This window comes from Mobula hypostoma, chromosome 2 (genome assembly GCF_963921235.1).
Source record: "Mobula hypostoma chromosome 2, sMobHyp1.1, whole genome shotgun sequence".
Classification (NCBI taxonomy): Eukaryota; Metazoa; Chordata; class Chondrichthyes; order Myliobatiformes; family Myliobatidae; genus Mobula; species Mobula hypostoma.
Genome location: NC_086098.1, coordinates 237734043 through 238022400, shown reverse-complemented (window position 1 = coordinate 238022400; position 288358 = coordinate 237734043). Strand labels below are relative to the sequence as shown.

The 288358-nt window shown below is 44.8% G+C and overlaps 5 protein-coding genes and 1 long non-coding RNA gene across 6 annotated transcripts; 4 read left to right on the top strand and 2 right to left on the bottom strand.

The window, feature by feature from the left end:
* The first annotated feature begins 19328 nt into the window (after positions 1-19328).
* LOC134337310 (immunoglobulin lambda-1 light chain-like) lies at positions 19329-22249 on the top strand. The gene is made up of 3 exons (XM_063032214.1): positions 19329-19457; positions 19565-19918; positions 21616-22249. The coding sequence occupies exons 1-3, from the start codon at positions 19358-19360 to the stop codon at positions 21942-21944; spliced, it is 783 nt and encodes a 260-aa protein (XP_062888284.1). The 5' UTR covers positions 19329-19357; the 3' UTR covers positions 21945-22249.
* A 32858-nt stretch (positions 22250-55107) lies between these two features.
* On the top strand, positions 55108-219145 carry LOC134357996 (uncharacterized). Its single transcript, XM_063069850.1, has 15 exons — positions 55108-55214; positions 55298-55675; positions 57278-57602; positions 95219-95367; positions 95475-95828; positions 97337-97661; positions 121790-122214; positions 123069-123218; positions 125465-125593; positions 126276-126602; positions 130713-131003; positions 211356-211646; positions 214712-214831; positions 214933-214991; positions 218688-219145. Exons 1-15 carry the CDS (start codon positions 55115-55117, stop codon positions 218718-218720), a joined length of 3456 nt encoding a protein of 1151 aa, XP_062925920.1. The 5' UTR covers positions 55108-55114; the 3' UTR covers positions 218721-219145.
* LOC134337304 (immunoglobulin lambda-1 light chain-like) lies at positions 95237-97969 on the top strand. The gene is made up of 3 exons (XM_063032202.1): positions 95237-95367; positions 95475-95828; positions 97337-97969. The coding sequence occupies exons 1-3, from the start codon at positions 95268-95270 to the stop codon at positions 97663-97665; spliced, it is 783 nt and encodes a 260-aa protein (XP_062888272.1). The 5' UTR covers positions 95237-95267; the 3' UTR covers positions 97666-97969.
* Positions 149128-152709, bottom strand: LOC134337300 (uncharacterized). The gene is made up of 3 exons (XR_010015962.1): positions 152622-152709; positions 150107-150156; positions 149128-149223 (listed from the first exon to the last, which is right to left on the bottom strand). It is a non-coding gene; the product is annotated as an uncharacterized LOC134337300 (long non-coding RNA).
* On the top strand, positions 174859-177760 carry LOC134337296 (immunoglobulin lambda-1 light chain-like). Its single transcript, XM_063032177.1, has 3 exons — positions 174859-174985; positions 175093-175446; positions 177126-177760. The coding sequence occupies exons 1-3, from the start codon at positions 174886-174888 to the stop codon at positions 177452-177454; spliced, it is 783 nt and encodes a 260-aa protein (XP_062888247.1). The 5' UTR covers positions 174859-174885; the 3' UTR covers positions 177455-177760.
* Positions 219146-240959: 21814 nt separating the features above from the next.
* LOC134337289 (uncharacterized) lies at positions 240960-247021 on the bottom strand. Its single transcript, XM_063032166.1, has 6 exons — positions 246962-247021; positions 246010-246333; positions 245606-245926; positions 244811-244900; positions 241919-241968; positions 240960-241226 (listed from the first exon to the last, which is right to left on the bottom strand). The coding sequence occupies exons 1-6, from the start codon at positions 247014-247016 to the stop codon at positions 241164-241166; spliced, it is 903 nt and encodes a 300-aa protein (XP_062888236.1). The 5' UTR covers positions 247017-247021; the 3' UTR covers positions 240960-241163.
* Between the last annotated feature and the right edge of the window lie 41337 nt (positions 247022-288358).

Genomic DNA, 288358 nt, shown 5'->3' with positions numbered 1-288358 from the left:
CTGCTCTCCTGGATTTTCACGCACAACTGTTACTGGAGTTTACAGAGAATGATGAGAAAAACAAACAATTAAAGAAAAACATTCAGTGATCAGCAGCTTTATGGGCTAAAATGCCGTGTTAATGAGAGAGGTCAGAGGAGAATAGTCGGACTGGTACAAGCTGACAGCAAGGTGTCGGTAACTCGATTGTATTAACACTGTTGTGCACACCAGGGGTTTCAACAGTGATGAAGAAGAGTATTTCTGAACGTAGAATATGTCGAACAGCAGCAGGCCATGAACATACAGGAGGTACCTGATAAAGAGGTAAGAATAGAGATTACTATTATATTTCCTCCATGGCCTCTTCCCAATCCGCCTATTTACTACGTCCATCGAATAACTCGCTGATTTGGTTACATTTTGGATTTGCTGGTGGGAGAATATTCATGCGTCAACCGTTCACGTGAGTCAAGTGAAAGAGGATACCCAGAACTGATACAGAGGTACAGAAAAGTAACAACCCACGGGAACTGTTACATGGGGAATAGTAAAGTCTTTCGGCCACTTCAACCTGCAACGGAGGAAGACACGGGGGCGGACAGTTCGACAAGCACAGTGTGGAGAGGAAATGTTTGAGCCCCTTCCGTCACTAGCTCATTACTGGGGAATAGGAGAAGGAGATTTTCCCATCATAGGCATCAAAATTAGATGTGCAATTCATTGCCACAGACAGCTGTGAAAGCTTCGTCGCTGAGCATACTTAAAGCGGAAGTTAAGGGATCTTTGATTAGTACCGGCGTCAAGGGTTCCGTCGAGAAGGCAGGGAACAGAGTTCGGAAGGATAATAAATAAGCCACGACGGAATGGCGGGTCATACGTGATGGGCTGAATCGCCTGATACAGCTCCTATGTTTATGCTTTAAGACGAAGAAGTATTTATGAACAGTCTCAGTAGGCATTTGCACTGTCAATCTTAACTGTTTAAAATGATACCTATGTAGATAAAACATCGGGCAGGAAAGAAAGAAACAGGAACAGACACAAAATGCTGGAGGAACTCAGCAGGCCAGCAACATCTGTGGAAACGAACAGTCGACTTTTCGGGCTAAGACCCTTTATCAGTTCTGGAGAAAAAGTTAAGAATTCAGAGTCTGAGGGATGGGGGGAGCAAAGTAGAAACACAACGTGATGGATGAATCCAGGGTTTGGGGTGGGTGGGGAGGTGATGTGTAGTAAAGATCTGGGAATTAATTGGTGATAGAGATACAGGGTGGGAGAAGGAGTAGTGTGACAGGAGAGGAGTGAAAACCATGGAGGGAAAAATAGTAGTAGGAGCATCAGAGGAAGGTGATGGACAGATGAAGTGAGAGAGGGAAATAGGAATGGGGAATGGTGAAGGGGGAGCGGTGGCCACCGACATTCAGGAGGCTATAGCGGGAGCACCAGATACAGTGGATGACCGCAACAGACTCACAGGTGAAGCATCGCCTCACCTGGAAGGCCTGTTTGGGGCCCTGAATGGTAGTGAGGGAGGAGGTGCAGGGGCCGGTGTAGCACTTGTTCCGCTCGCAAGCATAAGTGCCAGGAAGGAGATCAGTCGGGAGGGACGAATGGCCAAGGAAGTCGCATACAGTGCGTTAACTGCGGATAGCAGAGAGTTGAGGGGGAAGAGAGAAAGGTGCTTGGCGTTGGGATCCCATTGGGGATGGGGGAAGTTACGGAGAAGCGTGCTGGACGCGAAGGCTGGTCGTGTGATAGGTGAGAACAAGCTGAACCCTATCCCTGATAGGGTGGCGGGAGAATGGGATGAGGGCCGACGTGCTTGAAATGGAAGTGATGCGGTTGAGGGCAGCGTTCATGGTGGAGGATGGGAAGCCCCTTTCTCTGAAGAAGGACGACATCTTCGTTCTCATAATGAGAAGAGATGCAGCGGAGACGGAGGAATTGAGAGAAGATGATGGCACTTTTACAGGTAACTGGGTGAGAAGAGGTATTGTCCAGGTAGTTGTGAGAGTTAGCGGGTTTATAATAGACATCAGTAGATAAGTTTGTCTCCAAAGACTTAGAGAAAGAGATCGAGAAAGGAGACAGAGGTGTCGGAAATAGACCAGGTAAATTTGAGGGCAGCGTAGAAGATGGAAGAAAAGATGCTGAGGTCGACATGCTCCCCAATCACGAAGTCTGCCTGAATTAGTAGAAGACGACAAAGTGTGATAACCCTTCAGGCAGGAAAGAAATAAACAGTCAATGAATGGCTGAAGGAATGTGTCGAAGTGAAGGATGGCACCTGTCTAGAGCATGGCCCTCTTGGTAAACTCGGATTTTGTGAATGAACCTCTTGGCGTTTACGTGAACTGTAGCAAGACCTTTGTCAAGGATCCGCATGGTAAGCTGGATCGGAAGGTAGGAAATCATAAGGCACAGGATGAGCGAGCCAATTACCCAAAAAATGTTTGCGTGGCATTGGATTGAGAGCGGTGGTGAAGCAATTTTTACACACTGGAGGACTGCTACCAATGGTGTAAAACAGCGACATGTGCTGACTCTACGATTGCCCGGCTATAATAACCATTTGGATGCAAAAGTAGCTGGCATGCTTGGCATCTTGCACTCTGGGATGATAAGCTGCAATAACTTCCACCTAATTTGGAAGAACCTGGGGAGTGATGTAGAACAGAGAGAGCGAAGGACGCCAGTGGCAAAATGCATGATGCAGAATCACGTTATGTCCATATATAGATCAATTCTAGCCTGGAATCTGGCGAGGCTATTAGAGAGTGAACTTCATCAGCTGTCAGTTCCCGACTGAACTGGGTGATATCACATTTCTCATCCTGTCCACCATCGCTGAACCCCCACACCACCACCCCCAACTCAACAGAGGAGGCAGACTTTGCATCCCTTTTGCTTTCAATTCAGTAACGTGTAATATGATTGCCTCTCATTTCACTAAACTTCAGAGAGCTTGACGTCTCCTTCTCAGCCTCTAAGGAAAAAGTAAAATTGGCATCGAAGTTCATACATGTCATCATATACTCCTACGAGATTCATATTCTTGTGGACATTCAGAGTAAATAAAAAGAAGCACAAATGAATCAATGAACAACGGCAGGCAATAAAGAGGGACAATGAACCAATGTGCAAATACCGAAAATAATAACAAATAAAATAGCAATAAAGATTAAGAACATGAGTTAAAGAGCTCTTGAAAGTGTCCATAGGTGGTGGAATCATTTCCTTGTTGTTGTGAATGAAGTTGAGTGAAGTTGATCTCTCTGATTCAAGAATATGATAATAGAGGGTGATAACTGTTCCACAACTGTTCATCGTGTTGTGAGACCTTGGGCTCATGTACATTCTTCTTATGGCAGCAACGTGAAGAGATTAGGCTTGCATAGTGGGGTTCGTGGGGGAGCGGGGTCCTTGATGATGGTTGCTGCTTTCATGCGACTGCTCCGCTTGAGGTGTGCTTAATTGTGGGGAGGGCTATACGTGTGATGAACTCGGCTTTATCCACTACTTTTTGTAGGTCTTTCCATTCAAGTGTACTGGTGTTACCATAGCAGGGAGCGATACAAGCCGTCAATGTAGATCAATCGTGCATCTATAGAAGTTTGTAAGAGTTTTAGATATCATGTCAAAGCTTTGTAACCTTCGATGAAAGTGGGAGCCCTGCAGTTACTTCTTTGTAACGGCGGTTGTGGGCTGGACCCTGAACAGAAATGATAACTTCTCTGATCTCCTGATGAGGTCTGGCTGAAGGATCTCCGACTTCCTCCCCCTGTAGTCAATAAACTGTTCTTTGGTTTTGCTGACATTCAGTGAGAGGTTGTTGGTGTGGCACTATTCAGCCAGATAAGGTCATGTGTTTGAGTCAGTCCTCTCCCCAAGGGAAGCGAAGGTTGCACGACCAACATGGAGACTTAGATCCGAGGACCAGTGGTAGATATGTTCAACAACCTGCAGAGGTAGTGGTAAAGGGCAGTAAAATTGTGCAGTTTAAAAGACATCCGGGCATTTAGACGGATATTAAAATTTTATGGTGACATTAGTCAAACGCATACAAATGGGATGAGCAGAGTTAGGCAACTTGGCCGGCATGGACAGATTCAGCAGAAAGGTCTATTCCTGTGCTGTATAACTCTGTAAGTCTAAATGTCGCCGCTGTCAAAGACAGAGAATTAATGTCATAGTTGTTTGTCAGTGATGCTCAACAAGAACGACTCCTATGGCTTCTAATAAATATTATTTATTGTACTTATTTTACTGACATGTAAGGAGAAAATATGTTTGAAGTTAGTAACAACGAATAAAACTAAGGATCAATTATATCCTTCGCAGGTTAATAACATCCAAGTACAATAAACTGTCAGGAAAATATTGTTAGCTTTTTCCAAGGAGTTTGAGGACGGGATATTTTGGTTGGATGACAATTGTTCAGTACAGGAAACAGGTGTGTCTTCGGATCGAATTGCCCCAGGCTGATCATGCTCTCTGACCCGTAATGACAGTTGTGAAAAGGAAACACAGGAAGTTCGGGGAACTGAAAGGTGAATACACCGAAAGACAGGATAATGAGTCGATTACAAAGAGGACGCAAAATCTTTCTTCTGGATGGGCGATGGGGGAATAGGATGAACAACGATGACCTAACTCAATTCAGTCAGGGCCTGTCAATGTACTCTCCAAATGCCCCGTGCATTTTTAGTCGCCGACCATACTCCAGGATGGGATGGATAGATGTGATCCAACGTGATTCAGCACTGCGGTTATCGGCTGGGCAGTGCTAGGGTTATGACCATTTCAGATCTTGGATAACAGCAAAGCAGGTGTGCGAGGTCCATGCGTGATCTTATATATTCCCCTGTGTGTCCGGTATTGAAATATTTATCGGTTTCCTCAGATCCGTTTGCAGGATGTGGGAAGTCAGTGCGAGCACAAACGTCCCTAATAACTAAACCTGCGAAAGGCGCATTCAGCTGCAGTTCCTGACAAACCGAGTTAGGGAACTGGCGCTGGAGATGGATGTACTTCGGATCATTCGGGAGGTAGAGGCAGAAATAGAGAGGAGTTACAGGGAAATAGTCACCCTTAGGAGTCAGGAGACAGGTAGCTGGGTGACTGTCTGGAGAGGGAGGGGAATTGACAGAATGAGCAGAGCACCCCTGTGGCCGTTCCCACCAATAATAGGTAGATCGTTTTGGATCCTGTTGATAGGGACGACCTACGAGGGACAAGTTGCATTGGTTACGTCTCTTGCACCGAGATGGGACCCTCAACACAGAAGGGAAAGAGGGAAAAGAGGAGAGCAGTAGTAATAGGGAATTTGATAGTTAGGGGGACAGGTAAGAGGTTCTGTTGAAGAGATCGAGAATCCCGGATGGTCTGTTGTCTCCTTGCTGCCAGGGTCCGCGATATCTCGGAGCTAGTCCTCGGTATTCTCAAGTGGGAGGGTGAGCAGCCGGATGTCGTGGGACCAATGACGTGCGTAGGAAGAGTGAGGAGGTCCTGAAAGGTGAGTTTAGGGAGTTAGGAGCCAACTTAAAGGACAGGACCTCCAGGAACTCCAGGACAGCAATCTCAGGATTTCTACCAGTGCCACTTGCAGGCGGGTTAAGAAATAGTAAGATAGCGCAGTTCAACACGTGGCTGAAGACATGGTGCAGGAAGGAGGGCTTCAGATTTGTAGATAATTGGGCAGTTTTCCAGGGAAGGTGGGACCTGTTCCGGCGGGACGATCTACAGCTGAACTGGAGGGGGACAAATATTTTTGCAGGTAGGTTTGCTAGAGAGACTCCGGTGGATTTCAACTAGACACGAGGGGGTAGGGGAACCACAGTGTAAGAACAGATGCAGGGAAGAAGGAAGAAAAAGAAAATAGTAAAGTTGTTTGCACAATTAGTGATAAACAGTATCTAAGAGGTTGAAAATTTCTTCAATACGTTTATTTGAATGGTAGGAGCAGTATAAGAAAGGTGGATGAGCTTAAAGCATGGATTGATACCTGGAAGTATGATGTGGTAGCTATTAGTGAAACGTGGATACAGGAGGGGTCTGATTGGCAACTAAATATTCCTGGACTTCATTGCTTCAAGTATGATAGAATCGGAGGGACAAGAGTGGGAGGTGTTGCATTGCTTGTCAGAGAAAATACTACAGCGGTGCTCTGGCAGGATAGATTAGAGGGCTCGTCTAGGGAGGCTATTTGGGTGGAATTGAGGAACGGGAAAGGTGTATTATAGACGGCCAAATGAGGAGCAAGCATTGGAGGAGCAAATTTGTAGGGAGATAGCAGATATTTGTAGTAAGCACAGGGTTGTGATTGTGGGAGATTTTAATTTTCCACACATAGACTGGAAACCCCATACTGTAAAAGGGCTGGATGGTTTGGAGTTTGTAAAATGTGTGCAGGATAGTTTTTTGCAGAAATCTATAGAGGTACCAACTAAAGAAGGGGCAGTGTTGGATCTCCTGTTAGGGAATGAGATAGATCAGATGACGAAGGTTTGTGTTGGGGAGTACTTCAGGTTTAGTGATCACAATGCTATTAGTTTCAATATAATTATGGAGAAGGATAGGTCTGGACCCAGGGTTGAGATTTTTGATTGGAGAAAGGCTAACTTTGAGGAGATGCGAAAGGATTTAGAAGGAATGGATTGGGCCAATTTGTTTTATGGGAAGAATGTAATAGTGAAATGAAGTCACTTAAAGGCGACATTTTGCGAGTACAGAATCTTTATGTTCCTGTTAGGTTGAAAGCAAAAGTTAAACGTTTGAAAGAGGCATGGTTTTCGAGGGATATTGGAAACTTGGTTCGGAAAAAGAGAGATATCTATAATAAATATAGGCAGCATTAAGGAAATGAGGTGCTCGAGGAATATAAAGAATGTAAAAAGGATCTGAAGAAAGAAATTAGAAAAGCTAAAAGATGATATGGGGTTGCTTTGGCAAGTAAGGTGAAAATACTTAGGTTCTACCGTTATATTAATAGCAAAAGGATAGTGAGCGATAAAATTTCCCTCAGAGAATCAGAGTGAACAGTGATGCGTGGAGCCAAAAGAGATAGTGGAGATTCTGAACAATTTGTTTTATTCGGTATTCACTAAGGAGAAGGAATTTGAATTGTGTAAGATAAGGGAAACAGGTAGCGAAGTTATGGAAACTATGATGATTAAAGAAGAGGGGGTACTGGAGCTTTTAAGGAATGTAAAGGAGGATAAATCTCCGGGTCCTGACAGGATATTCCCTAGGACCTTGAGGGAAGTTAGTGTGGAAACAGCAAGGGCTCTGACAAAATATTTCAAATGTCATTAGAAACTGTGATGGTGCCGGAGGATTAGCGTATTGCTCATACTGTTCCACTGTTTAAAAAGGGCTCTAAGACCAAACTTAGCAATTATAGGCCTGTGAGTTTGAAGTCAGTGGCAGGTAAATTAATGGAAAGTATTCTTAGAGATGGTATATGTAATTAACTGGATAGACAGGATCTGATTAGGCACAGTCAACATGGATTTGTACGAGGAAGGTCATGTTTGACAAATCTTATTGAATTTTTTGAAGAGGTTACTAGGAAAGTTCACGATTGTAAAGTGGTGAATGTTGTCTATGTGGAATTCAGTAATGTCACAAAGGAAGGCCTTGATGCGGACCCAAATGCAAGACACAGACACTGAAGTACACGGAACAGGACTTGACTAGAGTGTTGACGTGACAGGACACAGGCAAGGAGCAGGGACAAGAAAGTAGTCTTGGACTAGCACATGGAGAAGACAGGGACCCCGGACAAGGAACTATGCACTAGGAGCCTGGGCTTGGGCTCCGAGCCAGAGACTGGACAAGGACCCATACCCTGCGTCTTGCCTCGGGTTGGGCCCCAGAACCAGGCAAGGGCATGACATGACTACAGGACAGGACGTGGCTGGGGTCTAGAGCTTTGAAATGGGGGGCAGGCTGAGATCTTGAGGCTTGAACTGGGAGACAGGCTGGGGTCTTGAGGCTTGAGCTGGGAGACAGTCTGGGGTCTTGAGGCTTGAGCAGGGAGACAGGCTGGGTTCTTGAGGCTTGAGCTGGGAGAGAGGCTGGAGTGTTGAGGCTTGAACTGGGAGACAGGCTGGGGTCTTGAGGCTTGAGCTGAGAGACAGGCTGGGGTCTTGAGGCTTGAGCTGGGAGACAGGCTGGGGTCTTGAGGCTTGAGCTGGGAGGCAGGCTGGGGTCTTGAGGCTTGAGCTGGGAGATAGGCTGGGGTTTTAGGTCTTCAGATGCGGAGGCTGATAACTCGGAGGCTGGAATTCGGAGACAGACTGGGAACTGTACATAAACATAAGAGCCAGGACTTATCCTTCGAAAAGCCGGAATTCATTTTTAATATGACACCAGCATGAGACCGGACAGAACATAGACATAGAGCTGGGACTTATCCTTAGACAGGCCGGGATTCAACTTCATCTCCACACCAACGTGGGACATGTCCCTGCGTCGGGTAACGGCAGAATGGCCGGACTTACCCAATAGACGCAAAGACAAGACAAACAGGTTCCCCCGCAAGGCAACCGCAGAGCGCACTGACTTACCCCACGGAGGCGAGGACAAGACAAGACAGATCCCCCCGCAAGGCAACGGCGAAACGGCCTGACTTACTGCACGGAGGCGAGGATAAGAAGAGAAAAACACCAAAGAACGACAGTCAGTCCCATCTCTGCATCGCGGTTGCTCCGAGTCACAGTTACGGCCAGCAACCTAGGCTGTCTATGGAAACAGCCGCTTTCCCTACCTAGCTCGGAGTGGCTGACGGCCACTCAGCTGGCCCGGCAAACGGCCGAATCCATACCGCAAAGACGGCTCCGACTACCGACAGCAAGGTTCCATGAAGCGATGGTTCTCTAACGAGGCCTAAAGATGGCAAGTGGCCGCTGTAGCCTTCCCCCGGCAGGTTGCTCCCAGGGAATCTTGACAAGACCAACCAGCAGCCCACAGTCATCCCCAAGGCTACTTATATTCCAAGCCCAAGATGGGAATCAGGTACCTATGATTAACTCAACTAAAACAAGGGACAGCTGGAAGACCCGGAGTCCTGATTCCACAGACCGGAACGTGAACCGGAATGCGGACCTCACGGACCGGTCCATGACAAGCTAGGCCTTTTACAAGGTCCCACATGGAAGGTTGGTTAGGAAGATTCAATATTTAGGTATTAATATTGCAGTAGTAAGATGGATTCAGCAGTGGCTGTGTGGAGACGCCAGAGAGTGGTTGTTGATAACTATTTGTCATATTGGAGGCCGGTGTGCTTCAGGGATCTGTGCTGGGTCCAATGTTATTTGTCATATACATGAATAATCTGGATGATGGGGGAGTAAATTTGATGAGTAAGTATGCAGATGATACGAAGATAGTTAGAGTTGTGGATAATGTAGTAGGTTTTCAAAGCTTGCAGAGAGATTTAGGCCAGTTAGAAGAGTGGGCTGAAACATGGCAAATGGAGTTTAATGCTGATAAATGTGAGGTGCTACATTTTGGTAGGACTAATCAAAATAGGATATACATGGTAAATGGTAGGGCATTGAAGAATGCAGTAGAACAGAGGGATCTAGGAATAATGGTGCATAGTTCCCTGAAGGTGGAATCCCATGTGGGCAGGGTGATGACGAAATCTTTTGTTATGCTGGCCTTTATAAATCAGAGCATTGAGTATAGGAGTTGGGATGTAATGTAGAAATTTTACAAGGCATTGGTGAGGCCAATTTTGGAGTATTGTGCACAGTTTTGGTACCGAATTATAGGAAAGATGTCAACAAATTAGAGAGAGTACAGAGAAGATTTGCTAGAATGTTACCTGGGTTTCATCACCTAAGTTACAGAGAAAGGTTGAACAAGTTGGGTCTTTATTCTTTGGAACGTAGAAGGTTGTGGGGGACTTGATAGAGTATTTAAAATTATGTGGGGTATAGATAGAGTTAACGTTGATTGGCTTTTTCCATTGAGAGTGGGGGAGATTCAAGCAAGAGGACCCGAGTTCAGAGTTAAAAGGCAAAGGTTTAGGGGTAACATGAAGGGGAACTTCTTTACTCAGAGAGTAGTAGCTGTGTGGAACGAGCTTCCAGCAGAAGTGGTTGAGGCAGATTCGATGTTGTCATTTAAATTTAAATTGGACAGCTATATGGACAGGAAAGGAATGGAAGGTTATGCGCTGAGTGCAGGTCAGTGGGACTAGGTGAGAAGCAGAGTGCGGCACGGACTATAAGGGCCGAGATGGTCTGTTTCCGCGCTGTAATGGTTATATGGTTATATTATGCTGCGGGTTGATTCAGAGATGGAGAGAGATACCGAGCCCATGATCACCCTCCGGGCTATTCTCAAACCCTTATGTTCCTGTCATGAGTTTTCTGTTCCCCACTCTCAAAGCTATACATTTATCAGACACAGGGCTGAATCATCATCTCCTGCACCCTCCTATTTCTCTCTCTCTTTCTGACACACACACACACACACACACACACACACACCCTCCCCTCGCTCCTCACGCTTTCTCTTCTCTCTCTCTCCTTTCTCTGCTTCTTGTCTCTATCTCCCCTCCCTCCGTCTCTCTCCTAACTGTCTCTTCTTATCTCTCACACACAGTCTCTCCGCTCACATTCTTATCTTACTCAGTCTGCCTCACTTGCCAGTGCTTTTCCTTTCACCCCATCCCCCTCTCACATCCCCCTCTCACCGACTCACCCTCTGTCTCTCCGGTTTCCCATAACTCATTCTACCTCTCTGTTTCCTTGTCCCTCTGGCGCCCCATTCATCGCTGGTCAGAACTAATTACAATTGTGTAAGCTTTTATTTTCAAGAATTAGTAACAAAATGTGTCTCTTCTTATTATTGCAGTTTCTCAGATTGAGAGAATTTTAAAAAGTTCTGTCGTATCTCATCAACGCCTCCACCTTCCCTGGACCTCGTGACCGCGCCACCTGCACCAGTTCACAAACAGGACAGAAACAGCATCAATTTGTGCAACTGTCGCTAAATAAAGGCTGTGCAAACCCCGTCCCGGTCCCGTGGGGAGATGACGCGGTCCGCAGCTGCATCAGTGCCGCTCACAACACAGACAGTCCGACCCTATCCATCTATCCGTCCCATGCTCGACTCTGATCAGCGACTAAAAAAAATCATGGGGCCCTGGGTGAGAAAATTGAAAGCCCCTGACTGAATGAGGGAGAAGTTAACTGGACTGATCAGTGTCCTACGGTCAGGACGGGGTTGAGGGAGAATTACCATATCCCAGGTTATGAACGACACGTGGTCATACTTTAATCACCATCTTCAATTATCTAACAAGAGGTAATCAATAGAACAAGACTTACACAACCCAAACTGCAGGATAAATTTCACAAATAACAAAGGCCGATGTTTCACAGTGGCGTTAATTGATAACCGTTGTTATCGTCTCACATAGTTCGAACTTTTAATTCGATGACATTTCTTCTCATCTATTGCTCAGTATCCTAAGGTGGTGGCAGAATGAAGGCTGGGTGGTGATGAACTAAATCATGGACAAGAGAACGGAGATTTGATGTCCCACACGTCACTCACTGTTAATAACATCCTTCGTTGAGTGATGATCAGCAACAGAATCAGGTATAATATCACTGCCATATGTCGTGACATTTGTTGTTTGTGCCCCAAAGTGCTGAGGTCGTGATTAAAATAAACATGGAATGTCATAACGTAATGGAGCACCACAACACCGAATCACGCCTTTCGGTCCATCTAGTCCGTTCCGAACTATTAATATGGTTAGTCCCCGTCATTCTGCACCCGGACCATTGGCATGCATACCCCGCCCTCCATCCAAATTTCTGTTAAATGTTAAAATCGACCCTCATCCATCACAACTGCTGGTAACTCTTTCTACACTCTCACCATCCTTTGAGTGAAGAAGCTTCTCCCGAAGTTCGCTTTAAACATTTCAGCTTTCTCCCTTATGCCAGACCTCTAGTTGTAGTCTCACCCTATATCATTGGAAAATAGTCTGCTAATATTTTACCCTTGCTATATCCCGCTGGAGTGGCGTTGTTGGAGACATGAAGATCCACCAGGACTACCAAAATAAGTATGTAGGAAAAAGGTTAAGATGGAATGTTAACTTGGATCAATTTCACATTCAGAATAGGAACGCTCGACAGTAAATAAATAAAGCGTCGGTAAACGAAAGGCCAACGTGACACTCTATCACTCTTTGCAGGCGGTATGTCTAAGAAGGTGTTTTTGGTCAAGAAAAAGCCACCGATATCCAATACCAAAATATATATAGTTAGAGAGATAAAGAGAGAGAGAGAGTGAGAGAGAGAGCGAGAGAGCGGAGAGGAGAAGGCAAGAGAACATGTTTTTAGGATCTTAGTCATGGAGGGATGGCTAAAAAGACCGTAAGACACAGGAGCAGAATTAGGCCATCTGGCCAGACGAGTTTGCTCCGGCATTCAATCATCGCTGATCCTTTTTGAAAATCTCCTCCTCAACCCCAATAAAAAAACCTGTCAATCTCTGCCTGAAATACACCCAACGACCCGGCCGCAACAGCTGCATATGGAAACAAATTCCACAAATCCAGCACCCTTTGTCGAAAGAAATTTTTCCGCATCTCTGTTTTGAAAGGGCGCCCCTCTATTCTGAGGCTGTGCCCATTTGTCCTAGATTCTCCCACCATGGGACACGTCCTTTCCACTTTCTCTAGGCCTGTCAACATTCGAAAGGTTTCAATGAGATCCCCCCTCATCCTTCTGAATTCCAGCGAGTACAGACCCAGAGCCATTAAGCCTTCCACGAATGATAACCCTTTCATTCCTGGAATCATCATTGTGAACCTCCTGTGGATCGTCTCCAATGACAGCACATCCTTTCTGAGATGAAGGGCCCGTGCTCTTGTATTCTACACCGACTGAAATAAATGCCAACGTAGCATTTGCCTTCCTCATCACCGACTCAAGCTGAAAGTAATCTTCAGAATGTTCTGCGCAAGGACTTCCAAGTCCCTCTGCATCTCAGATTCTTTGATTTTTTTTTCCCGTTTGGAAAATAGGCCGCACGTTTATTTCTACTACCCAAAGAGCATTACTATGCATTTTTCAACATTATATTTCTTTTTCCACTTTCTTGCCCATTCTCCTAACCTGACTAAGTCCTTTGTTCAACACTACCTGCCTCTCCACGAACCTTCGTACCATCTTCAAACTTGGCAACAAAGCCATTTATTCCATCAACTAAATCATTTATATACAGCATAAAACGAGGTGGTCCCAACACCTACCCCTGCGGAATACCACTAGTCACTGGCAGCCATCCAGAAAAGGATTATTTTATTCTTACTCGCTGCCTCCTACAAATCAGCCAATGTTTTAACCATGTTAGTAACTTTCCTGTAATACCATGGGCTCTTAACTTGGTAAGCAGCCTCATGAGTGGCACCTTGTCAAAGGCCTTCTGAAAGTCTAAATACACAACATCTACTGCATCCCCTTTATCCTACTGGCAATCTCAAAGAATTCCAACAGGTTCGTCAGGCAGGATTTTCCCTGAAGGAAAGGATACTGATTTCGTCCTATGTTGTCCTGTGTCACCAAGCAGTCCATTACCTCATCCTTAACAATTGACTCTGTCATCTTCCCAAACACTGACGTCAGGCTAATTAGTCTATAATTTACTTTCTGTTGCCTTCTTCCTTTCTTAAAGAGTGGAATAAGATTTGAAATTTCACAGTCATCTGGTACCATGCCGGAGTCCAATTATTTTTGAAAGGTCATATTTCATGTCACCACAGTCTCTAACGCTACCACTTTCAGGACACTCGGGTGCAATTCCTTTGGTTCGGGTGACTTATGTGCATTTAGCACCTTCTCTCTTCCTTCACACACTGCAACATCACGCACACTGCTAGCTTATTTGCTAGCTTGCTTTCATATTTCATCTGTTCCCTTCCAAATAATTTTTTTTATGTTGCTCTCTGTAGAGTTTTTAAAACTTCAAAATCCTTTATCTTCCCACAATTTTTGAACTGTTGTATGCCCTTCCTATGTTTTTACAAGAGCTTTGATTTTCCATATCAGGCATGGTTCCACTATTTTATCATTTGAGTATTTCTTCATTTTTGGAATATAAATGTCCTGCACCTTCCTCATTTCCCCCAGAAACACACGTTATTGCTGCTACCCCTGTTCCGCTCTCTATTGAGTTCCCTATCACTACCGCTCCTTTCTTCCCTCTCTTTCCCTTCTGCACCACGGACCCATGCGAAGTGCCTGCAACTTGGTCGCCGTGGCATTCTCTCGGGTGGTCTTCCTCCATAGAAGTACCCAAAGCGGTATACTTGTTCTGGAGGGTTATGGCCACAGGGGTACTCTGCTCTGCCATTTCCATTTCTCCTGACAGTCACGCAGCTGTTCGCCTCTTGCAACTTCGGGGTGACTACTTCCCTGTAACTTTGATCAATTATATCCTCGCTCTCCTCACATTAAGGAAGTGCCTGCAGATCACCCGGGAAAGAGGGTTAGAAAACGTTATCGGCAAATCTCTTGGTGATCTCTTGGTAATAGTGTCATAACTTACGGAATGGATCGATTCGCTATCAACGGACATGGTGCATGTTGATTATCAGCAGGCCGCCTGTAAAGTGATTCTCAAGAGTTCGCTTTGAAAAGAAATGCAGCTGTTCACAGTGTACATCCAAACAATTGGACAAGGGAACTAAGTGTAATATTGCCATGTTTGTTGTTTACCAGGGTTATCAGGACAGTGCAGAATCACTGAGTTGATGTTCACAGATCAAAAATGGGAAGGAAAACGAAATTCCGAATAAAATGTGGAAAACGTGAGGTCATGTGTAGAAAAATGTTCTAAATTGGAGTCTCTTTCAAGTCATGTGTGCAAGTTCATGTTGCAGATTATTGCCAATTAACCATACACATGTACACAAACGAACCACCTTTCCTCTGAGTTCAAGGTGAAAAACACAGTAGATAAAGCCAGACACATTAGATACAGTAACGATCCGACACAGGCAGTCAGAAAATAGATATTAGTACAGGTGTCTGAGTGACATGGCCTGAAGATCAACCAGGTGAGATAAAGTGTGAAGTGAATGTTTATGTGAGGCAAAATAATGTTTATTTATCCATCTATTTATTTATGTATGTATTTATTTGTTTGTTTGTATATTCGTCACATTGGCTGTTTGTTCGTCTTAGTATTTAGCTTTTCATAGCTTCCATTGTATGTACAAAGTACTTTCAATGCGCGCAAGTCAATGAAAGCCAGGGTTGTGTATGATGACTTACCGCACTTTTATAGTAAATTGATTTTGAACTTTTTTTTTCTCCCTTTCTTCTTGTATTTGCTGTGATTGCCCGCAATGAAATGAATCTCTGTGTTGAGAGCTTGGATACATACATGGAATTATGATGTAGTGGCCATTACAGAGACTTGGCTGACACCAGGGCAGGAATGGATTCTTAATATTCCTGGATTTCAGTGTTTTATAAGGGATAGAGAGCGGGGGAAAAGGGGAGGAGGGGTGGCATTACTGGTCAGGGATACTATTACAACTACAGAAAGGGTGGGTAATGTAGCAAGATCCTCTTTTGAGTCAGTATGGGTAGAAGTCAGGAACAGGAAGGGAGCAGTTACTCTATAGGCTCCCTGGTAGCAGCAGAGATACAGAGGAGCAGATTGGGAGGCAGATTTTGGAAAGGTGCAAAAATAGCAGGGTTGTTATCATGGGTGATTTTAACTTCCCTAATATTGATTGGCACCTGATTAGTTCCAAGGGTTCAGATGGGGCATAATTTGTTAAGTCTATCCAGGACGGATTCCTGTCACAGTATGTGGACAGGCCGACTAGGGGTCATGCCATACTCGATCTAGTACTAGGTAATGAACCGGGTCAGGAGACACATCTCTCACTGGGTAAGCATCTGGGGGACAGTGACCACCGCTCCCTGGCCATTAGCATTATCACTGAAAAGGATAGAATCAGAGAGGACGGGAAAATTTTTAATTGGGGAAGGGCAAATTATGAGGGTACAAGGCTAGAACTTGCGGGTATGAATTGGGATGATGTTTTTGCAGGGAAATGTACTATGGACATGTGGTCGATGTTTAGGGATCTCTTGCGGAATGTTAGGGATAAATTTGTCCCGCTGAGGAAGATAAAGAATGGTAAGGTGAAAGAACCATGGGTGCCAAGTGAGGTGGAAAATCTAGACAGGTGGAAGAAGGCAGCATACATGAGGTTTAGGAAGCAGGGATCAGATGGGTCTATTGAGGAATACAGGGAAGCAAGAAAGGAGCTTAAGAAGGGGCTGAGAAGAGCAAGAAGGGGACATGAGAAGGCCTTGGCGAGTAGGGTAAAGGAAAATCCCAAGGCATTCTTCAATTATGTGAAGTAAAAAAGGATGACAGGATTGAATGTAAGACCGATTAGAGATGAAGGTGGGAATATGTGCCTGGAGGCTGTGGAAGTGAGCTAGGTCCTCAATGAATACTTCTCTTCGGTATTCACCAATGAGAGGGAACTTGATGATGGTGAGGACAATATGAGTGAGGTTGATGTTCTGGAGCATGTTGATATTCAGGGAGAGGAGGTGTTGGAGTTGTTAAAACACATTAGGACGGATAAGTCCCTGGGGCCTGACAGAATATTCCACAGGCTGCTCCACGAGTAGAGAGAAGAGATTGCTGAGCCTCTGGCTAGGATCTTTATGTCCTCGTTGTCCACGGGAATGGTACCGGAGGATTGGAGGGAGGGGAATGTTATCCCCTAGTTCAAAAAAGGTAGTAGGGATAGTCCGGGTAATTATAGACCAGTGAGCCTTACGTCTATGGTGGGAAAGCTGTTGGAAAAGATTCTTAGAGATAGAATCTATGGGCATTTAGAGAATCATCGTCTGATCAGCGACAGTCAGCATGGCTTTGTGAAGGTCAGATCGTGTCTAACAAGCCTAATAGAGTTCTTTGAGGAGGTGACCAGGCATATAGATGAGGGTAGTGTAGTGGATGTGATCTATATGGATTTTAGTAAGGCATTTGACAAGGTTCCACACGGTAGGCTTATTCAGAAAGTCAGAATGCATGGGATCCAGGGAGGTTTGGCCAGGTGGATTCAGAATTGTCTTGCCTGCAGAAGGCAGAGTGTGGTGGTGGAGGGAGTACATTCAGATTGGAGGATTATGACTAGTGGTGTCCCACAAGGATCTGTTCTGGGACCTCTACTTTTCGTGATTTTTATTCACGACCAGGATGCAGGGGTAGCAGGGTGTGTTGGCAAGTTTGCAGACGACACAAAGGTTGGTGGTGTTGTAGATAGTGTAGAGGATTGTCAAAGATTTCAGAGAGCCAATGATAGGATGCCGAAGTGGGCTGAGAAGTGGCAGATGGAGTTCAACCCAGAGAAGTGTGAGGTGGTACACTTTGGAAGAACAAACTCCAAGGCAGAGTACAAACTAAATGGCAGGAAACTTGGTAGTGTGGAGGAGCAGAGGGATCTGGGGGTACATGTCCACATATCCCCGACAGTTGCTTCACAGGTGGATAGGGCAGTTAAGAAAGCTTATGGGATGTTAACTTTCATAAGTCGAGGGATAGAGTTTAAAAGTCGCGATGTAATGATGCAGCTCTATAAAACTCTGGTTAGGCCACATTTGGAGTACTGTGTCCAGTTCTAGTCGGCTCACTATAGAAAGGATGTGGAAGCATTGGAAAGGGTACAGAGGAGATTTATCAGGATGCTGCACGGTTTAGAGAGTACGCATTATGATAAGATATTAAGGGAGCTAGGGCTTTACTCTTTGGAGAGAAGGAGGATGAGAGGAGACATGATAGAGGTGTACAAGATAATAAAAGGAATAGATAGAGTGGATAACCAGCCCCTCTTCCCCAGGACACCACCGCTCAATAGAAGAGGACATGGCTTTAAGGTAAGGGGTGGGAAGTTCAAGGGGGATATTAGAGAAAGGTTTTTTACTCAGAGAGTGGTTGGTGCTTGGAATGCACTGCCTGAGTTAGTGGTGGAGGCAGATACACTAGTGAAGTTTAAGAAGCTACTAGACAGGAATATGAAGGAATTTAAGGTTGGGCCTTATGTGGGAGGCAGGGCTTGAGGGTCGGCACAACATTGTGGACCGAAGGGCCTGTACTGTGCTGTACTTTGCTATGTAAAAGAATGACTTATCGGAATTTGACAGTATATTAACTTTGAACTTTGAATTTTATAATTCAAAGCCTGTGACCACCGACTAATTTATAAGCCTCAACTTAATGAATCCAGTGTTTTCTGATTAGTGGTCCTCCCCGGATGTTGATGGCGAAGTAAGGTCATGGAACGTCACGGGCTGGTGGTCAGATCCTTTCCTGTTGACAGAGCCCCTTGCTGGAACTAATGTAGTCAGAGTATATTTTGCTCCTAACCGCCTTGTATGAATGTTTTCGTAGTCTTGTTCCATGCCTGAATATCTCACTGTCGGAAAATTACATGAATGAGGTTTCAAATGAGCGTTCTCAGACTTAAACGCCGACCGTCTATTTCCCTGCATAGATGCTGCCTAACTCGTTCAGTCCGTCCAGTTCTTTCCGAGTTGCTCCAGATTGCAGCATCTACATCCGTTTGCATCACTGGTGCAATTATTGCTAAACATCCCTAATTCCCATCTAATGTTACCCGGAAGATTCACTGCCAAGAGGAGCACTGCTGATGCCCTGCTGCGTTGATTGCGTTCCACAGCAACCCCTTTGCAGAATGACTGACCCGACGGTCTGACGTTGAATGAAATTCTGCACAGACCCGCTTTAGAGACCACAGAGAAAAGCACTGGTCGGTTGAGAGTTACACATTTTAGCGACAAACTTTAGTCTCTGATACGCATAGTACTGACATGATTTCTGCAGGAATAGGATATGCAGATAGGAACCAATGCATTGTCGAGGTATTTTTGGGATGGCAAAGAGACCTTGTAGAAATTTGATGTGATCTTGAAAAGTTTTTTTATCATTAGCCATTCTGGGCAGAGACGAGTGGCCGAGTGCCAACACCACTCACACCTACTGTTCCAGAGGGAAGCAGCCGAAACAATGTCTAAAATAAATTTAGCCTGAATATTCTCCAAGGTTCTACGGACCTGAATATGTAATACAACTGAAGATAAAACAACCTTGAAATTTGGGGTTAAGGTTTTAAAAATCAGCAAGGTAGCCATTCAAAATTTCCGAAGGTCAACTTGTCTAACTCCGCCCACATTCTTTCCTTGGCGCCGCCTACTCATTTACATCCCAATTAATAAACGGACCCGAAGACCCCAGTTTGTTGGCTCTGAAAGCGGAGGGGTTCCCGAAGTGTGCAGAACAGCGCATGGTTCGGTCGGAATTTTTGGGCGCTCGCTGTCTGCACCTGTCCGGAGGAATGTCCCCAGCGCTGCATCTCCTGTGGGTTCTGCTGGTTCATTTACCAGGTGAGAGTCGGATTGGTTTACTCACGGATTATCCGTTAAAATTGGGATCACTGCTGATTTTTATTTTGCTCCAAGTCACCCACTGGTTTTATCGTGTTTTATCGCAGATATCCACGCGGCCCCAGTCCTCAATCAGACCCCAATGTCCGGACCTGTTTCCGCGGGACAAACCGCCCGCTTAGAGTGTCGGATGCAGAACGGTAATGTTGGAAGTTACTACATTAGCTGGAACCGACAGCGTCCCGGGGAGCGACCGGAGTGGGTGTTATCACATAGCACAGGCAATAGCATATACCGAGGTACAGGGATCACAGACCGTTTTCAACCGTCCAGAGACACCTCCAGCAACAGTTACATTCTGACCATCAGCAGTTTGGAACCCCGGGATTCCGCCGTCTATTACTGTGCAGCGTGGGATAATGGAGTTATCTTCGGTTCAGGCACCATCCTGGATATTAAGAGTAAGTGGTCCCTCATTCTGTTACAAACAATTCCCACTGCAGCCACTCTCATTCCCCACAGCTGGATAAAATCCCGGCCAGGGAGGGCAGGTTCCATCTGTCTCAGTCTGGCACAAGAGGCCGTTCAGCCTATCGAGTCAGCCCCAACAATCAAATTAATGGCCGCTTGACTTGTGAACATATTTTTTGTTGACACTTTTGATCTACTTCAGTCGGTGTAGCAGAATTCAATACTTTCCGATATGCCATCTCTTTAACACAATAGGCCCCGTGCATTATATTATTAGTATTGGCTTAATTTTGCTACTTTTCACAAGATGCAATGAAAAATCTGTCTTGCATAATGTCCATAAAGATCACGTGATGACGGTGCATTGAGTTAAACACAGCTTAATGCAGAATAAAAATTAATAGCCCCAGAGGAAATGCAGTGCAGGTAGATAAGTTGCAAGATGATAAGGAGGTAGATTGTGCGGTCAATAATCCATTTTACCGTACAAGAGAACCATTCAATAGTCTTATTATAACGGCCCCTCTATGATGTCAAATTAAACCAATCCCTGCTGTCTACAGATACTCCATATCCCTCCATTCTCAGCACACTCATGTCTCCGTCTAACAGCTTCTTAAACGTCCCTATCGTATCTGCCTCCTCCAGCTCATGCACCCATCACTCTGTATATAAAGTAAACATTCACCAAACTTCTCCTGTAAACTATTCTCCTCTCGGCTTAGCTTTTTGCCCTGGGGAAAAAAAATCTTGACTGTCTATCCTATCGTTATCTCACATACTGTCTTGAATGATGTTCACACCTAATTCGGCGCGCTACCGCAAGCGTGACATCTACCTTTCCCTCTTCATTCACCACCTCTGAGAACATGTTTCTCGCGAATATTCCATAATTTTTCTGCGTGTGGTAAATCCTGGACCAAAGGACAGGATGTTGACCGCTTCAGATTAACGCAATTTGCAGTTTCTGATTAGGAACAGCGTCATTATGATTGTAGAAAACACAGGAGAAAAACGTCAGACTTAAAATAATACACACTAGGGGAAGGTGCTGGGCAGACAACAGACTGGTCACAGAGTCGAGCGGCAATAGCCGGGTTATTACGGGTTCGGAATTAAATCTGGATCTGAACGAGGCGTTTCGCCTTTTCCCGCTTCTCACCGGTTCACAGACCAGCTCTTTTTCCCATCATTTCTTCTTCAGCCACTGGGTACCGAGTCTTGGATATTTACTGAGCTTCCCCGACTTCGGGACATCCCAAAGAGCCTTCTTTCTATCATTATCTGAAGGTGTAATATTCTCAGTTATTGTCCTAAGAGTTCAAGATTTGGGGAGTTATTGGAGAACAACAAGGAACTGGTCTCACTAGAGAGACCAATCATATGGGCACGGTGTGGGGAATTAGCGAAGAGGCTGAGTAGTGTTGAAGTTATCTTTTAACACAAGGCAGTACCGAGAGCAGGGTGGATTCAAAAACATTTTTCTTAAATAGATGATGTCACGTCGTAGCCGCGCAAGGCTGCGAATAATCTGGGCAACTCTTCATTCAAAGCTTTGTACCCGAGGTTTCAAATGTGCCGTTTGCTGTGTCCCAATGACTGCGTTAATTTGGCGCTGGTATTTCTATCTTTGAACAGTCCATGAAATAATATTGTTTCTATCCCCTTCGTCTCCTCTCTCACATAGGCAGCGATTCCCGGAAGCCCTCAGTTCTTCTGCTACCTCCATCTCTGGAGGAGACCGACACGGGTTCGGCCACTCTGTCCTGTCTGGTGAGTGGTTTTAAGCCGGGCTTGGTAGCGCTGCGCTGGAGCGTGGATGGAGTCGAGACGGAGAGTGGGGTGACGACAGGCGCCGTGGCCCTGGACACCGATCAGAGCTACAGGCTGAGCAGTTACCTGCGGCTAACCACCGCTGCCTGGAACAAGGGCTCGAGTTATTCCTGCAGCGTGAGCCACAGCTCGCTGAGCTCGCCGCTGCGCAACACCATCTCTTCGTCCATCTGTGCGCAGTGAGAGTGTGCCGTCTGGCAGCACACACGGATTGTTTGTTCTTGTTTAATGCAGTGAAGCAATCATTGTGTCTGTGCAGCAGCCCATTGCAATGTAATTGTATAGTAATGTTCGCTTATGCAAACAATCAGAATGTTTAATAATTTCAAAACAGTTGGTAACAATAATCCATCTCTTGCGAGGGATAATTTTGTGTAGAATTGTCCCCACTGTGCTGTGTCTGAACTACCGCTCTGTGTAGATTCAGGAGCGATCTCCCCTGCTGTGTTGGAATTTGTGTAACACATCTCTAAATAAAAGAGGAAACAGCGGTAGATTTATCGTGTCTTGTATTTACTGGGCTGCTGGAAGTATGTTGGGATGAATGGTCGTGGACAACGTGCCGTCTAGGAGCCCCAATCAGAATTACAGTTCAATCGTCTCGGTCATCTTAATCCGCTTACTCCTCTCTGTGTCCTGAGCATTCTTTGTCCGTCGGCACTCACCCCCGCATTCACCGGAACCTTCTATTCCTCGTCGTCCTGCACTTCTGCTCTTCATATACAACCATCCCTGTGGGAGGGAGAGCAACATTCTCACTGTCTTTTGGCCAACGTCTTACCATCATTGGGAGTGTTACACTGTCGGGATGTTTCCCCGTGACGTGACCATTCTCTCCATCGATTCCATTAGTTCCTGAATGAAGGCCATCGGCCTCACTTCCCGCCCTGACACCACCGTCACCACCCACCACACCCGCACACTAGCTTCTGTAACTCATAGTTACCTTCAAAGTTTAAGGTAAATTTGTTGTCAAAGTCTGTAAACGTCTTCATATACGACTCTGAGTTTCATGTTCTTACAGATATTCACAGTGGAATAAAAAGGTAGAATAGATGGAATGAAAAACTACACACAAAGATTGAGAAGCACAATGACAAACAACCACAAATAAATAAATGGATAGATTGAAAGAGAGATAGATAAATAAATAATGCATACATGTATAGATAAATCAATTAAACTCAATCAATGATAAACAGATAAACAAACGGATAAAGGTATAATGGACAAATATATAAATAATACTCAGGACATGAGTTTGAAAGTGAGTCTATAGAACGCGGAATCAGTTCAGAGATGTCGTGATTAAAGTCATCCACTTCGGCTCAGGGGCCTGATGGTTGAGCTCTTCCTGAAACTTGTTGTGCTGGATCTGAGACTGTAATTGCAGATGGGAGAGAGTTGCTGCAGCGCAAAACAAGTGTAGGATGACTTCGGAGACTCGTTTAATTATGTTAAAGTTATACCTTGCTTGACCAATAGCGTGGTCTTTCTGGGGGGTGTGACTGATAAGACGACTGCGAGTTTTAGTTCCTTGTACACACAACGAATTCAGTAACATTTCACACAAGTTATTTACTGTTGCCTGACCTGCTGATTTCTTCAAGAATTTGGTGTAGAAATCTGCCTTCGTCATTAATGAGGTTTTTTTTATGCTGGTTGGGTGGTGTCAACCTGTACCTGGACTCCACCGACTATTAATGACCATATTAATCACTATATTTATGGACAATACAGAGCAACGTGCGCTACAACAGAGAAAATAAATCCTGTCCATAAGGTAGAAATCCAATGAACAATCGGGCAAATGAAGCCCTCATTTGGTTTACTGGAACAATTAACATTGTTAACGTTTTAAAACATCTTTGAAAATACAGGGACTGTCAATCGCATTATAAAACACGAAAACAGAAAAATCAATTAACATAAAGAGAATACATTAAATATTGCAGAAATATTTGTCATTCATAGAAAGAAACATACAGCGTTGTGTGGCATCTTATCAAACGCTTTCTGAAAATTCAAGTAAATGACGTCCACTGCCTCGCCTTTGTCCACACTGTTCGTTAATTCCTCGAAGAACTAACAGAGTAGTGCTAGATTTCCTTTTGTGGAAACCATGCTGATTTTAACTTAGTTTATCATTAGTCTCCAAATATCCCGAAACCTTATCCTTCGTAATAGAGTCCAACAATGCCCAAACACTGAGGTTAGGCTTACAGGCATACAATTTCATTTCTTAAAGAGTGAGGTAAATGTGTAATTCTGTCGTCCTCCGTGACCAAGCCAGAATGAAGTGATTCTTGATAAATCACGACTAATGAGTCCGTTAGCTCTTCGGTAACCTCGCTCAGCCACCTTAAGACCCTTCAGTTGTCTAGCACTTTTTCCTTTGTAATAGCCGTAACATTCACTCCTGCTGCCTGACACTCACGGACCTCTGGCATACTGCTAGTGTCATCCACAGTGCAGACAAATGCAATGTACCCATTACGATCATCTACCATTTCTTTGTCCCTCATTACTAGGTCACCAGCAGTATTTTCCAGTGGTCCAATATGAACTCTCAGCTCCCGTTTACTCTTCATGTAACTGCAAACTATTCTTAACCATATTGTGCCTCTCCAAATATTCATAAATCCTGCATCTAAGGATCTTCTCCATCAACTTACCGACCGCTTCAGTAAGACCTACTGGTCTATAATTTCCTGGGCTATCTCTACTCCGTTTCTTGAATAATGGAATAACATCCACAACCCTCCAATCCTTCGGAACCTCTCCTGTCCCCATTGATGATGCAAAAATCACTGCCAGAAGCTCAACAATCTGCTCCCTCGCCTCTTACATTAGCTTGAGGTGCATTTTGTTCGGTCCTGGTGACTTATCCAACTTGATACTTTCAAAAAGCTCCTGCACATCCTTTTTCTTAATATCCACGTGCTCAAGCTTTTCAGTCTGTATTACCATGCAGACCAGCATTGACCAGCTGAACTGAAATATTTGTTTCCGGGTTGTGGGGTTCTGTGATTCTATGAATCTGCTTATTTGATGCCGGTTTAACAGTTCACAGTCAATTTTAATCTTATCTATGCGAGGTGGCTTGAGCTTGATGACAATTTCTATGCATTCATTATGAAAAAGTGGGAATCGATGCGATGAGACGGTCTTGCATTTCCATAGCAACTTTCCTGCTCTGGATGCTGCCCAGAGACTTTTCTTTCCCAATGCGGTTTCTGAGAAGTGCCAGTCAATAGCAAGATCATGACTGGGGTGACTGTTAGGAGAAAGATAAATGTAAATAGACAGTTACCACAGAGCACCCTTGTGGCCAGTCCCCTTAATAATAAGTATACTGCTTTGGATACCGTTGTGGGGTGACCTCACAGGAGAACCACGGAGACCGGGTTATTGGCACTGAGCATGCATGCACGGTCCAGAAGGGATTGAGGAAGAAGAGGGGATAGGGAGGGACAGGGGACTCAATGGTCAGAGGAACAGACAGGAGATTCTGTGGACGTGTATGGGACACCCGCATGACATGTTGCCTCGCAGGTGGCAGAGTCAGCGACGTGTCAGATCGCGTCTACACAATTTTGGAGATGAAAGGAGAACAGACAGACGTCTTGGTACATATTGGTACCAATGACATAGGAAGGAAAAGCGGAGAGGTCCTGAAAAGAGAATTTAGAAAACGAGGCCTAATTTCTGGATTGCTGCCCTTGCCATGCGCCAGTGAGGTTAGAAAGAGGATGATTTGGCAAATTAATGAGTGCAGGGGGTAGGGCGTCAGGAACATTGCGATCTCTTCTGGCGGAGGTATGACCTGTTCAGACTAATAATGCAAGCTGGCTTAATGAATGTCTCCTGGTAGCACTTACATCTACAGTAATGAAATACTTGAAGAGCTTGGCCATGACTAGCCTGAACTCCTGCCTCAGCAAGGACCTGGACCCATTGCAATTTGCAGATCGCTACATTAGGTCACCGGCAGATACAATCTCAATAGCTCTTCACATGGTTTTAGACCAGCTGGACACCGCAAACACTACAGCTCAGCATTGCATACCATTATTCCCAGAATCCTGACCGAGAAACTGCAGAACCTAGGCCTCTGTACTTCCCTCTGCAACTGGATCCTCGACTTCCTAACCGGAAGACGATGATCTGTGCGGATTGATGATAATATCATCTCTTCGCTGACGATCAGCACTGGTTGACCTCAGGAGTGTGTACTTATCTCCCCGCTCTTCTCTCTATATGCCCATGACAGCGTGGCTATGCATAGCCGAACTGACATCTATAAATTTGCTGATGATACAAACATTGTTGGCAGAATTTCAGGTGGTGGGGGCGGACAGGAGTGAGATATGCCAACTTCCGGAAGGGTAAGACAAAGGAACACATACCAATCCTCACAAAGGGATCAGAAATGGAGAGAGTGAGCAGCTTCAACTTCCTGGTTGTCAAGATCTCAAAGGACCAAACTTGGTCCCAACATATTAATGTAGCTATTATTATTATTAAAGAAGGCAAGTCAGTGGTTATGCTTCATTGGGAGTTTAAAGAGATTGGGTATGCCAAGAAATACAGTCAAAAATTTCGATGGATGTACTGTCGAGAGCATTCTGACAGGCTGCATCATTGTTTAGTATGGTGGGGGAGGGGTGGTTGTGCTACTGCACAGGACTGAAGAAAGTTGCAGAGGGTTATAAATTTAGTCGGCTCCATCTTGGGTACTGGCCTACAAAGTATCCAGGACATCTTCAAGGAGCGGTGTTTCGGAAAGGCTGCGTCCATTATTAAGGTTCTCTAGCACCCAAGGCATGCCCTTTGCTCACTGTTGCCATCGGATAGGAGATACAGAAGTCTGAAGGCATACACTCAGCGATTCAGGAACATCTCATTCTTAAATGGACATTGATCCCTTGGACACAACCTGAAATTTAGCGATCATTATTAAAGTGTTCTATGACCCAATGAAACTCTTGTTGAATCACCAATTTAGCAATGTATTGAAGCCAGCGGTATTGACAGGTCAGTGGAGGTAACAGTATAACGGGTTTGGCAAATTGCAGTGGTGGAATAGGTGCATTTTCGTACATGCAGTGCGGCAGTATTGCACTGCTAGATCGTACAAACATCTTAAACCTTATCTGCCTAAAGCGTATTGGTTTAAGTAATCCCACGGTCAAACAACACTGATTCCTTCCCAGTGTATCGAGGTGACGGCGGTCACTCAAATAATAGGAGGAAAATCGATGACCCAGTCTTCTTATTTGACTCTCTGTCCCATTCATTGGAAGACAGCACACAAACCAAGAAGTTTATTGATTTTTCACTCTTGTTGAAATGTCCGAAATTGTGACAGGCGATACGGAAGTGAAAGCTCATTATTTGTTAGCTTATCATGTCTCGTTTGAGACACTTCCTTAGTATTCTCTGCTACCGCTACATGGTCACCCGTGGAATTTCCAGCAGCTGCTTTTCCCGCTTCTATGCCCCGTCCCCACCGCCGGCTAGGCCTGTGCCCATCTCCTGACCAGTACATTTAAATTTTCACAAACCACTTGGTTTCAGAATTTGCTGGGTATTATTGGGAATGGAGCTTTACAATACTCTGACATGCTGAAACATCATCAGCATTCTGTGCATAATGTTGACGTATTTCCAAAATTCAGTTTCACCGATGGAGTAATTCATTTCCTTAAAAGAAATAAATCAACTCCACACATTATCCAGAAGCATATGTAAATTCGGCTCAATAATACCGCAGAAAAATTGTGAAGACTCCCATCACATCCTTTTCCAGAGAACTTAAACCCGCAGATTTCTTCAGTCGAGTTACTTATGCTTCTGGCCCTAATGTCATGTGTCAGCGGAATTTCAGTCTTTGCACCTGTTTTGGTCGTGAGCTTTTCGGCTGCGTATTCGCCGCACGAAAGCAAGCAATGTGAAAGTTTCATAGCATAGGTTTATCTTCCCTACGAGTTTGAAGTTTCAGCGCTGATTTTAATGTGGAAATTAAGGTGATCTGAAAAGTGGTTCTGAACACTGGTTAGAAAGAAGGCGAAAACTTTCGCTGCTGTTGATGGTGACCGTTGAGATGAGTTATGGAAAAATTCAAAATGAGGCAGAAAACCTTGAAAACAAAGGCAGACTGTTCAGCAGTGGTCTCATGCAGAAAATTTTCTCAATTTCACAGACTTCAATGCGAACAAAGTTAGAGGGAAAAGAAAACAATAAACGCTAGGCCAAACAGGGCCGTCAACTAAAACTGTCAAATCGAAAACGAAGACTGCACGGAGGCTGAAATAAATAACTAAACATAAAACGAATACTGCTAGTCTTCAGAGTTAGTTGACTGGACAGTCCGATTTCTTAGGCAAGGCCGAAGGTAAGCAGGCAGCCAAGCGTTGTTGTGCTGGGTTCAAATCTCGACAGGCTCCATGATGGAAAGAATGGAATCAAATACTATCACGATAACATAATAATTAGCTGACACGTGTACATCCAGGAGATCAATTGCGTATCTTCTGCGCTGATGAATGCGTGGTTGTACATGTCTGCGTGGAGATTGCTTAAGTACACCAAATTAAAGACATTTGGGCTCAAATTGCAAAGTTCAAGGTAAATTTATTATCAAAGTACACATAAGTCACCATATACAAAGCTAAAATTCGTTTCCTTGCGGGCATAGTCGGTAAGTCCATGAACCACAACAGAATCAATGGAAGACCACACCCAATAGAATAGAAATACACTCTGTGAGCAAATGACAACAAACTGTGTAAATATAAAATAAAAGTAAAGAAGTAATAATAAATAAATGAAAATAAATAAACAGCCGACAAATAAAGAACACGAGAAAAGAGAGCATGGTCTGTTTGGTGGGTGTGTTCGATGATTGATACTGCTTTCCAGGGACAGGCTCTGCTTCCAGATGTCTCAAAATGTGGGAACGGATTGACTGTGATGGACTGGACGTCAGCCGCTACTTTTTATAGGATTTTCCGTGCAAGCGCATTGGTGCGTTTCCATGCCAGGCCGCGATGCAAACAATCAATACACCCTCCACTGCACATCTATGGAAGTTTGTAAAAGTTTTAGATGTCATGCCGATGCTTCGTAAGTTTCTAAGGAAGTAAAGACGGTACCGTGCTTTCGTTGTAACTGCACTTTCGTGCAAAGCCCAGGACTGATTCTCTGAAACAGAAACGCCCAGGATTTAAAAATTACTGACCCTCTCCACCCCGATCGTCGAAGTAGGACTGGTTCTTGGACCTCCAGCTTCCTCCTCCTTCCTCAGCTCTTTCTTTGCTTACTTTGAGTGAAAGGATGTTGTTATGGCACCCCTTAGCCAGATTTTCAATCTTCCTCCGATCTGTTGATTCGTCTCCAGCTTTGTCTGGGACAACAACAATGGTGTTGTTAGCAAACTTATATATGGCTTGTAGCTGTGCTTAGCCTCACCTTCATAAGTGTACAGCGAGTAAAATAGTGGTCTAAGTACACGTCCTTTTTGTGCAGACGTGCTGTTGAAATTCGTGTAAGAATTGATTTTGCTAATCCAAACGGGCTGGGGTCTAGATTTGAGGAAATCGAGGATCTAATTGCACAAGGAGGCATTAAGGCCAAGCTCTTGAAGCTTATTGGTTTAGTTTTCAGGGGTGGTGGTGCCGAATGCCGAACGGTCGTTGATGAAGACCAACCCGTTGTTTGCATTCTTGCTGTCTAGATGCTCCAGTAGTGAGTGAGAAGGCAATGAAAAAGTACGTGATACGCTTCTGTTATGCCAGTTGCGAAATTGGAGATGATCCAGGTCGTTTATCAGGCAGCTGTTGATATGTTTCATCACCAACGTCTCAAAGCGCTTAATCACGGTGGATGTAATTAGTTCAACTGAACGACAGTCACTGAGGAAGATTCCCTCGATCTTCTAAGGCACCGGTAAAATGGAAGCCTGTTTGAAGATTGCGAGTACATCACACTGCTAAAGCATGAGATTAAAGACATTGGCGAACGCTCTAGCCAGTTGATTAGCACAGGTATTTTCATACCCAGCCAGGTACTCCATTTGAGCCGGATGCTTTCCGTGGGTTCACTCGTATGAAGGATGCTCACACTTCAACCTCAAGACTGAGATCACAGGGCCATCATGGACTGTAGGAGTTCCTGAACGTTTCTCCATGTTTTGACGTCAAATCGACTTTAGAAGGCATTGAGCTCATCTGACTCCGAAACCCTGCTGTTGCCTATGTCACTTAGTTTCGGTTGGTAAGAGATAATGACATTCCAGCTTTCCCACAGCTGCCAGGCATCGTCTAGTGATTGAAGATTAGTCTGGAATTGCTACGTCGCCGTGAGATGGCTTTCCGAAAATCGTACCTGGACGTCTTCTATCTTACTTTCATGCCAGATCTGAAATCTAGTGATCTAGGCCGCTTCAGGTTGCGGATCTCATAGTTCAACCAGGGTCTCTGGTGGGAAAAGATTCTGAATGATTTTCGGAGTACTCACGCGTGTACAGCTGTTTTTAGATACTCTGTGACCACCGTTCTGTGTTCATTCAGATATTCAGATGTGTCACTGAACGCGGCCCAATCCATCGACTAGAAGCAGTCCCGTAGCCCATCACCCGCTTTCTGCGACGGTCCCTTTGTTGCCCCTTTGTTGGGCACGAGGCGAGAAAACCTATCCTGCAAAAACCCGGAGCCAGAGCGTGGATCAGCATTTGGAGCTATGATATTGTGTCCATCACAGAGACTTGGATGGTGCAGGAGCAGGAACGGCTACTTCAAGTGCCAGGCTTTAGATGTTTCAGAAAGCACAGGGAGGGAGGCAAAAGAGGTGGGAGCGTGATCAGAGACAGTGTCACGTCTGCAGAAAAGGTGGAAGTCATGGAGGGGTTGTCTAGGGAGTCTCTATGGGTGGAAGTTAGCAATAGGAAGGGGTCATTAACTCTAGTGGGTGTTTTTTATAGTAAGAAAATAGTAAAAGGGACATCGAGGAGCAGATAGGGAGACAGATTCTGGAAAGGAATAATAATAACAGGGTTAACACGAGGAAATCTGCAGATGCTGGAATTTCAAGCAACACACATAAAAATGCTGGTGAACGCAGAAGGCCAGGCAGCATCTATAGGAAGAGGTACAGTCGGCTTTCGGGCCGAGACCCTTCGTGAGGACTAACTGAAAGAAGATATAGTAAGAGATTTGAAAGTGGGAGGGGAGGGGGAGATCCCAAATGATAGGAGAAGGCAGGAGGGGGAACGATGGAGCTAAGAGCTGGACAGGTGATTAGCAAAAGGGATATGAGTGAATCACGGGACGGGAGGCCTAGGGAGAAAGAACTGGGGAGGGAGGAAGCCCAGAGGATGGGGCAAGGAGTATAGTGAGAGGGACAGAGGGAGAAGAGAGAGAGAAAGAGAGAGAGAGAGAGAGAGAGAGAGAGAGAGAGAGAGAGAGAGAGAGAGAAATCAAAAATAAATAAAAACAACAGGAATTCTGCAGATGCTGGAAATTCAAGCAATACACATAAAAGTTGCTGGTGAACGCAGCAGGCCAGGCAGCATCTCTAGGAAGAGGTACAGTCGATGTTTCAGGCCGAGACCCTTCGTCAGGACTCAACAACGGATTGGGTACGGAGGGGAGGCGGGGCATTAACGGAAGTTACAGAAGTCAATGTTCATGCCATCAGGTTGAAGGCTACCCAGACGGAAAATAAGTGTAGCTTATCCTGACAGTAGAGGAGGCCACGGATAGACATATCAGAATGGATACCAGTCAGTTGCTGAGTATATTCATGAATGTGTTTGAGAGATTTTGGATGTGAGGACAAATAATTTTTATCAAGTCAAGTCACTTTTTATTGTCATTTTAACCATAAATGATGTGTCGTTATTTCAGTGCAGTAAAGGAAATTATAGTGGCACGAGAGAGGAACTGGCCAAAGTTGACTGGAAAGCGACACTGGCGGGAAGGAAGGCAGAGCAGCAGTGGCTGGAGTTTATGCGAGAAGTGAGATAGGTGCAAGACAGGTATATTCCAAAAAAGAAGAAATTTCCGAATGGAAAAAGGATGCAATCGTGGCTGACAAGAGATATCAAAGCCAAAGTTAAAGCAAAGGAGAGGGCATATAAGGAAGCAAAAAGTAGTGGGGAGACAGAGGATTGGGAAGTTTTCAAAAGCTTACAAAAGAAATCTAAGAAGGTCATTAAGAGGGAAAAGTTTAACTATGAAAGGAAGCTAGCAAATAATATCAAAGTGGATACTAAAAGCTTTTTCAAGTATATAAAGAATAAAAGACAGATGAGAGTAGATATAGGACCGATAGAAAATTATGCTGGAGAAATTGTAATGGGAGATAAGGAGATGGCGGTGGAACTGAACGAATATTTTGCATCAGTCTTCACTCAGGAAGACATCAGCAGTATATTGGACACTCAAGGGTGGCAGGGAAGAGAAGTGTGCGCAATCACAATTACGACAGAGAAAGTACTCAGGAAGCTGAATAGGCTAAAGGTCGATAAATCTCCTGGACCAGATGGAATGCACCCTGGTGTTCTGAAGGAAGTAGCTGTGGAGACCGCGGAGGTATTAGTGATGATCTTTCAACAGTCGATAGATTCTAGCTTGGTTCCGGAGGATTGGAAGATTGCAAATGTCACTCAGCTATTTAAGAAGGGTCAAGGAAGCAAAAGGAAAATTATAGACCTGTTAGCTTGACATCGGTGGTTGGAAAGTTCTTGGAGTCGATTGTCAAGGATGAGGTTACAGAGTACCTGGAGGCATATGACAAGATCGTCAGAACTCAGCATGGATTCCTTAAAGGAAAATCCTGCCTGACAAACCTATTACAATTTTTGAGGAAATTACAAATAGGCTAGACAAGGGAGATGCAGTGGATGTTGTATATTTCGATTTTCAGAAGGCCGTTGACAAGGTGCCACATATGAAGTTGCTGAACAAGATAAGAGCCCATGGAATTGCGTGCAAATTACATACGTGGATAGAGCATTGGCTGATTGGCAGGAAACAGAGAGTGGGAATAAAGGGATCCTATTCTGGTTGGCTGCCGGTTACCAGTGGTGTTCCACAGGGGTCCGTGTTGGGGCCGCTTCTTTTTACGTTGCACATCAACAACTTGGATTATGGAATAGATGGCTTTCTGGCTTAGTTTGCTTATGATACGAAGATAGGTGTTAGCATTCATTTCCAGAGGAATAGAGTATAGGAGCAGGGATGTGATGTTGAGGATATATAAGGCGATGGTGCGAGCTCACTTGGAGTACTGTGGGCAGTTTTGGTCTCCTTATTTAAGAAAGGATGTGCTGACGTTGGAGAGGGTACAGAGAAGATTCACGAGAATGATTCCGGAAACGAGAGGGTTAACATATGAGGAGCGTTTGTCCGCTCTTGCAGTGTATTTCTTGGAGTTTAGAAGAATGACCGGAGACCTCATAGAAACATTTCGGGTGTTGAAAGGCATGGACAGTGTGCATGTGTCATAGTTGTTTCCCATGATATGGGAGTCTACAACGAAAGGGCATAACTGAAGGATTGAAGGGCACCCATTCATAGTAGCGATGCGAAGATTTTTTTTTAGCCAGAGTGTGGTGACTCTGTAGAATTTGTTGCAACGGTCGGCAGTGGAGGCCAAGTCATTGGGCATATTTAAGGCAGAGATTGATAGGTATCTGAGTAGCCAGGGCATTAAAGGTTATGTTGAGAAGGCGGGGGAGTGGGTCTAAATGGGAGAACGGATCAGCTCATGATAAAATGCCGGAACAGTTTCGATGGGCCGAATAGCCGACTTCTGCTCCTTTGTCTTATGGTCCTATGGTCTTATAAATTTTGGTACAGAACATCGTAAAATGAGCCAAAGTTTTCCAGGACCATGGTGCTACATGGAACAATACAAACACAAAACTAGACCACAGACCTATCCAGGACTCTATTCCTCAGGACTGCATGAAGTGCACAAAACAGTGGAGACACTACAATAAATAATAATAAATAATAAACAAGACAGTAGGAACTGTAGGAGGTATAGTAGGTTGTTGTCAAGCCAGGCTCTGGGTAATGAGGAGTCTGATGGTTTGGGGGAAGAAACCGTTACATAGTCTGGTCGTGAGAACCCGAATGTTTCGGTATCTTTTTCCAGATGGCAGGAGGGAGAGGATTTTATATGAGGGGTGCGTGGAGTCCTTCATAATGCCGTTTGCTTTGCGGATGCAGCGTGTGGTGTAAATGTCTGTGATGGCGGGAAGAGAGACCACGATGATCTTCTCAGCTGACCTCACTATCCGCTGCAGAGTCTTGCGATCCGAGAAGGTGCAATTCCAGAACCAGGCAGTGATGCAGCAGCTCCTGATGCTCTCAATACAACCTCTGCCAAATATGGTGAGAATGGTGGGTGGGAGATGGACTTGCCTCAGCCGTCGCAGAATGTGGAGACGCTGCTGGTATTTCTTTGCTATGGAGCTGCTGTTGAGGGGCCAGATGAGATTCTCCTCCAGGTGGACACCAAGAAATTTGGTGCTCTTAACGATCTCTACGAAGGAGTCGTCGATGTTCAGCGGAGAGTGGTCGCTCCATGTCCTCCTGAAGTCAACAACCATCTCTTTTGTTTTTGTATTTCACTGTCTGAGCCGATATATATGTGACAAATAAGACTAATCACATTTTTGCCTTTGCTCTTGGAATGACACGATATGTTATGGAGCACACTTCGGAGCAACATCCCTTTGTGCAACTCAAGATTGATTTGCATGATAGAAATCACGCGACAAATGAAAGGTACCGTATAAATGTACTTGTTGTGATCTTTCGCACCATCTTTCGGGGAAGGTTGGCGCAACAGCATCTCAGTGACCGCCTTTTTAGTGCCTGCTTCTCCTGTTCTGGGTTCGCAGTGAATAGATCGTAAAGTAGTTAAATGCATGGAAGAATTAAAACACATCAGATTGATACCTTTCCTGGATGTCCGGTGATACATTTATTTTCCGAATCAGTACAGCATCTGCAGATTTATATCTCATAACACGAAATAAACCGTGTCAGCTGTAATGCCAATATCTTCTTCTTCGTCTGAAGCACATCACCCCCAATGAAGTACTGAAAGCCGACAGATCGTTCCTCTGCTATCGATAGGGACTTTGAATCTTCTCCTGGCGTTTCTGTAGCTCTGGGGCTTAAGGGTTTGGGTTGCTAGCCCAATGCCCAACCCTCCTTCTTTCACAACCGGTCTTGGGACCAACCATGGCGGAGTTATAACGACAATAGTCAGTCTAAATATATTATTGTTGAATCACAAGTCATACTGGGCATAAACGTTTAAATTGCCAATGGAAAGGTGATTTTCTCCAAGCAACATCTGCCGTGTGGTGTTGGAAGAAGGCAGTTATACGCGGGATGTAATCGGCAAACCAAGGTTCATACGCTCCGCAAATGTCCTTTACGAATTCCCGTCGGATTGCTGATATCCCGTGGATTACCATTTTTTGCTGATGTTCATAAATTCACAATGAGCTATTCGGAGGCCAGTAGTAACTTCCAGAATTCGCATGGAAAAGTTAAGGGTGTTCCTCAGTCAATACCGTGCATACAGGAGAGACTACAGGTCTCACCAGCGAAGAGCAGAAGCGGGTCAAAACTTCCAGAATCTACTTCCCTTCAATCACACTCCGCCTGTCCAGTAGCTTAACTCATTTTCACTGATAACCTTACTCCCTTATGAAACCACAACTGATAATGTGACATTTCCCATCCTCGAGATACGCTAAATTGCGTTAAAAGGTGATAAAGCACACACGCGACCCTGCATAATAAACAACCGTCACTGAGCGATAGATCACAGATTCAAATCACCGGGACTGAGTGTCCGACTCCATAGACCATTTTGCATTTCACAACACAGACTACTGGACACCGTGATATCATCAGAAACACAGGAATGCTGCAGATGCTGGAGATCCAGAGCAAAAACACACGCGCACACGCACACACATTCGCACACGCTGGAGGACTTCAGCAGGTCAGGCAACAACAATAAAAAAAATAGAGTCAACGTTTTGGGTCGAGTCCCTTCATCAGGATAGGTGATGCGTCTTTGCCGTGAACGAGGATTCTATTCCTATCAATAGATGCTGCTTGATCTGCTGAGTTCCTCCAGCAGTTTCTGTGTGTTGCCGCAGTTTCAAATTAACTGGGGTAATATGTTAAGTGGAAAACGAAGAATAACTAATGTAACGGTCCCAACCATTCATTCCCCATTTGCTCCTAATACACTTTGATTGTGTCACGGTCCCGACCGTTATTTGCCCATTTTCTCCTTATTCCCTTTGATGGCGGCACACCTGGTTCCCATCAAGACCTGCAGCTTAAAAACCCCGGCTTTGCATCCACTCGTTGCCAGATCGCTGTTTAGCCAGTGTGGTCATTAACGTTCCCGGCCGCTTAGGATCGTGCATTCTAAGTTTTACTTCAGTATCGAGGTTTACCTGCGTAACTCTGTTTCTCCGTGTCAGGATAAGTATTCGATGTTTTACTTCAGGATCGAGGTTTTCCCGTGCAACTCCGTCTCTCCGTGTCCAGAGAAGTATTGTCTACCGCTTGCGTTTCTACGTTCCGTGTCAAGATAAGGTTTGCCTGCCGTCTGCATTTCTGTTTGCCGTTCAACTCCAGCAACGCTTCCTGTCAGGTTCCAGCTACGCTCACGCCCTCGTCTGCACCCTAACCCTGTCCCCGTGCCAGTGTCCTGCGTTTGGGTTCGCCTCGTTCCTTGTCACAGTTAAAGGCAGGGAGCAAAGATTAAAAATCACTGTGAAACTTCCTTATTAGTTTGGTCCTGAAGAAGGGTCTTGGCCCGAAACGTCGACTGTTTATTAACTTCCATAGATGTTTCCTGGTCTGCTCAGTTTCTCCAGAATCTTGTTTGTGTTGCTTTGGATTTCCAGCATCTACAGAATTTATTTTGTTCATAATTTCTGTTCTGTAAAGATCTCTGATTTGTCCTCAGCTCTTTATATTCCATTTAAATATCAGGCACATTCTCAGGAGTTATATATCAAGTATAATGTATCCAAAGCTGCGGACTGTAGAAAAACGGGCAGGAACGTGACTGGAAAATTGAATTATCCATAAAAAAGGATATCAATCGGTAATAAGAGGAAAATTAGGCGTGATATGGACAACTATAAGGTTGTTGACTACATAATTCAGACGCAGCTTGGGCCTTTAGCGTAGAAAACGTCTGTTTCATGGTCCTGCGTGTTTGTGCACTGCATTTGCGAATGCTTTTCGTATCTAGTGTCGTTAACCCTTGTGATTTCTGTTTCATCTTGTCAAGTTTATGTTGATTGGCACGGGTTTTCTGCGTACTGATATCAGTTAAGGTGGATTCCTCATTTGCACTTATGGTGGTGTCCTGGTTTTTCGCGAATGATTAATCTCGGTGGTGCTCAGACAAGCCATCAATGTTCTGTTGGAATTACTATGCATACACTCTTGTTTCTGTCTCTACATGAGAGTCTGTAGTTCCTCCGCACCCGGGTCAGTCGTTTGTCAGCGCACACAGTGGCATTCGCATCCTGAGCCACAAATGAACACAGCGGAGTTTCAGCAGCCGCTTGGATAACGGTGAGCGTCCCTTATATCCTCAGTGCTCGTGTCGATGCTCTTTTATAAGTTTTCCTATGACTTCCACTGACTTACAGGTTTCCGAGGAATATTCCATATTCCCGAGATAATGCCATGTTACTGATGTTATCGAGAGCATCAGGTCTGTCTGGAGCTTACCAGTCCAGTCTCCAGAGTATCAGCTCTGTCTCGAGTTTCCCAACACTTTCTCGAGAGCATCCTGTCTGTTTCGAATTCACCAACCCTGTCTCGAGTAGCCTAGGGATCCTTAGGACGACAGGTGCCGGCCTTGGGGAATGATGTATTGCCATCAGCCAGACGGGGCTGTGAACGTGACTTTGTTAACTGTTGTTTTATCTAGAGTCATTATCCCATTTTGCTTTCTGTTTAATCTTGTCCAGTTTATTTTGACTGACACGTGTTTTCTGTGTACGATGGTTCTTTAAGGTAGACTCCCCATTGGCACTTATTGCGGTGTCCTGGTGTTTCGGGAAAGATTCGACTCGCTGTTGCTCAGTCAAGCCACAGATGTTCTTTTTGGAATTCTTATCTAAAGCTCTCTCGATATGCGAGTCTGTGGTTCGTACGCACCTGGGTTCAGTCGTTTTCAGCGCACGTCGTGACAGTCTCATAGTTGGGTCTCCTTGCTCAGTGGGGTCAAATTCGAGACAATTAGAAGGATAACTAGGGGAAGTGATTGAATCGGTATACAGGTCTGGAACTCCCTTACTGAAAGGCCCTTGGTGCTGAAACTCTTTATTAGGGGCAGCAACAGTTTTCTTTTTCAAGGATTGAATTATTCCATCAACATGACCAATAAAAGGTAGTGGGGGTGGGGTAGGGGTTGCAATTGAGAACTCTGGGTGTTCGAAGTTCCGCTGGTGAACATGTGGTGGCGGTAGAGAGCTATCGGTGACCGGAGTCGGTCCTAAACTGCCAAAGCAGCGTCAGCAACGTAAAATAGAGTTAGATTTCAACTTGGATTGCGCAAATCAGAATTTCAGTAGCACAACAAGAGCTTTACACCAGTTAATTCATTGATGTAGTCATTTATGTAATATATTAAGCAGGGCATCACGTTCCTAACCGGATGATCAATTTTGCTAAAGTTTTTGTGGGACCGCTGATAACGCTGGTTACAATGCTCTACTTTCCTTAAGGGTTGAGTACAATTGAGTGACAGAGGAACTAAAGTCATCCACCTTACAGAAATACACCCAGAGGCCACTTATTTTGTACACCAATATACCCGATCATTAATGCAAATATCTAATCGGTCAATCAAATGGCAACAACGCATTGCATAAACGTAGGCATATATAATCAAGAGGTTCAGTTGTTGGTTGGACCACCCAACTGAATGGAGAAGAAAAGTGCTCCAAGTGAATTTGATCAGAATGATATTTGGTGCCGGATAAAGCGGTTCGAGTGTTTTGGAAACCGATGCTCTCCTGGAATTTTCACGCACAACTGTTACTGGAGTTTACAGAGAATGATGAGAAAAACAAACAACTAAGCAATTCAACAAAGTCATCCAATGAGCAGCAGCTAAAACGCCTTGTTAATGAGCGAGGTCTGGTGGAGGGTCGTCGGACTGGTTCAAATTGACAGCAAGGTGTCGGTAACTAGATTGTATTAACACTGTTGTGCACACCAGGGGTTTCAACAGTGATGAAGAGGAGCACCTTTGAACGCAAACTGTGTCGAACAGCAGCAGGCCATGAACACACAGGAGGTACCTGATAAAGAGGTAAGAGTAGAGATTACTATTATATATCCTCCATTTTCTCTTCCCAATCCTCCTATTTACTGCTGCCATCGAATAACCCGCTGATTTGGTTACATTTTGGATTTGCTGGTGGGAGAATATTCATGCGTCAACCGTTCACGTGAGACAAGTGAAAGAGGATACCCAGAACTGATACACAGGTGCAGAAAAGTAACAACCCACGGGACCTGTTACATGGGGAGTAGTAAAGACATTCGGCCACTTCAGCTTGCAACGGAGGAAGACACGGGGGCGTTCGTTTCGACAAGCATTTTCCATCATAGGCATCAAAATTAGATATGCAATTAATTGCCACAGACAGCTGTGAAAGCTTCGTCATTAGGCATATTTAAAGCGGAAATTAAGGGATCCTTGATTAGTAACGGCGTTAAAGATTCCACCGAGAAGGCAGGGACAGAGTTCGGAAGGATAATAAATAAGACATGATGGAACGGCGGGTCAAACGTGATGGGCCGAATCGTTTGATACAGCTCCTATGTTTATGCTTTAATATTAAGAAGTATTTCTGAACAGACACCGTAGGCATTTGTACTGTCAATCCTAACTGTTTAAAATGATACCTATGTCGATAAAACATCAGGCGCGAAAGAAAGAAACAGCAGCAGACACAAAATGCTGGAGGAACTCAGAAGGCCATCAGCATCTATGGAAAAGAATTGTCGACGTTTCGGGCTGAGACCCTTTATCAGGTCTAGGGAAAATTGAGAATTCAGAGACTGAAGGATGTGGGGAGGGAATTAGAATCATAACGTGATGGGTGAATCCAGGGGTTTGGGTCGTTGTGGAGGTGATATTTAGTAAAGAGCTGGGAATTGATTGGTGATAGAGATACCAGGTGGGAGAAGGGGTAGTGTGACAGGAGAGGAGTGAAAGCCATGGAGGGAAGAACAGTGATAGGAGCACCAGAGGAAGGTGATAGATAAAGTGAGAGAGGGAAATAGGAATGGGGAATGGTGAAAGGGGCGCGGTGGGCATCTGGAAGTTTAAAAAAACGATGCTCACGGCACCAGGTTGGACGGTCCTCGGACGGAAGATAAGGCGTTGCTCCTGCAGACTGGGTGTGGCCTCACCATGACAGTAGACGAGGCCATGGACTGACATGTCGAGATTGGAATGGGAAGTGGAATTAAACTGCGTGGACAGCGGGAGATCCCGCTTTTTCTGGCGTAGGTGCTCGGCGAAGGGGTATCCGAATCTACGTTGGGTTTCACCTACATTCAGGAGGCTACACCGGGTGCACCAGATACAGTGTATTACCGCAACAGACTCACAGGTGAAACATCGCCTCACCCGCAAGGCCTGTTTGGGACCCTGAATGGTAGTGATGGAGGAAGTACAGGGGCCGGCGTAGCACTTGTTCCGCTCACAAGTATAAGTGCCAGGAAGGAGATCAGTGTGGAGGGACGAATGGTCAAGGAAGTCGCATACAGCGCGTTTACTGCGGAAACCAGAAAGTTGAGAGTGGAAGAGGGCAAGGTGTTTGGCGTTGGGATCCCGCTGGGGATGACGGAAGTTACAAAGAAGCGTGCTGGACGCGAAGGCTGGTTGTGTGGTAGGTGAGAACAAGCTGAACCCTATCCCTGATAGGGTGGCGGGGGAATGGGGTGAGGGCTGACGTGCTTGGAATGGAAGTAATGCGATTGAGAGCAGCGTTGATGGTGGAGGATGGGAACACTTGTCTTTGAAGAAGGACGACATCTTCGTTCTCATCCTGAGAAGAGATGCGGCGGAGACGGAGGAATCGAGAGAAGGTGTTGGCACTTTTACAGGTAACTTGATGAGAAGAGGTATTGTCCAAGTAGCTGTGAGAGTCAGCGGGTTTATAATAGACACCAGTAGATAAGCCTGTCTCCAAAGACTGAGAGAAAGAGATTGAGAAAAGAGACGGAGGTGTCGGAAACAGACGAAGTAAATTTGAGGACAGCGTGGAAGTTGGAGGAAAAGTTGGCTTGCTCCCCAATCACGAAGTATGCCTGAATTAGTAGAAGACGAGAAAGTGTGATAATCCTTCAAGCAGGAAAGAAATAAACAGTCAATGAATGGCTGAAGGAATGTGTCGAAGTGAAGGATGGCACCAGTCCAGAGTATGGCCCTTTTGGTAAATTCGGATTTTGTGAATGAACCTCTTGGTGTTTACGTGAAGATTAGCAAGATCTTTGTCCAGGATCCTCATGGTAAGCTGGTTCGGAAGCTTGGAAAACATAAGGCACGGGATGAGCGAGCCAATTACCTAAAAATATTTTCGTGGCATTGGATTGAGAGCGGTGGTGAAGTTATCTTTTACACACTGGAGGACTGCTATCAATGGTGTAAAACAGCGACATGTGCTGACTCCACGATTGATCGGCTATAATAAACATTTGGATGCGAAAGTAGTTGGCATACTTGGCATCTTGCAGTTTGGGATGATAAGCTGCAATAACTTCCGCGTCAATTTGCAAGAAACTGGGGAGTGTTGTAGAACAGAGAGACCGAAGGACGCCAGTGGCAAAATGTATGATGCTGAATCACGTTATGTCCATACATATATCAATTCCAGCCTGGAATCTGGCGAGGCTATTAGAGAGTGAATTTCATCAGCTGTCAGTTCCTGACTGAACAGGGTGATATCAAATTTTCTCACCCTGTCCAGCATCGCTGAACCCCCACACCACCACCCTTAACTCAACAGAGGAGGCAGACTTTGCATCCCTTTTGCTTTCAATTCAGTAATGTGCACTGTGATTGCCTCCCATTTCCCTAAACTTCAGAGAGCTTGACGTCTCCTTCTATGTCTCTAAGGAAAAGTAAATTTGGCATCGAAGGTTATACATGTCATCATATACTCCTACGGGATTCATTTTCTTGTGAACATTCAGAGTAAATACAAAGACGCACAAATGAATCAATGAACAACGGCAGACAATAAAGAGGGACAATGAGCCAAAGTGCAAATACCCAAAATAATAATAAATAAAATAGCAATAAAGATAAAGAACATGAGTTAAAGACCTCTGGAACGTGTCCATAGATGGTGGAATCAGTTCTTTGTTGTTATGAATGAAGTTGAGTGAAGTTGATCTCTCTGATTCAAGAGTCTGATAGTAGAGGGTGATAACTATCCCATAACTGTTCATAGTGTTATGGGACCTTAGGCTCATGTACATCCTTCTCATGACAGCAACGTGAAGAGACCAAGGCTTGCATGGTGGGGTTGGTGGGGGAGGGGGTCCTTGAGGATGGTTGATGCTTTCATGCGACTGCTCCGCTTTAGGTGTGCTTAACATTGGGGAGGGCTTTACCTGTGATAGACTCGGCTTTATCCACTACTGTTTTAGGTCTTTCCGTTCAAGGCTACTGGTGTTACCACAGCAGGGAGCGATACAAGCCGTCAATATAGATCAATCGTGCATCTATAGACGTTTGTAAAAGTTTTAGATATCATGCCAAAGCTTTGTAAACTTCGAAGAAAGTTGGGGGCCCTGCAGTTACTTCTTTGTAATGGCGGTTGTGGGCTGGACCCTGGACAGAAATGATAACCTCTCTGATCTCCTGGTGAGGTCTGGCTGAAGGATCTCCGATTTTCTCCCCCTGTAGTCAATAAACTGTTCTTTGGTTTTGCTGACACTCAGTGAGAGATTGCTGGTGTGGCACTATTCAGCCAGATAAGATCATGGCTTTGAGTCAGTCCTCTCCCCAAGGGAAACAAAGATTGCACGACCTACATGGAGACTTAGATCTGAAGACCAGTGGTAGATATGTTCAACAATCTGCCAGAGGTAGCGGTAAGGGGAAGTAAAATTGTGCAGTTTAAAAGACATCGGGGCAGTTAGACGGATATTAAAATTTTATGGTGACATTATTCAAACGCATACAAATGGGATGAGCGGAGTTAGGCAACTTGGCCGGCATGGACAGGTTCGGCAGAAAGGCCTATTCCTGTGCTGTATAACTCTGTACGTCTAAATGTCGCGGCTGTCGGGGATAGAGAATTAGTGTCATAGTTGGTTGTCAGTGAAGTTCAAGAAGAACGACTCCGAGGACTCCGAATATTTATAATAATAAATATTATTTATTGTAGGGACTGACATGTAAGGAGAAAATATGTTTGAAGTTAATAACAACAAATAAAACTAAGGATCAATTATATCCTTCGCAGGTTAATAACATCCAAGTGCAATAAACTTTGAGGGAAATATTATTGGCTTTTTCCAAGGAGTTTGAGGGCGGGACATTTTGGTTGGATGACAATTGTTCAGTACAGGAAACAGGTGTGTCTTCGGATCGAATGGCCCCAGGCTGGTCATGCTCTCTGACCCGTAATGACAGCTGTAAAAGGGAAACCAAAGAAGTTTAGGGAACTGGAAAGTGAATACACCGAAAGACAGGATAATGAGTCGATTACAAAGAGGACGCAAAAAATCTCTTTCCTCTGGATTGGTGATGGGGGAATAGGATGAACAACGATGACGTAACTCAATTCAGTCAGGACCGGTCAATTTTCTCTTCAAATGCCCCGTGCATTTTTAGTCGCCGACCATACTCCAGGTTGGGATGGATAGATGTGATTCAACGTGATTCAGCGCTGCGAGTATCGGCTGGGCAGTACTGGGGTTATGACCATTTCAGATCTTGGATAACAGCGAAGTAGGTGTCCGAGGTCCATGCGAGATCTTATATATTCCCCTGTGTGTCCGGTATTGAAATATTTATCGGTTTCCTCAGATCCGTTTGCAGGATGTGGGAAGTCAGGGCGAGCACAAACGTCCCTAATAACTACACCTGCGAAAGGTGCATCCAGCTGCAGCTCCTGATAAACCGAGTTAAGCAACTGGAGCTGAAGCTAGATGAACTTCAGATCATTCGGGAGGCAAAGGAAGAAACAGAGAGGAGTTACAGGGAGGTAGTCATCCCTAGGAGTCAGGAGGCAGGTTGCTGGGTGACTGTCAAGAGAGGGAGGGGGAATACACAGAATGAGCAGAGCACCCCTGTGGCCGTTCCCACCAATAATCCATCGGAGCACATCGTTTTGGATACTGTTGATAGGTACGACCTACTAGGGACAAGTTGCAGTGGTTACATCTGTGGCACCGAGATGGGACCCTCAATTCAGAAGGGAAGGAGAGTGAAGAGGAGAGCAGTAGTAATAGGGGATTCGATAGTAAGGGGGACAGATAAGATGTTCTGTGGAAGAGATCGAGAATCTCGGATGGTATGTTGTCTCCCTGGTACCAAGGTCCGCGATATCTCGGATCGAGTTCTCGGTATTCTCAAGAGGGAGGGTGAGCAGCCGGATGTCGTGGGACCAATGACGTGGGCAGGAAGAGTGAGGAGGTCCTGAAAGGTGAGTTTATTGAGTTAGGAGCCAAGTTAAAGGACAGGACCTCCAGGACCACCAGGATAGCAATCTCAGGATTGCTACCGGTGCCAGTTGCAGGCGGGTTTAGAAATTGTAAGATAGCGTAGATCAACACGTGGCTGAAGACATGGAGCTGGAGGGAGGGCTTCAGATTTATAAATAACTGGGCAGTTTTTCAGGGAAGGTGGGAACTGTTCCGGCGGGATGGTCTACATCTGAACTGGAGGGGGACAAATATTCTTGCAGGTAGGTTTGCTAGAGAGGCTCCGGTGGATTTAAACTAGATACGAGGGGGTAGGGAACCAGAGCGTAGGAACAGATGTAGGGAAGAAGGAAGAAAAAGAAAATAGTAAAGTTGTGCACAATTTGCACAATTAGTGATAAACTGAGTGTAAGAGTTGGAAATTTTCTTAAATATATTTATTTTAATACTAGGAGCATTATAAGAAAGGTGGATGAGCTTAAAGCATGGATTGATACCTGGAAGTATGATGTGGTAGCTATTAGTGAAACATGGTTACAGGAGGGGTGTGTTTGGCAACTAAATATTCCTGGATTTCATTGCTTCAGGTGTGATAGAATCGAAGGAACAAGAGGGGGAGGTGTAGCATTCCCTGGCAGGGAAAATATTACAGCTGTGCTCTGGTAGGATAGATTAGAGGGCTCGTCTAGAGAGGCTATTTGGGTGGAATTCAGGAATGAGAAAGGTGTAGTAACTCTTACGGGGGTGTATTATAGACCATCAAATGGGGAGCGAGAATTGGAGGAGCAAATTTGTAAGGAAATAGCAGATATTTGTAGTAAGCACAAGGTTGTGATTGTGGGAGATTTTAATTTTCCACACATAGACAGGGAAGGCCATACTGTATAATGGCTGGATGGTTTGTAGTTTGTGAAATGTGTGCAGTATAGTTTTTTGCAGCAATACATAGAGGTACCAACTAGAGAAGGGGCAGTGTAGGATCTCCTGTTAGGGAATGATATAGGTCAGATGACGAAGGTTTGTGTTGGGAAGCACTTCGGTTCCAGTGACCGCAATGCTATTAGCTTCAATATAATTATGGAGAAGGATAGGTCTGGACTCCGTGTTGAGATTATTGATTGGAGAAAGGCTAACTTTGAGGAGATGCGAAAAGATTTAGAAGGAGTGGATTGGGACAATTTGTTTCATGGGAAGAATGTAATAGAGAAATGGAGGTCATTTAAAGGTCAAATTTTGAGAGTACAGAATCTTTATGTTCCTGTTCGGTTGAAAGAAAAGGTTAAAATTTTGAGAGAGGTATGGCTTTCAAGGGATATTGTAAACTTGGTTCGGAAAAAGAGAGATATCTAAAATAAATATGGTCAGCATGGTGTAAATGCGGTGCCCGAAGAATATAAAGAATGTAAAAAGAATCTTAAGAAAGACATTAGAAAAGTTAAAAGAAGATATGAAGTTGATTTTGCAAGCAAGGTGAAAATAAATCCCAAGGTTTTCTACCGTTACATTAACAGCAAATGCACAGTGAGAGATAAAATTGGTCCCTTAGAGAATCAGAGTGGACGGCTATGTGTAGAGACAAAAGAGATAGGGGAGATTCTGTACAATTTCTTTTCTTCGGTATTCACCAAGGAGAAGGATATTGAATTGTGTAAGATAAGGGAAACAGGTAGGGAAGTTATGGAAACTGTGATGATTAAAGAAGAGGAAATACTGGAGCTTTTAAGGAATATAAAGGCGGACAAGTCTCTGGGTCCTGACAGGATATTCTCTAGCATCTTGAGGGAAGTTAGTGTGGAATTAGCAGGGCCTCTGACAGAATTATTTCAAATGTCATTAGAAACGGTGATGGTGCCGGAGGATTGGCGTATCTCTCATGTTGTTCAATTCTTTTAAATGGGTTCTAAGACTAAACCTAACAATTATAGGCCTGTGAGTTTGACGTCAGTGGTGGGTAAATTGATCGAAAGTATTCTTAGAGATGATATATATAATCATCTGGATAGAGAGGTTCTGATTAGGAACAGTCAACATGGATTTCTACGTGGAAGGTCATGTTTGACAAATCTTATTGAATTTTTTGAAGAGGTTACTAGGAAAGTTGACGAGTGTAAAGCGGTGGATGTTGTCTATATGGACTTCAGAAATGTCACAAAGGGAGGCGTTGATGTCGGACCCAAATGCAAGACACAGACACTGAAGTACACGGAACAGGACTTGATTAGAGTAGGGACGTGACAGGATACAGGCAAGGAGCAGGAACAAGAAAGCAGTCTTGGGCTAGGACATGGACAACACAGGGAACCCAGAGAAGGAACTATGCACTAGGAGCCTGGGCTCGGGCTCCGAGCCAGAGACTGGACACGGACCCGTAACCTGGGTCTTGCCTCGGCTTGGTCCCCAGAACCAGGCAGAGATAGGACATGACTATAGGACAGGACGTAGCTGGGGTCTAGAGCCTTGAGATGGGAGACAGGCTGGGGTCCTGAGGCTTGAGCTGGGAGACATTCTGGGGTCTTGAGGTTTGAGCTGGGAGACAGACTGGGGTCTTGAGGCTTGAGCTGGGAGACAGGCTGGGGTCTTGTGGCTTGAGCTGGGGGACAGGCTGGAATCTTGAGGATTGAGCTGGGAGACGGGTTGGGACCTGGGTCTTGAGATGCTAGGGCTGATAACTCGGAGGCTGGAACTCGGAGACAGACTGGGAACTGTACATAAACATAGAGCCGGGACTTATCCTTCGAAAAGCCGGAACTCATCTTTGATATGACAGCAACATGAGACTGGACAGAACATAGACATAGAGCAGGGACTTATCCTTCGACAAGCCGGGACTCAACTTCATCTCCACGCCAAGGTGGGACAGGTCCCTCCGTTGGGGAACGGCAGAATGGCCGGACTTACCCAACAGACGCAAAGACAAGACAAGACAGTTTTTCCCGCAGGGCACCGCAGAACTGCCTGACTTAGCCACGAAGGCGAGGAGAAGACAAGACAGAACGCCCGGAGGGCAAAGGCACCAGGGCCTGACTCACTCCATGGAGGCGAAAACAAGAAGAGACAAACACCAAAGAACGACGGACAGTCCCATCTCTGCATCGGGGTAGCTCCAAGTCACAGTTACGGCCAACAACCTAGGTTGGGTATGGAAACAGCTGGATCCCTACCTAGATCGAAGTGGCTGACGGCCACTCAGTTGGCCCGGCAAACGGCCGAATCCATATCCCAAAGATGGCTCCGACTACCGACAGCAAGGTTCCATGAAGCGATGGTTCTCTAACGCGGCCTAAAGATGGCAAGTGGTCACTGTAGCTATCCACCGGCAGGTTGCTCCCAGCGAATCTAGACAAGACAAACCAGCAGCCCCCAATCGTCCCCAAGGCTACTTATATTCCAAGCCCCAAGATGGGAATCAGGTACCTATGATTAACTCAACCAAAACAAGTGACAGCTGGAAGACCTGGTGTCCTGAGTCCACGGACCGGCCTGTGAACCGGAATCCGGACCTCACGGACCGGTCCATGAGAAGTAAGGCCTTTGACAAGGTCCCACATGGAAGGTTGTTTAGGAAGGTTCAATCTTTAGGTATTAATATTGAAGTAGTAAAATGGATTCAGCAGTCGCTGGATGGGAGACGCCAGAGAGTGAGGGTGGATAACTGTTTGTCAGATTGGAGGCCAGTAACTAGTGGTGTGCCTCAGGGATCTGTACTGGGTCCAATGTTATTTGTCATATACATTAATGATCTGGATGATGGGGAGGTAAATTGGATGAGTAAGTATGCAGATGATACGAAGATGGGTGGAGTTGTGGATAATGTAGTAGGTTTTCAAAGCTTGCAGAGAGACTTAGGCCAGTTAGAAGAGTGGGCTGAAAGACGGCAGATGGAGTTTAATGCTGATAAATGTGAGGTGCTACATTTTGGTAGGACTAATCAAAATAGGACATACATGGTAAATGGTAGGGCATTGAAGAATGCAGTAGAACAGAGGGATCTAGGAATAATGGTACATACTTCCCTGAAGGTGGAATCTCATGTGGATAGAGTGGTGTAGAAAGCTTTTGGTATGCGGGCCTTTATAAATCAGAGCATTGAGTATAGGAGTTGGGATGTAATGTTGAAATTGTACAGGGCATTGGTGAGGCCAAATTCGGAGTATTGTGCACAGTTTTGGTCACCGGATTACAGGAAAGATGTCTATAAATGTTACCCGGGTTTCATCACCTGAGAAAGGTTGAACAAGTTGGGTATTTATTCTTTGGAACGTAGAAGATTGAGGGGATTTGATAGAGGTATTTAAAATTATGAGGAGGATAGATAGAGTTAACGTTGATTGGCTTTTTCAGTTGAGAGTGGGGGAGATTCAAACAAGAGGACATGGGTTGAGAATTACAGGACAAAAGTTTAGGGGTAACTTGAGGGGGAACTTCTTTACTCAGAGAGTGGTAACTGTGTGAAACGAGCTTCCAGCAGAAGTGGTTGAGGCAGTTTCGATGTTGTCGTTTAAAGTTAACTTGGACAGCTATATGGACAGGAAAGGAATGCAGGGTTATGGGCTGAGTGCAGGTAGGTTGGACAGAGTTCGGCACGGACTAGAAGGGACGAGAGGGCCTGCTTCCGCGCTGTAATGGTTATATGGTTATATTATGCTGCGGGTTGATTCAGAGATGGAGAGAGATATCGAGCCAATGGTCACCCTCCGGGCTCTTCTCAAACCCTTATGTTCCTGAAGTGAGTTTTCTGTTCCCCCTCCCAAAGCTATACATTTATCAGACACAGGGCTGAATCATCATCTCCTGCACCCTCCTATTTCTCTCTCACTCACACACACAGACACGTTCCCCTTGCTCTTAGCGCTCTCCCCCTCTCCCTTCCCTCTCTCCCCCTTTCTCTGCCTATCTGTCCCTCTATCCCTTCCTTCCGTCTCTCTCATCTCTGTCTCGCCCCATCTCTCACACAGTCTCTCCGCTCACATTCCTATCTTACTCATTCTGCCTCACTTGCCAGTGCTTTTCCTTTCACCCCATCCTCCTCTCCCATCTCGCCGCTCTCAGCGTCTCACCCTCTGTCCCTTCTGTTTCCCATAACTCATTCTACCTCTCTCTTTCCCTGTCCCTCTGTCCCTCCATTCATCGCTTGTCAGAAATAATTACAATTGTGTAAGCTTATATTTTTAAGAATTAGTTTCAGAATGAGTCTGTTCTTACCATTGCAGTTTCTCAGATTGTGAGAATTTAAAATTTCTGTCGTATCTCATCAACGCCCCTAACTTCCCGGGACCTCGTGACCGCGCCACCTGCACCAGTTCACAAACAGGACAGAAACAGCAGCAATTTGTGTAACTGTCACTAAATAAAGGCTGTGCAAACCCCGTCCCGGTCCCGTGGGGAGATGACGCGGTCCGCAGCTGCATCAGTGCCGCTCACAACACAGACAGTCCGACCCTATCCATCTATCCGTCCCATCCCCGACTCTGGTCAGCGACTAAAAAAATCATGGGGCCCTGGGAGAGAAAATTGAAAGCCCCTGAGTGAATGAGGGAGAAGTTAACTGGACTGATCAGTGTCCTACGGTCAGGACGGGGTTGAGGGAGAATTACCATATCCCAGATTATGAACGACACGTGGTCATACTTTAATCACCATTTCCAATTATCTAACAAGAGGTAATCAATAGAACAAGACTTACGCAACCCAAACCGCAGGATAACATTTCACAAATAACAAAGGCCAATGTTTCACAGTGGCGTTATTAGATAAACGTTGTTATCGTCTCACATAGGTCGAACTTTTAATTCGATGAAATTTCTTCTCATCTATTGCACAGTATCCTAAGATGGTTGCAGAATGAAGGCTTGGTGGTGATGAACTAAATCATGGACAAGAGAACGGAGATTTGATGTCCCACACGTGACTCACTGTTGATAACATCCTTCGTTGAGTGATGATCAGCAACAGAATCAGGTATAATATCACTGCCATAGGTCGTGAAATTTGTTGTTTGTGCCCCAGAGTGCTGAGGACCCGATTAAAATAAACATGGAATGTCATAAAGTAATAGAGCACCACAACACCGAATCACGCCTTTCGGTCCATCTAGTCTGTTCCAAACTATGAATATGGTTAGTCCCGTCATTCTGCACCCGGACCACCATGAGAGAGAGAGAGAGAGAAAGAGAGAGAGAGAGAGAGAGAGAGAGAGAGAGAGAGAGAGAGAGAGAGAGAGAGAGAGAGAGGAGAGAGAGAGAGAGAGAGGAGAGGAGAGGAGAAGGCTAGAAAACATGTTTTTAGGATCGTAGTTATGGAGGGATGGATAAATCACAGGAGCAGACACAGGAGCAGAATTAGGCCATCTGGCCTGTCGTGTTCGCCCCTGCATTCAATCATGGCTGATCCTTTTTAAAATCTCCTCCTCAACCCCAATAAAAAACCTGTCAGTCTCTGCCTTAAATACACCCAACGACCCGGCCTCAACAGCTGCATATGGAATGCAATTACACAAATTCAACACCCTTTGTCGAAAGAAATTTCTCCGCATCTCTGTTTTGAAAGGGCGTCCCTCTATTCTGAGGCTGTGCCCATTTGTCTTAGATCCTCCCACAATGGGACACATCCTTTCCACTATCTCTGGGCCTTCCAACATCGAAAGGGTTCAATGAAATCCCCCCCCCCCCCATCCTTCTGAATTCCAGCGAGTACAGACCCAGAGCCATTAAACCTTCCACGAATGATAACCCTTTCATTCCTGGAATCATCATTGTGAACCTCCTATGGATCGTCTCCAATGACAGCAAATCCTTTCTGAGATGAAGGGCCCGTGCTCTTGTATTCTACACCGCCTGAAATAAATGCCAACGTAGCACTTGCCTTCCTAATCACCGACTCAAACTGAAAGTAATCTTCAGAATGTTCTGCTCAAGGACTTTCAGGTCCCTCTGCATCTCAGATACTTTGATTTTCTCCCCGTTTGGAAAATATGCCGCACGTTTATTTCTAGTACCCAAAGAGCATGACCATGCATTTTCCAACATTGTATTTCATTTGCCACCTTCTTGCCCATTCTGCTAACCTGAATAAGTCCTGTGCTCAACACTACCTGTCCCTACACCAATCGTCTTATCATCTGCAAACTTGGCAACAAAGCCATCTATTCCATCAACTAAATCATTTATATACAGCATAAAACAAAGTGGTCCCAACACCGACCCCTGCGGAACACCACTAGCCACTGGCAGCCAACCAGAAAAGGATTATTTTATTCCTACTCGGTGCCTGCTACCAATCAGCCAATGCTCTAACCATGTTAATAACTTTCCTGTAATACCACTGGGTGTTAACTTAGTAAGCTGCCTCCTGTGTGGCACCTTGTCAACGGAGTTCTGAAAGTCCAAATATACAACATCCACTGCATCCCCTTTATCCTACCGCCAATCTCAAAGAATTCCAACAGGATCGTCAGGCAGGATTTTCCCTGAAGGAAAGGATATTGATTTCGTCCTATGTTGTCCTGTGTCACCAAGTAGTCCACCACCTCATCCTTAACAATTGACTCTGACATCTTCCCAAACACTGACGTCAGGCTAACTAATCTATAATTTCCTTTCTGCTGCCTTCCTCCTTTCCTAATGAGTGGAGTAAGATTTGAAATTTAACACTCGTCTGGTACCATGCCAGAGTCCAAATATTTCTGAAAGATCATATTTCATGCTCCCACAGTCTCTAACGCTACCTCTTTCAGAACACAAGGGTGCAATTCCTTTGGTTCGGGTGACTTACGTACATTTAGCACCACTGTCTTCCTTCACACTCTACAACATCACGCACACTGCTTGTGTCTTCCACAGTGAAAATTGGCGCAAAATATTCATTTAGATCATCAGCCATCTCCTTGTTTCCCATTAAGATTTCTCCTGCCTCATTTTCTAGCAGTCCTACATCCACTCTCATTTCCCTTTTATTTTTAACATACTTGAAAAAAGACTTTTACTATCTACTTCGATATTATTTACCAGCTTGCTTTCATATCTCATCTTTCCCCTTCTAATAATTTTTTTCGTTGATCTCTGTAGGGTTTTTAAAACTTCCCAATCCTTTATCTTCCCACGATATTTTGCACTGCTGTATGCCCTTTCTTTTGTTTTTACAATAGCTTTGACTTTCCTTGTCAGCCATGGTTACACTATTTTATCATTTGAGTATTTCTTCATTTTTGGAATACAAATGTCCTGCACCTTCCTCATTTCCCCCAGAAACACACGTTATTGCTTCTCTCCCTGTTCCTCTCTCTATTGAGTTCCCTATCACTACCGCTCCTTCTCTGTCTTTCCCTTCTGCACCACGGACCCATGTGAAATGCCTGCAACCCGGTCGCCGTGGGATTCTGTCAGGTGGCCACCCTCCACAAAAGTATCCAAAGCGGTATACTTGTTCTTTTTTTGAGAGGAATGGCCACGGTGGTACTCTGCTCGAACTGCCGATTTCCATTTCTCCTGACAGTCACGCAGCTACTCTCCTCCTGTAACTTCGAGGTGACTGTTTCCCTGTAGATTTGATCAATTATATCCTCGCTCTCCTGTCATTAAGGAAGTGCCTGCAGATTACCCGTGAAACAGGGTTAGAAAACGTGATCGGCAAATCTCTTGGTGATCTCTTGGTAATCGTGTCATAACTTACGGAATGGATCGATTCGCAATCAGCGGACATGGTGCATGTTGATTATCAGCAGGCCGCCTATGAAGTGATTCTCAAGAGTTCGCTTTGAAAGGAAATGCAGCTGTTCACAGTGTACATCCAAACAACTGGACAAGGGAACAAAGTGTAATATTGCCATGTTTGTTGGTTATCAGGATTAACAGGACAGAGCAGAATGACTGAGTTGATATTCACAGAGCAAAACAGACAGGGATACGAAATACCGAATAAAATGTGGAAAACGTGAGGTCATGTGTAGAAAAATGTTCTAAATTGGAGTCTCTTTCAATGGCGAAAGGGTGAAGTCATGTGTGCAAGTTCATGTTGACGTTTATTGCCCATTAACTATACACATGTACACAAACGAAACACCTTTCCTCTGAGGCCAAGGTGAAAAACACAGTAGATAAAGCCACACACATTAGATACAGTAACGATCCAAAACATGCAGTCAGAAAGTAGATATTAGCACAAGTGCCTGAGTGGCATGGCCTGAAGATCGACCAGTTGACATAAAGTGGGAAGTGAATGTTTATGTAAGGCAACATAATGTTTATGTATGCACCTATACATGTTTGTATGTATTTATTTGTTTCTTTGTATTTGCACAGTTTGACTTATTTGGCATATGGGCGGCTTGTTGTTCTTAGTGCTTAGGTTTTCATTGCTTCTATTGTTTCCTTTATATGTACTTTGAATGCCCGCAAGTCAATGCAAGTCAGGGTTGTGTATGATGACTTACCGCACTTTGACAGTAAATTTATTTTGAACTTTGAATTTTATAATTCCAAGCCTGTGACCATTGACTAATTTATAAGCCTCAATTTAATAAATCCAGTGCTTTCTGCTCAGTGGTCCTCCCCGGATTTTGATGGCGAAGTAAGGTCATAGAACGTTACGGGCTGGTGGTCAGATCCTTTCAAGTTGACAAGGTCCATTGCTGGAACTAATGTAGTCAGACTGAAGTTTGCTCCTTCCAGCCTCGTATGACTATTTTCGGAGTCTTGTTGCGTGCCTCAATATCTCATTGTCGGAAAATTACATGAATGGGGTTTCAGATGAACGTTTTCGGACGTTAACGGCGACTGTCTGTTTCTCTGCATAGATGCTGCCTGACCATTTCAGTCCTTCCAGTTCTTTCTGAGTTGCTCCAGATTGCAGCATCTGCATCCGTTTGCATCACCGGTGCAATTATTTCTGAACATCCCTAAATCCCATCTAATGTTACCCGGAAGACTCACTGCCAAGAGGAGCACTCCTGACACCTTGCTGCGTTGATTGCGTTCCACTGCAACTTCTTTGCACAATGACTTACCCCAATTTCTGACGTTAAATGAAATTCTGCCGAGGCCCGCTTTAGCTACTACAGAGAAAAATACTTGTCAGTTCAGAATTCCGCAATTTAGTGACAAACTTTATTCTCTCATAAGCAGTGTAGCGACATGCTTTCTGTAGGAATGATATATTCTCAGATAGGAACCAATGTATTGTCGAGGTAATTTTGGGATGGCATAGAGACCTTCTAGAAATTTGATGTGACCTTGAAAAGCTTTGTTCTCCTTAGCCATTCTGAGCAGAGACGAGGGGCCGAGTGCCACCTCCACCCACACCTACTGTTCCAGAGGGAAGCAACCGAAGTAATATCTAAAATAAGTTTAGTTTGAGTATTCTCCAAAGTTCTACAGGCCTGGATATGTGATACAACTGAAGATGAAACAATCTTGAAATTAGAGCTTAAGGTTTTAAAAATCAGCAGAGTTGCCATTCAAAGTTTCCGAAGTTCAGCAAGTCAATCTCCGCCCACGTTCTTTTCCTGGTGCCGCCCACTCATTTACATCTCAATTAATAAACGGACCCGAAGACCCCAGTTTGTTGGGTCTGAAAGCGGAGGGGTTTCCGAAGTTTGCAGAACAACGCATGGTTCGGTCGGAATTTTTGGGCGCTCGCTGTCAGCATCTGTCCGGAGGAATGTCCCCAGCGCTGCATCTCCTGTGGGTTCTGCTGGTTCATTTACCAGGTGAGAGTCGGATTGGTTGACGCACGGATTATCCGGTAAAATTGGGATTACTGCTGATTTTTATTTTGCTCCATGTCTCCCAGTGGTTTTATTGTGTTTTATTGCAGATATCCACGCGGCCCCAGTGCTCAATCAGACACCAATGTCGGGACCTGTTTCCGCGGGACAAACCGCCCGCTTAGAGTGTCGGATGCAGAATGGTAATGTTGGAAGTTACTACATGAGCTGGTACCGACAGCCTCCCGGGGAGAGACCGAAGTGGGTATTAACTCATTACAAAGACAATAGCATGAACCGCGGGACAGGGATCACAGACCGTTTTCAACCGTCCAGAGACACCTCCAGCAACAGTCACATCTTGACCATTAGCAGTCTGGAGCCCCGGGATTCCGCCGTCTATTACTGTGCAGCGTGGAATAATGAAGCTGCCTTCGGTCCAGGCACCATCCTGGGCATTAAGAGTAAGTCGCTTCCTCATTCTGTTACAAACAATTCCTACTGCAGCCACTGTCATTCCCCACAGCTGGATAAAATCCCGGACAGGGAGGGCAGGTTCCATTTGTCTCAGTCTGGCATAAGGGCCGTTCAGCCTATCGAGTCAGGCCCACAATCAAATTAATGACCGCTGGCCTTGTGAACAAATTTGTTGTTGACACTTTTGATCTACTTCAGTCGGTGTAACAATTCAATACTTTCCGTCAATCCTTCTCTTTAACACAATAGGCCCCGTACATTGTATTATTAGTATTGGTTTAATTTTGCTACTTTTCACGAGATGCAATGAAAAATTTGTCTTGCATACTGTCCATAAAATCACGTGATGACGGTGCATTGAGTTAACATCGGCTTAATGCAGAATAAAAGTTAACAGCCACAGAGGAAATGCAGTGCAGGTCGATCAGTTGCAAGATCATAAGGAGGTAGATTGTGAGGTTAATAGTCCATCTCATCGTACCAGAGAACTATTTAATAGTCATATTACAATGGCCCCTCTATGATGTCAAATTTAACCAATGCCTACTGTCTGCACATACTCCATATCCCTCCATTCTCAGCACAATCATGTGTCCGTCGAACAGCTTCTTAATTGTCCCTATCGTATCTACCTCCTCCAGCTCATGCACCCATCACTCTGTACACAAAGTAAACATTCACCGAACTTATCCTCTAAATTACTCTCCTCTCGGCTTAGCTTTCTGCCCTGGGGAAAATATCTTGACTGTGGAACCTATCGCTATCTCACATACTGTCTTGAATGATGTTCACACCTAATTCTGGGTCGCTACCGCAAGCATGAAATCTAACTTTCCCACTTCATTCACCACCTATGAGAACATGTTTGTTGCGAATATTCCATACTTCCGCGTCATTATGATTGTAGGCAAAACAGGAGTAAAACGTCAGATTTAAAATACTACACACTAGGGGAAGGTGCTGGGCGGACAACTGACTGGTCACAGAGTCATAGGAGGGTTATTAAGGGTTCGGAATGAAATCTGGAGCTGAACGAGTCGTTTCGCCTTTTCCCGCTTCTCTCCGGTTCACAGCCCAGCTCTTTTTACCATCATTTCCTCTTCAGCCACTGGGTACCGAGTCTTGGATATCCACTGAGTTTTCCCAACCTCGGGACATCCCAAAGAGCCTTCTTTCTATCATTAACTGAAAGTGTAATATTCTCAGTTATTGTCCTAAGAGTTGAAGATTTGGGGAGTTATTGGAGAACAACAAGGAACTGGTCTCCCGAGAGGGACCAATCATATGGGCACGGTGTGGGCAATCAGAGGAGGGATTGAGTAGTGTCGAAGTTATCTTTTAACACAATGCAGCACCGAGAGCAGAGTGGATTCAAAAAGATTTTTCTTAAATAAATGATGTCACGTCGTAGCCGCGCAAGGCTGCGATTAATCTGGGCAGCTCTTCATTCAAATCTTTGTACCCGAGGGGTCAAGTATGCCGTTTACGGTGTCCCAATGACTGTGTTAATTTCGGCGCTGGTGCTTCTATCTTTGAACGGCTATGAAATAATATTGTTTCTATTCCCCTCCGTCTCCTCTCTCACACAGGTAGCGATTCCCGGGAGCCCTCAGTTCTCCTGCTCCCTCCCTCTCTGGAGGAGACCGACAAGGGTTCGGCCACTCTCTCCTGTCTGGTGAGTGGTTTTAAGCCGGGCTTGGTAGCACTGCGCTGGAGCGTGGATGGAGTCGAGACGGAGAGCGGGGTGACGACAGGCGCCGTGGCCCTGGACGCTGACCAGACCTACAGGCTGAGCAGTTACCTGCGAGTAACCACCGCTGCCTGGAACAAGGGCTCGAGTTATTCCTGCAGCGTGAGCCACAGCTCGCTGAGCTCGCCGCTGCGCAACACCATCTCTTCGTCCGCCTGTGCGCAGTGAGAGTGTGCCGGCTGGCAGCACACGCGGATTGTTTGTTTTTGTTTAATGCAGTGAAGCAATCATTGTGTCTGTGCAGCCGCCCATTGCAATGTAATTGTATAGTAATGTTCGCTCATGGAAACAATCAGAATGTTTAATAATTTCAGAACAGTTGGCAACAATAATCCATCTCTTGCGAGGGATAATTTTGTGTAGAATTGTCCCCACTGTGCTCTGTCTGAACTACCGCACTGTCTAGATTCAGGAGCGATGTCCCCTGCTGTGATTGGAATTTGTGTAACATATCTCTAAATAAAAGAGGAAACAGCGGTAGATTTATCGTGTCTTGCATTTACTGGGCTGCTGGGAGTATGTTGGGATGAATGGTTGTGGACAACATGCCGTCTTGGAGCCCCAATCAGAATTACAGTTAAATCGACTCCGACATCTTATTCCGCTTACTTCTCTCTGTGTCCTGAGCATTCTTTGTCCGTCGGCACTCACCCCCGCATTCACCGGAACCTTCTATTCCTCGTCGTCCTGCACTTCTGCTCTTCATTTACAACCATCCCTGTGGGAGGGAGATCATCATTCTCACGGCCTTATGGCCAACGTCTTACCATCATTGGGAGTGTTACACTGTATGGATGTTTTCCCGTGACGTGACCATTCTCTCCATCGATCCCGTTAGTTCCTGAATGAAGGCATCGGTCTCACTTCCCGCCCTGACACCACCGTCACCACCCGCCACATCCGCACACTAGCTTCTATAACTCATAGGTATGTTCAAAGTTTAAGGTAAATTTGTTGTCAAAGTCTGTAATCGTCTTCATATACGACCCTGAGTTTCATGTTCTTACAGATATTCACAGTAGAATAAAAAGGTAGAATAGATGGAATGAAAAACTACACACAAAGACTGAGAAGCACAAAGACGAATAACTGCAAATAAATAAATGGTTAGATAGAAAGAGAGATAGATAAATAAATAAAACACACATGAAACTCAATCAATCATAAATAGATAAGCAAAAGGATAAAGGTATAATGGATAAAAACATAAATAATACTGAGGACACGAGTTTGATCGCGGAATCAGTTCAGAGATGTGGTGGTTAAAGTCATCCACTTCGGTTCAGGGGCCTGATGGTTGAACTCTTCCTGAAACTTGTCGTGCTGGATCTAAGACTGTAATTGCAGGTGGGAGAGAGTTGCTGCAGCGCAAAACGTGCGTAAGATGACAGCAGAGACCGTTTAATTATGTTAAAGTTATATCTTGCTTGATCAATAGCGTGGTCTTTATGGAGGGTGTGACTGATAAGACGACTGCGAGTTTGAGGTCCTTGTACACACAACGAATTCAGTAACATTTCACACAAGTTACCTACGGTTGTCTTACCTGCTGATGTCTTCAAGAATTTGGTGTAGAAATCTGACCTGGGTGTCATTATACACCAGTCATTGAAAGTGGGCATGCAGGTACAGCAGGCGGTGAAAAAGGCGAACGGTATGCTGGCATTTATAGCGAGAGGATTCGAGTACAGGAGCAGGCAGGTACTACTGCAGTTGTACAAGGCCTTGGTGAGACCACACCTGGAGTATTGTGTGCAGTTTTGGTCCCCTAATCTGAGGAAAGACATCTTTGCCATAGAGGGAGTACAAAGAAGGTTCACCAGATTGATTCCTGGGATGGCAGGTCTTTCATATGAAGAAAGACTGGATGAACTGGGCTTGTACTCGTTGGAATTTAGAAGATTGAGGGGGGATCTGATTGAAACGTATAAGATCCTAAAGGGATTGGACAGGCTAGATGCGGGAAGATTGTTCCCGATGTTGGGGAGGTCTAGAACGAGGGGTCACAGTTTGAGGATAGAGGGGAAGCCTTTTAGGACCGAGGTTAGGAAAAACTTCTTCACACAGAGAGTGGTGAATCTGTGGAATTCTCTGCCACAGCAAACTGTTGAGGCCAGTTCATTAGCTATGTTTAAAAGGAAGTTAGATATGGCCCTTGTGGCTACAGGGGTCAGGGGGTATGGAGGGAAGGCTGGGTTCTGAGTTGGATGATCAGCCATGATCATAATAAATGGCGGTGCAGGCTCGAAGGGCCGAATGGCCTACTCCTGCACCTATTTTCTATGTTTCTATGTTTCTATGTCATTAATGAGGTTTTTTATGCTGGTTGGGTGTGTCAACCTGTGCCTGGACTTCCACTTTCCATTAATAACCACACTAATCACTCTATGTATGGACAATGCAGAGCAATGTGCGCTACATTAGATAAAATAAATCCTGTCCATAAGGTAGAAATCCAATGAACAATCGGGTAAATGAAGCCCACACTTGGTTTAATGCAACAATTAACATTTTTAACGTTTTAAAATATCTTTGAAAATACAGGGATAGTGAATCGCATTAAAAACACTAAAACAGAAAAATCAATGAACATAAGGAGTGTACATTGAATATTACAAAAATAGCTTTATTTGTCATGCATAAAAATAAACATGCAGTGTAGTGTGGCATCTTATCAAACGCTTTCTGAAAATTCAAGTACATGACGTCCACTGCCTCGCTTTTGTCCACACTGTTCGTTAATTCCTCGAAGAACTAACAGAGTTGTGCAAGATTTCCTTTTGTGGAAACCATGCTGATTTTAACTTAGTTTATCATTAGTCTCCAAGTATCCCGAAACCTCATCCTTCGTAAGAAACTCCAACAATGCCCAAACACGGAGGTTAGGCTAACGGGCATGCAATTTCATTTCTTAAAGGGTGAAGTAAATATGTAATTTTGTCGTCCTCCGTGACCATGCCAGAATGAAGTGATTCTTGAAAAATCATGACTAATGCGTCCGTTTGCTCTTCAGTGACCTCTCTCAGTCACCGTAAGACCCTTTAGTTCTCTAGCACATTTTCCTTTTTAGTAGCTGTAACATTTACTCCTGCTGCCTGACACTCACTGACCTCTGGCATACTGCTAGTGTCATCCACTGTGCAGACAAATGCAATGTACCCATTAAGATCACCTGTCATTTCTTTGTCGCCCATTACTACATCACCAGCATTATTTTGCAGTGGTCCAATATCAACTCTCAGCTCCCTTTTACTCTTCATGTAACTGCTGACTATTCCTAATCATATTATGCCTCTCCAAATATTCATAAATCTTGCCTCTGAGGATCTTCTCCACCAACTTACCGACCACTGAAGTAAGACTTATGGTCTATAATTTCCTGGGCTATCTCTATTTAGTTTCTTGAATAATGGAATAACATCCGCAACCCTCCAATCCTTCGGAAGCTCTACTATCCCCATTGATGATGCAAAAATCACCGCCAGAAGCTCAACAATCTGCTCCCTCGCCTCTTACATTACCTTGGGGTACATTTGGTCCGGTCGCGGAGACTTATCCAACTTGATACTTTCAAAAAGCTCCTGCACATCCTTTTTCTTAATATCCACATGCTCAAGCTTTTCAGTCTGTATTACCATGTAGACCAGCATTGACCAGCTGAACTGAAATATTTGTTTCCGGGTTGTGGGATTCTGTGATTCTATGAATCTGCTTATTTGATGCTGGTTTAATAGTTCACAGTAATTTTTAATATTATCTAGGCGAGGTGGTTTGGGCTTGATGACAATTTCTATGCATCCATTCTGAAAATGTGGGAAGCGATGCGATGAGACGGTCTTGCATTTCCATAGCAACTTTCCTGCTCTGGATGCTGCCCAGAGACTTTTCTGTCCCAATGCGTTTTCTATAACTACCAGTCAATGGCAAGATCATGACTGAGTGACTGTTAGGAGAAAGATAAATGTGAATAGACAGTTAGCACAGTGCACCCCTGTGGTCATTCCACTTAATAATAAGTATACCACTTTGGATACTGTTGTAGGGTGACCTCACAGGAGAAGCACGGAGACCGGGTTATTGGCACTAAGCATGCATCCATGGTCCAGAAGGGAAAGAGGAAGAAGAGGGGACCGGGAGTGACAGGGGACTCAATGGTCAGAGGAACAGACAGGAGATTGCGTGGACGTGAATGGGACACCCGCATGGTATGTTGCCTCTCAGGTGTCAGAGTTAGGGAAGTGTCAGATCGCGTCTACAAAGTTTTGGAGACGAAGGGATAGCAGCCAGACCTCTTGGTACATATTGGTACCAATGACATAGCAAAGAAAAGCGGAGAGGTTCTGAAAAGGGAATTTAGAAAGCGAGGCCTAATTTCTGGATTGTTGCCCGTGCCGTGCGCCAGTGAGGGTAGAAAGTGAATGTTTTGGCAAATTAATGAGTGTAGGGGGCAGGACTTCAGGAACATTGCGATCTCTTCTGGAGGAGTTATGACCTGTTCAGAATAATAATGCGAGCTGGATTAATGGATATCGCCCTGTAGCACTTACATTAACAGTGATGAAATACTTGAAGAGCTTGGCCATGACTTGCCTGAACTCCTGCGTCAGCAAGAACCTGAACCCATTGCAATTTGCCGATCGCGACAACAGATGAACGGCAGATGCTACCTCAATGGCTCTTCACACGGTTTTAGACCAGCTGGGCACCGCAAATACTACAGCTCGGCATTTCATACCATTATTCCCACAATTCTGACCGAGACGCTGCAGAACCTGGGCCTCTGTACTTCGCTCTGCAAATGGATCCTCGACTTGCTAACTGGAAGACGATGATCTGTGCGGTTTGATGATAATATCATCACTTCGCTGACGATCGGCACTGGTTGACCTCAGAGGTGTGTACCTAGCTCACCGGTCTACTCGCTATATACCCATGACCGTGTGGCTATGCATAGCCGAAGTAAAATCTATAAATTTGCTGATGATACAAACATTGTTGGCAGAATTTCAGGTTGTGACGGGAGGGCTGACAGGAATGAGATATGCCAACTTCCGGAAGGGTAAGACGGAGGAACACATGCCAGTCCTCACAGTGGGATCAGAAGTGGAGAGAGTGAGCAGTTTCAAATTTCTGGTTGTCAAGATCGCTGAGGACCAAACTTGGCCCCAAAATATTAGTGTAGCTATTAATATTAAAAAAAGCAAGACAGTGTTTATGCTTCATTGGGAGTTTAAAGAGATTTGGTATGCCAAGAAATACATTCAAAAACTTCGGTAGATGTACTGTAGAGAGCATTCTTACAGGCTGCATCATTATTTTCGTAATGGGGGGAGGGGTGGTTGTGCTACTGCACAGGACCGAAGAAAGCTGCAGAGGGTTATAAATTTAATCGGCTCCATCTTGGGTACTTGCCTACAAAGTATCCAGGACATCTTCAAGGATCGGTGTTTCAGAAAGGCAGCGTCCATTATTAAGGTCCTCCAGCACCCAAGCCATGCCCTTTGCTCACTGTTGCCATCGAATAGGAGATACAGAAGACTGAAGGCATACACTCAGCGATTCAGGAACATCTCATTCTTAAATGGACATTAATCTCCTGGACACAAACTGAAATTTAGCGATCATTATTAAAGTGTTCTATGACCCAATTAATCTCTTGTTGAATCCCAAATTAGGAATGTATTGAAGTCAGCGGGATTGACAGGTTAGTGGAGGGTAAGGGGTTTAAGGGGTATAAGGGGTTTGGCAAATTTCATTGGTGGAATAGGTGCATTTTCCAACATGCATTGCGACAGTATTGCACTGCTAGATCGTACAATCATCTCAAACCTTATCCGCCTAAAGCATATTGGTTTAAGTAATCCCACGGTCAAACAACACTGATTCCTTCCCAGTGTATCGAGTTGACGGCGGTCACTCAAACAACCGGAGGAAAATCGATGACCCAGTCTGTTTATTTGACTCTCTGTTCCATTAATTGGAAGGGATTTTTCACTCTTGTTGAAATGTCCGAAATTGTGGCGATACGAAATTGAAAGCTCCTTATTTGTTAGCTTATCATGTATTGTTTGAGACACTTCCTTAGTGTTTTCTGCTACCGCTACAGGGTCACTCGTGGAAATTCCAGCAGCTGCTTTTCCCGCTTTTATGCACCTTACCCACCGCCGGCGAGGCCTGGCCCATCTCCTGATCAATACACTTTAATTTATACAACTGATAAACCACCTGGTTTCAGAATTTGCTGGGTATTATTGGGAATGGAGCTTTACAATTCTCTGACATGCTGAAACATCATCAGCATTGTGCGCATAATGTTCACATATTTCCAAAATTCAATTTCACCAATGGTTCTGAACACTGGTTAGAAAGAAGGCGAAAACTATTGCCCCACTATTGCTCCTGCCCCACCGAACTCATTTCTGCATACCTCGACACTGTTTTATCACCCCTTGTTCAATCCCTTCCGACCTATGTTCGTGACACTTCTCACGCTCTTAAACTTTTCGATGATTTTAAGTTCCCTGGCCCCCACCGCTTTATTTTCACCATGGATGTCCAGTCCTTATATACTTCCATCCCCCATCAGGAAGGTCTCAAAGCTCTACGCTTCTTTTTGGATTCCAGACCTAATCAGTTCCCCTCTACCACCACTCTGCTCCGTCTAGCGGAATTAGTCCTTACTCTTAATAATTTCTCCTTTGGCTCCTCCCACTTCCTCCAAACTAAAGGTGTAGCTATGGGCACCCGTATGGGTCCTAGCTATGCCTGCCTTTTTGTTGGGTTTGTGGAATAATCTATGTTCCGTGCCTATTCTGGTATCTGTCCCCGACTTTTCCTTCGGTACATCGACGACTGCATTGGCGCTGCTTCCTACACGCATGCAGAACCCGTTGACTTTATTAACTTTGCCTCCAACTTTCACCCTGCCCTCAAGTTTACCTGGTCCATTTCCGATACCTGCCTCCCCTTTCTAGATCTTTCTGTCTCTGTCTCTGGAGACAGCTTATCCACTGATGTCTACTATAAGCCTATGGACTCTCACAGCTATCTGGACTATTCCTCTTCTCACTCTGTCTCTTGCAAAAATGCCATCCGCTTCTCGCAATTCCTCCGTCTCCGCCGCATCTGCTCTCAGGATGAGGCTTTTCATTGTAGGACGAGGGAGATGTCTTCCTTTTTTAAAGAAAGGGGCTTCCCTTCCTCCACTATCAACTCTTCCCTTAAACGCATCTCCCCCATTTCACGTACATCTGCTCTCACTCCATCCTCCCGCCACCCCACTAGGAATAGGGTTCCCCTGGTCCTCACCTATCACTCCACCAGCCTCCGGGTCCAACATATTATTCTCCGTAACTTCCGCCACCTCCAACGGGATCCCACCACTAAGCACATCTTTCCCTCCCCACCTCTCTCTGCATTCCGCAGGGATCGTTCCCTACACAACTCCCTTGTCCATTCGTCCTCCCCATCCCTCCCCACTGATCTCCCTCCTGGTGCTTATCCGTGTAAGCGGAACAAGTGCTACACATGCCCTTATACTTCCTCCCTTACCACCATTCAGGGCCCCAAACAGTCCTTCCAGGTGAGGCAACACTTCACCTGTGAGTCGACTGGGGTGATATACTGCGTCCGGTGCTCCCGATGTGGCCTTTTATATATTGGTGAGACCCGACGCAGACTGGGAGACCGCTTTGCTGAACATCTACGCTCTGTCCGCCAGAGAAAGCAGGATCTCCCAGTGGCCACACATTTTAATTCTACATCCCATTCCCATTCTGACATGTCTATCCACGGCCTCCTCTACTGTAAAGATGAAGCCACACTCAGGTTGGAGGAACAACACCTTATATTCCGTCTGGGTAGCCTCCAACCTGATGGCATGAACATCGACTTCTCTAACTTCCGCTAAGGCCCCACCACCCCCTCGTACCTCATCTGTTACTCATTTTTATGCACACATTCTTTCTCTCACTCTCGTTTTTCTCCCTCTGTCCCTCTGAATATACCTCTTGCCCATCCTCTAGGTTCCCCCCCCTTCTCTTTCTTCTCGGACCTCCTGTCCCATGATCCTCTCGTATCCCCTTTTGCCTATCACCTGTCCAGCTCTCGGCTCTATCCCTCCCCGTCTTGTTTTCTCCTATCATTTCGGATCTCCCCCTCCCCCTCCAACTTTCAAATCCCTTACTCACTCTTCCTTCAGTTAGTCCTCTCGAAGGGTCTCGGCCTGAAACGTCGACTGCACCTCTTCCTACAGATGCTGCTTGGCCTGCTGCGTTCACCAGCAACTTTGATGTGTGTTGCTTGAATTTCCAGCATCTGCAGAATTCCTGTTGTTTGCGAAAACTATTGCTTGTTGTTGATGGTGACGGTTGCGTTCAGAATGAGGCAGAAAAGCTTGAAAACAAAGTCAGACTGTTCAGCAGTGGCCTCAAGCAGAACCTTTTCTCAATTTCACAGACTTCAATGCGAACGAAGTTAGAGGGAAAATAAAACAATAAACGCAAGGCAAAGCAGGACAGTCAACTAAAACTCTAAAATGGAAAACGAAGCCTGCACTGCGGCTGAAAGGAATAACTAAATATAAAACGAATACTGCTAGTCTTCAGAGTTAGTTGACTCGACTGTCCGATTTCTTAGGCAAGGCCGAATGTAAGCAGGCAGCCAAGCGTTGCTGTGCTGGGTCAATTCTCGACAAGCACCATAATGGAAAGAATGGAGTCAAATACTATCACGATGAGATAATAATTAGCTGACACATGCATATCCAGGAGCTCAATTGAGCATCTGCTGCGCTGCTGAATGCATGGTTATGAAACCAGTTGCATACGTCAGCGTGGAGATTGCTTAAGTACTCGACAGTAAAGACATTTGGAATCAAATTGCAAAGTTCAATGTAAATTTGTAATCAAAGTGCACATATGTCACCGTATGAAAAGCTAAAATTCGTTTCCTTTTGGGCTTAGTCAGTAAGTTCACGAACCACAGTAGAATCAATGAAAGACCACACCCAACAGAATAGAAATGAATTCTGAGCAAAAGGCAACAAACTGTGTAAATAGAAAATGAAAATAAATAAATAAATAAATATATATATATAACCGATACATGAAGAACATGAGAAAAGAGATCATTGTCTGTGTGGTGGGAGTGCTCGATGATTGATGCTGCTTTCCGGGGACAGCCTTTCTTTCCAGATGTCTCAAATTGTGGGAACGAATTGACCGTAATGGACTGTACGTCAGCTGCTACTTTTTACAGGATTTTCCGTGCAAGCGCATTGGTGCGTTTCCATGCCAGGCCGCGACGCAAACAATCAATACACCCTCTACTGCACATCTATGGACGTTTGTAAAAGTTTTAGATGTCATGCCGATGCTTCGTAAGCTTCTAAGGAAGTAGGGACGGCGCCGTACTTTCGTTGTAACTGCACTTTCATGCAGAGCCCAGGACAGAATCTTTGAAACAGAATCACTGAGGATTTAAAAATTGCTGATCCTCTCCACCCCTGATCGTCGAAGTAGGACTGGTTCTTGGACCTACAGTTTCCTTCTCCTGAAGTCAATATTCAGCTCTTTCTTTTGTTTACCTTGAGTGAAAGGATGTTGTTGTGGCACCATTGAGCCAGATTTTCAAACTTCCTCCGATCTGTTGATTCGTCACCAGCTTTGATTGGGACAACAACAATGGTGTTGTTAGCAAACTGATATATGGCTTGTAGCTGTGCTTAGCCTCACATTCATAACTATACAGCGAGTAAAATTGTGTCTAAGTACACGTCCTTTTTGTGCAGACGTGCTGATGAAAATTGTGTAAGAATTTCTTTTGCGAGTCCAAACGGTCTAGAATTGAGGAAATCGAGGATCCAATTGCACAAGGAGGCATTAAGGCCAAGCTCTTGAAGCTTATTGGTTTAGATTTCGGGGGTAATGGTGATGAATGACGAACGGTCCTTGATAAAGACCATCCCGTTGTATGCATTCTTGCTGTCTAGATGTTCCAGGGGTGAGTGAGAAGGCAATGAAAAAGTACTTGCTGAGCTTCTGTTATGCCAATAGGCAAATTGGAGATGATCCAGGGCGTTTCTCAGGCAGCTGTTGATACGCTTCATCACCAACGTCTCAAAGCGCTTAATCACTGCGGATGTAATTAGTGCGACTGAACGAGAGTCACTGAGGAGGATTCCCACGATCTTCTAAGGCACCGGTATAATTGAAGCCTGCTTGAAGATTGCGAGTATATCACACTGCTAAAATATAAGATTAAAGACATTTGCGGACACTCCAGCCAGTTGATTAGAATAGGTTTTTTCATACATGGCCAGGTACTCCATTTGCGCCGGATGATTTCCGTGTGTTCACTCGTCTGAAGGCTACTCACATTTCAACCTCAAGACTGAGATCACCGGGCTATCATGGACTGTAGGAGTTCCTGAACGTTCCTCCATGTTTTGACGGTCAAATCGACTTTAGAAGACATTGAACTCATCTGGCTTCAATGTCCTGCTGTCGCTTAGTTTCAGTTGGTAAGAGGTAATGACATTCAAGCCTTCCCACAGCTGTAGAGCATCCTCCAGTGATTGAAGATTAGTCCGGAATTGCTACATCGCCCGTGATATGGCTTTCCGGAGATCGTACCTGGAAGTCTTGTATCTTACTTTCCTGCCAGATCTGAAATCCAGTGATCTAGCTCTCTTCAGATTGCGGATCTCATAGTCCAACCAGGGTCCCTGGTGGGGAAAGATTCTGAATGATTTTCGGAGTACTCACTCGTGTACAGCTCTTTTTAGATACTCCGTGACAATCATTCTGTGTTCATTCTGATACTCAGATGTGTCACTGAACGCGGCCCAGTCCACCGACTAGAACCAGTCCCGTAGCCCATCACCCGCTTTCTGCGACCGTTCCTTTGTTGTCCCTTTGTTGGGCACGAGGCGAGAAAACCCATCCTGCAAAAACCCGGAGCCAGAGCGTGGATCAGCATTTGGAGCTATGATATTGTGTCCATCACAGAGACTTGGATGGTGCAGGGGCAGGAATGGCTACTTCAAGTGCCAGGCTTAAGATGTTTCAGAAAGCACAGGGAGGGAGGCAGAAGAGGTGGGAGGGTGATCAGAGACAGTGCCACTGCTGCAGAAAAGGTGGAAGTCATGGAGGAGTTGTCTACGGATTCTCTGTGGGTGGAATTTAGGAACAGGAAGGGGTCAATAACTCTACTGGGTGTTTTTTATAGTAAGAAAATAGTAAAAGGGACATCTAGGAGCAGATAGGGAGACATTTCTGGAAAGGAGTAATAATAACAGGGTTGTTGTTGTGGGAGATATTAATTTCCCAAATATTGATTCGTATCTGCGTAGAGTGAGGGGTTTAGATGGGGTAGAGTTTGTTAGGTGTGTCCAGGAAGGTTTGTGAACACAATATGTAGAGAAGCCTACAAGAGGAGAGGCTGTACTTCATCTGGTATTGGGAAATGAACCTGGTCAGGTGTCAGGTCGCTCAGCGGGAGAGCATTTTGGAGATAGTAATCACAAATCTATCTCCTTTACCAGATCATTGGGGAGAGATAGCAACAGATAAGTTAGGAAACCGTTTAATTGGCGTAAGGGGAAATATGAAGCTATCAGGCATGAACTTGGAAACATAAATTGGGAACAGATGTTCTCAGGGAGATTTAAAAGAAATGTGGAAAATGTTCAGAGGATATTTGCGTGGAGAACTGCATAGTTCTCACTGTTCCAATGAGACAGTGCAAGTATGGTAGGGTACAGGAACCTTGGTTTACAAACGCTGCTGTAAATCTGGTCAAGAAGAAAAGTAGAGCTTATGAAAGGTTGAAAGAACAAGGTAACGATAGAGATCTAGAAGATTACAAGGCTAGCAGGAAGGAGCTTAAGAATGAAATTAGGAGAGATAGAAAGGACCATGAGAAAGTCTTGGCGGACAGGATTAAGGAAAACCCAAGGCATTCTACAAGTATGTGAAGAGCAAGAGGATAAGATGAAAGAGAATAGGACCAATCAAGTGTGAAGGTGGAAAAGTGTCTATGGAACCAGAGTAGATGGCAGAGGTACTTAATGAATGCTTTGCTTCAGTATTCACTACGGAAAAGGATCTTGGCGATTGTAAGGATAACTTTCAGCGGACTGAAAAGCTTGAGTATGAAGATATTAAGGAAGTGGATGTGCTGGAGCTTTTGGAAAGCATCAAGTTGGATAATTCACCGGAACCGTACCGGATGTATCCCAGGCTACTGTGGGAAGAGAGAGATGAGTTTGCTGAGCCTCTGGCGATGATTTTTGCATCATCAATGAGGACGGGAGAGTTTCTGGAGGATTGGTGGGTTGTGGATGTTGTTCCCTTATTCAAGAAAGTGAGTATGGATAGCCCAGGAAATTATAGACTAGTGAAGCTTATTTCGATGATTGGTAAGTTGATGGAGAAGATCCTGAGACGCAGGATTTATGAAAATTTGGAGAGGCATAATATGATTAGGAATAGTCAGCATGGCTTTGTCAAAAGTACGTCGAACCTTACAAATCTGATTGAATATTTTGACAATGTGACTAAACACATTGATGAACGTAGAGCCGTAGATATAGTGTATATGGACTTTTAGCAAGGCATTTGAGAAGGTATTCCAAGCAAGGCTTACTGAAAAAGAAAGGAGGCATCGGACGAAAGGGACAATGCGTTCTGGATCCAGAACAGGTTTGTCCACAGTAGGCAAAGAGTGGATGTAGACGGGTCATATTCTGCATGGAGTCCGGTGACCAGGGATCTGTTCAGGGACACCTACTCTTTGTGATTTTTATAAATGCCCTGGATGAAGGATGGGTTAGCAAATCTGCTGATGACACAAAGGTTGGGGGTGTTATGGATAGTGTGGAGGGTTATCAGATATTACGCGGGACATTGACAGGATGCAAAACTGGGCTGAGCAGTAGCAGATGGAGTTCAACCCAGATAAGTCTTAGGTGGTTCACTTTGGTAGGTAAAATATGAAGGCGGAATATAGCATGAATGGCAAGGCTTTTGGCAGTGTGGAGGAGGAGAGGGATCCTGCTGTCCGAGTCCATAGGACACTCAGAGCTGCTACGCAGGTTGAACCTGTGGTTAAGAAGACATACGGTTCATTGGTCTTCATCAATCGTGGGTCTGAGTTTAAGAACCGAGAGGTACTGTTGCACCTCTATAGGACCCTGATCAGACCGTACTTGGAGTACTGTGCTCAGTTCTGGTCTCCTCACTACTGGAATGACGCGGAAAGCATAGAGAGGGTGCAGTGGAGATTTACGAGGATGTTGCCTGGATTGAGGAGATGCCTTAAGAGAATAGGTCGAGTGAACTCGGCCTTTGCTCCTTGGAGCGACTGTCATCGTCCGGTCCGTAAAGTCCGCATTCCAGTTCACGGTCTGGTCCGTGGACTCAGGACTGCGGGTCTTCCAGCTGTCCGTTGTTTTGGTTGAATTAATCAGAGGCACCTGATTCCCATCTTGGGGCTTGGAATATAAGTAGCCTTTGGGACGAATGTGGGCTGCTGGTTTGTCTTGTCAAGGTCCCCTGGGAGCAACCTGCCGGTGGAAGGCTAGAGCGGCCGCTTACCATCTTTAGGCCGCGTTACGGAACCATCCCCTCATAGAGCCTTGCTGTCAGTAGTCGTAGCAGTCTTTGAGGTATGGATTGGGACGTTTCCCGGCCAGCTGAGTGGCCGTCAGACACTCAGAGCTAGGTAGGGTTCCGGCTGTTTCCGTAGGCAGCGGAGGTCGACTGGCGACTCGCCGAAACAGAGATGGTACTGTCTGTCGTTCTTCGATGTTTGTCTCTTCTTGTTCTCGCCTCCGTGGGGTGAGACAGGCCGTTCTGCCGTTGCCCTGCAGGGAGATCTGTCTTGTCTTGTCCTTGCCTCCGTGGGTAAGTCAGACCGTTCTGCCGTTACCCGACGGCGGGATCTTTCCCACCTTTGTGTGGAGATAAAGTTGAGTCCCGGCTTGTCTGAGTGTAAGCCCCGGATCTATGTCTATGTTCTGTCCAGTCACATGTCGGTGTCGTGCTAAAGATGAGTCCGGCTTTTCGAAGGGTAAGTCCTGGTTCTATGTTAATGTACAGTTCCCAGTGTGTCTCCGAGCTCCAGTCTCCGCATTATCACCTTCCGCATTCCAAGATCCCAGCTCCCAGGCTGAAGCCTCAAGCCCCAAGACCCCAGCCTGTCTCCAAGCGCAAGCCTCAAGACCCCAGCCTGTCTTCAAGCTCAAGCCCCAAGACCCCAGCCTAGCTTCAATCCTCAAGACCAAGACCCGAGCCTTAAGGATGAAGACCAAGACCCGAGCCTCAAGCCTCAAGACCAAGACTCCAGACGCAAGCCTCAAGACCAAGGCCCCAACCTCAAGCCTCAAGACCAAGACCCCAGTCTCAAGCCTCAAGACCAGGATCCCAGCCTCAAGCCTCAAGACCAAGACCACAGCCTGCAGCCCCAACCCTCTAGAACCCAGCCACTTCCTATCCTATAGTCATGACATGTCTTTGCCTGGTTCCGGGGCCCGAGCCATAGGCAAGACCCAGGTTTTGGGTCCTTGTCCAGCCTCCGGCTCGGAGCCGAAGCCCAGGTTCCTGGTGCATAGTTCCTTGTCCGGGTTCCCTGTCTTGTCCATGTCCTAGCCCTAGTCTGCGTTCTTGTCCCTGCTCCTTGTCTGTACCCTGTCACGTCCCTACTCTAGTCAAGTCCTGTTCCTAGTACTTCAGTGTCTGTGTCTTGCATTTGGGTCCGCTACCAGCGCTCCCATTGTGACAGCGACAGAGGATGAGAGGTGACCTGACAGAGGTGTACAAGATCATGAGAGGCATTGATCGTGTGGCTAGTCAGAGGCTTTTACCCAGGGCTGAAATGGCTAGCACAGGAGGACAGAGCTTTAAGGTGCTTGGAAATCTGTATAGAGGAGATATCAGTGGTAGGTTTTTTACGCAGAGTGGTGAGTGTTTGAAATGGGCTGCCGGCGACCATGGTGGAGGCTTAAACGATAGGGACTCTTAAGAGAATCCTGGATGGATACATGGAGTATAGGAAAATAGAGGGCTATGGCTGAGCATAGGCAGTTCTGAGGTAAGGATATGTTCGGCAAAGCTTTGTGGGCCGAAGGCCCTGTATTGTGCTGTCGGTTTTCTGTGTTTCTATGTTTCTAGTGAAAGTCAAACAGAAGCTACAAAGACCGCATCCATGGGTTGGGAAGATTTAGAAATCCAGCAGATTGAGACGGTTTTCTGCCCCAAAGGGAAGTTTGTGTGTAAAAAAAAAGAGAAAAGAGCAGTCCCGGCTCTTAGTCTTGCGAGACCATGGATCTGCGCCTGGAAAGTCTTCACTCTCCAGGGCAAGTTTGTATGGAAGACCAGCAGTTGCCCATGCTGCAAGTCTCCCCTCTCCACGACACCAATGTTTTCCAAAGGAAGGGCATTAGGACCCATACAGCTTGGCACCAGTGTCGTCGCAGAGCAATGTGTGATTAAGTGCCTTATTTAAGGACACAACACATGTTGCCTCGGCTGGGGCTCGAACTCACGACCTTCAGGTCGCTAGTCCAATGCCGTAACCACTTGGCCACGTGCCCACACGTTTGTGCGTATGTTGTGTAATTTGCCACCCTGTAACAACTCAGTGCCAAGAAACAACAGGCAACACGCTGCATACGATTAAAGGAAATATATTTATGAATCTTAACTAAAGGGTTAGCAAAGAAAACAAAGAAAAAACAAAAAGAGCCTATTATAATTAAAGAGTGAAATGTGCACTGTTGGAGCACAATACACCAATCCTCAGTCCATCTCGCTTCTGCCTCCTTCTAATCACAATTTCCCCACCAGATCGTGTCCTATGACTGGATCTACTCAGCGTCTACTCTCTTCATCTCACGCCGAACGATAGATGCAGCTCACATTCTAAAGCATTATTTATCTCCAACCATAACCCAAACACTGCTTCTAAAGGAAGGCCACTAAGTTAGCAGTGAAACCTTCCCAAGGGTGTTACAAACCTTGAGATCCAATGATCATTTCATTCACATGATTGTTAATGGAGACAGCATGGAGAAACTGAAACTTGTGTTTCACACAGGAAATGTTGAGGTGAGACATGTTCAAAGTGAACGAAAGATGGACGTGCTTGCGTGGGAGAAATATGTGAATCTATCTCAATTCAAAGAACCGGAAGAGAGTTTCAACGCGATAGATTAATGTAAAATGATGGCTTTTGAATTCAAGATAAAGCCTGATGATAATCTAGGACAGTGTTGAAGTTTATCGTTGCGTATCCAACTAAGTTTTAGTCATAGTCATAGTCATAGTCATACTTTATTGATCCCGGGGGAAACTGGTTTTCGTTACAGTTGCACCATAAATAAAACATATTAATAGAACCATAAATAGTTAAATAGTAATATGTAAATTATGCCAGTAAATTATGAAATACGTCCAGGACCAGCCTATTGGCTCAGGGTGTCTGACCCTCCAAGGGAAGAGTTGTAAAGCTTGATGGCCACAGCCAAGAATGACTTCCTATGACGCTATGTGATGCATCTCGGTGGAATGAGTCTCTGGCTGAATGTACTCCTGTGCCCACCCAGTATATTATGTAGTGGATGGGAGACATTGACCAAGATGGCATGCAACTTAGACAGCATCCTCTTTTCAGACACCACCATCGGAGAGTCCAGTTCCATCCCCACAACATCACTGGCCTTACGGATAGGTTTGTTGATTCTGTTGGTGTCTGCTACCCTCAGCCTGCTGCCCCAGCACACAAAAGCAAACATGATAGCAGTGGTCACCACAGACTCATAGAACATCCTCAGCATCGTCTGGCAGATGTTAAAGGGACCTCAGTCTCCTGAGGAAATAGAGACGGCTCTGACCCTTCTTGCAGACAGCCTCAGTGTTCTTTGACCAGTCCAGTTTATTGTCAATTCGTATCGCCAGGTATTTGTAATCCTCCACCATGTCCACACTGACCCCCTGGATGGAAACATGGGTCACCGGTACCTTAGCTCTCCTCAGGTACACCAACAGCTCCTTAGTCTTTTTCACATTAAGCTGCAGATAATTTTGCTCACACCATGTAACAAAGTTTCCTACCGTAGCCCTGTACTCAGCCTCATCACCCTTGCTGATGCATCCAACTATGGCAGAGTCATCCGAAAACTTCTGAAGATGACAAGACTCTGTGCAGTAGTTGAAGTCCAAGGTGTAAATGGTGAAGAGAAAAGGAGACAAAACAGTCTCCTGTGGAGCCCCAGTGCTGCTGATCACTCGGTCGGACACACAGTGTTGCAAACACACGTACTGTGGTCTACCAGTCAGGTAATCAAGAATCCATGATACCAGGGAAGCATCCAACTGCATCGCTGTCAGCTTCTCCCCCAGCAGAACAGGGCGGATGGTGTTGAACGCACGGGAGAAGTCAAAAAACATGGCGCTCACAGTGCTCGCTGGCTTGTCCAGGTGGGCGTAAACACGGTTCAGCAGGTGGACGATGGCATCCTCAACTCCTAGTCGGGGCTGGTAGGCTAACTGGAGGGGATCTAAGTGTGGCCTGACCATAGGCCGGAGCAGCTCCAGAACAAGTCTGTCCAGGGTCTTCATGACGTGGGAGGTCAATGCCACCGGTCTGTAGTCATTGAGGCCGCTGGGGCGCGGCGACTTCGGCACAGGGACGAGGCAGGACGTCATCCACAGTACAGGAACCCTCCGGAGCCTCATGCTCAGGTTGAATACATGGCGAAGTACTCCACATAGCTGAGGGGCACAGGCTTTGAGCACCCCGGTACTGACACCATCTGGTCCTGCAGTCTTGCTTGGGTTGAGACGTTTCAGTTGTCTTCTCACCTGTTCAGTTGTGAAGCCGACCGTGGTGGTTTCGTGTGGGGAAGGGGTATAGTCATGAGAGCAGGGTGGGGGACTGTGAGGAGGGGTAGGAGGGGAGAGTGGAATATGCGTTGGTTGGGGGCCGACAACAGATGACTCATGTGTGGGATGGGCAGGGGCCACAATGTCAAATCTGTTAAAGAACAGGTTAAGTTCATTGACCCTATCCACACTGCCTTCCGCTCCTCTGTTGCAAGTTTGCCGGAACCCAATGATGGTCCTCATCCCCCTCCAGACCTATCTCATGTTGTTCTGCTGGAGTTCCCACTCAAGCTTCCTCCTGTACCTGTCTTTAGCCTCCCTGATCCTGGCTTTCAGGCATCTCTGTATTGCCCTCAGCTCCTCCCTATTTCCATCTCTAAACGCCCTAGAGATTTTAGCGTTCAGGATGTCCTTAATGTGCTTTGTCACCCATGGCTTGTTATTTTAATAACAAAGGGCAGTTCTTGTCGGAACATTGCAGTCCACACAGAAGTTGATGTAATCAGTGATGCACTCTGTGAGCCCATCAATATCCTCTCCATGTGGCTCACCGAGTGCCTGCCAGTCTGTCACCTCAAAACAACCTTGGAGCGCCTCATAAGCCTCCTCCGACCATTTCCTCACTGTCCTCGAGGTTGCAGGTTTACTCTTCACCAGAGGCACGTAGCAGGGTTTTAGATGCACCAGGTTGTGATCTGACCTCCCCCAGTGGGGGGAGGGGAGAGGAGCTGTACGTATCCTTAACGTTAGCGTACATCAAATCCAGAGTCCTCTCCCCTCTGGTTGTACAGCTCACATACTAGCCATGGTAACCTGGTTGACGTTACCCGAGATGGTAATGAGGGCACTCGGGTGCTGGGTTTCTAATCTGGCTATGACGGTGTAAATGATGTTACATGCCGACGTCGGGTTGGCAGAGGGAGGGATTTATTGAGGTCTCTGCTCATTATTCCGCATATCACTCTTGTAACGCATGATTATTTCAGTTGCTGTCGCTTTTCTGTCAGCTTGCGTCAGTATAGTCATGTTCCTCTGCCCTCTCTCATTAACAAGGTGTTTTCGTCCACAGACCTGTCATACACTGGCTTTTTTGTTTATTTTTTGCACATTCTCTGTATACTTTAGAGAATTTTGTGCCAGAAAAATCCAGGAGATACGCAGTTTCCGAGATACCCAAAAAACTCAGGCTAGTACCCACAATCATGTCAGATTCAATGCCACCTTGATCACCTTTGTTCTTCATTTTGATGTTCGGTGTCAACAATAAACGAACCTCCTGATCATGTCTGAATTCTTCTATGGGATTGAGTTGCTGCCTCATGACTTGTTGATTAGAAATTTGCATTAACGTTCAGCAATACCTAATAAAGTGGGCACTGAGTGTGTAGATGAGCTGTGGGTATGATATACTGACGTCCAAAGCATTACGACATTTGTGGGCTACTTCGGACTATGGTGGTTGTTAACACAAACATTGCATTTCAATGTATGTGCCGATATATATGTGACAAATATCACTAATCATATCCTTGCCTTTGCTCTTGGAATGAGACGATATATTATGAAAGCGAGACTAAATAGCTTGCTCCCATGCGCATACAATTAAATCCCGAAATTGCGTTTAATTATAAGAAGCTGTGGTATTGCTCTTGGTATCGACCTTTATACTCCGCATATTCCGGAGCAATATCCATTTGTGTAACTCAGGACTGATTTGCATGATAGGAATGACGTGACAAGTGGAAGGTACCGTATAAATATACTTTTAATCATCGCACCATCTTTCGGGGGAGGGTGGCGCAACAGCATCTCAGTGAGCGCCCTTTTATTGCCTGCTTCACCTTCTCTGGGTTCGCACTAAGAAAGTCGTAAAGCAGTTAAATGCATGACGAATGAAAACAGATCAGATTGACACCTTTCCTCGATGTCCAGTGATACATCTATTTTCCGAATCAGTACAGCAGATTTATTTCTCGTAACACTAAATTAACTGTGTCAGCTGCAAAGCCAATACCTTCTTTGTCTGAAGCTCATCACCCCCACTGGAATTTAGAACGCCGACAAATACTTCCTCTCCCATCGATAGGGTCTTTGGATCTTCTCATGGAGTTTCTGTAGCTCTGGGGTTCACAGATTGGGGTTGCTAGCCCAAGGCCCAACCCTCCTCCTTTCGCAGCCGGTCTTGGGACAAACCACGGCGGAGTTACAACGACAATATTCCGTCTAAGTATATTATTGCTGAATCGCAAGTCATACTGGGCATAAACGTTTAAAATGCCAGTGGAAGTGTGATTTTCTCCAAGTAACATCTGCCATGTGGTAGTAGAAGAAGGCAGCCATACACGGGATGTAATTGGCAAACCAGTTTCAATGGCGAAGATACATGTGATAAACTTTCCCATAGTCCTTATCACCACTTCAGTCCTGGGAAGGAAATTAATAATAAGGAAAGACATGATATGGCGTACTCGCAAATGACATGTACGACACAGAGTAATAATGGCAGAAGGGCATTGCGAAATCTCAAAAAGAGAGAATTCCCTTTACTTCCTCAAGAGCGGTCGTGGGATTGATGTCCAATCTATTTGGAGACATAAGGTGAATATTGAATGCAGGTCTTTCACCGTTACGCGCTGCATTAGTCATACGCTCATACGCTCCGCAAATGTCCTTTCCGAATTCCCGTTGGATTGCTGATATCCCATGAATTACCATTCATTTTGCTGATGTCTACAAACTCATAATGAGCTGTTCGGATTCCAGTCGTAACTTAAAGAAAGTTAAGGGAGTTCCTCAGTCAATACCTTGCCTACAAGAGAGACAATTCATTCCATAGACCCTGTAACGTGGCAGCAGAAGAAGGCCGTTCAACCCTACAGGTCTCACAAGCGAAGAGCAGAAGCGGGTCAAAACTTCCAGAATCTACTTCCCTTCAATCACACTCCGCCTGTCCAGTACCTTAACTCATTTTCACTGATAACCTTACTCCCTTATGAAACCACAACTGATAATGTGACATTTCCCATCCTCGAGATACGCTAAATTGCGTTAAGACGTGATAAAACACACACACGGCTCTGCATACATGAAAATAAAACAACTATCACTGAGCGATGAATCAAGAATTCAAATCACCGCGACAGAGTGTCCGACTCCATAGAACATTTTGCATTTCACAACACAGGCTTCTGAACACTGTGATAACATTAGAAGCACAAGAATTCTGAAGATGCTGGAGATCCAGAGCAAAAACACACACGCACACACATTCGCACACGCACAATGCTGGAGGACTTCATCAGGTCAGGCTACAACAATGAAAAAATCGAGTCAACATTTTGGGCCGAGTACCTTCATCAGGATAGGTGATGCGTCTTTGCGCTAAACGACGATTCTATTTCTTTCCACAGATGCTGCTTGATCTGCTGAGTTCCTCCAGCAGTTTTTGTGTGTTCCCGCAGTTTCAAATTAACTGGTACATTTATTAACCGGAAAAGAAGAATAGGTAAACTCATGGAGCAAAGATTAAAAATTCCTGTGAAACTTCATTATAAGTTTGGTCCTGAAGAAGGGTCTGGGCCCGAAACGTCGAATGTTTATTCATTTCCATAGCTGTTGCCTGGCCTGCTGCGTTCCTCCAGTATCTTGTTTGTGTTGCTTTGGATTGCCAGCATTTACAGAATATATTGTGTTTATAATTTTGGTGCTGTAAAGATCTCTGATTTGTCCTCAGCTTTTTATATTCTATTTAAATATCAGGCACATTCTCAGGTGTTATGTATCATATATAATATAGCCAAAGTTGCTGACGATAGAAAACCGGGCAGGAACGTGATTGGGAAATTGAATTATCCATAAAAATGATATTAATCCGTAATAAGAGGAGAATTAGGTATCATATGGACAACTATAAGATTGTTGACTGCATAATTCAGACGCAGAACAGGCCTTTCGGGTAGATGTTGTCTCTTTCGTGGCCCTGCGTATTTGTGCACCTACATTTGCTAATACATTTCGTAACTAGTGTCGTTAACCGTTGTGCTTTCTGTTTCATCTTGTCAAATTTATTTTGATTGGAACGGGTTTTATGCGTACTGGTATTATTTAAGGCGGATTCCTCATTAGCACTTATGGCGGGGTCCTGTTTTTTCGAGAAAGTTATATCTCGCTGTGGTGCTCGGACAAGCCATCAATGTTCTGTTGGAATTATTATGATTAAGCTCTTGTTTCTGTCTCTACATGAGAGTCTGTCGTTCCTCGGCAGCTGGGTTAAGTCGTTTGTCAGCGCACACAGTAGCAGCAGGATCCTGAGGCACAAATGAATCCAGCAGAGTTTGAACGGCCGCTTGGACAACGGTTAGCTGGAGGCGAGCGTCCCTTATATTCTCAGTGCTCGTGTCGAGGTTCTGTTGCGAGTTTTTTGTGCCTCCCACTGACCTATAGGTTTCCGAGGAATATTCCATGTTCCTGAGTTATATGCCATGTTGTCGATTTTACCAGCCCTGCTTCGAGAGCATCAGGTCTGTTTCGAGTTTACCAGTTCGGTCCTGAGAAATCAGACCTGTCTCGCGTATACCAGTCCTGCCTCCAGAGCATTAGGTCTGTCTCAAGTTTACCAGCAATTTCTGGAGAGCATCATGTCTTTCTCGAATTCACAATCCCTGTCTCGGGCTCATTGAGACGTCAGTTGCCGGCCTTAGGGAATGATGTACTGCCATGAGCCATTCGGGACTGTGAACCTGTCTTTGTTAATTGTTATCTAATCTGGAGTCATTATCCCATTTTGCTTTCAGTTTTATCTTGTCAAGTTTATTTTGACTGAAACGGGCATTAAGTACTACGATTTTTTTAAAATAGACTCCCCACTGGCACTTCTTGCGGTGTCCTGGTGTTTCGGGAAAGATTCGATTCGGTGTTGCTCAGTGAAGCCACTGATGTTCTTGTTGGAATTCTTACTTAAAATTGTCTCGATATGGGAGTCTGTGGTTCGTAAGCACCTGAGTTTAGTCGTTTGTCAGCAAACATCGTGACCGTCTCATAGCTAGGGCTCCTTGTTTAATGGGGGTTGGGGGGGGGGTGGGGATAACGAGTGGAAGTGATTGAATCTTTATACAGGTCTGGAACTCTGTTACCGAAAGGCCCTTGGTGATGAAACTCTTCATAAGATGCAGCGCTCAGTTTTCTTTTTCCAGAATTGAATTATTCCATCAACATGACCAAATGCTCGCAAAATAAAAGCGAATTTATGTCCGGAGTTTTCAGGGTATATTTCAAAATGACAAATTGCTTCACATTTCTCAGTAAAAGGGTAATAATAGACGGGGGTGGGGCGCTGTTTGGGTATTGAGAACTCCGGGTGCTGGAAGTTCCGCTAGTGAACATGTGGTGGCGGTAGAGAACCATCCAGGATCGGAGTCGGTCCTCATCTGCCAACATTTCGAAGGCGCCTAGCAGAATTTCAGCAGCTTAATAATATATTAAGCAGGGCATCATGTGCCCATCCGGAAGATGTATTTTGTTAAAGTTTTTGTGCTATCGCTGTTAACACTGGCCACAATGTTCCACTTTCGTTCAGGGTTGAGTACAATTTAATGATTTAGGAATGAACTTCTGCCAACTTACAGAAATACACCCAGAGGCCAATTATTATGTACACCGATATACCCGATCATTAGTGTTAATATCTAATCAGTCAATCAAGTGGCAACAACTCAGTGTAAAAAATCCGCATAGGTGGTCGAGAGGTTCAGTTGTTGTTTGGATCACACAACTGAATGGAGCAGAAAAGTGCTCTAAGTGAATTTGACTGGAATGATTGTTTTGCCAGATGGAGCGGTTGGAGTATCTCAGAAACCACTGCTGTCCTGGAATTTTCACGCACAACTGTTACTGGGGTTTACAGAGAATGATGCGAAAAACAAACAATTAAACAATTAAAGAAAAACATCCAGTGAGCATCATTTCTATGGGCTAAAACGCCTTGTTAATGAGGGAGGTCAGAGGAGAATAGTCGGACTGGATCAAGCTGACAGCAAGGCGACGGTAACTCGATTGTATTAACACAGTTGTGCACACCAGAGGTTTCAACGGTGATGAAGAAAACATCTCTGATCGCAGAATATGTCGAACAGCAACAGAAGGTTATGAACATACAGGAGGTACCCGATAAAGGGTTAGGAGTAGAGATTACTATTATATTTCCTCCATTGCCTCTTCCCAATCCGCCTATTTACTTCTGCCATCTAATAACTCGCTGATTCGGTTAAATCTCGGATAAGCTGGTGGGAGCATATTCATGCCTGAACAGCTCACGTGAGACGTGAAAGAAGATACCAAGAACTGATCCACAGGTGTAGAAAAGTAACATAGGGAGAGCTGGAAGCCATTCAGAAACATGAGAGCTGACATAAACCAGTCACCAACGCCGGTAATGGAGTTCCTTAAGCCAGATTCATGCACAGTTGAGTTGTACAACGCACAGGACCTGTGACATGGGGAACAGCAGAGAGGTTTGGCCACTTCAGCCTGCAATGGAGGTAAAGATAGGGGCTTTCTGTTCTTCAAGTACAGTGTGGAGAGGAAATATTTGAGCCTCTTCCATCACCAGCTCATTACTGGGGAATAGGAGAAGGAGCTTTTTCCATCATGTGCATCAAAATTAAATGTGGAATTCATTGCCACAGACAGCTGTGAAAGCTTCTGCACTGGGTATATTCAAAGCGGAGGTTAAGGGATTGCTGATTAGTAAGGCCGTGAAAGATTCCATCGAGAAAGTAGAGAATAGTGTTGGGAGGGATAATAAATCAGCCATGATGGAATGGCGGGTCAAACGTATGGGCTGATTCGCCTAACACAGCTCCTATGTTTCAAACTTGAAGATTAAGAAGTATATAACCATATAATCATATAACAATTACAGCACGGAAACAGGCCATCTCGGCCCTTCTAGTCCGTGCCGAACTCATAGTCTCACCTAGTCCCACCGACCTGCACTCGGTCCATAACACTCCATTCCTTTCCTATCCAGATAGATGTCCAACTTAGCTTTAAACGACAACCTCGAACCTGCCTCAACCACTTCTGCTGGAAGCTTGATCCACACAGCTACCACTCTCTGAGTAAAGAAGTTCCCCCTTATGTTCCCCCTAAACTTTTGACCTTTAACTTTCAACTCATGTCCTCTTGTTTGAATCTCCCTTACTCTCAATGGAAAAAGCCTATCCACGTCAACTCTATCTATCCCCCTCATAATTTTAAATACCTCTATCAAGTACCCCTCAACCTCCTACGCTCCAAAGAATAAAGACCTAACTTGTTCAACCTTTCACTGTAACTTAGAAGATGAAACCCAGGAAACATTTTAGTAAATCTCCTCTGCACTCTCTCAATTTTATTGACATCGCTCCTATAATTCGGTGACCAGAGCTGTACACAATACTTCAAATTTGGCCTCACCAATGCCTTATACAATTTCAACATTACATCCCTACTCCTATACTCAATCCTCTGATTTATAAAGGCTAGTATACCAAAAGCTTTCTTCACCACCCTATCCACATGACATTCCACCTTCAGAGAACTATGCACCAATATTCTTAGATCCCTCTGTTCTACCGCATTCTTCAATGCCCTACCATTTACCACGTATGTCGTATTTTGATTATTCCTACCAAAATGTAGCACCTCACATTTATCAGCATAAACTCCACTGCCACCTTTCAGCCCACTCTTCTAACTGGCCTAAATCTCTCTGCAAGCTTTGAAAACCTACTTCATTATACACAACGCCACCTCTCTTGGTACCATCTGCACACTTACTAATCCAATTTACCACCCCATCATACAGATCATTGATATATATCTGACAAACAACATTGGATCAAGTACAGATCCCTGAGGCACACCACGAGACACCGTCCTCCAATCTGACACACAGTTATCCACCACTACTCTCTGGCGTCTCCCATCCAGCCACTGCTGAATCTATTTTACTACTTCGATATTAATGCCTAACGATTGAACCTTCCTAACTAACATTTCGTGTGCGACCTTGTCAAAGGACTTACTGAATTCCATGCAGACAACAGTCACCGCTTTACCCTCATCAACTTTCGTGGTAACCTCATCAAAAAATTCAATAAGATTTGTCAAACATGACCTGCCACGCACAAGTAAACATAGAAACATAGAAACATAGAAAATTGGTGCAGGAGTACGCCATTCGGCCCTTCGAGCCCGCACCGCCATTCAGCATGATCATGGCTGATCATCCAATCAGAACCCTGTACCAGCCTTCCCTCCATAGCCCCTGATTCCTTTTAGCCACAAGGGCCATATCTCACTCCCTCTTAAATATAGCCAATGAACTGGCCTCAACTGTTTCCTGTGGCAGAGAATTTCACATATTCACCACTCTCTGTGTGAAGAAGTTTTTCCTAATCTCGGTCCTAAAAGGCTTCACCTTTATCCTCAAACTGTGACCCCCTCGTTCTGGACTTCCCCAACATCGGGAACAATTTTCCTGCATCTAACCTGTCCAATCCCTTTAGGATTTTATATGTTTCAATAAGATCCTCCTCAATCTTCTAAATTCCAACGAGTCTAAGCCTAGTCGATCCAGTCTTTCATCATATGAAAGTCCTGCCATCGCAGGAATCAGTCTGGTGAACCTTCTTTGTACTCCCTCTATAGCAAAGATGTTTTTCCTCAGATTAGGGTACCAAAACTGCACACACACAAAAAAAAAGTACTTCTGAATTGTCTCAGAACGCATTTGCACTGTCAACCCCATCTGCTTGAAGTAATACCTATTTCGATAAACCATCAGGCACGAAAGAAAGAAGCAGCAAAAGACACAAAATGCTGGAGGAACTCAGCAAGCCAGCAGCATCTGTGGAAAAGAGCACAGTCGACGTTTTGGGCCGAGATTCTTTATCAGGGCTAGAGAAAAGGTTGAGAATTCAGAGTCAGTAGGTGTGGCAGGGTGGGAGGGGAGGTAGAAACACAACGTGATGGGCGATTCCGGGGGGTGGAGGTGGGAGGGGGCGAGGGATGTGTAATAAAGAGCTGGAAAGTTGATTGGTGAAGGAGATACAGAGCTGGAAAACGGTTAATCTGATAGGAGAGGACAGAAGGCCATGGAGGAAAGAACAGGGGGAAGAGCACCAGAGGGAGGTGATGGACAGGTAAGGAGATAAGGTGAGAGATTGGAATGGAAAGTGGAATTAAAATGCGTGGATATTGGGAGATCCCGCCTTTCCTGGCGTAGGTGCTCGGCGAAGTGGTCTCCGAATGTAAGTCGGGTTTCACCGATATGCAGGAGGCTACACTGGTAGCACCGGATACAGTCGATTACCCCAACAGACTCACAGGTGAAGCATCGTCCCATCGGGAAAGGCTGTTTGGGGACCTGAATGGCAGTGAGGGAGGAATTGTAGGGGCAGACATAGCACTTGTTCCGTTTGCAAGGGTAACTGCCAAAAAAAGATCAATGGGAAGTGACGAAAGTCAAGGAAGTCGCATAGGGCGCGTTCACTGCAGAAAGCAGAAAGTGGAGAAGGGAAGAGGGAAAGGTGCTTGGTGTTGGGATCCCGTAGGAGATGGCGGAAGTTACGGAGAAACGTGCTGGACGCGAAGGCGGGATGGTTGGTAGGTGAGGACAAGAGGAAATCTATCCCTGGTAGGGTGGCGGGAGAATGGGGTGAGGGCCAACGTGCTCGGAATGGAAGTGATGCGGTTGACGGCAGCGTTGATGGTGTAGGATGGGAACCCTTGTCTTTGAAGAAGGAGGACATCATCTTTCACATCCTAAGAACAGATGTTGCGGAGACGGAGGAATCGAGAGAAGGCGATGATAGTTTTACAAGTAACTGGGTGAGAGGAGGTATTGTCCTGGTAGCTGTGAGAGTCAGTGGGTTTGTAATAGATATCAGTAGATAAGCTTGTCTCCAAAGATTGAGATAGTGAAATCGAGAAAGGAGAAGGAATTGTTGGAAATAGACCATGTAAATTTGAGAGCAGCGTGGAAGTTGGAGGCAAAATTCATGAAGTCGGCGTGCTCCCAATCACGAAGTATGCCTTGAATAGGAGAAGATGATAAAAGTGTGATAAACCTTCAGACTGGAAAGAAATAAACAGTCAATGAATGGCTGAAGGAATGTGTCGAAGGGAAGGATGGCACCAGTCTAGAGTATGGCCTTTTTGGTAAATTCGGATTTAGTGAATGAACATCTTGGTGTTTACGTGGACTTTAGCAAGATTTTTGTCAAGGATCCGCATGGTAAACTGGTTCGGAAGCTTGGACAACATCAGACACGGATTGAGGGAGCCTATTACCTAAAAAAAAGTTGGTGTGGCATTGGATTGAGAGCGTTAGTGAAGCATCGTTTTACACACTGGAGGACTGCTATCAATGGTGTACAACAGGGACATGTGCTGGCTCTACGATTGCTCCACTATGATAAACATTTGGAGGAGAAAGTGGTTGACATGCTTGGCATGTTGTACTTTGTGATGATAAACTCAATAACTCCCGCGTCAATTTGCAAGAACCTAGGGAGCGTTGTAGAACAGAGAGACCGAGGGACACCAGAGGCAAAATGAATGATGCTGAATCACGTTATGTCGACACATATATCAATTCCAGCCTGGAATCTGGCCAGGCTATTAGAGAGTGAATTTCATCATTTGTCAGTTGCTGACTGAACTGGGTGATATCACAGTTTCTCATCCTGTCCACCATCGCTTAACACCGATGCCACCTCCCCCACGCCAACAGACAGCACTTTACCCGTGATGGTCTCGGCTTTAGCCACTACTTCTTGTAGGTCTTTCCATTCAAGGTTACTGGTGTTTCCATTGCAGGCAGTGATACAAGCCGTCAATAGAGACTCAATCGTGCATCTATAGAAGTTTGTAAGAGCTTTAAATATCATGCCAAGCTTGACAGACTTCCAAGAAATTAGTGGCCCTGCCGTGAGTTTTTGTAATGGCGATTGTGGGTTGGACCCTGGACAGTAATGATAACATCTCTGATCTCCTGATGAGGACTGGATGAAGGATCTCCGACTTCCTCCCCCTGTAGTCAATAAACTGTTCTTTGGTTTTGCTGATATTCAGTGAGAGATTGTTGATGTGGCACTATTCAGCCAGATAAGGTTATGTGTTTGAGTCAGTCCTCTCCCCCAGGGAATCAAAGGTTGCACGACCAACACGGAGACTTAGATCCGAAGACCAGTGGTAGATATGTTCAACAATCTGCCAGAGATAGTGGTATAGGGAAGTAAAATTGTGCAGTTTATAAGACATCCGGGCAGTTAGACGGATATTAAAATTTTCCGGCGACATTAGTCAAACACATACAAATGGAATGAGCGGAGTTAGGCAACTTGGCCGGCACCGACAAGTTGGGCAGAAGGACCCATTTCTGTGCTTTATATCTCTATAAGTCTAAATATCGCTGCTCTCAGGGATAGGGAACTAGTGTCATAGTCGGTTGTCACTGAGGCTCAATAAGAACCACTCCTAGGGCTTCTAATAAATATTATCGCTGCGAATATCGTCTGGGCAGTGCTGGGGATATGACCCTTTCATATCTTGGATAACAGTGAAGCAGTTGCGCGAAGTCCATGCGTGAGCTTATATACTCCCTTGTGTGTCTGGTATTGAAACATTTATCCGGTCTTCAGATTGTGCTGAGGGTTGGTTCAGAGTTTGGGTGACTTACCGAGCCCATGATCACCCTCCGGGCTATTCAAAAAATCCTCATGTTGCTCAAGTGAGTTTTCTGTTCGCTGCTTTCAGAGTTATACATTTATCAGACACGGAGCTGAGAGAGACATCTTCTCCTCCACCCCTCCTCTTTCTCTCTTTCTCTCTCCGTCCCCCCCCCATCTCTCTCTCTCTCTCTTACACACACACACACACACACACACACACACACACACACAAACACACCCTACTCCTCGCTCCTCGCGCTCTCCCCCTCTCCCTCCTCTCTCTCCCTTTCTCTGCCTCTGTGTCTGTCTGTCCCTTCCTTCCGCCACTCTCATCTGTCTCTCCCCATCTCTCACACACATTTTCTCCGCTCACTTTCTTTTCTAACTCATTCTGCCTCACCTCTTACTGTTCCTTCTTTTACCCCATCTCTCTGCCTCCCCGCTCTCACCGTCTCACCGTTCACCCTCTGTCTCTCCTGTTTCCCATAACTCATTTTGCCTTTCTCCCTCTGCCCCCTCTCCTTCCTTGTCCCAATTCTGTCCCCCATTCATCGCTTGTCACAACAAATTCCAATTGTGTAAGCTTTGATTTTTAAGATTTAGTTTCAGAATGCGCCTCTTCCTATTATTGCAGCTTCTCAGAATGAGAAAATTGAAAAACCGTTGTATCTCATCAACGCCCCCACCGTCCCGGGACCTCGTGACCGCGCCACCTGCACCACTTCACAAACAGGACAGAAACAGCAGCAATTTGTGTAACTGTCGCTAAATAAAGGCTGTGCAAACCCCGTCCCGGTCCCGTGGGGAGATGACGCGGTCCGCAGCTGCATCAGTGCCGCTCACAACACAGACAGTCCGACCCTATCCATCTATCCATCCCATCCTCGACTCTGGTCAGCGAATAAAAAAAAACAAGGGGCCCTGGGTGAGAAAATTGAGAGCCCGTGACTGAATGAGGGAGAGGTTAACTGGACTGACCAGTGTACTACGGCCAGGAGCAGTTTGAGGGAGATTTACTATATCCTAGGTTATGAACAGCACGCATTCGAAATTTTAATCACCATCTCTAATTATCCAATAAAAGGTAATCGATAGACCAATCCATACATAAGCCTGACTGCAGGATATTAAGCAATTGCATTTTTACAAATAAAAGCAAGCCAATGTTTCACAGTGCCGTTATTATATAAACATTGATACCGTGCCACTTAAGTCGAACATTTAATTGGATGAAATTTTTTCTCATCTGCTACACAGTATCCAACAGATCGTGGCAGAATGAAGGCTGGGTGGTGATGAACTAGATCATGGACAAGAGAAGGGAGATTTGATGTCCCACACGTGGTTCGCTGTTAATAACATCCCTCATTACAGTGAGGATCAGCATCAGAATCAGGTATAATATCACTGTCATATGTCGTGAAATTTGTTGTTTGCACCCCAGAGTGCTAAGGACTCGATTAAAATAAACATGGAATGTCATAACGTAATAGAGCAGCACAATACGAAATCAGACCTTTCGATCCATCTAGCCTGTTCCGAAATATTAATATGCTTAGTGCCTTCATTCTGCAGCCGGACCATAGGCCTCCATAGCCCTCCCTCCATCCAAATTTCGCTTAAATGTTGAAATTGACCCTAATCCATCACAACCGCTGGTAACACTTTCTACACTCCCACCATCCTTTGAGTGAAGAAGTTTTCTCCGATGTTCCCTTTAAATATTCCATCTTTTAACCTTATGCCACGATCTCTAGTTATTGCCTGACCCAATATCAGTAGAAAAGTAGCCTACTATTATTTTACCCTTGCTATATCCCGCGGTAGTGGCGTAGTAGGAGACATGAAGACCAACCAGAGCTCCCACAAAAAAGTATGTAAGAAGAAATTTAAAATAGAAAGTCATTTTTTGGATCGGATAGGGTCTTTTAAGAGACTCCTGGAAAGGTACATGGAGCTTAGAAAAACTTAGGGCTGTGGGTAATCCTAGGTAATTTCAAATGTAACGACATGTTCGATACAGCTTTGTGACCGAAAGGCCTGTATTGTGCTATAGAGTTTCTTTGTTTCTATGTTTCTGTGAAAGGTTAACGTGGATCAAATTCACACAGAGAATGTAAAACTAGAAAGTACATAAATAAAGCGTCGGTGAAATCATACACATGTATGAAAAGTCAGAGGACGCCTTCCGGAAATATATTGGAATGACAGGCTAACGTGACACTGTATACAGGCGGCATATATATATATATATATATAGAGAGAGAGAGAGAGAGAGAGGAGAGAGAGCGAGCAGAGGGGTAGACAGCATGTTTTTAGCATCTTCCTCATGGAGGGATGGCAGAATGTATTATTAAGACCATAAGACCATAAGACATAGGAGCAGAATTCGGCCATCTGGACGATCGAGTCTGCTGGGCCATTCAATTATGACTGATCCTTTTTTCATCTCCTCCCCAACGCCAGTTCCCGTCCTTCTCCCCGTAACATTTGATGTCATGTCCAATCAAAAACCTACTAATCTCTGTCTTAAATTCTGACCCGGCCTTCACAGCTGCAAGTGGCAATAAATTCCACAAATTCAATACCGTTTGGCGAAAGAAAATACTCCACATCTTTGACTTGAAAGGGCGCCCCTCTCTCATGAGGCTGTGTCCTCTTGTCCTACACTTTCCTACCATGAGAAACATCCTTTCCACATCTGCTCTGTGTTGGACACTTAACATTCCAAGGATTTCAATGACCCCCCCCCCCGCCCGATCCTTCTGAATTCCAGCGAGTACAGACCCAGAGCCATTAAACTTCCCTCGTATGATAATCCTTTCATTCCTGGAATTATCATTGTGAACCTCCGCTGGACTCTGACCAATGCCAGCACATCCTTTCTAAGATGAGGGCCGAAACTTTTGACAATACACAAGGTGAGGCCTCACCAGAGCGTTATAAAGCCTCAGCATCATATACTTGCTCTTGTACGCTGGACCTCTTGAAATAAATGCTAAAGTGAGATTTGTCTTCCTCACCACCGACTCAGACTTCAAGTTCACCTTCAGGGTGTTCTGCTAGGCAGTCCCAAGCCCCTCTGCATCTCAGATTCCTTGATTTTCTCCCCGTTGAGAAAATGGGCCGTACATTTATTTCTACTATCCAAAGTGCATAACCATGCATTTCCCAACATTGTATTTAATTTGCTACTTTCTAGCCCATTCTCCTATCCCGTCTAAGTCCGTTGCTCAACACTACCTGTCCCTCCACCAATCTTCGTATCATCTGCAAACTTGGCAACAAAGCCATCTGTTCCATCATCTAAATCATTTATATACAGCAGAAAAAGAAGTGGACGGAACACCGATCCCTGTGGAACACAACGAGTCAATGGCAGCCAACCAGAAAAGAATGCTCTTATTTCTCCTCGCTGCCTCCTACCAATCAACCAATACTCTAGGAATGTTGGTAACATTCCTGTAATACCACTGGCTCTTAAGTTGATAAGCAGCCTCATGTGTGGCACCTTGTCAAAGGCCTTCTGAATGTCCAAATATACAAGATCTACCGAACTCCCTTTATCCTACTTGAAATCTCAAAGAATTCGAACAGGTTCGTCAGGTAGTATTTTCCCTGAAGGAAGACATGCTGATTATATACTATGTTGTCCTGTGTCACCAAGTAGTCTATCACATCGTCCTTAACAATTGACTCTAGCATCTTCCCGAAAACTGAGGTCAGGCTAACTTGTCTATAATTTCCTTTCAGCTGCCTTCCTCCCTTCTTAAAGAGAGGAGTACATTTTGGAAATTTGCAGTCCTCTGGTAATACGCCAGAGTCCAATTATTTTTGAAAGATCATTTCTCACGCCACCATAACCTCTAACGCTACCTCTTTCAGAACAGTAGGGTGCAGTTCCTCTGGTCCGGGTGACTTATGTACCTTTTGCTTTTTCAGCACCTTCTCTCAGGGTTCTTTTTCCTTAAGCTCCCTAATCACCTCCGGTTGGTTACTAACACATAATCCAGTATAACTGATCCGCTTGTAGGCTCATTGACAAACTGCTCTAAAAAGCTATCTCCAAGGCATTCAACAAACTCACGCTCTTGAGGTCGATTACCAACTTTATTTTCCCAACCGACCTGCATGTTAAAGTCTTCCGTAACTACATTGCTTGTTTGACTCGCCTTCTATATTTCCTGTTGTAACGTGTGGTCCACCTCTCAGCCACTGTTGCGAGGCCTGTATATAACTGCAATCAATGTCCTCTTATCTTGCAGTTTCCCCACTCAACCCACAAGGATTCAACTTCTTCCGATCCTATGTCACATCTTTCTATCGACCTGATCCCATTTTTGCCAGTAGAGCCACACCTGTCCCTCTGCCAACCTTCATATTCCCCCGACATAACGGGTAACGTTGGATATTCTGCTCCCAAACTACAACCATCCTTCAGCCACGATTTACTGATGGCCACAACATCATACCTGCCAATCTGTAATATTGCAACAAGATCATCCACCTTATTTCTTGTAGTACTGGCATTTAGATACAACACCTTCAGTACTGTCTTTACGATCCTTTCTGACGTCGCATCCCTATTGTTTTGACAGTCAACCTGATGGCTGCAACTAAGTTCCATCATTGCGTGTCCTTCCTGATAATCTGACTGCACGCTATCTTCACTTTTTACCATCCGTCCTGTCCTGAATCCCTTCACTCCGGTTCCCACCAACTTGCCAAGTTAGCCTAACCCCCCTCCCCGCCCCCAACAGCTCTAACAAACCCGTCCGCGAGAATATTAGACACGTTCGAGTTCAGGTGCAACCCACCACTTTTGAACAGGTCATACCTCCCCCAGAAGAAATCCCAATTATGCAATAACCTGACACCCTGCTTCTCAGCCACGCATTTATCTGCAATTTATCTGCATTTATTCTACCCTCGCTGGCCTGTGGCTCAGGCAGCAATCCAGAAATTACTACTCGGGAGGTCCTGCGTCTTAGCTTTCTACCTTGATCTCTAAATTCTCTTTTCAGGATCTCATTTCTTTTCCTTCCTATGATTGGTACCAATATGTACCAAGAGGTCTGGCTGCTCCCCTGACCCTGGCAGCAGGAAGGCAACATACCATCCGGGTGTCTCGTTCACGCCTCCAGAGTCTCCTGTCTGTTTCCCTCTCTATCGAGTCCTCTATCAATGCTGCTCCTTCCTTCTCTCACTTTCCCTTCTACTGAACTGCCCCATGCTCGGTGCCTGTAACCCGGTCGCTGTGGCATTCTCCCTGGTGGTCATCCTCCACAAAATTATCCAAAGCGGTATACTTCTTTTTGAGGGGAATAACCATAGGGGCGCTCTGTTCTAACTGCCCATTTCCATTTCTCCTGACAGTCGTCGCCTCCTGCAACTTCGGGGTGACTATTTCCGTGTAACTTTGATCACTGTATCTTCGCTCTCCTCACATTAAGGAAGTTCCTGCAGATCATCCGGGAAACAGGGTTAGAAAACGTGATCGGTAAATCTCTTGGTGATCTCTTGGTAATCGTGTCATAACTTTCGCAGTAGAAAGATTGGCAATAAGCGGTCGCAGTGGATGTTGATTATCAGCAGGCCGCCCGTAAAGTGATTCGCAAGGGCTTGCTGAAGAAAGAAATCCAGCTGTTCACAGTGTATATGTAAACACTTGGACAAGGGAACGAAGTGTAATATTGCCATGTTTGTTGATTGTCAGGGTTATAAGGACAGTGCAGAATGACTGAGATGATGTTCATAGATTAAGAAAACAAGCAGGGATGCAAAATACTGAATAAAATGTGGAAAACTTGAGGTGACGTGCAGAAAAATGTTTTAAATTGGAGTCTCTTTCAATGGCGAAATGGTGAGGTCATGTGTGCAAGTTCATGTTGAAGTTTACTGCCAATTAACCATACACATGTACACAAAAGAATCACCCTTACTCTGAGACCAAGGTGAAAAGCACAGTAGATAAAACAATGCACATTAGATACAGTGACGATCCAACACATGCAGTCAGAAAATAGATATTAGTACAGATGTCTGCGTGGCATAGCCTGAAGATCGACAGGTTGACATGAAGTGCGAAGTGACTGCTTATGTAAGGCAAAATAAGGTTTATTAATCCATCTATTTATGAATGTATTTATTTGTTTGTTTGTATTTGCACAGCTTGTCTTATTTTGCACATTGGTTGTTTGACCATCTTAGTGTTTAGCTTTTCCTTGATTCTATTGTATTCCTTAATATCTACTGCGAATGCCCGCAAGTTAATGAAACTCAGGGAAGTATGCTATGTCTTACCGCACTTTGATATTAAATTTATATTCAGCTTTGAATTTTATGATCCCAAGCCTGTGACCACGGTCTAATTTATAAGCCTCAATTAATCAAACCAGTGGTTTCTGCTCAGTGGTCACCCCCGGATATTGATGGGGAAGTAAGCTCATGGAACCTCACGGGCTGGTGGTCATATACTTTGCTGTTGACAGGGGCCATTGCTGGAGCAAATGTAGACAGACTGATGTTTGCTCCTGCCAGCCTTGTCTGACCATTTTTGGAGTCCTGTTCCATTCCTCAATATCTCACTGTCGGAAAATTACATGACTGGGATTTCAGGCGAACGTTCTCGGACGTAAACACGACTGTCTATTTCCCTGCTGAGATGCTGCCTGACCCGCTCAGTCCTTCCAGCTCTTTCAGAGTTGCTCCAGATTCCAGCAGCTGCTGCAGTTTGTATCACCGGTGCAATTATTGCTGAACATCCCCAATTACCATCTAATGATACGCGTAAGATTCACTGCGGAGAGGAGCGCTCCTAATGCCCAGATGCGTTGATTGCGTTTCATTGCAACCTCTTTGCACAATGACTGACCCCAATGTCCGTCGTTAAGTGGAATTCTGCCCAGGCCTGCTTTTGAGACGATAGAGAAAAACACTTGTCGGTTGGGAATTACCCATTTTTGCGACAAAATTTATTTTCTAAATTGGATGAATTGGGTATAGCACTGACAGAGGAGGTCTGGGATGAGTGTTTAAAGAGTATACATGATTGTTCAATCAACGACAGACACAGACTTAGACAGTTTAAACCAATACATATTCTTCATTATTCCAAAGAAAAGTTGCACGTTTTCAACCCTGATGTTTCACCAGTTTGTAATAGATGTAAATCTGTGAACAGTAACTTGTCACATTCACTGTGGTCATGTTGTAAACTTTATGCATACTGGAAAATTATTTTTCACTGTTTCTCTGAGGCTTATGGGAAGCCATGGGAACCAGACCCGCTTACAGCCATCCTTGGAGCAATAAGCTCTCTATCTTCAGCCAATAAGTCTGAAAAAAAGGCTGTATTGTTTGGCATGGTGATTGCTAAGAAGTAACTCCTGCAAATGTGGAAAATGGACTGTGTGTCTACGTACGTTCTGTGGCGGAGAGGGCTGGCAAATACGTTACATTTGGAGAGACTGAGACTATGTAATGAGGACAGAGAGAACATCTTTGAAAGGATGTGGGGCCCTGTATTGGACTTTCTTCCTGCGTGAGGACTAAGGTTTTTTGGTTGGGGACACCTCTGCTGTGTGCGTTTACTTTTGCCTTTATGTTTTTCTCGCTTTTGCCGCTCAATATTGAATTAGATTTTGATAAAGTCGCAGTTTTTGTAGATCTGCTGTTTGTTTTTTGTTTTTTTGTTTGTAATAAAAAATAAAAGGAATATTAAAAAAAATTCCTCATAAGCAAAGCAGCGACATGCTTTCTGCAGGAATGATATATTCTCAGATAGGAACCAATGTGTTGTCGAGGTAATTTTGGGATGGCATAGAGACCTTGCAGAAATTTGATGTGATCTTGAAAAATTCTTTTCTCATTAGCCATTCTGAGCAGAGACGAGGGGCCGAGTGCCACAACCACCCACACCCACTGTTCTAGAGGGAAGCAGACGAAACAATGTCTAAAGTATGTTTAGACTGAGTATTCTCCAAAGTTCTCCAGGCCTGGATATGTGATATAATTGAAGACGGAACAATCTTGAAATTTGAGGTTAAGGTTTCAAACATCGGCAAGGTGGCCAATCAAAGTTTCCGAAGGTCAGCAAGTCAATCTCCGCCCACGTTCTTTCCCTGGCGCCGCCCACTCATTTACATCGCAATTAATAAACGGACCCGAAGACCCTAGTTTGTTGGCTCTGAAAGCGGAGGGGTTCCCGAAGTTTGCAGAACAACGCATGGTTCGGTCGGAATTTCTGGGCGCTCGCTGTCTGCACCTGTCCGGAGGAATGTCCCCAGCGCTGCATCTCCTGTGGGTTTTGCTGGTTCACTTACCAGGTGAGAGTCGGATTGGTTTCCGCCGGATTATCCGGTAAAATTGAGATTACTCCTGATTTTGATTTTGTTCCAAGTCACCCATGGTTTTATTGTTTTTTTCATTGCAGATATCCACGCGGCCCCAGTGCTCAATCAGACCCCAATGTCGGGACCTGTTTCCGCGGGACAAACTGTCCGCTTAGAGTGTCGGATACAGAACGGTAATGTTGGAAGTTACAACATGTACTGGTACCGACAGCCTCCCGGGGAGAGACCGAAGTGGGTGTTAGTACATACCACAAGCAATAACATATACCGAGGTACAGGGATCACAGACCGTTTCCAACCGTCCAGAGACACCTCCAGGAACAGTCACATCCTGACCATCAGCAGGTTGGAGCCCCGGGATTCCGCTGTCTATTACTGTGGAGTGTGGGATAATGGAGTTATCCTCGGTCCAGGCACCATCCTAGATATCAAGAGTAAGTGACTCCCTCATTATGTTACAAGCAATTCCTATTACAGCCAATCTCATTCCCCACAACTGGATAAAACACCCTCCAGGTTAAGGCTTGTCATATTTCTGCATTGTGGGAGGTTCCACCAGTCTCAGTCCGGCAGAGAGGCCGTTCAGCTATTCTTGCATACTGTCCATAAAGATCACGTGATAGCAGTGCATTGAGTTGAACACAGTTTAACGCAGAATAAAATGGACCAGCCACACAGGAAATGTAGTGCAGGTAGATAAGTTGCAAGATCATAAGGAAGGAGATTGTGAGGTCAATCGTCCATCTTATGGTACGAGAAAACCATTTAATTGTCTAATTGCAGCGGCCCCTCTTTGATGTCAAATTAAACCCATCCCTGCTGTCTACACATACTCCATATCCCTCCATTCTCAGCACACTCATGTGTTCGTCCAACAGCTATTTTGAACATCCCGCTCGTATCTGCCACCTCCACCTCATGCACCCATCACTCTCTATAAAAAGTAAACATTCACCGAATTTCTCCTTTAAATTTTCCTCCTCTTGGCTTAGATTTCTGCCCTCGGGGAAAAAATATTGACTGTCCATCTTATCGCTATCTCCCGTACGGTCTTGAATAATGTTCACACTTATTTGGGGAAATGGTCGCTACCACAAGCATGACATCTACCCTTCCCTCTTCATTCACCACCTCTGAGAACATATTTGTAGCGAATATTCCATAATTTTTCTGGGTGCGGTAAATCCTGCACCACAGAGCAAGATGTTCACCACTTCAAGTTAACGCAATTGACAGTGTGTTGTTAAGAACCGTGGCATTGTGATTGTAGAAAACACAAGAGAAGAACATCCTACTTTAAAAATAATACACTCTAGGGGAAGGTGCTGGGTAGAAAACAGGCTGGTCACAGAGTCGAGAGGTAATAGACCGGGTTACTAGGGGTTCGGAATGCAATGTGGGTCTGAACGAGTAGTTTCGCCACTTCCCGCTTCTCACCGGTACACAGACCTGCTCTTTTTCCCGTCATTTTCTTCTCAGTCACTGGGTACTGAGTCTTAGATATCGATTGAGCTTCCGGAACTCGGGACATCCCAACTGAAGGTGTAATATTTTCAATTATTGTCCTAAGAGTTCAAGATTTGGGAAGTTATTGGAGAACAATAAGGAACTGGTCTCACTAAAGGGACCAATCATATGTGCACGGTGTGGGCAATCAGCAAAGAGATTGAGTAGTGTTGAAGTTATCTTTTAACACAATGCAGTGCCGGGAGCAGAGTGGATTCAGAAACATTTTTTTTTAAATAAATGATACCATGTCGTAGCCACGCAAGGCTGCAAATAATCTGGGCAACTCTTCATTCAAAGCTTTGAACCCGAGGGGTCAAATGTGCCGTTTACTGTGTCCCAATGACTGTGTTAATTTCGACCCTCGTGTTTGTATCTTTGAACAGTCTATGAAGTAATATTGTTTCTATTCCCCTTCGTCTCCTCTCTCACACAGGTAGCGATTCCCGGGAGCCCTCAGTTCTTCTGCTCCCTCCCTCTCCGGAGGAGACCGGCACGGGTTCGGCCACTCTCTCCTGTCTGGTGAGTGGTTTTAAGCCGGGCTTGGTAGCACTGCGCTGGAGCGTGGATGGAGTCGAGACGGAGAGCGGGGTGACAACAGGCGCTGTCTCCCTGGACACCGATCAGACTTACAGGCTGAGCAGTTACCTGCGGCTAACCACCGCTGCCTGGAACAAGGGCTCGAGTTATTCCTGCAGCGTGAGCCACAGCTCGCTGAGCTCGCCGCTGCGCAACACCATCTCTTCGTCCGCCTGTGCACAGTGAGAGTGTGCCGGCTGGCAGCACACGCGGATTGTTTGTTTTTGTTTAATGCAGTGAAGCAATCATTGTGTCTGTGCAGCCGCCCATTGCAATGTAATTGTATAGTAATGTTCGCTTATGGAAACAATCAGAATGTTTAATAATTTCAGAACAGTTGGCAATCATAATCCATCTTTTGCGACTGATAATTCTGTGTAGAATTGTTGCCACTGGGCTGTGTCTGAACTACCGCTATGTGTAGTCCCAGGAGCGATCTCCCGTGCTGTGATTTGAACTTGTGTAACACAACTCTAAATAAACGAGGAAACAGCGGTAGATTTATCGTGTCTTGTCTTTACTCGGCTGCTGGCAGTAGGTTGGGTGGAATGGTCGTGGATAACGTGTCGTCTCGCAGCCTCAATCAGAATTGCAGTTAAATCCAGTCACACAACGTATTCCGATTCTCTCCTCTCTGTGTCCTGAGCGTGCTTCGTCCGTCGGCACTCATCACCGGAGCCTTGTATTCCTCGTCGTCCTGCACTTCTGCTCTTCGTTTATATCTATCCTTGTGGGAGGGAGATCAACATTCTCACTGTCTTTCGGCCAACGTCTTACCTCTGGGAGTGTTACACTGTAGGGACGTTTCCCCGTGACGTGACCATTCTCTCCATCGATTCCGTTAGTTCCTGAATGAAGGCGATCGGCCTGACTTCCCGCCCTGACACCACCGTCACCACCCGCCACACCCGCACACTAGCTTCTGTAACTCATAGTTATCTTCAAAGTTTAAGGTAAATTTGTTATCAAAGTCTGTATACGTCTTCATATGCGACCCTGAGTTTCATGTTCTTACTGATATTCACAGTAGAATAATGAAAAACTACACACAAAGTCTGAGACGCACAAAGACCAATAACCGCAAATCAAAAAATGGATAGATAGAAAAATAGACAAATAATTAAACAAAGCACCCATAAGTAGATAAATCAATTATATCCAATCAATCATAAATAAATAAACAAACAAACAGATAAAGGGATAATGGATAAATACATAAATAATACTGAGAACATGAGTTTGAAAGTACGTCTATTGATCTTGGAATCAGTTCAGAGATGTGGTGATTAAAGTCATTCACTTTGATTCAGGGGCCTGATGGTTGAACTCTTCCTGAAACTTGTAATGCGAGATCTAAGACTGTAATTGTCAGATGGGAGAGAGTTGCTGAAGAGCGAAACAAGTGTGAGATGACAGAGTGCCAGAGCTGACAGTGTGGCTGGGGTGAAAATAAATGATATTGAAAGTTTAAGCAAATCCGCTGAAGAAAGGTTGTGAGTGGTGTTACAAATCTACTGAGGTGTATATATTACAATGCTAGGAGTATTGCGGGGAAGGCGGATGAGTTGAGGGCGTGGATTGACACGTGGAATTATGATTTTGTAGCAATTAGTGAAACTTGGCTACAGGAGGGGCAGGACTGGCAGCTTAATATTCCAGGGTTCCGATGTTTCAGATGTGACCGAGGAATGAAAGGTGGGGGAGCAGCATTGCTTGTTAGGGAAAATATTACAGCAGTGCTCAGGCAGGACAGATTAGAGGGCTTGTCCACTGAGTCCTTATGGGTGGAGCTGAGAAACAGGAAAGGTATGGCCACATTAGTGGGATTGTATTACAGACCACCCAATAGTCAACGAGACTTGGAAGAGCAAATCCGCAGAGAGATAGCAAGCAATTGCAGGAAACATAAAGTTGTGGTGGTAGGGGATTTTAATTTTCCATGCATTGATTGCGACTCCCATACTGTTAGGGGTATAGATGGTTTAGAGTTTGTAAAATGTGTTCAGGAAAGTTTTCTAAATCAGTATATAGAGGGACCAACTAGAGGTGCTGCAATATTGGATCTCCTGTTAGGAAACGAATTAGGTCAAGTGACAGAAGTCTGTGTAGGGGAGCACTTTGGTTCCAGTGATCATAACACCATTAGTTTCAATTTGATCATGGACAAAGATAGATCTGGTCCTAGGGTTGAGATTCTGAACTGGAAGAAGGCCAAATTTGAAGAAATGAGAAAGTATCTAAAAAGCGTGGATTGGGACAGGTTGTTCTCTGGCAAAGATGTGATTGGTAGGTGGGAAGATTTCAAAGGGGAAATTTTGAGAGTACAGAGTTTGTATGTTCCTGTCAGGATTAAAGGCAAATTGAATAGGAATAAGGAACCTTGGTTCTCAAGGGATATTGCAACTCTGATAAAGAAGAAGAGCGAGTTGTATGAAATGTATAGGAAACAGGGGGTAAATCAGGTGCTTGAGGAGTATAAGAAGTGCAAGAAAATACTTAAGTAAGAAATCAGGAGGGGAAAAAGAAGACACGAGGTTGCATTGGCAGTCAAAGTGAAGGATAATCCAAAGAGCTTTTACAAGTATATTAAGAGCAAAAGGATTGTAAGGGATAAAATTGGTCCTCTTGAAGATCAGAGTGGTCGGCTTTGGGTGGAAACAAAGGAAATGGGGGAGATCTTAAATAGGTTTTTGCGTTTGTATTTACTAAGGAAGCTAGCATGAAATCTATGGAATTGAGGGAATCAAGTAGTGAGACCATGGAAATTGTACAGATTGAAAAGGAGGAGGTGCTTGCTGTCTTGAGGAAAATTAAAGTGGATAAATCCCTGGGACCTGACAGAGTGTTCCCTCGGACCCTGAAGGAGACTAGTGTTGAAATTGCGGGGGCCCTGGCAGAAATATTTAAAATGTTGCTGTCTACGGGTGAAGTGCCAGAGGATTGGAGAGTGGCTCATGTTATTCCGTTGTTTAAAAAAGGATCGAAAAGTAATCCGGGAAATTATAGGCCGGTGAGTTTAACGTCAGTAGTAGGTAAGTTATTGGAGGAAGTACTAAGAGATAGAATCTACAAGCATTTGGATAGACAGGGGCTTACTAGGGAGAGTCAACATGGCTTTGTGCGCGGTAGGTCATGTTTGACCAATCTGTTGGAGTTTTTCGAGGAGGTTACCAGGAAAGTGGATGAGCAGCGGATATTGTCTACATGGACTTCAGTAAGGCCTTTGACAAGGTCCCGCATGGGAGGTTAGTTAGGAAAATTCAGTCGCTAGGTATACATGGAGAGGTGGTAAATTGGATTAGACATTGGCTCGATCGAAGAAGCCAGAGAGTGGTGGTAGAGAATTACTTCTCTGAGTGGAGGCCTGTGACTAGTGGTGTGTCACAGGGATCAGTGCTGGATCCATTGTTATTTGTCATCTATATCAATGATCTGGATGATAATGTGGTAAATTGGATCAGCAAGTTTGCTGATGATACAAAGATTGGAGGTGTAGTAGACAGTGAGGAAGGTTTTCAGAACCTGCAGAGGGACTTGGACCAGCTGGGAAAATGGGCTGAAAAATGGCAGATGGAGTTTAATACTGACAAGTGTGAGGTATTGCACGTTGGAAGGACAAACCAAGGTAGAACATACAGGGTTAATGGTAAGGCACTGAGGAGTGCAGTGGAACAGAGGAATCTGGGAATACAGATACAAAATTCCCTAAAAGTGTCGTCACAGGTAGATAGGGTCGTAAAGAGAGCTTTTGGTACATTGGCCTTTATTAATCGAAATATTGAGTATAAGAGCTGGAATGTAATGACGAGGTTTTATAAGGCATTGGTGAGGCCGAATCTGGAGTATTGTGTTCAGTTTTGGTCACCAAATTACAGGAAGGATATAAATAAGGTTGAAAGAGTGCAGAGAAGGTTTACAAGGATGTTGCCGGGACTTGAGAAACTCAGTTACAGAGAAAGGTTGAATAGGTTAGGACTTTATTCCCTGGAGCGTAGAAGAACGAGGGCAGATTTGATAGAGGTATATAAAATTATGATGGGTATAGATAGAGTGAATGCAAGCAGGCTTTTTCCACTGAGGCAAGGGGAGAAAAAAACCAGAGGACATGGGTTAAGGGTGAGGGGGGAAAAGATTAAAGGGAACATTAGGAGGGGGGGCTTCTTCACACAGAGAGTGGTGGGAGTATGGAATGAGCTGCCAGACGAGGTGGTAAATGCGGGTTCTGTTTTAACATTTAAGAATAAATTGGACAGATACATGGATGGGAGGTGTATGGAGGGATATGGTCCGTGTGCAGGTCAGTGGGACTAGGCAGAAAATGGTTCGGCACAGCCAAGAAGGGCCAAAAGGCCTGTTTCTGTGCTGTAGTTTCTATGGTTCTATGACTAGAGAGATCCGTTTAATTATTTTAAACTTATATCTTGTCTGACCAATAACGTGGTATTTATAGAGGGTGTGACTGATAAGACGGCTGCAAGTGTTAGCTCTACGCACACACAACAAATTCAATACATTTCACACAAATTACTTACGGTTGCCTGACCTGCTGTTTTTTTTTTGTTTCAAGAATTTGGTGTAAAAATCTCACTTTGTTATTAATGGAGTTTTTATGTTGGTTGGGTTGTGTCAACCTGTCCCTGGACCGTGATAATCACTCTGTTTATGGACTATATAGATCAACGTGCGCGACATTAGAGAAAATAAATCCTGTCCATAAGATGGAAATCCATTGAACAATCGGGCAAATGACGCCCACACTTGGTTTACTGGAATAATTAATATTTTTAACGTTTTAAAACTGCTTTGAAAATACTGGGACAGTCAAGCGCATTATAAAACACTAAAAGCAGAAAAATCAATGTACATAAATAGAATGCATTATATATTATAAAACATTGGCTTTATTTGGCATACGCAGAAACAAACATACAGCGCAATTTGCGTCAAATCGAATCAGTAAGAATTTTGCTGGGGACAGACCGTAAGTGCCGCCACGATTTCGGCGACAACAGGTATTTATTTGGTATTTATGCATTTGCCTATCTATCTGTCTTTATATCTATTTATCTGACTGTCTGTCTATATGTGTAGCTAACTATTTATTTATTTATCTATCTATTTATCTATTTATCTATTTATTTATTTATTTATTTATCTATTTATCTATTTATCTATTTATTTATCTATTTATCTATCTATTTATTTATCTATTTATCTATCTATTTATTTATCTATTTATCTATCTATCTATTTATCTATTTATCTATCTATCTATCTATCTATCTATCTATCTATCTATCTATCTATCTATCTATCTATTTATTTATTTATTTACTTACTTACTTACTTACTTACTTACTCACTCACTCACTCATTCATTCAGAGATACAGTGCGTAACAGGCTCTTTATGCCGTCCAACAACCCACTGTTTTGACCCAAGCGCCACACAGTCTCTCTCTCTCTCTGTCTCTCTCTCTCTCTGTCTTTTTCATGCCTCTTCAAGTCGCGGACGGAGAGAGAGAGAGAGAGAGAGACTGTTTGGCGCGCCACTCCGCACGCCCGCACACAGATATTTCGCACTATTTTTCCATTTATTACGATCTTGACACTCAGTCGGCACGGATGGAAAGCGTACTCGGGAGCGGCCTCGACTGGCTACGAACCCGGAACCTCCGTTCCAGAGTCCGGCGCTGATGTCATTGCTCCACCAGCCGGCACCACAGGATAATATACAAGAACTAGCTAACCTACTAACTGGTACCTCTCTTGACTGTGGAAGAAAACCAGAGAACCTGGAGGATGAGGCACCTGTCAGTAGCTCCAGCACAACTTTGTCTTTTTGTGTGTTTTCTCCCTTGCCCTCAGTCTGTAGTTGGGTATTGCCATGTGCTCTTGTTTGTTTTCATGCGCCATGTGCCCCTTCCCCCGTTCCTTCTCTACTCCGGCCCTTGTATTGCTGAGGTCTCCGCCTCTCACCTGTTTCTCATTATTACCTGTTTTGCTGCCACTTCCGTCTCATTGTGCTCCACCTCTCATCTGCCTCTCTGTTTATTGCTCAGTGTATTTCAGTCCTGTGTTTTCACCTGTTTGTTGTGAGATTGTCCTAGTGAATTTTCCTGAGCCGTTCCAGCATTGGTGCTGTACTCTGTACGTCTGAAAATCGACTCTGCCTGTTTCACGATTCTGGTTTTTGGATTTCTCTGGATGTTTTGATGTCTGCCTGAACTTTGACGCCGACTTTGTTTGCACCTCGGGATTTGTTACTCAATTAATATCACTGTGTGCACAGTACTGGGTCTGCGATTGAATCCCTGCTCCAGCGTCCTGGCAGCCCCTTAAACTCTATAACTGGCATGTGGGTATTGTAGATAACTGGAACTGGAAAATGTCATGAAAATTTTCATAGCCTTTATTAAAAAGCGCCTGAAATACACATGCACATTTGCAATAAACATTTAAACATTATGGTTTCCTGAATTATAAATAATACTTGGTGTAAAACCTTAAGTCTGCCCACTGGAAAGGTGAGTACTAATAATATGGTGGCGATGGGAACCAGCCATACATCGGAATGCAGTCTGTAAACAGATTCAACATCGAAAAGAATGGTGAGGTGCGCTTTCCGACAACGCATCTTTGACCCCCTCCCACACCATAAGACAGGAAGTACCACAGCATTAGGACAAGGTCTATTCGGATGGGGAATAACTTCTTCCTTCAGGACATAAGACTGCTGAACTCTCTGCCACAACACAGGTCTCATCTCCTCTGGAGGATCAATAGTGTTATGCAGCTCACTTTCCGACTTGTGTCGTAAGTGCACCTTATGATGAATATTAATTTTCTGGAATATATGTCATTGTGTGTTAAGTTAATGGTGGTAATATTATTTTCTGTGTTGTTTGTGAATTCTGTGCACTTATTGTGTACCTTGGCCCAGTGGAACTGTAGTTCGTTTGATTGAGTGACTATGAACCTGAGCTTGAACTTCAAGCCGTAAGCGAAGGTAAATATATTTAAGCCAATAAGACCATAAGACCATAAGACAAAGGAACAGAAGTAGGCCATTCGGCCCATCGAGTCTGCTCCGCCATTTTATCATGAGCTGACCCATTTTCTCCTATTTAGTCCCACTCCCCTGCTCTCTCACCATAACCTTTGATGCCCTGGCTACTCAGATATCTATCAATCTCTGCCTTAAATACACCCAATGACTTGGCCTCCACTGCTGCCCATGGCAACAAATTCCACAGATTCACCATTCTCTGACTACAAAAATTTCTTCGCATTTCTGTTCTGAAAGGGCGCCCTTCAATCCTTAAGTCATGCCCTCTCGTACTAGACTCCCCCATAAAGGGAAACAACTTTGCCACATCCACTCTGTCCATGCCTTTTAACATTCGAAATATTTCTATGAGGTCTCCCCTCATTCTTCTAAACTCCAAGGAATACAGTCCAATAAGGGTTATAAAGTGCTGCAATCAGTCTTCAAGATGGCCTCAGAGGCCGAACATGTACTTATTTTAGTAATTACCTAGGGTTACCCAGAACCCTCTATTTTTCTAAGCTCCATGTACTTTTCCAGGAGTCTCTTAAAAGACCCTATCATATCCGCCTCTACTACAGTCACCTGCATTTCATTCCATACCCTCACCACCCTATACGTAAAAGAAAAATGCCCTGACATCTCTTTTGTACCTACTTCCAAACACCTTAAGACTGCGCCCTCTCGTGTTAGCCATCTCAACCCTGGGAAAAAGCCTCAGTTTCTCCAAACGATCAAAGCATCTCATTATCTTACACACTTCCATAAGGCACCTCTCATCCTCCGTCGGTCGAAGGAGAAAAGGGCGAGTTCGCTCAACCAATTCTCATAGGTCATGCTCCCCAATCCAGCAACATCCTTGTAAATCTCCTCTGCACACTTTCTATAGTTTCCACATACTTCCTGTAGTGACGTGACCAGAACTAAGCACAGTACTCCAAGTAGGGTCTGACCAGGGTCCCGCAAAGCTGTAACATGACCTCACGACTCTTAAACTCAATCCCACGGTTGATGAAGTCCAATGCACCGTATGCTTTCCGGACCACACAGTCAACCTGCGCAGCACCCTTGAGTGTCCTATGGACTCGGACCCCGAGATCCCTCTGATCCTCCACACAGCCAAGAGTCTTACCATTAATAATCTATTCTGCCATCATATTTGACCTACCAAATTGAACCACGTCACACAATCTGGGTTGAACTCCATCTGCCACTTCCCAGCCCAGTTTTCCATCTTATCGATGTCCCGCTGTCACCTCTGACAGCCCCCACACTATCCACTACACCCTCAACCTTTGTGTCATCAGCACATTGACTTACCCATCCCTCCCCTTCCTTATCCAGCTCATTTATAAAATCACAAAGAGGAGGGGTCCCAGCACAGATCCTTGAGGCACACCACTGGTCACCGACCTCCATGCAGAATGTGAACAATCTACAACTACTCTTTGCCTTCTGTGAACAAGCCAATTCTGGATCCACAAAGCAACGTTCCTTTAGATCCCATGCCTCCTTACTTTTTTAATAAGCCCTACATGTCTTATCAAATGTCTTGCTGAAATCCATATGCACTAAATCTACTGCTCTACGTTTATCAATGAGTTTAATCACATCATCATAATATTCAATTAGACTCGTAAGGCACGACCTGTCTTTGACAAAGCAATGCTGACTATTCCCAATCATATTATACCTCTCTAAATGTTCGTAAATCCTGCCTCTCACGATCTTCTCCACCAATTTGCCAACCGCTGAAGTAAGGGTCACCAGTCTATAATTTCCTGGGCTTTCTCTACTCGCTTTCCTGAATAAGGAAAAAATATCTGCAATCCTCCAATCCTCCGGAATCTCTCACGTACCTACTGATGATGTAAAGGTCAATGGCAGAGGATCAGCAATCTCTTCCCTCGTCTCCCACAGTAGCCTGGGGTAAATCTCGTCCGGTCCCAGTGACTTATCCAACTTGACGCTTTCCAAAGGGTCCGACACATCCTCTTTCTTAATGTCCATATGTTCAAGCTTTTCAGTCCGTTGTAAGTTATCCCTGCAATCTCCAAGATCCTTTTCTGTAGTGAGTACTGGGGCAAAGTATTAATTAAGCACCTCCGCTATCTCCTCCGGTTCCGTAAACACTTTTCCACTGTCAAACTTTATTGGTCCTATTCTCTCACAGCTTATCCTTTTGCTCTTAACATAGTTGTAGAATGCCTTGGGGTTTCCTTAATCCTGCTCACCAAGGCTGTCCTAATTTCATTCTTCAGCTCCTTCCTGCTGGCCTTATAATCTAGATCTCTAGCTTTACCTGTTTTTTTTTAACGTTTAATAATATGTACCAGTCCCTTGGCATCTATCACATATTGGCGAGACAGAAGGGTAAGTTCCGTCCAATCTAAGTTTAGAGTAATGGAGACGGTGGACAACTTTAAGCAGGATCATTTGATGCCTGCTGCTAACAGAGCAAGCCTGTATCATTGACAAACACTTATCCTAGGCAGTTTCAGATAATTCAATGCCCAACTCCTCTATCCAGGCGTCTCTAATCTTCACAGTAGATGCAACAGTGCAATTATCAAACAAACGTACAGAGTTAGAAACGAGGCGCCTGGAGTCAGGAGGGTTCTTTAAAATATCAAAAAAACATACGTTTCCCTGGAAGGATTTCAAAATTACAAATCTTCGATTGAATGTAGTGTCTAATTTGTAAGTGACGAAAGAGGTGTGAACGAGGCAGCTCAAATTTCTCTTTCAGCAGACTAAATGTTGCAAACCGTCCCTCTATGTACAGGTCTTCAGTAGAAACTAGACCCTTCTCCCTCCAAGCATGGTAGATTTTATCTGACCATGAGGGTAGAAAGGAGTGATTGAAACAGATTGGTGTTTGTACAGAGGTCTCTGGTAAACTCAGAATGCTCCTAATCTGATTTAGAATTCTGATGGAATTTTTCAAAACAGAACTCAAACTTTTTGAAGTGCCAGGCTTCCCTAACTTAGAGAACAGCATGGCTGGCAAGGAGGAATTGACAACAGAGTTAAACTCCATACATAGTCACAAGGGAGCCCCAGGGGCTAGGTTATCCTGAGCCCCCTGTTGCTAAATCATTAAAGCCCTAGCATTGACATGCCAATAATAGTGTCTAAATACAGGTAATCCCAGCCCTCGTTCAGACTTGGGCTTTTGTTAATGAATTTTCGAAATCCTGTGATTCTTATAATTCCAGATATAAGACAATATTATGGAGTCCAATTTATTAAAGAAAGCTGATGTCGGAAGAATGGGGATATTTTGACAAAGATAAAGAAACCTTGGAATGGAAACCATTTTAATTGAATTTATACGACCAATCATGGACAGAGGTAGGGTTTTCCAACTTTCAATATTCTGTTTAAGTTTTGAAATAAACTCCGCGAAGTTTAATTTGAATATTAATTTAGGATCTTTGGGGAGTGTCAAGCCAAGATAAGTAAAGTGATCTTTAACTACTTCGAACAAAAAAAAACGCGTGTAGTCGTTGTAGAGGGGCACAAATATATACCATCTGTCTCGCCAATGTGTGATAGATGCCAAGGAACGGAAGCCACGTTGTCATACACCTTTTGGTTTTGCCCATCACTGCTTAGATTTTGGTCCAAAATATTCGACTTGAACTCAAAGGTCTATGAAAGATACTTCCCCTGGAAGCTGGTCTCTCTATATTTGGCTGCTCGCAATCTACCATTTGTTTCCCTGCAGCCATACCACAGTCTCTGATGCTGGGGATGATTGTTGCCAAAAGACTTATCTTGAGGGAATGGAAATCACCTTCTCCCCCTTCTTTTCGGAGATGGATAGCTGATATGATCTCAGTCATACAGATGGAGAAACTTAAGTTCCTGAGAACAAATTCAATTAAAAAAGTTCGGCAACAGGGATCAATTTCTTGCCTACCTGGACGAGTCCGGGGGTGGATGAGCAATTTCCCTCCAGCTGATTTCTGACGGCCCTCATTTGAGATTCAATATTTAGTATTTTTGAGCACTTTGTACAATAGGCATCCCTCTAATGTTATGTCTCTTTCTTTCTTTTTTTTTTACTTATTTCATTTTTATGCATGTCTGAGTTGGTATGGTCTTGTTGATTGCATTGTTGTTTTTTGAAACTTTTGAAAATAAAGTATAAAAAAACCTTAATGCAGATAAAAAAAAATGTACCGTAATTCTGGCTGCTCACACTCGCTTCTCAGGATATTACGGATACGTCCAGAATCATCTTGGACCCTGGCACCTGCGAGGCAAACCACCACCCATGTTTCATTTTCGCGTCTCAGTATCGCCTATCTGTCCTCCTGACCATGGAGTCCCGTATTACTGTTGCCATCCTCCTCGGTTACCTACCCTTCTGAGCCACGGGTCCACACAGAGCGCCAGAGGCATGGCCGCTGTTGTTTCTCACAGGTAGGCCGTCCCCCCCTCAACAGTTTTCAAATTGGAGTACGTATTATATATTGGGACTGCCACAGGGGTGCTGTCCTCTTTCTGACATTCTCCCTTCCCCCTTGTGACAATCACTCATTTATCTTTCTCCTGTACTCTTGGGGTAACTACCTCCCCGCAGCTTCAGTCTATCACTGCTTCAATTTTACTAGCAAGCAAGAAGGTGCAGCTCCAGTTCCATATCACGGTCTGTAAGGAGCTACATCTCGATGAACCTGGCACAGATGGGGCCATCGGGGAGACTGGAAGTTTCGTGAAAATTTCGAGCATATTCCAGTTCAATAACAAATCACTTTTCATTCTAAACACCATGCTACGTTGTACTGAACCATCAAGCATTCACCTATTCCACCGCCTCTTTGCAGGCAGGTTGCGTTTTCTTCAAAATTTGCTAACCTACTTATTTCAGGTTGGATCCAGCGTGAGTGGAGCAGTGAACACAAGCACGGAGCCGAGGGGCCGAAGAGTCTCTGAGCTTTTGCTGCCAGCAACTTCTTCCCCGTTGCCATGTTTGGCTCCAACGCGTACCAAACTGGGGAGGAGATAGATCTTGTTAGTCATATGGAACGTGCTAGGAGACAGTCCGTGGTTGAGCTCTGTGGGTTACGGTAGCCGCTCACCATGCAATCCTCTCGGAAAACCTGCAGACGTGGATGGGGTGGCAGCGCGGAGAACAAACGGTTAGCGTGGCCCAAAATTTCCTCAGCTCCTCGCACCGGGAATCTTTGAAGCCTCAGTCCCTACAGACGAGGAAACGCTACGATATGAGATCGGCTAATTTATGCACAGGATGCCACAGATAGAAAAGTGTCTGCTTAGTGTTGTCGTGGTGATTGAAGGATAAATATTGTGCTCAATCTTATCCCTAGAACAGGTCGATGGGAGGCTGATTAGAAGATAATTCAAAACATCACAAGTTCCATACTGCAGCACTCCTTACTCTCTGCGACCATATTGTGCCCTTCCCTCAGCACCTCCCCTCCCACGGCGTGGCCTTCCCCCAATACAACTTAAACCAAATTGTTCAAGGCTGAAACTTAAACTCCCAGAATTGAACGAACTAACACCCGTCAGAATGAAGGCTGTTCAGTGGGGCGTGACAGACACAGAACACTGGAATATGCCCAGGATTAATAATTATTTGTGGTGATCGATTTCTCTGTTTTTTTTTGTTATTCACAAGTAAAGTGAATCCCAGAAATATCTGTTGTATGTATGTGATTGTATGCAAACATGCTTTGAAGTCAACGAGCACATAACAGGCCCTGCAGCCCACAACGTATATGCTGATCATACAGAACCCATCTGCTGTCGTCCTATTTGTTAGTACTTGACCTTTCGCCTTCCCTCCTTTACAGATTGTAGTCCTTAGCTTGATCTACTTGGTTTCACGTATTGATATCAGTGTGTGAGGTAACTCCCTGTGTACAGGATACTTAGAGAAGATACCAGTTTCCTTGCACTTACACTGGGAACTTGGTGATTGGTTAATAGATGGGGCAACTTGACAGTTAACATCTTGGAGAATCTGTGTTCATACACGGAGCCTGTGCAAGATGATCACCGTGGTTGTCGGATGTCTCACCTCATCTCATCTTGCTCGGGTCAGAAGTTACCTGCGGGATTCACAACAGAGATGGGTTAGCACAAAGAACCAGACAGTGAAGTGCCAAACGATAAAACAGGTGTAACCACACACATAACAGTATATCCAACAACGGTCATGGAGCAGGATCAGGAGATGGCATTAATCAGCATAGGATCTCGGGACATAGTGAGAGGAGAGGTAGAGTGAGGCGAGAGAAAGGGAGATAAAGATAGGAGAAATAGGTGAGAGAGGGAGACGGATAGAGGCAGACGCAGACACAGAATGGATGGGTAGACGGAAAGGGGGATGGTGAGAAGGAGAGAGAGATAATGACATACAGGCAGTCATACAGCAGACGGGAAGACACAGCCACAGATATAGAGTGAGGTAGAGAAACAGACAAAAGCAGGGGTGTACAGAGGGATAGAGAGGGATATAGACAAGCTCTCAAACACAGATGTAGTATAGAGGGGAACTGCGGATTGCAGTCGGCGTTGTTGATCTCCAGAATGGTGTTGCCTATTTTGGAGGAAAAAATATCTGAAATGAAGAACGACGCCACCAGAAGGCCGAGTAGATTTGGTGGGCTAATATGATAAAATTAAGATATAAATGTCTGTATCGCTGTTTTAATTAAATTTATTACATGTAAGGGAAATATATCGAAACCTAACAAATGGGTGAGTACAAGCCAATAGCCATCAAACACTCATCATTCTCCCGGATTTAGCTATTAGCCCCTCGAGGCGGATCAATAAACCAAGATCTAGGCCTCTACACCTCCTTGCACAACTGGATCCTGGATTTCCTTACTGGCAGAACCCAGTCACTACGCATTGACAGCAACATCTCTTCCACAATCACCATCAGCTCAAAATTGTTTCTTGATTCTAAACTGATTAGGGTGTTTTTCGAAAATAAACCGTAGGATCATAAGATAGAGTAGCAGAGTCAGGCCATTCTGCCCATCGGTCCTGCTCCACCATTCCGTCATGGTTGATTTATTATCCTTCTCAACCCCATTCTCCTGTAATCTTTGAAGCCCTCACTAGTCAAGTACAGACCAATCTCTGCTCTAAATATACCCAACAACTTGACTTACGCAGACGTCTGTGGCAATGAATTCCACAGATTCACCACCCTCTCGCTAAATTGTCTATTCCTAGACTCCCTCAGCAGGGTCCTGCACATGTCTTTATCTGTGCATATGATGAGCTTTTCGACCAAAACAATGGATCCGATAGGACAGGGGAATTGTTTCTGGATACCGAGTCCCAGTTACCAAATATTCAAAACAGGGAACAAAGAAGATTTTTTTGCAGGAGGTTGTGATCGGGAACGAAAGACCAAATGCTCCGGAATATTTTCAATAAGCAGTACGTTGAACAATACAGCACAGGAACATGCCCTTCGGCCCACAATGTGTCCGCCAAACACAGTAGCAAAATAAACTAATTGTCGACTGCCTGAACGTGATCCGTGTACATTATATTCATGTTTTTGTCTAACAGACTCCTAAACGCCGCTGTCATAAACACAGGAGGTTCTGGAGATACTGGAAAACCTGAGTAAAATACACAAAATGCTGGATGAAATCAGTGGGGCAGGCAGCAACTGTGGAATGAAATAATTAAACGTTGACTGATCATTCCCCTCCATACATGCTGCCTGAGCTTCTGAGTTCCTCCAGCATTTTGTGTGTGTGTTATTTTTAAACATCACTATCGTATCTGCGTCGATTATCTCCGACAGCCTGTATAAGGCACCCCTCACTCTATGTGTAAAAAGCCTGCCCTACATATCTCATTTAAACTTCCTTCAATCTCATCTTAAATCCCCTAGCATTAGGCAATCTCATGCTGCGTTCTATTAAGTCTCGGCCTCTCACTATCTTTCAAGTTTTGAGCGGGTCGTCTCTCACCTTCAGATTCTCCTGAGACAACAAATAAAATATCATCCTCTCTATATGGCTCATGCCGTCCAGTCCATGGAGAACACTGGCAGACTTTCTCTGCACCCTTTCCAAAGTCTCCGCATCCTGCTTGAAACGGGGCGCAAGAAATGCACACAATACTTTTAGCTGCTTAACCAAACTTTAATACAGCTGCAACATGTCACCCCGACTCAGATTCCTAATGCTCCGACCTATTACATATGCATTACTTACCACCTTATCTACAAGTGTGGCTACTTCCAAAGAGTTAAGGACTTCGAACCCATGATCCCGCTGTGCAGTTAAGATTTTAGGTGTCCTGACGTAAGCGGTATAGTTTCCCCTTATATTTGACCACCTCCCTACCTGCGGTGTAAAAGCACACATATTTGCCCGGAAAAAAATACAGTCTCCAACGCAAGAGAATCTGCAAATGCTGGAAACACACACATAAAATGATGGAGGAATTCAGCAGACACACAGCATCTGCTGGAGGAGCACAGCAGGCCAGGCAGCATCCATGGAAAAGAGTACAGTCGATGTTTCGTGCCGAGACCCTTCAGCAGGGTCCTGCACATGTCTTTATCTGTGCATATGATGAGCTTTTCGACCAAAACAATCGATCCAATTAGTGCAATCGTACACTCAATATAATTGGTTTATAATTGTAACGATGAACAGTGAAAATTTACCTTTTCCTGCGACTCATTTATACAGATCATTTCATCACATCAGTCCAACTCCTATTGATCGCTGGCTACTCTCTCCATAACTTCCTCTTCCCTCCACTCTCATCAACACTTCACACCGTCCTCTTCACCTGCGTACCCAGCTTTATTTAACTTCAATTTCTACGTAAATGTCCAGAAGGAATCCTGAGAGGAAGGGAGCCGCCGTGCCCACTGTGCCGTCTTCTGGCAAGAAGTTAAACTGACGACTGTCTATTCATCGCCACTACACTGAAAACAAGAAAAACTGACCCATAAAGACCAGTCAGCAGTACAATGCCGATTTGTGGAAGCTTTCTGTGCACATATTGGTCGATTACAAAAACACTCCGTTGTGTTTGGAAAGGCGCGCAAGAGACGTGGAACATAATGGAAGCGTGAGTTCGTCACCAATAAAACTCGTTGGGAAGGGAGTTGATAAGATCCCTTGGAATGGCTTTTCCTGACTTTCCTTCCTTATTGAGTCGCTTTTCGGACAATAAGAAACAGGAGCAGGATTAGGCTATTCAGCCCAGAAATCCTTACGTCATTCCATCATGGCTGATATTATTTTCCCCTCAAACCCATTCTCTGCCTTCTCTCCTTAACCTTTGAAACCCTTCAGAATCAAGACCCATAAATATTCGCTCTAAGTATACTCAGTGACTGGGTCTCTACAGCCGCCTACGGCAATGGATTCCAAAGATTCACCACACTCTGGCTAAAGAAATTCCGCCTCATTTCTGGTCTAAAGGCACACCCCTCTCTTCTGAGGTTGCCCCCTCTGTTCACAGCCTACCCCATTCTTAAAAACATCCTCTCTATTTAGGCCTTACAATACTCGACAAGTTTCAATGTGATCCCCCCTCAGTTTTCTAAACTTCAGCAAGAATACAGGCCCATATCTATCAACGCTCCTCATATGTTAACTCATTCATTCGTGGAATCATTCTCGTGAAGCTCCTCCGGACCATCTCCAATGCCAACACAGTCTTGCGTAGATATGGGTGTCCAAATCTACTCACAGTACTCCAGGTGATGTTTGACCAATGCGTTACAAAGCCTCAGTTTTGCATCCTTGCTTTTATATTTTAACTGATGGCCACTAGCTTCGGCGTCCGTTGCCACTCGCCCTGTTCCAACATAACCATTGCTACCTGGAAATATCTGCACACCCACCCTATCGAATACTTTCATCATTAAAATCAATCCCGATGAATTCGCCATCAACACAACCCACTCATCTCACTTCTCTGGAGGAAGATTTCCTGCTATCATTAGGACTGCTGATAAATCTAATCAGACTTCTGCCCACAGTCTCACACCCCAGATTCAGCACTGTGTAAAGACTCCAACTGTGATCTGACCAAAGCTAGAAGACGTGTATTTTTATATGTTTGCAAACCCTGTTCCATCAGTGTGTGCCTGGCTTCCAGTAAACAGAAAACCCGCAGCGCGCCTCTGCCTGTTTCCAATAGAACCAAACATTTATTAATAAGCATTGCGTTTGATTTTCATCAATTGCATAGGATCTCCCCCATCCCTTGCGTCGACCTTACAAAGCGATGGACACGCGCCTGCAATTAACACCCAGAGTTTAACTCGGTCACGAACGATGAGATGCTTGGCGGTCTTTCAGCTCTCTCGCCTACTGCAAGTTCAGCGACCCGAATGCCGGGCGGAAAAGAGTTTGGGCAGCTAATTCAGAAGGCATAAAAAACAATTTGGTAGAACAAATAAGGAGCTTCCAACACTAGAGGTCATACATTTCAAGGTGAAAAGGGGCTAATTTCAGTGGCGGTATGAAGAGCAGGATTTTTCACAGATGGTGGTGGGAGCCTAGAATGCGCTGGGGTGGTGGTAGTGGTAGACACATTTAGGACTTTTAAGAGCCGTTTAGATAGGCGTATGGATGTGATGAAAATGGCTATTATATAGTCAGAAGTGATTAGATGGGTAGCTAATTATTAATGCAATTGGTTCGGCACAATATTATGGGCTGAAGGGCCTGTTACCGTGTAACAGTAAACATAAATTATTCTATGTTCTATGTTCCATATTTTGTTTAAATAGCGATTGTCGATAATCCGAGAAGGTAGAAGCAGGAGCGTAGATTACTCGAGAGGGGAGGTGCGGTAAATTTATTCTTACCTGTCACGTACACTGTGACGGGTTAGAGAACCAGCAGAAATGGAAAACACCTTGGGCAAAATACCGACGACATTTGAAGGCACTTGAGAAATTCCATCAACGCTGTCTTCGAAACATCTTAAATATCAGCTGGGAAGATAGAAGAACCAACATCAGCGTGCTAAATGAAGCAAAAACAACATGCATTGATGCCTACGTCATCAAGAACCAACTAAGAATGAGCGGTCGGATGAAAGACGAACGTCTGCCGAAACAAACCTTCTACTCTCAAGTTAAAAAAGGCAAACGTAAAAGAGGCGGACAACAGAAGAGATTCAAAGACGTCTTAAAATCCAACATGAAGAAATGTAACATCTACATCAACAATTGGGAAACCAAAGGCACGGACAGGAATCTCTGGGAAGCCATAATCCGAGAAGGAACATCAACTTTCGAAGCCAACAGATGTGCAGGATTAGAAGAAAAGAGAAGAAAATGGAAAGAGAGGCAGCAACAACCAAAGCCCGATCTGCCACCTGCCCTGAATGCGGAAGAACTTTCAAAGCCAAGATTTGACTCATAAACCACTTGAGAGCCCATGAGTAGATCAACAGAACGAAGACCGTCATCCTCGACCTCGAGGGATAGTCTCGACGAGGACAGAAATGCATTAAAAATTAAGCATAGAAAACAACAGTTGTGCCACAATACCAAACTCCACATTGAGAAATGGGTGTGCTTGGCTCCGGCCGTACCTCGTCTCTTAACAGGTTTAGCTGAGAAAAAAATAGTGATAAGATCTCAACAGTAAAAACTGCCATGCCGTATCCTACCCCGCCGTTATCAATACTCTTCGGAGATTGTCTGCCTGGAGTAGGTGGTCACATAAACACGACCCCTGATATTCACCAGCTGCTCATACTTTGATCCACAAGCTGATGGCTTCACTTAACACTTATTCGGGCCTAAGCAGGAGCTACATCTTGCTCAAAGCTGACCTGCAAGCTGGAGGAGGGAAAGAGCACCTTAAACCTCTTTTGGTCGAGATGTATGTCCACCCTACCACCCAAAGTAAAAATATGACAGTAGCATTCAACTCTTTCGCCGTACCCGTATTAACTTATTCATTTGGTAGAATATCTTGGTTCGAAACCGATCTGGAAAAGTTATGAAGAAAAATAAGATCTGAAATGACAAATCTCCGAAAACAATACGAATGCTTGAACGAACTTACACGAACACTACCTTGGACAGAATGAGGAAGAGTAATAACAGACATTAAAATACAGAACAATTAGATATAACTTTTAAGGATACACTTTCATCAACGAAAAGAGGATTCAGCACTCCACGCTAGCATATGCAATACTGATAAGTAGTACAAACAACTAAACTTCAAGGAAAACACAACCCAGAAAGATAGGGAAATTATCAGCACAGAAAAAAAGGTTAACCAGTTGAAGAGCATGAACCTCCATGAAACACTTATCACGATCGGAGCAGAAAAGACGTCGACAAAGATTCGTCGAATGCCTGGCTGGAAGTTGAAGACCGCTTCCCAGAAACAGAGGAGTTCTTTCTGGCATAAATGCCAACTATGCCAAGAGAAACCAGGAATATTCTAGCACTTTACAGGTTTCTGCAGCAGTTTAACTCAGTCTTACCCAGGCACAATCAACTGGCAAACATCATTCACCAAAATCTCACTCTACAAACCAAACTCATAAAAGACACTGTACCTTACCATAAATGCAAACCTGATTCAGTTTTAGAGTTGGAACCCTTCAAGTTATATTATGACCGAAAAGAGAAAATCTGCAGATGCTGGAAATCAAAGTAATACACAAAAATGCTGATGAAGGGTCCCAACTGTTTACTCTTTTCGAAAGATGGTGCCCGGCCTGTTGAGTTACTCCAGCATTTTATGTGTATTATTATATGCTGACCGATCCTTTATTACTGATAGGCCGATCCTTAATAACAGACTGGATGCAATATTATAGGACAAATAAACAAATGAGCCATTCCAAGCTAATATAACATACAGAAATTAGTAAGTGAAAATCATGAGACTTTTGCTGAAGTCAAAGAGAAAAATGTAAGTCTATAGAACATGAACATGGTATACTAAACACAACATTGAGAAATAGGCGTGCTTGACTATGCCCGTACCTTATATTTTACCAGCATGAGCTGAGAAAATAATAAAAGTGAGCAGATCTCGATAGTAAAACTGTCCCAATAGTAATATCTGCAGCTATCCAATCCCACAGTCACAACACAATAGGATTAACCAATTAGGCCTAGATAGAAATATTTTATAAATCCCCAGAAAGCGACAATACAAAATACCTCTAGAAATTTCCTGACAATTGAGAAATAAATGTGCCTGGCTATGTCCGTATCTCAGGTTTTACCAGTTTGAGCTTGGAAAAAATAGAGCAACAATAATAGTATAAGCAATTTACACAGAGACGCCACTAATAGTGGGAACACGTGTTCCAGGCCTTCAAACATCCCCCCTCCCACCCCGTCAGGAGTTCAGTCTAATTCGGCCCACTTCCCAGTCACAACTAATCTCTGCGACATCTCTTCTAAACCCATTGGCTGCAGTTATAACACAGAGCCTCAAAAATGTACGGCGGTAACCATTCATAGGTATATGGATATGCCAGGAAAAAGCGAACCCTCACCTGACCTACGCTCTTTAGGTTAGAGATCCAAGTCAAAATGAAGATAACCAGGAAGACAAAGAGCCCAAGAAAGATCGCTCTGGGAAGACACCAGCCCAGAGAAAGAGAATTGTTGCTTGGTGAAACGAAAGCCTCCAACTACGTTTCAATCTGGCTTTCATTTGGCTGTCATGCGAATCACTCGAAACAGATATACACTAGTTCTAAAGAGGAAGCAATTTAAACGTACACTGTGATTTTCGTTTGTATTCATTGGTTAAGGTATCTGAACAATATCTAACGGGAGTCCAGAAAGCAAATCGACGTTAATCTGGTCAAATTCGGAAGACTTATCCTGTATTCATTAAAAGGATGTTTAGCCGGCAAATTAGTTTATCTATCTATTCACAGTTAATCACTAATTGTGAGGTTTGCTTGCCATTTCGGACAGGGCTCACCAAGGATTCTGTTCTGGGTGTCACCTGGTTCGGATATGGCCCAAGTGCGGAGTGAGAGACACTGAAGCAGGTCGATAGCTCACAGACTTTAATGCGAACAATGTTAAAGGGAAAAGAAATCAAAAAAACGCTAGACCAAACGGGGCCGTTGTCTAAAACACTCAAATGGAAAGCGAAGCCTACACTGCGTCTGAAAAGAGCAACTAAGAATTAAACGAATACCGCCAGCTTTCAGAGTCGGTTGACTCGACAGTACAGTTTCTCAGGCCTAAGGTAGAAGGAGATGAGTTATAAAACTCACTTGCAGTTCAACTGTTTGCGTGATTATGCAGAAAGTTTGAAGTTAATAACTTATCTCCTTCTACCTTAGGCTAGGAATTTATCAATCAGCCCTGCTGTGGCCACTCTCTCGAGGTCCAAAGAAGGGATCGGTATGCTCCACGACCGCTGTAGAAGGGGACTATGTTGAAAAATAAATGTACTAGGTTTTCTAAAATTGACTCCTTCTACCTTAGGCTACGAACTTATCAATCACCCCTGTATATAGCTGCTCTCAGGGCCCTTTTAATCTTACAGTTGCTGAACACATCCCAGAAGAATTCAAGTTCTTCCGATCCTATGTCACATCTTTCTACTGATTTGATACCATTGTTTACAAGCTGAGCCACGTCACCTCCTCTGCCTACATTCTTATCCCTCCGATACAACGTGTAAGCCTGGACATTCATCTCCCAACTACAACCATTCCTCTGCCACGATTTCAGTGATGGCCACAATATCATACTTGACGGTCTGCAATAGTGCACCAAGATCATCCACCTTATTTCTTATCCTCCGTGCATTGTGCTCCAGTGAATCCTGGATATTTCATACCATTCACTGTATGCCTAAAACTCACTAGAGGCTGCTGGCTGATTAGGCGAATATTATTTTTCTCGGAATAAACTTTACCCGTAAATAAAAAAAATAGAAAACCGTCAAATACCTTTCCATGCACACATTCCTAATCAATGTTTTCAGTAGTGTTCTATTACATTTCCTTAAAACCAATTAGACTGTGGGCCCTGATGTGGCCCCCTGGGGGTGGTACACTATTAAAACGTGAGAGGTTTACTTATCCAATCCGGGTCCTCTCTCCAGTAGCGGTGGAACCTTACAGTGCCGTCCTCCCCTTCCGAGCCCTTGTGGTAACTGCTCCATATTCAGTGTGTCACTTAGCATGTACCTCTGCAACCCCGAATGCACCAGCTCATTATTCGCGACTTACTGGGACTGAGTTAATTTCATGGACGCATTTGAACACCAGCATCTTCTGGGTCCGAGGGGACAGACTAGACGAAACAAGGATGGTAGATTTAATCCTGAATCATCAGTAACTAGGTGGGATCTACGCGAGGCAACCATGGATTCCATTTTTAAACGTTTGCAGATTTACTTATTTCAGTAAATTTGAAAGCCATACTTGGTGAGAGGGCATTTTACCTTGCGTCTTCGTGGCATCTATCCTACAACTTCCTCATTTTCCCCAGAATCTCAGCCATTGCTGCCCTGCTGGCATCCCTGCCGGCATCTCCTTCCAACTTCCTTCGGTCAACTCCTCTCTCATACCATTGACATTTCCTTTACTCCACTGAAATAGTGTTACGTCAGACCTTACTTTCTACCTATCAAATTTTAATTTGATTTCAATCATATTGTGATATCTGTCTTCTAAGGATTCCTTTACCTTAAGCTCCCTTTTCACCTCCGGTTCATTACATAACACCCAATCCAGGAAAGCTGATCCCTTCGAAGGCTCAACAGCAAACGCTCTAAAACGTCATCTCCTATGCATGCAATAAATTATCTCTTTTAAGAACCATTACCAACTTGATTTTCCCAATCGATGTGCATATTGAAATCTCTCACGGTTATTACTTTTGACACGCCTTTTCGATTTCTCGTTGTAATCTGTGGTCCACATCCCAGCTAATGTTGGGAGGCCTTGTATATAACTGCCATTAGGGTCCTTTTGCCCTTACAGTTATTTAACACATCCCACAAGGATTCAACATCTTCCGATCCTATGTCACATCTTTCTACTGATTTGGTGCCATTCTTTACAAGTGGAACCACAACACCTCCTCTGCCTACTTTCCTATCCCTCCGATACACGTGTAACCTTGACATTCAGCTCCCAACTACGACATTCTTTCAGCCACGATTTCAGTGATAACCTCAACATCATACCTGACAATCTGTGATCGTGCAACAAGATCATCCACCTTATTTCTTATCCTCCGTGCATTGTGCCCAGTGACTCCGTGTGTTAGATCTGGATATTTCAATACAATTTACTATATGCCTACAGCTCACCAGAGATTGCTTGTTAATTAGGCGAACATTATTTTTATCAAAATAAACTTTACCCGTAAATAAAAAAATATAAAGAATAAACTGGCCAATACATTTTCATTCTTACATTCCTTATCAGTGTTTTAAGTACTGCTCTATTTCATTCCTTTAAAACCAATTGGACTGTGGGCATTTATGTGGCCCCCTGGGTGTGGTATACCACTAAAAAAGTGAAGGGCTTACTCATCCAGTCCGGGCCCTCTCTCCAGTGGCGGTAGAACCCTACAGTGCGGTCCTCCCTTTCCGAGCCCTTGTAGTAACTGCTCCAACTTCAGTGTGTCACTTAGCACGTACCCGTACAACCCGGAATGCACCAGCCCATTGTCCCCGACGTTACTGTAACTGAGTTAATTTCACGGGAGCATTTGAACACCAGCGATATCTTTCTGGGTCCGAGGTGACAGAATAGATGAAGAAAGAATGTCAGATTTACTCCTGGTTCATCAGTAAACTAGGTGTGATCTACGCGAGGCAACCATGGATACTAGTTTTAAACGTGTTCAGACTTGTTTATTTCAGTAAGTTTTAAATCCACAGCTGGCCAGAGGGGATTCGAACTCCCGTCTTCGGGGCGGTGGTCGGGCCTGGTAGCTCTCAGGAACAGATCTAATCACGTGGCACTCTCTTGGCTTCATCTGATCATCTGGACCACCCCTCCGATAGCCTGCTCCAATCACTCCCATCCCACTGCCATCAGGACGACCGCGTGTTCCCACCTCCGAAACCACCGGATCTCCCCATCTCATCCCGCCACGCCCCTCCTGACAAACTTCAACCATCCCCTGCCCTCATATCTCCTGACGCCTGTCACTACAAGAACTTTATCTCGTGTTTCACTTAGGGTAAAGTCTGAAAGCAGCAAGTTACCAACGGCGAAATCCTTACTGGATATTTTAAGTAAATTTTTCGCAGGGAAAGAGAACACATTGCACCCGCGCAGTTAGCTTCTTTCTCGCGCAAACAGTTACAGCGGTTAGACGTTTCCGTTGAGTCGTACACTTCAGGGAAACGGTCTGAAAAGGGCTCAGCGGGGTCTCACCAGTATGCAGAACGGGGAGTCACCTCCTCCTATTCGGGACTACTCGTCCCGCGGGGATCGTGGCGTTTCATGGTGCCTGTTGGGAACGGCTTTACGGATCAAAGTGGCCAACTGCGCGCTCACCGCCTCTGTGTCACTGGGAATCAGTCGCCGCCTTCTGGAAGAGGGCTGATTGGAGGAAATGTAAAGACGGGGCCCCTTGTTTTCCTAGGAGCTGCCGGAAAAGAAAGCAGCCGCTTAAAGGGGCAGCGTCCCTCCTCCATCGCAGCCGCTGCAAACGACAGGATTGACTGCTGCGGTTCTAGGGGACAACGAGCACTTCTTTAGAAATCCGGTCGCCAGAATTTTAAAGGGTCTGTACACTCTGTCTGAATTCCAACCCGATTCAACAGTACCGTGTTGCCACTCCGGGAAACCTCTCCTTCCCATTAAAGGGGCAGGGTCCTCTTTCATCTGGTCCCTCATACTCCGGTGGATGGCCTCCTGCAAAGGGAGAACGACCTACCACAATCGCCCAGATGGCGACTGAAGAGAGATCCGAAGCAATTCACAAAGGAACTGGAGGAACTCAGCGGCCCAGGAAGTATCTGTGGAGGGAAGTGGACAGTGGACATTTCGTGTCGATACCCTTTATCTGTGCTACCAATGAAGACAGATCGTCCCCGAAATATACAGTTCCCAGTTTCCCATGTTAACCTGATGTTATTACAATAAATAAAGGTGTTATTAAAATATTGGCAACAGTATTAGTTTACTATTGTGACATGTACCAAGAAATCGTTGAAAGCTTGACCTGTGTACTCTTTAGACAGATCAAATCACTACACAATGCACTAAGGTAGTACGAGGTACACTTACAATGTAGAATAAAGTGTAGCAGCTACAGAGAAAGCGCAGTGCGGGTAAACAATGAAGTGCAAATAATATCCAGCTAGCCAGAAGTCCATACATACAAGAAGTCGGTACAGGAGTCTCATAACAGTGGATACAAGCTGCCCTTGGGCCTGGTGGTACGTGCTTTCATGGCTTTTGTATCTTCTGCCCGTTGGGAAAGCGAAGAAGAGAGAGTCTCCGGGGTGGGTGGGGTCTTTCAATATGTTTACTGAGGGTGGTTTCCGTGGTATGCTGAGCTCTGTTCACAATTCTCTGCAGTTTCTCCTGGCTCTGGTTATAGCATCCGCCATAGACCTGTTTCGGCGGTAGGCGAATTGCAGCGGGTGGAGGTTTTCCGGATAGCTGGATTGGATACGGGCCATGAAGAGGCTGTTGGAGCTTTTCATGATGCCAGATGTCAAATCCACAGTGCGTTGTTTTTAAGGCTCGTCATTTCAAGTACTTAAGTACTGGACTGATAGTGGTCTACTTAAAGGAGGAGGGAACTAAACCAATGCAGGGAGAGGTTGAATTTTCCTGTCATTTGATCCCTATAGAAACTAACGTCGTGGCCAAATACACAATCCGGGTCCAATTCAATCGATATGAACTAGAAAGAACTTAAAAGGATGTTGCATTGTCTTGAGGACTCGGGTTACAAAGTTACTTGAGTAGGGTAGGACAGTTTTCTGGAATGTTAGAAATTGAAAAGTGACCTGACAGGCATATAAGATCATGAGTGGCGAAGGCAAGGCGAAAACACACCGTCTTTTTTCCAGCTAACGGGCGCTAGGAAGAGGACATATGTTTAAGATCAGATGTGAGAGATTTAAAACGAGAATCAGGGTTGCTTTTTCACGCAAAGGGTGGTGCGTATTTGAAAGGAGCTGCCAGAAACTGTGTCAAGGCGCGTACATTAACAAAGTTTAAAATCCATCTAGAAAAGTAGAAGGATAGGAGAGAGCTACAGGTCTATGGGCCAAAAGCGGACAGATGGGACGGACGTGGAGCCGAAGGGCCGCTTTGAGCGCTGTATGACTGATATCACTGCTGATTCTGAGAAACAGACAGGAGGGTTTCTGGAGACCGAGTCCCAGTAAACAAAGATTCAAAACGGGGGACAAAGGAGCTTTGTGCAGGAGGTCGTTGTGACCAGGAATAAAAGCCCAAAAGCTCTGGAAATATTTAACAATCATAAGACAGGAAAAACAGCACAGGAACATGCCCTTCAGCCCACAATGTTTTTCGCCGAACACAGTGACAAATGAAACTAATTCTCGTTTGCTTCAACGTGATCTATGTCCTGTTATATTCATACTTTTGTAGTTTCTATAGTTTCTGTTCCGTGTGCAGGTCAGTGGGACTAGGCAGAAAATAGTTCGGCACAGCAAAGAAGGGCCAAAAGACCTGTTTCTGTGCTGTAGTTTCTATGGTTTCTATGGCTTCTATGGAACAGACCCTTAAACGCCTCTGTCATAAACACAAGAGGTCCTGGAGATTTTGAAAATCCAGAGCAACAGACACAAAATACTGGGCGAACTGAGCAGGCTAGACAGCATCTGTGGAAAGGAATAATAACCCATATTTTTCTCCTTTAACAGGCCTTTATACCGATCCCTGAGGGACACCACTTGTCACAAACCTCCATCACGAATGTGCGTGTGCGTGTGTGTGTGTGTGTGTGTGTGTGTGTGTGTGTTTATACACGTGTTTATGTGTGTATATGATGTGATATTTGATGAAAATAATAGAGCCACTTAGTGCAATCAAACACTCAGCATAATCGGTTTATTATTGTACCTAGGAACAGTGAAAAAATCCTTCTTTCCGTCCATTCCAGAGAGATGGTTTCATCACTTCAGTACAACTCCCATTGGTCACTGGCAGCTCACTCCATGTCAGCCTCCTCCCCCCACCCTCCTCAACATTTAGCTTCATTCCTCTCCTCCTTAACCTTCTGCTTAACTTCAACTTCTGTGCAAGTACTTCAACAAGCCGCGCTGCCCACTGTGCGGTGTTCAGGCGAGAAGTTAAACTGAAGCCCGCCTATTCATGGCCACTCCACTGAAACAAGAGAAAGTGATCCCTTTCCGTCCTTGGAGCCAATATCTATCAATCCAGACCAGACACCATTACGTGGCCGGTTTGTGGGAGCTTTCTGTGTAAAGATCGCACGGTGCCTTTGCAACTTTGCAACCTCGATTAGAAAAACACACTCCGTTGTGCATTAAACAACTCGGGCAGACAGAAGGCCTGAAACATGATAGAAACGTCCTTGGCCGCCTCCAACACAGCCATCGCCGCCTGGAAAAATCGCCAAAACCACTTCAGCAAACACTTTTAGATTTAAAATTAACTCCGACAAAATTAACCCACCCCTCTGTACATACTTCTCTGGCGTAAGATTTCCTGTACTAATTAGGCCTTCACGATAAATCTAACCAGGGTCCTGTCCATAGTCTCACACCCCAGGGTTAGCACGATGTAGAGTGCTTCGAGTGTGGTTAGACCGACGCGAGTAGACGTATATTTTTTTTATGTGTTTGCAAACCGCGTTCCATCTGCGTGTACCTGGCCCCGCGTAAACAGGAAACCCGCAGAACGCCTCTACCTTTTTCCAACACAACATAACATTTACTAATAAGCATTACGTTTGATTTTCATCAATTACAAAGGCTCTCACCCCTCCCTTGCACCGATCTTGCAAACCGATGAACACGCGTCTGCGATTAACACTCGGAGTTTAATTCGGTCACGAACAATGAGACGCTTCGCGGTCTTCGCGCTGTCTTACCTACTGCAAGGTAAGTGACCAGAATTTCGAGCAGAGAAGAGCTTGGGCAGCTGATTCAGAGGGAATGTTGATCGTTAGTTAACTGAAGTGATTTGGTAGAATAAATAAGGGGGTTGTAATACCGGAGGGCATGCAGTTAAGTTGAAAGGGGGTAGATTTGAAGATGTGAGGGGTAGATATTGTTGATGCCTGGAAAGTGCTGGGGTAGTGGCAGAGCCAGACACATTAAGAACTTTTAGAATACGTTTAGATAGGCGCATTGATGCAAGGAAAATGGCCGTTGTGTCGGCAGAAGAGATTAGATGGCCACTTGATTATTAATTTAATTGGCTCGACACAAAAGAGCCCGTTACTGCGCTGTATTCTATGTTGATATTTTTATTTAACCACCGATAGCCGATAATCAGAGAAAGTAGAAGGTAGAATTAGGAAGGTAGATTACTCGGGAGAGATGGTGCGGTAAATTTATTCCTACCCCACCAGGGAATGAAATAACTCGAATGATTTCCAAAGGAGTTTTAAGAAAGGAATTATGGGACTAGAGCAGCGGGTAGTACAACTAACTCTACAGACTGAGCATACTGCTCTTTCTGTGTTCCAAAGTTTCAATTTGCAAAAACATGGCGCGGTGTTGTAGTCGCTGTGTCATCCGCGAGAGGACAACATCTGTGATCAAATCTTCCTTTTTTTAGTTTGTGTGTCTCAGGCCGCCTTGTTCCAGTCTCCGCCGATTCAGACCGTCCGTGTCGGAGGTCGGGCCGTCCTGAACTGCAGCCGGGACCTCGGTGTGCTTGCTATTATAAACTGGTATAAACGGAGCGACCAAAGGCATCTGCAGTTCGTTGCCAGGATGGGCAGATTCTCGGAAGCAGAGGGGAGGTTCTCGGGGCAGGTGGACGAAAAATCGGGCACTTACTCCCTGGTGATAGAAAACGTTCAGCGAAATGATTCTGGGATCTATTTCTGCGCAGCCCAGTTCTATGGCGAGTTCGGCAATGGATCCAAACTAGTGGTAACAGGTAACTTGTCGTAACAAGTTCATACATTTCTTTTGATGCTGGGATCCTTTTTTAAAGTCCATCACCCCTATTGGGCATAGGCGCTGAAAGCAGTTCGCCAGAGTCTTCTATCCTGGGTCACTTTCAAATTGTCCCAGTGTGTAGCCCAAGGTCCTTCTTTTCCCAGGGAGCTTCTGTTTGCGTTACTGTAGCACTACGGGATGGGGTTGCGAATCCCATGTCCAGCCCTACTCCTTTCCTAGCCGGACTTAAGACTGTACACGGCGGCGTTTGCTGGGGCCCAGAGGGTACGTAGAAAGTACAATAAGTACGTTCAGAAATGAGACGGGGATTTGCGATGCTGTTGGAAGTGCGGAGATTAGGTTTGAGCTACAGAGCGATACTGATGAGGTTAATTCAGTTTAATTTAGAGATACAGCACGGCATCAGTCTCTTTCAATTACTCGTTAATTTTCACGTCTTTAGACTGTGGGAGGAAATCAGAGCACTCGGAGGAAATCCAGGCATTCTCGTGCTAACCCTTACAGGTAGCGACGGGGATTGAACCACAGTCTTACAGTTGGCTCACTAAAGAGTTGCCATAACCGCTACGCTACCGTGCCTCCCTTAAAGGTGGCCCGAACAATGGCAGATGAAGTTTAAATCTGAGAACTTCGAGGCGAAGTGTTTTGGAAGCTCGGGAACAGATATAATGAACGGCCGTAGCAAAGGAGACTTGGAGACGAGGTGGTGAAGCGAACATACCAAACCAAATATTTGTCTTCAATTGCCGTGGAATAGAATTTAAGAGAAAGGAAATGCGTATATTCAAACTGTGTAACACTTTAATCATACCAAAATTGGAGTCATGTGTTAAAATTGGAGCCTGGACGTTAAACTATAGCAGGGGCGCGATTGCGCTGGAGAGCATGCTGAGGATTCACCCTTCTGTCTCATCAGTTTAACGAAGTGTCAGCTGGGGAGTGGTTTTGGAATTGTGGCCGTGACTCCACATATTTCATAGAAACATACAACTTAGAAAATAGGTGCAGGAGTAGGCCATTCGGCCCTTCGAGCCTGCACCGCCATTTATTATGATCATGGCTGATCATCCAAGTCAGAACCCCGCCCCAGCCTTCCCTCCATACCCCCTGACCCCCGTAGCCACAAGGGCCATATCTAACTCCCTCTTAAATATAGCCAATGAACTGGCCTCAACAGTTTCCTGTGGCAGAGAATCCCACAGATTCACCACTCTCTGTGTGAAGAAGTTTTTCCTAATCTCGGTCCTAAAAGGCTTCCCCTCTATCCTCAAACTGTCAGAACCCTCGTTCTGGACTTCCCCAACATCGGGAACAATCTTCCTGCATCTAGCCTGTCCAATCCCTTTAGGATCTTATACGTTTCAATCAGATCCCCCCTCAATCTTCTAAATTCCAACGAGTACAAGCCCAATTCATCCAGTCGTTCTTCATATGAAAGTCCTGCCATCCCAGGAATCAATCTGGTGAACCTTCTTTGTACTCCCTCTATGGCAAAGATGTCTTTCCTAAGATTAGGGGACCAAAACTGCACAGAATACTCCAGGTGTGGTCTCACCAAGGCCTTGTACAACTGCAGTAGTACCTCCCTGCTCCTGTACTCGAATCCTTTCGCTATAAATGCCAGCATACCATTCGCCTTTTTCACCGCCTGCTGTACCTGCATGCCCACTTTCAATGACTGGTGTATAATGACACCCAGGTCTCGTTGCACCTCCCCTTTTCCTAATCGGCCACCATTCAGAATATAATCTGTTTTCCTATTTTTGCCACCAAAGTGGATAACTTCACATTTGTCCACATTAAATTGCATCTGTGGTTCGCATGAACCAGAAATAAGTATTAGACAGGACTTGGATAGAGTTGAATGGGAGGACCCGCTTGCCGGTATGTCCATATGCGTATAGAAGGAGAAATTGGAAGAGCTCAGGGCCAACATGTTCCTGTAAGGGTAAAAGGTACAGGTCATTATCTCAGAGAACCATGGACGACAAGGATTTTGAGGATGGATAAAGAGTAAAAAAAATGAAACAGATGGTATGTATAGAAAGTTAAAGACGAGCGAAGCCCTTCCGGGTGTGAAAACGCAAGGCGATGCTTAAAAGGCAGATTAAGAAAAGTCACAAAATATCACTGGCAAGCAGATAAATTTTATCTGCAAGCCACCTAAAAGTGTATGAAGGGCGCAAGATCATCCAAGGAAACATTAGAGCCCATTACGAGCAAAGGGGGAATCTGTCGTTGGAGCTAGAAGATATTGGAGTCGTCCTAAATAAGCACGCTTCATCAAAATTCACAAAGTAAGTGCACCTTGTAGATGAATATTTCAATGAAGAGAAAGGTGAATTTTGGTTTAAATCTCAATAAATGAAGAAAATGTGTTTGAAGCCGTAGCGGCTTTAACAGTCGAAAATCACCGGATGTATCCTAGGCTTCTGTGACAAGCAGACTGTGAGATTGCTGGGTCTTCAAGTGAGAAATTGTAATTACTCGCTGGATACATGTGAGGTTCCTGGATGGTAGGAATTGAAATACCAGGGAGAAGACTGGCCATTATAGACCTATGAGTCTAACATCAGTCGTAGCGATCTTAAAGGACTGAACTCCGAGGGACAGGGTTAATAATATCTTGGAGTGACAAGGTCTAATCAGAGAAAGCCAAGCTGGCTGTGTCAATAGCTGAGCATGTCTGAGCAACCTGATCGAAATTCCTGAAGAGCTGGCCGAGTCTATGATTGAGAACAGAGCAATCAATGTATGCTTTACATGCACTTCAGTGAGGCCTCTGACAAATTCCCACAGAAACATGGACCAGGGCAATTTGTCAAATGATTCCGCATGGGACTGGCAACAAGGGGCAAGGGAAGGTTGGATACATGTTACTAGCGGTGTTCCCCAAGAATAGGTGGAGAAAAGGTTCTCCAAGTACCTTTGCTATTTGAAATATTCTTGAATAGCTTAGATTTTGATATAAGAAGCAAGATCAGTAAATTTGTGGAGAAGACAAAGAATGGCGAAATAGTGGATAGTACGGATAGTGTGAAAGTTAGTCTATGTCGGAGGGGTGATACCGAAGTGTTGTTGAAATGGATTATAAATGTTAACACAGAATAACGCGAGGGGCTGCGGTCTGGGAGGATTAATGACGAAAGGACCTCTGAAATGTGGAGGTTGAGGAACAGAAGGACCCTGGATTACAAGATCCAGTGATCCTGCAAGGTGGCATCGCACGTACATACTGTGATTATGAAGGCAAATGGATATTGGCCTTTCATTAGTCAGGTTATTGAATAGCGAGGCAGGGAGGTTATAGATCAACTTCATAACACAAAGTAAACAGCAGGAGGCCCTTCCACACATTTGAGGTAGACAGACAAGAGAGCATAGATTTAGTTTAAGGCAGAAGAGTTTCGGGGGGATCTGAAGAGGACCAACTGTGCGTATGTCCTAGAATGGTTGCAGCAGATTTGCTGACAGCATCTAAGAGGTGTCTGGATGCGTTCATTGCTGAGTTAGAGAGAAGGGTATTGGCTAAGTCTAGGAAGATGGGATTAATGTGAATTGGTGCCCACTGGTCGATATGATGAGCTGTACTGTCTGCTTCCCTGATGTGGGTCTCTGTCACAACGATGTCGTTTCGTTTGCGAGGATCGGTTGTGTGCATTGCTTTACTTTTCTTGGGGTGGAGACAGTAAGCTGATAGAAATGTAGAACATTAGCTGAGCCTAATCACGGAACAATATACAATGACCAATTAACTTATTAATCGGTACGCCTTTGGACTGTGCGAGGAAACCGGAGCATTCTGAGGAAACACACGCTTTCCACGGGGAATGGCGTTTCAAGGCTTGAAGAAAGATATATCCGTACGAGGGGCGTTGGGATCTCACTCCCTGACGGGTAGCAATGCAACTACTCGTGCAGTTATGTAGACGAACTATCACAGAGAGACGGCCTTGTAAACTAGGATTAACACAGATATGTACTTGACCGCCAGCACGGAGAAGATGGCCAGAATAGCCTGTTTTTGAAACCGTGATTAAAATGGGCCATGCAATTAATACAGCGGTGTTGTGTTTTCCACATTCAGCCCAGCCTCCCACGATATACCTGTTAGCGCCACAAGCCGATGAAATTCCCCGGATGCAACTGGTGACCTTCGTGTGTTTGGTGAGAGGCGTGTCTTCCGATTCCCTGAACATCCGCTGGAACATATCGGGAAATACCATAGAAGGTCTCGTTGATCCCCCGATATTTGATCCGGACGGAGGTTACAGCGTTAGCAGCCGCTTCCAGATCCCGGCGGAAAGTTGGCGTAGCGGCGCCGTCTGCAATTGCGTCACTGGACATCTGGTCAGTGACAGTGTCTCCGCTCAGAAAGGTATAGTAGAAACTAGTGATTCCCTTCAGCTTTATGACGCGAGGCCATTAGGCCCTCTGTGTTTATGCCTAGTATCGAGCTAAATCCCTCTCTCCAGCCCTGTCTCCGTGGCCCTAATGGCACAACTGTCGCGTTCAAGCACTGCGTAAATGTGAGCAGAGCTTCTCCCCGCTCCCCACCGATCATTGAAACTCTCACGGCTCTCCGGGTGAAGCCCTTTCCCTCAGTTCCTTTATCATCACTCCAAACTTACTTTAAATGGGCACGTCTTGGTTTGGCCGCTCTGCTGAGGGAAATGCTCAGAATCAGAATCAGAATCAGATTAATTATCATTGACTTTTTATTCATGATAATTAATTTTTATTTCCTCAAAATACAAAGTACATTTATTATCAAAGTAATATATGTCACGATATACTGCATTGAGATCACAGACATTCACAGTAGAACAAGAAAGAAATACAGCAGAATTTGTGAAAAACTATGAATAACGAGGACTGACAAACAACCGATGTACAAACGAAGTCAAATTGTACAAATAATAAATAAGTTGATAAATAATACTGAGTTGTAGAGCCCTTGAAAGTACTCATCTCCCGACACACGACTCCGATACATTTTGGACAGATAAGCTTTAATTTTTACATGTACATGGAAAAATATAGTGAGCTGCATCTTTTCCGTCTAATCAAATCAGCGAGGTGTGCTGGGGCAGCCCGTAAGTGCCGCCACGCTTCCGGCGGCAGTATAGCATGCCCGTAACTCACTATCATAAACCCTACGTCCTTGGAATGTGGGGGCAAACCGGAGAACCCGGAGGAAACCCACAGGGTTACCGGGAGAATGTACAATCTCTTTACAAAGCAGCAAGAATCGAGCCTCGATCTTTCAGCCGGCACCGTAAGTCGTTTCGCTAACCGATACGTTACCGCAAGACCCTATAAATTTCCCCATAGTCACCTCAGAATTTATACAATGGGGGAAACCGGTTACAAGACACGCAGTCCTTCATTCAGCTCATCACAAGACATAAGCAGTTCAGGCCCGAAAATGACGCATTCACCGCCGACTCTCTGTTGGTTAACCATTCCCCTCTCCAGGCCAATACACTGCTTCGCAACGCTAGGCGCGCTTAACTTGTGAGCTACCTGTGACAGATGGAAATTTCTGAACATGCGCGATCCTATAGGTTCCAGTTCGCCTTTACCCATCATATTTGCTATGATCTCAAAAGTTAGTAAATTTCAAACTGAGACCAAGTAACCGCCCTGGCCTGGATGTATATCTCTATGTGCCCTTTGAAAGGAGCTCTTGCACGATTTAGATAGGTAAATGGATGAAAAGAAAATGGAGGACAATGTAGAAGGGGAGGATTACACTGATTTTAGGGTAAAAAGGTCGGCACAACATCGTTATGCCTCTACGGTGCTGGACAGATTTCCTTTCCGTGATCTATTCATCTCAAAATCTAGTCGCCACGGCTCTTGCATCTTGTTTTCACCTGCACTGCGCCTTCTCTGTAACTGCAATTCACCAATTTCTCGTTTTGTGCTACTCGGTGTTTTATGTGCCGTATGATCTGTCTGGATGGCAAACTTTTCACTGCATCTCGGTTTATGTGATAATAATAAACCTGATACTAATTGCTATAAATTTCCAAGATTTATTACATTCCAAATTAGACCCCAGTTACAAAGGTTGCAAAGTAAAGTGACCCATCAGATCACTTTCTATGACATCCCCTCAGACTCTGACAATCCTCAATCCAGTGCTTGTTATTGGCGGAATCAGATCTCGAGACACCCTGCACCAGACCTCTGATCTTTGTATCCCCTTTAACCTTACCACATAGAAACGGAAATCATACTTGCTTTGATTCTTTGTTGCCTCATAGTTACCAGCAAGCCCTTCCTAACTGTGAGGCAGCGGGAATATCTGGTGGAATGCCACTTGATCACGCGGAAACGTGAACACTTCACAGAGAGGACATTCAAGAGCTGCATCGAAACCGTGTCCCTAGAGTCACGAGCTACTTTTACAGTAGAGTGGAGCGAGCATATCTGAGACAGAGTGACACACACCGAATGACACTGGCCAGTACTCGAAGGATAATCAGAGACTGCCCTCCCCAGCCCTGAAAGAAGTGTTGTAGTAAGGCGCGTTAAAGTTATCGGTATCAACCTAGCGTCAGACTACAGCAGAAGTGGAAGAACATGTAAATGCCACCGGGACCCAAGTACCAGTATGGGGTTGTAAGGCCGAATGGTCAGTTCCTGTGACGAGTAGAGAGCCATTTAGATAGACTGTTGTAGAGATCTAAGGTCAGTATTTTCAGAAGGAACGAGAGATTAGAGTATAAGACCACAAGACATAGTATTATTCAGCTCATCGAGTCTGTTCCGCTATTCCATCGGCGCTGCTTCACTATCCCCCTCAAACTTATTCTCCTCCCTTTCCCCGAAACCTCTGACGTTCTTGCTGATCAAGAAACCATCAATCTCCGCTTTAAATATATTAATTGTAAACTCAGCTAGCTCCATCATGGCCAACACTGTCCTCAGTATCCAGGACACCTTCAAAAGGCCATGCTTCAAAAAGGACATCTATCATTATGGACTCCATCACCCAGGACATGTCCTCTACGCATTGGTTCAATCAAGATGGAAATATAAGAGTCTGAAAACACACACTCAAAGTTTTAGGATTAACTTCTTCCCCTCCGCCATCAGATATCTGAACGGACAATTAACCCATGGAGACTACCACACGATTTTCATTCCAGGACGAGGAAGATGTCCTCCTTTTTTAAAGAAAAGGGCTTACCTTCCTCCACCAACAACTCTGCTCTCAAATGCATCTCCCCCATTTCACGCACATATGCTCTCACTCCATCCTCCCGCCACCCCACTAGGAATAGGGTTCCCCTTGTCCTCACCTACCACGCCACCAGCCTCCAGGTCCAACATATTATACTCCGTAACTTTCGCCACCTCCAACGGCATCCCACCACTAAGCACATCTTTCCCTACCCCCCTGTCTCTACTTTCTGCAGGGATCGCTCCCTACCCGACTCCCTTGTCCATTCGTTCCCCCCATCGCTCTCCACCGATCTCCCTCCTGGCACTTATCCTTGTAAACGGAATAAGTGATACATATGCCCTTACTCTTCCTCCCTTTCCACCATTCAGGGCCCCAGACAGTCCTTCCAGGTGAGGCGACACTTCACCTGTGAGTCGGCTGAGGTATTATACTGCGTCCGGTGCTCCCGATGTGGCTTTCTATATATTGGCGAGACCCGACGGAGACTGGGAGATCGTTTCGCTGAACACCTATGCTCTGTCCGCCAGAGAAATTAGGATCTCCCAGTTGCCACACATTTTAATTCCACGTCCCATTCCCATTCCGATATGCCTATTCACGGCCTCCTCTACTGTAAAGATGAAGCCACACTCAAGTTGGAGGAACAACACCTTATTTTCCGTCTGGGTAGCCTCAAACCTGATGGTATAAACATTGAATTCTCAAACTTCCACTAATGCCCCACCTCCCCCTCGTACCCCATCCGTTATTTATTTATATACACATATTCTCTCTCTCTCTCTCTCTCTCTCTCTCTCTCTCTCTCTCTCTCTCTCTCTCTCTCTCCCTCTCTCGCTCTCTTCTCCTTTTTCTCCCTCTGTCCCTCTCATGATACCCCTTGCCCATCCTCTGGGTTTCCCCCCTCCCCCTTTTCTTTTTACCTGGGCCTCCTGTCCCATGATCCTCTCATATCCCTTTTGCCAATCAACTGTCCAGCTCTTGGCTCCATCCCTCCCCCTCCTGTCTTCTCCTATCATTTTGTATCTCCCCCTCCTCCTCCCACTTTCAAATCTCTTACTAGCTCTTCTTTATTAGTCGTGACGAAGGGTCTCGGCCCGAAACGTCGACGGTACCTCTTCCTAGAGATGCTGCCTGGCCTGCTGTGTTCACCAGCAGGTTTGATGTGTGTTGCTCACGATTTCCCTCTCTTTTTGCACTGCGTATTTAATTTGCAGACAGACAAACAGATAGACACATGCATACACTTTCTATTGTAATTTATAATTCGATTATTACGTATTGCAATACTGTATACTACTACAGCAAAACAGCAAGTTTCACGACAAGTACCTGATTCTGATTCTGATAATAACTTGAATTTATGTACTATCTGTTGGCACACAGGCCAACAAATGCAGATTGGAACTGATAGTAAATTACTTTCAATTGAAAGTCGATTCTATGTTCTTCAGATAGACTGCAGCTCCAACTCTGTCATGAGCTTTTAATTGGCCTGGCGGCGACCCTCGTGTTCCTTGCTATAGGGGCGACAACTGTGGCCATTAGGAAGTATCGGAAGGAACGCGAACCAGGTAACGTGCTGGCCTTAACCTTATCATGACCTGAACTTCTCGCCAAACGGTGAAAAATCCCTTTGAAGAAAAACTCACATCTAAACATCTCTTTCAATCAGTAAAAGGAGAAACGGCAAGCAAAAGCACCATCACCCGGCGAAAGGATCGAGAACGTGATGTAAGTACACTCAATTTCACGCACACCTGTACTCCTACTCGTTAATGTGATACCCTGGTGTTTTCACGCACACCAGACTCTAGAACTTACAGAGGCTGGTCTGAAAAAAAAACAGACAACATCCGGTGAACGGCAGTGATTTGGACGAAAAGGACTTGTTAATGAGAGTGGCTGGAGGAGAATGGGCAGACTGGTTCAAGCCGACAGGAAGGCGGAAGTAACTTAAATCATCACGTGTTACGACAGTGGTGACAGAAGAGCGTCTCTGAGCGCTCAAAGCTTCGAACTTTGAAATGAATGGGCTACAACAGCAGAATACCACACCGGGCTCCACTCCTGTACCCGATAATACTATTTACAAGCAGGGAATTACTTTGCGCTTAGAATAGTACAACACGGGAACAGGTCCTTTAGCCTACGACGTGCTATTGAACGAATTGAAGTCGTAATCAAATACCCAACTGCACTAATCACTTCCGCTTGAAGAATATCCATATTCTTCAATTTCCAGCACATCTATATACCTAAAGCCTCTAGAACGGCTCTGTCATATTTGCCTCCACCAGAACCTTGGGCAGCGAATTCCGAGCTTCTACCATTCTCTGTGATAAAAAAGGGACCCGCACGTCTCCTTTGAACTTACCCCAGTTTACCTTAAACGCATGCCACGTTTCAACAATGTGGAAAAGCGATACTGGCCACTTTTTCTATCTGTGCCTCCTATAGTATGTAGATCTCTGTCAAATAGCCCCTCAGTCTCAGGGGTTCCAGAGAAAACAACCCAAGTTTGCTCAGGTTCAAGTTCAAGTTCAGTTTATTGTCATGTATATCGCCAAACGAAACAACGTTCCTCCGGACCAAGTTGCACAACACAGTACGTATAACTTACACACCACACATTAAGTAATATAAACATAATAACCACAAATAAATTAGCAAATAATACGATGCATACGGCACAAGTCAAAGGTAAACAGTACAACGCTATTGGCACTTCATACGTGCTTAGACGTGGGTGGTGGCAGGGAGTTTCGTAGTCATATGGCCAGTGGGATGAAGCTGTTTCCCACCCCAAAATTTCTTCTTTCAAAGCTCCAATACCACCTGCCTGATGGTACGAGATAAGAAAGGTTGTTGGAGGAATGGGAGGGATTATTGACAATGCTAAGAATTTGTACGTAGGGACAATCTATCCTTATAGCAGATGCTTTCCATTCCAGACAGCATCTCAGAAAACTTCTTCTGCACTTTTTCCGAAGCCTTAACATCCTTCCTATAATGTAGCTGGCCAAAATTGAATACAATACTGTCTGGAAAGTCTAACTGCTGTTTCTATTAATCTCCAACATAATTTACCGACTCCAGAACTCATTTCCCTGACAGATAAAGGAAAGAATGCCATGTGCCTTCTGACCACCCTAACAAGCTGTGTCGTCACTTTCAGAGAGATACGGACTCAACTCCAAAATCCCTCTGTACGTCACGGGTGCTAAGGGTTTGTCATTAATAGTGTATCATCCCTTTATAATGCAACATTTCTCATTTGGTGGGAATAAACTTCTCTGTCATTTGTCCGTATCTGCAACTGATGTATCCTTTGGCCGCCTTCTATACTGTCCGCAACTTTGGTATCATCTGCAAACTTACTAACCCACCCATTTACATTTTCATCCAGGTCATTTATATATATCACATATAGCAGAGGTCACAGTACAGATCCCTACGGGACATAGCCCTCCAGCTAGAATAAGTCCCTTCGATTGGTACCCTTTGTCTTCTATGGGCAAACCTGTTCTGAATCCAAACGGCCAATTCATCACAGAACCCATGCGATCTTAATTTCCGACTGAGTCTCCCATTTGGGACCTTGTCAAACGCCTTATCCATGTGGACAAAATCCATAGCTCTCCCTACAAGAAATCACCATCATCACTTCGTCAAAATCCTTAATCAAGTTAGGCAGATACGACGTGACCCGCACAAAGACAGGTTTTCCAAATGCTCACATATCCGATTGTTAAGAATTATTTCCAGTAAATTCCCTACCATTGACGTGAGACTCGCCGGTTTATAATTCTCAAGATTATCCCTATTTCCTTTCAACAATAATGTAACAGTAGTTACGTAGCAGTTCTCTGAGACATAGCCTGTGGCTGGAGAGGACACTGAGATATTGGTCAACCCTCCAGCAATCTCATCTCTTACCCCTCTCAATAACCCGGCGTATATTCTATCAAGACACCCACTTAATGTTCCTTAAGAGGCACAGTGAAGCCTCATTCGTTTTTCCTTAATGCACAAGCAAATTCGTATCCTCCACATTGACCTCGCCACCTTCCACATCTTTCTCCTTGATGTTAAGCACTGAACCACATCCTTCACATCTATGCACATGTTCCCTCGTTTATCATTCAGTTGTCCTACCCGCTCCCAGTTATCGTCTTGCTCTTGATGTATGGATAGAACCCCCCGGAATTTCACTTCAATCCGACTTCCCAATGACCTTCCATGGTCTTTTCTGGCCTTCCTCACTGCTTCGAGTTAGCTTCTAGCTTCTTTATAATTCTTAAGGACGCTGATTAATTCCTTTTAGCTTTGCAAACCTTTTTTTTAAACCAGAAGATTCCCTTTCCTTCTGGACCAAATTCGCTGCCTGTCTCGATACTTGCGCCCAAACAGCTGCACCCAGTTGACGTCCCGTAGTTTCTGTCTAATATTCTCTACATTTACCCTGCTCGAATTTAATGGTATTTATAATAAATGTTCTCCCAGTGAAAGGTTAGTCACTAGGCCGAGCTCATTATCAAACTTCGCTTCAATTTCACCCCATCCTCTTTCTGGAACATCTGCACATTGATATAGAAACCATTTAGGATTCACCAAACAGATGTTGCACTGTATAAATATCTTTCATTAAGGATATCCCACTGGATATTAGGGAAGTTGAAGTTACCTGCAACAACCGTGTTGTTTTTAGACCTTTGTGTAAGATTCATTGTCTTAAAACAAATTACAGATACGACAATAGACAGAATGTAACACCAAACCATACACGATCATGTGACCCGTAGCTGGTCCTTCCCTGTCGGCGGGAGGTCTTTAAACGAGGAGCGGTCTGATTTCCAGATCCGCAGCAGGGAACGGAGACACTATTGCCGTTAGTCCGCAACAGCGGAGTGCGGGTATCTTGGGTAATCGTGTAGTTGCGGAACAAGAGAAAGAATACAACAGGGAATGGAATTGGACAGGGAATGTGAGGAGAATTCAGTTGCAGGGAACCAGCTTAAAAAAGGAGTTACAGATCGGCGAGGAGATAGAGATTGGAGTGGGCTGCATTGATAAAGGGGTTAAGGATTTGGACGAATTACACAGATAGCGAAAGGGTTAGAAGGGTGACACAGATAGAGGTTTTCAGAGCTGGAGGGGTCACACAGAGGGGTATACGAGCTGGAGGGGTCACTCGGAGTGTATACTGGCTGAAGGGGTCACACAAAGTGTATGCGGGCCGGAGGGGGGTCACACAGAGGGGTCTACGGGCTGGAGGGGTTACGCAAATAGACTGTCGTGCAGATGCCTAAACAGTTACACAGAGAGCAGTGCAGAGACTGAAGGGAGTTACATAGATAGGGAAGGGCATTGGTGATTTACATGGGGAGGCAGACAGGGACGATGTAAGGCCGAAAGATGCTGTACTTAAGGGACAACAAGACGTCCATGGGTTGTAGGATATTATGGATATATTAGGTCCAGGTCAAGATTGCACAGAGCAGGGACTGAGGAATAATATAGAAATCGGAAGGATATCACAGGGGTAGGTTCAGCGACCGAAAGAGAGGGCCCTGAGTTTTTTTTGTTGGTTGCAATCAGGGAACTTAAAGGTGAATGAAACTCTTTGCTCCATAATATCACATTCTGGAATTAACGCGTGATTAAGTTGCCCCACACACGCAACCTGGCGAGGAATAGTGCAGGGTGGGGATTGATACGGTAACCAATCTCATGTCATTCCCTTACAGATCTACGCCCAGCTGGCGATTGATACTAACTGATCTGGAAAGGCAGAGTGAATATTATCCTCAGTGAACAACGAAAGATTTAGACCTTGTTTCGTTGGTGCGGAGCAAAAACAGCAACGGAATAGCATCATTAAATGTTTTTCAAGAGTCGTGTTAGTAACGGTACAAGCTGAGCAACTTACAGTGCGGGAGCGACAAACCGGACCCGCCGAGATGAAAACGTTCACACTCGAAAGAAAGCCCGCGCGCAGGTGGCGTAATTGTATCAAAAAAGCCATCGATCGGCCGCATGCGCAGTTGTCATATTCCCGGATCTTCCCATCCAAAGCCTCAGTCAGAACTCCCTCAGTCTCAGACCAATCGGTAATAATGAACAACGGTTAATCTGTAGTCTAATCCCTGATTATGTACAGTTTGCTACGATTAAAATTAACCCTTGTCCTAACTACTGCTTCAATAAATTATAATCTGGCACGAAATGTAAATTTTTTTCTTGGTCATCTAAACGTCCAATTGATGGCGAGCCGCTTGTATGCAATTGTCCAAAGGTTGATTGCACAATCACCGCTGGAACCATGGATCCCGAATTCTCACTCCAGATCATGAGACGTTCCCAGTGATGGTCCAGAAAGAGATTGATACATACAGGAGGTCAAGAAGATTATTGAGTTCAATGCGTGACACAAGGATTGGTGTGGGAGAAGTACGTTTGAATACATGGGAAATTGGCACCAGTATTGGGGAAGGAGGGAGCTGTACCAATGGGGCAGACTCCACCTGAACCGTGATGGGATCTGGATCCGAGGGAATCGCATACCTAGGGCTATGTATAGGGCTTTAAACTGAATAGTAGGGGTTGGGTTCAACAGATTGGAGGGTAAAAGAGAAAAGTTTGGATAAAGATAAAAAAGCATAAAAAAACAAAAAAAGGAAAAAGTAAGTTTGGAGTGGAGAAAAGAGAAGTACAAAAGAGTAAATGATTAAATGAGGAGTAAATGAAAAGAGTAAATGAGGCTGGGAAGCATCATTTCTAGCACCCAGACAATCAGTACCGGTGCCCCCCAGGGATGTGTGCTCTCCCCACTGCTCTTCTCCCTTTACACTAATGACTGCACCTCACAGGATCCATCTGTTAAACTCCTGAATTTTGCAGACGACACAACTGTCATTGGCCTTATCCGAGACGGTGATGAGTCTACATGCAGACGGATGCTGGAACGGCTGGCCCTCTGGTGTGGGTCAGAACAATCTGGAGCTAAATACGCTCAAGACTGTGGAGATGACAGTGGACTTCAGGAGGACATCCCAATACTCCTCCCACTCACTACACTGCACGGTATAGTGTCTGCTGTGGAGACCTTCAGGTTTCGGAGTGTCACGATCTTCCAGGACCTGAAGTGGACACCCAATGCGGACACTTTTATCAAAAAGGCTCAGCAGAGGTTGTATTTCCTACGTCAACTCAGGAAGTACCATCTGCCTCAGGAGCTGCTGATTCAATTCTATTCAGGAATAATCCAGTCTGCTCTCTGTTCGTCCATCACTGTCTGGTTTGGATCAGCTACAAAACAAGACAAGAATAGACTCCAAAGAACCATCAGGGCTGCGGAAAGGATTATTGGTGTGAAACAGTTCTCGATCCAGGACTTACATGCATCCAGAGTCAGGAAGCGAGCAAGCAGCATCATTGCAGACCCAACACACCCTGGATATCACCTCTTCCAACTCATTCCTCCTGGTAGACGCTTTAGATCACTGTATGCCAGGACAAATAGGTACAAGAACAGTTTCTTTCCGTATGCCATCAGTCTTATGAACACTTGAATTTTAGTCTGTTATAAACCGTCCACTTGTACATACACAGGTATACCTCATTGTATATAGTTCACGATTATTTGCACTATTGTTTTGTTTGCTTTTTGATTCTGTACAGCGAGAGCTCAGGGAATCCGGCATCAAATTGCCTGTATGTGTCCACATACTTGGCAATAATAAAGGATTCTGATTCTGAATCTGATTACAAGATATTAAAAGCACGATGAGTGTAACGGCACTCGACTTGAATGCCCATAGTATTCGTAAGAAGACCAGTAAGCTTGTGGTCCAAATCAGTACAAAGGGATATTATTTAGTGGTCATTACAGAAACGTGGTTGCAGGGTGGAGAGGATTAGGAATTAAATATCCAAGGATATCAGGCAATACGGAAGGATAGGCAGTAAGGTAAGTGCCCTTAATTAAAGATGAGATCAGGGCGATAGTAAGAGACGATATAAGATCGAAGGAGTAGAATGCTGAAATCATCTGGGTAGAGATTAAGAATAGAAAAGGGAAAAAAAAATCACTGGAGGAAGTTAAAAACGCAAAGACGAGGAAATCTGCAGATGCTGGAATTTCAAGCAACACATAAAATTGCTGGTGAACGCAGCAGGTCAGGCAGCATCTACAGGAAGAGGTACAGTCGACGTTTCGGGCCGAGATCCTTCGTCAGGACTAACTTAAAGATGAGCTAGTAAGAGATTTGAAAGCGGGAGGGGGAGGGGAACATCCAAAATGATAGGAGAGAACAGCAGGGGGAGGAATGGAGCCAAGAGCTGGACAGTTGATTGGCAAAAGGGACACGAGAGTATCATGGGACCAGAGACCTAGGGAGAAAGAAATGTGGAGGAGGGAAGCCCAGAGGATGGGCAATAACGGATGGGGTACGAAGGGGAGGTGGGGCATTAACGGAAGTTAGAGAAGTCAATGTTCATGCTATCAGGTTGGAGGCTACCCAGACGGAATATAAGGTGTTGTTCCTCCAACCTGAGTGTGGCTTCATCTTTATAGTAGAGGAGGCCGTGGATAGACATATCAGAATGGGAATGGGAGGTGGAATTAAAATGTGTGGTCACTGGGAGATCCTGCTTTCTCTGGCGGACAAAGCGTAGGTGTTCAGCGAAACGATCTTGCAGTCTGCGTCGTGTTCTCGCCAATATATAGAAGGCCGCAACGGAAGCACCGGACGCAGTATATCACCCCAGCCGACTCACAGGTGAAGTGTCGCCTCACCTAGAAGGACTGTCTGGGGCTCTGAATGGTAGTGAAGGAGGAAGTGTAAGGGCATGTGTAGCACTTGTGCCGCTTACAAGGTGCCGGGAGGGAGGTCGGTGGGGAGGGATGGGGGACGGGGGGACGAATGGACAAGGGAGACGCGTAGGGAGCGATCCCTGCGGAAAGCAGAGAGAGTGGGGGGGGGGGGGCGGGTGGGGAGATGGAGGGAAAGATGTGCTTAGTGGTGGGATCCCGTTGAAGCTGGCGGAAGACGGAGCCGGCGGAAGAATTCAGCGTCATAGCGAACGCGGAACTCGCTGAGGTGTGGGCGAAGGGGGACAAATGTAAGGCCCTTGCTCTTCCGCCGGCTCCGTCTTCGAGCCTACGTCTTCGGCAAGGACTCTTCCACCCTCACCGATGACCCCTTCTCCCTTCTTCAACCCTCCTCCTCTTCATGGACACCCCGCTCTGGTCTTCTGCCAGCTCTGGATCCCTTTATTGCTAACTGCCGACGGGACATAACCGTCTCGACTTCACCACACTTGTTCCCATTCCAACTTCACTCCTTCCGAGCGCTCTTCTCTCCACTCCCTCCGCACTAATCTTAACCTGACTATAAACCCCGCCGATAAGCGGGTGCTGTTGTAGTCTGGCGTACTGACAACTACCATGCCGAGGCACAGCGACAACTCGCGGATACCTCCTCTTATTTACCCCTCGATCATGACCCCACTGCGGAGCACCAGGCCGTTGTCTCCCACACTATCACCAGCTTTATCCGCTCAGGGGATCTCCCATCCACTGCTACCAACCTTATAGTTCGCAGACGCCCCGCACTTCCCGCTTATACCTCCAACCCAAGATCCACAAACCTGCCTGTCCAGGTAGACCCATTGTCTCAGCTTGATCCTGCCCCACCGAACTCCTTTCTGCATACCTCTACACTGTTTTATCCCCCCTTGTTCAATCCCTTCCGACCTATGCTCGTGACACTTCTCACGCTTTGAAATTTTTCGATGATCTTTGGTTCCGTGGACCCCACCGCTTTATTTTCACCATGGATGTCCAGTCCCTATATGCTTGCATTCCCTCACCAGGAAGGTCTCAAAGCTCTACGCTTCTTTTTTGGATTCTAGACCTAACCAGTTCCCCTCTAGCACCACTCTGCTCCGTCTAGCGGAATTAGTCCTTACTCTTAATAATTTCTCCTTTGGCTCCTCCCACTTCCTCCAAACTAAAGGTGTAGCCATGGGCAACCGTATGGGTCCCAGCTGTACCCGCCTCTTTGTTGGCTTTGTGGAACAATCTATGTTCCAAACCTATGCTGGTATCTGTCTCCCACTTTTCCTTCGCTACATCGAGGACTGCATTGGCGCTGCTTCCTGCACGCATGCTGAGCGCGTTGAATTCATTAACTTTGCCTCCAACATTCACCCCGCCCTCAAGTTTACCTGGTCCATTTCTGACACCTTCCTCCCCTTTCTAGATTGTTCTGTCTCTATCTCTGGAGACAGCTAATCTACTGATGTCTACTATAAGCCTACGGACTCTCACAGCTATCTGGACTATTACTCTTCTCACCCTGTCTCTTGCAAAAATGCCAACCCCTTCTCGCAATTCCTCCGTCTCCGCCGCATCTGCTCTCAGGATGAGGCTTTTCATTCCAGGACGAAGGGGATGTCCTCTGTTACGTACCCCGTAACTGGGTTGCCAAACCAGCAGAAATGGATGACTCAGTTGGAGTCTGGATTACTAGAACTAAGAAAGTTTTATTAAAGAAACAAGCAACACAGTAATCGAAAGGATAATAAATGAAACAGTTCAGCAATGATAAACACACATGTGCACAGAATTAAGATAACAGCATGAATCCAGTCTATCGTTGTCTAGGGTTAAATGACCAAATTTCAAAATGACACAAAAGTTCAGTCCAACTTAGTTCAGTTCGCAGTAATCGTTGCCATGGCGATGGACAACGTGTGGGGAGGGAGAGAGAGAATGGGGACGACTGATCATTCAGACACGGCTTCCACTCACAGACCGGCGATATTGCTCACAAGCAGCTTTCTGCAAGGTCCTGGGTGATGTCACCTGAGGTCACCGACTGTGACCCCTCCTCCAGATGCGGTCGATCCTCTGCAGTGAACCCGGCACCCAAGCGAGGGTGGACACACACCGGGTTCCCGCTGATCGTACCTTTCCACCCTGTGCGTTTTCCGGTACTTCCCACCGACTCGTGAGAGGCGCACCGCTTCCAGGGTCTCGTTACCTCGGGTGTCGTGTGTGTCCTGCCTTAGCGAACCTGTCCCTTTTTATCCCCCTGCTGGGGTATCGCCTGTCCATCACTTCAACCAGTTCAGGGTTCAAAGGGGGAGCCGCTCCAGACAGCTCTCTCACCCGTCCCTTCATTACACATCTCCAGACGCTGCTCCATTGTTCCTTATCTCTCCTTCCCCTGAGGACAGGTGGCAGACCACTTGCTGGTGTCACTGATGCTAACCCAGACCAAAACATCTTAATTTTATGTGCATTCTCGTCACACCTTTTTTAAAGAAAGGGGCTTCCCTTCCTCCACTATCAACTCTGCTTCAAACACAGCTCTCCCGTTTCACGCACATTTACTCTCACCCCATCCTCCCGCCACCCCACTAGGAAAAGGGTTCCCTTTGTCCTCACCTACCACCCCACCAGCCTCCGGGTCCAAGATATAATTCTCCGTAACTTCCGCCACCTCATTTCGAATGAAGTGAGTGAATTACCTCCCACTTTCCAATCACATGCTTTTCTTCTGGGCGTTCAGTGGGGAAGGCAGAGTTGGCTTTGACAAGTGCTCTGTACTTGTACTGGCCCAGATGTATCACAAGAGGGAGGTGAAGAGCTAGATGCGATTTCCGGTTGCGATTTTGGGAGCTGGAAGCACCGGATGTCAGCTGCAAGCAAAGCACTTTCCAATTATAAATGTGAAGAGGCAGCTGACGGAGTGTACTGAATACAGATTACGGAGTCTGAAAACAGAATGCAGGAAAATTATTGCAGAACTAACTGGGCTTGCTTTTTTCCCTGCAGGACAATTGGACCAGAAACTTTTTCATGCTGTGTAGGAACTTGGAACAGAGCCAGGACTTTGCATTGATCCTTCTGCAACAATCATTTAGGATTGATTTTGGAGACGGACAGTATATGGGAAGGCACATAGGGCTGAAAGAAATTACAGATAAAGGGAGGGCCGAGATGGAGACGATTTACGTGATAGGAGTCTCCAGAAACGGTGTCAGGAGCGAGGCTGGTCAGATTTCAGGGAAAAGGCATGTTGGAAGGAAACGATGTAACAGGTAATTCAAGGGGAAATTTTAGAACAACGCTGAAATATTGAACCGAGAGGTTCTACTATCGGACAGGAAAGAGAACTGGAGAAAGGCGAACAAATTGTGAATAAGAGCGCTCCCTTCAATGTTTGCATTACTTCTTTCTCCTCGCTAATGACATTAAGAAGACGATAGGTTGGATGAACCAACACTCGTCCGGCGGAGAAGGCGAATGGTAGGTCTCAATCAGCGGCGTTAGACTCCATGATATTATTAGCTGAAGTAGACTCACCTATCTGAAACCATAACTTTCCTCAGATGGTGTGTGATATGCCGATACTTCCAACATTTTCTGTTTTATTTCTGATTTTCCAAAAATTGGATTTTAAATATTTTTCATCTATAGTTCTATTGTTGCATTCAGGCTACGGATTGAGTATGCAATACAGGGATGATTTTGCATATTACGGAACAGACGGTGTCCTCAATCTGGCCCCACATCTCTGATCTAAAGTACTTTTCTGAGGATGAACAATTGAGAGATTCGGCAATTAAAACGTCACAACAGACCTGTTTCTTCATCTCTGGGATGGTGTGGAGGAATTAATGAAAAGGTATCGTTCGATGCACGGCCTCAATCTGCTAGTTTCAAACTTAATCGAAAGATTCTTTACTTTGACTGCAATTAAAAGCTAAAACGTCTCGGAGACGCTAAAAACACGTCACAAATGCTCTCTAATGATGAAAGGTTGTAAATAAAACATTGGGAGACATGTTTCAGCATTTGATCATGTCACGACAATTGATCTTCTAATGACCGTTTGATTTTATATCGTGTCACACCACACAACAGCATAACTGGATTATCGTAGGAATAGCTAACACCTTGGTTGTGGATCATAATAAACCTCCATTTTGAATCTCGCCTCTGTAGACTCTAAAACTATCGGCATTGTTTCAGGCGGAACAACAAAAAGTACAATTTATATTGATTTATAAAGTGTCAATTTAAACGATACAATTTTTGTTTGTCTTCGAGAGGCAAAAGAAACAAATTCTGTTGGAATCGACAGAGAATTATAAGTCTGTGAAGGAGGAACGCTCAGGGAGTAAGATTAGCACAAAAAATACTGTTGGTGAAATTTACAAGAAAGGAAGTGTTAAATTTCTGCGACTACGTAATCAAAGGTTTCAAAGGTAAATTTAATGTCAGAGAAATGTATATAATATAGATCCTGAAATTATTTTTCTTCTGGGGTAGTTGACGTGCTGATGTTGTCATCTTCTTCAATGGTATCGATATTCCCTTAGATTCAACGACTCTCAAAGTATCCCCGTCATTCAAGTAAGGGGAGCAAAAGAAATTAATATACAAGGTCTAGTTAGCAGAACATAATGGTAAAGACGTGGAAACAGGAAAAAGATAATGACTGGATTTGATAGAGTTATGGATTTGTCAGAGTGAAACATACTTGGCAAATCTATATTTTGATTTTGTAATTCACAGAAGAGGTAAATGCGAAACAGTTAACGTGTTTTTGAAAACAGTTGATAAAATGTCACACAGAATTATTAAAGTTAATATGATATATTTGGCATTGATTGAAGATTGATAAGCGGAAATAGAGCATCTTAACATAAGGTGATAAGCAAATTTCCAAGTAACAAAGAAAATGAAATGTAGCGCAGAAAAATGTAAGAATACGCATATCAGTCAACAAGCGGTATAGAAATTTTAAATGAACAAACACTGAAATATATTGGTTTCAAGGGGGACCAACGTCTGTGGTCTTCAGAAGAATTGGATGTAAGCTCACATGACCTGCAAATTGCATTCTGGGCCTGTCCGGGTTGATGAAGGGTTAATGAATCTCTTACATGAAGGTACCTAGAATAACGGCGACGCTTTAAAAATCGGGTTCCCCTTTCAGAATTGAGATGAGAGATAATTTGTTCAACTAGAATGTTAATAAATCTCCAGAATGTTCTACGCGGATGGCATTCAGATCTTTGTACCTGCTCACATGTAAGACCGAGCTGGGTCGATTTTAAGATGATAACTGGAAAGCCAGGTCTTGGATTAGTGCAGGAAAATGGCATCAAGGTACCAAGCCAACCACGTCCATATTTAATGTGAATAAGGATGATGAACATAGTGTTGTTGTTACAAAGGAAGTGCTCTGTAGGGTGACAAATAAATACATGGGACACACGGTTGAGAGAGGCAAATGAATGTCACTTGACACCATCTGTTTCTCGACTACGGTTTAAGCAACCTCGTCCGCACAACACTTTCCACGCGTGCCTATGTATCAAAGAGCGCCCGTTTCAGTTAGGCGCAATCACTGACTTTGAAAGCGTAAACAGGAAACCTGTAGCGTGGATTGGCACGGTGCGGTACTTTCCACAGACTTAACTTTAAATGCTAGACATAATTACGACATCCGACCCGCATTTCGCTTCCCTTCCGAACCCACCAATATCTGGGCAATCTCTCGGTGCACAATTCGCAGCGACTGCAATAGTGAGCTTTTCAACGGTCTGCGTCCTGATCTATCTCCTTCCAGGTTAGTCTTCGCTGCTTCGAATTTGATTGGGAAGCAATTCTTGCGCCAGATCATTGAAGTGATTGTTTTAGGACAGGAGTTCCCAATCTTTTTTATGCCATGGAGCCCTAACATTAACCAACGGGTCCGTAGACCCAATGATGGAAAACCTCTGCCTTAGGAGAAGATTAGTTCATGTGGAATTGTTCCGGGATAAGCAAAGTGCACCTTGTTACAGCATTATCATAGCTTCGTGTAAGATCTCAAAATGACTACCCTGAAACATATAAAATATCTCGTATTGCCTTTTGGAACAAGGATAGAGGATTTACTTGTCCTCCGTAGCTCAGAGATATCCATCAATGAGGATCTGTGAAATATTATTGGAGATTATTGCATTTCCGCCCCCTTCCAAGGACTTTATCTGTCTGATGAATAATTCTATTTCTTTTTTTCTGTCTCGTTATCCTTCTCTCTATCCTCCATGATCGATTTTAATCCTTAGGATGTAGGTCCCAATGCAAATGAAGAATCCTAATAATTTGGTGAACGGACAGGGCATTTTACGCAGAGTCCGGTCTATATATATATTTTACAAATAATTTGATACAGCTTTACCCAGATAACATCTTGATGAATTTCTTCCTTTCGTACTTGTTAGCCCTCAGGAGCTCCGAAATAAATCCTTTTCTTCTGTTTCCTGGATATTTCCTTACGCCACAGGCATTCTCTCCCCTTGCGTTTGTTCTCACCGTACTTTAGCTGGATACCTATATTAGCGGTGAATAACAACTTTAATAAAAGACCACAAAATAACAAGCCACGAGGAACCACAACACCATAGTTAAAAGAAACTAAGCAAAACAGGCGACAAGGTATACTCTAGCCAGGGAGAGTAAAAGCTAGGAGCAACGGAATGAGTTCTGCTGGTTCGATGAGTGAATAAGGACTGTGGATGAAAAGTGGGGTTAAATAGGCTGGAGGTGAGGAGTCTCGAAAGAGTGGCAGGTGAATCCAAATATCTGAGTGGAAACTGGGAGGTGCTTGTATGTGAACGCTGTAAGGTGTCAATGTCCACTGGTACATAATATCCTGTCCACCCGCTTTCCCTGCCCATGGTTTATGCTGCTTATTCGAATTAATCTTTTGACGTAGAATTCCCTGAATGACGATATGGATTGACGTATCTTTTCACTCATGATTGTATAAGGCCGCATAGCTTCAATCGGCAAGGCCACTACAATTGACATACCATCTTCTCATTGCTACCATCAAGGAGGAGTTACAGGATCCTGAAGACACGCACACCATTTCAGGTTCGGTACATTTCTTCGTAACCCTTCAACCAGATTATCATCTGAGGGGAGAGGATGATGCAGCGAACTCGAGGGGGACGTAAAGGATCGGCGCTTGGGACTGGAATGTATAGCAAACATTGGCAATCGCACAGCAGTATATACCATTTTTCAACAGTCACGACTGTGCCAAATTTCCTCTGCGAGATAAATACTTAAATAACTGCAGTAGATTACTAATGTATGGCTTCCGCTTTATATTTCTCTGTTGACTCCGTTCAAACCCATCATTATTTTGTACTCAATCCCAAACATCAAATTTGTGAATCTTACAACAGGTTGCAGTTACGATACGTACCTAAGCCGCAGTGCCGTGTACTTGGTGCGTCGCCAATTGACGATGGTTCCCTGTACAATGAAAGAGCACGAATCGGAACAATTATTTGGTCTGGCCAGCTTATAATTACTTACAGAAATGTCATATGTCAGCAATCCTAATATGACAGTCGACCCCAGTAAACCAGCTGTCGGGCTATGCTAATTACTTCAAATTCACCAGTGGTTCTCAGATGTGTCGCGACTTTCTTATTCATTTCCAAATAGGACAATAAACCCCAATACGAGAATATTTCTCAGATACACAGACCGCTCCGTCATGGAATCCCATGTGCCAAGCAGGTGCTACACTTTGCCCAAGGTTGACCTGCAAGCTAGCGGAGAGAAGGAGGGCCTTACACCTCCTTTGGTCGAGACGTATCTCCACCCCTCCACCCAATGAGAAATTATAACATTTTCACTGTACTATATTAACGTATTCATTTGGTATAAATATCTGGTCTGAAACCGATCCGGAAACAAGAACTGAAATGCCAAATATGAGGAAACACCTCGTACACTTGAACGTACTTAGATTAATACTACCAAGTACAAAAGTAGGAGGAGAAATAACAGATACTAAAAATCTACACAACAGTTAGATAAAACTTTTAAGGATATTACACTTCAGTGAAAACACAATTCAGAAAAGTGAAGGAATTATCATCACAAAAGAAAGGGGCAACCAATGGAAGAGCATAATCCTCCATGGAAGACGTTCCATGATCCGAGCAGACCAGATGTCGACGAGGAAATGTCGAATGTCTGGCTCAGAGTTGAAGGACTCTACCTTGTGGCAAGACAGGACTTGGTGGGTAACACAAAACATCAAAAATATATCATAAAAGACCAACAAATTGAAGACGATAAATTCAGAAAATGCCCAGAAAACCGGAAACAATCCAACATATTACAGGATACTGCAGCAATTTAACTGAATCTGATTACTTACCCAGGCACAACTCATAAAATCCAAACTCATAAAAGACACTATACCCTACTCTAAATATAAGCCTAATTCAAATTTAGATTCAGTGTCTGACAAATTATATTATGACTGATGCATTATTACTGATAGGGTGATCTATAATAGCTGCCTGGATTATATATTACAGGAAAAAAAAACAAGAAAGAACAACTTACTTAATAGATATAGCCATTCCAAACACAGTTAACACAGAGAAATCACAAAATGAAAATCACCAGATATGTGCGGAATTAAAAGAGGAAATTGAAAGTGTATAGAACATGAACAGGGTGTACGTTGCCTAAAAGTGATATCTATAACTTGTATCTCCCCAAAGTCTCTACACGGTTGGATTAAACTTTTAGGTCTGCACAGCAATATTTCTATAAACTTTCAGACAGCGACAATAATAAACACCTCCAGAATAGTACAAAGTTCCTAGCAATTGAGACTATGCTTGGCTATGTCCATACCTCAGACTTTTCCAGATTGGTCCAGGAAAAATAATTCAGCAAGAATAATAATATGAGCAACATACACAGAGACACCATTGATGGTGGGAATGAGACCTCAGACCCCTACCCTCTGAGATTTCAGTCCAGCTCCCCGCCACCACCCCTCTCCGCCTCCTCCTTTCGAAACCCATTGACAGCAATTATCACACGGAGCCTTGAAACAGAGACCACAGTAACTGTTAATAGTTATATGGGTATTTCTGGGAAAAGCCAACCCTCACCTGATCTCCGCCCTTTAGAGATCCGAATAATAATTAGGATAACCAGGAAGACAAGGATCCCAAAGCGGATCACTGTGGGAAGACACCAGCCTAGAGAAAGACAATTGTTGTTAGGTGAAATCATGGTTTCCAAGCCCATTTTTTTCGAGCTTTCATTTGGTTGTAATAGGAGTGATTTTACGTCAGTCGATGCTCTTTTAATTATTTATTTAAAACTCTTTACTCTTATAATTTTAGAAAGCTTTTGACTTCTGTTGCATGTCGTGCCCTGACCAACACACTACAGCAAATTCCCAATAGGTGTAAATGTATACGGTGAAAGGTTTGACCTTTGATCCTCAAGCTATAATGTACAACCAGAAACCCATGGCAACTTTAACCAAAGAACGACTCAAAGAAAGAAATAACGCATGAGGCCATACGTCTCCTCAGACCGTTTCTCCGCTTTGCCTCGCAGCCACCTTGATCCTTTCCAATCACTTCCCCATTTGCCGTATCTAATTCTCGGAAGCCTCTCCCAACCATACTGTGAGATTATCACGGACATCAAAGACTTAAGAAGGAGGTTCACCCCCAGCTGTTCAAAGGGCAGCCAGTGGTGGAGATAAGCAGATTCTTAAAAACGAATGAGTACAAATTAATGTTGCCTGTGACGTTATTGAACCAGCGAGTTATTCCAGCAGACATAAGGCCGTAAGACAAAGGAGCAAAATTAAGCCGTTCGGGTTATCGCGTCTGCTCCGTCATTCCACCACAGATGAGTATCAATACTTTATGTACAAAACATCACCTCACCTTGATCTGGTTCAATGGTGATATAGGACACGCTCTTGATTATCATCTTTCCCGCATCACGGAGTTGTGCGATACAGGTGCAGTCTCCGCCGCTCATCCAGGTTTCCACTGGGACCGGCACCTGACTTCTAACACTATAGCTCTGGTCTGGGTCAAGCCTGCCGGTATCGCTCCATCCTTCCATGATCTGTCCGGATATGTTCCAGTAAATGACAATCTGGATGGAAGAAAGGCCGCCGACCAGACACGCCAGGTGAACCGACCCGGTCCTCTCAGACGGCAGGACAAATACCTGCATGTAGGTCCGATTGGTGGAGCTGTCTGGACAGAGATTGGGACATCGTTAACCGCAGCTTCACATGAAGTACATGGCAGAGTATAATTTCACTGTCGAGTTCTCTTACCTCCAACCAGGAGTGTGGGTCCCTTCGCAAGCAGCGAATCCGTTCTAGAACAGTAGTAGGAACCCGAATCCTCCACACGGACGTCCCGGATTTCTAGCACTGATGTGCGATCTCCAGAGCCTTTTTTGTGAGTGGTCCTACAGCCGGTCTTTCGGCAGTCCGTGGATTTGATCGCTACCGCGGGTTCGTCCGCAAGCTGTTTGTACCAGAACACATTGCTTGCGACCTCCACTCTGTACGTGAGTTCGCAGGAGAGTTCAACCACCTGACCGACATGTGCAGTCACTACAGACGGACTTTCAGAAAACGGCTTGGGTTCTGCAACTGGAATTATTATCAGTTAATTAAAATTATCTACTACGGGATCAAACGAAGTCGGATTTGTTTTATTTGCTAAGGTATCTGAAGAAGACCTAACGTTCGACCAGAAGGAAAATACAAGATAACTAGGTCAAATTTTTATGAGTTTTCCTTTATTCATTTACACAATTTGCAGCTGGCAAAATTAGTTTGTCCATGATTCCGTAGGTGACCTTAATTTGAGATGTTTGGTGACTATTTTAGGCAGGGCCGCCAAACATCCTGCACTGGGTTTGGTGTTACATACGGGCACAGACATTCAGTGCGCCAGATACGAATCACCAATAGAAAAGGAGCGATACTTAACGAGAAAATTATTTAGAGTTTATTTAGGTAATTCTAGAATCAACATTAATGAGATTCTAGCTTTGTAACCCAGATTTATATGATTGACTAAAATTTATTTCCCCAGTCTCGTGGGATGTTGAATGCAGAGAGCGGGCGAAGGTCGTGTGGGTAACTTAATCCCAATCATTGATCTTGTTTTATAACCGAACAACATTTCCACTGGGATAACAAACGTGCAATAGCCCATTTCTCCCAACATTTCGGGCAATCTCCTTTGGAAGTTCTCAAGCCCGACTCACTCACCGTAAACACAAAGCATCTGAACGATAACGAACAGGGCCAAAGCTTCCATCAACATCTGGGCTCGGGCCGGTATTCGGCGGCGCTGTGATCGACTCCCAGGAGTCGGACTAATTTCAGCCGCGGCTCTGTGCAGCCTCTCAGCTGCCATGGACACTGCTCGGTGCCGAAGTTCCGGGGCGGGGCCTATACATCCAACCTGAGCCAGTGCGTGTTGCACCAGGTTACGCGCCTGTCCGTCACAAGATCAAACGGCTATGGGGAATTGTTCATAAAGTCTGCCAAACAGAGCATGGTTTGACCATGGTTTCCGGGATGTAGACACGTGCATCGCTAACAAAAGCAGCATTCATTTCCACTTGATTAAATTGCCGCAGAAGCTGGCGATGAGTCAACTGTGTGTACTTACTGCAGCCCCTCTTCTAAAGATACCAGAGACTTTAGAATCAGAGACATTGACGGAACACAGATGTACAATATAGGATAATTCACGATTTGGAGGAGAACCTGCAGCGGTGTATTCTCGTCCCTGTTACATTTGAACTGCTTGCCCAGGGTTCGGGAAGAGCTGTTGGATTTGTCTGGGAGGGTAACTGAAGTCAATTTTGATGGGGTTACTTTACAATGAAGAATACCGAGTTTGCCTTGTCAGAACTGCACCAACAGAGAGCAGCAGATAGCATTCCATTGCATTCGTGACCTGTGTTAAGGTAGAAATTGATGGTGATGTCAAAAAGTATTACTCACTCTGGTATTCCAATCTCTGACATGTTCTTGCAGTCACTATATTCATACAGCGAAAGGCGTTTATAATTACTGGTGATTCCTATAGCGTTGTTGCAAAGCTGAGGCTTTGTAAGGTCAGACAGCAACTGGATTATTGTGAGTGGCTTTGGGCGCCTTATCTCTGGGAGGACGAGGTTCCATTTCAGACGGTATAGAGGAGGTTCAACAGGTTGACCTTTGGAATGAAGGAGTTAGCATCTGAAGAGCGTTTGATGGCTCTGTGCCTGTACTTGCAGGAGTTTAGAAAGTGGTGCTGGTAGTGGTGGTGAGGTGCGGGTGTGGCGAATCGAATATTGAAAGGCCTATTTAGAGTGGAGGTGGAGACGATGTTTCCAGTTGTGGGAGTGTCTATGACCGGAGGGCACAACCTTAAAATAGTATGACGTCCCTTCAGAATAGTGATAATGAGGAATTATTTAGCGAGAGGGTGGCGAATCTGTGAAACATATTGCCACAGACGGCTGTGGAGGCCATGTATTGGATGTATTTAAAGCGAAGATTGATCGGTTCGAGATTGGTCAGGGCATCAAATGTTTCGGGGGAAAGGCAGTTTGAAAGCGAAATAAATCAGACGTGACAGAATAGAGTGGAGCAGTCTCGATGAGCTGAATAGCCGAATTCTGTTCCTATGTCACATGGTCACAGGATTACGCAAGATTCGTTGAAATGACATTAAATATTGATGCAGATCCTGTTGGAGTGGCCATTGCCCCAAGGGTATGTACATCTGGTGTTATATTTCTATTTATTTATTCTAGATTGAATGTTGTTCACATCGCGCTTCTCGTGTTCACAGAATGTAACATGGGGCACAGTATACGAGGTTAATTTCCACAAATATGCTCGTTGTGGGCTGCAGTGTCTTCAGTGTGACATATAACATTAATGCTGAGAGGCTGACCTTTGGGCAGCAGCGTCCAAACTACGAAAACAGGAAACCCACACAGAAGTTCTAATTCGGTCACGTTTTCGACCTTACCCATTAACTGTTGTACCAAATGTTTATCAGTATTTGAAGCGCCTGAAAATGAAATAGATGCATTGTGAGTGAGTCTGCCTACGATTTCCACAGTAGCTGTTTACTGGACGTCTATGATGACAACACGTCCTGCTGCCTTTGTATCAGGAGCTGATTCATTTTCTTGTTACTGAAGGTCAATTCCCTCTCGAGCACCGATTTGGTTATGGCACAATGCGGCTATTTCGGTCCAAAAGCAGCAGTTGTGCTTTGAATTGAAAATTAAGTCCATTTCACTCTTTGTCCCTTATCAGTCTTCAGTTCTGATGAAGGGCCTCGGCCTGAAACGTTAACGGTTTATCTTTGTCCAAAGAATCTGCCGGAATTCTGAGTTTTTCAGAATTTGGTGAGTGTACTCTGAAAGTTCACTTCCTCTCATAAGGGCGCCCTAGTGGCGACTCTTCTTCTTCTTAACCCCTCCTGCATTATAGGCCGCTGACAGCATCTTTACAGAATCCTTTGTCCTGGGCCAGTCTTTCAAATTATCCCCAGGCGGAGCCCACATTCGAAGAACTTTGACCACCCGCGATGAACTTTGCCCACCCATGGATGTGGCCTTTGGGGCTTCGGTTGGCGTATCTGTAGTTATGTGTTTTTACGCGATGGGGTTGTTAGTCCCATGTCCAAACCTCAGCCTTTCGCAACCGGGCGTGAGGCCGCCCCTGTAGAATTTAACTGGTGCTTCTGCTTTCACCTAACTCATAAGAGCATAAGAAATAGGAGCAGGAGTCAGCAATCTAGTACGTCGAGCCTACTCCGCCATTCAATAAGATCATGGCTTACCTGGCGATGGACTCATCTCCATCTATCTGCCTTTTCACAATAATCCTTAATTCTACTACTATGCAAAATATATCCGACCTTGTCTTAAATATAATTGCTGAGGTAGCCTCCATTGCTTCATTGGTAGAGAGTTCCACCGCTCCTCTGCACCGCCTCCAAAGCCAGTATATCTTTCCTCACCAGTACCTTGTACAGGTGCAGCATAACCTCCCTGCTCTTGAATGCAATTGCTCCATCAATGAAGTCCAACATTCCATTTGCCTTCTTGATCGCCTTCTGCAGCTGCAAACCAATCTTTTGTGATTCATGTGGAAACACTCCCAAGTCTCCTTTTGCATACTAGAAGTTTTTACCGTTTAAATAATAACCAGCTCTTTCGTTTTCCCTTCCAAAGTTAATGACCTCGCATTTACCAAGACTGTACTCCATCTTCCATACCCTTGCCCAGTCACTTGACATATCTATATCTATCTGCAGACTCTCCGTATCTTTTGCACAACTTGTTTTTCCACTCAATTAGTATAATCAGCAAACTTAGATACACTGCACTCGGTCCCCTCTCCCAGATTGTTAATGTCTATGGTGAATAGTTGCGGGCCCAGCACCAATGCCTGCGGCACACTGGTCATCACTGATTGCGAACCACAGAAACAAATGTTCCCAGCTCTCTGCTTTCTATTAGTTAACCAATCTTTTATCTATGGTAATACTTCACCCCCGACTCGATGCATCCTTCTCTTATAGATAACTCTTTTATGCGGCACCTTATCGATCGCCTTCTGAAAGTCCAAATATTTAACGTCCAACTATTCCCCTCTATCCACTGCGCTCGTTATATCCTCAAAGAACTCCAGTACATTTGTCAAACAGGACCTGCCTTTGCTAAATCCATGTTGCGTTTGCCTGATTGATCCATTTCTTTCCATTTCGTCTTTAATGATAGTTTCAACTATTTTCCAAGCTACAGATGTTAAACTAACTGGCCTATAGTTGTCTGTCTACACCCTGTTCTGAGCAGAGGCGTGACATCCGCCGATTTCAATTCGTCGGGACCTGCCCAGAGTCCAGGGAATTTTGGTAAATTATTATCAAAACTCTAATGTAACTTTTACCATTTCCTTCAGTACTCTGGGATGCATTCCATCAGGACCAGGGGACTTGTCTATTTTTAGGCCCACAAGTTTACTCAACACTAACGTTTTAGTGATAGCTATTGGATTGAGGTTTTCACCTCCTATCGCATCCATAACATCTCTGTTTGGCATGTCAGACGTGTCCTGCACCGTGAAGGAAAACACAACATAGTCCTTCAACGCCTCTGTCATTTTCTCATTACCCAATAGCAACTTCCCTTTGTCGTCCTCCAAGAGACCTACGTACACTTTAGCCACCCTTTTCTGCTGTTTATAATGATAAAAAAGTTGCTATCCGTTTTTATATTTTGTGCTGGTTTATATTCATAATTTAGCTTCCCGTTCTTTATTGTTCACTTAGTGGTTCTTTGTTTATTTATTAAAGTGTCTCCATCTTCCAGTTTCCCACTAGTCTTGGCGACTTTTTATGCACGAGCTTTTAATTTGTTGCCTTCTTTTATTTCCTTACTTATCCAAGGCTGGTTCTCCCAACCCTTACTTTTCTTGCTTTTAACTGGAATGTACTTTTTGTTGAGCACATCTCTGTTGAACTCGCTCTCACTTCTCTCCATGCTACCCATTGCCATCTACTTCCGTTTCTTTCCCACTCGTGTGACCGACAAGATTGATGTTCAAACTGCTGCTACTGATCACCGCCTCGTGCGGGTTCCGCCTTGTTCTCAATCTGAAAGTTTTATATATTTCCCGATTTCCACGTTGGATTCATTAGGGATGATCTTTATGACCGCTCCTCCAACCCAGTCTTGCAGTCAGCCACTATTCTCCTGCTTGTGAAAAGCACACGAGAATCAGCAGATGCTGGAAACCGTGTGCAACACAAACAAAATGCTGGAGGAACTCATTAAGTCAGGCAGCATCTATGGAGGTGACCTGATTAAAGGGCTGGGCCCGAAACATCGACTGTTCATTCCCCTTCATAGATACTGCCTGATCTGCTGAATTCCTTCAGCACTTTGTGTGTGTGTGTGTTCCTTACTCCCATCAAACTATTTGATAATTTGGCTTCCTCTTTCGCCTTTTTTTTTGTTAATGGGTATCATCTCTAAGTTCTAGTGCCGCCCTGGTAAAACTCTTACTACGGTACGTAAAGCCTGTAATATTGTGCAGATCAAATCCAGAGAGCTTATAGAAATACATGGAAATACACGTAACTTCAGTAAACTGTTTTCTTTTTGTGGATAGTTGGGTGAGAGGTGTGGGTCGGCTAAGAGGGAGAAGCCTTGGGATGGAAACATTATTAGCAATTCATTCTTTGATCCGCAGAAGTTGAACATTACACCGGGGTTTACCCCACTTGAGACTGCACCTCACCAAATGCACTGAATTCATTTGCAATAACATTTGGAACGCTGGTTTTCATACACTCAATAGTCATTTTATTATGTGTACTTATTAACGTGTCTGCCAAGTGCATGCTCGTGCTCTTGAATTTTGAATCACTTCAGGATTCGACGTGTTGTTCGTTCATAAAAGCTCTTTTGCACATCGCTGTTGTAACGCGTGATTATTAGAAATATTGTCGCCTTCCTGTCAGTTTAATCCAGTCTGGCTATTTTCCTCTCATCTCCCTCAGAAACAAGGCGTTGGCGCCCACAAAATTGCCGCATACTCGATGTTTTTATGTGTTTTCCTTTCCAGAGTCCGTTAACTCTAGATACTGTTGTTTATGAAAATCCTTGGAGATCAGTAGTTTCGGAAAGATGTTATTAAACTGGAAAGAGTGCACAAAAGGTTTACAAGGACGTTAGGACTCGTGGCACGACTCACATGGATACGGTAGACAGGTCCGGACTTCACTCCTTATAAAGTGGGAGACTGAGAAGTGATCTTATAGTGGGTATAAATTCACGAAGTGCAAATATGTTGTGAAAGTCTTTATTCACAGAGTTAGGTTATCAAGAAATGGAGGGCATAGGTGTCAAGTGATAGTGGAAAGAGGAGAGGAACTTCAGGGCAACTTTTTTAAACAAAGGGTGGTATCTGCGTGGAATTGGTTGAGAGGGGTACAACGAAAACTTTCAAAGGACAGTTAAAGGTACGTACATAGGAATTGTTGAGAGGGATATGGTTCAAGCACAGGCAAGTGAGACATACTTGTATGGACCATCTTGCTCAGCATGTTCCAGTTGGACTGAAAGACTTGTTTCCGTTCTGTGATTCTGTGACTCTGCTTATTTAATGCCTGCTTATGTAGCTCACAGTCATTTTTAATATTACTTATGCGAGGTGATTTGGGCTTGCTGACAATTGCTATGCAACCATTCTGAAAACGTGGGCAACGATGCAAAGAGACTGTCATGCATTTCCACAGCGCCACTCATGTCCTCATGCTGCCCAGTGACGTTTCTTTCCTCATGAGGTTTCAGGATTCGACGTGTTTTGCGTTCATAAAAGCTCTTTTGCACACCGCGAGTCAATGGCAAGGTCGGTGACGGTTCAGAGAAATGTAAATATGATTAGTCAGTTAGCACAGAACATCCCTGTGGCCATTCGTCTTAATAATAAGCATATAGTTTTGGATGCTCTTGTGGGGGATGAGCTCCCAGTAGATTGCCACGGAGACCGAGTTATTGGAACCGAGCATGGGTCCATGGTTAAGAAGTGAAAGAAGCAGAAGAGCAGATCGGTAGTGATAGAGGACTCAATGGTCAGGGGAACATACCGGAGTTGCAGTGGACGCGAACAGGACATCCGAATAGTATATAAAAGTTGCTGGTGAACGCAGCAGGCCAGGCAGCATCTCCAGGAAGAGGTGCAGTCGACGTTTCAGGCCGAGATCCTTAGTCAGGACTAACTGAAGGAAGAGTGAGTAAGGGATTTGGAAGTTGGAGGGAGAGGGGGAGATCCAAAATGACCGCTTTGCTGAACACCTACGCTCTGTCCGCCAGAGAAAGAAGGATCTCCCAGTGGCCACACATTTTAATTCCACATCCCATTCCCACTCTGACATGCCTATCCACGGCCTCCTCTACTGCAAAGATGAAGCCACACTCTGGTTGGAGGAACAACACCTTATATTCCGTCTGGGTAGTCTCCAACTTGATGGCATGAACATCGACTTCTCTAACTTCCGCTAATGCCCCACCTCCCCCTCGTACCCCATCTGTTACTTATTTTTATACACACATTCTTTCTATCACTCTCCTTTTTCTCCCTCTGTCCCTCTGAATATACCCCTTGCCCATCCTCTGGGTCCCCCCCCCTTGTCTTTCTTCCCGGACCTCCTGTCCCATGATCCTCTCGTATCCCTTTTGCCTATCACCTGTCCAGCTCTTGGCTCCATCCCTCCCCCTCCTTGTCTTCTCCTATCATTTTGGATCTCCCCCTCCCCCTCCAATTTTCAAATCCCTTACTCACTTTTCCTTCAGTTAGTCCTGACGAAGGGTCTCGGCCTGAATCGTCGACTGCACCTCTTCCTCGAGATGCTGCCTGGCCTGCTGCGTTCACCAGCAACTTTGATGTGTGTTGCTTGAATTTCCAGCATCTGCAGAATTCCTGTTGTTTGCTCAGTGACGGTTGCTTTCTGTTCATTTATGCAGGGTCGTGTGTATGTTTTATCACATTTTAACGCAATTTAGCGTAATTCGCGGATGGGAAATGTCACATTATCATTTGTAGCTTCATAACAGGGCAAGGTTATCAGTAAAAACGAGTTCAAGTACTGGACAGGCGGAGTGTGATTGAATAGAAATAGATTCTGGAAGTTTTGACCCACATCTGCTCTTCGCTTGTGAGACTTGTAGGGTCGAAGGGCTTCCTTCTGCTGCTACTTCACAGGGTCTATGGAATGAATAGTCTCGCTTGTATGCACGGTATTGACAAGAGGAACACCCTTAACATTTCCATGCGAATTCTGAAAGTTACGACTGGCGCCTGAACACCATTATGAATTTATAAACATCAGCAAAAAATGGTAGTTCGTGGGATAGCAACCATCCGACAGGAATTCCGAAATTTGCTCCTAATACCCTTTGATTGTGCTACTGTCCGTACCATTAATTCCCCATTTTCTCCTAATTCCCTTTGGTAGCGGCACACCCGGCTCCCGTCAAGACCTGCAGCATAAAAACCCCGGCTTTGCATCCACTCGTTGCCAGATCGCTGTTTAGCCAGTGTGGTAATTAACGTTTCCGGCCGCTTAGGATTGTGTATTCTAAGTTTTACTTCTGTAACGAGGTTCACCTGTGCAACTCCGTCTTTCCGTGTCAAGAAAAGTATTGTCTACCGCTTGCGTTTCTACGTTCCGTGTCGAGATAAGGATAGCCTGCCGCCTGCCTTTCTGTTTGCCGTTCAACTCCAGCAACGCTTCGTGTCAGGTTCCAGCTACGCTCACGCCCTCATCAGCATCCTTACCCTATCTCCGTACCAGTGTCCTGCGTTTGGGTTCGCCCCGGTCCTTGTAAAAGTTAAAGGCGGGGAGCAAAGATTAAAAAGCACTGTGAAACTTTGGTCCTGAAGAAGGGTCTTGGCCCTAAAAGTCGACTGTTTATTAAAATCCATGGATGTTACCTGGCCTGCGGAGTTCCTCCTGAATGTTGTTTGTTTTGCTTTGGATTTCCAGCATCAACAGAATTTATTGTGTTCATAATTTCGGTGCTGTAAATATCTCAGATTTGTCCTCAGCTCTTTATATTCCACTAAATATCAGGCACATTCTCAGGGGTAATATATCAAGTATAATGTATCGAAAGTTGCTGATATAGAAAACCGGGAAGGAACATGATTGGGAAATGGAATTATCCATACAAAGGGATATCAATCCGTAATAACAGGAAAATTACGTATCATATGGACAGCTATAAGATTGTTGACTGCATAATTCAGACGCAGTACGGGCCTTTCGGGTAGAAAATGTCTCTTTCATGGACCTGCGAGTTTGTGCACCTGCATTTGCGAATACTTTTCATATCTAGTGTCGTTAACCCTTGTGCTTTCTGTTTCATCGTGTCAAGTTTATGTTGATTGGCACGGGTTTTCTGCGTACTGATATTATTTAAGGCGGATTCCTCATTTGCACTTATGGCGGTGTCCTGGTTTTCCGAAAATGATTCATTTCGCGGTGGTGCTCAGACAAGCCATCAATGTTCTGTTGGAATTACTCTGAATACACTCCTGTTTATGTCTCTATATGAGAGTCTGTAGTTCCTCCGCACCCGGGTCAGTCGTTTGTCAGCGCACACCGTGGCATTCGCTTCCTGAGCCACAAATGAACACAGCGGAGTTCCAGTAGCCGTTTGGATAACGGTTAGCTGGAGGCGAAAGTCTCTTATATTCTCAGTGCTCGTGTCGAGGCTCTGTTGCGAGTATTCCTATGACTTCCACTGACCGACAGGATTCCGAGGAATATTCCATATTCCCGAGATAATGCCATGTTACTGATGTTATCGAGAGCATCAGGTCTGTCTGTAGTTTACCAGTCAAGTCCCCAGAGTATCAGCTCTGACTCGAGTTTCCTAGCAATTTCTCGAGAGCATCCTGTCTGTTTCGAAGTCACAAGCCCTGTCTCGAGTAACCTAGGGCTCCTTGGGACGACAGCTGCCGGCCTTGGGGACTGATGTACTGCCATCAGCCAGACGGGGCTGTGAACATGTCTTTGTTCATTGTTGGTTTATCTAAAGTCATTAACCCATTTTGTTTTCTGTTTAATCTTGTCAAGTTTATTTTGACTGACACGTGTTTTCGTTGTACTATGGCTTTTTAAAGTAGACTCCACATTTGGCACTTATTGCGGTGTCCTGGTGTTTCGGGAAAGATTCGACTCGCGGTTGCTCAGTAAGCCACAGATGTTGTTGTTGGAATTCTTATCTAAAGCTGTCTCGATATGCGAGTCTGTGGTTCTTACGCGCTTGGGTTCAGTCGTTTTCAGCGGACGTCGTGACAGTCTCATAGTTGGGTCTCCTTGCTTAGTGGGGTCAAATTCGAGACAATTAGGAGGATAACGAGTGGAACTGATTGAATCGGTATGCAGGTCTGGAACTCTCTTACTGAAAGGCCCTTGGTGCTGAAACTCTTTACTGGGGGGGCAGCATCAGTGTTCTTTATCCAGAATTGAATTATTCCATCAACATGACCAATAAAAGATAGTGGGGGTGGGGGTTGCAACTGAGAACTCCGGGTGCTCGAAGTTCCGCTGGTGAACATGTGGTGGCGGTAGAGAGCTATCGAGGACCCGAGTCGGTCTTAACCTTCCAAAGCAACGTCAGCAACGCAAAATAGAGTTAGATTTGCATTTCGATTGCGCCAATCCGAATTTCAGCAGCACAATAGGAGCTTTACACCAGTTAATTCATTGATGTAGTCATTCCTGTAATATATTAAGCAGGGTATCATGTTCCTAACCGGATGATCTATTTTGCTGAAGGTTTTGTAGGATCGCTGTTAACGCCAGTCACAATGCTCTACTTTCGTTAAGGGTTGAGTAGAATTGAGTGATATAAGAATTAAAATCTTCCACCTTACAGAAATACACTATGTGGTCGCTTATTTTGTACACCTATATACCCGATCATTAATGTAAATATCTAATCAGTCAGCCAAGTGGCAACAACGCATTGTTTAAAAGTATGCATAAACAATCAGGAAGTTCAGTTGTTGGTTGGACCTCAGAACTGAATGGAGAAGAAAAGTGAATTTGATCGGAATGATATTTGGTGCCAGATGGAGCGGTTCGAGTATTTCGGAAACCGCTGCTCTCCTGGAATTTTCACACACAACTGTTACTGGAGTTTACAGAGAATGATGCGAAAAACAACCGATTAAACAATTAAAGAAAATCATCCAGTGATCAGCAGTTCTATGGACTAAAACGCCTTGTTAATGAGGGAGGTCAGTGGAGAATAGTCGGACTGGTTCAAGCTGACAGCAAGGTGACGGTAACTCGACTGTATTAACACTGTTGCGCACACTAGGGGTTTCAACAGTGATGAAGAGGAGCATATCTGAACGCAAAATATGTCGAACAGCAGCAGGCCATGGACATAGAGGAGGTTCCGAATAAAGAGGTAAGAGTAGAGATTGCTATTATATTTCCTCCATGGCCTCTTCCCAATCCGCCTATTTACTGCTGCCATCGAATAACGCGCTGATTCGGTTGCATTTTGGATATGCTTGTGGAGCATATTCATGCCTTAACAGTCCACGTGAGTCAAGTGAAAGAAGATACCCAGAACTGATACACAGGTGCAGAAAAGTAACAACCCACGGGACCTGTTACATGGGGAGTAGTGAAGACATTCGACTTCAGCCTGCAACGGTGGAAGACACGGGGGCGTTCGGTTCCACATACACAGTGTAGAGAGGAAATATTTGAACTCCTTCCGTCAGCAGCTCATTACTGTTGAATAGTAGAAGGAGCTTTTTCCATCATAGGCATCAAAATTAGATGTACAATTCATTGCCACAGATAGCTGTGGGAGCTTCGTCATTGGGTATATTTAAAGCTGAATTTAAGGGATCCTTGATTAGTAACGGCGTCAAAGATTCCACCGAGAATGCAGGGAACAGAGTTCGGAAGGACAATAAATGAGCCTCAATAGAATTCTGGGTCAAACGTGATGGGCTGAATCGCCTGATGCAGCTCCTATGTTTATGCTTTAAGATTCAGAAATATTTCTGAAATGACTCCGTAGGTATTTTCACTGTCAATCTTAACTGTTTAAAATGATACCTATGTCGATAAAACAGCAGCACGGAAGAAAGAAACAGCAACAGACACAAAATGCTGGAGGAACTCAGCAGCCCATCAGCACCTGTGGAACAGAATTGTCGACGTTTCGGGCTGAGACCCTTTATCAGGTCTAGGGAAAAAGTTGTGAATTCAGAGTCTAAAGGATGGTGGGGGGGAGGGGGGGAGAAAGGTAGAAACACAACGTGATGGGTGAATCCGGGGGGTGGGGTGGGTGTGGAGGTGATGTGTAGTAAAGAGCTGGGAACTTGATTGGTGAAAGAGATACAGAGTGGGAGAAGGGGTAGTGTGACAGGGGAGGAGTGAAAGCCATGCAGGTTAGAACCGTGGTAGGAGAACCAGAGGAAGGTGATAGACAGATAGAAGATGATAGTAGAAGGTGATAACTGTCCCATAATTGTGGGCCTAAGGCTCATGTACATTCTTCTTATGGCAGCAACGAGAAGAGAGCAAGGCTTGCACAGTGGGGTTGGTGGGGAGGGTGCCCTTGAGGATGGTTGCTGCTTTCATGCGACTGCTCCGCTTTAGGTGTTCTCAACAGTTGGGAGGACTATAATAGTGATGATCTCGGCTTTATCCTCCTTTTTGTGCAGGTCTTTCCATTCAAGAGTACTGGTGTTTCCATAGCAGGCAAAGATACAAGTCGTCAATATAGACTCAATCATGCATTTTTGTAAGAGTTACAGATATCATGCCAAGCTTTGCAAACTTCGAAGAAAGTAGTGGCCCTGCCGTGGCTTCTTTGTAATGGCGGTTGTGGGTTGGACACTGGACGAAAATGATAACATCTCTGATCTCCTGATGAGGACTGGCTGAAGGATCTCCGAATTCGTCCCCAGTAATCAATAAACTGTTCTTTGGTTTAGCTGACATTCAGTGAGAGGTTGTTGGTGTGGCACTATTCAGCCAGATAAGATCATGTCTTTGAGTCAGTCCTCTCCCCAAGGGAAGCAAAGGTTACACGACCGACACGGAGACTTAGATCCGAAGACTAGTGGTAGATATGTTTCACAACCTGCTAGATGTAGTGGTAGACAGAAGTAAAATTGTTCAGGTTGAAACACATCCGGGCAGTCAGACCGATATAAAAATTTTATTGTGACATCAGTCAAACGCATACAAATGGGATGAGCGCAGTTAGGCAACTTGGCCGGCTTTGACACGTTTTGCAGAGATGCCCACTTCTGTGCTGTATAACTGTGTAAGTCTAAATATCGCGGCTCTCAGGGACAGGAAATTAGTGTCATAGTTGGTTGTCAGTAAGGCTCAACAAGAACCACTCCAAGGGCGTCTAACAAATATTATCGCTGTGGATATCGGCTGGACAGTGCTGGGATTATGACCATTTCAGATCTTGGATAACAACAAAGCAGGTGCGCGAGGTCCGTGCGTGATCTTATATATTCCCTTGTGTGTCTAGTATTGAAAAATTTACTGGGGTCCTCAGATTGTGCTGCGGGTTGGTTCAGAGATGGAGCGAGATACCGAGCCCATGATGACCCTCCGGGCTATTCACAAATCCTCATGTTGCTCAAGTGAGTTTTCTGTTCGCTGCTTTCAGAGTTATACGTTTATCAGACACGGAGCTGAGAGAGTCATTATCTCCTCCACCCCTCCTCTTTCTGTCTTTCTGACACACACACACACACACACACACACACACACACACAACCTCGCTCCTCGCGCTCTGCCCCTCTCCCTCCTCTCTCTCTCCCTTTCTCTGCCTCTGTGACCCCCCGCCCGCTGCTTCCGTCACTCTCCTCTCTGTCTCTCCCCATCTCTCACACACATTCCCTCCGCTCACATTCTTATCTGACTCATTCTGCCTCACATCCCACCGTTTTTTTCTTCCACCCAATCTCTCTCCTTCCCTGCTTTCATCATCTCACCCGCTGTCTCTCCTGCTTCCCATAACTCATTCGACTTCTCTTCCTCTGCCCCTCTCTCTTTCCCTGTCCCCCTGTCCCCCGATTCATCGCTTGTCACAACAAATTCCAATTGTGTAAGCTTTTATTTTTAAGATTTATTTCCAGAATCTGACTCTTCCTATTATTGAAGTTTCTCAGATTGAGAGAATTTTTAAAAAAAATCTGCCGTATCTCATCAACGCCCCCACCTTCCCGGGACCTCGTGACCGCGCCACCTGCACCACTTCACAAACAGGACAGAAACAGCAGCAATTTGTGTAACTGTCGCTAAATAAAGGCTGTGCAAACCCCGTCCCGGTCCCGTGGGGAGATGACGCGGTCCGCAGCTGCATCAGTGCCGCTCACAACACAGACAGACCGACCCTATTCATCTATCCATCCCATCCTCGACTCTGGTCAGCGACTAAAAAAAAATCACGGGGCATTTCACAAATAAAAACCAGCTAATGTTTCACTGTTGCGTTATTGGATAGATATTGACACCGTGTCACATAAGTCGAACTTTTAAATGGATGAAATTTCTTCTCATCTATTACACAGCATCCAGCAGATCGTGGCAGAAGGAATGGTGCGTGGTGATAATCTAAATCATGGAGAAGGGAAGCGAGGTGTGATGTTCCACACGTGACTTACTGTTTATAACATCCCTCATTAGAGTGACGATCTGCATCGGAATCAGGTATAATGTCACTGCTATATGTCGTGAAATTTCTTTCTTGTTCCCCAGAGTGCTGATGACCCGGTCAAAATAAACATAGAATGTTATGAAGTAATAGTCTGTTCCGAACTATTAAAATGTTTAGCCCCGTCATTCTGCACCCAGACCATCGGCCTCCATACCCCTCCCTCCATCGAAATTTCCCATAAATGTTGAGATCAACCCTAATCCATCACAACAGCTGGTAAGACTTTCTACACTGTCACCATCCTTTGAGTGAAGAAGTTTCCTCCGATGTTCCCTTTAAACATTCCATCTTTTAACCTTATGCCATGATCTCTAGTTGTAGCTTCACCCAATATCAGTGGAAAAATAGTCTGCTAATATTGTACCCTTGCTATATCCCGCTGTAGTGGCGTAGTAGGAGAGATGTACAGCCACCAGAACTCCCACAAAAAGTATGTAAGATAAAGTTTAAAATAGAAAGACATTTTGGGTTAGGGTAGCTTAGTAAAATAGAGGGCTGTGGGTAATCCTAGGTAATTTCTGAGGTAACGACATGTTCGGCACAACTTTGTGGGCCGAAAGGCCTGTATTGTGCCCTAGGGCTTCTATGCTTCTATGTATCTATGAAAGGATAACGTTGATCAATTTCATACTGAGATTGGAAACATTACTGTGTACATACATCTTCAGTGATGTTCCTGGAATCATCGGGTGTTTCGGGTCTTTCAACATCATACAACCTCCTCCAGGTGACCCAGCCACGGCTGATCAGACCCCAGCTTGTGTCCAGATGGCTAGCTACTTATGACTCCATGGCTCCCCTCTTTTGAGCCACAGCCATCTTGAGGCCCTCTCTGCCGCATCGGTGGTACTGCGGATGGCTCTCTTCTTCCTCTCTCCCTCGATGTCCAAAATGCTGAAGGCTCTAACTAAAGAACGGGCTACGAATCCCCTACAACCAACCTCCACTGGGAGACACCTCGCTCTCCATACAGCCTGCTGACAGTTGCTGACCAGTCCTGCGTACTTGGAGAGCTCCCTTTCAAAGGCCTCCTCCAAGCTATCTTCCCATGGGACTGTCAGCTCCAGCAGCACCACTTGCTTAGTAGACTCAGACACTAGGGCAATGCCTGGTCGCAGGGTGGTGGCTGCGATATGTTTGGGGAACTTCAGCTGCCCTTCGAGGTCCACCAACAGCTGCCAGTCCCTGGCAGAGGTCAGAATGCCTGCAGATGTTCTTTTGGCAGGTATTGGCTGCTCCCCAGCTCTGACAAAGGCAATGGTCTGCTTGGAGGGTCGGGACCGCTTCGCCCACTCAACTGCTGCGCTGATGGCTTCAGCGATGGTCTTCAGGACCTGATCATGCCTCACCTGTACCGTCCCTCACCAAGTGCCCTTGCACAACCGCTGAGGATGTGCTCCAGGGTTCCTCGCTTGGAGTACAGTGGGCACACAGATGAATCTGCCTTGCCCCATGTGTGCAGGTTTGATGGGCTTGGAAGTACATCGTACACCGCCTGGATGAGAAATTGGATGCGGTGTGTTTCGGCTTTCCAAAGAACGGCCCAGGTCACTTTCCTCTCAACCGCATTCTCCCATCTTGTTCAAGCTCCCTGTTGCTTCATTTCCACCGCCTTGCAGGCTCTTATCTCCTCCACTACTGCTCTCACCTCCTCCTGAACTAGACGACGCCTTTCCTTCCCTCTGGTGTCCATTTGGGGAGTTGGAAAGGATCCTAGCCCAGCTCGGCCTCGTGTGACCACTCCCACCAGCCTCCTGTGACGCAGCCTCGCCTCTGCCTCTGAACAGCTTCCTCTGCCCTGCACTTCCTGCCAGTACTTACTTGGATCCCTGCTCGAGCCACCTTGGGGTCACTTGAGTCCCTATACTGTAGCACTTCTCAGACTCTTGTTACCTTGAATTCTTCCTCCAAGGATTTGAAGGGCAGTTGCAGTTTGTTGTGGTGTCCATAGAGTGCAATGCTGCTCAGGCTCTTTGGCAGCCCCAGCCATCACCTGAGGTGGCTGCTAAAGAAAGTACATAAATAAAGAGTCGGTGAAATTATACACATGTATGAGAAGGCGAAGGAAGCCTTCCGGAAATATATTGGAACACGGGTCATCGAGTCTGCTGGCCCATTCAATCATGGCTGATTCTTTTTTTCATCTCCTACACAACCCCAGTACCCGGCCTTCTCACCGTAACGTTTGATGCCATGGCCAATCAATAACCTATCAATATCTGCCTTAAATTCACCCAAAGATCCGGTCTCCACAGCTGCAAGTGGCAACAAATTCCACAAATTCAACACTGTTTGGCTGAAGAAATTGCTCAGCTTCTTTGATTTGAAAGGGAGCCCCTCTATCATGAGGCTGTGCCCTCTTTTCCTACAGTTTTCCACCAATAGAAACTTCCTTTCCACATCTACCATGTCTTGGTCTTTCAACATTCCAAGGATTTCAGTGAGATACCCCTTCATCCTTCTGAATTGCAGTGAGTAAAGACCCAGAGCCATTAAACTTCCCTCGTATGATAACCCTTTCATTCCTGAAATAATCATTGTGAACCTCCTCTGGACTCTGTCCAATGCCAGCACATCCTTTCTAAGATGAGGGCCGAAATTGTTCACAGTACTCAAAGTGAGGCCTCTCCAGACCTTTATAAAGCCTCAGCATCACACCCTTGCTCTTGAACTCCAGACCTCTTGAAATGAATGCTAAAGTGCCATTTGCCTTCCTCACCAGCGACTCAAACTGCAAGTTGACCCTCAGGGTGTTCTGCACAAGGACTCGAAGTCCCACTGCATCTCAGGTTCCTTGGTTTTCTCCCAGTTTAGAAAATAGGCCGCACATTTTTTCTACTACCAAAGTGCATGACCATGCCTTTCCAACATTGTATTTCATTTGCCACTTTCTTTCGCATTCTTCTAACCTGTCCAAGTCGTTCCTCAACGGACCTGCACCTCCACCAATCTTCGTATCTTCTGCAAACTTGGCAACAAAGCCACCTATTCTATCATCTAAATCATGTATATACAGCATGAAAAGTACTGGTCCCAACACTGACCCCTGCGGAACACAATGAGTCACTGGAAGTCAACCAGAAAAGGATTATTTTATTCCCACTCTCTGCCCCCTACCAATCAGCCAATGCTCTAACCATGTTTGTAACATTTCTGTTATATCTCTGGATCTTAACTTGGTAAGCAGGCTCATGTGTGGCACCTTGTGAAAGGCCTCCTGAAAGTCCAAACATACAACATCCACTGCATCCCCCTTATGCTACCTGCAATCTCAAAGAATTCCAACAGGTTCGTCAGGCAGTATTTTCCCTGAAGGAAACCATGCTGATGATGTATTATGTTGTCCTGTGTCACCAAGTAGTCCATCACCTCATCTTCAACAATTGGCTCTAACGTCTTCCCAAACACTGAGGTCAGGCTAACTGATCTACAATTTCCTTTCTGCTGCCTTGCTCCTTTCTTAAAGAGAGGAGTAGCATTTGAAATTTGTAGGCCTCTGGAAACATGCCAGAGTCCAATTATATTTGAAAGATCATTTCTCATTCCACCGTAATCTCTAACGCTACCTCTATCAGAACAGTATGTTGCAGTTCCTCTAGTCCGGGTGACTTATGTACCTTTTAGTCTTTCAGCTTTTTGAGCACCTTCTCCCTTGTAACAGTAACACCACCCACTTCTCTTCCTTCATACACCACAACATCACTCACACTGTTCGTGTCTTCCATAGTGAAGACTGAGGCAAAATACTCATTTCGTTCGTCAGTCATCTCCTTGTCCCTCGTTAAGATTTCGTTTGCCTCATTTTCTAGCAGTCCTATATCCACTCCCATTTCTCTTTTATTGTTAACACACTTGAGAAAACTTTTACTATCCACTTCATATTATATTCTAGCTTGCTTTCATGCTTCATCTTTTACCTTCTAATGATGTTTTTAGTTTTTCTCTGTAGGTATTTTAACACTACCGAATTCTCTATCTTCCCAATTTTTTTGCACTGTTGTATGCCCTTTCTTTTGCTTATACAGTAGCTTTGACTTTCCTTGTCAGCTACGATTGTACTCTTTTACCATTTGTGTATTTCTTCATTTTTGGAATACACATGTCCTGCACCTTATTAATTTTTCCCAGAAGCGCACGCCGTTGCTGCTCTGCGGACATGCCTGTTTGCAGCTCCTTCCAATTTACTTTGGCCAATTCCTCTCTCATACCACTGAAGTTTCCCTTACTGCACTGAAATACTGCTACATCAGACATCACTTTCTCCCTATCAAATTTCATGTGATCACTACGGGTTTACAATGGTAAACCCAAAGGGTTCTTTGACCTTAAGCTCCCTCATCGACTCCGGTTCATTACCAACACCCAATCCAGTATAACTGATCCCCTTGTAGGCTCAGCGACAAACTGCTTTAAAAAGCTATCTTCCAGGCGTTCAAAAAACTCACTCTCTTGAGGTCCATTACCAACCTGATTTTCTCAATCGACCAGCATGTTAAAGTCTCCCGTAACTACATTGCTCGTTTGATGCACCTTCTATATTTCCTGTTGTAACGTGTGGTCCACCTCCCAGCCACTTTTGGGAGGCCTGTATATAACTGCCATTAATGTCCTCTTACCCTTGCAGTTTCTCAACTCAACCCACAAGGATTGAACTTCTTCTGAATCTATGACAATCCATCACTTTTGAACGGGTCGTAACTCCCCCATAAGAAATCCCAATTATGCAATAACCTGACACCCTACTTCTCAGCCAGACATTTATCTGCAAATCATCTACCCTGTTTCTACCCTGCTGGCTCGTGGCTCAGGCAGCAATCCAGAAATTACTACTCGGTTGGCTCTGCGTTTTAGCTTTCTACCTCGCTCTTTAAATTCTCTTTTCAGGATCTCATTTATTTCCCTTCCTATGTCATTGGAACCAATATGTACCAAGAAGTCTGGCTGCTCCCCTGACCCTGGTACCTGGGAGGCAACATACCATCCGGGTGTCCCGTTCACGCCTAAGTAACTCCTGTCTGTTCCCCTCTCCATCGAGTCCTCTATTATGACCTCTCCTTCCTTCTCTCTCTTTCCCTTCTACACCACGATCCCATGCTCAGAGCCTGTAACCCGGTCGCGGTGGCATTCTCCCTGGTGGTCATCCTCCACAAAAGTATCCAAAGCGGTATACTTGTTTTTGAGGGGAACAGCCATAGGGGTGCTCTGTTCTATCTACCCATTTCCATTTCTCCTGACAGTCACGCAGCTGCTCGCCTCCTGCAACTTCGGGGTGACTACTTCCCTGTAACTTCGATCAATTGTACCTTCGCTCTGCTCACATTAAGGAAGTGCCTGCAGATCATCCGGTAAACAGGGATAGAAAACTTGATATGGCAAATCTCTTGGTGATCTCTTGGTAATCGTGTCATAACTTACGCAGTGGAGAGATTGGCAATCAGCGGACACAGTGCATGTTGATTATCAGCAGGCTACCTGTAAAGAGATTTGTAAGAGTTTGCTGATGAAAGAAATCCAGCTGTTCACAGTGTATATCCAAAGATTTGGAGAAGGGAACGAAGTGTAATATTGACATGTTTGTTGATTATCAGGGTTATCAGGACAGTGCAGAATAACTGAGTTGATGTTCATAGGTTACGAAAACACGTGGGGATGCAAAATACGGAATAAAACGTGGAAAACCTGAGGCATGTGTAGAAAATGTTCTAAATTGGAGTAGATTTCAATGGCGAAAGACTGAGGTCAAGAGTGCAAGTTCATGTTGAAGTTTACTGCCAATTAACAATACACATGTACACAAAAGAACCACCTTTCCTATGAGGCCAAGGTGAAAAACACAGTAGATAAAGCCATACACATTAGATACAGTAACGATCCAAAACATGCAGTCAGAAAATAGATATAAGCACAGGTGTCTGAGTGGCATAGCATGAAAATCGACAGGCTGAAATGAAGTGCGAAGTGAATGTTTATGCAAGGCAGACTAATGTTTGGTAATCCATCTATTTATGAATGTATTTATTTGTTTGTTTGTATTTGCACATTATGTCTTATTTTGCACATTGGTTGTTTGGCCATCTTCGTGTTTAGCTTTTCCTTGATTCTATTGTATTCCTTAATATCTACTGCGAATGCCCGCAAGTTCATGAAACTTAGGGAAGTATATGAAGACTTACCGCACTTTTATAGTAAATTTATATTGAACTTTGAATGTTATAATCCCTGTTGACAGATTGCGTTCCACTGCAACCTCTTTGCACAATGACTGACCCCATTGTCTGACATTAAATGAAATTCTGCCCAGGCACGCTTCAGAGAATACAGAGAAAAACACTTGTCGGTTGAGAGTTACGCATTTTAGCGACAGACTCTATTCTCTCATAAGCAAAACACCGACATGCTCTCTGCAGGAATGATATATTCTCAGATAAGAACCGATGTATTGTCGAGTTAATTTTTGGATGGCATAGAGACTTTGTAGAAATTTGATGTGACCTTGAAAAGTTCTGTTTTCATTAGCCATTCTGAGCAGAGACGAGAGGCCGATGCCACCACTACCCACACCCACTGTTCCAGAGGGAAGCCGCCCTCTAAAACAATGTCTAAAATAAGTTTAGCCTGAGTATTGTCCAACGTTCTGCAGGCCTGGATATGTGATACAACTGAAGATGAAACAATCTTGAAATTAGGGGTTAAGGTTTTAAAAATCGGCACGGTGCCCATTCAAAGTTTCCGAAGGTCAGCAAGTCAATCTCCGCCCACATTCTTTCTATGGCGCCGCCCACTGATTAACATGGCAATTAATAAACGGACCCGGCGACCACAGTTTGTTGGCTTTGAAATCTGAGCAGTTGCCCGACGTTTGCAGAACAACGCATGGTTCTGTTGGAATTTTTGGGCGCTCGCTGTCTGCACCTGTCCGGAGGAATGTCCCCAGCGCTGCATCTCCTGTGGGTTCTGTTGGTTCATTTACCAGGTGAGAGTCGGATTGGTTTACTCACGGAATTTCCGTTAACATTGGGATTACTCCTGATTTTTATTTTGTTCCAAGTCACCCACTGGTTTTATTGTGCTTTATTGCAGATATCCACGCGGCCCCAGTGCTCAATCAGACCCCAATGTCTGGACCTGTTTCCGCGGGGCAAACTGTCCGCTTGGAGTGTCGAATACAGAACGGTAATGTTGGAAGTTACTACATGTGCTGGTACCGACAGCGTCCCGGGGAGAGACCGGCGTGGGTGTTAGAACATCAGCCGGACAATGATATATACCGAGGGACAGGGATAACAAACCGTTTTCAACCGTCCAGAGACACCTCCAGTAACAGTCACATCCTGACCATCAGCAGTTTGGAGCCCCGGGATTCCGCCGTCTATTACTGTGCAGCGTGGGATAATGCACTTTTCTTCGGTCCAGGCACCATCCTGGATATTAAGAGTAAGTGACCCCTCATTCTGTTCCAAACAATTCCTATTACACCCACTCTCATTCCCCACAGCTGGATAAAACGCCGTCCAGGGAAGTCTTGTCATATTTCTACACTGTGGGAGGTTCCATTTGTCTCAGTCTGGCAAAGAGGCCGTTCAGCCCATCGAGTCATCCTTAATTAAATTAATGATCGTTTCACTTGTGAACAAATTTTTTGTTGGTCCCTTTTGACCTACTTCAGTCGGTGAAGCAGAAATCAATACTTTCCGACCTCTCTGCTGTTTAACACAACGGAACCCGTGGTTTGTATTTTTAGTATTGGTTTTCTTTTACTAATTTTCACAAGATACAATGAAAAGTTTGTCTTGCACACTGTCCATAAAGATCACGGGATGACAGTGCATTGACAGCTTAATACAGAAGAAAATGTACCAAGCACAGAGGAAATGCAGCGCAGGTAGGTAAGTTGCAAGATCATAAGGATGTAGCTTGTGAGGTCAAAATTCCATCCTATCGTACTAGAGAACCATTTAATTGCCTTATTACCTCTATGATGTCAAATTAAACCAATCCTTGCTGTCTACATAAGCTCCATGAGCTTCCATTCTCAGCACACACGTGTCCGTCTAACAGCTTTTTAAACGTCCCTGTCGTATCTGCCTCCTCCACCTCATGCACCCATCACTCTGTAAAAATGTAAACATTCACCGAACTCTCCTTTAAAATTTTCTCCTCTCGGCTTAGATTTCTGCCCTGGGGGAAAAATCTTGACTGTCCATCCTGTCGCTATCTCCCATACGGTCTTGAGTAATGTTCACATTTTTTGGGGGGAAATGGTTGCTACCACAAGCATGACTTCTATCCTCCCTCTTCATTCACCTCCTCTGAGAACATGTTGTCGCGAATATTCCATATTTTTTCTGGGTGCGGTAAATCCTGCACCACAGAGCAAGATGTTCACCAATTTAAGTTAACGCAATTGACAGTTTGTTGTTAAGAACCGTGTCGTTGTGATTGTAGAAAACACGGGAGAAGAACATCGCACTTTAAAAATAATACACACTAGGGGAAGGTGCTGGGTAGAAAAGAGGCTTTTCACAGAGTCGAGCGGTGATATACCGGGTTACCAGGGTTCGGAATGCAATGTGAGTCTGAACGAGTCGTTTTCCCTCTTCCCGCTTTCCACCGGTTCACAGACCTGCTCTTTTTTCCGTCATTTCCTCCTCAGTCACTGGGTACTGAGTCTTAGATATCGATTGAGTTTTCCCGGACTCGGGACATCCCAACTGAAGGTGTAGTATTTTCAGTTATTGTCCTAAGAGTTCAAGATTTGGGAAATTATTGGAGAACAACAAGGAACTAGTCTCACGAGAGGGACCAATCATATGTGCACGGCGTGGGCAATCAGCAAAGAGACTGAGTAGTATTGAAGCTGTCTTTTAACACAATGCAGTGCCGGGAGCAGAGTGGATCCAAAAACATTTTTTTAAATAAATGATGTCACGTCGTAGCCGCGCAAGGCTGCGAATAATCCGGGCAACTCTTCATTCAAAGCTTTGTACCCGAGGGGTCAAATGTGCCGTTTGCTGTGTCCCAATGACTGTGTTAATTTCGGCCGTGGTGTTTCTATCTTTGAACAGTCCATGAAATAATACTGTTTCTATTCCCCTTCGTCCTCTCTCATACAGGTAGCGATTCTCGGGAGCCCTCAGTTCTACTGCTCCCTCCCTCACCGGAGGAGACCGGCAAGGGTTCGGCCACTCTGTCCTGTCTGGTGAGTGGTTTTAAGCCGGGCTTGGTAGCGCTGCGCTGGAGCGTGGATGGAGTCGAGACGGAGAGCGGGGTGACAACAGGCGCCGTGGCCCTGGACACCGATCAGACATACAGGCTGAGCAGTTACCTGCGGGTACCCACCGCTGCCTGGAACAAGGGCTCGAGTTATTCCTGCAGCGTGAGCCACAGCTCGCTGAGCTCGCCGCTGCGCAACACCATCTCTTCGTCCGCCTGTGCGCAGTGAGAGTGTGCCGGCTGGCAGCACACGCGGATTGTTTGTTTTTGTTTAATGCAGTGAAGCAATGATTGTGTCTGTGCAGCCGCCCATTGCAATGTAATTGTATAGTAATGTTCGCTTATGGAAACAATCAGAATGTTTAATAATTTCAGAACAGTTGACAATCATAATCCATCTTTTGCGACGGATAATTCTGTGTAGAATTGTCCCCACTGGGCTGTGTCTGAACTACCGCTCTGTGTAGTCTCAGAAGCGATCTCCCGTGCTGTGATTTGAACTTGTGTAACACAACTCTAAATAAACGAGGAAACAGCGGTAGATTTATCGTGTCTTGTCTTTACTCGGCTGCTGGCAGTAGGTTGGGGGGAATGGTCGCGGATAACGTGCCGTCTCGCACCCTCAATCAGAATTGCAGTTAAATCCATTCACACAACTTATTCCGATTCTCTCCTCTCTGTGTCCTGAGCGTGATTCGTCCGTCGGCACTCATCACCGGAGCCTTGTATTCCTCGTCGTCCTGCACTTCTGCTCTTCATTTATATCTATCCCTGTGGGAGGGAGATCAACATTCTCACTGTCTTTCGGCCAAAGTCTTACCACTGGGAGTGTTACACTGTAGGGATGTTTCTCCGTGACGTGACCAATCTCTCCATCGATTTCGTTATTTCCTGAATGAAGGCGATCGGCCTCACTTCCCGCCCTGACACCACCGTCACCACCCGCCACACCCGCACACTAGCTTCTGTAACTCATAGTTATCTTCAAAGTTTAAGGTAAATTTGTTATCAAAGTCTGTATACGTCTTCGTATGCGACCCTGAGTTTCATGTTCTTACTGATATTCACAGTAGAATAAAGAAGTACAATGGACGTAATGAAAAACTACACACAAAGTCTGAGACGCCCAAAGACCAATAACCGCAAGTCAATAAATGGATAGATAGAAAAATAGACAGATAATTAATAAAGCACCCATAAGTAGATAAATCAATTATATCCAATCAATCATAAATAAATAAACAAACGAACGGATAAAGGGATAATGGATAAATACATAAATAATATTGACGACATGAGTTTGAAAGTGAGTCCATGATAGTTGAACTCTTCCTGAAACTTGTAATGCGAGGTCTAAGACTGTAATTGTCAGATGGGAGAGAGTTGCTGAAGAGCGAAACAAGTGTGAGATGACGACAGAGACACGTTTAATTATGTTAAACTTGTCTTGTCTGACCAATAACGTGGTCTTTATAGAGGGTGTGACTGCCAGTGTTAGCTCCAAGCACTCACAACAAATTCAGTACATTTCACACAAATTACTTACAGTTGCCTGACCTGCTGTTTTTTTTGTTTCAAGAATTTGGTGTAGAAATCTCACTTCGTCATTAATGGAGTTTTTATGTTGGTTGGGTGGTGTCAACCTGTCCCTGGACCGTGATAATCACTCTATTTGTGGACTATATAGAGCAACGTGCGCGACATCAGAGAAAATAAATCCTGTACATAAGATGGAAATCCAATAAACAATCGGGCAAATAACGCCCACACTTGGTTTACTGGAATAATTAACATGTTTAACATTTTAAAACTGCGTTGAAAATACTGGGACAGTCAAGCACATTATAAAACACTAAAAACAGAAAAATCAATGTACATAAATAGAATACATTAAATATTATAAAACGTTAGCTTTATTTGGCATACGTAGAAACAAACATACAGCGCAATTTGCGTCAAATCAAACCAATGAGGATTGTGCTGAGACAGACCGTAAATGTCTCCACGCTTTCGCCGACAACAGGTATTTATTTGGTATTTATGCCTTAACCTATCTATCTGTCTTTTTATCTTTTTATCTGACTGTCTGTCTATCTGTGTATCTATTTATTCATTCATTCATTCAGAGATACAGTGCGTAACAGGCCCTTTATGCCGTCCAACAACCCACTGTTTTGACCCACAGTGTCTCTCTCTCTCTCTGTCCGTGTGCGTGTGCGATGTTGGCGGGACGATGTCTTTTTCATGCCTTTACAAGGCGCGGACGGAGAGAGAGAGACTGTGTGGCCCGCCACTCCGCACGCCCGCACCCGGACATTTCGCACTATTTTTCCCTTTATTTTACGAGATCGAGTTGCGACCTTGACACTCAGTCGGCACGGATGGAAAGCGTACTCGGGAGCGGACCCGACTGGCTTCGAACCCGGGAACCTCTGTTCCAGAGTCCGGCGCTGATGTCATTGCGCCACCAGCCGGCCCCACAGGATAATATACAATAACCAGCTAACTTTTGACTTCTTTTGACTGTGGAAGAAAACCAGAGAACCTGGAGGATGAGGCACCTGTCAGTACCTCCAGCCGAACTTTGTCTTTTTGTGTGTTTTCCCCCTTGCCCTCAGTCTGTAGTTTGGTATTACCATGTGCTCTTGTTTGTTTTCATTCCCCATGTGCCCCTGTCCCCGCTCCTGCTCTACTCTGGCCCTTGTATTGCTGAGGTCTCCGCCTCTCACCTGTTTCTCATTATTACCTGTTTTGCTGCCACTTCCGTCTCATTGTGCTCCACCTCTCATCTACCTCTCTGTTTGTTGCTGAGTGCATTTTAGTCCTGTGTTTTCACCTGTTTGTTGTGAAATTGCCCCTGTGAATTTTCCTGAGCCTATCCAGCATTCGTAATGTACTCTGTACTTCTGAAAATTGACTCTGCCTGTTTTCTGATTCTGGTTTTTGGATTTCTCTGGATTATTTGATCTCTGCCTGAACTTTGACGCCGAGTTTGTGTGCACCTTGGGATTTGTTACTCAATTAATATCACTGTGAGCACAGTACTGGGTTTGCGATTGAATCCCTGCTCCAGCGTCCTGGCAGCCCCTTAAACTCTATAACTGGCATGTGGGTATTGTACGTAACTGGAAAATTTCATGAAAATTTTCATAGCCTTTATTGAAAAGCACCTGAAATAGTCACGCACATTTGCAATAAACATTTAAACATTATGGTTTACTGAACTATAAATACTACTTGGTATAAAACCTTAAGATTGCCCACTGGAAAGGTGAGCACTAATAATATGGTGGGGATGGGAGCCAGCCATACACCGGCATGCAGTCTGTAACCAGATTCAACAACGAAAAAAATGGTGAGATGCGCTTTCCGACAACGCCACTTTGACCCCACTCCCCCACCATAAGACAGGAAGTACCACAGCATTAGGACAAGGTCGATTCGGATGGGGAATAACTTCTTCCTTCAGGACATAAGACTGCTGAACTCCCTGCGACCACATAGGTCTCACCACCTCTGGAGGATCAATAGTGTTACGCAGCTCACTTTCCGACTTGTGTCGTAAATGCACCTTATGATGAGTATTAATCTTCTGGAATACATACCATTATGTGTTGTTAATGGTGGTAATATTATTTTCTGTGTTGTTTGTGATTTCTGTGCACTTATTGTGTACCTTGGCTCGGTGGAACTACAGTTCGTTTGATTGAATGACTATGAACCTGAACTTGAACTTCAAGGCGTAAGTGAAGGTAAATATATTTAAGCCAATAAGGGTTATAAAGTGCTGTAATCAGTCTTCAAGATGGCCTCAGAGGCCGAACTTGTACTTACTTTAGAAATTACCTAGGGTTACCCGGAACCCTGTATTTTTCTAAACTCCATGTACCTTTCCAGGAGTCTCTTAAAAGACCCTATCATATCCGCCTCCACCACAGTCGCCGGCAGTTCATTCCATGCCCTCACCACCCTATACGTAAAAAAAAATGCCCTGACATCTCTTTTGTACCTACTTCCAAACACTTTAAGACTATGCCCTCTCGTGTTAGCCATCTCAGCCCTGGGAAAAAGCCTTGGGCTCTCAAAACGATCAATGCCTCTCATTATCTTATACAACTCCATAAGGCACCTCTCATCCTCCGTCGGTCCAAGGAGAAAAGGACTAGTTCGCTCAACCAATTCTCATAGGCCATGCTCTCCAATCCAGACAACATCCTTGTAAATCTCCTCTGCACACTTTTTATAGTTTCCACATGCTTCCTGTAGTGACGTGACCAGAACTGAGCAAAGTACTCCAAGTAGGGTCTGACCAGGGTCATACAAAGCTGTAACATGACCTCACGACTCTTAAACTAAATCCCACGGTTGATGAAGTCCAATGCACCGTATGCTTTCCGGACCACACAGTCAACCTGCGCAGCACCCTTGAGTGTCCTATGGACTCGGACCCCGAGATCCCTCTGATCCTCCACACAGCCAAGAGTCTTACCATTAATAATCTATTCTGCCATCATATTTGACCTACCAAATTGAACCACGTCACACAATCTGGGTTGAACTCCATCTGCCACTTCCCAGCCCAGTTTTCCATCTTATCGATGTCCCGCTGTCACCTCTGACAGCCCCCACACTATCCACTACACCCTCAACCTTTGTGTCATCAGCACATTGACTTACCCATCCCTCCCCTTCCTTATCCAGCTCATTTATAAAATCACAAAGAGGAGGGGTCCCAGCACAGATTCTTGAGGCACACCACTGGTCACCGACCTCCATGCAGAATGTGAACAATCTACAACTACTCTTTGCCTTCTGTGAACAAGCCAATTCTGGATCCACAAAGCAACGTTCCTTTAGATCCCATGCCTCCTTACTTTTTTAATAAGCCCTACATGTCTTATCAAATGTCTTGCTGAAATCCATATGCACTAAATCTACTGCTCTACGTTCATCAATGAGTTTAATCACATCCTCATAATATTCAATTAGACTCGTAAGGCACGACCTGTCTTTGACAAAGCAATGCTGACTATTCCCAATCATATTATACCTCTCTAAATGTTCGTAAATCCTGCCTCTCACGATCTTCTCCACCAATTTGCCAACCGCTGAAGTAAGGGTCACCAGTCTATAATTTCCTGGGCTTTCTCTACTCGCTTTCCTGAATAAGGGAAAAATATCTGCAATCCTCCAATCCTCCGGAATCTCTCACGTACCTACTGATGATGTAAAGGTCATTGGCAGAGGATCAGCAATCTCTTCCCTCGTCTCCCACAGTAGCCTGGGGTAAATCTCGTCCGGTCCCAGTGACTTATCCAACTTGACGCTTTCCAAAGGGTCCGACACATCCTCTTTCTTAATGTCCATATGTTCAAGCTTTTCAGTCCGTTGTAAGTTATCCCTGCAATCTCCAAGATCCTTTTCTGTAGTGAGTACTGGGGCAAAGTATTAATTAAGCACCTCCGCTATCTCCTCCGGTTCCGTAAACACTTTTCCACTGTCAAACTTTATTGGTCCTATTCTCTCACAGCTTATCCTTTTGCTCTTAACATAGTTGTAGAATGCCTTGGGGTTTCCTTAATCCTGCTCACCAAGGCTGTCCTAATTTCATTCTTCAGCTCCTTCCTGCTGGCCTTATAATCTAGATCTCTAGCTTTACCTGTTTTTTTTTTAACGTTTAATAATATGTACCAGTCCCTTGGCATCTATCACATATTGGCGAGACAGAAGGGTAAGTTCCGTCCAATCTAAGTTTAGAGTAATGGAGACGGTGGACAACTTTAAGCAGGATCATTTGATGCCTGCTGCTAACAGAGCAAGCCTGTATCATTGACAAACACTTATCCTAGGCAGTTTCAGATAATTCAATGCCCAACTCCTCTATCCAGGCGTCTCTAATCTTCACAGTAGATGCAACAGTGCAATTATCAAACAAACGTACAGAGTTAGAAACGAGGCGCCTGGAGTCAGGAGGGTTCTTTAAAATATCAAAAAAAGAAAATTTCAAAATTACAAATCTTCGATTGAATGTAGAGTCTAATTTGTAAGTGACGAAAGAAGTGTGAACGAGGCAGCTCAAATTTCTCTTTCAGCAGACTAAATGTTGCAAACCGTCCCTCTATGTACAGGTCTTCAGTAGAAACTAGACCCTTCTCCCTCCAAGCATGGTAGGTTTTATCTGACCATGAGGGTAGAAAGGAGTGATTGAAACAGATTGGTGTTTGTACAGAGGTCTCTGGTAAATTCAGAACGCTCCTAATCTGATTTAGAATTCTGATGGAATATTTCAAAACAGAACTTAACATTTTTTGAAGTCTCAGGCTTCTCCAACTTAGAGAACAGCATGGCTGACAAGGAGGAGTTGACAACAGAGTTAAACTCCATACATAGCCAGAAGGGAGCCTCAGGGGCTAGGTTATCCTGAGCCCCTTGTTGCTAAAACATTAAAGCCCTAGCCATGACAGACCAATAATAGTGTCTAAATACTGGTAATCCCAGACCTCCTTCAGACTTAGGCTTTTGTAAATGAATTTTCGAAATCCTGAGATTCTTATAATTCCAGATATAAGACAATATTATGGAGACCAATTTATTAACGAAAGCTGGTGTAGGAAGAATGGGGAGATTTTGACAAAGGTAGAGAAACCTAGGAATGGAAGCAATTTTAATTGAATTTATATGACCAATCATGGACAGAGGTAGGGTCTTCCAACTTCCAATATTCTGTTTAAGTTTTGAAATAAACTTCGCGAAGTTTAATTTGAATATTAATTTATGATCTTTGGGGATTGTCAAGCCAAGATAAGTAAAGTGTTCTTTAACTACTTTGAACAAAAAAAAATACCCGCGTGTAGTCGTTGTAGAGGGGCACAAATATTTACCTTTCTGTCTCGCCAATGTGTGATAGATGCCAAGGGAAGGAATCCACGTTGTCACACACCTTTTGGTTTTGCCTATTACTGACTGGATTTTGGTCCAAAATATTCCACATGTACTCACAGGCCGATAAAAGATCGCTCCCCTTGGAAGCTGGTCTCGCTAAATTTGGCTGCTCGCAATCTACCATTTGTTTCCCTGCAGCCATGCAACAGTCTCTGATGCTGGGGATGATTGTTGCCAAAAGACTTATCTTGAGGGAATGGAAATCACCTTCTCCCCCTTCCTTTCGGAGATGGATGGCTGATATGATCTCAGTCATACAGATGGAGAAACTTAAGTTCTTGAGAACAAATTCAATAAAAAAAATCGGCTATCTGGGATCCATTTCTTGCCTACCCGGACGAGTCCTGCGGCGGATGAGTCATTTCCCTCCAGCTGATTTCTGACAGCCCTCATTTGAGATTTAATGTTTAGTATTTTTGAACACTTTTTACAATAGGCATCCCTCTAATCTAAAGTCTCTTTTTTCCTTTTTTTTTGCTTATTTCATTTTTATGCATGTCTGAGTTGGTATGGTCTTGTTGATTGCATTGTTGTTTTTTGAAAATTTTGAAAATAAAGTATAAAAAAATAAATAAATACCTTAATGCAGATAAAAATATGTACCCGTAATTCTGGTTGCTCACACTCTCTTTTCAGGATATTACGGATACATTCAGAATCATCTTGGACCCTGGCACCTGCGAGGCAAACCACCACCCATGTTTCACTTTCGCGTCTCAGTATCGGCTATCTGTCCTCCTGACCATGGAGTCCCGTATTACTGTTGCCATCCTCCTCAGTTACCTACCCTTCTGAGCTACGGGTCCACACAGAGCGCCAGAGGCATGGCCGCTGTTGCTTCTCCCAGGTAGGTTGTTCCCCCCTCAGCTGTGCTCAAAATGGAGTACTCATTACATATTGGGACTGCCAAAGGGGTGCTGTCCTCTATCTGACATTCTCCCTTCCCCCTTGTGACAATCACTCATTTATCTTTCTCCTGTACTCTTGGGGTAACTACCTCCCCGTAGCTTCAGTCTATCACTGCTTCAATTTTACTAGCAAGCAAAAGGTGCAGCTCCAGTTCCATATCACGGTCTGTAAGGAGCTACATCTCGATGAACCTGGCACAGACGGGGCCATCGGGGAGACTGGAAGTTTCGTGAAAATTTCGAACATATTCCAGTTCAATAACAAATCATTTTTCATTCTAAACACCGCGCTACGTTGTACTGAACCATCAAGCATTCACCTATTCCACCGCCTATTTGCAGGCAGATTGCGTTTTCTTCAAAACTTGCTAACCTACTTATTTCAGGTTGTATCAGCCGTGAGTGGAGCAGTGAACACAAGCACTGAGCCGAGGGGCCGAAGAGTGTCTGAACTTTCGCTGCCAGCAACATCTTCCCCTGTTGCCATGTTTGGCTCCAACGCGTACTAAACTGGGGAGGAAATAGATCTTGTTAGTCATATGAACGTGCTAGGAGACAGTCCGCGGTTGAGCTCTGTGGTAGCCGCTCACAATGCAATCCTCTTGGTAAACCTGCAGACGTGGATGGGCTGGCAGCGCAGTGAACAAACGGTTAATGTGGCCCAAAATTTCCCCAGCTCTTCGCACCGGGAATCTTTGAAGCCTCACTCCCAACAGACGAGGAAAAGCTACGATATGAGATCGGCTAATTTATGCACAGGATGCCACAGATAGAAAATTGTCTGCTTAGTGTTGTAGTGGTGACAGGAGGATAAATATTATGCTCAATCATATCCCTAGAGCAGGTCGATGGGAGGTTGATTAGAAAATAATTCAAACATCACAAGTTCCGTAGTACAGCACTCCTTACTCTCTGCAACCATAGCACCTCCCCTCCCACGGCGTGGCCTTCCCCCAATACAACTTAAACCGAATAGTTCAAGGCTGAGACTTAAACTGCCAGAATTGAACGAAGTAACGCCCGTCAGAATGAAGGCTAGTCAGTGGGGCGTGGCAGACACAGAACAATGGAATATGCCCAGGATTAATAATTATTTGTGGTGATCGATTTCTCTCTTTTGTTTTTTTTTATTCACAACTAAAGTGAATCCCAGAAAAATCTGGTGCATGTATGTGATTGTATGGAAATATGCTTTGAAGTCAAAGTCACATAACAGGTCCTGCGGCCCACAACGTATATGCTGATCATACAGAACCCATCTACTGTCGTCCGATTTGTTAGCACTTGACCTTTCGCCTTCCCTGCCTTACAGATTGTAGTCCTTAGCTTGATCTACTTTGTTTCACGTATTGATATCGGTGTGTGAGGTAACTCCCTGTGTACAGGATACTAAGAGAAGATACCAGTTTCCTTGCACTTACGCTGGGAACTTGGTGGTTGGTTAATAGGTGGGGCAACTTGACAGTTAACATCTTGGAGACCTGTGTTCATACACGGAGCCTGTGCAAGATGATCACCGTGGTTGTCGGATGTCTCACCTCATCTCATCTTGCTCGGGTCCAAGGGTTACCTGCGGGATTCACAACAGAGATGGGTTAGCACAAAGAACCAGACCGTGAAGTGCCAAGCGGTAAAACAGGTGTAACCACACACATAACAGTATATCCAACAACGGTCATGGTGCAGGATCAGGAGATGACATTAATCAGCATAGGATCTCTGAACATAGTGAGCGGAGGGGTAGAGTGAGGCGAGAGAAAGGGAGAGAAAGTTAGAAGAAATGGGTGAGAAAGGGAGAGGGAGATAGACAGACGCAGACACAGAATGGATGGGTAGACGGAGAGGGGGATGGTGAGACGGAGAGAGAGATAATGGCATACAGGCAGACATACAGCAGACGGGAAGACACAGCCACAGATATATAGAGAAACAGAGAGAAACAAGGGTGTACAGAGGGATAGAGAGGGATATAAACAAGCACTCAAAAACAGATGTAGTATAGAGGGGAACTGCGGATTGCAGTCAGAGTTATTGATCTCCAGAATGGTGTTGCCTATTTTGGAGGAAAAATATCTGAAATGAAGAATAACGCCACCAGAAGGCCGAGTAGATTTGGTCGGCTAATATGATAAAATTAAAACACAAATGTCTGTATCGTTGTTTTACTTAAATTTATTACATGTCAGGGATATATATCGAAACCTAACAAATGGGTGAGTACAAGCCAATAGCCATCAAACACTCATCATTCTCCCGGATTTAGCTATGAGCCCCTCGAGGCGGATCAATAGGCCAAGATCTAGGCCTCTACCCCTCCTTGCACAACTGGATCCTGGATTTCCTTACTGGCAGAACCCAGTCAGTACACATTGACAGCAACATCTCTTCCACAATCACCATCAGCACAAAATTGTTTCTGGATCCTAAGCTGATTATGTTTTCCGAAAATAAACCACAAGATCATAAGATAGAGGAGCAGAGTCAGGCCATTCTGCCCATCGATCCTGCTCCACCATTCCGTCATGGTTGATTTATTATCCTTCTCAACCCCATTCTCCTGTAATCTCTGAAGCCCTCACTAGTCAAGTACCGACAAATCTCTGCTCTAAATATACCCAACGACTTGACTTACGCAGACGTCTGTGGCAATGAATTCCACAGATTCACGACCCTCTGAGTAAATTCCTCATCATCTCTCTTCAAAATTGGACATTCTTCTGTTCTGTGGCTGTGTCTCTCTTCCTAGACTCCCTCAGCAGGGTCCTGCACACGTCTTTATCTGTGCATATCATGAGCTTTTCGACCAAAACAATCGATCCGATAGGACAGGGAAATTGTTTCTGGAGAGCGAGTCCCAGTTACCAAATATTCAAAACAGGGAACTAAGAAGATTTTTTTTTGCAGGAGATTGTGTTCAGGAACTAAAGACCAAATGTCTGGAATATTTTCAATAAGCAACACATTGAACAATACAGCACAGGAACATGCCCTTCGGCCCACAATGTGTCCGCCGAACACAGTGGCAAATTAAACTAATTGTCGACTGCCTGAACGTGATCCGTGTACGTTATATTCATGTTTTTGTCCAACAGACTCCTAAACGCCGCTGTCATAAACACAAGAGGTTCTGGAGATACTGGAAAACCTGAGTAAAATACACAAAATTCTGGACGAAATCAGTAGGCCAGGCAGCAACTGTGGAATGAAATAATTTAACGTTGACTGATCATTCCCCTCCATACGTGCTGCCTGACCTTCTGAGTTCCTCCAGCATTTTTTGTGTGTGTTATTCTTAAACATCGCTATCGTATCTGCGTCGATTATCTCCTCCGACAGCCCGTATAAGGCACCCCTCACTCTATGTGTAAAAAGCTAGCCCTACATATCTCATTTAAACTTCCTTCAATCTCATCTTAAATCCCCTAGCATTAGGCAATCTCATGCTGCGTTTTATCAGGTCTCGGCCTCTCACTATCTTTCAAGTTTTGAGCGGGTCGTCTCTCACCTACAGACTCTCCTGAGAAAACAAATAAAATATCTATCCTCTCCATATAGCTCATGCCGTCTAATCCAGGCGGAACACTGGCAAACTTTCTCTGCGCCCTTTCCAAAATCTCCGGATCCTGCTTGAAACGGGGCGCCGGAAATGCGCACAATATATTTAGCAGCTTAACCAAACTTTAATACAGCTGCAACATGTCACCCGACTCAGATTCTCAATGCTCCGACCTATAAAGGCGCGAATTACATATGCATTACTTACCACCTTATCTACAAGTGTGGGTACTTCCAAAGATTTCAGGACTTCGAACCCATGATCCCGCTGTACAGTTAAGATTATATGTGTCCTGACGTAAGCGGTATAGTTTCCCCTTATATTTGATCACATAGAAACATAGAGACATAGAAAATAGGTGCAGGAGTAGGCCATTCGGCCCTTCGAGCCTGCACCGCCATTTATTATGATCATGGCTGATCATCCAACTCAGAACCCCGCCCCAGCCTTCCCTCCATACCCCCTGACCCCCGTAGCCACAAGGGCCATATCTAACGCCCTCTTAAATATAGCCAATGAACTGGCCTCAACTGTTTCCTGTGGCAGAGAATTCAAAAGATTCACCACTCTCTGTGTGAAGAAGTTTTTCCTAATCTCGGTCCTAAAAGGCTTCCCCTTTATCCTCAAACTGTGGCCCCTCGTTCTGGACTTCCCCAACATCGGGAACAATCTTCTTGCATCTAGCCTGTCCAATCCCTTTATGATCTTATACGTTTCAATCAGATCCCCCCTCAATCTTCTAAATTCCAACGAGTACAAGCCCAGTTCATCCAGTCTTTCTTCATATGAAAGTCCTGCCATCCCAGGAATCAATCTGGTGAACCTTCTTTGTACTCTCTCTATGGCAAGGATGTCTTTCCTAAGATTAGGGGACCAAAACTGCACACAATACTACAGGTGTGGTCTCACCAAGGCCTTATACAACTGCAGTAGTACCTCCCTGCTCCTGTACTCGAATCCTCTCGCTATAACTGCCAGCATACTATTTGCCTTTTTCACCGTCTGCTGTACCTGCATGCCCACTTTCAATGACTGGTGTATAATGACACCCAGGTCTCGTTGCACCTCCCCTTTTCCTAATCGGCCACCATTCAGATAATAATCTGTTTTCCTATTTTTGCCACCAAAGTGGATAACTTCATATTTATCCACCTTAAATTGCATCTGCCATGAATTTGCCCACTCACCCAACCTATCCAAGTCACCCTGCATCCTCTTAGCATCCTCCTCACAGCTAACACTGCTACCCAGCTTCGTGTCATCCGCAAACTTGGAGATGCTGCATTTAATTACCTCACCCAAGTCATTAATATATATTGCAAACAACTGGGGTCCCAGCACTCAGCCTTGCGGTACCCCACTAGTCACCGCCTGCCATTCTGAAAAGGTCCCGTTTATTCCCACTCTTTGCTTCCTGTCTGCTAACCAATTCTCCACCCACACCAATACTTTACCCCCAATACCGTGTGCTTTAAGTTTGCACACTAATCTCCTGTGTGGGACCTTGTCAAAAGCCTTTTGAAAATCCAAATATACCACATCCACTGGTTCTCCCCATCCACTCTACTAGTTACATCCTCAAAAAATTCTATGAGATTCGTCAGACATGATTTTCCTTTCACAAATCCATGCTGACTTTGTCCGATCATTTCATCGCTTTCCAAATGTGCTGTTATCACATCCTTGATAACTGACTCCAGCAGCTTCCCCCCCACCGACGTTAGGCTAACCGGTCTATAATTCCCAGGTTTCTCTCTCCCTCCTTTTTTAAAAAGTGGAGTTACATTAGCCACCCTCCAATCCTCAGGAACTAGTCCAGAATCTAACGAGTTTTGAAAAATTATCTCTAATGCATCCACTATTTCTTGGGCTACTTCCTTAAGCACTCTAGGATGCAGACCATCTGGCCCTGGGGTTTTATCTGCCTTCAATCCCTTCAATTTACCTAACACCACTTCCCTACTAACATGTATTTCGCTCAGTTCCTCCATCTCACTGGACCCTCTGTCCCCTACTATTTCTGGAAGATTATTTATGTCCTCCTTAGTGAAGACAGAACCAAAGTAATTATTCAATTGGTCTGCCATGTCCTTGCTCCCCATATTCAATTCACCTGTTTCTGTCTGCAGGGGACCTACATTTGTCTTTACCAGTCTTTCCTTTTTACATATCTATAAAAGCTTTTACAGTCAGTTTTTATGTTCCCTGCCAGTTTTCTCTCATAATCTTTTTCCCCCTTCCTAATTAAGCCCTTTGTCCTCCTCTGCTGAACTCTGAATTTCTCCCAGTCCTCAGGTGAGCCACTTTCTCTGGCTAATTTGTATGCTTCTTCTTAGGAATTGATACTATCCCTAATTTCTTTTGTCAGCCACGGGTGCACTACCTTCCTTGATTTATTCTTTTGCCAAACTGGGATGAACAATTATTGTAGTTCATCCATGCAACCTTTAAATGCTTGCCATTGCATATCCACCGTCAATCCTTTAAGTGTCATTTGCCAGTCTATCTTAGCTAATTCACGTCTCATACCTTCAAAGTTACCCCTCTTTAAGTTCAGAACCTTTGTTTCTGAATTAACTATGTCACTCTCCATCTTAATGAAGAATTCCACCATATTATGGTCACTCTTACCCAAGGGGCCTCTCACCTCCCTACCTGCAGTGTAAAACCACACATATTTGCCCGGAAAAAATACAGTCTCCAACACAAGAGAATCTGCAAAGGCTGGTAACACACACATAAGATGATGGAGGAATTCAGCAGACACACAGCATCTGCTGGAGGAGCACAGCAGGCCAGGCCGCATCCATGGAAAAGAGTACAGTCGATGTTTCGTGCCGAAACCCTTCAGCAGGGTCCTGCACATGTCCTTAGCTGTTCATATGATGAGCTTTTCCACCAAAACAATCGATCCAATTAGTGCAATCGTACACGCCATATAATTGGTTTATAATTGTAACGACGAACAGTGAAAATTTACCTTTTCCTGCGACTCATGTATACAGATCATTTCATTACATCAGTACAACTCCTATTCATCGCTGGCCACTCCCTCCATAACTTCCTCTTCCCTCCACTCTCATCCACACTTCACACCGTCCTCTTCACCTGCGTACCCAGCTTTATTTAACTTCAATTTCTACGTAACTATCCAGAAGGAATCCTGAGAGGAAGGATGCCGCTGTGCCCACTGTGCCGTCTTCTGGCGAGAAGTTAAACTGCCGACCGTCTATCCATTGCCACTACACTGAAAACAAGAAAAACTGACCCATCAAGACCAGTCAACAGTACATTGCCGATTTGTGGAAGCTTTCTGTGTACATATAGGTCGATTACAAAAACACTCCGTTGTGTTTGGAAAGGCGCGCAAGAGGTGCGGAACATGATGGAAGGGTGAGTTCGTCATCGATAAAACTCGTTGGGAAGGGAGTTGATAAGCTCCCTTGGAATGACTTTTCCTGACTTTCCTTCCTTATTGAGTCGCTTTTCAGACCATAAGAAACAGGAGCAAGATTAGGGTATTCTGCCCAGAAAATTTTACGTCATTCCATCATGGCTGATATTATTTTCCCCTCAAACCCATTCTCTGTCTTCCCTCCTTAACCTTTGAAACCCTTCCGAGTCAAGAACCCATAAATAGTCGCTCTAAGTATACCCAATGACTCGGTCTCTGCAGCCGCCTACAGCAATGGATTCCAAAGACTCACGACACTCTGGCTAAAGAAATTCCACCTCATTTCTGGTCTAAAGGCACACCCCTCTTTTCTGAGGTTGCCCCCTCTGGTCATAGCCTACCCCATTCTTAAAAACATCCTCTCTATTTAGGCCTTACAATACTCCACAAGTTTCAATGTGATCCACCCCTCAGTTTTCTTATCTTCAGCAAGAATACAGGCCCATATCTATCAACGCTCCTCATATGTTAACTTATTCATTCGTGGAATCATTCTCGTGAAGCTCCTCCGGACCATCTCCAATGCCAACACAGTCTTTCCTAGATGTGGGTGCTCAAATCTACTCACAGTACTCCAGGTGATGTTTGTCCATTGCGTTACAAAGCCTCAGTATTGCATCCTTGCTTTTATATTTTAACCGATGTCCACTAGCTTCGGCTTCCGTTGCCCCTCGCCCTGTTCCAACATAACCATTGCTACCTGGAAACATCTGCACACCCACCCTATCGAACACTTTCAACATTAAAATTAATCCCGATGAGTTCGCCACCAACACAACCCACTCATCTTTCTTCTCTGGAGGAAGATTTCCTGGTATCATTAGGACTGCTGATAAATCTAATCAGACTTCTGCCCACTGTCTCACACCCGAGGTTCAGCACTGTGTAAAGTACTCCAAGTGTGATCTGACTAAAGCTGGTAGACGTGTATTTTTATGCGTTTGCAAACCACGTTCCATCTATGTGTACCTGGCTCCGAGAAAACAGAAAACCCGCAGCGCGCCTCTGCCTGTTTCCAATACAACCAAACATTTATTAATAAGCATTGCGTTTGATTTTCATCAATTGCATAGGATCTCCCCCATCCCTTGCGTCGACCTTACAAAGCGATGGACACGCGCCTGCAATTAACACCCAGAGTTTAACTCGGTAACGAACGATGAGATGATTGGCGGTCTTTCAGCTCTCTCACCTACTGCAAGTTCAGCGACCCGAATGTCGTGCGGAAAAGAGTTTGGGCAGCTAATTCAGAAGGCATAAAAAACAATTTGGTAGAACAAATAAGGAGTTTCCAACACTGGAGGTCATACATTTCAAGGTGAAAAGGGGCTAATTTCAGTGGAGATATGAAGAGCAGGATTTTACACAGATGGTGGTGGGAGCCTGGAATGCGCTGGGGTGGTGGTAGTGGTAGACACATTTAGGACTTTTAAGAGCCGTTTAGATAGGCGTATGGATGTGATGAAAATAGCTATTATGTAGTCAGAAGTGATTAGATGGGTAGCTAATTATTAATGTAATTGGTTCGGCACAATATTATGGGCTGAAGGGCCTGTTACCGTGTAACAGTAAACATAGATTCTTCTATGCTCTATGTTCCATGTTTTGTTTAACTACCGATTGTCGATAATCCGAGAAGGTAGAATGAGGAGCGTAGATTACTCGAGAGGGGAGGTGCGGTAAATTTATTCTTACCTGTCACGTACACTGTGACGGGTTAGAGAACCAGCAGAAATGGAAAACACCTTGGGCAAAATACCGACGGCATTTGAAGGCACTTGAGATATTCCATCAACGCTGTCTTCGAAACATCTTAAATATCAGCTGGGAAGATAGAAGAACCTACATCAGCGTGCTAAATGAAGCAAAAACAACATGCATTGATGCCTACGTCATCAAGAACCAACTAAGAATGAGCGGTCGGATGAAAGACGAACGTCTGCCGAAACAAACCTTCTACTCTCAAGTTAAAAAAAGGCAAACGTAAAAGAGGCGGACAACAGAAGAGATTCAAATCCAACATGAAGAAACATAACATCTACATCAACAATTGGGAAACCAAAGGCACGGACATGAATCTCTGGCAAGCCATAATCCGAGAAGGAACATCAACTTTCGACGGCAACAGATGTGCAGAATTAGAAGAAAAGAGAAGAAAATGGAAAGAGAGGCAGCAACAACCAAAGCCCAATCTGCCATCTGGAGCTACCTGTCCTGAACGCGGAAGAACATTCAAAACCAAGATTGGACTCATAAACCACTTGAGAGCCCATGAGTAGATCAACAGAACGAAGACCATCATCCTCGACCTCGAGGGATAGTCTCGACGACGACACAAATGCATTAAAAATTAAGCATACAAAACAACATTTATGCCACAATACCAAACTCCACATTGAGAAATGGGCGTGCTTGGCTCCGCCCGTACCTCGTATCTTAACAGGTTGAGCTGAGAAAAAAATAGTGATAAGATCTCAACAGTAAAAACTGTCATGCCGTATCTCACCCCGCCGTTATCGATACTCTTCAGAGATTGTCTGCCTGGCGTAAATGGTCACATAAACACGACTCCTGATATGCACCAGCTGCTCATACTATGATCCACAAGCTGATGGCTTCACTTAACACTTATTCGGGCCTAAGCAGGTGCTATATCTTGCTCAAAGCTGACCTGCAAGCTGGAGGAGGGAAAGAGCACCTTAAACCTCCTTTGGTCGAGATGTATGTCCACCCTACCACCCAAAGTAAAAATATGACAGTAGCATTCAACTCTTTCGCCGTACCCGTACTAACTTATTCATTTGGTAGAATATCTTGGTTCGAAACCGATCTGGAAAAGTTATGAAGAAAAATAAGATCTGAAATGGCAAATCTCCGAAAACAATACGAATGCTTGAACGAACTTACACGAACACTACCTTGGACAGAATGAGGAAGAGTAATAACAGACAGTAAAATACAGAACAATTAGATATAACTTCTAAGAGTATACTTTCATCAACGAAAAGAGGATTCAGTACTCCACGCTAGCATATGCAATACTGATAAGTAGTACAAACAACTAAACTTGAAGGAAAACACAACCCAGAAAGATAGGGAAATTATCAGCACAGAAGAAAAGGTTAACCAGTTTAAGAGCATGAACCTCCATGGAACACTTCCCACGATCGGAGCAGACTAGACGTCGAAAAAGAATCGTCGAATGCCTGGCTGGAAGTTAAAGATCGCTTCCCAGAAACAGAGGAGTTCTTCGTGGCATAAATGCCAACTATGCCAAGAGAAACCAGGAATATTCTAACACTCCACAGGTTTCTGCAGCAGCTTAACACAGTCTTAACCAGGCACAATCAACAAGCAAACATCATTCACCAAAATCTCGCTCCAGAAACCAAACTCATAAAAAACACTGTACCTTACCATAAATGCAAACCTGGTTCAGTTTTAGAGTCGAATCCGTTCAAGTTATATAACGACCGAACAATAGAAAATCTGCAAATGCTGGAAATCAAAGTAATACACATAAAATGCTGATGAGGGGTCTCGACTGTTTTGTCTTTTCGAAAGATGGTGCCCGGCCTGTTGAGTTACTCTAGCATTTTATGTGTATCACTATATGCTGACCGATCCTTTATTACTGATAGGCCGATCCTTAATAACCGACTGGATGCAATATTATAGGACAAATAAACAAATGAGCCATTCCAAGCTAATATAACAGACAGAAATTAGTAAGTGAAAATCATGAGACGTTTGCTGAAGTAAAAGAGAAAAATGTAAGTCTATAGAACATTTCAACATTGAGAAATAGGCGTGCTTGACTATGCCCGTGCCTTATATTTTACCAGCATGAGCTGAGAAAATAATAAAAGTGAGCAGATCTCGATAGTAAAACTGTCCCAATAGTAATATCTGCAGCTATCCAATCCCACAGTCACAACACAATAGGATTAACCAATTAGGCCTACATAGGAATATTTTATAAATCCCCAGAAAGCGACAATACAAAATACCTCTAGAAATTTCCTAGCAATTGAGAAATAAATGTGCCTGGCTATGTCCGTGTCTCAGGTTTTACCAGTTTGAGCTTGGAATAAATAGAGCAACAATAATAGTATAAGCAATATACACAGAGACGCCACTAATAGCGGGAAACACGTGTTCCAGGCCTTCAAACATCCCCCCTCCCACCCCGTCAGGATTTCAGTCTAATTCGCCCACTTCCCAGCCACAACTAATCTCTGTGACCTCTCTTCTAAACTCATTGGCTGCAATTATAACACAGAGCCTCAAAAATGTACGGCGGTAACTATTCATAGATATATGGATATGCCAGGAAAAAGCGAACCCTCACCTGACCTACGCTCTTTAGGTTAGAGATCCAAGTCAAAATGAAGATAACCAGGAAGACAAAGAGCCCAAGAAAGATCGCTCTGGGAAGACACCAGCCCAGAGAAAGAGAATTGTTGCTTGGTGAAATGAAAGCCTCCAACTACGTTTCAATCTGGCTTTCATTTGGCTGTCATGCGAATCATTCGAAACAGATATACACTAGTTCTAAAGAGGAAGCGAGAGTAAAAGAATTAAACCGATCTCGTCAAGGATTGTGCTGGATTCAAGCTGTGCAGGCAATTACTCTACACACCAGTGAAGTTCTAACAGCTAAGGATACCATCAGTGAACGTTCTTTTAATTATTTATATCTACTTGTTGAACGCTTTTTTCTTCTGTTGCACGTCGAGCCCTGACGAGCTCACTGCAGCGAATTCCTAATAAATGTAAATGTATATGGCGAATACATTTGACCCTTGATCCTGAAACTATAATGTACAACTAGAGCCCCATGACAACGCCAACTGAAGAATCACTCATCGAATGAAACTGCTCATGAAGCCATCCGGCCCCTAAGACAGTTTCCCCGCTTTCCTCGAAGTCACCCTTACCCATTGCAATCATTTCCTGGTTCACCATCCCAACTTAGAAACACAGCGTATTTCTGTCATCGTGACCTTGTCTATTTCCTGAAAACCTCTCTCAACTGCACGGGAAGAACATCACGGACATCAGACATTTCAGAAAAGGTTCACCTCCAGCTGCTCAAAGGGCTATTTGGATTGAGAGGACAATAGTGGTGTTGCTGAAGATAAGCAGACCCTTAAAATGGATAAATACAAATAAATATTAACTGTGACGTTTATGACAGCGAATTACTCCAGCTGACATAACGCCATAAGTCATAGGAGCAGAATTAGGCCATTCAGCCCATCTAGTCTGCTCTGCTATTCCATCACATCTGAGTGTCAATATTTCATGTGCAAAACGTCGTCTCACCTTGATCTGATTCAATTGTATGATGGGACACGCTCTTGATGCTCGTTTTGTCCGAATCCCCAAGTTGCGCAATACAGGTGTAGTTTCCGCCGCTCCTCCAGGTTTCCAATGGGATCATCCCTTTACTTCTAACACTATAGCTCTGCTCAGGGTCAAGCGTGCCGGGATCGCTCCATCCTTTCATGATGAGTCTGGATATGGTCCAGCAAATGACAATTTGGATGGAAGAAAAGCCGCCGACAAGACTCAACAGGGGAACCGGCCCATCATTCTCAGAAGGCGTTACAAATACCGGATGTAGGTCCGTTTAGTGGAGCTGTCTGGACAGAGATTGGGACACCGTTAACCGCAGCTTCAACAGAAGTGCATGGCTGAATATGATCCCACTGCAAGTTCTCTTACCTCTATCAAGGAGTGTCTGTCCTTTCACAAGCGGCGGGTAGCTGCTCATTCCAGCACAATAGTAGAAACCCAAATCCTCCACATGGACGTCCCGGATTTCCAGCACTGATGTGCGATTGCAGCAGCGTTTTTTGTAAGTAGTCCTACGGCCGGTCTATCGGCGGTCAGTGAATTTGATCGTTACCGGGGTTTCGGTCGCACGCTGTTTGTACCAGAGGATATTGCTCGCAATTTCCAATCTCTGCATGTGTTCACAGGATAGTTCAACCGTCTGACCGACATCAACCATCATTACAGCCGGATTCGGAGAAAAAAACTTGGGTTTTGCAACTGGAATTATCATCAGTTACTTGAAATTATCTACTACATAATAGAAGGAAGTAGAAATTAAACACATTGCCTGCAATTTAAACGTACGCTGTGAATTTGGTTTGTATTCATTGGTTAAGGTATCTGAACAACATCTAAGGGAACACCAGAAGGCAAACCGACGTTAACCTGGTCAAATTCGGAAGACCTATCCTGTATTCATGAAAAGGATGTTTAGCCGGCAAATTAGTTTATCTATCTATTCACAGTTAACCACTAATTGAGAGGTTTGCTTGCCATTTCGGACAGGGCTCACCAGGGATTCTATTCTGGGTGTCACCTGGTTCGGATATGGCCCAAGTGCGGAGTGAGAGACACTGAAAGATGTCGACAGCTCACAGACTGTAATGCGAACAATGTTAAAGGGAAAAGAAAACAATAAACGCTAGACCAAACAGGGCCGATGACTAAAACACTCAAATGGAAAACGACACTGCGTCTGAAAAGAGCAAGTAAGAACTAAACGAATACCGCCAGCTTTCAGAGTCAGTTGGCTCGATAGTATAGTTTCTCAGGCCTAAGGTGAAGGAGATGAGTTATAAAACTCACTTGCAGTTCAACTGTTTGCGTGATTATGCAGAAAGTTTGAAGCTAATAATTTATCTCCTTCTACCTTAGGCTAGGAATTTATCAATCAGCCCTGCTGTGGCCACTCTCTCGAGGTCCAAAGAAGGGATCGGTATGCTCCACGACCGCTGTAGAAGGGGACTATGTTGAAAAATAAATGTACTAGGTTTTCTAAAATTGACTCCTTCTACCTTAGGCTACGAACTTATCAATCACCCTTGTATATAGCTGCTCTCAGGGCCCTTTTAATCTTACAGTTGCTGAACACATCCCAGAAGAATTCAAGTTCTTCCGATCCTATGTCACATCTTTCTACTGATTTGATGCCATTGTTTACAAGCGGAGCCACGTCACCTCCTCTGCCTACATTCTTATCCCTCCGATACAACGTGTAAGCCTGGACATTCATCTCCCAACTACAATCATTCCTCAGCCACGATTTCAGTGATGGCCACAACATCATACCTGACGGTCTGCAATAGTGCAACAAGATCATCCACCTTATTTCTTATCCTCCGTGCATTGTGCTCCAGTGAATCCTGGATATTTCATATCATTCACTGTATGCCTATATCTCACGTGAGGCTGCTGGCTGATTAGGCGAATATTATTATTCTCAGAATAAACTTTACCAGTAAATAAAAAAAAAGAAAACCGTCAAATAGCTTTCCATTCTCACTTCTTAATCAATGTTTTCAGTATTGTTCTATTACAATCCTTTAAAACCAATTGGACTGTGGGCCCTGATGTGGCCCCCTGGGGGTGGTACACTATTAAAACGTGAGAGGCTTACTCATCCAATCCGGGTCCTGTCTCCAGTAGCGGTGGAACCTTACAGTGATGTCCTCCCCTTCCGAGCCCTTGTGGTAACTGCTCCATATTCAGTGTGTCAATTAGCATGTACCTCTGCAACCCGGAATGCACCAGCTCATTATTCGCGATTTACTGGGACTGAGTTAATTTCATGGGGGCATTTGAACACCAGCATCTTCTGGGTCCGAGGGGACAGACTAGATGAAACAAGGATGTTAGATTTAATCCTGAATCATCAGTAACTAGGTGGGATCTACGCAAGGCAACCATGGATTCCATTTTTAAACGTTTGCAGATTTACTTATTTCAGTAAATTTGAAAGCCATACTTGGCGAGAGGGCATTTGACCTTGCGTCTTCGTGGCATCTATCCTACAACTTCCTCATTTTCCCCAGAATCTCAGCCATTGCTGCCCTGCTGGCATCTCCTTCCAACTTCCTTCGGTCAACTCCTCTCTCATACCATTGACATTTCCTTTACTCCACTGAAATAGTGTTACGTCAGACCTTACTTTCTACCTATCAAATTTTAAGTTGAATTCAATCATAGTGTCATATCTGTCTTCTAAGGATTCCTTTACCTTAAGCTCCCTTATCACCTCCAGTTTATTACATAACACCCAATCCAGGAAAGCTGATCCCTTCGAAGGCTCAACAGCAAACGCTCTAAAACGCCATCTCCTATGCATGCAACAAACTCTCTCTCTTGAGAACCATTACCAACTTGATTTTCCCAATCGATGTGCATATTGAAATCTCTCACGGTTATTACTTTTGACACGCCTTTTCGATTTCTCGTTGTAGTCTGTGGTCCACATCCCAGCTAATGTTGGGAGGACTTGCATATAACTGCCATTAGGGTCCTTTTGCCCTTACAGTTACTTAACACATCCCACAAGGATTCAACATCTTCCGATCCTATTCCACATCGTTCTACTGATTTGATGCCATTCTTTACAAGTGGAACCACAACACCTCCTCTGCCTACTTTCCTATCCCCACGTTACACATGTAACCTTGAACATTCAGCTCCCAACTACAACAATCTTCCAGCCACGATTTCAGTGATAGCCTCAACATCATACCTGACAATCTGTGATCGTGTAACAAGATCATCCACCTTATTTCTTATCCTCCGTGCATTCTGCCCAGTGACTCCGTGTGTTAGATCTGGATATTTCGATACCATTCACTGTATGCCTACAGCTCACCAGAGACTGCTGGTTAATTAGGCGAATATTATTTTTATCAAAATAAACTTTACTCGTAAATACAAAAATAGAAGAATAAACTGGCCAATAATTTTTCATTCTTACATTCCTAATCAATGCTTTAAATACTGCTCCATTTCATTCCTTTAAAACTAATGGGACTGTGGGCACTTATGTGGCTCCCTGGTGGCGGGGGGGGGGGGGTGGTGGGGGGGAGCGTATACTACTGATAAAGTGAGGTGCTTACTCATCCATTACGGGCCCTCTCTCCAGTGACGGTAGAGTCCTACACTGTGGTCCTCCCCTTCCGAGCTCTTGTAGTAACTGCTCCAACTTCAGTGTGTCACTTAGCACGTACCCGTACAACCCGGAATGCACCAGCCCATTGTCCCTGATTTAGTGGGACTGAGTTAATTTCATGGGCGCATTTGAACACCTGCGATATCTTTCTGGGTCCGAGGTGACAGTCTAGAAGAAACAATAATGTCACATTTACTCCGGATTCGTCAGTAAACTAGGTGTGATCTACGCGAGGCAACCATGGATACTAGTTTTAAACGTGTTCAGACTTATTTATTTCAGTAAGCTTTAAATCCACAGCTGGCCAGAGGGGATTCGAACTCTCGTCTTCGGGGCAGCGGCCGGGCCTGGTAGCTCTCAGGAACAGATCTAATCACGTGGCACTCTCTTGGTTTCATCTGGTCATCTGGACCACCCCTCCGATAGCCTGCTCCAATCACTCCCATCCCACTGCCATCAGGACGACCGCGTGTTCCCACCTCCGAAATCACCGGATCTCCCCATCTCCTCCCGCCACGCCCCTCCTGACAAACTTCAACCATCCCCTGCCCTCATATCTCCTGACGCCTGTCACTACAAGAACTGTATCTCCTGTTCCACTTAGGGCAAAGTTTGAAAGTAGCAAGTTACCAACGGCGAAATCCCTACTGGATATTTTAAGTAAATTTTTCGCAGGGAAAGAGAACACATTGCACCCGCGCAGTCAGCTTCTTTCTCGCGCAAACAGTTACAGCGGTTAGACGTTTCCGCTGAGTCGTACACTTCAGGGAAACGGTCTGAAAAGGGCTCAGCGGGGTCTCACCAGTATGCAGAACGGGGAGTCACCTCCTCCTGTTCGGGACTACTCGTCCCGCGGGGATCGCGGCGTTTCATGGTGCCTGTTGGGAACGGCTTTACGGATCAAAGTGGCCAACTGCGCGCTCACCGCCTCTGTGTCACTGGGAATCAGTCGCCGCCTTCTGGAAGAGGGCTGATTGGAGGAAATGTAAAGACGGGGCCCCTTGTTTTCCTAGGAGCTGCCGGAAAAGAAAGCAGCCGCTTAAAGGGGCAGCGTCCCTCCTCCATCGCAGGCGCTGCAAACGACAGGATTGACTGCTGCGGTTCCAGGGGACAACGAGCACTTCTTTAGAAATCCGGTCGCCAGAATTTTAAAGGGTCTGTCCACTCTGTCTGAATTCTAACCTGATTCAACAGTACCGTGTTGCCACTCCGGGAAACCTTCCCTTCCCATTAAAGGGGCAGGGTCCTCTTTCATCTGGTCCCTCATACTCCGGTGGAGGGCCTCCTGCAAAGGGACAACGACCTACCACAATCGCCCAGCTAGCGACTGAAGAGAGATCCGAAGCAACTCACAAAGGAACTGGAGGAACTCAGCGGGTCAGGCAGTATCTGTGGAGGAAAGTGGACAGTGGACATTTCGGGTCGATACCCTTTATCTGTGCTACCAATGAAGACATATCGTCCCCGAAATATACAGACCCCAGTTTCCCACGTTAACATGATGTTATTAAACTAAATAAAGGTGTTATTAAAAATATTGGCAACAGTATTAGTTTATTATTGTGACATGTACCAATATCTAGTTGAAAGCTTGACCTGTGTACTCTTTAGACAGATCAAATCACTACACAATGCACTAAGGTAATACGAGGTACAATTACAATGTAGAATAAAGTGTAGCAGCTACAGAGAAAGCGCAGTGCGGGTAAACAATGAAGTGCAAATAATATCCAGGTAGCCAGAATTCCATCCGCACAAGAGGTCTGTACAGGGGTCTCATAAGAGTAGATGGGAGCTGCCCTTGTGCCTAGTGGTACGTGCTTTCATGGCTTTTGTATCTTCTGCCTGTTGGGAGAGCGAAGAACTGAGAATGTGCGGGGTGGGTGCGGTCTTTCATTATGTTTACTGAGGGTGGTTTCCGTGGTATGCTGAGCTCTGTTCACAATTCTCTGCAGTTTCTCCTGGCTCTGGTTATGGCGTCCGCCATAGACCTGTTTCGGCGGTAGGTGAATTGCAGCCGGTGGAGATTGTCCAGAAAGCTGGGGTGGATACGGGCCATGAAGAGGCTGGCGGAACTTCTCATGATGCCAGATGTCAAAGCCACAGTGCGGTGGTCTTTAAGGCACGTCATTTTGTTTCCCTTAAGTACTGGAATGATAGTGGTCTACTTAAAGGAGGAGGGAAGTAAACCAATGCAGGGAGAGGTTGAATTTTCCTGTTATTTGATCCGCATGGAATCTAACGTCATGGCGAAATACACAATCCGGGTCCAATTCAATCGGTATGAACTAGAAAGAGCTTAAAAGGATGTTGTATTGACTTGAGGACACGAGTTACAAGGGAAGTTTGAGTAGGGTTGGACTGTTCTCTGGAATGTTAGAAATTGAAAAGTGACCTGACAGGCATATAAGATCATGAGTGGCGAAGGCAAGGCGAAAACACACTGTCTTTTTTCCAGCTAACGGGCGCTAAGAAGAGGACATAGGTTTAAGATCAGATGCGAGAGATTTAAAACGAGAATCAGGGGCTGCTTTTTCACGCAAAGGGTGGTGCGTATTTGAAAGGAGCTGCCAGAAACTGTGTCGAGGCGCGTACATTAACAAAGTTTAAAAGCCATCTGGAAAAGTAGAAGGATAGGAGAGGGTTACAGGTCTCTCTCTCTCTCTCTCTCTCTCTCTCTCTCTCTCTCTCTCTCTCTCTCTCTGTATGTGTGTATGTGTGTGTGTGTTTTTATACATGTGATGCGATTTTCGATCAAGATAATAGAACCACTTAGTGCAATCAAACAGTATAATTGGCGTATTATTGTACCGAGCAACAATGAAAAAAATCTTTCTTTCCCGTCCATTCCAGAAAGATCGTTTCATCACATCAGTACAACTCCCACTGGTCACTGGCAACGCACTCCATGCCAGCCTCCTCCCGTCACCCTGCTCAACATTTAACTTCATTCCTCTCCTCCTTAATCTGTTTAATTTCAACTTCTGTGCAAATACTTCAACGAGCCGCGCTGCCCACTGTGCGGTCTTCAGGCGAGAAGTTAGACTGAAACCCGCCTATTCATGGCCACTCCACTGAAACAAGAGAAAGTGATCCCTTTCCGTCCTTGGAGCCAATATCTATCAATCCAGACCAGACGCCATTACGTGGCCGCTTTGTGGATGCTTTCTGTGTAAATATTGCTCGGTGCCTTTTCAACTTTGCAGGCTCGATTAGAAAAACACACTCCGTTGTGTATTAAACAACTTGGGCAGACAGAAGGCCTGAAACATGTTAAAACCGTCCTTGGCCGCCTCCAACACAACCATCGCCGCCTGGAAACATCGCCAAAACCACTTCAGCAAACACTTTTAGATTTAAAATTAACCCCGACAAGGTAGCCGCCCACACCTCTGCATATACTTCTCTGGCGTAAGATTTCCTGTACTAATTAGGCCTTAACGATAAATCTAACTAGAGTCCTGTCTACAGTCTCACACCCCAGGGATAGCACGGCGTAGAGTGCTTCGAGTGTGGTCAGACCGACGCGAGTAGACGTATATATTTTTCTATGTATTTGCAAACCGCGTTCCATCTGCGTGTACCTGGCCCCGCGTAAACAGGAAACCCACAGAACGCCTCTACCTTGTTCCAATACAACCGAACATTTACTAATTAGCATTACGTTTGATTTTCATCAATTACAAAGGATCTCACCCCTCCCTTGCACTGATCTTACAAACCGATGAACACGCGTCTGCGATTAACACTCGGAGTTTAACTCGGTCACGAACAATGAGATGCTTCTCAGTCTTCGCGCTCTCTTACTTACTGCAAGGTAAGTGACCAGAATTTCCAGCAGAGAAGAGCTTGTGCAGCTCGTTCAAAGGGAATGTTGATCGTTAATTAACTGAAGGGATTTGGTAGAATAAAGAAGGGGGTTGTAATATCGGAGGGCATGCAGTTAGGTTGAAAGGGGGTAGATTTGAAGGAGATGGGCGGGGTAGATAATGGTGGTGCTTGGAAAGTGCTGGGGTGGTGGCAGAGCCAGACACATGAGGAAGTTTTAAAATACGTTTAGATAGGCGCATTGATGCGCGCAAAATGACCGTTGTGTCGGCGGAAGAGATTAGATGGCCACTTTATTATTAATTTAATTGGCTCGACACAAAAGGGCCCGTAACTGTGCTGTACTGATCTATATTCTATGTTCATATCTTTATTTAACTACCGATAGCCGATAATCAGAGAAAGCAGAAGGTAGAATTAGGAAGATAGATTACTCGGGAGGGAAGGTCTGGTAAATTTATTCCTACCCCACCAGGGAATGAAATAACTGGAATGATTTCCAACGGAGTTTTAAGAAAGGAATTATGGGACTAGAACAGCTGGTAGTACAACTAACCGTACAGACTGAGCATGCTGCTCTTTCTGTGTTCCAAAGTCTCAATTCGTAATAAGATGGCGCGGTTAGTCGCTGTATCATGCGTGAGAGGATAACATCTGTGATTAAATCTTCCTTTTTTTAGTTTGTGTGTCGCAGGCCGCCTTGTTCCAGTCTCCCCCGATTCAGACCGTCCGTGTCGGAGATCGGGCCGTCCTGAACTGCAGCCGGGACCGGGGTGTGCTTGCTTATATAAACTGGTATAAACGGAGCGACCAAAGGCATCTGCAGTTCGTTTACAGGGTGGGCACATTCGTGGAAGCAGAGGGGAGGTTCTCGGGCCAGGTGGACGAAAAATCAGCCACTTACTCCCTGGTGATAGAAAACGTCCAGCGAAATGATTCTGGGATCTACTTCTGCGCAGATCAGCTCTTCGGCGAGTTCGGCAATGGATCCAAACTAGTGGTCACAGGTAACTCGTCGTAACAACTTCATACATTTCTTTTGATGCGGGGATCCTTTTTTAAAGTCCATCATCCCTATTGGGCATAGGCGCTGAAAGCAGCTCGCCAGAGTCTACTATCCTGGGCCACTTTCAAATTGTCCCCGTGTGTAGCCCAAGGTCCTTCTTCTCCCAGGGAGCTTCTGTTTGCGTTACTGTAGCACTGAAGTTTTACGGGATGGGGTTGCGAATCCCATGTCCAAGTCTACTCCTTTCGTAGCTTGATTTAGGACTGTACATGGTGGCGTTTGCTGGGGCCCGGAGGGTACGTGGGAAGTATAATTAATACGTTCAGAAATGAGACGGGTATTTGTGATGCTGTTGGAAGTGCGGAGATTAGGTTTGAGCTACAGAGCGATACTGATGAGGTTAATTCAATTTGATTTAGAGATACAGCACGGCATCAGTCTCTTTCAATTACCAGTTAATTTTCACATCTATAGAATGTGGGAGGAAATCAGAGCACACGGAGGAAATCCACGCGTTCTCGTACTAACCCTGACAGGTAGCTACGGGGATTGAACCACAGTCTTACATTTGGCTCTCTAAAGAGTTGCCGTAACAGCTACGCTACCGTGGCTCCCTTGAATGTGGTCAGAACAATGGCAGATGAAATTTAAATCTGAGAAATTTGAGGCGAAGTATTTTGGAAGCTCGGGAACAGATATAATGAACGGCAGTACCAAAGGCGACTTGGAGACAAGGTGCGGAAGCGAACATACCAAATACTTGTGTTCAGTTGCCGCGGAATAGAATCTAAGAGCAAGGAAGTGCGTATATTCAAACTGTGTAACACTTTAATCAAACCAAAATTGGAGTCATGTGTTAAAAATTGGAGCCTGGACGTTAAACTATAGCAGGGGCGCGATTGCGCTGGAGAGGAAGCTGAGGATTTAACCTTCTGGCTCGTCAGTTTGGCGAAGTGTCAGCTGGGGAGCGGTTTTGGAATTGTGGCCGTGACTCCACATATTTCAAGTCGGTTTGGAATATAAAAGTTCACATGAACCAGAAATAAACTGGGCAAATCCGTGTTCGTTAGTATTAGACAGGACCTGGATAGAGTTGAATGGGAGGACCCGCTTGCTGGTAAGTCCATATGTGTATGGAAGGAGAAATGGGAAGAGCTCAGGGCCAACATGTTCCTGTAAGGGTAATAGGTAGCAGTCATAATCTCAGAGAACCATGGACGACAAGTTTTTTGAGGATGGATAAAAATAAAAAAATGAAACTGATGGTATGTATAGGAGGTTAAAGACGAACGAAGCCCTTCCTGGTATAAAAACGCAAGGCGATGCTTAAAAGGCAGATTAAGGAAAGTAACAAAATATCACTGGCAAGCAGATTAAAGCTTATCTGCAAACCACCTAAAAGTGTATGAAGGGCGAAAGATCATCCATGGAAATGGAAATTAGAGCCCATTTCGAGCAACGGGCGAATCTGACTTTGGAGCCAGAAGAGATTGGAGTCGTCATAAATGACCATAACACCATAAGACAAAGGAGCAGAAACCGGCCATTCGGCCCATCGAGTCTGCTCCGCCATTTTATCATGCGCTGATCCATTCTCCCATTTAGTCCCACTCTCCCGCCTTCTCACCATAACCTTTGATGCCCTGGCTACTCAGATACCTATCAATCTCTTCCTTAAATGCACCCAATGACTTTGCCTACACTGCTGCCCATGGCAACAAATTCCATGGATTCACCACCCTCTGACTAAAAAAATTTCTTCGCCTTTCTGTTCTGAACGGGCGCCCTTCAATCCTTTAGTCATGCCCTCTCGTACTAGACTCCCCCACCATGGGAAACAACTTTGCCACATCCACTCTGTCCATGCTTTTCAACATTCGAAATGTTTCTCTGAGGTCTCCCCTCATTCTTCTAACCTCCAAGGAATACATTCCAAGATCGGACAAACCTTCCTCATATATTAACCGTCTCAATCCCGGAATCATTCTAGTGAATCTTCTCTGTACCTTCTCCAACGTCAGCACATCCTTTCTTAAATCAGGAGCCCAAAACTACCCACAGTACTCCAAGTGAGGTCTCACCAGCGCCTTAAAGAGCCTCAACGTCACATCCCTGCTCCTATATTCTATTCCTCTAGAAACGAATGCCAACATTGCATTCGTCTTCTTCACCACCGACTCAACCTGGAGGTTAACCTTAAGGGTATCCTGTACGAGAATTCCCAATTTCCATTGCATCTCAGTACTTTGAATTCTTTCCCCATATAAATAATAGTCCTCTCGTTTATTTCTTCTGCCAAAGTGCATAACCATACACTTTCCAACATTGTATTTCATTTACCAGTCCTTTGCCCATTATTCCAATCTATCCAAGTCTCTCTGCAGACTCTCTGTTTCCTCAGCACTACTGGCCCCTCCACCTATCTTCGTATCGTCAACAAACTTAGCCACAAAGCCATCTATTCTATAATCCAAATCGTTGATGCACAATGTAAAAAGAAGCGTCCCCAACACGGACCCCCGTGGAACACCACTGGTAACCGGCAGCCAACCAGAATAGGATCCCTTTATTCCCACTCTCTGTTTCCTGCCAATCAGCCAACGCTCTATCCACGTATGTAACTTCCCCATAATTCCACGGGCTCTTTTCTTGTTAAGTGGCCTCATGTGTGGCACCATGTCAAAGGCCTTCTGAAAATCCAAGTATACAACATCCACTGCATCTCCCTTGTCTAGCCGACTTGTAATTTCCTCAAAAAATTGTAATAGGTTTGTCAGGCAGGATTTTCCTTTGAGGAATCCATGCTGAGCTCTGCCTATTATGCCATATGCCATATACCTCCAGGTACTGTGTCACATCAACCTTGACAATCGACTCCAAATGAACACACTTCATCAGAATTCACAAAGGGAGCGCACCTTGTAGATGAAGGCTTCGGTGAAGGGAAAGGTGAACTTTTGGTGTAAATCTCAATAAATGACAAAAACATGATTGAAGCCGTAGCGGCCTTAAAAGTGGAAAATCAGCGGATCTATCCGAGGCGTCCGTGACAAGCAAACTGTGAGATTGCTAGGTCTTCAACTGAGATATTGTAAATATTCACTGCGTACATGTGAGGCTTCTGGAAGATACCAATTGGCGTACCAGGGAAAAGACTGGCAACTATAGACCTATGAATCGAACATCAGTCGTAGAAATCTTAAAGGACTGAACTCCGAGGGACAGGTTTAATAATATCTTGGAGTGACAAGGTCTAATCAGAGACAGCCAAGCTGGCTTTGTCAATAGCTGAGCATGTCTGAACAATCTGATCGAAATTCCTAAAGAACTGGCCGAGTCTATGATTGAGAACAGAGCAATCAATATATGCAACACATATCAAAGTTGCTGGTGAACGCAGCAGGCCAAGCAGCATCTATAGGAAGAGGTGCAGTCGACGTTTCAGGCCGAGACCCTTCGTCAGGACTAACTGAAGGAATATATGCTTTGCAAGCACTTCAGTGAGACCTGACAAAGTCCCACAGAAACATGGACCAGGGCAATTTATCAAACAATTCCGCATGAGACTGGCAACAAGGAGCAAGGGAAGGTTAGATGCCTGTTAGAACATAGAACATAGAATAGTACAGCACAGTAGAGGCCCTTCGGCTCACAATGTTGTGCCGACCCTCAAACCCTCCCTCCCATATAAGCCCCCACCTTAGATTCCTCCATATACCTGTCTAGTAGTCTCTTAAACTTCACTAGTGTATCTGCCTCCACCACTGACTCAGGCAGTGCATTCCACGCACCAATCACTCTCTGAGTAAAAAACCTTCTTCTAATATCCCCTTGCCCTTCCCACCCCTTACTTTAAAGCCATGTCCTCTTGTATTGAGCAGTGGTGCCCTGGGGAAGAGGCGCTGGCTATTCACTCTATCTATTCCTGTTATTATCTTGTACACCTCTATCATGTCTCCTCTCATCCTCCTTCTCTCCAAAGAGTAAAGCCCAAGCTCCCTTGATCTCTGATCATAATGTATACTCTCTAAACCAGGTAGCATCCTGGTAAATCTCCTCTGTACCCTTTCAATGCTTCCACATCCTTACTAGCGGTGTTCCGCAAGAATAGGTGGAGGAAATGTTCTCCAAGTACCTTTGCTATTTGAAATATTCTTGAATAGCTTAGATTTTGATATAAGAAGCAAGATCAGTAATTTTGTGGAGAAGACAAAGAAGGGTGAAATAGTGGATAGTGCGGATAGTGTGAAAGTTAGTCTTTGTCCAAGAGGTGATACTGAAGTGTTGTTGAAATGGATTATAAATGTTAACCCCAGAATAACGCGAGAGGCTGCGGTTTGGGAGGATTAATGAGGAAAGGACATCTGAAATTTGGAGGTTGAGGAACAAAAGGACCCTGGATTACAAGATCCAGTGATCCAGCAAGGTGGCATCGCACGTACATACTATGATTATGAAGGCAAATGGATATTGGCCTTTCATTAGTCAGGTTATTGAACAGACAGGCAGGGAGGTTATAGATCGACTTCATAACACGAAGTGAACAGCAGGAGGCCCTTCCACACAGTTGAGGTAGACAGACAAGAGAGCATAGATTTAGTATAAGGCAGAAGAGTTTCGGGGGACTCTGAAGAGGACCAACTGTGGGTATGTCCTAGAATGGTTGCAGCAGATTTGCTGACAGCATCTAAGAGGTGTCTGGATGCGTTCATTGATGAGTTAGACTGAAGGGTCTTGGCTAAGTGTAGGAAGATGGGATTAATGTGGATTGGTGCCCACTGGTCGATATGATGAGCTGTATTGTCTGCTTCCCCGCTGTAGGTCTCTATCACAACGATGTCGTTTCGTTTGCGAGGGTCGGCTGTGTGCGTTGCTTTGTTTTCCTTGGAGTGGAGACGGTAAACTGATAGAACTGTAGAACATTAGCTGAGCCTAATCACGGGACAATATACAATGCCCAATTAACCTACTAACCGGTACGTCTTTGGACTGTGCCGGGAAACTGGAGCATTCTGAGGAAACCCACGGTTTCCACGGGGAATGGCGTTTCATGGCGACAAACTCCTTACAGTGGACGCCAGGATGGATCTCCAAACTCCGACTCCCTGAAGTGTAATAGCGTCACGCTAAACGCTCTGCTTCCCCGGCGCCGGTAAATGTATCCATAAACCTATACAGAGGAGGGGTGGGAGATTAGGGAAGGCCTGAAGAAGGATATATCTCTCCGAGGGGACTTGGGATCTCACTCCCTGAGGGATAGCGATGCAACTACTCGCTCAGTTATGTAGACGAACTATTACAGACAGAGGGCCTTGTAAACTAGGATTAGCACAGATACGTACTTGACCGCCAGCACGGAGAAGATGGCCAGAATAGCCTGTTTTTTGAAACCGTGATTAAAATTGGCCATCCAATTAATACAGCGGTGTTGTGTTTTCCGCATTCAGCACAGCCTCCCACGATATACCTGTTAGCGCCGCAAGCCAATGAAATTCCCCGGATGCAACTGGTGACCTTGATGTGTTTGGTGAGAGGCGTGTCTTCCGATTCCCTGAACATCCGATGGAACATATCGGGAAATACCATAGAAGGTCTCGTTGATCCCCCAATATTTGATCCGGACGGAGGTTACAGCGTTAGCAGCCGCTTCCAGATCCCGGCGGGAAGTTGGCGTAGCGGCACCGTCTGCACTTGCGCCACTGAACATCTGGTCAGTGACAGTGTCTCCGCTCAGAAAGGTATCGTAGAAACTAGTGAATCCCATCAGCTTTATTACGAGAGGCCATTCGGCCCTCTGTGTTAATGCCTGGTATCAAGCTAAATCCCGCTCTCCAGCGCTGTCTCCGTGGCCCTAATGGCACAACTGTCACATTCAAGCACTGCGTAAATGTGAGCAGAGCTTCTCCCCGCTCCCCACCGATCATTGAAACTCTCACCGCTCTCCGGGTGAAGCCCTTTCCCTCAGTTCCTTCATCATCACTCCAAACTTACTTTAAATGGGCACCTCTTGGCTTGGCCACTCTGCTGAGGGAAATGCTCAGAATCAGAATCAGAATCAGAATCAGATTAATTATCATTGACTTTTTATTCATAATAATTAATTTTTATTTCCTCAAAATACAAAGTACATTTATTATCGAAGTAAGTATATGTCACGATATACTGCATTGAGATCACAGACATTCACAGTAGAACAAGAAAGAAATACAGCAGAATTTGTGAAAAACTATGAATAACGAGGACTGACAAACAACCGATGTACAAACAAAGTCAAATTGTACAAATAATAAATAAGTTCATAAATAACACTGAGTTGTAGAGCCCTTGAAAGTACTCACCTCCCGACACACGACTCCGATAAAGTTTGGATAGATAAGCTTTAATTGTTACATGTACATGGAAAAATACAGTGAACTGCGTCTTTTCCGTCTAATCAAATCAGCGAGGTGTGCTGGGGCAGCCCATAAGTGCCGCCACGCTTCCGGCGGCAGTATAGCATGCCTGTAACTCACTATCACAAACCCTACGTCCTTGGAATGTGGGGGCAAACCGGAGAACCCGGAGGAAACCCACAGGGTTACCGGGAGAATGTACAATCTCTTTACAAAGCAGCAGGAATCGAGCCTTGATCTTTCAGCCGGCACCGTAAGTCGTTTCGCTAACCGATACGTTACCGCAAGACCCTATAAATTTCCCCATAGTCACCTCAGAATTTATACAATGGGGGAAACCGGTTACAAGACACGCAGTCGTTCATTCAGCTCATCACAAGACATAAGCAGTTCAGGCCCGAAAATGACGCATTCACACCCGACTCTCTGTTGGTTAACCATTCCCCTCTTCAGACCAATACACAACTTCGCAACGCTAGGCGCGCTTAATTTGTGAGCTACCTGTGACAGAAGGAACATTTCTGAACATGCGCGACCCTGCAGGTTCCAGTTCTCCTTTACCCATCATATTTGCTATGATCTCAAAAGTTAGCTAAATTTCAAACTCAAACCAAGTAACCGCCCTGGCCCGGACGTATATCTCTATGGGCCCTTTGAACGGAGCTCTTGTACGATTTAGATAGGTACATGGATGAAAGGAAAATGGGGAACAATGTAGATGGGTAGGATTACACTGATTTTAGAATAAAAAGGTAGGCACAACATCGTTATGCCTGTACTTTGCTGGACAGATTTCCGTTCAGTGATCTATTCTTCTCTAAATCTAGTCGCCATGGCTCTTGCATCTTGTTATTCACCTACATGGCGCTTTCTTTGTAACTGCAATACTTCATTCACCAATTTCCCGCTTTGTGCTACTCGGTGTTTTATGTGCCGTATGATCTGTCTGCATGACAAACTTTTCACTGCATCTCGGTTTATGTGAGAATAATAAACCTGATACTAATTGCTATAAACTTCCAAGATTTATTACATTCCAAATTAGACCCCAGATACAAAGGTTGCAAAGTAAAGTGACCCATCAGATCACTTTCTATGACATCCCCTCAGACTCTGACAATCCTCAAATTCGTGCTTGCTATTGGCCGAATCAGATCTCGAGACACCCTGTACTAGACCTCTGGATCTTTGTATCCCCTTTAACCTTACCACATAGAAACGGAAATCATACTTGCTTTGATTCTTTGTTGCCACATAGTTACCAGCTAGCCCTTCCTAACTGTGAGGCAGCGGGAATATCTGTTGGAATGCCACATGATCACGCGGAAACGTGCACACTTCACAGAGATGACATTCGAGAGCTGGATCGAAACCGTGTCCCTAGAGTCACGAGCTACTTTTACAGTAGAGTGGAGCGAGCATATCTGAGACAGAGTGACACACAGTGAATGACACTGGCCAGTACTCGAAGGAAAATCAGAGACCGCCCTCCCCAGCCCTGAAATAAATGTTGTAGTAAGGCGCGTTAAAGTTATCGGTATCAACCTAGTGTCAGACTAGAGCAGAAGTGGAAGAAAATGTAAATGCCACCAGGAGCCCAAGTACCAGTATGGGGATGTTGGGCCGAATTATCAGTTCCTGTGATGAGTAGGGAACCATTTGGATAGACTGCTGTAGAGATCTAAGGTCAGTATTTTCAGAAGGAACGAGAAATTAGAATATAATACCACAAGACATAGTATTATTCAGCTCATCGAGTCTGTTCCGCTATTCCTTCGTCGCTGCTTCACTATCCCCCTCAACCCTATTCTCCTCCCTTTTCTTGAAACTTCTGACGTTCTTGCTAATCGAGAAACCATCAATCTCCCCTTTAAATATATTAATTGTAAACTCCTCTAGCTCCATCATGGCCAACACTCTCCTCAGTATCCAGGACACCTTCAAAAGGTCATGTTTCAAAAAGCGGCTTCTATCATTATGGACCCCATCACCCAGGACATGCCCTCTGCGCATGGCTTCTCTCAAAATGGAAATATAAGAGTCTGAAAACACACACTCAAAGTTTTAGGATCAGTTCTTCCCCTCCGCCATCAGATATCTGAATGGACAATTAACCCATGAACATTACCTCACCATTTCCCTCTCTTTCTGCACTACATATTTAATTTGCAGACAGACAGTCAGACACATACATATACTTTCTATTGTAATTTATAGTTTTGATTATTGTGCATTGCAATACACTGCTACGGCAAAACAGCAAGTCTCACGACAAATACCTGATTCTGATTCTGATAATACCATGAATTTATTTACAATCTGTTGAGTAATTAGGACACATAGGCCAACAAATACAGATTGGAACTGATGGTAAATTACTTTCAATTGAAAGTCGATTCTATGTTCTTCAGACAGCCTGCAGGCGCAACTCTGTCATATGATTGCAATTGGCCTGGCGGCGACCCTCGTGTTACTTGCTGTAGGGGCGACCACTGTGGCCATTAGGAAGTATCGAAAGGAACGCGAACCAGGTAACGTGCTGACCTTAACCTTATCATGACCTGAACTTCTCGCCTAACGGTGAAAAATTCCTTTGTAGAAAAACTCACATTCAAATATCTCTTTCAATCAGTAAAAGGAGAAACGGCAAGCAAAAACACCACCACCCGGCGAAAGGATCGAGAACGTGATGTAAGTACACTCAATTTCAGGTACACCTGTAAACCTACTCGTTAATGTGATACCCTGGTGTTTTCACGCACACCAGACTCTAGAACTTACAGAGGCTGGTCTGAAAAAAAAACAGACAACATCCGGAGAGTGGCAGTGATTTGGACGAAAAGGACTTGTTAATGAGAGAGGTTGGAGGAGAATTGGCAGACTGGTTCAAGCTGACCGGAAGGCGGAAGTAACTTAAATCATCACGTGTTACGGCAGTGGTGACAGAAGAGCGTCTCTGAGCGCTTAAAGCGTCGAACCTTGAAGTGAATGGGCTACAACAGCAGAATACCACACCGGGCTCCACTCCTGTACCCGATAATACTACTTACAAGCAGAGAATTACTTTGCACTTAGAATAGTACAACACGGGAACAGGTTCTTTAGCCTACGATGTGCTATTGAGCTAATTGAATCAGTGATCAAATACCCAACGACACTAATCACTTCCGCTTGAAGAAGATCCATATTCTTCGATTGCCAGCACATCTATGTCGCGCGAATTCCCGGCTCCTACCATTTTCTGTGTTAAAAAGGGACCGGCACATTTCCTTTGAACTTACCCCAGTTTAGCTTAAACGCATGCCACGTTTCAACAATGTGGAATAGCGATACTGGTTACCTTTTCTATCTGTGCCTCCAATAGTATGTAGATCTCTGTCAAATAGCCCCTCAGTCTCAGAGGTTCCAGAGAAAACAACCCAAGTTTGCTCAAGTTCAAGTTCAAGGTCAGCTTATTGTCATGTATATCGCCAAAAGTAACAACGTTCCTCCGGACCAAGTTGCACAATGCAGTACATATAACTTACACACCACACATTAAGTAATATAAACATAATAACTACAAATAAATTAAGATGTTCCCCATTACAGACAGCATCCCAGAAAACTTCTTCTGCACTTTTTCCAAAGCCTTAACATCCTTACTATAATGTAGCTGGCCAAAATTGAATACAATGCTGACTGGAAAGTCTAACTGCTGTTTCTATTAATCTCCAACGTAATTTACCGACTCTGGAACTCATTTCTCTGACAGATAAAGGAAAGATTGCCATGTGCCTTCTGACCACCCTAACAAGCTGTGTCGTCACGTTCAGAGAGATACGGACTCAATTCCAAAATCCCTCTGTACGTCACGGGTGCTAAGGGTCCTGTCATTAATAGTGTACCATCCCTTTATAATGCAGCAGTTCCCATTTGGTGGGATTAAACTTCTCTGTCATTTTCCCGTATCTGCAACTGATCTGTATCCTTTGGCCGCCTTCTACACTGTCCACAACTTTGGTATCATCTGCAAACTTACTAACCCACCCATTTACATTTTCATCCAGATGATTTATATATATCACATATAGCTGAGGTCCCAGCGGAGATCCCTGTGGGAAACAGCCCTCCAGCTAGAATAAGTCCTTCTGTCTTCTATGGGCAAGCCAGTTCTGAATCCATCACAGAACCCATGTAATCTTAATTTCCGATTGAGCCTCCTATATGGGATTTTGTCAAACGCCTTACTATAATCCATGTGGACAACATCCATAGCTCTCCCTACATGAAATCACCATCTCACTTCGTCAAACTTCTTAATCAAGTTAGGAAGATACGACGTGCCCCGCACGAAGACAGGTTTTCCAAACGCTCATAAATCCGATCATTAAGAATTATTTCCAGTAAATTCCCTACCACTGACGCGAGACTCACCGGTCTATAATTCCCAAGATTATCCCTATTTCCTTTCAACAATAATGGAACATTAGCGACGTACCAGTTTTCTGAGACATCGCCTGTGGCTGGAGAGGACACTGAGACATTGGTCAAGCCTCCAGCAATCTCATCTCTTGCCCCTCTCAGTAACCCGGCATGTATTCTATTAAGACACCCACTTAATGTTCCTTAAGAGAAACAGTGATGCCTCATTCTTTTTTTTTCCATAATGCACAAGCAAATTCGTATCCTCCACATTGATCTCACCACCTTCCACATCTTTCTCCTTGATGTTAAGCACTGAACCACATCCTTCACATCTATCCATATGTCCCCTCATTTATCATTCAGTTGTCTTACCGGCTCCTAGTTATCGTCTTGCTCTTGATGTATGGATAGAACCCCCCGGAATTTTACTTTAATCCGACTTCCCAATGACCTTCCGTGGTCTTTTCTGGCCTTCCTCACCACTTCGAGTTAGCTTCTAGCTTCTTTATAATTCTTAAGGACCCTGATTGATTCTTTTTAGCTTTGCAAACCTTTTTTTTTTAACCAGAAGATTCCCTTTCCTTCTGGACCAAATTCGCTGCCTGTCTCGATACTTGCGCCCAAAGAGCTACTCCCAGTTGACGTCCCCTAGTTTCTGTCTAATATTCTCCAAATTTACCCTGCTCGAATTTAATGGTATTTATAATAAATGTTCTCCCAGTGAAAGGTTAGTCACTAGGCCGAGCTCATTATCAAACTCCAGTTCAATTTCACCCCATCCTCTTTCTGGAACATCTGCACATTGATATAGAAACCATTTAGGATTCACCAAACAAATTTTGCACTGTATAAATATCTTTCTTTAAGGAGATCCCACTTGATATTAGGGAGGTTAAAATTACCTGCAACAAAAGTGTTGTTTTTAGACCTTTGTGAAAAATTCATTGTCTTAAAACAAATTACAGATAGGACAATAGACAGAATGTAACACCAAACCATACACGATCATGTGACCCGAAGCTGGTCCCTCCCTGTCGGCCGGAGGTCTTTAACCGAGGAGGGGTCGGGTTTCCAGACCCGCAGCAGCGAATGTAGACACTTTTGGAGTTAGTCCGCAACAGCGAAGTGCGGGTATCTTGGGTAGTCGTGGAGTTACGGAAGAAGAGAAAGAGTACAACAGGGAATGGAATTCGACAGGGAATTTGAGGAGAATTCAGTTGCAGGGAAACAGTTTATAAAAGGAGTTACAGATCGGCGAGGAGATAGAGGCTGGAGTGTGCTGCATTGATAAAGGGGTTAAGGATTTGGACGAATTACACAGATAGCGAAAGGTTTAGAAGGGTGACACAGATAGGGGGTTTCGGGGCTGGAGGGGTCAAACAGAGGGGTATACGCGCTTGAGGGGTCACACAGAGGGGTATACAAGCTGCAGGGGTCACACGGAATGCAAAGGGGCCGGAGGGGCGTCACACAGAGGGGTATACGGGCTGGAGGGGTTACGCAAATAGACTGCCGTGCAGGTGCCTAAACAGTTACACAGAGAACAGTGCAGAGACTGCAGAGAGTTACATAGATAGGGAAGGGCATTTGTGCTGGTGGCGTTAGATGGGGAGGCAGACAGGGACGATATAAAGCCGAAAGAAACTGTATTCAAGGGACAACAAGACGTCCTTAGGCTGTAGGATATAATGGATATATGAGGTCCAGGACAGGATTGCACAGAGCAGGGACTGAACAATAATATAGAAATCGGAAAGATATCACAGGGGCAGGTTCAGCGACCGAAAGAGAGGGCCCTGAGTTTTTTTGTTGGTTGTAATCAGGAAAATTAAAGGTGAATGAAACTCTTTGCTCCAGAATATCACATTCTTTTGATCTGGAATTAACGCGTGATTAAGTTGCCCCATACACGCAACCTGGCGAGCAACGGTGCAGGGTGGGGATTGATACGGTAACCAATCTCATGCCATTCCCTTACAGATCTACGCCCAGCTGGCGATTGATACTAATTGATCTGGAAAGGCAGAGTGAATATTATCCTCAGTGAACAAAGAAAGATTCAGACCTTGTTTCGTTTGTGCGGAGCAAAAACAGCAACGGAGTAGCATGATTAAATGTTTTTCAAGAGTCGTGTTAGTAACGGCACAAGCTGAGAAATTTACGGTGCGGGAGCGGCAAACCGGACCCGCCGAGATGAAAACGTTCACACTCGAAAGAAAGCCCGCGCGCAGGTGGCGTAATTGATTCACGGCGCCATCGATCGGCCGCATGCGCAGTTGTCATATTCCCGTATCTCTCCATCCAAAGCCTCAGTCAGAGCTCCCTCAGTCTCAGACCAATCGGTAATAATGAACAACGGTTAATCTGTAGACCCATCCTTGATTATGTACAGTTTGCTACGATTAAAACTAACCCTTGTGCTAACTACTGCTTCAATAAATTATAAAATGTCACGAAATGTTAATTTTTTTTTCTTGGTCATCGAAACGTCTAATTGATGGCGAGCCGCTTGCATGTAATTGACCAAAGGTTGATTGCACAATCACCACTGGAGCCGTGGATCCCGAATTCTCACTCCAGATCATGAGACGTTCCCAGTAGTGGTCCAGAAAGAGATTCTTTATGACAGGAGGTCAAGAAGATCATAGAGTTAAATGTGTGGCTCAAGGATTGGTGTGGGAGAAGTACGTTTGAATACATGGGAAACTGGTACCAGTATTGGGGAAGGAGGGAGCTGTACCAATGGGACAGACTCCACCTGAACCGTGATGGGATCTGGATCCGAGCGAATCGCATAACTAGGGCTATGGATAGGGCTTTAAACTAAATAGTAGGGGTTGGGTTCAACAGATTGGAGAAGTAAAAGAGAAAAGTGTGGATAAAGAGAAAAAAGCATAAAAAACAAGAAAAGGAAAAAGTAAGTTTGGAGTGGAGAAAACAGAAGTGCAAAAGAGCAAATGATTTAATGAGGAGTAAATGAGGCTGGGAAGCATCATTTCTAGCACCTGGACAATCAGTACCGGTGCCCCCCAGGGATGTGCTCTCTCCCCACTGCTCTTCTCCCTTTACACTAATGACTGCACCTCACAGGATCCATCTGTTAAACTCCTGAATTTTGCAGACGACACAACTGTCATTGGCCTTATCCGAGACGGTGATGAGTCTACATACAGACGAGTGGTGGAACGGCTGGCCCTCTGGTGTGGTCAGAACAATGTGGAGCTAAATACGCTCAAGACTGTGGAGATGACAGTGGACGTCAGGAGGAACCCCCAATACTCCCCCCACTCACTACACTCACCCGTATTGTGTCTGCTGTGGAGACCTTCAGGTTTCTGGGTGTCACAATCTTCCAGGACCTGAAGTGGACACCCAATGCGGACAGTCTTATCAAAAAGGAAATACAACCTCTCAGCAGAGGTTGTATTTCCTACGTCAACTCAGGAAGTACAAACTGCCTCAGGAGCTGCTGATTCAATTCTATTCAGGAATAATCCAGTCTGTTCTCTGTTCGTCCATCACTGTCTGGTTTGGATCAGCCACCAAACAAGACAAGAATAGACTCCAAAGAACCGTCAGGGCTGCGGAAAGGATTATTGGTGTGAAGCTCCCCTCGATCCAGGACTTGTATGCATCTAGAGTCAGGAAGTGAGCAAACAGCATCATTGTATACCCATCACACCCTGGACATCACCTGTTCCAACTCCTTCCTTCTGGTAGGCGCTTTAGATCGCTGTATGCCAGGACAAATAGGTACAAGAACAGTTTCTTTCCGTATGCAATCAATCTTATGAACACTTTAATTTTAGTCTGTTATGAACCAAGTCCACCTGTACATACATAGGTACACCTCAATGTATATAATCACGATTATTTGCACTATTGTTTTGTTTGCTTTTTGATTCTGTACAGCGAGAGCTCAGGGAAATCGGCATCAAATTCCCTGTATGTGTCCACATACTTGGCAATAATAAAGGATTCTGATTATGATTCTGATCACGAGATTTTAAAAGCACGATGAGTGTAACGGCACTTAACTTGAATGTCCATAATATTATTAAGAAGATCAGTAAGCTTGTGGTTCAAATCCGTACAAAGGGGTATTATTTAGCGACCATTACAGAAACGTGGTTGCAGGGTGGAGAGGATTGGGAATTAAATATTCAAAGATATCAGGCAATACGGAAAGATAGGCAGGAAGGTAAGGGCTCTTAATTAAAGATGAGGGCAATAGTGAGAGACGATATAAGATCTAACGAGTAGAATGCTAAAATCATCTGGGTAGAGATTAAGAACAGTAAAGGGGAAAAATCACTCCCTACACGTCTCCCTTGTCCATTCGACCCCCCCGCATCCCTCCAGACCGATCTCCCTCCCGGCACCTTGTAAGCGGAAGAAGTGTTACACATGCCCTTCCACTTCCTCCTGCACTACCATTCAGGGCCCCAAACAGTCCTTCCAGGTGAGGCGACACTGCACCTGTGAGTCGGCTGGGGTGATATACTGCGTCCGGTACTCCCGATGCGGCCTTCTATATATTGGGGAGACCCGATGCAGACTGGGATACCGTTTCGCTGAACACCTACGCTCTGCCCGCCAGAGAAAGCAGGATTTCCCAGTGGCCACACTTTTTAATTCCACGTCCCATTCCCATTCTGATATGTCTATCCACGGCCTCCTCTACTGTAAAGATGAAGGCACGCTCAGGTTGGAGGAACAACACCTTATATTCCGACTGGGTAGCCTCCAACCTGATGGTATGAATATTGACTTCTCTAACTTCCATTATTGCCCCACCTCCCCTCGTACCCCATTCGTTATTGCCCATCCTATGGGCTTCCCTCCTCCCCATTTCTTTCACCCTAGCCCTCCCGTCCCATGATCCTCTCATATCCCTTTTGCCAATCAACTGCCCAGCTCTTGGCTCCATCCCTCCCCCTCCTGTCTTCTCCTATCATATTGGACCTCCACCTCCCCTTCCCACTTTCAAATCTCTTTCTAGCTCTTCTTTCAGTTAGTCCTGACGAAGGGACTCGGCCCGAAACGTCGACTGCACCTCCTCCTATAGGACCTGCTGCGTTCACCAGCAACTTTTATGTGTGTCACTGGAGGAAGTTGTCTATTGGCCACCGAAAAATTTTCTGGATTCTGGGCAGGTTCCGACTGATCGGAAGAAGGCGAATGTACCGCCACCATTGAAGAAGAATGTAGGCAAAAGGCAGGTAACTATTGGCCATTTAGTTTAACATCTGTAGTTGGGAAGGAGGACTTAGGAGTGCTTGTGCGTGAATCGCAAAAGGCTGGTTCGCAGGTGCATCAAATTATCAAGAAGGCAAACGGACCGGAGGTCATTGCTAGAGCGTGCAATTCTGGTCTCCTTACTTGAGGAAGAATATATAGGCTCTGGAGTCTGTACAGAAGAGGTTCGCCAGGTTGATTCCAGAGAAGAGGGGTTAGACTATGAGAATAGATTGAATCGCCTGGGAATGTACTCGCTGGAATTCAGAAGGATGTAAGAAAATCTGGTTGAAACATCGAAAATTATGAATGGGATGGATAAGATAGAGGCAGGGAAGTTGTTTCCAGTATTAAGTGGGACGAGAGCTAGAGGACATTGCCTCAAGATTCGGGGGAAGAAATCCCGGACGGATATGAGGAGGAACTGCTTTTTCCAGAGTGGTGAATTTGTGGAATTCACTGCCCAATGAAGTAGTGGAGGCTACCTCAGTAAATATATTTAAGACAAGGTTGGTTAGATTGTTGCATAGTATGGGAATTAAGGGTTATGGGGTCAAAGGCAGGTCGGTGGAGATGAGTCCCTGGTCAGTTCTGTCATGATCGTATTGAATGGTGGAGCAAGCTCGTCAGGCCAGATGGTCTACTACTGCTCCTATTTCTTATTTCTTATTTTTTATTTTCTTTAACATGGCACCTACATTCCTGAACTCTCTATGCAGAAGATCGTCACACGTCCTATCCATGTCATTGGTACCTATATGGACCATGACCCCTGGCTGTTCACCACCCCACTTAAGAACACCGAGGTCTCGATCCGAGATATCTCGGACCCTGGCAGTCATCCGGCATCCACACTAGCCTTTCCTTTACAGACACACACACACACAAACACACAGAACATTTTTGGTGTCCTCTTTTACATTGTAGGTTAGCCAACCTCATATCCTTAATATTCCAGATTAAGGAGCATGGAGCCAAAGACAATAAATAGAAAGCGCCCACGATTCAACCAAAGAGCCTTTCGGCTGAAGTGAGTGAGTTACTTCCCACTTTCCAATCACATTCTTTTCTTCTGGACGTTCAGTGGGGACGGCAGAAGTTGGCGTTGACAAGTGCTCTGTGGTTGTACTGGCCCATGTGTGTCACAAGAGGGAGGTGAAGAGCTAGATTGTGATTTCCGGTTGTTATTTTGGGAGCGAGAAGCACCGGATGTCAGATACAAACAAAGAACTTTCCAATTATAAATGTGAAGAGGCAGCTAACGGAGTGTACTGAATACAGATTACGGAGTCTGAAAATAGAATGCAACAAAATTATTGCAGAACTAACTGGGCTTGCTTTTTTTTACCCCGCAGGACAATTGGACCAGAAACTTTTTCATGCTGTGTAGGAACTTGGAACAGAGCGAGGACTTTGCATTGAGCCTTCTGCAACAATCATTTAGGTCGCGACTGATTTCGGAGACGGACAGGATACGGGAAGGCACACAGGGCTGAAAGAAATTACAGATAAAAGGAGGGCCGAGATGGAGACAATTTACGTGATGGGAGTCTCCAGAAACGGTGTCAGGAGCGAGGCTGATCAGATTTCAGGGAGAAGGCATGTTGGAACTAAACGATGTAACAGGTAATTCAAGGAGAAATTTTAGACCAACGCTGAAATATTGAACCGAGAGGTTCTACTATCGGACAGGAAAGAGAACTGGAGAAAGGCGAACAAATTGTGAATAAGAGCTCTCCCTTCAATGTTTGCATTACTTCTTTCTCCTCGCTAATGACATTAAGAAGACAATAGGTGGGATTTGCCAGCACTCGTCCAGAGGAGAGGGCGAATGGGAGGCCTCAATCAGCGGCGTTAGACTCCATGATATTATTAGCTGAAGTAGACTCATCCATCTGAAACCATAACTTTCCTCAGATGGTGTGTGATCTGCCGATGTTTCCAATATTTTCTTTTTTATTTTTTATTTTGCAAAAAATGCATTTTAAATATATTTCATCTATAGTTCCATTGTTGCATTGAGGCTACGGATTGGGTATGCAATGACCATAAGACCATAAGACCATAAGACCATAAGACAAAGGAGCAGAAGAAGGCCATTCAGCCCATCGAGTCTGCTCCGACATTTTATCAAGAGCTGATCCATTCTCCTATTTAGTCCCACTGACAGGCCTTCTCACCATAACCTTTGATGCCCTGGCTACTCAGATACCTATCAATCTCGGCCTTATATACACCCAATGACTTGGCCTCCACTGCTGCCCGTGGCAACAAATTCTATAGATTTACCACCCTCTGAGTAAAAAAATTTCTTCGCATTTCTGTTCTGAATGGGCGCCTTTCAATCCTTAAGTCATGCCCTTTCGTACTAGACTCCCCCATCATGGGAAACAACTTTGCCATATCCACTCTGTCCATTCGTTTTAACACTCGAAATGTTTCTATGAGGTCTCCCCTCATTGTTCTAAACTGCAAGGAATACAGTCCAAGGGCGGACAAATGTTCCTCATATGTTAACCCTCTCATTCCCGGAATCATTCTAGTGAATCTTCTCTGTACCCTCTCCAACGTCAGCACATCCTTTCTTAAATAAGGAGACCAAAACTGCTCACAGTACTCCAAGTGAGATCTCACCAGCGCCTTATAGAGCCTCAACATCACATCCCTGCTCCTATACTCTATTCCTCTAGAAATGAATGCCAACATTGGATTTGCCTTCTTCACTACTGACTCAACCTGGAGGTTAACTTTAAGTGTATCCTGTACGAGGACTCCCAAGTCCCGTTGCATCTCAGAACTTTGAATTCTTTCCCTATTTAAATAATAATCTGCCCGTTTATTTGTTCTGCCAAAATGCATAAGCATACACTTCCCAACATTGTACTTCATTTGCCACTTCTCTGCCCATTCTTCCAATCTATCCAAGTCTCTCTGCAGACTCTCCGTTTCCTCAGCACCACCGGCCCCTCCACCTATCTTCGTATCGTCAGCAAATTTAGCCACAAAGCCATCTATTCCATAATCCAAATCGTTGATGTACAATGTGAAAAGAAGCGGCCCCAACACTGATCCCTGTGGAACACCACTGGTAACCGGCAGCCAACCAGATGCAGGGATTATTTTGCATATCACAGAACAGACGTTGTCCTCAATCTGGCCCCACATCTCTGCTCTAAAATACTTTTCTGAGGATGAATAATTGAGAGATTCGACAATAAAAAAGTCACAAGAGACCTGTTTCTTCATCTCTGGGATGGTGTGGCGGATTTAGTGAAAAGGTATCATTCAATGCACGGCCCCAACCTGCCAGTTTCAAACTTAATCAAAAGATTCTTTACTTTGAATACAGTTAAAAGCTAAAACGTCCCGGAGACTCTAAAGACATGTTACAAATGCTCTCTAATGATGAAAGGTTGTACGTAAAACATATTGGGAGACATGTTTCAGCATTTGATCATGTTACGACAATTGATCTTCTAATGACCGTTTGATTTTATATCGTGTCACACCATACAACTGGATTATCGTAGGAATAGTTGACGCCTTGGTTGTGGGATAATAACAAACCTCCATCTTGAATCTCGCCTCTGTGGACTCTAAATCTATCGGCATTGTTCCAGGTGGAGCAAAATAGCAGAATAATTGAAATTGATTTATAAACTGTCAATTTAAACAATATAATTTTTGTTTGTCATCGTGAGGCAAAAGAAACAAATTCTGTTCGAATCGTCAGAGAACTATAAGTCTGTGATCGAGGAACCCTCAGGGAGTAAAATTAGCATAAAGAAATACTGTTGGTGAAAGTTTCAAGAAAGGAAGTGTTAAATTTCTGAGACTGCGTAATCAAAGGGTTCAAAGGTTTCAAAGATAAGTTTAATGTCAGAGAAATGTATACTATATAGATCCTGAAATTATTTTTCTTCTAGGGTAGTTATGGATGTCGTTGACGTGCTGATGTTGTCATCTTCTTCAATGCGATAGATATTCCATCAGATTCAACGACTCTGAATGTATCCCCATCATTCAAGTAAGGGGAGAAAAAGAAATTAATTTACAAAGTCCAGTTAGCAGAACATAATGGTAAAGACGTGGAGACAGGAAAAAGATAATGACTGCATTTGAAAGAGTTATGGATTTGTCAGAGTGAAACATATTCGGCAAATCTATATTTTGATTTTGTAATTCACAGCAGAGGTAAAGGCGAAACAGTTAACGTGTTTACTTTATGAAAACAGTTGAGAGAATGTCACACAGAATTATTAAAGTTAATATATTTGGCATTGATTGAAGGTTGATTAGCGGAAATAGATCATTTTAACATAAGGTGATAAGCGAATTTCCAAGTAACAAAGATAGATAGATAGATAGATAGATAGATAGATAGATATACTTTATTAATCCTGAGGGAAATTTGGTTTCGTTACAGCCGCACCAACCAGAATAGAGCGTAAATATAGCAATACAAAAACCCCAACAATCAAACAACAAAATGCAAACTATGCCAGATGGAAAATAAGTCCAGGACCAGTCTATTGGCACAGGGTGTCTCACCCTCCACGGGAGGAGCTGCACGTTCGATGGCCAAAGGCAGGAACGACCTCCCGTGCCGCCAAGTGTTGTATCACGGCGGAATGTGGCCGAAGTCCAACAGTAACAAGTTCAGTATCCAGTGTGCAAACACGTTCCTCTATCGTAATATACCCCGGATGGCACCATCCGTTGTTAACCAGATCAGTAAGCACGAAACTCCTTCACGCTTACCGCTCTCGGTGCACTTCCGGTCAGCCGGAACGGTATTACCCACCGAACACCTCTTCTCTAAAAGTCTCTGTTGCCTCGACCCGGTCCTCTTTCAATAAAATGAAATGTAGCGCAGAAAAGTGTAAGAATACGCATATCAGTCAACGAGCGGTAAAGAAATTTTAAATGAACAAACACTGAAATATATTGGTTTCAAGGGGGACCAATGTCAGTGGTCTTCAGAAGAATTGGATGTAAGCTCACACGACCTGCAAATTGCATTCTGGGCCTGTCCGGGTTGATGAAGGGTTAATGATTCTCTTGCATGAAGGTACCTAGAATGACGGCGACGCTTTAAAAATCGGGTTCCCCTTTCAGAATTGAGATGAGAGGTAATCTGTTCAACTAGAATTTAATAAATCTCCAGAATGTTCTACGCGGATGGCATTCAGATCTTTGTACTTGCTCACATGTAAGACCGAGCTGGATCGATTTTTAGATGATAACCGGAAAGCCAGGTCTTGGATTAGTGTCGGAAAATGGCACCAAGGTACCAAGCTAACCATGTCCGTATTTAATGGGAAGAAGGATATAGAACATAGTGTTGCTGTTAGAAAGGAAGTGCTCTGTAGGGTGACAAATAAAGTACAGAGGCCACACGGTTGAGAAAAGCAAATGAATGTCACTTGACACCATCTGTTTCTCGACTACGGTTTAAGCAACCTCGTCCGCACAACACTTTCCACGCGTGCCTATGTATCAAAGAGCGCCCGTTTCAGTTAGGCGCAATCACTGACTTTGAAAGCGTAAACAGGAAACCTGTAGCGTGGATTGGCACGGTGCGGTACTTTCGACAGATGTATCTTTAAATGCTAGACATAATTATGGCATCCGACCTACATTTCGCTTCCCTTCAGAACCCACCGATATCTGGGCAATCTCTCGGTGCACAATTCGCAGCGACTGCGACAGTGAGCTTTTCAACGATCTGCGTCCTGATCTATCTCCTTCCAGGTTAGTCTTCGCTGCTTCGAATTTGGTTGGGAAGCAATTCTTCCGCCAGATCATTGAAGTGATTGCTTTAGGACAGGGGTTCCCAATCTTTTTTGTGCCATGAAGCCCTACCATTAATCAACGGTCCGTAGACACGATGTTGGAAACCCTCTGCCCTTAGCAGAAGATTGGTTCATGTAGAATTTTTCCGGGATAAGCAAAGTGCACCTTGTTACAGCATTATCATAGCTTCGCGTAAGATCTCAAAATGACTACCCTGATACATATAAAATATCTCATATTGACTTTTGGAACAAGGATAGAAGATTTACTCGTCCTCCGTAGCTCAGAGATATCCATCAATGAGGATCACTGAAAAATTATTGGAGATTATTGCATTTCCGCCCCCCATCCAAGGACTTTATCTGTCTAATGTCTAAGTCTATTTATTTTTCTCTGTCTCGTTATCTTTCTCTCTGTCCTCCACGATCGATTTTAATCCTTAGGATGTAGGTCCCAATGGAAATAAGGAATCCTAATAAGTTGGTGAACGGACAAGGCATTTTACGCAGAGTCCGGTCTATATATATATTTTACACATAATTTGATACAGCTTTACCCATCTTGGTGATAACATCTTGGTGAATTTCTTCCTTTCGTAGTTGCTAGCCCTCAGGAGCTCCGAAATAAACCTTTTCCTTCTGTATCCTGGATATTTCCTTACACCTCAGGCATTCTTTCCCCTTGCGTTTGTTCTCACCGTACTTTTGCTGGGTACCTATATCACAAAGTGTACGAGGCCCCCCTTATCCTCCACATGAAAAACACAATGGTATCTAATGTTTCGCTGGAAAATGAGGAAGTAAAACGACAAGCCAATGGGCTGATGTGGGCTGATGGGGGCTGACAAGACAAACGGAATGTTGAGTTGTAGTCAAGGAAAAAAATGCTGCTGGTCGGGTATTCCTCTGATTAGCGACGGAACGTATGACACTACAGCACAGTACAGACCCCTCGTCCCACGATGTTGCGCTGACGATTTAACCTATTCTAACCCTTCCCGCTTACAGAGCCTTCCATTTTTCAATCATCCATGAGCCAATTTAAAAGTGTCTTAACGGTCCCTAATGTATATACTTCTGTCTCCAACACTGGCAGCGCGTTGTACACACCCCTCACTCTGTGTAAAAATACCTACCTCTGACATCTCTTTGAAGATTTTCCCAATGACCTTAAATGTATACCCGAAGATAGATTGCAACTGTTTCATTCCAGTGTAAGTTGGAGTCTTTCCAATTAATATGTGTTTGGTATCTGACCGGGGAAAGAGCGGTGGGTGAAGAAGATAACCATGAACTTCCCCGTGCCTGACACTGGGTTGGTTTCATTGTATTTTTCAGTGCGGTGGTCTTTTGTACTCGACAATATTAATCTGCCTGTATATAGTATTCATCTAGTTATCACTACCTGACACTACCTCACGGTTTGCCCTCTTTCTGCACCAGAAACTGTTAATCTATAAAATAAATCTATTTTAAATATGTTTATTATAGTGATTTACAGAATTTACTGTTGCACGACAGGTATTAGTGATATTAAGACTGATCCTGATTCTAATTATCCACCCACCCGTCCTTTTCTCCCCCTCCCTTTCTTTTCTGATACGTAGACGGATCTTTAACTGTTTCATAAATATTTATAAATCAATTTCTGGATCAGATGGCACTATGATCTTCTCCCAACCCCCTACCATGCCTTTGTAAATATACCGTCAGAGTCAGAAATTCTGAGATAGAGATGTTCGAACATATAAAAATGAACGATTCTTTTCTCTTGCAAATGCCCCATCCACGCATGTTTACTTTTTACCGTATCACGTCGGCTTTCCTGCGGCGATTATCTTTCTCCTCACGGATATATTCGCCGTGGGAACCGGCAGCCAGGCTCCAAATTCCTTCTAACTGCCCATGATTGTTTTTATTGCCGTTGTTGTCTGGTTCTGGGTTTAACACTGTCGTCCACTTAAATCTCTTTCCACCTCAGTCAACAAGAGCGGCCGGATGAACTTCACAGAAGTGAGATCACGCGCGGCTGGAAATGAAGTAGGAATAACTTCTTTTTGCTTTAGTTTATTTAGAAAATATAGAACAGCACAGTACAGCACAGAAACGGACGCTACCCTCCATAATGTTTTGCCGAGCTAATGGAATGAACGCTGATAAATCTGCTAAACGAATTCATTCAGCCGTTACAAGTGTACATTCCTCATCCGTGTCACTGTCTAAGTTTATTTTAAGAAGTTTTAAAACGTTCCAAGATGAGACGGCACAAATTTTCCATTTGCACCTCGATATTCTGGGCTAGTTACTGATAAAAGTTATGGAGCACGCAACAGGCTTTTCGGCCCAGCTCGTCCATGCTGACTGTGATGCATTATTGGGCTAGTCTCCTTGGACTACTTTTTCCTAATTTACTTCTAAACCTTTCCTATCCATGTACCTATCCAAATGTTTTCCGAATGTTGTAACTGTACCCGACTCTACCACTTCTTCTGGCAAGTCGTTCTATATACAGTACCGACCGTCCTCTGTTGAATAAATGACTTTCAATTCCTCCTCAAATCTTTTCTATTTCATTTTGACCCCGTAGTCTCGCTTTCCTTTCCCCTACCTTGGGAAAATACATACCATTCCACCCTATCACTCAGGATTTTATAAACATCTGCGGAGGAGCCCCCGAACTTCCATCGCTTCAGGGAAAGCATTTCCAGTATTCTCGGTCTCTTCTTTTAACTTAAACCCGTCAGTCCCCAGTTATGTTCTGACGAATCTCTTTCACTCCCTCCACTGAAGAAGCAGGTTATTTCTATGGCATGGCAATCAGAAATGAACCAATATTCCAGATGCGTCCCCTCTCCATCTTGTTCTCCTTGGCCCGTCTGATAAAGGCAAGCATGTCTTCATTCACCATCTGCAGGTATCTCTCTGATTCGGGCTGTCAAACATAGAAGCATAGAAACATAGAAAATAGGTGCAGGAGTAGGGTCTTCGGCTTTTCGAGCCTGCACCGCCATTCAGTATGATCATGGCTGATAATCCAACTTAGAACCCTGTGCCTGCGTTCTCTCCATACCCCCTTTAGCCACAAGGGCCATATCTAACTCCCTCTTAAATATATCCAATGAACTGGCATCAACTGTTTCCTGTGGCAGAGAATTCCACAGATTCACCACTCTCTGTGTGAAGAAGGTTTTCCTCATATCGGTCCTAAAAGGCTTCCCCTTTATCCTCAAACTGTGACCCCTCGTTCTGTACTTCCCCAACATCGGGAACAATCTTCCTGCATCTAGCCTGTCCAATCCCTTTAGGATTTTATACGTTTCAATCAGATCCCCCCTCAATCTTCTAAATTCCAGAGAGTGTAAGCCTAGTCGATCCAGTCTTTCATCATATGAAAGTCCTGCCATCCCAGGGATCAATCTGGCGAACCTTCTTTGTACTCCCTCTATGGCAAGAATGTCCTTCCTCAGATTGGGGGACCAAAACGGCACAAAATATTCCAGGTGTGGTCTCACCAAGGCCTTGTACAACAGCAGTAGTACCTTCCTACTCCTGTACTCGAATCCCCTTGCTATGAATGCCAGCATACCATTCGCCTTTTTCACCGCCTGCTGTACCTGCATGTCCACTTTCAATGATTGGCGTACAATGACACCCAGATCTTGTTGCACCCCGCCTTTTCCTAATCGGGCACCCTTCAGATTGTAATCTGTTTTCCTGTTTTTGCCACCAAAGTGGATAATCTCACATTTATCCACATTAAATTGCATCTGCCATGAATTTGCCCACTCACCTAACCTATCCAAGTCACCCTGCACCCTCTCAGCATCCTCCTCACAGCTAACACTGCCGACCAGCCCCGTGTCATCCGCAAAATTGGAGATGCTGCATTTAAGTTCCTCGTCTAAGTCATTAACATATATTGTAAACAACTGGGGACCCAGCAGTGAGCCTTGCGTACCCCACTATTCACTGCCTGCCATTCTGAAAAGGTCCCGTTTATTCCCACACTTTGCTTCCTGTCTGCCAACCAATTCTCTACCCACGTCAATACCATACCCCCAATACCGTGTGCTTTAAGTTTGCACACTAATCTCCTGTGTGGGACCTTGTCAAAAGCCTTTTGAAAATCCAAATATACCACATCCACTGGTTCTCCCCTATCCACTCAACGAGTTACATCCTCATAAAATTCTATGAGATTCGTCAGAAATGATTTTCCTTTCACAAATCCATGCTGACTTTATCCGATGATTTCACCGCTTTCCAAATGTGCTATTATCATATCTTTGATAACTGACTCTAGCATTTTCCCCACCACCGATGTCAGGCTTACAGGTCTATAATTCTCCGGTTTCTCTCTCCTTCCTTTCTTAAAAAGCGGGATTATGTTAGCCACCCTCCAATCCTCAGGAACTAATCCAGAATTTAAAGAGTTTTGATAAATTATCACTAATGCATCCACTATTTTTGGGCTACTTCCTTAAGCACTCTGGGATGCAGACCATCTGGCCCTAGGGATTTATCTGCCTTTAATCCCTTCAATCAAACTTAGGTAACTTCTATAGATGCAAGCTAGACAATACTCTGATTGGTTCCATCACTGCGCCGCGGAATGAAGGCTTTGGAATGAAGTATAGAAATCTCGGGTCCCACACCTCCAGGTTTATGAATAACCCTTACCGCTCAACCATTAGGGTCCTGAACCCATACTCTAAACTGATTCCCGCACCTATGGACTCACCTTCAAGGTCTCTACAACTCAATTTTTCGATATTATCTTCATACGTATTTACTGTTCTTTTTGTATGGCACAATTGGTTTTGTTTTGCACATTGGCTGTTTTTCCATCTTTGATGTGTGCAGCTTTAGATTGATTCTATTTTGTTTCCATTACGTACGGTGAATACCCAGGTGAAAATGAACCTCGGGGCGGTATATAGCAACATGTCTGTCTTTATAAATAAATTTACTTTGAACTGTGTTGACACATACATAGAATTATGGTTTGTGCCCCCGTGTCTATTTTACAACACCAAACACCAACTTCAAAACCGGACCGGGTTACATGCTATATAAGTTCTGCCCTGGCTTTTTTTTTCAGAACAAAGACGCAGATACGACAAAACATTGTGGACGCAACTCACCCAGAGAACTGTCTTTTCAAAATGCTCCCTCTGGAAAGCGCTGTACGGTTATTAAGACAAAAACCTCACACGATCTTAAAAGTCCCTCCGCTCCAGGTATTTAATCCAATCAACCATTTAATTAGCCCCGCCCCTGGATTTATTACCGCCATCAGGTACAGCAGCCCTTTGAACAACTACTTATAATGCTGTTTATATCGTAAGCACATGCCGGTATTTAATTATTATAGCACCCTTTATTCAATATCTTTCTTCTAATTTTATTTCCTTTTAATCTTTTTTCTGTATAATTGTTGAATGTTGTCTCTTTTGTTGGATGTTGCACCGCTGCAAATTCCGAACGTATGTCAATGTAGATGGCGAATGAAATTGAGGCATGACCCTTCCCAAAACTCCAATGTTTCACAGTTAAATTTCATCTGCCATTCCTTTGCCCACTTTCCCAGCTAATACCGATCCTGTGGCAGCCCTAGACAGCCTTCTTCATTCTCTGCTAAACTACCAATTTTAGTGTCATTCTTCCATTTACTTGCATTCATGCCACCTACGTTCGCATCCAAATCATTTTGATGACAAACATCTGCACACCACTGGTCAGAGGTCTTCAGTTTCAATAAAAGCCCTTCCTAACTCCTTCCACCAAGCCAATTTCCTGTCATTCTGGACCCTTCATGATTTCACTTTCGAGATCAACCTATGAGGTAACAATTATTAAATAATTTTCATGTATTAAATGAGGAATACAATTGCTGAATTCATTTGCAGAGAACTTAAGGATTAATTTAATTGAAGAGTTTTCAATGTGTTATAAAAAAAATCCAGTCAGTGGAGGGAAACCATTTACATTGGCAATAGTAATGCAAAAGTAACAGAATAGCATTAGATCCGGGCTTCGACTGACGTAATGGTGCTGCCACGTACTCTGATATTCCATTATTGCTACGTCAGCATTTTTGCACGGCTTAGATGGCACTACCAAGTAATTAGAATCAGAATCATGGTCAATATCGAGGAGGACGCATGTCTTGAAAAAAGTTCACCAGCAACTTTGATGTGTGAGTCCTGACAAAGGGTATCGGCCTGAAACATCGACTGTACCTCTTCCTAGAGATGCTGCCTGGCCTGCTGCGTTCACCAGCAGCTTTGATGTGTGTTGCTTGAAATTCAAGCATCTGCAGAATTCCTTTTGTTTGTCTTGAAATTAGTTGCTTTGCGGCAGCGGTTAAATATCATGCTCAAAAAACTATGAATTACAATAAAATAGTTTTAAAATCAAATTGAATAAATAGTACAAAAACAGAGCAAAAATAGTGAGGAGCGTCCATGGGTTGGTTTATTGTCCGTGCAGAAATCTGTTGTGTGGAAGAAATTGCTTCTAAAACGCTGACTGTGTGTCTTTTAGGCTCCTGTACCACCTACCTGATTTTAACAATGTTCCGGATAATGGGGGTCCTTGAAGATGGATGTCGACTAAGGCATCAAATACAGAAATAAATCCCAGTGCTTACAATAATAATCGAACCCAGCCTACAATTACGTTATTTTCCTTAAGCAAATACGTGCTGTATTTGCATACTAATATTTTGTGCTGAAACACTGGGAGATCCGCATCACTGTTTGCTCAGAGATCTTCCGTGTCAGATCTTCTACCTCACTTTCGTCATCGTTACATTTTCTGCCTGAATGACCAATTTCGTATTTACCCGTGCTGCACTGCATTTGTTAATTATTTATCCACATGTTTAAACTACCTTTAACAGTCTTGGCCTCTTTATCGCCCTTTCAGAACGTAGTTTTCTAACTGTTTTCATGTTTTGAAGAAGTTATGAAGCATTTGTCCACGTCCTTCTCTTAATTGTAACAAGTTACACACATCAAAGTTGCTGGTGAACGCAGCAGGCCAGGCAGCATCTCTAGGAAGAGGTACAGTCGACGTTTCGGGCCGAAACCCTTCGTCAGGACCAACTGAAAGAAGAACTAGTAAGAGATTTGAAAGTGGGAGGGGTCTCGGCCCGAAACGTCGACTGTACCTGTTCCTAGAGATGCTGCCTGGCTGCTGCGTTCACGAGCAACTTTGATGTGTGTTGCTTGAATTTCCAGCATCTGCTGATTTCCTCGTGTTTGAATAGTAAAAAGTCGATGTTTCAATACTAGTTGCCATGGCACCATCTTTATTACGTTTATTATTTTGAACTTCATCCAAAATGTGTCTACTTCCCAACATCTACAACTTAATTCTCTCCTCTTTAAAACACCATGAACGTCATCCTGACGTGGTCTGGTTCGTGAAGTCCGCGTTCCGGTTCACAGCCCGGTCCGTGGACTCCGGTCTCCGGTTCTTCCCGCTGTGCCTTGTTTCAGTTGGGCTTAATCACAGTCACCTGTGATTATCGTCTTGGGGCTGGGAATATAAGTGGCTCTGGGTTCGAATGTGGTTGCTGGTTCGTCTCGTCGGTATCCCGTCCTCGCCTCCGTTGGGTAAGCCAGGCCGTCTTTGCTCTTACCCTGAGGCTGGACTGTTCCCTTCCCTTCGCCTTCCTTCTGAAGCTTTGCCTGCAACCTATGTCTGGAGTCTTGCCTGCAACCTGTGTCTGAAGTCTTTGCCTGCAACCTGTGTCTGGAGCCTTGCCTGCATCCTATGTCTGGAGCCTTGCCTGCAACGGGAGTCTGGAGCCTTTCCTGCAACCTGTGTCTGGAGCCTTGCCTGCAACCTTGTCAAGTTCTACCACCTGAGCGAGACCGAAGCCTTGCTGTGTCAAGATAAGGAACTGTCTATCGTTGAGTTGGAACTGTCTCTGTGTCCAGGCATTCGTTAGGTAGGTCCGGCCGTTTGCCGCTACCTAGTGTTCAGAACCGTCTCGTCGTGTTCAGCATTCTGTGTAGAGCCCCTGCTACCAAGGAGTGGTCTTGGCTCTGTGTTCCGTGTACGAGTCCCGGCCCTAAGTCCTGTTCCCAAGGAGGGGTCCCGGCTCTGTGTTCCATGTCCCTGTGTTCCAGTCTCTCAAGTCCAAGGTTCCGTGTTCCCGTGCTCTAGACCAAGGCTCTGTGTTCCTATCCTCCCCAAGACCAAGGCTCTCTGTTCTGCGTTCCTGTCATCCCAAGTCCAAGCTCGGCTGTTTTTGAGTGCAAGTCAAGGCTTCGTGCTCTCGTCCTGTCCATGTGCCTCGTCCTGTCCACGTGCTTCGTCTTGTACTGGGGTTCCCTCGTCTTGCCCAGGAGTCTCTCGTTCTGTCCTGTAGCCTCGCCTAGTGTTGTCTCCCAAGGCCACGTCATGTCTTCGCCTAGTTCCGGAGTCCAAGCCCGAGTCAAGACCCAGGTTCTGGGTGCTTGTCCAGTCTCCCACTCGGAATCCGAACCCAAGCCTCGTCATGTCCTCGCCTCGAAGAACCCAAGTCTCGTCATGTCCTCGCCTCGAAGTACCCAAGCCATGTCCAGTCCTGTAGCCACGTCATGTCCTCGCCTAGTTCCGGGTCCGAGCCCGAGTCAAGACCCAGGTTCTGGGTCCTTGTCCAGTCTCTGGCTCGGAGTCCAAGCCCAGGCTCCTAGTTCCCTGTTTCTTGTCCTGGTTCCGCCTGCCTAGGCAAAGTCCCAGCCCAAGTCTGTGTTCTTGTCCCAGCTCTCTTGTCAAGTCCTGTTCCTAGTACTTCAGTGTCTGTGTCTTGCGTTTGGGTCCGCCTTCAACGCCCCTCTTATGACACATCCCCTATGAATACAACAGTTCTTTTAGAACAGAGAAGAGGATGAATTTCTTTGGGCAGGGAGTAGAGTTTAATAGATTCTTGATTAGGAAGGGTGTCTAATATTACAGGAAGAAGGCGAGAGAATATAGTTGAATGGGATAATAAATTAGCCACGATGCAATGGCGGAGAGGACTTAATGGATAGAATAGCCTAATTCTACTCCTATGTCTTATGATCTTATGGTATTATCCTTGCTTCTTCACCTCACTCACCAATCCCGATTCTGAGGAGCTCCTGTGAAATCTTTTCACCATCAAAATGAATCAAAATTTAATAATATTGTGGAAGAAGGTTGACGGGACGAACAGTCTTCTTTTGACCCTGTGACATTCTTGCGATGCTTTTCGTTTTCTCTCGCAACCTACCTACGCCGGCTGATTTTTAAAGTGGGCTCTATAGCGAGAAGGCAGGTAGAAGAGAAGATTTCGCTTTGCGGATATGTGTAGCAGGTCCGCAGTGGGAAGGGCTGTCAGTGACAGTTCCAGTCATAATGCTGAGAGCTTCCAGAAGTAATACCCAAGAATGTGGCAATCCGTTACAGATGAGTTTTATATCTTTCCTGGTGTCTACGAAATTATGTCAGTTAAACAATAGTAAGTAATTTCAAAATACCTGGTTGAGAAACTACTCAATATACCAGCTCCCGGGAGCACCAACTCGTGATACTGAAGCAATTTTTCCTACGCTTTTGCAAACCAAATTCCAAGAGGAATATTCATTCCTATTTTGCAGAAGCCAGTTATTATGTTTTGCTGCTTTTTAAATCTTGATTTATCACTTGTGGTTAACAGAGTTTTGGTTTTCTTGAACTGATAAATTTAATTTCGCTTTGTATCAAAGTAGGAAAATTTGGCTTGATCTAATTCAAAATTGCATCAGTTACAATGTACAATAAATCAGATTGGACAAGGCGAACGCTATTTATTTTCGATTCCATGCATTGCGGTCAAGAAATGCAGAAGAGGCCAAACCCAAAGTAGAGCCGCGGAGACGATTTAGCGGAGAATAATATCTTTAATAAAAGACCAGAAAATAACAAGCCACGAGGAACCACAACACCATAGTTAATAGAAACTAAACAAAACAGGCAACAAGGTATACTCCAGCCAGGGAGAGCAAAGGCTAGGAGCAACTGGATGAGTTCGGCTGGTTCGATGAGTGAACAAGGACTGTGGATGAGGACTGGGGTTTAATAGGCTGCAGGTGAGGAGACTCGAAAGAGTGACAGGTGAATCCAAATATCTGAGTGGAAACTGGGAGGTGCTTGTATGTGAACGCTGAAAGATGTCAATGTCCACTGGTACATAATATCCTGTCCACCCGCTTTCCCTCTTCATGGTTTATGCTGTTTATCCAGAATTGATCTTTTGGCATAAAGTTCCCGGAATGACGATATGGACTGACCGGTCTTTTCACTCACGATTGTATAAGACCGCGTAGCTTCAATCGACAAGGCCACTACAATTGACATACCATCTTCTCATTGCTACCATCAAGGAGGAGTTACAGGAGCCTGAAAACATGCGCACCGTTTCCGGAACAGACTGCTCCCTTCTACCAACAGATTACTGAATGGACAATGAAACCATTACACTACCTCAGAATATTACCTCTGTGTTTGTACCAATTATTTTATTTAATTTTTATATCTGCTTCTTCTTGTAATTTATAGTATTTATTATTACGTATTGCAATTTTCTTCTGCCACAAATCAACAGATTTCACGAAATACGTAAATGATATTAAACCTGATTCTGATTCTGAATCTCAAGACGGGGCCAATTCAGCACTTACCAGGTTGCTTGAGTCACCTCCGATTTGCGGAGGTCAGGAGAGCCCACAACGAAGAGTGTGGAGCGGGGCTGGGGTGGCGGGAGGTAAGGGGAAGATGGCTGAGAGGACGGAGTGTGTTCGAAACCACCACTATTAATCGATTTACGTCATTGGTTTGGTCACCAATTTTGGTGGGGACTTTCTCTGCTTGAGAAGGCACCGAGTCAAATACTTACCCAATGAAACACAGTCGGCAACAAGCACACGAAACTCCGGTTTGATTGCCGTCAGTAGACACACTGCTTTAGAGCTAAACATATTTGCCACTCTTATGGTAAGTGTGGGATGATTTAGCTCAAGTTTAACGTACTGGCATTCAACCGCACACATGTATGTAGCCAAATGAAAAGTCATTCCTTCTGGTGAAGGCGTACAACACAGGGCAGGTACCTCCCACACAACACATAATATAATATTACCACAAATAAAAATAAATTCCAGCAGATTGACATTTAGTCACTCTTCACTATATCAAAGCGATTCCCAGAAAGCTTGGCGATTTTGTTTCCTTTCAGCCGAGGCTCAGAGTGGTTCTGATGAGAGAAGGGTATCATGTATGACCCAGAAGATGGAGTTATAGGAAATTTTTATTGGTTGAGCCGTTTTATCCAGGTGGAACTAAGTTATATGATAGGCGTGAGGAGGCCATTCGGACTGATCCGTCTACCCACAGTTAATAAAAAAAAGTTCAGCATCAGATTTTAACGAAACAATTTTTCGACGTTCTTTGCCGTTTCCTCGATAGAATTTTACATTTCTTCCGGCCTCTGATACAAAGATTTGCATAACGGCACTCCTGAAACCCTGGCCGTGCATCCTCCTGTTCGAGGCTCCCCGACTACTGCCACTAACATCTTATAAACAAATCATATCATCCTTTATTCTTCTAAGACCATGGCTGGTCCTTCCCCCACCTCCCCACCCCCACAGTCCTACTCCCTGACCTACTCCCCGTAACCTTTGATGCCACAGCTGATCAAACACCTATTAATTTCCACCATAAATACACTCAACGACAAAGCAAAACCGCCCGTATTAACAAATTCCGCAAATTTAGCGCCCCACTAAAGAAATTCTCCGCATTTCTTTTAAATGGACGCTCCTCTATCCCGGAGCTCTGCCCTCTTGTCCTAGGCTCCCCCATCAAGGCAAATATCCTTTCTACATCTACCATGTCTAGGTCTTTCAACATTCAAAAGCTTTCAATGACATCCCTCCACTCATTATTCTATATCCTGCGAGTACCTGTCCAGAGCCATCAAACGTTCCTCATATGGTAACCCTTTCATTCACGGAATCATCCTTGTGAGCCTCCTTTGAACCCTCTCCAATACCAGCACATCTTTTCTTCGATAAGGAGCCAAAATATGTTCACAATACTCAAGATGAGACCTCACCAGTGCCTTATAAGGCCTCAGTATTACATCCCTGCAGCGGTATTTCCAAACTTAAAGGGAACAGGAAGATCGTACTGGAATTTATACACAGTTTGAGGAATGCTTCTTGTAAAGCATCTCAGGTAGACTTGGGTCAGATTATACTTGGAGATTTGTGAGCAGTTTCGGGCCCCTTATCTAGGAAGGAATGTGCTGACATTGGAGAGGATGCAGAGAAAGTTGACGAGAATGATTCCGGGAATGAAATGCTGAACGTATGAGGACCGTTTGATGGCTGGAGTTCAGGAGAATGAAGTGCAGTGGAGGATCTCAGTGAAACATACTGAACAATGAAAGGTCCAGATAGACTGGACGTGGAGAGGATGTTTCCGATAGTGGGAAAGTATAAGACCAAAGACACAGCCTCAGAATAGAGGGCAATTCCATTAGAACAGAAAAATGTCTTTATCGAGAGGGTGGTGAATCTATGGAATTCATTGCCACGGACGATTGTGGAGGCATATTTAAAGCGGGGTTTTACTGGTTGTTGATTAGTAAGGACGTCAAAGGTTATGGGGAGAATGCAGAAGAATGGCGCTGTGAGAGGGATAATAAATTGGTCATAATGGAATAACGGAGCAAGCTCGCTGGGCCGAATGGCCTAATTCTGTTCCTGTGTCATGTGGTCTTATGGTTTTTGATTTAAAACCACGCTGTTTTCCCTCTCAGCCCAAAGACTTCTTGGTCAGATGCGGGCGTTTAACTTCTCCAAATGCCTCGGCTGTTGTCCAAACAGCGGTCTTTACCGCTGAAGATTCAAGAGTCAAGATTGTTTACTGTCATTCTTCAGCTATATCGAACAAAAATGATTGTTTTTTCTCCGATCCGACACAGCATAAAAACGCAATGGAAACACAAAGTACAATAAATATAGAGTCAATCCGATAAGTCGCACTGTACAGTAACTGAGCTGCAGCGTAAGTTGAAACCAGAGGCGGAACAACCCCGAAAAATGACCGTTGATTACTGCAATACAGTTTTTTTTCTTATGTTACAATACATTTAATTTATACAAAGGAAAATTTAAAAGTGATAACACAGAGGAAAGCTTTGAGATGAGATTTACGCAAACTATGCAAAAAGACTGTTCTTCACTTAAGGTTTCGAATACACCAGAATCGCGACTTCAATGTTAGTCCAACATTCTATTGACGTATCAAAGGAGCCCGCACAAATCTTGTCAATCCAGCAGCGTCAGATGATTTGTTCAGTAGGTTTTAGTGTGACCCCTGGTTCGGCCCATTTCTTCTTAATCCTTCAACCAGATTCTCATCTGAGGGGAGAGGCTGATGCACCGAACTCGAGAGAGGCGTAAACGATCGGCGCTTGGGACTGGAATGTATAGCAAAAATTGTCAATCAAAGATATTGAACAGCATGATCTACCATTTTGCAACAGTCACGACTGTGCCAACCTTGTGTGCAGTTTTGGTCCCCTAATCTGAGGAAAGACATCCTTGTCATAGACTGGATGAACTCGGATTGTACTCGTTGCAATTTAGAAAATTGAGGGGGGATCTGATCGAAACGTATAAAATCCTTAAGGGATTGGACAGGCTAGATGCAGGAAGATTGTTTCCGATGTTAGAGAAGTCCAGAACGAGGGGTCACGGTTTGAGGATAAAGGCGAAGCCTTTTAGGACTGAGATTAGGAAAAACTTCTTCACACAGAGAGTGGTGAATCTGTGGAATTCTCTGCCTCAGGAAACAGTTGAGGCCAGTTCATTGGCTATATTTAAGAGGGAGTTAGATATGGCCCTTGTGGCTAGGGGGATCAGAAGGAAGGCTGGTGCAGGGTTCTGAGTTGGATTATCAGCCATGATCATAATAAATGGCGGTGGAGGCTCAAAGGGCCGAATGGCCTACTCCTGCACCTATTTTCTATGTTCTATGTTTCTATGTTTTCTTCCTCTGCACGATTACCCCTTAAATAACTGCAGCATATTAGTAAAGTATGGCTTTATGTACCCAATCCCAAACATCCAATTTGTGAATCTTACAACGGGTTGTAGTCACCATACGTACCTGAGCCGCAGTGCCGTGTACTTGGTGCGTCGCCAATTGACGATGGGCCCCTGTGCAATGAAAGAGCACGAATTGGAACTATTATTTGGTCTGGTCAACTTATAATTACTTACAGAAATGTCATATGTCAGCAATCCTAATATGACAGTAGTCCCCAATAATCCAGCTGTCGGGCTATGCGAAGTATTTCAAATTCACCAATGATTCTATGCTGTGTCGTGACTTTCTTATTCATTTCCAAATATGACAATAACCCCCAACACGAGAATATTTCTCAGATACACAATCCGCTCCGTCATGGAATCCCATGTGGCAAGCAGGTGCTATACCTTGCCCAAGGTTGACCTGCAAGCTAGCGGAGAGAAAGAGGGCCTTACACCTCCTTTGGTCGAGACGTATCTACACTCCTCCACCCAAAGTGAAAATATAACGATGGGAATAAACATTTTCACTGTACCATTACAACATATTCATTTGGTATAATAGATTGGTCTGAAACCGACCCGGAAATTTTACAAGGAAAAATAAGAACTGAAATGACAAATATGAGAAAACACCTTGTACACTTGAACGTACTTAGATTAATACTAACTAGGGCAGAAGGAGGAAGAGGAATAACAGATATTAAAAATCTGCACAGCAGTTAGATAAAGCTTTTAAGGATATATTTTAGTCAACAAAAACAGGATTCAGTATCCACACTAGCATATGCAATATTGATGACAAGTATTGGGTGCATTACTAAACTTCAGTGAAAGCACAATTCAGAAAAATGAAAGAATTATCATCACAAAAGAAAACTGGAAGAGCATAACCCTCCATGGAAGACTTTCCATGATCCGAGCAGACCAGATGTCGACAAGGAAATTTCGAATGCCTGGCTCAGAGTTGAATGACTCTTCCTTGTGCGAAGACAGGACCAGGTGGGTAACACAAAACATCAAAAATATATAATAAAGGACAAACAAATTCAAGACGATAAATTCAGAAAATTCCCGGAAAACCGGAAACAATCTAACCATAAGACCGAGGAATAGGGCAGAAGAATAGAAATAGGCCATTCAGTCCACGGAGTCTGCTCCGCCATTTTATCATGAGCTGATCCATTCGCCCATTTAGTCCCACTCCCCTGCCTTCTCACCATAACCTTTGATGCCCTGGCTACTCAGATACCTGTCAGTCTCTGCCTTAAATACACCCAGTGATTTGGCCTCCACTTCTGCCCATGGCAACAAATTCCATAGATTCACCACCGTCTGACTAAAGAAATTTCTTCGCATTTCTGTTCTGAAAGGGCGCCTTTCAATCCATGCCTTTCAACATTCGAAATGTTTCTATGAGGTCTTCCCTCATTTTTCTAAATTCCAAGGAACAGAGTCCAAGAGTGGACAAACGTTCCTCATATGTTAACCCTCTCATTCCCGGAATCATTCTCGTGAATCTTCTGTGACCCTCTCCAACGTCAACACATCCTTTCTTAAATAAGGAGACCAAAACTGCCCACATTACTCCAAGTGAGGTCTCACCAGCGCCTTATAGAGCCTCAACATCACATCCCTGCTCCTATACTCTATTCCTCTGGAAATGAATGCCAACATTGCATTCGCCTTCTTCACCACCGATTCAACCTGGCCACTTCTTTGCCCATTCTTCCAATCTATCCAAGTCTCTCTGCAGACTCTCCGTTTCCTCAGCACTACCGGCCCCTCCAGCTATCTTCGTACCGTCAGCAAATTAGCCACAAAGCCATCTATTCCATAATCCAAATCATTGTTGTACAATGTAAAAAGAAGGGGCCCCAACACGGACCCCTGTAGAACACTACTGGTAACCGGCAGCCAACCAGAATAGTATCCCTTTATTCTCACTCTCTGATTCCTGCCAATCAGCCAACGCTGTATCCACGTATGTAAATTTCCCGTAATTCCATGGGCTCTTATCTTGTTAAGTAGCCTCATGTGTGGCACCTTGTCAAAGGCCTTCTGAAAATCCAAATATGCAACATCCACTGCTTCTCCCCTGTCTAGGCTACCTATAATTTCCTGAAAAAATTGTAATATGTTTGTCTGGCAGGATATTCCCTTAAGAAATCTATGCTAACGTATTATAGGATACTGCAGCAATTTAACTCAATCTGATTACTTATCCAGGCACAACTCATAAAATCCAAACTCATAAAAGACACTATACCCTTCTCTAAATATAAGCCTAATTCAGTTTTAGAGTCAATATCCGACAAATTATAATATGACCAATGCATTATTACTGATCCATAATAGCTGCCTCTATTTTATATTACAGGAAAAAAAAAACAGGAAAGAACAACTTACTTAATAGATATAGCCATTCCAAACACACTTAACATCGAGAAATCGCAAAGTGAAAATCATCGTATATGTGTGGAATTAAAAGAGGAAATTGAAAGTGTATAGAACATGAACAGGGTATACGTTGTCCTAAAAGTGATACATACAACTTGTATCTCCCCAAAGTCTCTACACAGTTGGATTAAACTTTTAGGTCTGCACAGCAATATTTCTATAAACTTTCAGACAGCGACAATAATAAACACCTCTAAAATAGTACAAAGTTCCTAGCAATTGAGGCTATGCTTGGCTATGTCCATACCTTGGGTTTTACCAGATTGATCCAGGAAAAATAAATTCAGCAAGAATAATAATATGAGCAACATACACAGAGACACCACTGATGGCGGGATTGAGACCTCAGACCCCTACCCTCTGAGATTTCAGTCCAACTCCCCGCCACAACTCATCTCCGCCTCCTCCCTTCTCAACTCATTGGCAGCAATTATGAGAAAAGGCCTTGAAACAGGGACCACAGTAGCTGTTAATAGTTATATGGATATTTCTGGGAAAAGCCAGCCCTCACCTGATCTCCGTTGTTTAGAGATCCGAATAATAATTAGGATAACCAGGAAGACAAGGATCCCAAGGAGGATCGCTGTGGGAGGACACCAGCCTAGAGAAAGAGAATTGTTGTTTGGTGAAATCACGGTTTCCAAGCACATTTTATTCGAGCTTTCATCTGGTTGTAATATAAATGATTTTACATCAGTGGATGCTCTTTTAATTATTTATTTATAACTCCTTACTCTTTTAGTTTAGAAAGTTTTTGACTTCTGTTGCATGTCGTGCCCTGACCAACACACTACAGCAAATTCCTCATGCGTGTAAATGTAAACGGTGAATAAGTTTCACCTTTGATCCTCAAAGTATAATGTACAACCAGAAACCCATGGCAACGTTAACCAAAGAACGACTCAGAGAATGGAATAACGCATGAGGCCATACGGCTCCTCCAGACGGTTTCTCCGCTTTGCCTTGCGGCCACCTTGACCTTTCCAATCATTTCCCCAGTTGCCGTGTCTAATTCCAGGAAGCCTTTCCCAACCATACTGTGAGATCGTCACGGGAATCAAAGATTTAAGAAGGCGGTTCACCCCCAGCTGTTCAAAGGCCAGTCAATGGTGGAGATAAGCAGAGTCTTAAAAACGAATAAATACAAATTAATGTTGACTGTGACGTTATTGAACCAGCGAGTTATTCCAGCAGACATAAGACTGTAAGACATAGGAGCAAAATTAGACCGTTCGGCCCATCGAGTCTGCTCCGCCATTCCACCACAGATGAGTATCGATACTTTATGTATAAAATATCGCCTCACCTTGATCTGGTTCAATGGTGATATGGGACACGCTCTTGATTATGCTCTTTCCCGCACCCCCGAGTTGTGCGATACAGGTGCAGTCTCCGCCGCTCATCCAGGTTTCCACTGGGACCGGCACCTGACTTCTAACACTATAGCTCTGGTCTGGGTCAAGCCTGCCGGTATCGCTCCATCCTTCCATGATCTGTCCGGATATGTTCCAGTAAATGACAATCTGGATGGAAGAAAGTCCGCCGACCAGACACGCCAGGTGAACCGACCCGGTCCTTTCAGACGGCGGGACAAATACCTGCATGTAGGTCCGGTTGGTGGAGCTGTCTGGACAGAGAGTGGGACATCGTTAATCGCAGCTTCACATGAAGTACATGGCGGAGTATAATCCCAGTGTCGAGTTCGCTTACCTCCAACCAGGAGCGTGGGTCCCTTCGCAAGCCGCGAATGCCTTCTAGAACAGTAGTAGGAACCCGAATCCTCCACACGGACGTCCCGGAGTTCCAGCACTGATGTGCGATCGCCGGAGCCTTTTTTGTAAGTGGTCCGACAGCCGTTTTCTTTGCATTCCGTGGATTTGATTGCTACCGGGGGTTCATCCGCACGCTGTTTGTACCAGAACACATTGCTTGCGACCTCCACTCTGTACGTGAGTTCGCAGGAGAGTTCAACCATCTGACCGATATCTGCAGTCACTACAGCTGGAATTTCAGAAAGCGGCTTGGGTTCTGCAACTGGAATTATTATCAGTTAATTAAAATTACCTACTACGGAATCAAACAAAGTCGGATTTGTCTTATTTGCTAAGGTATGTCAACAAAACCTAACGTTCGACCAGAAGGAAAATACACGTTAACTAGGTCAAAATGTTATGAGTTTTCCTTTATTCATTTACACGATGTGTAGCCGGCAAAATTAGTTTGTCCATGGTTCCGCAGGTGACCTTAAATTGAGATGTTTGGTGACCATATCAGGCAGGGCCGCCAAACATTCTGCATTGGGTTTCGCGTTACGTACGGGCACAGAGAATCAGTGCGCCAGATACGAATCACCTATAGAAAAGGTGCGAGACTTAACGAGAAAATTATTTAGAATTTATCTAGGTTGTTTTAGAACCAGCATTTATAGGATTCTAGCTTTGTAACCCAGATTTATATGATTTACTAAAATTTATTTCCCCACTCTCGTGTGATGTTGGATGCAGAGAGCGGGGCGAAAGTCGTGTGGGTAACTTAATCCCGATCATTGATCTGGTTTTATAACCGAACAATATTTCCACTGGGATAACAAACATGCATGAACCCGTTTCTCCCAACATTTCGGGCGATCTTCTTTTGAAGTTCTCAAGGCCGACTCACTCACCGCAAACACGAAACATTTGAACGGTAACGAACAGGGTCCAAGCTTCCATCAACATCTGGTCTCGGGCCGGTATTCGGCGGCGCTGTGATCGACTCCCAGGAGTCGGACTGCTTTCAGCCGCGGCTCTGTGCAGCCTCTCAGCTGCCATGGACACTGCTCGGTGCCGAAGTTCCGGGGCGGGGCCTATACATCCAACCTGAGCAAAGTGTGTGTTGCACCAGGTTACCGCGTCTGTTCGTCACAAGATCAAACGGCTATGGAGAATTGTTCAGAAAGTCTGCCAAACAGAGCATGGTTTGAACATGGTTTCCGGGATGTACACGTGCATCGCTAACAAAAGCCGCATTAATTTCCTCTTGATTAAATTCCCGCAGAAGCTGGCGATGAGTCGACTGTGCGTACTTACTGCAGCCCCTCTTGGAAAGGTACTAGAGACATTAGAATCAGAGACATTGGCTGAACACAGATGTACAATATAGGGTAATTCAGGATTTGGAGGAGAACCTGCAGCAGTGTATTCCCGTCCCTGTTACACTTGAACTGCTTGCGCAGGGTTCGGGAAGAGCTGTTGGAGTTGTCTGGGAGGGTAACTGCAGTCAATTTTGATAGGGGTACTTTACAATGAACAATACCGAGTTTGCCTTATCGGAACTGCAGCAACAGAGAGCAGCAGATAGTATTCCATTGGAGCAACACACATAAAAGTTGCTGGTGAACGCAGCAGGCCAGGCAGCATATCTAGGAAGAGGTGCAGTCCTGACGAAGGGTCTCGGCCTGAAACGTCGACTGCACCTCTTCCTAGAGATGCTGCCTGGCCTGCTGCGTTCACCAGCAACTTTTATTTGTGTTGCTTGAATTTCCAGCATCTGCAGAATTCCTGTTGTTATAGTATTCCATTGGAGTCGTGACCTGTCTTAAGATCGAAATTGATGGTATTGTCAAAAAGTATTACTCGCTCTGGGATTCCAACCTCTGACATTTTCTTGCAGTTACTATATTCATACAGCGAAAGGCGTTTATAATTAACGATGATTCCTATAGCGTTGTTGCAATGATGAGGCTTTGTAAGGTCAGACAGCAATTGGATTATTGTGAGTAGCTTTGGGCGTCTTATCTCAGGGAGGACGAGGTTCCATTGGAGACGGCATAGAGGAGGTTCACCAGGTTGACCTTGGAAATGATAGAGCTAGCATCTGAAGAGCATTTGATGGCTCTGTGCTCGTACTTACAGGACTTTAGAAAATGGTGCTGGTGGTGGTGGGGTGGTGTGGCATCTCATTAAACCCAATCGAATACTGAAAGGCCGATTCAGAGTGGAGGTGGAGACGATGTTTCCAATTGTGCGAGAGTCTACGACCGGAGGGCACAACCTTAAAATAGTATGACGTCCCTTCAGAACAGTGATAAGGAGGAATTTGTTCACAAGAGGGTGGCGAATCTGTGAAACACATTGCCACAGACGGCTGTGGAGGCCAAGTATTGGATGTATTTAAAGGGAAGATTGATCAGTTCTCGATTGGTAAGGGCATCAAATGTTTCGGGGGAAAGGCAGGTTCAATGCGAAATAAATCAGACATGACAGAATAGTGGAGCAGGCTCGATGCGCTGAATAGCCGAATTCTGTTCCTATGTCACATGGTTACAGGATTAGGCAGGATTCGTTGAAGTAATATTAAATATGGATGCAGATCCTGTTGGAGTGGCCAGTGCCCCAAGAATATGTTCATCCGGTTTTATATTTCTATTTATTTATTTAGGATTGAATGTTGTTCACATTGCGCTTCTCGTGTTCACGGAATGTAACATGGGGCACAGTATACAAGGTTAATTTCCACAAATATGCTCGTTGTGGGCTGCAGTTCCTTCAATGTGACATATAACATTAATGCTGAGAGGCTGACCTTTGGGCAGCAGCGTCCAAACTACGAAAACAGGAAACCCACACAGAAGTTCTAATTCGGTCACTTTTTCCACCTTAACCGTTAACTGTTGCACCAACTGTTTATCAGTATTTGAAGCGCCTGAAAATGAAATAGATGCATTGTGAGTGAGTCTGCCTACGATTTCCACAGTAGCTGTTTACTGGATGTCTATGATGACAGCACGTCCTGCTGCCTTTGTATGAGGGTCTGATTCATTTCCTTGTTACTGAAGGTCAATTCTCTCTCGAGCACCGATCTGGTTATGGCACAACACTGCTATTTTGGTCCAAAATCAGCAGTTGTGCTTTGAATTGAAAATTAAGTCCATTTCACTCTTTGTACTTTATCAGTCCTCAGTTCTAATTAAGGGCCTCGGCCCGAAACCTTAACGGTTTATCTTTGTCCAAAGAATCTGTCGGAATTCTGAGTTTTTCAGAATTTGGTGAGTGTACTCTGAAAGTTCACTTCCTCTCATGAGGGCGCCTTAGTGGCGACTCTTCTTCTTCTTAACCCCTACTGCATTATAGGCCGCTGACAGCATCTTTACAGAATCCTTTGTCCTGGGCCAGTCTTTCAAATTCTCCCGAGGAGGAGCCCACCTGCGAAGAACTTTGACCACCCGCGATGACCTTTGACCACCCATGGATGTGGCCTTTGGGGCTTCGGTTGGCGTATCTGTAGGTATGTGTTTTTACGGGATGGGGTTGTTAGTCCCATGTCCAAACCTCAGCCTTTCGCAACCGAGTGTGAGGCCGCCCCTGTAGAATTTAACTGGTGCTTCTGCTTTCCAGCAACTTATAAGAGCATAAGAAATAGCAGCAGGAGTAGGCCATCTAGTACGTCGATCCTACTCCACCATTCAATAAGATCATGGCTTACCTGGCCATGGACTCATCTCCATCTACCTGCGTTTTCACAATAATACTTAATTCCCCTACTACGCAAAATATATCCGACCTTGTCTTAAATATAATTGCTGAGGTAGCCTCCACTGCTTAATTGGGTAGAGAATTCCACCGCTCCTCTACACCGCCTCCAAACCCAGTATATCCTTCCTCACCAGTAGTTTTTACAGGTGCAGCATAACCTCCCTGCTCTTGAATGCAATTCCTCCATCAATGAAGTCCAACATTCCACTTGCCTTCTTGATCGCCTTCTGCAGCTGCAAACTAACTAAGCTACAAACACTCCCAAGTCCCTTTTTGACGACTGAAAGTTTTCACCGTTTAAATAATAATCAGCTCTTTCGTTTTCCCTTCCAAAGTTGATGACCTCGCAAATACCAAGACTGTACTCTATCTTCCAGACCCTTGCCCAGTCACTTGACATACCTATATTTCTCTGCAGACGCTCTGTATCTTATGCACAATTTGTTTTTCCACTCAATTAGTATAATCAGCAAACTTAGATACACTGCACTCGGTCCCCTCTTCCAGATTGTTAATGTCTCTCGTGAACAGTTGCGGGCCCAGCAGCAACCCCTGCGGCACACTGATCACCGCTGATTGCGAACCACAGAAACAAATGTCCCAGCTCTCAGCTTTCTATTAGTTAACCAATCCTTTATCTATGGTAATATTTCACCCCCGACTCGATGCATACTTATCTTATAGAAAGTCTTTTATGCGGCACCTTATCGATCGCCTTCTGAAAGACCAAATATTTAACGTCCACTGTTCCCCTCTATCCACTGTGCTCGTTATATCTTCAAAGAACTCCAGTACATTTGTCAAACAGGACCTACCTTTGCTGAATCCATGTTGCGTTTGCCTGATTGATCCATTTATTTCCATTTTGTCTTTGATGATATTTTCAACTATTTTCCCAACTACAGATGTTAAACTAACTGGCCTATAGTTGACTGTCTTTTGCCTATATCCTTTTCTGAGCAGTGGCGTGACATATGCCGATTTCAATCCGCCGGGACCTGCCCAGAGTCCAGGAAATTTTGATAAATTATCATCAAAGCCTCTAACGTAACTGCTACCACTTCTTTCGGTATCCTGGGATGCATTCCACCAGGACCAGGGGACTTGTCTATTTTTAGGCCCACAAGTTTTTTCAACACTGCCGTTTTAGTGATTGTTATTGTATTGAGGTCCTCACCTCCCATCGCATCCATAACATTTCTTTTTGGCATGCCAGCCGTGTCCTCCACCGTGAAGGCAAACACAACGTATACCTCAAAGCCTCTGCCATTTTCTCATTACCCAATATCAACTTCCCTTTCTCGTCCTCCATAGAAATACATGGAAATAAACATAACTTCAGTGAACGGTTTTCTCTTTGTGGGTAGTTGGGTGAGAGGTGTGGCTCGGCTGAGAGGGCGAAGCCTTGGGATGGAAACATTATTAGCAATTCATTCTTTGATCCGCAGAAGTTTGTTTGCTTGTTTTTTTTTAGATTGTGAGAACTCTCAGTCATCGTTTATTGTCATTTAGAAATGCATTCATACATTACGAAATGAGACAATGTTCCTCCAGAGTGATATCACAGAAAAAGGACAAACCAAAGACTAACATTGACAGAACCAAATAATTATAACATATAGTTACAGCAGTGCAAAACAATACCATAATTTGCTGAAGAATGTGCACGGTAAAAAAAAGTCTCAAAGTCCCGATCGACTCCCGAGTCCCCGATAGCAGGCGGCAAAAGGGAGAAACTCCCTGCCAGAAACCTCCAGGCACCGACAACTGCCGATGCATTGGAAGCACACGAAAACAGCCGACACTCCGTCCATTCGAAAACTTCGAGCCTCCAACCAGCCCCTTCGATGCAGCCTCCCGAGCGCCATCTTCTGCCGAGCGCCTTCGACATCGCCCCGGCCACCAAAACAAGCAAAGCCGAGGATTCGGGTCCTTCTCCTCCGTAGATTCTGGACCACACAGTAGCAGCGGCAGTGAAGCCGGCATTTCAGAAGTTTCTCCAGATGTTCCTCCGTGATCTCACGTCTGTTTCCATCAAATCAGCATTGTGCACTGTACCCTACTTGACAGATAACAGATATCATACACCGGAGTGGCCGCGCGCGCTGCGTTGCGCCACCATCCTCTCCTCCTGCTCCAATAATTAAACCGGTGTTTACCCTCTTCAGACTGAACCTCACCAAATGGACTGAATTCATTTGCAATTACAATGGCAGACTGGCTTTCATACACTCAATAGTCATTTTATTACATGTACCTATTGATGTGTCCACTAAGTGCATGTTCGTGATCTTGAATTTTGAATCACTTCAGGATTCGACGTGTTGTGCGTTCATAAACGTTCTTCTGCACACCACTGTTGTAACGCGTGGCCATTTGAAATATTGTCGCCTTCTTATCAGCTTGATCCAGTCTGGCTATTTTCTTCTAATCTCTCTCAGAAACAAGGCGTTGGCGCCCACAAAATTGCCGCACACGCGATGTTTTTATTTCTTTTCCTTTCAAGACTCCGTTTACTCCAGATACCGTTGTTTATGAAAACCCTTGGCGATCAGTAGTTTCGGAAAAATGTTATTAAACGGGAAAGAGTGCAGAAAAGGTTTACAAGGATGTTCGGATTCGTGGTAAGACTTGCATGGATATGTTAGACAGGCCAGGAGTTCACTCCTTAAGACGTGGGAGACTGAAAAGTGATCTTTCGTGGGGATAAAATCACGAAGTGCAAATATGTTGTGAAAGTCTTTATTCACAGAGTTAAGTTATCAAGAAATGGAGGGCATAGGTGTCAAGTGATGGGGAAAAAGGAGAGAAACTTTAGGGGTAATTTTTTGAAACAAAGGGTGGTATCTGCGTGGATTTGGTTGAGAGGGTTACAACGAAAACTTGAAAAGGGCAGTTAAAGGTACGTACATAGGAATTGTTGAGAGGGATATGGTTCAAGCACAGGCAAGTGGGACATACTTGTATGGACCATCTTGCTCAGCATGGACCAGTTGGACTGAAAAACTTGTTTCCGTTCTGTGATTCTGTGACTCTGCTTATTTGATGTCTGTTTATATAGCTCACAGACATTTTTAATATTGCCTATGCGAATTGGTTTGGGCTTGATGACAATTTCTATGTATCCATTCGGAAAATGTGGGCAACGATGCGACGAGACGGTCATGCATTTCCATAGCGCCTTTCATGTCTTGAATGCTGTCCAGTGATTTTTCTTTCCTCATGCGGTTTCTGAGACGTGTCAATCAATGGCAAGAACGGTGACTGCTAGGAGAAATGTAAATGTGAATAGTCAGTTAGCACAGAACACCCCTGTGACCATTCCCCTTAATAATAAGTATACAGTTTTGGATGCTGTTGTGGGGCATGACCTCCCAGCAGATTGCCACGGAGACCGAGTTTAGGCACTGAGCATGGGTCCATGTTTCAGAAGGGAAAGAGGAAGAAGAGTGGATCAGTAGTGATAGGGGACGCAATGGACAGGGGAACAGACAGGAGTTTCAGTGGACTTGAACAGGACATCCGAATAGTATGTTATTTCTGAGGTGCCAGAGTCAGGGATGTCTCGGATCATGTCTACAAAATTTTGGAGAGTGAGGGAGAGCAACCAGACGTCCTGGTACATATTGGTGCCAATGAGATAGGAAGGAAAAGCAGAGCGGTCATGAAAAGAGAATTTGGAGAGCCAGGCAGAAGCCGAGAAGCAGGACCACCCGGATAGTAATTTCTGGATTGCTGCATGTGCTATGCGCCAGTGCGGGGAGAAACAGGATTATTTGGCAAATTAATGTGTGGACGAGAAGCTGGTGTATGGGGCATGTCTTCAGGAATATTGGAATCTCTTCTGGGGGAGGTATGACCTGTTCATAATAATATTGTTTACTGCCTTAATGACTATCGCCCGGTAGCACTTACATCTACAGTAATGAAATGAAGAAATATCATGACTAGACTGAACTCCTGCCTCAGCAAGGATCTGGACTAATTTCAATTTGCCTTTCGCCACAATAGGTCAACGGCAGGTGCAATCTCAATGGGTCCTCACACAGCTTTAGACCAACTGGACAACACAGTCACCTATGCTGTCCACCGACTATAGCTCACCATTTAATACCATCATTCCCACCATCCTGATTGAGAAGTTACAGAACCTGGGCCTCTGTATCTACCTCTGCAAGTGGATCCTCGATTTCGTAACCAGAAGACCACAATCTGCGCCGATTGTGATAACATTTTCTCCTCCCCGCGATCAACACAGGTGCACCTCAGGGTTGTGTGCTTAGCCCACTGCTGTACTCTCTATATACATATGACTGCGTAGCTAGGCATAGCTCAAATATCATCTATAAATTTTCTGACGATACTGCGATTGTTGGTAGAATCTCAGGTGGTGACGAGAGGGCGGACAGGAGTGAGATATGCCAACTACTGGAGGGGTGTCGCAGCAATAAGCTGGCACTCGACGTCAGTAAGAGGAAAGAGCTGATTGTGGACTTCCAGAAGGGTAATACGAAGGAACACACACCAATCCTAACAGAGGGATCAGAAGTGGAGAGAGTGAAAAGTTTCAAGTTCCAGGGTGGCAAGATCTCAGAGGATATAACCTGGTCCCAACATATCAATGCAGTTATAAAGAAGGCAAGATAGCGGCTATACTTCATTCGGAGTTTGAAGAGATTTGAAATTTCAATAAATACACTCAAAAACCTCTATAGCTGTACCGTGGAGGGCATTCTGGCAGGCTACATCACTGTCGGGTATGGAAGGGTTGCGACTGCACAGGACAGAAAAAAGCTGCAGAGGGTTGTAAATTAGGTCGGTTCCATCTTGGGTACTAGCCAACGAAGTAGCCAGGACATCTTCAAGGAGGCAGCGTGTATTATTAAGGACCTCCAGCACGCAGGGCATGTCCTTTTCTCACTGTTACCATCGAATAGGAGGTACATAAGCCTGAAGGCAAACATTCAGCAATACAGGAACAGCTTGTTCCCCTCTGCCATCCGATTCTTAAATGGACGTTGATTCCTTGGACACTGCCTCAATTTTTAATATATATTATTTGTGGATTTTGCACGATTTTAATCTATTTCATATACGTATAGTATAATTTATTTATTTGTTTAATATTTATTATTATTTTATTTTGTTATTTTTCTTCGATATTATGTATTGCATTGAAGTGCTGCTACTAAGTTAACAAATTTCACGTCACATTCAGTTGATAATAAACCGGATTCTGATTCAAAAGTGATGGGTTGCAAGTGAACAAAAGGGGAACCAATATTCTCGTCGGCATGTTTGTTAGAATTGGGAATCGGAATGAAGGGACCCAGGATTGGATGGATGGTGAAAAAGCAAAGATAGCGTGCAGTCAGTGTGCAGGAAGGGCAGGTAGATGATAGGACGAAATTACAGACAGCAGGGTGAGCATCAGTGCATCAGGGATGCGGAATCAAAAAGGGTAACAAACACACCACTCAATGTGTTATATCTCAATGCACGGAGTATAAGAAGTAAGGTAAATGATCGTGCTGCAATGTAACAGATCGTCAGGTATGGCAATTGCAGAATCGTGGCTGAAGGATGGTTGTAGCCGGGAGAAGGATGCCCAAGGTTACACGTTGTATCGGAGGGATAGGAAGGTAGGCACAGGGGGTGGCATGGCTGCGCTGGTAAAATGGCATCAAACAATAGAAAAATGCGATGGGAAGATGTTAAATCCTTGCGGGCTGAGTTAAGAAATTGTAAGGGTAAAAGGACCCTGATGTCAGTTATATACAGGTCTCCCAACAGCAGCTGGGATGTGGACCGTAGATTACAACAGGAATTAGAAAACGCGTATCAAACAGGCAAACTTTTGATAGTCATGGGCGATTTCAACATGCAGGTCGATTAGCAAAATCAGGTTGGAAATGGATCTCAGGACAGTGAGGTTGTTGAATGCCTACGAGATTACTTTTCAGAGCAGTTTGTCGTAGGGCATACAAGGGGATTGGAGATGAACCGGAGATGATTAGGGAGCGAAAAGGAAAAGAGCCCTTAGGAGTCAGTTATCACAATATGATTAAGTTCAACTTGAAATTTAATAGAGAGAAAGTAAAGTCTGACATAGCAGTATTTCAGTGGAGTATAGGAAATTTATTGAATGAGCTTTTATTGAACTGTAGTTCAGTGAAGGTGGGCTTCTCCTGTTAATCTCTCCTCGTTGGATGAACCCAAACCCCACTATTTAATGAAACCATATTGTATAGTCCCGGATGGATGGGTCTTCTACTGCAGGGCTGGGCTGACTGGATAGTTCAACCAACGGAGGTTGAGTAGACAGGCCAAAATAGGTGACAGTGCAGAATGAGTTTAGTGAAAAGTGAGCAGCCCGAAAGAAAATCATGAGAGAGCCCAGCAATGCCAGAGCGCTTCCGGGAGAGCACGGCCATTTGGAAATAAGAAGAGCGATGTCTTCATTTAGGAAAGGCCGGGTAACTTTTTTTTCTTGTCCCACGAGTGGATGGGTTGGTTGCTTGGCACCCATTTGTCTTGAACGACAAGGGATAATGACAATCATCATCACAAGCCTTGGCGGTGGGTATGCAGATTCTGAGATCCCAGTCGTCAATATCACCCTCGCGCCTTTCCAGAGGAAAAGCTTATGAAACAATACTTTTGGAACCAGTTTGACTCCAGGAGCTGCCATATATGTTTAATGACGTCCAGCCAGCTTAGGGTCTACGCTCTGGATTTGCTAACAGTGTTTATTCCCTTAGCCTTTCTCTCCCAAGGCTGCTCAGAAGGCGGTGGGGCTATTTTCCCATAGGTGGGGAGTCGAGGAGTATACAGTATTCATGAAGGTGTTTTTTTTTCTTACTCACAGAGAGGGTATCGGGCGATATGGAGAGCGCGCAAGGAAGGAGGATTGCAGCCGGGGATCTTATTATTGGGAAACAGAGTCGAGGGAGCGAATTATGTACTCCTGCTCTTCCATACCTTTTTACCAGTGAGATCGAATCGGGAGTAGGGACATGGGTGACGGTGTTGAGTTATGGGAGTTTGGGTTTGAGAGCTGCAAAGAAGGTAGTTAATGTCCTTGGACGTTAACCTTCCCAATCAAACCCACCCCGACCATCAGACACTGGTCAATCCAGTTAATCCAACCCAGATGGTGGTTCATAGAGTTTAACAGCCAGGTGTCAGCTTGTGTCTGCAGGTGGGGCTGAGGCAGCTGCGGACCTCGTCATTTCTCAGTTGGGAACAGGGGTGCCGAGACACCCTTTATATAGCTACAGTCACGCAAGTTGCTGCTGAGATTTGCATTCTTCGTGAAGCAGTGCAGATGGTGCGGTCATTATGTCCCGGGGAGGAGCTGCCGTGAGTGGGTGGTGGTGGGGTCGGGAGGAGGGGTGACCAGTGACCATTTTGAAGAGCACTGTAGTCTTCTTTCATTGAGGAAGTACAATTGCTGGAAGACGCTGAATCTCACCACCGGATCCTGAATCTTCCTTACTGTATTTATTTACTTGTAGTTTGGTGACTTTTATTCAACCACTACAAAACCGCTACTGATCTGTGACTCTTCACCGACGCTTCTTGAGCCAAAGTCAGTAATCTTCGCTCTCTCCGTTGGTAAACTAAACTATTGTAGCCCTAACAAGACGGGACTAAGAGTCGCTTTTATACCGCGAAGCGACTCTTAGTCCCGTCTTGTTAGGGCTACAATAACTTAGCCACTATTCTAATTACCGTTTCGCTTTTTTTTAAACTGTGAAAAACATGCTAAGCGCCTCTATTACCGCTAGGGCTGGCGATCCGCTTATACAAAGGCGAAAACAAACGGCCGCCAAAACAAGGGATCGGCGGGAAAAGTTCAAAACAAGTTACATAAGCAGCCGCGTACAAAATTTAAAATAGATCAAAAGAATGCTGCAGGCCAAATCAACCGAACCTGTTTCTCACACTCGCTCACTCTCCCACTGCCCCAAAGAGGGCGCAAAGTCAGTCCGAAGTCTGCTACCCCAGCACCAGCAGGAGGAACAGGAGCTCAGTGTGCAGAGGTTTCGTTGTCTTAGACGTGACAGAGCGGGAAAAATTAAAGGACGAGGTGTGGTGTTGCTACTCAGGGAAAATATCACGGCAGTGCTCTTTCAGGACAGAATGGAGAGCTCGTCTAATGAGACTTTATGGGTAGAATCGAGGAATAAGAAACGTGTACTCACTTCAATGGGTTTATATTGTAGACGGCCCAACAATCTACGGGGTTTGGAAGAGAAAAATTGCAGAGCGATCGCAAACTGTTGTCAGAAACATAAGGTTGTAATAGTAGATTATTTTAACTTTCATAGAGTAAAATGGCTGCATGGAGAATAATTGCCCAAATGTGTTCAGGAAACTTTCCTTAATTAGTACATTGAAGTCCCAGAGACAGACAGAATGAGGTACTAGATCTCCTGCTAGGGGATGTGAAAGAAATTTGTACAGGATTACACTTTGTATTCATTGATCATAATGCCATTAGTTTCAAGGTAATTATGGACAAGAACAGGTCTGGTGCTCGGTTATTGACTCTAAATTGGAGAACGGTCAATTTTAATGGAATACGAAATGATCTGACAAGTGTGGAGAGGGACAGGTTGTTTTCTGACTGAGGTGCTCTTGGTAAATGGGAGGCGTTCAAAAGTGAGATTTTGAGTGTGAAGAAATTGCATGCTCTTATCAGGATAAAAGGCAAGGATGAAAAGTTTGGGGTCTTTGAGAGATATTGAGGCCATGGTTATGAAAAGGAATGAGGTGAAAGAAGTTTTAGGCAGTTCTGAACAAATACGGTACACTACTTGAGGATTATATGAAATGCAAGAGAACACTCAAGAAGGAAATCAAAAGGGCTCATAGAAGGCATGATGTTGGTCTAGCAGACAAGCTGAAGGAAAATTCCAAGGGCTTCTACAGATATATTAAGAGTGAAAACATAGCAAGGGACAACATCGGTCCTCTGGGAGATCAGAGTTGTAACCTATTTGTGGAGCCGAAAGAGTTGTGGGAGATCTGAAGTGGATTTTTTCTGCATCTATATTTACTTGGGAGATGGACACAGAGTCTATAGAATAGAGGCAAATGCACAGCGATGTCATGGCCTGTATGCAGATTGCAAAGGATATGATGTTTGCTGTCTTGAGCAAATTAGGGTGGATAAATCGCAGGGGCTTGCAGTCATTTCCTCCGATTCTCTGGGAGGCTATTGCAGAAATTGCATAACCCTTACGTAAATCATTCTTAGCCACAGGTGTGGTGCCAGAGGTCGGAACAACTACAGTTGTTCTGTTGTTTAAGAAATGTTCTGGGCCGGTGAGTCTGACACCCATAGTGGGAAATTTATTGGAAGACACTTCTAAGGAACCGAATATATACCGCAAAGGACCAATTATGATAGTCAGCACGGCTTTGCGCGCGGTACGTCATGTCTAACCAATCTTATAGGGCTTCTCGTGGAAGTTTCCAGGAAAATTTATGAAGGGAATGCAGTGTCTGCTGTCCACATAAACCTCAGCAAACGTTGGACAAGATCCCTTCTGGGAGGTTGGTGAAAAAGTTTTAGTCATCTGGCATTAAATATGAAGCAGAAAATGGTTTACTGTCTGATTAGAGGCCCATGACGATTTGTGTGTCGCAAGGATTGATGCTTGGTTCGTTGTTGTGCATCAACGAACTGGATAATAATGTTGTAAACCGGATCAGCACATTTGCCGATGACTGGGGGTATACTCGACAGTTGGGAAGTCTATCAAAGCTTGCATCAGGGTCTGGAACAGCGAGGAATATGGGCTGAAGAATGGAAGAAGGAATTTAGTGCAGAGGTGTGTGATGTGTTGCAATTTGGAAGGGCCAACCAGCTGTTACATGTTGAGCGGTAGGGCATTGAGGAGTCCAGTAGAACAAAAAACTGGGAATGCCAATGAAAGTTGCGTCAGAGGCCGATCGGGCACTTGTCACACAGACCTTGATAAATCAATGTATTGATTAGAGGATTTGAGGTGTGGTGTTGAAATTATAAAAGATGTTGGTGAGGCCTAAGTTGGAGCATTGTGTGCAGTGTTGGTGACTTGCCTACACGAAGGATGTTAAGCAGATTTAAGGAATGCAGGGAAAATTTACAAGGATATTTCCGGGATTTGAGGACCTGAGCTATAGGCAATAGTTGAATAGCTTGGGTCTTTATTGTGTGGAAGGTAGAAGACTGAGGGGTGATTTGCTAAAGGTATACAAAGTTAAGAGGGCTAAATGCAAGCGGAGGTTGGCTGAGACTACAAATTGAGGCCATGGGTAAATGGTGAAACATGGAAAAGTTAAGGGGAACATGAGGTGAAACTTCTTCACTCAGAGGGCAATGAGAGTGCGGAGCGAGATGCCAGTTGAAGTTGTGGATGCGAGTTCGATTTCAGCATTTAAGAATTTGGAGAGGTCCGTGGATGGGTGAGTTGTGGGTGGGGGCGATGCTCCAGATGCAGGTCGATGGGACCTGCTTCCGGCAGCCTAGGTGTGACTACCTCCCTGCAGCTCTCATCTATGACTGCCTCATTTCCCTTATAAGTCAAAACTGCTGCTCCAGATTCCTTACACGCTCTTCCACGTGATTGATTAACATTATAGGTAAGATTATGGCTTTTGCATTCAACATAAACCGTGATGATTATCTGGCACTGTTTTATAGTTTGGTGGTTGCGGATCCAGCTCAGTTTTATTGAGGCCTCTGGTCATTATTCCGTACATCAATCTTGTAACGCATGGTTATGTCAGTTGCTGTCGCTTTCCTGTCAGCTCGCATCAGTATAGTCATTCTCCTCTGACCTATCTCATTAACAAGGTGTTTTCGTCCACAGACATGTCGTTCATTGGTTTTTTCTTTCGCACCATTCTCTGTACACTTCAGAGAATTTTGTGCCAGAAAAATCCAGGAGATACGCAATTTCCGAGATACCCAAACTACCCCGCCAGGCACCCATAATCATTTCAGGTTTAATGTCACGAAGATCCACATTTTGATGTTTGGTCTCAACAATAAACGAACCTCTTTACTATGTCTGAATTCTCCTATGGATTGAATTGCTGCCACAGGACTTGTTGATTAGATATTTGCATTAACGATCAGCAATACCTAATAAAGTGGGCACTGTGTGTATACATTAGTTGTGGGTATGATGTACTGACATCCAGAGCGTTACGACGTTTGTGGGTTGCTTTGGACTGTGCTGGTTGTTAACCCAAAAATCGTATTTCACTGTGTGTGCCGACATATATGTGACAAATAAGACGAATCACATCCTTGCCTTTGTTCTTGGAATCACACAATATATTATGAAAGCGAGGCTAAAGAGTCCCATGGACACAAATAAATCCCGAAATTGCGTTTAGTTATAAGAAGCTGTGGTATTGCTCTTAGTATCGATCTTCACACTCCGCATACTCCGGAGCAATATTCCTTTGTGAAACTCAGGACTGATTTGCCTGATAGGAATCACGTGACTAGCGAAAGGTACCGTATAAAATACAGCCAGGTTCTTGTTCCGTTCCTTAGCACCATCTTTCGGTGAAGGAGGGCGCAATAACACCTCCGTGAGTGTATTTTTAGTGGCTGCTTCTCCTGTTTTATGTTCGCAGTGGAAAGATTGTAAAGCAATTAAATGCATGGAAGAATTAAAACACCAGATTGACACATTTCTTAGATGTCCAGTGCTAAATTTATTTTCCGAATCTGTTCTGCTTCTGCGGATTTATTTCTCATAACTACAAATTAAGCTGCAATGCTAATATCTTTTTCTTCCTCTTAATCTGATTACCCACGCTGGAGTACAGAACGCTGACAGATCCTTCATCTCCCATGGATAGGGTCTTTGGACCTTCTCCGGCATGTCCGTAGCTCTGCGGTTTATGGATTGGTGTTGCGAGCCCCATGCTCAACCCTGCTCCTTTCGCAGCCCGGCTTGGGACCAACCATGACAGAGTTACAACGACAGTATTCAGCCTAAAAATATCGCAAGTCATACTGGGCATAAACGTTAAAAATACCAGTGGAATGTTGATTTTCTCCAAGTAAGATCTGCCGTGTGGAAGCAGTGGAAAGCAGCCATACACGGGATGTAATCGACAAACCAGGTTCAATGGCGAAGATACGTGATATTTCATTTCCTGTAGCCCTGATCACCACTTCAGCACTAGAAGCTAATTCATAGTAAGGAAGAACATGATATGGCGTTCTCGACATTGACATGTTTGAAACAGAGTAATAATGGCAGAAGGGCATTGCGGAATCTGAAAAAGAAAAAAAAATCCTGTTCCTTCCCCAAGAGCAGTCGTGGGATTGATGTCCAATATATTTGGAGACATAAGGTGAATATTGAATGCAGGGCTTCCAGCGTTAAGCGCGGCATCAGTCATCCGCTCCGCAAATGTCCTTTGGTAATTCCCGTCGGATAGCTGATATCCCATGAATTACCATTTTTTTGCTGATGTTTATCAATTCATAATGGTGTTCAGACGCCAGTCGTAACTTTCAGAATTCGCATGGAAAAGTCAACGGTGTTCCTCAGTCAATGCCGTGCATACAAGCGAGACTATTCATTCCATAGACCCAGTGATATAGCAGCAGAAGGAAGCCGCTCGACCTTACAGGTCTCACAATCGAAGAGCAGAAGCGAGGTTAAAACTTCCAGCAAATTCCCCATTTTCTCCTTATTCCCTTTGATGGTGGCAGACCTGGTTCCCATCAAGACCTGCAGCTTAAAAACCCCGGCTTTAAATCCACTAGTTGCCAGATCGTTGTTTAGCCAGTGTGGTAATTAACGTCCCGGGCCGCTTAGGATCCTGTATTCTAAGTTTTACTTCAGTATCGAGGTTTACTTGTGTAACTCTGTGTTTCCGTGTCAAGAACAGTATTGTCTACCACTTGCGTTTCTACGCTCCGTGTCAAGATAAGGGTTGCCTGCCGCCAGCCTTTCTGTTTGCCGTTCAACTCCAGCAACACTTCACGTCAGGTTCCAGCTACGCTCACGCCCTCGTCAGCATCTTAATCCTATCCCCGTGCCAGTGTCCTGCGTTTGGGTTCGCCCTGTTCCTTGTAACAGTTAAAGGCAGGGAGCGAAGATTAAAAATCATTGTGAAATTTCATTACTAGTTTGGTCCCGAAGAAAGGTCTTGGCCCGAAACGTCGACAGTTTATTAATTTCCATTGATGTTACCTGGTCTGCTGAGTTCCTCCAGATTCTTGTTTGTGCCGCTTTGGATTTCCAGTATCTACAGAATATATTTTGTTCATAACTTTGGTGCTGTAAAGATCTTTGATTTGTCCTCAGCTCTTTATATTCCATTTAAATATCAGGCACATTCTCAGGGGTTATAAATCAAGTAAGCTGTGTACATACATTTATTGATGCTTTTGGGCACATCTTCAGTGATGTTCCTGGAATCATCGTGTGTTTCAGGTCTTTCAACATCATACAACCTCCTCCAGGTGACCCAGCCGGGGCTGATCAGACACCAGCTTGTGTCGAAATGGCTCACTACTTAAGACTCCATGGCTCCCCTCTTTTGAGCCACAGCCATCTTGAGGCCCTCTCTGCCGCATCGGTGATACTGCGGATGGCTCTCCTCTTCCTCTCTCCCTCGATGCCCAAAATGCTGAAGGCTCTAACTAAAGAACGGGCTATGAATCCCCTACAACCAACCTCCACTGGGAGACACCTCGCTCTCCATCCAGCCTGCTGACAGTTGCTGACCAGTCCTGCGTACTTGGAGAGCTTCCTTTCAAAGGCCTCTTCCAAGCTATCTTCCCATGGGACTGTCAGCTCCAGCAGCACCACTTGCGTAGTAGACTCAGACACTAGGACAATGTCTGGTCGCAGGGTGGTGGCTGCGATATGGTGGGGAACTTCAGCTGCCCTTCGAGGTCCACCAACAGCTGCCAGTCCCTTGCAGAGGTCAGAATGCCTGCAGATGTTCTTTTGGCAGGTATTGGCTGCTCCCCAGCTCTGACAAAGGCAATGGTCTGCTTGGAAGGTCGGGACCGCTTAATGTACCCAAAGTTACTGACTATAGAAAAGCGGGCAGGAACATGATTGGGAAATCCAATTATCCATACAAAGGGATTTCAATCCGTAATGAGAGGAAAACTACGTATCATGTGAACAACTATAAGATTGTTGATTGCATAATTCAGACGCAGAATGAACATTTTGGGTAGAAAATGTCTCTTTCATGGCCCTGTGTGTTTGTGCACCTGCATTTGCGAATACTTTTCGTATCTAGTGTCGTTAACCCTTGTGCTTTCTGCTTGATCTTGTCATGTTTATGTTGATTGGCACGGGTTTTCTGCGTACTGGTATTATTTAAGGCAGATTCCACATTTGCACTTATGGTGGTGTCCTGGTTTTTCGAGAATGATTCATCTCGGTGGTGCTCAGACAAGCCATCAATGTTCTGTTGGAATTAATATGAATACACTCTTGCTTCTGTCTCTACATGAGAGTCTGTGGTTCCTCCGCACCTGAGTCAGTCGTTTGTCAGCGCACACAGTGGCATTCGCTTCCTGAGCCACAAATGAACACAGCGGAGTTTCAACAGCCGCTTGGATAACGGTTAGCTGGTGGCTAATGTCCCTTATATTCTCAGTGCTCGTGTCGAGGCTCTGTTCCGAGTTTTCCTACGACTTCCACTGACCCACACTTTTCCGAGGAATATTCCATATTCCCGAGATAATGCCATGTTACTGATGTTATCGAGAGCATCAGGTCTGTCTCGAGTTTACCAGTCAAGTCTCCAGAGTATCAGCTCTGACTCGAGTTTCCTAGCAATTTCTCGAGCATATCCTGTCTGTTTCGAATTCACAAGCCCTGTCTCGAGTAACCTAGGGCTCCTTGGGACGACAGGTGCCGGCCTTGGGGAATGATGTATTGCCATCAGCCAGACGGGGCTGTGAATGTGTCTTCGTTAATTGTTGTTTTATCTAGAGTCATTAACCCATTTTGCTTTCTGTTTAATATTGTCAAATTTATTTAGTCTGACACGTGATTTCTGTGTACTATGTTTTTTTAAAGTAGACACCTCATTGGCACTTACTGCGGTGTCCTGGTGTGTCGAGAAAGATTCGACTCGCTGTTGCTCAGTCAAGCCACTGATGTTCTTGTTGGAATTCTTATCTAAAGCTGTCTCGATATGGGAGTCTGTGGTTCGTACGCACCTGGATTCAGTCGTTTTCCGCGCACGTCGTGACAGTCTCATAGTTGGGGCTTCTTGACTAGTGGGCTAAAATTCGAGACAATTAGAAGGATAACGAGTGGAAGTGATTGAATCGGTGTACAGGTCTGGAACTCTCTTACTGAAAGGCCCTTGGTGCTGAAACTCTTTATTAGGGGCAGCATCAGTGTTCTTTTTCGAGGATTGAATTATTCCATCAACATGACCAATAAAAGGTAGTGTGGGTGGGGTGGGGTGGGGTTTACAACTGAGAACTCCGGGTGTTCGAAGATCCGCTGGTGAACATCTGGTGGCGGTAGAGAGCTATCGAGCACCGAGGTCGGTCCTAACCTGACAAAGCAGCGTCAGCAACGCAAAATAGAGTTAGATTTGCACTTCGATTGAGCAAATCCGGATTTCAGCAGCACAACAAGAGCTTTACACCAGTTAATTCATTGATGCAGTCATTCCTGTAATATATTAAGCAGGGCATCATGTTCCTAACTGGATGATATATTTTGCAAAGTTTTTGTGGGATCGCTGTTAACACGGGTCACAATGCTCTACTTTCGTTAAGGGCTGAGTACAATTGAGTGATATAGGAATTAAAATCTTCCACCTAACAGAAATACACTGTGTGGCCACTTATTCTGTACACCTATATAGCCGATCATGAATGCAAGTATCTAATCAGTCAGTCAAGTGGCAACAACGCATTGTATAAGCGTAGGCATATACAATCAAGAGGTTCAGTTGTTGGTTGGACCGCACGACTGAATGGAGAAGAAAAGTGGATTTGATTGGAAGGATATTTGTTGCCAGATGGAGCGGTTCGAGTATTTCGGAAACGGCAGCTGTCCGGGAATTTTCACGCACAGCTTTTACTGGAGTTTACAGAGAATGATGCGAAAAACAAACAATTAAACGACTGAAGAAAATCATCCAGTGATCAGCAGTTCTATGTCTTAAAACATCTTGTTAATGAGGGAGGTCAGTGGAGAATAGTCGGACTGGTTCAAGCTGACATCAAGGTGACGTTAACTCGATTGTATTAACACTGTTTGCACACCAGGGGTTTCAACAGTGATGAAGAAGAGGATCTCTGAACGCAAAATATGTCGAACAGCAGCAGGCCATGAACATACAGGAGGTACCTGATAAAGAGGTAAGAGTAGAGATTACTATTATATTTCCTCCATGGCCTCTTCCCAATCCGCCTATTTACTGCTGCCATCGAATTACCCGCTGATTCGGTTGCATTTTGGATATGCTGGTGGGAGCATATTCATGCCTTACCAGTTCACGTGAGTCAAGTGAAATAGGATACCCAGAACTGATACACAGGTGCAGAAAAGTAACAACCCACGGGACCTGTTACAATGGGGAGCAGTAAATACATTTGGCCACTTCAGCCTGCAACGGAGGAAGACACGGGGGCGTTCGGCTCGACAAGCACAGTGTGGAGTGGAAATATATGAGCCTCTTCCATCACCAGCTCATTACTGAGGAATAGGAGAAGGAGCTTTTTCCATCGTAGGCATCAAAATTAGATGTGCAATTCATTGCCACAGACAGCTGTGAAAGATTCGTCATTGGGTATATTTAAAGCGGAAGTTAAGGGATCTTTGATTAGTAACGGCGTCAAAGATTCCATCGAGAAGGCAGTGAACAGAGTTCGGAAGGATAATAAATAAGCCATGACGGAATGGCGGGTCAACCGTGATGGGCTGAATCGCCTGATACAGCTGCTACGTATATGCTTTAAGATTAAAAAGTATTTCTGAAATGACTCTGTAAGCATTTGCAATGTCAATCTTAACTGTTTGAAATGATACCTATGTCGATAAAACATCAGGCACGAAAGAAAGAAACAGCAACAGACACAAAATACTGGAGGAACTCAGCAGGCCAGCAGCATCTGTGGAAAAGAATAGTCGACGTTTCGGGCTGAGACCCTTTATCAGGAGTAGGGAAAAAGTAGTGAATTCAGAGTCTGAAGGATAGGGGTAGAAAAGTAGAAACGCAACGTGATGGGTGAATCCGGGGGGTGGGGTGGGTGTGGAGGTGATGTGTAGTAAAGTGCTGGGAAGTTGCCTGGTGAAAGAGATGCAGGGTGGGAGACGGGTAGTGTGACAGGAGAGGACAGAAATCCATGGAGGGAAGAACAGATGTAGAAGCACCAGAGGAAGGTGAAGGACAGATAAAGTGAGAGAGGGAAATAGGAATGGGGAATGGTGCATGGCGGGGAGCAGTGTGCATCTGGAAGTTCAAAAAAATCGATGCTCACGCCACCAGGTTGTATGGTCCTCGGATGGAAGATAAGGCGTTGCTCCTCCACCCTGTGTGTGGCCTCATCATGACAGTAGAGAAGGCCATGGACGGACAGGCAGAAATTGTAATGGAAAGTGAATTAAAACGCGTGGACATTGGGAAATCCCGCTTTTCCTGGCGTAGGTGAACGGCGAAGGGGTCTCTGAATCTACGTCGGGGTTCATCGACATTCAGGAGGCTACACCGGGAGCACCAGATACAGTAGATAATCGCAACAGACTCACAATTGAAGCGTCGCCTCACCTAGAAGGACTGTTTGCGGCCCTGAATGGTAGTAAGGGAGGAGGTGCAGGGGCCGGTGTAGCACTTGTTTCGCTCGCAAGCATGTGCCAGGAAGGAGATCAGTGTGGAGGGACGAATGGTCAAGGAAGTCGCATACAGTGCGTTAACTGCGGAAAGCAGAAAGTTGAGAGGGGAAGAGGGAAAGGTGCTTGGCGTTGGGATCCCATTGGGGATGGGGGAAGTTACGGAGAAGCGTGCTGGACGCGACGGCTGGTCGTGTGGTAGATGAGAACAAGCTGAACCCTATCCCTGATAGGGTGGCGGGGAAATGGGTTGAGGGCCGACGTGCTTGAAATGGAAGTGATGCGGTTGAGGGCAGCGTTGATGGTGGAGCATGGGAAGCCTCTTTCTTTGAAGAAGGACGACATCTTCGTTCTCATCTGAGAAGAGATGTGGCGGAGACGGAGGAATTGAGAGAAAGTGATGGCACTTTTACAGGTAGCTGGGTGAGAAGACATATTGTCCAGGTAGCTCTGGGAGTCAGTGGGTTTATAATAGACATCAGTAGATAAGTTTGTCTCCAAAGACTGAGAGAAAGAGATTGAGAAAGGAGAAGGAAGTGTCGGAAATAGACGAAGTAAATTTGAGGGCAGCGTGGAAGTTGGAGGAAAAGATCATGAGGTCGGCGTCCCCCGCAATCACGAAGTATGCATGAATTAGTAGAAGACGACTAAGTGTGATAACCCTTCAGCAAGGAAAGAAATAAACAGTCAATGAATGGCTGGAGGAATGTATCGAAGTGAAGGATGGCACCAGTCTAGAGTATGGTCCTTTTGGTAAACTCAGACTTTGTGAATGAACCTCTTGGTGTTTAAGTGAATTTTAGCAAGATCTTTGTCAAGGATCACAATGGTAAGCTGGTTCGGAATCTTGGAAAACATAAGGCGCGGGATGAGCGAGCCAATTACCCAAAAATGTTTGCGTGGCATTGGACTGAGAGTGGTAGTGAAGCATTCTTTTATATACTGGAGGACTGCTACCAATGGTGTAAAACAGCGATATGTGCTGACTCTACGATTGATCGGCTATAATAACCATTTGGATGCGAAAGTAGTTGGCATACTTGGCATCTTGCACTTTAGGATGATAAGCTACAATAACTTCCGCGTCAATTTGCAAGAACCTGGGGAGTGTTGTAAAACAGAGAGAGCGAAGGACGCCAGTGGCAAAATGAATGATCCTGAATCATGGTATGTCCAAACATATATCAATTTTAGCCTGGATTCTGGCGAGGCAATTAGAGAATGAAATTCATCAGTTGTCAGTTGCTGACTGAACTGGTCATATCACAGTTGCTTTATCCTGCTCACAATCGCTTAATCCTCACGCCACCACCCAAACCCCAACAGAAGAGACAGACTTTGCGTCCCTTTTGCTTTCAGTTCAGTAATGTGTAATGGGATTGGCTCTTATTTCCCTAAACTTTAGAGAGCTTGACGTCTCCTTCTCAGCCTCAAGCTAAAAGTAAATTTAGTATCGAAGTTCATATATGTCATCATATTTCCTACAAGATTCATTTTCTTGCGGACAATCAGAGTAAATCCAAGAAACGCAAAAGAATCATTGAACAACGGTAGGCAATAATGGAGGACAACGAACCAATGCGCAAATACCCCAAAAAAGCAATAAAATTAAGAACTTGAGTTACAGAGCTCTTGAAAGTGTCCATAAATGGTGGAATCAGTTCAGTATTGGCGTGAATGAAGTTGAGTAAAGTTGTTCCCTCTGTTGCAAGACTCTGATAGTAGAAGATGATAGTAGAGGGTGATAACTGTCCAACAACTGTGGGATCTGAGGCTCATGCACATCCTTCTTATGGCAGCAACGAGAAAAGGGCAAGGCTTGCATGGTTGGGTTGGTGGGGAGGGTGTCCTTGAGGATGGTTGTTGCTTTCATGTGACTGCTCCGCTTTAAGTGTGCTCAACAGTGGGGAGGACTTTACCCGTGATGGTCCGGGCTTTATGCACTACTTTTTGTGGGTCTTGCTGTTCAAGGGTACTGCTGTTTCCATAGCTGGGAGTGATACAAGCCGTCAATGTAGACCCAATCGTGCATCTCTAGAAGTTTGTTAGAGTTTTAGATAACATTGCAAAGTTGGTGAACTTTTAAGAAAGTAGTGGCCCTGCCGTGCGTTGTTTGTAATAAGGCTTGTGAGCTGGACCCTGGACAGAAATGATAACATCTTTGATCTCCTGAAGAGGACTGGCTGAAGGATCTCCCACCTCCCCACTACTGTAGTGAAAAACTGTTCTTTGGTTTTGCTGATACTCAGTGAGAGATGGCTGGTGTGGCACTATTCAGCCAGATAAGGTCATGTCTTTGAGTCAGTCCTCTCCCCAGGGGAAGCAAAGGTTACACAACCAACACGGAGACTTAGATCCGAAGACTAGTGGTAGATATGTTTCACAACCTGCCAGAGGTAGTGGTACGGATATTAGAGGATATTAGACGGATATTAAAACTTTATGGTGACATTAATATAACGTTTACAAGTGGTATGAGCGCAGTTAGGCAACTTGACCGGCATGGAGAAGTTGGGCAGGAAGACCCATTTGTGTGCTGTATAGCTCTGTCAGTCTAAATATCACGGCTCTCAGGGACAGGGAATTAGTGTCATAGTTGGTTATCACTGAGGCTGAACAAGAACGACTCCTAGGGCTTCTAATAAATATTATCGCTGCAGATATCGGCTGACCAGTTCTGGGGTTATGACCATTTCAGATCTTGGATAACAGCGAAGCAGGTGCGCGAGGACGATGAGTAAGCTTATATATTCCCTTGCGTGTCTAGTATTGAAACATTTATTAGTTTTTCAGATTGTGCTGCGGGTTTGCTCAGAGATGGAGTGAGATACCAAACCCAAGATCACTCTCCGGACTATTCACAAATCTCCATGCTGCTCAAGTCAGTATTCTGTTGGGTGCTTTCAAGGTTATACATTTATCTGACACGGAGCTGAGAGATTCATCATCTCCTCCAGCCCTCCTCTTTCTCTCTCTCTCTCACACACACACACACACACACGCCACACACACACACTCGCACACACCCTCCCCCTCGCTCCTCGCACCCTCCCTCTCCCCTTCCTCTCTCTCTACTTTCTCTGCCTCTGTGTCTCTCTGTCCCCTCCTTCCGTAACTCTCCTCTCTGCCTCTCCCCATCTCTCACACACATTTTCTCTGCTCACATTCTTTTCTTACTCATTCTACCTCACTTCCAACTGTGGTTTTTTCTTTCACCCCATCTCTCTCCCTCCCCACTCTCACCGTCTCACCCTCTGTCTCTCCTGTTTCCCATAACTCATTCTACCTCTCTCTTTCCTCGTCCCTCTGTCTCCCCCTTAATCGATTGTCACAGCAAATTCCAATTGTGCAAGCTTTTATTTTTACGATATAGCTTCAGAATGTGCCTATTCCTATTATAGCTGTTTCTCAGATTGAGAGAATTAAAAAATAAGTTCAGTCGTATCTCATCAACGCCCCCACCTTCCCGGGACCTCGTGACCGCGCCACCTGCACCACTTCACAAACAGGGCAGAACCAGCAGCAATTTGTGTAACTGTCGCTAGATAAAGGCTGTGCAAACCCCGTCCCGGTCCCGTGGGGAGATGACGCGGTCCGCAGCTGCATCAGTGCCACTGACAACACAGACAGTTGGACCCTATCCATCTATCCGTCCCATCCTCGACTCTGGTCAGCGACTAAAAAAATCATGGTGCCCTGGGAGAGAAAATTGAAAGCCCGTGACTGAATGAGGGAGAAGTTAACTGGACTGACCAGTGTACTACGGCCAGGAGCGTTTGGAAGGAGATTTACTATATCCGACGTTCTGAACGACACGTATTCGAAATTTTAATCACCATCTCCAATTTTCCAATAAGAGGTAATCAATAGAATAAGCCTTACACCAGCCAAACTGCAGGATATTAAGCAATAGCATTTCACAGATAAAAAGAAGCCGAAGTTTCACAGTAAACATTGATACCGTGTCACATAAGTCAAAGATTTAATTGGATGAAATTTCTTCTCATCTATTACACGGTATCCAACAGATCGTGGCAAAATGAAGGGTGGCTGGTGACGAGCTAAATCAAAGACAAGAGAAGGGAGAATTGATATTCCACACGTGGCTCACTGTTAATAACATCCTTCATCAGAGTGAGGATCAGCAACAGAATCAGGTATAATATCACTGCCATATGTTGTGAAATTTGTTGTTTGTGCCCCAGAGTGCTGAGTACCCGAGTAAAATAAACATGGAATGTCAGAAAGTAATAGAGCACCACAAAACCAAATCAGACCTTTCGGTCTGTTCCCAACTATTAATCTGGTTAGTCCCGTCATTCTGCACTCGGGCCATCGGCCCCCATACCTCTCCCTCCAACCCAATTTCTCTTAAATGTTGAAATGGACCCTCATCCATCACAGCAGCTGGTAACTCTTTCTACACTCTCACCATCCTTTGAGTGAAGAAGTTTCCTCCGATGTTCCCTTTAAACGTTCCACCTTTTAACCTTATGCCATGATCTCTAGTTGTACCCTGACCCAATATCAGTGGAAAAAGAGCCTGCTACTATTTTACCCTTGCTATATCCCGTTGCAGTGGCGTAGTAGGAGACATGAAGACCCACCAGAACTCCCACAAAAATTATGTAAGGAATGTTACGAGAATACACATAAAATTAAGATGTTTGCTGGCCTGGGCTAGCATCAGTGGCATCAGCAGTTGGTCTGCCACCTGCCCTCAGGGGAAGGAGAGATAAGGAACAATGGAGCAGCGTCTGGAGATGTGTAATGAAGGAATGTGGGAGAGAGAGCTGTCTGGAGCGGCTCCCCTCTTTGAACCTTGAACTGTTTGAAGTGATGGACAGGCGATACCCCAGCAGGGGGATAAAAAGGGACAGGTTCGCTAAGACAGACACACACGCCACCCGAGGTAACGAGACCCTGGAAGCGGTGCGCCTCTCACGAGTGGTGAGAAGTACCGGACAACGCACAGGATGGAAAGGTGCGATCAGCGGGAACCCGGTGTGTGTCCGCCCTTGCCTGGGTGCCGGGTTCACTGCAGAGGATCGACCGCATCTGGAGGAGGGGTCACAGTCGGTGACCTCAGGTGACATCACCAAGGACCCGCCCAAATGCTGTTTGTGAGCCATCCCGCTGGTCTGTGAGTGAAGCCGTTCTGAATGATCAGTTGTTACTATTCTATGTCTCTCTTCCCCCACCTTGTCCATCGCCATGGCAACGATTACTGCGAACTGGACTACTAACTGGACTGAACTTTGAGTCATTTTGAAATTGGTCATTTACCCCTAGACAACGATAGAGCTTGATTGATGCTGTTATCTTAATTCTGTGCACATGTGTGGTTATCATTGTTGAATTGTTGCATTTATTATCCTTTCGATTACTGTGTTGCTTGTTTCTTTAATAAAACTTTCTTAGTTCTAGTACTCCAGACTCCAACTGAGTGATCCATTTCTGCTGGTTTGGCAACCCAGTTACGGGGTACGTAACATAAGTGGGGTTCTCGTCCGCGATTTTGAACGCTAAATTTGGGATGGAGTAAATTGATTGGGTTAAAATTCCCGAAAGAAAGAAAAGACAAACAGCAGAAATGGAGGTTGAGGAATTTATAAAGGCGCCGACCTTGGAGGCATTAGAGGATGCCAGGAAATCGGAATTGATAGCTGTGGCCAAACGGGTGAATCTTGCCAAGGTGAAGTCGACAATGAGGAGAGAGGAGATACACAGAGCTATTGTAGAGCACTATGTATCTAAAGGTGTGTTTCCCCAAGGTGAGCTGGGGGAGGTGTCTATTGAAAAACCTGCTGGAGACGCGGTACAGGTACAGCTTGAAAAACTGAGACTCGAGCACGAGTTCCGGGTACGGCAGTTAGAACACGAAGAGAAGCAGTTAGAAAGGCGGGAGAAAGAGAGAGAGTTAGAAAGGTGGGAGAAAGAGAGAGAGTTAGAAAGGCAGGAGAAAGAGAGAGAGTTAGAAAGGCGAGAGAGAGAGAAAGAGGTAGAAAGGCAAGAGAGAGAGAAAGAGGTAGAAAGGCAAGAGAGAGAAAGACAGTTGGAGAGAGAAGAGAGAGAGAGGGACAGACAGTTGGAGAGAGAGGAGAAACAGAGGGAAAGGGAATTTGAGCTGGAGAAGTTAAAGATAAGGGCCGAGCAGGGGCTCGTGCCGAACCAAGGTGGAGGGTTCCGGGCGACCCAGGAGGTTAGGCTGGTTCCCCCATTTGACGATACCGATGTGGATCGGTACTTTCTCCACTTCGAAAAGGTGGCTATAAGTCAGGAATGGCCGAGGGATAAGTGGGTTGTTTTACTTCAGAGTGTACTGAAAGGGAAGGCCCAACAAGCTTACTCCGCTTTATCCGCGGAAGATGCCCAGAAGTATGAGGTGGTGAAGGAGGCCATCCTCAGGATCTATGAGTTGGTCCCGGAGGCATACCGGCAGAGGTTCCGGAATGCGAGGAAGCGGTGGGACCGCACGTATTTGGAGTTTGCTCGCGAGATGCAAACATATTGTGAGCGTTGGTGCGCCTCGAAGGGGGTAGAGGGGGATTATGACAGACTGCTGCAGCTGATTCTGATTGAGCAGTTTAAAGGTTGTGTCCCTGAGGGTATGAGACCCTACCTCGATGAGAAAGAGGCAGCCACGTTAGCCGCAACTGCTAAGTTAGCGGATGAGTATGCGTTGACGCATAAAATGAAGGTTGCCCTGAGTAAAGGCTACCAGAAGGGTAGTCAGGACGGCGGGGAGAGTCCACCGGAAAAGTCAGAAAGTAAGCCGGGGACTAGTGAAAAGGATAAGGTAGACCGGGAGCAGTCTGGTAGGAAGTCTCCTGGGGTCGTCTGTTATAATTGTGGGAAAGTCGGACACTTTGCGTCCAGGTGCTTTGCCCCAAGGAAGGAGACGGGGAAAGGAAAAGCGGAAATTTTGAATGGCTGTATTGAGCTGTTAAGCGAACCGCTAGGGAAGGACAGGTCTGAAAAAGCCCAGGAAGGGCGCGAGAGGTTTATCTCGGCCGGACTGGTGTCAGTGAAGGAGAGGTTAAAACCAGTTCCAGTGCGGATCTGGAGAGACACGGGAGCGTGTCAGTCACTAATACTGAAGAGTGTATTAGAGTTTAGCTCAGAGACCCAGACTAGGGAGGTAGAGGTCAAAGGTGTTGGGGAAGGGACAGAGTCAGTCCCTTTGCACCAGATACACTTACAGAGCAACCTGGTCTCTGGAGTAGTCACGATCGGGGTGAGGTCCGAATTACCAATGAAAGACGTGGAAGTCTTGCTCGGTAATGACATCGCCGGAGGAATCGTGTTCCCAGTCGTGAGATTGACGGGTCAGCCTGCCAGCATGGAGGCCCCGCCCGCGATGGTGAATTTGGCTGAAACATTTCTGCCAACCTTGTATGAGACAGGGTGTAGTGAGATAAGAGGTAGTGAGGGAGCTGGGACGGACGTAGCAGTAGCCAGGAAAGAATTTGTGCAGACTCAGGAGCGAGACGAGGGGCTGATGGTTTTTGCCGAGACCGCTCTCTCTGACACAGCCTTGACAAGCTATTGTGCGGATGAGGAAGTGCTAAGGAAGAAAGGGAAATCAAGGACAGTATCCGCAGATGAGGAGTGGGCAAAAGAGTTATGGGGATGAGGTTTTTAGCATGGCCCACGAGGTACCCCCCGGTGGACATTTTGCGGTGCTGGAGGAAACAGTTGGTGGAATCATGAAAGAGAGTTACCGGCTGCCCAGGGGGAAAAATGTTATTGATCATGACCGACGCGAACTGAGACGGTCACCGGCTTTTGATATGCTAACAAACCTAGTCGGTGTTAGCGTGGAAATCAATGAAGCTAGGGGCCCCCTGTTAAGAGAAAAGAACCATTTTGAAAAGATTAGGATGGGATCGGTCAGATGGGAGAAGGCTATTGTTTTGGCCAGGTCTACTGATAAGGTCTCTCCCTTAATCCCCGAAGGAGTAATTAAACGACTCGCACCCATGTGTTTGATTGTCCCGAGGAAATCCAAAGAACTGGGACGTTGGGTGACTGTGGTTACAATAGGGCAGCCAAGTAAACAACACCCATATTTTTCGAGTAATTCAGTGACTAAAGGGCTGATGAACACAGAGGTGTGTATTGGCAATTTAACACGGCTGTCTGAAGCCAGCTTGATAGTGAACCTTGAAAAAAATGAATTCGGCCACACGAGGGTCACTTACCTGGGAATTGTGGTGACACAGGGGCAGCTGGCAGTGATGCAAGCTACAGTGCAGGCTATCGCTGACCTCCCAACCCCGACAGACAAGAGGGCCCTCAGAAGGCTTTTGGAGATGGTGGGGTACTGCAGGAAGTTTTGCAATAACTCTGCTGTCAATACCCGTCCCCCTCCTACTAAGCCCTTGCGAGAGAAAACTGAGCCGGAATGGGACGACCCTTGTTGTTGTGGTCCGGGACAAAACCAAATGAGAGGTTACATTGGTCGCAATTCATCAGTGTTTTTGGCCACTATAAAGTTTGCTGAGTTGGAGCCTGGTGTAAGGGATTATTAATAACACGTGTAAAAGGAACAGAAAATGTGATGACTGTCTGTCAAGGTGTTGACAGCTTCAAATTCTCTGTATTAGCTAAATAACTGTTAAAGATGTATATTGTGTATGTATCAGATAATGTAGTCATGTTTGTAATTTTTACCTCCCGGTAAAAATCCTTAAAGGGGGGAAGTGTTACGAGAATACACATAAAATTAAGATGTTTGCTGGCCTGGGCTAGCATCAGTGGCATCAGCAGTTGGTCTGCCACCTGCCCTCAGGGGAAGGAGAGATAAGGAACAATGGAGCAGCGTCTGGAGATGTGTAATGAAGGAATGTGGGAGAGAGAGCTGTCTGGAGCGGCTCCCCTCTTTGAACCTTGAACTGTTTGAAGTGATGGACAGGCGATACCCCAGCAGGGGGATAAAAAGGGACAGGTTCGCTAAGACAGACACACACGCCACCCGAGGTAACGAGACCCTGGAAGCGGTGCGCCTCTCACGAGTGGTGAGAAGTATCGGACAACGCACAGGGTGGAAAGGTACGATCAGCGGGAACCCGGTGTGTGTCCGCCCTTGCCTGGGTGCCGGGTTCACTGCAGAGGATCGACCGCATCTGGAGGAGGGGTCACAGTCGGTGACCTCAGGTGACATCACCAAGGACCCGCCCAAATGCTGTTTGTGAGCCATCCCGCTGGTCTGTGAGTGAAGCCGTTCTGAATGATCAGTTGTTACTATTCTATGTCTCTCTTCCCCCACCTTGTCCATCGCCATGGCAACGATTACTGCGAACTGGACTACTAACTGGACTGAACTTTGAGTCATTTTGAAATTGGTCATTTACCCCTAGACAACGATAGAGCTTGATTGATGCTGTTATCTTAATTCTGTGCACATGTGTGGTTATCATTGTTGAATTGTTGCATTTATTATCCTTTCGATTACTGTGTTGCTTGTTTCTTTAATAAAACTTTCTTAGTTCTAGTACTCCAGACTCCAACTGAGTGATCCATTTCTGCTGGTTTGGCAACCCAGTTACGGGGTACGTAACAGGAAAAGGTTAAAATAGAAGAAACATTTCTGGATAGAATAGGGCATTTTAAGAGTCTTCTGTTTAGGTGCATGGAGCTGTGAAATATAGAGGGCTATGGGTAATTCTTGCTAATTTGTAAGGTAACGACATGTTCGGCAGAGCTTTGTGGGCCGAAAGTCCTGCATTGTGCTGCAGGTTTTTTTTTGTTTCTATATGTCTATGAAAGGTTAACGTGGATCAATTTGACACTCAGAATGGAAACACTGGAAAGTACATAAATAAAGCGTCGGTGAAATTATACACATGTATGAAAAGGCAAAGGATGCCTTCCGGAAATATATTGGAACTACAGGCCAACGTGACACTCTATGCAAGCGGCATAGAGACACATATAAACATACATATATTTAGAGAGAGCGAGAGAGAGAGCGAGAAAGAGAGAGAGAGAGAGAGAGAGAGAGAGAGAGAGGAGTGAGATAGAGATAGAGATAGATGGAGGGAGGGAGAGAGACAGACAGAGAGAGACAGTGCAGAGGGCTAGTCAACATATTTTTTGCATCTTACTTATGGAGAGATGGCGGAATCTATTATTAAGACCATATGACCACATGTGTGGCCACGTGGTCAAGTGGTTACGGCAATGGACTAGAGATCTGAAGGTCGTGAGTTTGAGCCCCAGCCGAGGGAACGTGTTGTGTCCTTGAGCAAGGCACTTAATCACACATTGCTCTGCGAGGACACTGGTGCCAAGCTGTATGGGTCCTAATGCCCTTCCCTTGGACAACATCGGTGTCGTGGAGAGGGGAGACTTGCAGCATGGACAACTGCCGGTCTTCCATACAACCTTGCCCAGGCCTGCGCCCTGGAGAGTGAAGACTTCCCAGGCGCAGATCCATGGTCTCGCAAGACTAACGGATGCCTAAATGACCATAAGACATGCCCAATCAAAAAACTATCAATCTCTGCCTTAAATTCACCCAACGACCTGGCCTCCATAGCTGCAAGTGGCAACAAATTCCATAAATTTAACACCGCTTGGCTAAAGAAATTTCTCTGCATCTTCGATTTGAAAGGGCGCTCCTCTATCATAAGGCTCTGCCCTCTTGTCCTATACTTTCCCACCATGAGAAATATCCTTTAATATCTACTCTGTCTTGGTCGTTCAATATTCCAAGGATTTCAATGAGATTCCCCCTCATCCTTCTGAATTCCAGCGAGTACAGACCCAGAGCCATTAATCTTCCTTCTTCTGGCCCACTGGGAAGATGATGAAGGAGGTGGAAGTTGGGGTGGATTGGTCTTTCTACTGTTGTTCTGACGTTTCACATTCTTGAGCTGGAGTGGTGGTCCTGTCTGGCCTAGGACGGGGAGTGTTTTCTGGGATTGAGTGTCGGGAATTGAGAAGGGCTGAGTTTGGATCTGTTTTGCTGGGGTGTACGTGGACTTCTGACTTCAACTGTATATTTTAGAAACAGTTTGCTATAGTAGGGGAATTAAGGGTTATGGGGAAAAGGCAGGTAGATGGAGCTGAGTTTATGGACAGATCAGCCATGACCTTATTGAATGGCGGGGCAAGCTCGATGGGCCGGATGGCCTACTCCTGCTCCTATTTCTTATGTTCTTATTTTCTTATGTATGATAACCCTTTATTTCCTGGAATCATCCTTTTGAACCTCCTCTGGACTCTGTCAATGCCAGCACAGCCTTTCTAAGATGAGGGCCGAAACTGTTCACAATACTAAAGGTGAGGCCTCACCCATCATATTCTTGCTCTTGTACTCTGGACCTCTTGAAAGGAATGCTAAAGTAGCACTTGCCTTCCTCACCACCGACTCAAACTGCAAGTTCACCTTGAGGGTCTTCTGCACAAGGACTCCGAAGTCCCTCTGCATGTCAGATTCCTTTATATTCTCCCCTTTTAGAAAATATGTTGCACATTTATTTCTACTTCCAAAGTGCGTGATCATGCATTTACAACATTGTATTTGATTTGCCACTTTCCTGCGCATTCTCCTCACTCAACTAAGTCCTTTCCTCAACACTACCTGCCCCTTCACTAATCTTCGTATTATCTGCAAACTTGGCAGCAAGACCATCTATTCCATCATCTAAATCATTTATATACAGCTTAAAAAGAAGTGGTCCGAAGACCTACCCATGCGGAACACAATGAGTCCCTGGTAGCCAACCCGAAAATGATGCTTTTATTTCCCCTCACTGCCTTCTACCAATCAGCCAATGCTCTAACCATGTTCCTTATTCATCGATCCTTATTCCGCGTTTTCCTGTTTTCCCTTGTTCCATTGAGTGCCTGAATTTAGGCACCTGATTCTCGTTTTGGGCTTGCACATGAGTACCTCTCAAACCAAGGATTCCTTGCTGGACTATTCTCTTCCCCTCCCCTCCGAATCCCTAACGGTTACCTCGCCTGCAACCTCGCCTGCTACCTCGTCGACAACCTTGCCTGCAGCCTTCGTCTGCCTCTTCGTCAGATCCTCCTCAAGTATCCTCGGCAGTGGCCTCGTCAAGTATCCTCGGCAGTGGCCTCGTCAAGCATCCTCGGCAGTGGCCTCGTCAAGCATCCTCGGCAGTGGCCTCGTCAAGCATCCTCGGCAGTGGCCTCGTCAAGCATCCTCGGCAGTGGCCTCGTCAAGCATCCTCGGCAGTGGCCTCGTCAAGCATCCTCGGCAGTGGCCTCGTCAAGCATCCTCGGCAGTGGCCTCGTCAAGCATCCTCGGCAGTGGCCTCGTCAAGTATCCTCGGCAGTGGCCTCGTCAAGCATCCTCGGCAGTGGCCTCGTCAAGCATCCTCGGCAGTGGCCTCGTCAAGCATCCTCGGCAGTGGCCTCGTCAAGTATCCTCGGCAGTGGCCTCGTCAAGTATCCTCGGCAGTGGCCTCCTCAAGTATCCTCGGCAGTGGCCTCGTCAAGTATCCTCGACAGTGACCTCGGCAAGTATCCTTGGCAGTTACCTCGGCAAATATCCTCGGCATAAATATCCCGCGACCTAAAAAGGGTCCGGCCCTGCGTCCTGGAAAGCATCCCGGCCCCTGCGTTCAAGAAAGGGTCCCAGCCCTGCGTCCTGGAAAGCATCCCGGTGGCTCCGAGCCCAAGTAGGAGTCCTGGCTCCGTACCCTAGAGCCTGTTCCAGCCTAGTCCAAGAGCCGAGCCAAACCTGGATGAAGCAGGAGTTCCATGTCCAGTCCTGTAGCCACGATCTTGTTCTCGCCTAGATCCGGGGTCCGAGCCCGAGTCAAGACCCGGGTTTCGGGTCGCTGTTCAGTCTCTGACTCGGAGTCCTAGACCAGGCTCCTAGTTCCAAGTTCCTTGTCCTGGTCCCGCTTTCCCATTCTTAGTTCTAGCACAGGCCCGGTGTCCTTGTTTCGTCCAGGGTCTGTGTCCATGTCCAGCGTCGTTTCATCCTGACTTCCCTTGCTTTCTGCATAAACCTTGTCCTGTTCGTATTACTTCAGTATCTCTGTCATGCATTTGGGTCCCACCATCAACTCCTTCCCCCCCATGACAGTTCAATGACTGTTCGGACAGGGAACAACTTCTTTCCCCAGGTCGTGAGATTAAGGAACTCCTTGCGACCACCCAGGTCTCATCACCTCTGAGTTCTCGATAATGTTGTACCGCTTACTTTTCGACTTGTGTAGTAAAGGCACCCTGTGCTGACTGTTACCCTTCTGAAATATATTTTCTGCTGTGTTAAGTTATTTGTGGTACTATTATTTTCCGCGATGTTTGTGAATTATCTGCACCTTGTTGTGTAGTTTGGTTGGGAGGATCTTTGATTCGTTTGGTTGAACGACTATGTAGAGTGATAATGTGGAGTAATCAGTCTTCAAGATGGCTCAGATGGTGCCGCTAAATGGCGTCACTTTACGTGCACCTCCGATGGGAATAGTCAAAAATTCCTATTTAGGACTGCTACATCTGAAATCCATAGCAGGTAGGATTCCAAATCCCCTTGAAATAAGTGCCAACATTGCAATTGTTTTCTTTACCAGAGACGCGACGTGTAAATTAACCGTCTGGGAGTCTTTCAGGAGGACTCCTCAGTCTCTTCGCGCCGCTGATGTTTGAACCCTCTCACATTGCTTCGTCAGCACTAAGTACCCTCCACCTATCTTCGTATCATCTGCAAACTTTGCCACAAAGCCATCAATTCCATTATCAGAATCACTGACAGACCATGTGAAAAGTAGCTGTCCTACCTCTGACACTAATAGTCACCGGAGCCAATCAGAAAAGGCCCCTTTTGCTCCCACCTGCGTTCTCCTGTCCATCAGTCATTCCGCTATCAATGCCAGTATATTTCCTGTAACACTGTAAAATTTCATCTTGTTAAGAAGCTTCATGTGTGCGCATGCGCCGGTCGTGCATGCAGCCTGGTACAGTGGTTCCGATCTATTTTTACTTTCTTCTTCTTACTTTTTAAATTACGTTATTTTTTGCATTTTTTTTCTCACGGTAACGCGTCGAAGCTGCACCCTCTCTAACATGCTGGTAGAGAGAGTTTTATTTGGGTTTTCTTTAGCGCTGGAAATGGTTACATCCCGACACGCGAGACAGAAGCAAGGTCGCATTGTGTATTCCACGGACCAGGAAATACCGGCCGGCTTAGCGAACAGAGCGGCGGACACCCCTGCTGAAATCCAGGGGAAAACACACAGAGGGGGATCACAAAGCCGAGGAAAGAGGACCGGGTCGAGACAACAGAGACTCTTGGAGAAGAGGAGCTCGGTGGGTAATACCGTTCCGGCTGACCGGAAGTGCACTGAGAGTGGTAAGCGTTAGGGAGTTGGGTGCTTACTGTTCTGGCTAACAACGGATGGTGCAATCCGGGGTATATTACGATTGAGGAACGTGTTTGCAGACTGGATATTGAACTTTTTACCGTTGGACTTCGGCCACATTCCACCGTGATACAACACTTGGCGTTAAGGGAGGTCGTTCCTGCCTGTGGCCATCGAACGTGCAGCTCCTCCCGTGGAGGGTCAGACACCCTGAGACAATAAACTGGTCCTGGACTTAATTTCCATCTGGCACAGTTTGAATTTTGTTGTTTGATTGTTGGGGCTTTTTGTATTGCTGTATTTTCGCTCTATTCTTGGTTGGTGTGGCTGTAACGAAAGCAAATTTCCCTCGGAATTAATAAAGTATATCTATCTATCTATCTATCTTATCAAGCACCTTCTGAAAATTCAAGTAAATGACGTCCACTGCCTCTCTTTTGTCCATACTTCTCGTTACTTCCTCGAAGAACTAACAGAGTAGTGCAAGATTTCCTTTGTGGAAACCATGCATATTTTAACTTAGTTTATCTTTAGACTCCAAGTCTCCCGAAACCTCATCCTTAGTAATAGACTCCAACAACGTCCAACCACTTCTTCTTCTTCTTCTTCTTCGTAGAAGACTGAGAGGTGATTTGATAAAGGTATGCAAAATTATGAGGGGTAAATGAAAGCGAATGTTTTCCTCGGGAAGTTGGCTGAGACTACCGATAGAGGCCATGGGTTAAGGGTGAAAGATGGAAGGGGAGCATGAGGAGGAACGTCTTCACACAGACGGCAAGGAGAATGCCGAACGAGTTGCCAGCTGACGTTATGGATGCGAGTTCGATTTCAACATTTAAGAAAAAATGAAGAGTTTTGTGGATGGGAGAGGAGTTGAGGGCAATGCTCCGGGTGCAGTTCGACGGGACGAGGCAGCTTAATGTTTCGCCCCAGATTAAATGGGTCAAATCCTGCTTCTGCGCTGCGGTGTTCTAAGACCCAATGAATCTCTTGTTGAATCCCCAAATTACGTATCTATTGAAGTCATCGGTACTTTTAGGTTAGTGGAGGGTAACAGTATAAGGGGATTGGTAAATTGTACTGGCGGAGTAGGTGCATTTTCGTAGTTGCACTGTGACAGTATCGCACTGCTCGATCGTACAAGACTCTCGAAAATTATCCGTCTAAAGCATATTGGATTAAATAAACCCAATGTCGAACAATAGTGATTCCTTCCAAATGTATAGAGGTGACGGCGGTCACTCAAACAACTGGAGGAAAATCGATGACCCAATCTATTTATTTGACTCTCTGTTCCATTCTTTAGAAGACAGCCCGCAAACCAAGAGGTTTATTGATTTTTTACTCTTGTTGGAATGTTCGGAAGTGTGACAGGAGATATCAAAATCAAAGCTCATTTTTTGTTATCTTATCATGTCTCGTCTGAGACACTTCCTTAGTGTTCTCTGCTACCGCTACATTGCCACTCGTGGAACTTCCAAGCAGCTCCTTTTCCCGCTTCTATGCCCCATACCCACCGCCTGCTATGCCTGTGCCCATCTCGTGACCAATACACTTCAACTTATATACAACTGACAAACAAACTTGGTTTCAGAATTTGCTAGCTGTTATTGGGAACAGATCTGTACAATACTGTGACGTGCTGAAACATCAGCATTCTGCACATAATGTTCTTCATATCTTGCCATAATTGAATTTCACCTGATGGAGTAGTTCATTGTCTGAAAAGAAACAAATCAACTCCACCCATTATCCGGAAGCGCATGCAAATTCGGCTTAATAATACTTCAGAAAAATTGTGAAGACTCCCATTATATTCTTTTCCAGAGAACTTAAACTCGCAGGTTTCTTCAGTTGATTTATATGTGCTTCTGGCCTTAAAGTCACGTGTCAGCGGAATTTCAGTCTTTGCACCTGTTTAGGCCGTGAGCTTTTCGGCTGCATATTTGCCACACGAAAACCAGCAACGTGGAAGTTTCATAGCATATATTTAAATTCCCTACGAATTTGAAGTTTCAGCGCTGATTTTAATGCGGAGATTATGGTGATCTGAAATGCGTTTCTGATGAGTGGTTAGAAAGAAGGCGAAAACTATTGCTTGTTGTTGATGGTGACAGTTGAACTGAGTTATGGGAAAGTTCAGAATGAGGCACATAACCTTGAAATCAAATGCAGACTGCTCAGCAGTGGTCTCGGCCAGAACCTTTTCTCAAATTCACAGACTTTAATGCGAGCAAAGTTAGGGGGAAAAGAAAACGATAAACGCGAGGCCAAAAGGGACCGTTAACTAAAACTCACAAAGAGAAAACGAAGCCTATACTGCGGTTGAAAGAAAAAAGTAAATATAAAACGAAGACTGCCAGTCTTCAGAGTCAGTTGACTCGACAGTCCAATTTTTTAGGCAAGGCCGAATGCAAGCAGGCAGACAAGCGTTGCTGTGCCGGTTTCCAATCTCGACAAGCACTACGACAGAAAGAATGGAGTCAAATACTACCACAATGTGATAATAATTAGCTGACACGTGCATATCCAGGAGCAAAATTGCACATCTGCTTCGCTGCCGAATCCGTGGTTATGAAATCAGTTGTATGTGTCAGCGTAGATATTGCTTAAGTACTCCAAAGTAAAGACATTTTGGATGAAATTACAAAGTTCAAGGTAACCTTATCATCAAAGTACACATATGTCACCATATACAAGCTAAGATTCGTTTCCCTGCGGGCATAGTCAGTAAGTCCACGAACCACAACAGAATCAATGAAATACCGCACCCAATAAAATGGGCATACAAGCTGTGAGCAAAAGACAGCAAACTGTATAAATACAAAATAAAAATAAAGAAATAATAATAAATAAATAACCGATACAATAGGCAATAGGCAAATTGGAGATGATGCAAGTCGTTTCTCAGGCAGCAGTTAATATCTTTCATCACCAACATCTGAAAGCACTTCATCACGTTCAGTGAGGAAGATTCCCACGATCTTCTTAGGCTCTGGTATAATTGAAGCCCGCCTGAAGAATGCAAACACATCACATTGCTGAAGAATGAGTTTAAAGATATTGGTGAACCCTCCAGCCAGTAGATTGGCACAGGTTTTTTTTTCAAACCCGGCCAGGTACTCCTTTTGGGCCGGATGCTTTCCGTGGATTCACTCGTCTGAAGGATGCTCACACTTCAAACTGAAGAATAAGATCACAGGACCATCATGGGCTGTAGGAGTTCCTGAACGTTCCTCCATGTTTCGACGGTCAAATCGACTTCAGAAGGCATTGAGCTCATCTGGCTCCGAAGCCCTGCTCTTTCATATGTCACTGAGTTTCAGTTGGTAAGAGCAAATGACATTCAAGCCTTCCCACAGCCGTCGAGCATCCTCCAGTGATTGAAGATTAGTCCGGAATTGCTATTTCGCTCGTGAGTTGGCTTTCCGGAGATTGTACTTGGACGTCTTGTATTCTACTTGCTTGCCAGATCTGAAGTCCAGTGCTCTAGCCCTCTTCAGATTGAGGATCTCATAGCTCAACCAGGGTCTCTGGTGTGGAAAGGGTCTGAATGATTTTGTGAGTACGCACTCGTGTACGGCTGGTTTTAGAAACTCCGTGACAACCGTTCTGTGTTCATTCAGATACTCAGATGTTTCATTGAACGTGTATCAGTCCATCGACTAGAAGCAGTCCCGTAGCCCATTCCCAGCTTTCTGCGACCGTCCCTTTGTTGTCCCCTTGTTGGGCATGAGGCGAGAAAACCCATCCTGCAAAAACGCAGAACCAGAGCGTGCATCAGTACTTGGAGCTATGATGTTGTGGCCATCACAGAGACTTGGATGGTGCAGGGGAAGGAATGGTTACTTCAAGTGCCAGGGTTTAGATGATACAAAACGGACAGTGATCGAAGCAAAAGAACTGAGAGCGTGATCAAAGATAGTGTCACGGCTGCAGAAAAGGAGGAAGTCAAGGAGGGGTTGTCTCGGGAGTCTCTGTGGGTGGAAGGGGACAATAAATCTACTGGGTGTTATTTATAGACTACCCAACAGTAACAGAGACATCGCGGAGCAGATAGGGAGTCAGATTCTGGAAAGGAGTACTAATAACAGAGTTCTCTTGGTGGGAGATTTAATTTCACATATATTGATTGGCATCTCCCTATTGTGAGGGGTTTAAATGGGGTAGGGTTTGTTAGATGTGTTCAAGAGGTTTCTTGACACAATATGTAGATAGGCCTACAAGAGGAGAGGCTGTACTTGATCTGATATTGGGAAATGAACCTGGTCAGGTGTTAGATCTCTCAATGGGAGAACATTTTAGAGATAGTGATCACAATCCTTTCTCCTTTACCATAGCATTGGCGAGGGATAGAAACGGACAAGTTAGGACAGCGTTCAATTGGAGTAAGGGGAAATATGAAGCTACCAGACAGAAACTTGGAAGCATAAATTGGGAACAGATGTTCTCAGGGAAATATCACAAATGTTCAGGGAATATTTGCGTGGAGTTGGGCATAGGTACATTCCAATGAGACAGTGAAAGGATGGTAGGGTACAGTAACCGTGGTGTACAAAGGCTGTTATAAATCTAGTTAGGAAGAAAAGACAACCTTATGAAAGGTTAAAAAACAAGTGACAATAGAGATCTAGAAGATTATAAGGCAAGCAGGAAGGAGCTTAGGAATGAACACTAGAGAGCCAGAAGGGGCCATGAGAAAGTCTTGCCGGACAGGGTTAAGGAAACCCGCAAGGCATTCTACAAGTATGTGAACAGCAAGAGGATAAGATCTTAGAGAATAGGACCAATCAAGTGTGACAGTCGAAAAGTGTGTATGAAAGGATATGGCAGAGGTACTTAATGAATAATTTGATATCGTATTCGGAACCGAAAGGATCTTGGCGATTGTAGGGATGACTTGCACCGGACTGAAAAGCTTGAGGATGAAGATACTAAGAAAGTGGATGAGCTGGAGCTTTTCGAAAGCATCAAGTTGGACAAGTCACCTGGACCGTAAGGGATGTACCTCGCGCTGCTGTAGGAAGCGAGGTAGGAGATTGCTGGGACTCTGGCGATGATCTTTGCATCATCATTGAGGACGGGGTAGGTTGTGGAGGATTGGAGGTTTACGGATCTTATTCAATTATTCAATAAAGTGAGTCGGGATAGCCCAGCAATTCTTACTTCAATGGTTGGTAAGTTGATGAAGAAGATCCGGAGAGGCAAGATTTATGAACATTTGGAGCGGCATAATATGATGAAGAATAGTCAGCATGGCTTTGTCAAAGGCAGGTCGTGCCTTACAAGCCCGATTGAATTTTTGAGGATGTGACTAAACACATTGATGAAGGTGAAGCCGTAGATGTAGTGTATATTGATATTTTAGCAAGGCAATTGATAAGGTACCCTATGCAAGGCTTATTGGGCAAGTAAGGAAGCATAGATTCGAAGGGGACAATGCGTTCTGGATCCAGAACTGGCTTGCCCACAAAAGGCAAAGAGTGGTTGTAGACGGGTCATATTCTGCATGGAGGCCGGTAACCAGAGATGTCTTCAGAGACCCTTACTCTTTGTGATTTTTATAAATGACCTGCATGAGGAAGTGAAGGGATGGGTTAGTAAATCTGTTGATGACACAAAGTTTGGGACTGTTGTGGATAGTGTAGAGTTCTTCAGAGTTAACCGCTAGACATTCATAGGATGCAAGATTGAGCTGAGAAGTGGCAGATGGAGTTCAACCCAGGTAAGTGTGAGGTGGTTCATTTTGGTAGGTCAAATATTATGGCAGAATATAACATTAATACACTTTCCTGTCATAAGGCGGTGGCTGGGAACGGACCCAATTGCAAGACACAGACACTGAAGTACTAGGGACAGGACTAAGATATCGGGCGAAGGCAAGGACATGGACAGGAAAACCAGGAACCTGGAACAGGACTGGACAAGAGAGCTAGGAGCCCGGGCTTGGACTCCCAGCCAGACACTGGCCCAGGAGCCAGAGGCTGGACCAGGACCCAGTACCTGGGTCTTGCCTCTGGCTCCGACCCCAGAACTTGGCAAGGACGATGCTTGGCAGGCAGGCAGAATGAGGCTGGAGTCTTCAGGCTTGAGGCTAGAGGCGAGGTTTGGCAGGAGGCAGGAGGCTGGAGTCTACAGGCTTGAGGCTGAAGGCGAAACTTGGTAGGAGTCAGGAGGCTGGAGTCCTCAGGCTTGGGTCTAGAGGCTAGAGACTTGAGGCATGGCTTGGCCGGAGGCAGGAGGCTGGAGTCTTCAGGCTTGAGGCTAGGCAGGAGGCTGGAGCCTTCAGCCGTGAGGCTAGGGTCTCCTCCTGGGCAGGGCGCGGATCTTCACTCGACGGAGGCAAGGGACA

Excerpts from the sequence above, each read along its gene's own strand:
- LOC134337310 (XM_063032214.1), top strand. The coding sequence starts at position 19,358 with ATGGTTCGGTCGGAATTTTTGGGCGCTCGCTGTCTGCACCTGTCCGGA. Across the intron at positions 19,458-19,564 it reads TCTGCTGGTTCATTTACCAG|ATATCCACGCGGCCCCAGTC; the intron begins GTGAGAGTCGGA and ends GTTTTATCGCAG. Across the intron at positions 19,919-21,615 it reads CACCATCCTGGATATTAAGA|GCAGCGATTCCCGGAAGCCC; the intron begins GTAAGTGGTCCC and ends TCTCTCACATAG.
- LOC134357996 (XM_063069850.1), top strand. The coding sequence starts at position 55,115 with ATGGTTCGGTCGGAATTTTTGGGCGCTCGCTGTCAGCATCTGTCCGGA. Across the intron at positions 57,603-95,218 it reads TCTTCGTCCGCCTGTGCGCA|TTTGTTGGCTCTGAAAGCGG; the intron begins GTGAGAGTGTGC and ends CGAAGACCCTAG. Across the intron at positions 97,662-121,789 it reads TCTTCGTCCGCCTGTGCACA|GGAAAGAGAACACATTGCAC; the intron begins GTGAGAGTGTGC and ends AATTTTTCGCAG.
- LOC134337304 (XM_063032202.1), top strand. The coding sequence starts at position 95,268 with ATGGTTCGGTCGGAATTTCTGGGCGCTCGCTGTCTGCACCTGTCCGGA. Across the intron at positions 95,368-95,474 it reads TTTGCTGGTTCACTTACCAG|ATATCCACGCGGCCCCAGTG; the intron begins GTGAGAGTCGGA and ends TTTTCATTGCAG. Across the intron at positions 95,829-97,336 it reads CACCATCCTAGATATCAAGA|GTAGCGATTCCCGGGAGCCC; the intron begins GTAAGTGACTCC and ends TCTCTCACACAG.
- LOC134337296 (XM_063032177.1), top strand. The coding sequence starts at position 174,886 with ATGGTTCTGTTGGAATTTTTGGGCGCTCGCTGTCTGCACCTGTCCGGA. Across the intron at positions 174,986-175,092 it reads TCTGTTGGTTCATTTACCAG|ATATCCACGCGGCCCCAGTG; the intron begins GTGAGAGTCGGA and ends GCTTTATTGCAG. Across the intron at positions 175,447-177,125 it reads CACCATCCTGGATATTAAGA|GTAGCGATTCTCGGGAGCCC; the intron begins GTAAGTGACCCC and ends TCTCTCATACAG.
- LOC134337289 (XM_063032166.1), bottom strand. The coding sequence starts at position 247,016 with ATGTTGATGGAAGCTTGGACCCTGTTCGTTACCGTTCAAATGTTTCGT. Across the intron at positions 245,927-246,009 it reads ACCCACGCTCCTGGTTGGAG|ACAGCTCCACCAACCGGACC; the intron begins GTAAGCGAACTC and ends CTCTCTGTCCAG. Across the intron at positions 241,969-244,810 it reads CTCTAAACAACGGAGATCAG|GGGCCCATCGTCAATTGGCG; the intron begins GTGAGGGCTGGC and ends TTCATTGCACAG.